Source organism: Larus michahellis, chromosome 16 (genome assembly GCF_964199755.1).
Source record: "Larus michahellis chromosome 16, bLarMic1.1, whole genome shotgun sequence".
Taxonomy (NCBI): domain Eukaryota; kingdom Metazoa; phylum Chordata; class Aves; order Charadriiformes; family Laridae; genus Larus; species Larus michahellis.
This window is the reverse complement of record NC_133911.1, coordinates 3805919-4052142: the sequence shown is the minus strand read 5'-3', so window position 1 is coordinate 4052142 and position 246224 is coordinate 3805919. Positions and strand designations below refer to the sequence as shown.

General features: G+C 43.7%; 7 protein-coding genes and 1 long non-coding RNA gene across 22 annotated transcripts; 4 read left to right on the top strand and 4 right to left on the bottom strand.

Moving 5' to 3' along the window:
• The first annotated feature begins 15697 nt into the window (after positions 1 to 15697).
• On the top strand, positions 15698 to 44049 carry C16H1orf159 (chromosome 16 C1orf159 homolog). 10 transcript variants are annotated; one of them, XM_074560418.1, is made up of 13 exons: positions 15698 to 15836; positions 20634 to 20683; positions 21916 to 21949; positions 22543 to 26293; positions 30786 to 30941; positions 31089 to 31179; positions 32724 to 32799; positions 34765 to 34869; positions 35783 to 35848; positions 37099 to 37233; positions 39365 to 39390; positions 39730 to 39760; positions 40797 to 44049. In XM_074560418.1, exons 6-13 carry the CDS (start codon positions 31108 to 31110, stop codon positions 40892 to 40894), a joined length of 609 nt encoding a protein of 202 aa, XP_074416519.1. In that variant the 5' UTR covers positions 15698 to 15836; positions 20634 to 20683; positions 21916 to 21949; positions 22543 to 26293; positions 30786 to 30941; positions 31089 to 31107; the 3' UTR covers positions 40895 to 44049. The 10 variants fall into 10 exon arrangements, with proteins under 10 accessions (XP_074416519.1, XP_074416524.1, XP_074416527.1 ...); XM_074560423.1 differs by lacking the exon at positions 21916 to 21949 and having other exon boundaries at positions 26175 to 26293; XM_074560426.1 differs by lacking the exon at positions 21916 to 21949 and having other exon boundaries at positions 26175 to 26293; positions 29235 to 30941.
• Positions 44050 to 130287: 86238 nt separating this feature from the next.
• On the bottom strand, positions 130288 to 133943 carry LOC141751882 (uncharacterized). Its single transcript, XR_012590130.1, has 4 exons — positions 133766 to 133943; positions 131695 to 132605; positions 131306 to 131400; positions 130288 to 130551 (listed from the first exon to the last, which is right to left on the bottom strand). It is a non-coding gene; the product is annotated as an uncharacterized LOC141751882 (long non-coding RNA).
• A 1095-nt stretch (positions 133944 to 135038) lies between these two features.
• TTLL10 (tubulin tyrosine ligase like 10) lies at positions 135039 to 159972 on the top strand. Its single transcript, XM_074560792.1, has 14 exons — positions 135039 to 135098; positions 135434 to 135505; positions 136344 to 136473; positions 139987 to 140100; positions 143283 to 143448; positions 144378 to 144496; positions 145729 to 145849; positions 146498 to 146583; positions 146801 to 146972; positions 149381 to 149552; positions 151325 to 151465; positions 152768 to 152884; positions 158537 to 158630; positions 159572 to 159972. The coding sequence occupies exons 1-14, from the start codon at positions 135039 to 135041 to the stop codon at positions 159970 to 159972; spliced, it is 1965 nt and encodes a 654-aa protein (XP_074416893.1).
• Positions 159973 to 161210: 1238 nt separating this feature from the next.
• LOC141751880 (putative pleckstrin homology domain-containing family N member 1) lies at positions 161211 to 169310 on the top strand. Its single transcript, XM_074609447.1, has 10 exons — positions 161211 to 161338; positions 162556 to 163269; positions 163767 to 163850; positions 164270 to 164342; positions 164997 to 165133; positions 166418 to 166564; positions 167140 to 167226; positions 167380 to 167455; positions 167907 to 167983; positions 168989 to 169310. The coding sequence occupies exons 2-10, from the start codon at positions 163102 to 163104 to the stop codon at positions 169061 to 169063; spliced, it is 924 nt and encodes a 307-aa protein (XP_074465548.1). The 5' UTR covers positions 161211 to 161338; positions 162556 to 163101; the 3' UTR covers positions 169064 to 169310.
• A 1016-nt stretch (positions 169311 to 170326) lies between these two features.
• TNFRSF18 (TNF receptor superfamily member 18) lies at positions 170327 to 180388 on the bottom strand. 2 transcript variants are annotated; one of them, XM_074609448.1, is made up of 6 exons: positions 180120 to 180388; positions 177737 to 177871; positions 177128 to 177215; positions 176539 to 176627; positions 175887 to 176027; positions 170327 to 175250 (listed from the first exon to the last, which is right to left on the bottom strand). In XM_074609448.1, exons 1-6 carry the CDS (start codon positions 180292 to 180294, stop codon positions 174961 to 174963), a joined length of 918 nt encoding a protein of 305 aa, XP_074465549.1. In that variant the 5' UTR covers positions 180295 to 180388; the 3' UTR covers positions 170327 to 174960. The 2 variants fall into 2 exon arrangements, with proteins under 2 accessions (XP_074465549.1, XP_074465551.1); XM_074609450.1 differs by having other exon boundaries at positions 170327 to 175272; positions 180120 to 180373.
• A 4750-nt stretch (positions 180389 to 185138) lies between these two features.
• Positions 185139 to 199844, bottom strand: TNFRSF4 (TNF receptor superfamily member 4). 4 transcript variants are annotated; one of them, XR_012590137.1, is made up of 8 exons: positions 199007 to 199844; positions 194238 to 194360; positions 193781 to 193882; positions 193286 to 193352; positions 192534 to 192763; positions 192103 to 192219; positions 191250 to 191372; positions 185139 to 185227 (listed from the first exon to the last, which is right to left on the bottom strand). XR_012590137.1 is itself a non-coding variant. In XM_074609460.1 (7 exons), the coding sequence occupies exons 1-7, from the start codon at positions 199056 to 199058 to the stop codon at positions 191302 to 191304; spliced, it is 762 nt and encodes a 253-aa protein (XP_074465561.1). In that variant the 5' UTR covers positions 199059 to 199844; the 3' UTR covers positions 187273 to 191301. The 4 variants fall into 4 exon arrangements, 2 of the variants coding, with proteins under 2 accessions (XP_074465561.1, XP_074465562.1); XR_012590136.1 differs by lacking the exon at positions 185139 to 185227 and adding an exon at positions 187273 to 188402; XM_074609460.1 differs by lacking the exon at positions 185139 to 185227 and having other exon boundaries at positions 187273 to 191372.
• A 285-nt stretch (positions 199845 to 200129) lies between these two features.
• Positions 200130 to 215437, bottom strand: SDF4 (stromal cell derived factor 4). 2 transcript variants are annotated; one of them, XM_074609459.1, is made up of 7 exons: positions 214745 to 215437; positions 212976 to 213341; positions 207711 to 207847; positions 207113 to 207226; positions 204423 to 204581; positions 203136 to 203311; positions 200130 to 201455 (listed from the first exon to the last, which is right to left on the bottom strand). In XM_074609459.1, the coding sequence occupies exons 2-7, from the start codon at positions 213281 to 213283 to the stop codon at positions 201279 to 201281; spliced, it is 1071 nt and encodes a 356-aa protein (XP_074465560.1). In that variant the 5' UTR covers positions 213284 to 213341; positions 214745 to 215437; the 3' UTR covers positions 200130 to 201278. The 2 variants fall into 2 exon arrangements, with proteins under 2 accessions (XP_074465560.1, XP_074465559.1); XM_074609458.1 differs by having other exon boundaries at positions 215119 to 215401.
• B3GALT6 (beta-1,3-galactosyltransferase 6) lies at positions 215423 to 221915 on the top strand. Its single transcript, XM_074609457.1, has one exon. The coding sequence runs from the start codon at positions 215803 to 215805 to the stop codon at positions 216844 to 216846; it is 1044 nt and encodes a 347-aa protein (XP_074465558.1). The 5' UTR covers positions 215423 to 215802; the 3' UTR covers positions 216847 to 221915.
• Positions 221916 to 246224: the final 24309 nt, after the last annotated feature.

The following is a 246224-nucleotide window of genomic DNA, read 5'->3' as shown; positions in this document are numbered from 1 at the left end:
TGTTTCCTTGTTGCTCTGCTTTCCCTAGGGAAACACGGTTCTTCCCTGTGCGCAGCCCAGGGGAAGGGCCAACTCTCTGCTTTGTTGTGGTGTGCGAGCGGGAACCTTGAGTTCTTGAATGGCTAAATACGCCGGTTCCAGCAAATTGGTTTACAACTTACTCCAGCCTTATCAGCAACCTCAGTATTACCTCGAATTCCAGTTATCCTGGGCTAGACACGCAGCTTCACCTAATTCCGATATTCAGATACGTGACTTTTCCGCCATCGAGTACTTTTACCTGAAAGCAAGCGTTTAGCTGGAGGAAATTCCCAGCGACGACGGCCCTGACGCCGTATGCCCGGGGAACATTTTTTTTAGGCTGTGTCACTAAACTAGCCAGGCTTGATTCTTTGTGTTGGGAGATTTAGCCATGACAAGCCAGAAATGTTCCGATTGCTGCTGTAATTACAGGTCTCCAGTCAAGCCAGCACTGGCTCACCAGCATGGGCTCGAGCCTCCGCATAAAAGCTAATCTAAGGCGGCAGAAAGACCACGTATTCCTCGCGTTGCGCACACAAAAAAGTCTCCTTTATTTAAGAATGAAGTATTCTCTCCCAGCACAGCTAGCATTGCCAGCGCTGAAACCAGCTTTCGTGACCCTTCCTTCGCTGTCTTCTCTCGTTCTAAATCAAGACGTTTTTGTGAAGCCCCTCCTCAAGTTAAATTTTCAGTCACAGACTATCTGCACTTTTCAGCAAGTTGCAATTTTTTTTTTTTTTAAGTTATTTTTGGTGGGTGGTTTTTTTTGGTTTTTTTTTTTCCTGTCTACAGATCACCCCGCGTGTTCGAGCACACTCTGGCAGATGCTGATGAATTACAAATCCCAACCCAAGCTGGCACGGAGAAGAGGGAAACCCCCCCCGTTGTTTTTCTTTTTTTTTTTTTTTCCCCTGAATCTTCTGTTTTGCAGAACTCCATCCCCTGCGTCCAGTTCTTTGCAGTCCCTCGGCTTGGGGTGTTTGTCAGAAATTCCGAGCAGCAAAACCAGTGGCAGAAGGTAACCTCAGAAAGAGAGAGCCTTCGCTTATGCAAACTATAATGTCACAACCTACGTGTAAAAGCTCTTCTGTTGGCGTTTTTTTTACGAGTTTGTGATGTGACGGCTATAGCAACAGCAGTATCTTGATAGTAAACTTGAGGAAGTTTACTCACAACAGTTGCTTTTTTTTTTTTTATTGCAGATAAAAATCTGCAATGTTTATCTGCATTTTTTTAATGCAGCTGCAAGCTTTTGCCCACATTTTCCCTTCGCTAAAGATGATCGTGACGCTACGGATGCTTGTTAGCTTTGATAAATTTAAAGTCTACTTATTTTTATCGACGTCTTGGCGTTATGTGGCAGGTAGCTGACTTAAGCTGGGGAGAAACGAAGAGCAGGGCAGGGAGCCAAGGCGTGGGAAAGGCAGTTTTAATTCATAATCCGCCACACCGGAGAGGTCAGCCTCTGCCTGCTTCTTGTGTCGTCGGCTGGGGTGCCGTAGAGCTGATGCTCGGAAAGTTAAATTGGGTTTGGGCGGCAGCTAAGGCAGGGGCCAGGACTTCTCCTGGGCGTTACTGCTGTACCACTCACTGAGAGCCAGCCCCTGGAGCTGGAGAGCCCCAAGGAAGACGTGCAGTGTGGAATCTCAAGAGAATTAGTTAGGGTTTGGGGGTTTTTGTTGTTTTTCTATTGATTTGCTGCCTGTCCCCCTCCCCCCCCCCCGCCCCATGATTCATTTATTTTTTTTTTAAATGCAAGACAATATTTTCAATTGTTCAGACCTCCACGGTCACACCACTGCATTTCCTCAGACCCTGCAGCTATGTACCTTGCTTTACCCTGGGCTCTCCAGAAACTTTGGGAACATTAGTACGTAACTGAAGCGTTCAGGAGAGACGCGTAAACTCAGATTTAAAACTAAGTAGCTAAAGTACTTTATACTTGCCCCACAAGTTTTAGAAAACGTCTTTTTCCACCATAAAACCAGACAAAAGAGAGCACATGGTTAAGATGTTAAGATAGTGGCCAACGCTGTTCTGTAATACGATTCCCTAATGGTATTTCTAACTCCGAGCGACTGAATACACAGCAAGTTAAGAGGTGTACAGCAGATTAAAGTCTATAAATACCTGTTCAGAGTGCTGTTTAGGAGGAGAAAAGCATGTTCTGGGCTCTTGATTTCTACCCCTGAAGAGTCTTCTCTCCAGAGGATAGTCTTAGGCTCAGGGTGGTTTGTATTTATAAGCCGCCTTCTGGTATTCGAGCTCCCCGGTAGCTTCCCGCGTTGTTTCCGAGCACGGTAGGGCTGGCGAGACAAGTAACCTCTAACAGCTGCCTGCGTACAAGTGGCCCTGCCGCTGTAATTCAGGTATCTTTTATACCTTCCTGTCTGGAGGTGACTTTACCTGCTCCACCTGCCTTTCCCCATCACCACTGAATCACTCCATTGGCTGCGAGCGCTCCCGCTCCCGCTCCGGCCGGTTTCTATGACAAACAGGGCAGGCTGGAATGCTCCTGATAAGGGGCAGCGCTGAGGACACCCCGCCTGTGCCTGCCCTGGGGAAGCGATGGGAGAAATGTTTATTCCTTCATCTTCTCCGGACTGGGGAAGGGCTGCCTGCTTTCTGGGAAATTCGCGCAGTTCTTCGACTAGTTTTGAGGGTTTGTCTTTTTGTCATAATCGCTCTTCACAATCTGGTCCAGTTTGCGCGGATGTGCCGGCCGCGGTTTCACAGGGCAGGAAATCTTCCGAAAGAAAATTTGAGGAACACCTAAGAATAGCAGTTATTTTTCTCTTGTTTCTTCATAAAGGACAAATAACTTGAAAGTCCCTGAGATTAACAGCAGAAAGAAGGAGCCTGACGGTCAAATTTCTGGCGATTGGTTGAGAAAAAAAAAAAATTGTGGCAATAGAAAAAAAGAGCATGAGTTTGAAAGACACAAAGCTGTTTATAAATTGATCGAACCACTCTATACAGTCATGTGTTTGCTCCAAGCTCTTATACCATTGTTCAAAATAATATTGTCTGGATTGTCACAGAGAAGGAATTCCATTCTTTGCAGCTTTGGGTAGCAATTGACATAGAGAAATATTTTTCAACCTGCAGACCTTTGGTGGTTCGAAGGACATCACTCAATGACCCGGGAAAAAGAAAATTTACACTCATGTGCAGGTAAGGAAACAAGGGCGGAGGGGGGGAAGTAACAAACATTGACAATTTAGTTCTTATTTATTGCAAATACTACTGTTCTTTGTTCAGTTTCTCAAAAAAAAAAAAAGACACCAACATGAGATGGTCTGTGCATTTATTTCAGGATGGGATCAGAAAGTCCCTTCTTAAAAAAAATGGTTGAGAAAATTCACTCTCAAAACATACGGAACTGTACCCATTTCTTGGGACAAAGAAGTGTCTAAAGCCCACAGACACGAATGGGAGTCGGATACAACTCGCTTCGGCTCCCACATTCCTCTACTTCAGGTCACACTTGAAATCCCGAAGGAGGCTTTTAAGAATGAGAGAAGCATGTTGAAATTACCGAAGTTTTAAATGAGTTTTAGGATTAAAACTAAGGTGACCTGATCCTTCCACAGCTAGAAGGATCTGGTCTAGAGCATTGTTCCTCCAGGGGATTCACGGTGAGCTCCATGGGTGACTCCAGAAGACAAACACCTCAATGGAGAATGCAGGTTAAGACTAAATTTTCCCGGATTTGCATCTCAGTGGTAGAGCAGCGCGCATAGACCGTAGGAGTAACAACCCCTACCCGATGCTGAGCGGGCAACACCGGCACGGTGCGCTCCCCCAGCTATTTATGTTGCCGTTCAGGGATGAGCGAGGCCGGCAGCAAACACTATCCAGAGCTGACAAAGCAGGATGTTTGATGAATGGATGTAAATCATATTTTTAAAAGTCTTGCTCACTTAGTCACTTGCATAAGCGCTTTGGTAAACCGGGCTCAAAATTAACAATGTTTCGGGAACACGCTCGGGTATGTCAGATTCGGCAACGCGCCGAGGAACAAAAATCCTTGTTTTGGGTCTAGCTGAGACCCCCTCCCCTGGGAGACAGTGGAGCAACGCTGATTTGCTTTTTGGTCGTGCTCTAAAGAAAGACACAGGCACATTTTAAGCCCTTTATCCGCTGACAAGGCCGGGACTGATGAACTGCAGTGTGAGCAGGATACCGCCATTTCAGAGTTTCGGTGGTTCTGAGGCTGGTCATTCCCTCAACGTGACCGGAGCCTGGAACGGGACGAGTCCAACTCAGAAGCCGAGAGCCTGGGGCAAACTGGGCCGCCCCGCGCATGCCCGCACGCTCCTCCCTCCGCAAGGACATGCTGGGTACGCCTGGCAGGGAGCGTGCCGGGACCCAGCACCGTGCTGGGATGACGATCAGGGCTTGGCTCCCAAAAGCGAGTGGGAGGCTTGCTGTTATTTTTATCTTCTGCTTGGAGGAATAGACTGAGCATGTCAGGGACTGCAGCTGGTCTCGGGTGGATCCCGGAGGATCGGGGGCAATCAGCTGTGGGAGCACATGCCGTCATGTCTGCACTTAAAGGAACACTGGTACGAAGTAGGAACAGTTACTTCATTAACACTGTTATTTCCTTGCGCTTGCATTAGCCGTGCACACCTCGGGTGCTTCTCAAAGGTATTCCCTGGGTAGAGGTGTAGGGGTATGCAAACAGCAGTCTGAAAATACGTGTTCCAAACGGATTTTTTGCTAAGCCATGCAGGAGTGATGGTGATGTGACTGGAGCACTGGGATGAGACGTGGGAGATGCATCTCTCTGGCTATAAGCACCGTGACCTTGAGCAAAACGCTTCATTTCCATGGACTTCTGGGGCTCATTTCCTAAATGAATAAATAATTGGATAAACGAAATAAAATTAAGAAAAGGAATTGTGAGCCTTCCTTTTTGGTCATAGTCTTTGCCTGGATTGTGCATTTAGATGGGAACCTGGGAGGGATGGTGCTGCGCAGTAGATAGGGCTGGTCACAGTGGCTCCAGCCACAGACCTAACGCAGGATCCCACCTGCAGCGAATAACTGTGATTGAAACATCGAAGCTTTCGGCTGTCGGACCCTTCCCACCATCACCTCTCCTTATTTTACCCGCAGCAGTAGCCACCGCCATCTCCTCCGGGACTGGGGGTGAAGCGCTGAGATCTTCTGAAGGGTATGTATTCTTTTCCGGGGGATTTAGGAAGGTTTGTAATGAAAAAGATTATTTCTAACGGCAACTACCAACTGGCTGAGGACATGACCATTTAAAAACTTGCAAGCCAGGCTCCTTAGTGTGAAAAGAAGCAAAGTATACTGCAGAGGAACAAAAACAGACTACTGATCATCGCTTTAGGCTGCTTCCGTGGCTCGTCTCTGCCTCCACCGCTGCCTAAGTATGTAATTCCTTTCATTCTCTGTGTAGTTCATCTCAGTAGATAAACTGAAGCCACCAGGTAATGCTGGGTGGGGAAAAAAAAAATCAAAATCAAAAAACACTGAGGAATGAGCAAGAAGCTGCTTCTGATCTCTCTCCCCCTTCATCCAAGGCTAGGTGGTTGCTCATTATTATGTACCACCTAACACACCTGGGGTTCTACTTTTCTGTTTATGTTTTGGGTGTTGTTTACAGCTCTGATTTGTTGGGCCGTGTCCTAAGGCCGTGTATAAAGCCTGGAAGGGCTTTAGAAGGCCCCACGTGCTGGGAGAAACCCAAGGGAGCAGTTGCTACAGAAGCACAAAAGTGTCAAGAGCCAAACTGCTTTGGACTCAGCCTTTGCAGGACAAAACTCCAACGTATGTAAATGTTGTTCCTGCTTACAAAAGACACGTCTACTAGGTTCATGGAGCTGCAGCTTACTGTCAAGGGAAAAAAAATCTGGGTACGGCTTAGGACAGCTGTGCTGTTTTTATCTGGGTGAGAACAAGCCTGTGTTAAATCAAACACCCTTGTGCAGCATGGAATAGAAGGCTCTGCAGGGTTAAATGCTTACAGCAGGAGGATGCTACTTAGACTACGCTTTTCTATGAGCTCACACGTTCACGTGCCGGCTCCCAAGCTACTGAAAGCCAGCGAAAATACACACGCACACACACAAAACTTCTGCGACTTTTGGCACAGGTCCAGCTCGGTAGCTGAACTCTCCACCTTCCGCCGTTACCGTCCGTTCTTCGGATGCAGAAGAAGCGGTGAGACCCACTACTGCCTGAGTGTTCCTGGCAAACATTTCTTTGGCCTCCAGCTAGCATCGCTTTTTGATCCTCCAGAGTTCCTCAGCGTCAAGAAGGCCGGGTGCTCTATGCAATTAGTGCTCCAGGGTGGTAAACAGCACCATTAAGTGATGTTTCCCCTGCTAACTCATGGAGCTCTTTTATTTGTCTGGCTTCACGTGCAGCTAGCTGCCTAACCAGGTGTTCGCTGTGAAGCCTTATCGTTGTTGCAGTAGTTTGCACCTACGGCTAGACTGGGCTATTTAAATTCCAAAGTATATATTATGTACTGTCAGGAAAGAGCCCTGGTGAGTCATCAGATAAGCTAGATGAGAACTCGCTGTGGGATACTTCTAATATAATTATATTTTATCCTTCTCTAACTGTTTCTATCAGACGATCTCAAGACACTTCACAGACACAGTGAACTGAGCCTTCCAATAACCATGTTTATCAAGGATGCTATCTCATTTTACAGCTGAGGAAGCTCTGCAGTGCACGAGACGCCCAGACAACCTTCAGAAGAGCTGCTGTGACCTCTGCGCAAGCAGCAATGCCTGGACAAGCTGCGCCCCTTGGCAGGGCAGAGTGAGGTGCCAGAGCAGAGGGATAAGACTCTAAACGGGCGGTGGGGTGAGAAACACCGCCAGAGTTGTGCATTAGCGATAAATGTCCGCTAAGGCAGCTCGATACGGATTTAGAGAAAAACTGTTAGGTAGAGCCACGGATTGTGTCCCTCAGGTGACTCCCGTTCTCCAAGTGGTGCCCGTCTTTACCGACCAGGCCAAGCCCAAGCTCTGGAACCATGTGCCTCTGCAGTTTAATCTCATTCGAACACCGGACCCACCTGCTCCCTAGCTTTGCACTGTTCTTCATTTCCTGTAGTCACCAGGAAAGCACCCTGATTAGATAATCATTACGAGGTACAGATGCAACGTAGCAATTTTCCTGATACTCTATAACTCATGTGACTATTACTCGTCAGTGGCTTGAGGCTGTGTGATTCAGCTTCTCGCGGCTAGATTCTCGAATAGCAAGAATAGCATCCATTCCCTGGGCATAAGGTCAGGTCTTCTTTTCTAGCCCATTATTTCTGAAGGAGTTAAGTTGGCGTGGACCAATGGCTAAACCGTGGTCTATAAATCATTGGTGATCCATGATGCCATGCCTAGGAGACTGTTGGCTTTCCAAGTGTTTATGCTGCTTCTGTAGTGGCTTGCAAGGAAAGTTTGATATAAACAGTGTCTCAAAGGAAGAGTAAATCACAGCAGAATTGAGGTCCTTGGAAATACTCAGTGAGTGTGGCAGCTCTTTCAGTTAAGATGACACCCACAGTGTGGCCCGTAAAAGGAGTGGGACTAGTCGAAGGGTTGTTAGATGTTCCCAAGAACTGCAGCGCCAGCTCCTTTTGATGCTGTAAGTGGCTCAAGTGCGGCTGGAGTTGAGATGCAGCGCGTGTGAAGTGCATGGGAACCAAAGTAATGACTCTCCTGAAGCACAAACGGGATGCTCTTCCCATGGACCAGTAAGGTAGCTGCTGTTGTTGCCAGCCCTAGAATACGTTATCCAGAGGCAGTTGCAGTCATAGCCTGTTGCTGATGAGGGACACTATCAGCAGGACTAGAGGAGACGGCAATAGAAGCGAGGTGAAGGGTGATGCTAACAAGCTCTCACCAGCACATTGTTAATTGCTCTCATGGTTGTCCCACAGAGGTCATGTTCCGGCAGTGTTACTCACTTCCCGGCCCGGTGATGTGACATGATGAACTTGGGAAATGGCCTGTGATGTCAGAGCTGAGGAGTGAATGCCTGCAGGGACATCTTGCTTCTCCTCTCCAGTGACTTTTCCTTGTGTAACAAGCCACCTGCCCTCTGCTGGCTAAATTCTCCCCTTCCACGCGTGATCTGTGCTCAGCTCAACTCACAGCATCTATTCAGCAGAACAGATGCCTCACCCCACAGTGGGGGTTGTCTGCACTCATCAGAGCGCGCCCAGCCAGGAAGGGGGCATGGGGTTGCTAATGCATCTGACCAGGGACATTTTCTGGTACACCAGACCTGAATTCCAGTGTGTGGCTCCCCATCAGATCACTAAAAAAAGCCTCTGATGTTGGTGGTGATGAGGGACAGGTTTCTCTGTGGTGAGTGCTCACACCCTGGGAGCTCTCTACTAATACTGATCTTTTCAGGTTACAAATAGCACGTTCTGAATTCACCCCTTTTGCTTTCTTCACCCTGCAAGACTCCACCAACTTGAGAAGGCCCAGATGACTGACACACCTTCTCAGCAATCTCCAAGGACAAGCGTGACCCTAAGCTCTCTGTTTCTGTGTCATGTTCTCCCCATCCCCAAGGATGAACCAGCAGTCTTCCTTCTCTTATCCCCATGGATGTAATCCCACAGTCCCTGTGTATGACCTGAGAAATCAATGGAGACGCTTTTCCATAGAGCTCAGCAAAGCAAGCAGAACGGTGGCCGTGGTAACCTCCGTAATTTCCAGCTGGGGGAAGGACACCATCGCACCTTGGTCTCGGTGGCACTGTCTTTCTCCTGCACTGAGCAAGCACAGGACTCCACCTACCGTCTCCTTCTCTTTCCCATCCCGTATCATAGTCCTGTAGCTTTGCGGTAGGGAAGTGCTTCTTATCTTTTTCTTCCTGTTTTTTTTTTTTCTCTTTTTTTTCTCAAAAGCCCCAGAGAGCAATTATTTCTTCTATGCCCACTACCCACCTGACACAGAAACGATGGATGTGATGAAAAAACTTAGGACATGCCATCATAGCTCTCCTTTTTAAACTCTGGGCATTTTATATCCCGATTTTATGGATGGTGTCTATATTCTCTTTGCATTCCTAGAGTTTCTGAAATATTGATAGAGTTGATCTTCTCCAGACAGTGGCTGAATGCTTTTCCAAGTGTGACACTTCAGTTATTGACAATGCATAATGGGTTTACTTCTTGTAATTATATGCACTTTGGTATTCATTTGTGTTACTAACATATACAGTTAATCATTCAACTGCTTAAGGGAGTATACGGTAATATCCCAGATGTGAGACTGGCTAAAGGTACAGTAGGAAAAAATATCTTAGTGAGTTGTCCATGCTGAAGAGAGCAATTTATACTTCAATCCTAAAGAATGTGGTGGGACAAGAATGCAAAACATATCCTGATATGAATTTTTAAATATATCAGTAGATGCAGAGATGTAAACTGAGTTCCAGTAAGATAAGGCAAAGTGAAAAGCAGTTCAGTGTCGGCACAAGGGTAAAACGTCCTTCTAGGGCACCAGATAATTTATCACCGTTACCCTTATATGGAGATATAAAAAGAACATAAGGATGTTCTTTCTGCCTTCATAAAACTTTAATTTATAACTTCATCCCTGGGTCTGGTTCTGTCCCCAAACACTTTCTGACATATGGATCTGAGCTGGAGAGGCACTCTCATGCTCGGCGTTCCAGCAAGAGACATCATTTCAGTTAATGATTCAAAGGGAAAGAGCAATCATGAGTGATGTCCTTTTAATATATTTCTACTGTTTTCCATATGCATATTTATTATGCTATTTTAGCAAAGTAGGACACTAGAGCCCTTTGCAGCTCTCGCCTCAGACTCTGAGTCACTTGGCGTTCACTCTAGGGACTGGTAGAGTCACAAAAGCTGGTGTTTCGTAAGTGTGTGACTAGAGAGAGCAGAACTCACCTCTAGAGAGATAACTCTCTGTCTAGAGAGATAACTCACCAGATCCTCAACGGACACAAGTGGTTTTACACTGGGCTGTTCTGGAGTTCCCCAGTGTGCTCACAATCGCTGAGGACCCAGGGCTCAGAGCGCTTAGAATCATAGAATGGTGGGGGTTGGAAGGGACCTCTGGAGATCATCCCGTCCCACCCCCTGCCAGAGCAGGGTCACCCACAGCAGGTGGCACAGGAATGCGTCCAGGTGGGGTTGGAATGTCTCCAGAGACGGAGACTCCCCCACCTCTCTGGGCAGCCTGTGCCAGGGCTCTGCCACCCTCACAGCAAAGTTGTTCCTCCTCATGTTTAGGTGGAACTTCCCATGGTCAAGTTTGTGCCTGTTACCTCCTGTCCTGTCTCCAGGCACCACTGAGAAGAGCCTGGCCCCATCCTCCTGACACCCCCCCTTTTAGTATTTATAAGAGTTGATAAGGTCCCCCCTCAGCTGTCTTTTTTCCAGACTGAAGAGACCCAAATCCCTCATCCTTCCTTCATCAGAGAGGTGTTCCAGTCCCCTCAGCATCTTGGTAGCCCTTTGCTGTCCCCTCTCCAGCAGTTCCCTGTCCTTCTTGAACCGGGGAGCCCAGAACCGGACCCAGCACTCCAGGTGCGGCCTCCCCAGGGCAGAGCAGAGGGGGAGAATGACCTCCCTCCACCTGCTGGCCACACTCTTCTTGGTGCCCCCCAGGAGACCATTGACCTTCTTGGCCACGAGGGCACATCGCTGGCTCATGGTCATGCCGTTGTCCCCCAGGACTCCCAGGTCTCTTTCCACAGAGCTGCTCTCCAGCAGGTCACCCCCAACCTGTACTGGGTTGGGCAGCCTTGGTGTCTCCTGGGGCAGCTCTTTGCCTTCCGTACGCATACACGTGCACGCACACAGTTGCACAGGTGAATGCATCATCCTACCGGGGTCTTTGTACACGGCATGCCCTAAATTGTGTGCCCTGTATCCTTTGCTCAGCACTTCACACTGGCGCCTGTCAGTGCTCGCATAACAACAATATTCCAGTGTAATTACCGGACAGGAACACTGTCCAGACACGGGCTGTCTGTCCCAGCATGGGGAAGTAGGAACTTGGAAGAGGGTTGTGGGATTTGGCCCTTTGCAAATAATGGAAATGCAGAATCCCTTATGCATGTGGGAAAACACAGAGGAACATTACAGTATTTGTATTCACAGTGCAAACCATTTTCCATCTGTTAATATGGATACTAATTCTAGTTTACATATGAAATGCAAATGTTTGTGGGTTTATTTTACGCTCACTTCCTTCAAGCCTAATCCTATGCTAAATAACAACTACTTACAGAGAGTTCAGTGGAAAATGGGGATGCTCAGCCGTTTCTGGGAACAGACCTTTGGCTCTCAGATGAATTCAGCATCATGCCCTGCCACTCATTCCGAGTAAAAAATTCTCCATAGAAATCCTCCGCCTAGCAGCAAGATGAAAGGTGAAGTTCTAGATTGCGGATCTGAGGTAGCAAACCCCTGGAGCCCGGATTTTGAATTCAGCTTTCAAGGATGTCAGATGGATGTACGCACCTCAAGATATTACACAAGCTGCGCGCCTTAGAGATTCCTCCTACCACTACTCCGCCTCTGTGAAATACATCGGTGAAGATATTTAAGCTCTCTTGCTTAGCCGTGGACCTTTTGTGAAAGGGAGATATCAGAACAGATATGTCGATTGAAGTTATGCCAGGGAGGGACTGGCCTCCAGCCTTCCCACAATTACTTTGCGTTGCAGGCTTCCCATCCCTTTCTCCGGACCTTCTCCCAGCTATAGAATTACCCAGGCAACATCCCCCTGGAAGGTCATCACCCAGATTTAGTTAGTCCTCAAGTAAATAGTTCTCACTGATCAGAACATGAAGCGGGAGAAGAGCGTCTCTGGAGGGACTTTGATGTATTTTTAATGTAACTAATGCAGACAGTGAGTGTTTCGGCAATGGATATGATATTAACCGCTAAACTAATTGTGTACCAATTTGCTTTTCCTACGTGCGATCTTAAATGTTTGTGCAGTCAACATGAAATAAATAATTAAATTTCTGTAATCCTTCTTGCCATTCTTGCTAATGATCAATATTTATGGTATAACATGATTTTTTTGAAGAGCATCAAGCTTCCCTGGGTCTCCCAAGTGCCTTTCTTTTCCACATCTTGTGCTTCCTGACCTGTGAACAGCCCAAATTGGACTTAACACAGTTGCCACAAGGGAAATAAATATTGGCTATGATGCAGGTGTCAGGAGGGGACACGTCTCTGTGTTATAAAAGGGTCTTTGATCAAAACTGACATCAGGGAGACAGAGATGAGGTTAAAAAAAAACAACCTAGGAAGGTCTCAGTGAACTGTGACGACGGTGACAAAAAATGGAGCAGAAAACAAATAAAGCATACTTCTGCTGCTTTGCGGATTGGTGAGATGCACTACAAATTCATCTGTTACGTATTTCTTCAGAGCTGTGGCATAATAAAAGTGTCTCAGTCCACTGTGCTATGTGTAAAACAGTTTTTGAAAGTGTGGCTCCAGTGCCAGTTTGGTTCATGGCTCCAGCACTGGTCCAGTAATGGACACACTGACCAGGCTAAATGACTGCTTTAACAGCCCTGTTCAGTCCATCACGTACCTCTTCGCACAGATAGGGAGACACAAAAAATTTTAAAAGCTCTAGAACCAGTTGCTTTTTTTTTTTTTCCCCTGACCCGAAAATGATTGGGATAATATCCAATGGCAATTTTGAGTTGCAATTTAGATGACACCTAATATTTCAAATTAATACCCGAATACAAACCCAAATACATCAATGACTATTCCTATTAACTTCATTGCACTCTCTTTACAGACAGAAAGTTAAATACTGACAGGTCTGGCATCTCTGAAGGGAAGCGGGAATCTTGGGGCTTCACTTTCTCAAACCTAAGGAAGATTTGTCTTTCCATTTCTTGCTTTTTTGCTATTTTCTATAATCGAGAATTCTACAGCAAAATACATTGTAACAATTTTTTTTTTTGCTATATTCTTTTTATTTCGTGCAGCATTCATATTTATTTTAAATGTTTTTGAGGCAGCTCAAATGACATACAGCGGCCTGCCTTACCCAACGACAGCTACTCCTTTCACGTCTACAGTGTTGTACGATCACAATGCCGAACTGATGGGAGAATTATAGTCCTGGAAACAGGCTGCGATGTCATAAAAATAAGATCTTGTTGCCTGATCAGTGGGTGAGATGGTGCTGCACCACTTACAAACTGAGTCACTTTAGAAAAGACAGATGAAGCATTTGCAGAAGAGACGGGTCATCTCCATGGTTTTTCTTTAAACGGTGAAACATCCTACTTAGTCTCATTATTAGTAACAAGAGAGAGTGCAGCAGTTTTTATTTTTGCAACTGTGGTGCTCAAAGGTGGTGCGCTATAAGAACCACAGAGAGCCTTGGCTTATCCCTGTAGCATTTACAGTGACAGAGAAAGGAAAAGAAAAGTTGTTCAAAGGAGAAGCTGAGAGCTCAAACGCGACAGGCTCCGAGCCTCTTTTGTTCAGGAATTTCTTTTTTGCACGGAGCACTTCGACTCAGAGATTTTGATCCCACGCTCACCTCCCAGAAGCACCCACCTCCAGGAAACAAAAATACAACGCAATTCATTCCGTTTTTTCGCTTGTAACAAGATATGGCTGGTTGTAAGAGAGCTTTTTAAACCCACACTGTCCACTGTGTGCTGAGGCAGTTTAAACTACTGCTGCCCTAGAGATGTCATTCTGAGCGCGGAGCCTCCAGCAAGCGGGAGATCCCAAGTGCCATATGCTGGTATTGGATGGCAGGGATTTTGCAGCCATGAGTAGGTGTCTGGAAAATTGCTGGTTCCTCTGCTCGCTTCCCGTGTGTCTCTGCAAGGATGCATGTCACCTGCTGGCTTTCCAGCCCTGGAGAAACAGGCACCGCCTCATCTCTGCCGTGGCCCCAAGGGACGGGGAAGGAATACCACGGCAGGAGGGGAAGAGCAGACTGGTTTAGGGGCCTGGGTTCCCAGTGCTCATGGCTGGTGCTGTATTGGTGCAGCACGCAGGATGGGAACAAGCAGCTGGCAGAAACTCCACCAGGTGCCAGTGCCCACCAGACCCCTTGGAGCTACGGCTGCGGGCACAGGAGAGTTAGTCAGAGCCACGGGTAGAACATACCTTCCCCATCACTCACCCCGTCCTCAGTTCTTGAGGCGAAATGCTAAAAATTACACTAGGGCGAGTATTCGGTTTCATTCTCTGAAGAGTTAAGCACACGTTTTCATAAACCGGCAGATGAATTCCTTAATTATTTTATTGTGTTATATTGATTTGCCATGCTCTTGTTTATGCTTTACCCTGGGTCTAGTTATTTACTTTTCCTTCTAGAATCTTTATCAACACTCAGATACTCACAGAACATCTTTTTTGTTTACTTCTCTTATTTGTTTGTATTTACTGTGATCAAAGTCATACTTAAATACTGCTGCATGTGGAGATGACATGTTGCTTCTGGACCCAGAAAACTGGAGGTACAGAATGAGAGATTTAATAGCTGTTAAATAAAAGAGAAGGGGGAAGAAAAGAGAGAAATCATTGTATCTTTTGCTTAATATAAGGCAAGCATAGGGTTAAAAAAAAATCCAGATCAGCGATCTGATTAGCAAGCTCTTGCAGGTGTGTCCATTGAGTAGGTGTTAATTTGGGAGGACTGGAGTATAAATAGGGAAGGCCAGGGCTAGGAAGGCTTTTTTCCTTCTCTCTCTTGTGTCCTTTTTTTTTTTTTTAATGAACTGAAGACGGGACAGTGCTAATCAAGTGCTGGAAGATTAATTTGAAGAAAGTGAGTTGTAATTATAACTTTGATGTCCATTAATGTCTTAACTGACAGGCTGGGAACTGCAGGATGGAAGCAGGTGGTGGATTCTGTTTGATGGAAGCCATGTCACTCAGTAAAGTCTTATGGAAGATAGCACAAGGTTGTCGTGGCTGACTCTTCAAAGTGATTTTTCCCTTCTAGTATGTGTACTGGGTAGCTAAACCTAGTGGACAAGTTATTTTCTATAAGCCTCTCTTGTCATAAGATGAATTGACTTAAATCAAAATATGACTTCCAAAGCTAGCAATGGATTTCTCCTGTTATTCGAGACAACAGCTTAAAGCTGAATTTGTGGGAGAGTCTGGGAGTGCAAAAGTGAGGTTTTGTAGGAAGAGGTAATAGCTTTTCCTAGACAAATTCTGTTAAGCTTTCAGCTGTGAGAATAGCTGAAAGAAAATTGCCCTGAGCTGTAATGGAGAGATCCAGAGATAAGGATCTGAGGCTGGGCGTCATGGTGCTGCTGTTCCCAAAAACTATTGGAATTGCTTACTTTCATAAAAGCAATGGAAAAAGATGCCAGACTCCTTCCTCCTCCTGCAGCGCTACATGCATGCCTTTTGAAGTATGTTATGAATTTCCTGGATAGGAGAAAGATATTTACAAAGCATCAACTGCTTGCTCAGGAACGGAAAACGTAAGCCCCCGGGGACAGCTTAATAAATGGCAGAAACCTCATACTCCTGTAAGTAGGAGAGCCATCAAATTACCCAGTTTCAGTGGCTGTGACAAAAGCCTGCTGGCAGGAAATCCTGTTGCGCAATTCTATTTCCTTGTTGCTTCCTGTGCTGTAATTTTTTCAGAAACAATCCATCTCTCGAATGTTGTGAAGGGCTGAGGGAGCTGAGTTTTTGCTGTGTCTTGATTTATTCTTTGCTTGACTTTTCTCTCAGGTCCCCTTGAGAAATCCTAAAGCCAAGCTTGTTCTCTCCAAGACGCCCTAGTGCTCTTTCTGCTGGCTCTGGACAATTTGTAAGTATTGAATTGTGAGTTGATTTTTCTGTGACTCGGCAATCGAGCCTTCTGTGAGCAGAGCGCAGATGTGAAAGAGGCGCTGATAAAGGAGGAATGTGTTGGATTGGGACAATGCAAAAGGCAGTGAGAAAATGCAGGAGTTCCCATCAGTCCAGATAAAGAAGTTCTCCCGGGGAGCAGAGCGGATTTTCCTCGTAGCTTTTGATTTTGTGCCGCTCCGATAATTGCTCGGATGCGCCTGGGATGCCCGAGACTCCTTTCTTTGGTGCAAAAGGAAAGATGAGTTGCCTCTGTATATGTGCCCATATAATTCACATATTGAAAGGACTGTGATTTTTGCTGGTTTTACGTATGTGCACACATGCAAAGATATATATAAAACCCAATATATATGCATATTTTATACATATAAAAAATAAGTTGCTATCTACTGAATCGGTGCTCTAAGTAACTGGTGGGGAGACAAAAATACGCATGTGGCAGATGTGCGTCCACCGTGTTTAATGGTCGTATTCTCCAATAGCCCAAACGGCCTCCTAGCCCAAGCTCCCGGAAGAGCAGCGACTTGGGTGGCACGCTGTGTGCACTGGTCGCATTTAACAGTACTTCTGGAGGCTTTAGGTTCAAATGCGAGCGTCGCCGTGTTGTGAAGGCATCGGAGAATGTCATGGAGCTACAGAGCTTGTGAAATAAAAGCAGATGCCCAGTTTATCCTGTTACATGGAGAGTGGAAGATGGCTTGACCACATGGAGAGAGAGAGAAATAAATGCAGAGTTACTCTAACGACTCAAACTAGTACAAAAGAGGCCCTTAGAGCTGCAGAGCTACTTTTCTTGTGGAACCTTTCTTGCATGTTTAGGCTCCTGCATCAACTTAGGCCTTTAGGAAGGGCCGTGAAACAAGAATAATTTCCCTGGTTTTCTATAGCCTCTGCTCCAAAGGCTCTTCCATAACCTTGCATTGATAATGGCTAGTGACTCTATCCTAAGACCAGTTTTATCTTTTAAAAAAGTACTGCTCCATAAAGCAGTTCTCCAGTAAGTTAATCGGTCACCAAGAGGAAAAAATAAAACCCAGAAAACCAAACCCCAAAACCTCCAGGGGCTGCAGAAATTAGGACGCTACTTTTAAAATGCAGTAGCAATTCTTCTGATTGCTCAAGAATACCAGGCTCTTGGCTCCTACCCTCAACTTAGTAAGACCCGCTGCTGTGCATCTTGCCCAGATACTGCTCGTTCATTCACAAACACGTTCTAGTTAATTTTATAGCACATGATGCCTGCCAGCACATATTACATTCCGGGACACCTGCACAACACACTGATCTCTTCAGACTGCTAAGATATACTTTCACTGACATCGATTTTTGTGCTTATCAAGCCAAATGAAAAACCCTACCAAAGCAGAATGCAATTTACTTTCTAATAAAACTTAAATGGAAGTCGATATATCACTGAAAATCTCTTTTCAATGTGATAGTAATTAAAGCTATATGTTACTGGAAGCATTAAAACTTTAATACACTTTCACGTATATTTATATAGCTTATATTTAATCTTTGTACTCGCAGCGAGAGCCTCAAGTATGATTCCCCCCTCCCTTTTTCTGCCTCCCTGTGTGAAATGTATAGATAATATTTGCAAAACCGTGGAAATTGAACAAGATTTAAACCTTATTAGCTGTAATTCATATAATTATCATATTTGACAAATTTACCTTCAACTAAACGTGTAGAAATAAATGTTTCATTAAGAATGATGAATATGTATGTTTTTCCACCTCCTACCTTTGCCTGCTTTCCAAATATTTGCATATGAAGACACCGGTTTGGTTTATAACAAAGAACAAACACCTAGGGAGAGAAAAAACCAAATCTGTAATATCACTTGTACAATTTGCAGAGTACAACTTCTCCGATTAGAAAAGTTTAGCTAATAGAGACATCATAAATCACCCTGAATCTCTTCTATGTCGACACAGAAATAGTGGAAAGCTAGATTCTCCTCGTGGTACAAATCAGCAGATTGTGGGGGAGAAATAACTACAGCGGCATCTACAGAATTTTCAATCAGTATTACATCATCGATACAAACTGCTTAATTCTATAAACTGTTTCTGTACCTGAGAAATTATTTTCAATACTTTTTTCCAGGCAAACATTAGCTTTAATATTTGGGATGGGACAATCTGCTTTGGAGGCGATAGTCCTTTGGTTACACATAGGTGTTTAGACTGATTAAACTACATTATATTTATGGTCTTAAATTTCTAAGCTGAAATTATAGTTCCTTACCAAAGAAAATACAAAAGCGCCTACCTGTCATGTATTGACCTTCAACTATTAGGTTTTTTTCATGCATTTAAAAGCTGAATTTTGGAGCTCTCATTTATACAGTGTCAATATTTCCAAATTGTATCAGCACTTATCTGGTAAAAAAGCATATAGGTTCATTGTATTGCAATATGGAATAAAGCTTTTTAATAAAATTACTACAAAATATGCTAATATCTAAGGTTCTACCATCATTCTAGACAAAACTAACAAATAATGTTTTTGTTTCGTGGTCCAAGTCATGCTGTAATGACATTCGGGTCCCTCCCGGCCTGATCCTTGCTGCCAGGGGCAGTCACTGGGCATCACTTTACAGCCTGATAGCTGTGCTCAGATGGAAGAGCGGCCAAAAATGCGAGGCAGCAGCCCTTGGGGCTCACCAGCTTGCTGCAGGTAGAGGGCAAAGGCAAGATAAAGGTGATGAGCAATTCCCAGCATGTCTAACTTCCAGACAGAAGCCTAAAAGGCTTTTAATTTGCATGCCACAACTCTCTTGTCAACCTGCAACTGCTGCCTAATGGCAAAACATCTGATGCGAATTGACTTAGAAATGCCAAATTTAAATATAGATGTGCTGCAAAGTGGTAGGATAGCTCCAGAACTGGGGAGGTTGCTAGTCCTCATATACATGTGAAATAGCAACAGATTAAAGGGGGGAAAAAAAAGAAACCACACAAAAAAAGGAAGGCATAAGAATGACAGTCCCTTGCCAAATAAACTTGCTGTGCCTACATACCTAATCTGTGGTTTGTGGATATCTTGGAATGTGCAGATTACTTCTAAGGGATTTACATATCAGTATTTGGCTAAGAAAAACATTTTCTCCTGTACAGGAATTTTCTTCAGAAAGGATTCTACCCCTCCGTTAGAGGGGGGGAAAAAAGTAGCAAATCAGAAAAGATTGAAAAGCACTGTACGAAACGGAAATTTTCAAACTTTTATTCTTTACTTGTATACTACCATAAGAGTAGTGTAGTTACAGAGGCAAAGCCATTCAGCTATCAGATAAGCGGTTGCCTTACAAGAACTCCCAGCTTTCCGCCCCTGTCAAGAAAACCACAAGCGCAGCAGCAGATTACCCGTGACGGCGTGGCAATACTTCTTACAGTAAACACAGTTACAGAGCATCGGTTTCCGTATTTTGAACAGAAAGAACATTTACCATCAACAGGGACAATATTGTATGCTGCTTGGGTTTGATTCTGGTTTTGGTGTTTGTTTTGCTTGGTTTGTGTTTTGGTTTGTTTTTTTTTTTTTTTTTTTTGAACAGGAACAATTTCAGTTTCGATGCACTATTCTTATCAATACTTGATCCCATTTTCTGGAACTGCTTTTTGTTCTCATGTGCTTTTATCTTCAGCTCTTTCTAACTGTATTTCTCAGGAGGAAACTTGAATTTCAGCTGGTGTGTCTTAAACACAGACTCACAAAATATTTTAAATGGAAAGGTACTTCTAAGTTTGCACCGTGAAATTAACAGATAGGAAGGTGGTTCTAGCGGGAGGGGGAAAAAAGGACTTGAATTCTTCTGTCATAAATTATAGCGACCTTGGACATAAGAATAACTTCTTCTTGTTTTTGAATGCCTTTTGTTCATTATCAGACTACATGTGGCCTGTCAATTGCTTATCTCGTGCCCCGCTGTAACCCAGAGAGCTATTATGCCCATCTGTTGTTTTCTTTTGAACTCTGGAAACTTCTGTATGTATCAAGTCCGTGACTGCTTTTCATTCATCTTCTGCTTTTAAACTTTCAGGATTTACCATAAAAAGCAGCCGTGATTTCATTTTCCCTTCTAAAGCACTGTCTTAAGGGCAAAAAATGTTCAAAGGAACCTTGTAAATAAAATACAGCTGGTAAATCAAGTGATGGGCACGTTCATCCCGGTAGTACTGAAAATCCCAGTTTAACAATAATAGTAGAGCCAGTTACTTTGGTGCTGTATTAGTTTCAAACTGGCCATGAAAATGGCTTTGAAATTGCCCCCTCCCGGCCTTCCCCTGCCCCAAAAAAGTTGGCAAATGAAAGAAGTAAAGGGTGTAGTGGGAGCAGAAAAGCTTAAGCAAAGGGCTTCTGCTCGATAGGAGTGGCAGTGGAGAGACCCATATGTTTTGTTCAAATGGGTAACGTATGAAACATCCTTTGGCTTGACTGAAAGATGCTTCTCAAGGAGGTCTTTCATTCCCATAAATCATACAATGAGAAGTTAGGGAATCCTCTTCATATTTCCCAATTAACAGTTAAGTAATCTCGGAGCGACAACTGTTAAACTGCCTCCATCGATCCAATTACACCGGTAATATAGTTCTCCTGAAAGGTTGCTACGCGTGTCAGGAATATATCAAGACGTTTCCCCAGTTAACAGAAATATTGCCAGCGGATTAGCAGGCCATAAAATTATGTCAATCCTAGCAGTGATTCTCTTGACAAGGCCACTAATGTTTTTACTTCTTTTATGTAGGTCATATCTGCTCGGCCTGCTGCTCGGCTGCCCAGCTGTGTGCCGCCCAGGTAATCTTCCAGGAAAAGTACAGGATGAGCAAATGTACTTGGGAAAGGAGGTATCATTTACCATCTGGTCTGCATTGTTTGAGTCCCATTACGAATTTTATGAATAACTTGTATATTCTTCTTAAAAACAGAAAGCTTTTGAGCTTTTCCTTAGTATTGAAGCAAATCTACCAGTAGAGTTTTATCATTTAAAGCTGACTTGAAAGAGAAAAGGCTTAAGCCCTTCCTATTCCTGCTTTGATCAAAAGTAGAGCTTTGAAACTGTCAATTTGAAATCAGCAGTGCTTCCTTAGTGAAGAGAAACCCTGGATGTTTGAAATTATGTTATTTAGAGGCACTGTCAGGGCAAACAGCCTAATAGATAGAATTCCAGGGTAGAAGGTAAAAGATCTTGGGGCAGTTCAAACAGGAGCGAGTACATATAAGAACTGATGCTTTAATTTACTAGCAGGATCGTAGGTCAGATCTGGGAAAACTTGTCAGCATTGGTGCAGATGGTGTCATGCTCCACATGAGTCTATTCCAAGCTTTTTCCTCCAGGATATGGTATTCACTGAAAAATGTCATTGGTCAAAGAAATAAGGAATAGAGGATGCTCAGAGGCATCCAGCTTTCTAACCTGTAGCGTCATGCCTGTTCCCCAAATCTACCAAAGCATCCTTTCAGACAGCAATACCAGAAGAGTTGGTCATCGGTTCTGCCGTGGATGAAAGGAACCGGGTTACCTGCTAGTGTGCCTTTAGCAGCTTTACAGAACACCTCTGTTTAACGGCGGCTGTTGCATAGAGCAGAAATCTCTCTGAAGAAAATCACTACCTGACTAGCTGTGCTCTGTACGTTCTGCCTTGTTTCAGAGCTGCTGCGTGGCATGCAAAGTGAGAGTGTTTTCGCTTTGTCTCTTAGGGGAAATCTTGGTAACTGCCTCAACCAATTGTTAAAAGCCACAAATCAGGAAGTCGAAATGACAGAAGGCTTTAGCGGCCGCTGTGTGCAGAAAGAGACAAGACAGGAAGCAGACTACAGAAATCTAATTAATATAACCATGTAAAAGCAAGGCTAGACTTCAACTTGCAGGATGCTGACATACCTCCTAAACATAGCAGAAGTGTGGTTTCCTCCCAGCTGTAGAAACTTCTAGAGATGCCTAAATATTATACAGATATACTGGAAATACCCTTCAGAGAAAATGCATAATATGATCTAAAAGAGTATTTTGTTTTCCTTGCTCTCAGACTGACAATAGAGTTGACAGATTAGACCTTTCCGGTAAGTAACACGCAATAAGAGTTGTTTTGTTTATTTTGAACCAATTTGTAATTCTCTGTCTACTAAAGGAATGTTAATTTCGACACCTTTTCTGCCAAGCACTCGAAACAATACGTAACACTGAACACCACTGCAAAGTTACGTCCGCCAACATCACTTTGAAGAGATGTCTGGACGTGTTGTGTGAGAAAACCTTAATAAACTGAGCTGAATGGCACAATTCAATACAGGAAGAATTATTTTAAAAGCACTATTGAGGCATAGTAGACACATTTGGAAAATATTTTATTAATTGTGTATCTGGTTGTAGTTCATTGTCATAGTAGCTTGCACTTTCACACAATGAAACTTTCCGTAATCTCCCACTTTTCCCCCCCACCCTCGGATTGGAAAGGTCACTGCAAAAAGCTGTCTGAACTGTATGTGCCGTTCACTTACTCACACTTTTGTTCTGGTAAAATATGTGCTCATGAGCAGCAACCTAGTTTTGAAGGTCTGCACTTTAGTTTTAGTGCTGCAGTAGCAATAACTAAGGGATCAGTCAGAATGACAGATATTTAGCGTATTCTTTTTTTTTTTTTTTTTTTTGCCAGCATCTACAATTCTTTTCCAGCAATTTTATTTCACAGCAGTGCTGCCCTCTGAATTATGGGGTGGGGGGGAACCCACACCAAAAGAACCAAGCTATGCCTATTTATGTACAGAAGTTTTTTCTGCCTTGCAAATTGTTTGTTGACTCTAAATTCAAAACTCACAATTTCTAACTTTCCTTCCTCCATCTATAAACTTGACAGTAGCATATCTTGTCCTGCACAGGCATGTTGTAGAGAAAGATACTGAGTTTTATAGCATAACTGGTTATGGAGAAATGTAATAAGTTTGGGTGTCAACTACTAAGCTATTCATGGGATTTAAATCACAGCCTCTTACATGCATTGAATCTGTTAGGCAAGAAAAATTCCAGTCACGCTCTGTATTCAGCCAAGTGTCCTGTTTTGTGAAATGCTGATAGAAGGCTGGGGTGGGAAGGGATCACGAAAAGCTTACGAAGCTGCAGAACAAATTTCAAGTGACACATTTATGAAGTCATGCAAACCACAACACACAGCTAAGAAAAGAAGACGAGAAATGTTTTTCCTGGCTATGAAGCCATTGTAAGTTTTATAGCTAGCGAACAGAATAAAAGGCAGAAGGCTTAATCTTTGAAGACATAAGGATGAATTTGACATTGACATGAAGTAGTGCTTTTAAGTCAAAATACTTTGTCATAGTATAATTTTATGCGTGTGTTTTGCATCCCATAACTCACTGAATCCAAAGGTATTTGAGAACAGTTTTAACTGTTCTGCTAATATGCAAATTAGGCATTTCTGAAAGTTCTGTGTAACTGCAAGTGAAACCAATGATAACGATTTGCTCGCAGTTTCAGCCTTTTAGCTACTCTGCGTATTTATCAGAAGCTGCATTCTGTGTATGATTGGGTGCTACACACAAAGAGCAGAAAGCAAGCAAGTCTGTCCGCTCACTTCTCCCATTTTCATCTCTCTTTAGCAAACTGTAGTGAATTATACCCATATATATATATATGCACACTGAAGTATATATATACACGCTGAAGTATATCCACAATTTGTGAGAGAAACTCTATGACTGCTGTATCAAAGGTTCAGCAAAAGTTGTTTTTTTTTTTTTTTTCCCCCGCTGACTTCTTCAGTCTTGACACTAAGTGGTGCACTCAAGTCTTTCTCTGAGATTCTAGGTTCTGTCCCGAAACATTGCACCTACTTTGGGAAAAAAAAAAAAAATCACAGTAAATCGCAGCTCTTCTGAGGTATCCATATTAGGAAATTTTTAAAGAGCTGCACTTAGTTTTCATCTGCAGAGTTATATAAATATTCAATAAAACGGAACATGAATTTTCTTGGTAAATATTTTTATTTGTTATTACACTCCAGGTCCAGGAGAGAGCAACTCTCAAAGAATTTAAACATGTCAATCTTTTATTTAAAAAAAAGGCATTCTATAGAATTGATAGCTTTATCCAAATGACGTTTGGCTTTGTCTATAATCTTTGTATTTTAAACTTGTTACAAAATGCACTGCTGCCTCAAACCTGGAACAAATTTTAATTCTCTTCTGGAGCTAGGTAGCTTCTGTTGCATGAAGGTGTAGATTTCAGCTCAGAAGTGTAGCTTCTGTCTTGCCACCCGTTTCAAGCCTTAGTTTTGCGAAGAGATCCTGCTCTTTCTGCCACATTTTGGCAGTTAATTGGGCTGAGGCACGATGGTATTGGAGTATGCTCAGGCGAGCAGCTCTGCGGTGGGTGTCATCCTGTTGGATGCAAGCATTGCCCTGCATTTCTGAGTTTTTCTCTGAAATCCTAGTGCTTGTCAGGAGGTTATATCAAAGGATGTGTGTAACGTGTGAAGGCTTAGGAGGAGTTCAGATGCACCCAGGCCTCCTTGAGTCCCCTTCCCTGACGCTCCTTTAATGAAATATTTAATCCTTTCATCATGATATCCCCCGCTTGGCAGAAGACTCCAGGGACGGGTGAACAGGCCTTCTCCTGCCTGGCTACCTGCCACTTCCTTCTCCCTCCCCGCGCGTCCGTGTCGCCGAGCAACGCCTAAAATGGCGGCGCCTCCAGAGGCGGGACTCTCTTTCCCAGCAGGCACCGCGCGCGGCGGGGCGGTGCTGGCGGGAACGGCCTGCGGGAGGCGATTTACCTGCGGGGAGGTGGGACACAGGTAGGGTGCGGCGCGGGGGCTGCTGGGGCTTGTAGTTCCGAGCGGGAGAGGCCGTTGAGGGAACCTGAGCGTCGGCTGGCAGAGCGCGAACTACAACTCCCAGGGCGCCGCGGGAAGGAGCGGGCAGGGCGCCGGCGGAGGGCGGGGGGTACGAAAGGGAACCTGCCGCCGGTGCCGCCGGAGCTCGTTTTCCTCAGGTAAGGAGGTGGCAGGAGAGGGCAGTCGGTTCCCTCAGGCGGCAGAGGCGGGAGGGAAGGAGGGCGGTGGAGCCCCCGGGGAGGGCAGTGGAGTCCCCGGGCGTTGCCCCATTGTTCGGGGCGTGGGGAGGCGCCGCCGGGCAGGTGAGGCGAGGCGGGGAGGGCTCCGGCGCGGCCGCGGGCCCTGTCAGGCGTCGCCCAGCGTCCCCCCCACCTCACGATGTCCCGCCTGGTGTGTGAGGAGGGGTGTTGGGGCCGGCGTCCCGGCGGCAGAGATGTATTTACCGAGCGAGGCAGTTGGCCGGAGCACAGAGCACACTCCTTCCCTCAGAAAATGCCCCCCAGGGGGTCGGGGGCGGGCGGTGGCAGCGGTTTGGCCTGTAAACTAAAGCAGGGGAAGAGTCGCCCCTCGTTCCTCCATCTTGCCCGGCTTTTTCCAGGCTGCTCAGTTCCTGAGGGTATGGTTGAAAGGCGGTATTCTCCACACACATTTGGAAAAGAATCACTCTTTCTCATGGTCCAATAAAACTTTGGATACTTCTTTCCTAATCGTAGAATGGTTCAGGTTGGAAGGGACCTTTGAGATCATCTAGTTCCACCCTCCCTGCCCTGGGCAGGTTCACCTTCCACGAGACCAGGTTGCTCAAAGCCCCATTCATGAGTAATAAGTGAACTCCGTTTACTACAGTTTTTGGCAGGCTGACACTTTATAGGGTTGTGGGTGTTTGGTGGTTTGGTGGTTTTTTTTGGTGTTGGGGTTTGGTTTTTTTTTTTTTTTTTTTTTGTCTGGATAAACTCCAAGCAAATATGTATCTCTGCAACACAGATTTTTGTCATACTGTTTAGAGGAAGAAAAAAAAGTCCTAAACAGGCCATGCATGGTTTCCAGAGCAAATTGCACCAGCCTTCATTTCTGCTCTCAGTTTTTAAGGCTGCAATGACTGTTGTAACAGTAGAATGTGTTACGGCCAAATTTTTGTTGACTGAACAACAGCAGCTCTTGCTGATCACTGGTGTTTGCTCTAGGCACCTTCCAGGTGTGTAACTGTTTTTGAAGCAAAGCCTAGCTTAAAGTAGTTATCTTTATTGTCTTGGGTGGAAGGTGTGTATGTTTAATTGTTGGTTGCTGGCCTATTACACAATCATTTTGATGTAAGGGTAGAGATAGTAGTTCTTTTCACGGGTGCATGTTAAGAAAGCTGGAAAAACAAGTCCTCCCTCAGCTTTCATGTATAAAATATTGTTCTAAGCACAACCTGTATCTGTTCTCCCACCGTGCAGGTTTATTGTGAAACAGTTGCAGCGTCAATGAGACATTAGCTGTAAACCACATACCACACGCGTTCTTTGTGTTATCTACAGAAGATGCAGTGTTCTAGTGCATACCTCTGAAGGAGCTGGTAAGTCAGAGTTTAGGCCTTTACAAGTCTGTCGTTTGTGGGACTGTGTTTTAACTTTTCTGGTATTACTGTTTTATCGTGGCTACTTGAAGCTCATATCAGAATTTAGAAGCCTTTGGCAGCAGAATGAGTGTGATAACAATTTCAAACTCTGATCTGCTGAGTGAATTATAAACCCACCTGAAATTTAGGTAATATTTCTTTTTACTGCCATCTTTTTCCATGTACCTGAAAAAATTACCTTGCTCAAACAATGCTCCAGCAACGCTTTAAGCAAGAAAGGTAGTGATAATACAACAGAAATGATAGATATGTGGCTGTATGTATGGAAAATGTAGGCACAAAGATGAATTAAACAACCCTTGCTTCCAAGAGTGGGAGGAAAAAGTCTTCTAGTGCTTAGTGTTCATGAATTGTTTGTATTCTTTTTTCAAAAGCAACAAGAGGAAGAATTCCCTGAGTGAATCTTGATGTGTTTAGCTTATGTGTATTGTGGCACTTGAGATACAAGTTGACAGTGATTTGAGATTTGTTTCAAATGTGGAACTCTGGTGTGAAATACTTGTTTTAATTAAAATGTCTGTGTTCTTGAAACTGTGTTGGCATCTCAAGCATAAATACTTTCTAATTTGGGCTCCAGTTTGTGCATGACATTATCTTTTTTTCCATAATCCAAAGGGAAGATGCTGCCAAACATGAAGCACATTCCATGGGCTTGTAAATTCTTTTGCTGAGGGTATCTGATTCTGATCACATCCATGTACTTAATTTAAAAACTAAAGCTTCAGCTACCTCATTCAGAGGCACAGTTAGTATTTGGGTATACTGCACGTCTTGGAGGCTCTAGGGCTTTTTCCTTTCTAAAATTAAAATTGTGGTGTAAAATATTGTTCGGGTTGGCAACAGAATGGTTATGATTGACTTGTGGCTGGAAAGCAGTAAAATGAGTTGTGTTAATTCCGTGGTTTTGTACAGGGAGACCAATTAATAGTACAAATCCCTACTTGAAGTTGCTGTCTTGTTTGGAAGTTCCGCAGTTGATTTACAAGTCACAAGCTCTCGCCAACCTTGCTGAGGTGTGGCACAACCAGACTTTAGGAACACTATATACGTTTTTCATATTTTTACATATAAAGAATATGGATGCTTAAGTCTGTCTGATATCTTTCATGGGCATTACCCTAAAAAAAAAAAGTCGATATCTATTATTACTTTCATGGCTTGAATTTCTGCCTCATTCAGACAGGTGTTATTTATATATTATATTAATAGGCTTCTAATTTTTACTGGCTGATAAAGAATCTAGAACGATGTCAAGAAGTGATTCTGGGACCTGGAATAAAATGTAAATTGAGTAAAGATAACAAACATCTAATATGTTTGGAGCTTTAAAACAGCTTGTTCATCTCTGCTTTCTTTTTCCTGCAGTTAAAACTGGTTCAAACAAAAAACAACAACAACAAAATATAAAGCTTAGATATTGCCTCTCTCTCACAGAAATAAAAAATATTGGCTGATGATTTGAGGGCAAATAGATCTTGTGTCCTATTTCTACTGGAACAGCTGCAGGGCAGATGTTCTAGTTTGTTCGAATCACTACTGGCTGTGAACAAATATCTGCCCATAAATGCATCAGTATTGTTGATTAGTATCTTGATGTATTTCAGGAATGGAAATACAACCAATATTGACCTTATGGTATATAACTATCTGTATGCATAAAAAGGAGGATTGGGCGCTTGGAAGTGGCTAGTTTCACAAAGGTTTTCTTGTTTAGTATGACTTGTTCCTGAAAATAAATATTTTTCTAGATAACAGGAATATACTTGTTTAAACAAATGCCTTTTTCATCTGCATTTTCTTAGTATTTACGGTTATTATAATAATCAGGATAGCGTCCAAAATGATGAAGAATTTATCAGCAAATGTCTTCACCGACTCTTAACTATTTTCTCTAGAGGAAGTCTTTCTCAGCCAAAAAGCAGCTTCTCATTTCCGAAGGTAGATTGTAGAAAACTGATAGGTAATAAGGCAAGCTCTCTGTATGTATTTGTTTAGGATACATCCATCCCTATGCACATCCTGAGGATTGTTTTAACATTAGACTCTGCTGGACTGCCTCAAAAAACACTAAAGTTGTGTTACTCGACTCTTACTGCACTAGAAAGGCATTAAAAAAAAAAAATCACCTGTTTTTTAAAGGTTAAATGTGCAAATTAAAGTTACACCCAATGTGATCTAACACAGAATTATTCATAGCATTTATATAAGTATGTTTATACTGTCATACACAACTGGAAAGCTGTGAAACTCCATAAGTGCAATGCCTACATCAGCAATCGTTTACAGTGTCATAAGTAGCTTCTCTTCTGCTCAAATGTGCTCAAGAAGAAACTGTTGCCGTGAAAGCGATAAGCTAGGTGCTTTTTGGGGTGTGTACTGCATTCTAGAAAGGTTGTCTCCTTTCGTCTTCTGAGATGACTTCACCTTTTTGTTAAAATAGGTGTTTGCATTTTAGGTATCTTGTCACCTCAGGTATTGTTTGAAAAATAACGTTAAAGCTTTTTAGTCAGCAATTGATGAGCTTAGCTTTAGCTTAGAAATGTATCTTTCCATCCTTGTGTAAAATTCCCAAAGCTGAATTTCCCCTGCTGTTGTTGGCAGTGCCATCGCTTTCCAGCAGTTCTGTAAACTTCCGTAATCCATCTTAATTTTCACTTCAGGATGTGGTGGTGGTACCATTGCCGAGCTAACTAGCTCTTAGTATCTCATTCTGGAGAATCTCTGTATTGTACAAAGGCTCCTTGCCGCTTACATTGCTTGGTTCCTATAATCTACATTGCCAACAGCAAGGGTAATTGGGTGCTGTCTCGGCCTTTGTCAGTGAGCGTTGCATCCATAGCGCACTTATATTGACTGTCTGCTTTTCATTTTATTATAGGTGTCACTTTATTTACGTGTATCTAAATGTGAACTGATGAAGTCGTGGATTCTGCAGCTTGATGCTGACAGACTTGGCATCCGTTGTTACGTTTAAATTGGAAGGCATCATGACAGCGCAAGCTTTTCCTGCTCTGCCCCCGTCCTCACTAACTGTAGAAATTAGTTGTAGCAGTAAAACTGGAATTTGGTTTTCAGGATTTTCAGTCCTTGATCTTGGAGCTTTCAGCTGATAGCAGAGGATAATAATAAGTTTTCCCACCAAGCTGAACTAATCTTGTTTTGAAGCTGAGGCAACAGGCTATGTCTAAGTGATTTAAAATACTGAACGGAAATTAGTCATAGGAACTGCTCAATGATTTTTGTTCTTCAGAAAAACAGCTTGCCAAGGGTCATGATACATATTTTGCAGTAATTTAAAACTCATCCACTGGATTTTTAATTAACAAAAATAGTAACAAATTTCAGTTTGTGAAATGAGTCACTAAAGGAGTTTTCCCCTACAGTTTTGAAGGCTTCCTTTCAGACACTTTCCTCTTATTAAGCTCTGGTTAGAAAACCTTATCCGTCCCCATGTTTTATTTACAATATGAAATACTATGTTTTCCTCTAGCTACCAGGCTGCAGGTACAGTAGTTCTGAGAACTGGATGTGGCTTCCAACATTATATTGACTATAAGAACAGGCAGGTATTATAATATGCTGGAACATGTCCAGAGAAGGGCCACGAGGATGATCAGAGGGCTGGAGCACCTCTCCTGTGAGGACAGACTGAGAGAGTTGGGGTTGTTCAGTCTGGAGAAAAGAAGGATCCGAGGAGACCTTATAGTGGCCTACCAGTATCTTAAGGGGGCCTACAAGAAAGCTGGGGAGGGACTTGTTAGGATGTCAGGTAATGGTAGGACTAGAGGAAATGGATTAAAACTAGAGATGGGTCGATTCAGATTGGACATTAGGAAGAGGTTCTTCACCATGGAAGCCCCATCCCTGGAAGTTTTTAAGGCCAGGCCAAGACGGGGCTTGGAGCAACCTGATCTAGTGGGAGGTGTCCCTGCCCATGGCAGGGTGGGGTTGGAACTAGATGATCTTTAAGGTCCCTTCCAACCCTAACAATTCTATGATTCTATGAATATAGGGAGTGTCTGAACAATGGAGCATGACATGGTGCCTTTTAGTTTATCCGAACAATTTAATGTAAGAAATGTGGACTGTCTTTAGGTTATACGTGGAGTTATACGGCAAAAGTGGAGGGGAAAAACCCAAGGCTTGTAGAAGACTGTCAACAATATTCTGTTCCACACTGAGATAGTCTGTTCTCAGGCAATTGAGAAATACTACTTATTAACAGACAGACTTCATTAATGCTTCATGACTGTGCTGTCATGGGAGAAATTAATTGCATATTGCCTTTTCGGAGTGGCATGTGCTCTCTGTCCTGATACAAATCCATCACAGTTCAGTGCTGCTGCCAGAAGAGCCTGTAACTGTGGGGAGGCTTATCAGTGGTGGTGCCAGGCGGTAACCGTTCTATTGCAATCACATTGATTTTTAGATCCTGGGTGTGGAATAGTCTCTGCATGGCCCAGTTTGGAGCAGGCTGATAAGGCTCCTTGTTTCTTAGCAACCACGGTCTGCCATAGCCAGAAACCTGCCCCTCTGCAGCTGGAGGGAAAATTCTGAATGTCTCAAATTTGTATCTTGAACCAAGGTAAGTCATCCCCCCCGGCATATTTAATTTAAAGGCCTTTGCATTCAAATAAAAGGAATGTGTTGGCGAAAGTTCCTCAATAAAGGAAAAGCATAACTTCTCCATCATTAATAAAACATTCTAATTTCTTTCCGTGTTCTTATGTAGACCTGTGTCTTTCCTGGGCATGGAGGTGCCGTATGTCCTTCTCTTAACTAGACTCGTAGCAGAAGTTGCCAGCAAATCTACTGAAAGTTCGGTAGGTACTTTGTGTTTTTTGTCATGCCAGGCGCTATAAAAACAGAAGGATCAGTCTGTTTTCCTCTCACACTGCAGCTTATAGAAGGCTTTCTAATTCAATGGAAATGACCTATACTGCTATCAGTCGTTAACTGAAACGTACAGTGGGTCAATTTGGTAAGATGGCTGATTGCCTAGTAAAGCACTGAATTTTTCCTAGTCATGTGCTTGTAGGCTAGCAGGGATGCAACTGATAATGTCTCGCACCATGTGGAAAAAGCATTCTGATGATCAAAAAACCACTTTTCAAGCTGCTTGGCAGTTTAACTACAAACAATCCAAAACATGGATACCCAGAAATTAACTTTTCAAATGACTGAGAAGCTCTGAAGCAAACACTGCTTCAAGACACAGAAAAAGGTCAGAGTATCAAGTCCTGCGTGCAGGAGAGTTCGGCCAACAAAACTTTTTAAGGAACTGGTACTAAGCATGTTATCTGTAGATCTTCTGGTTCTTTACTGTAGTCTACCTCCCCACGATGCATTAACAGCGAGAAGTCAGCCTACTAATTTCAGCTTTGACAGTCCCAGCCTTTTCTCCTGATAGCTTTGATCTTTGTAATCCCTGAATTTGATAGCATTCAATGATAAGCAGAATAATACTGGCTGTTACACGTTGGGTATATTTAAGTTACTTCTATGGCTGAATATAGATCAGGTCGTGTTAGTTTTGACCAAGAATACTTCATCCCTTTTTAAAACTGATTTGACTTGCTATATTCTTTAGGGGAATGTACCTGCAAAACCTTAAAAGGTGTGGGAGTTTTCTGGCTTATTTTTCTTGTACAAGTTCAGAGAGTGGATATGCGCAAGTCTTTATGGGATGTTACTAATATCTATCAAAAGAACCACAGAGTTTCTAACAACCATTTATCTCTACGCTTATGTCACAGCTTGCTGTAATTTGTACATAATTTTGAAACTGGTTTTTACATAAACAAACAAAAAATAAAAATAAACTACGTGCCTTCAGGATATGTGATGTGATTCTTTTATATTAAGTGTTGAAGGAAGAAGCTTTTGTAGTTCTGCTGGATTGCTCTGCCGAATGTAGATGTTATCATCGCTTGCAATACAAGCATTCAGTGAAAATTGGGTTTTGCCAGTCATTTTGCCAATAGTATTTCTGAACAAATCTGTTGGGGCGTTTGTGTGGTGCGGTGGGAAGGATAACTTCCCCTCTGAACTGCGCTTCACTGAAGAATTTAGCAAGTATATTTCTAAAGCAGTTTTTTGAGGCTTTGTCCAATGTCAACAGTAGAGTGTGCATTTGTTCTCAAAGTGTTGGTTTGGGTAGCAGCTGTCAGGTCAAAATCAGCTTGATGGTGCATCTAGCTTGTTCTCTCCTTGTAAGGTTGCTTAATGCTAAAATAAAAAGTTACAGCAAGTTTTAACAGCAGTTAGTGCTTATTCTTCTACGTTCTCTGGAATTTTTTTTGTTGTTGTTGAAACATTTTAGTAAACTTAAGAACTGCATGAAATGTAATGTAATTCCTTTTCTTAGGTTTCAGAAACAGAATGCTGTGTAGATATGTTGGATTCAAACAGTTCCTGTCCAGTAACCAACCAGTGCAGTCCAGGTAAAGTGTGTCATTGTTTAATAAAATTCCAGATTGTTTTTGGCAGTTAACACCAAAATACAGTGCCTGATTAATTGGGGAGTGAAACAAAATAATTAGTGCACGTACATATTGAAGTCTTTCTTCCTCTATATACACAAGATAATGCTTCTTATGACTCACAAATGTTGTTCTTGCATGGTAAGGAGAATAGACAACTATTAATAAGGCTATTCTTTATCTTTTTTATTTAGCGCGCAGTTAGATTATGTAAGAGCTATTGTAAATGCTTAAAAGCCCATAAAGCCTATATAATGAGCATAAAAAGCAAAAATGCTGTAATGCATATCTAAGGGAACATTAAGAATAATTTCAATATTGTCTTGTTAGCAGAGAATGCGTCGTTCTTCCTTGTGCCATATATAGAGAGTTGTTTTCTTCTAAATGGAGTTAAAAACTTCTTTTGTCACTCTCCAGAAGTAGCAAAAGGGTAGTCTTTTTGGGATGCCTTTTTATTTAAAATCAGAGAGTAAAAATGGGAAAATGGCTTCAGAGCCCATAGTAACAACAGAATTAGTGACTTAAAAATTTGGGTCCACTTCTGGGTTCAGTCATTTCCTTGTGATGTTTTTTAAAGCATTTTAAGCCTGTTTTCACTGCTTCATTAGCTTCTCTACCTGTTGCTTCATTTAGTGCATTCATTTCTGTTTCTAAATGATCTTTGATATAGTATGAACAATTGTCTCCGAGTTGTGGGACTGCGTTCTCTTAAATCTTACTGTAAACTGATAATCCACCAATATCTTTGGTGTCAGATAAGTGCTTTGATGCTTCCTTCCTATTGCTGTAGAAAGTCTTTGCCCTTACATTGGGTCTGTTTGTGTTTAGATTAAATGTCAGATGTAATTTATTACTGTGGGCATCAAACATGCTGCTTCTCTCTAAGGAAAACATAGCAGCAGAGCTGCTTTCAAATCAGCACCTTACTAATGGTTTGCTTTATGGGATAATTGATACCAGTTTGGCTCAAGGCTCTATAGAACTGGATTTTAGCCAGCACAGTAAGTTTTTTTTCCTTTAAATGTAGACTGTAATATGATCTAGTAGGAATATACTTCTAATCTTCATGTCTCAAGTCTAAGCCTCAAGTGAAACCACCATGGCTTTACTGTATTAAATGAAGTTGTTATTGAAGATGTGCCCTAAATATAATTTTTTTTTCGTAACAAAGGCATAGCAGTATGTGCATTTAAACATAAATTGAGAGATTTGAGCGTCGAAGACAAAGGCCAAGATGAAAGTTTAATCAGTTTCCGGCCTGCATGGTAGGGTGACTGATATAAAACACTTGCCATCTGTCACAGAATAGTTTAAACAGGCTTGGGTTCTTCTTAAAGTGAAACAAATAGTCCAATACTTGAGAGGACTGAGGCATGGGAAAAAGACCGTATTACAGCAGTGTTTGTATTTTTAGCTTGCCATGCTTCAGGTGATTGACTATAGCATCTTTTTTCATCCAAGTACACTCTTTCTGATTCTTAGCATCCTTGTCCCTGCCTCCTCCTATTTTTGACGCTATATATTGAAATGGCATTAAATTTTGTTTTGACAGTATATGACCTCTGAAAATAAATGGTAAAATTCTGCTTCTTTTTTAGTATTGCTGAGGGTAGTTATCCGTTGTTAGACACTTCGCGTTTTTCTCCAAACTAAAACATGTGAAGCAGTGAATAGAGCTATGTTGAAACTCTGGCATTTGTTTGTTCTTTCTCCTTTCTGACCCTTGAAAGGTTATGTCTTTTCTGGAATAAACACTTTGAAATAAAACCTCTTAACTTGTGTAACGTAATAGGAAGTAGGAGATGTTTATAACCAATAGACTGAACAGGGAATTTCTGTTGCCTCTATCTCTTTCTGAAGACTAAGAAATCTCTCCAGTGTTGCTTTTGTTGTTTTCAAACCTCTGTACATCTTACTCTTGTGCAGGTTGTTACAGACGATGGAATGAGGATGGTAGTAGCAGCTGCATTAAATGCAAAAATGAAACCCTCCCTGTTTCATCTATTTACAACCTGACTGAATGCAGAAATAGTGAGTCATTTACCATCCCTTTATTTTGATGGGTGTGTTTTGGTACTGAGATCTCGCATGGTCCAGCAAAGACTGTTCAAGAAGGCATCAGATGTTGCAGATTTATTTTTTTTTCCCCTCCCATGTAAAACTTTAACCTTTTGCAAAGTCCTGATATGACTTTTGAGCTTTTGAACATGCCACAAAATCTATGGAAACTTTGAAATTTAGTCTGTAGAAACTGCAGAGTGCTGTGGAACCATTTCACAGCCTAGGACGGGGCTGAGGGGGAAATCAAAATCTTGTTATGTATTAAAGTACCTAATCTGTGAAACCGAATGCAACAGTAAAAAAAAATAAAATCATTGTGACCAATAGAAGTTCTTAAAATAAAAAAGAGCAAAGTCCTAAACATCAAAATGATTAAACTTACAGGGTAGGACCTGTATTAAACAGACAGTGAATACTGAACTTTGTGTCTGCTTTAATCTCTACTGTAAGAAAAAGGCATTTGCTGTGGGCGTTTGCTAGGGACTTCTCCAGAGCACAAAATAGCTCAGACTGTACTTGAGTTCCTTGAAAAAAATCTGCATTAAGGAGGCTAGATTCATTTTGTACATGTGCTTTGTTTGAGAGGTGAGAGCCACTCAATTCCTTGTAAATATTTGTAATGAAAGAGATAAGAAACTTGATCTAAGGTTCTGGGAAATGTACCAGTGAATGATTTTCTTTTTGTACAAATTGTGGTGGTGGTTGTTTGCTTCCCTTTTTTGAAATTTTTAAAAGCAATATAAAGAATGAACTTTTCACGGAAGAAATCAGGATTCTTATACAATTTCAAATAAATGTTGAGAAGTATAATAGCCTTTACTAAGATTTTCAACAAATCTGTATTTTGTCAGACATTACTTTAAAAAATTCTTTTTGATTACAGCTGGTATTAGAGGAATGAATTTCCAAATGAATATAAGCACCGTAACTCCTTTCATACATAACATAGGTGAGTAAATGGAAAGCGCTATTGAGTGCAGGCTTTGTGATTATTCACTGCGTACCAGCCCCGTCATGACATGGCATTTGAAACAAGTTGTAAAATGTGTTTTTCTGTAACATAGGCTTTGTTCTAAAAGTAGCAGCCATTTTTACTTTTTCTGGCTTGTTCTCCGCAAGAATTTTTTATAAGTTGAATTTTGAGGTAACTGTATTCTACTGAATGGTTCTTCCATCTTGTCCTAGTGATCTTGAAGTGACTTTCTGGTACGGGTTGAGCTGGTTATTTATGAAACCCCGTAACTTGAGTTTTGAACCTTATGCTGCAAGAGTTTTAGTTTTTACGGGTGAGGCAACATGTTGCACATCTGTTACATCTTGGTTAGCCTTTCTAGAGTTTTATCGCTGCTGACCATTTCTGTTTAATCTCCTAAAAATACTTATTTGACACTGGTAAGGATAATACAAATGGAGAATATTTTGATAGCAGCGTTGCACCCTTCAGCAAGAGATAGGATGCCAAATGAAGTGATTTAGTATTACAGGGGGAGCGCTTATCATCAGTGCTCTTAAAAAGGAAAGCTAAACAGTTGTGGCAGACTTGGGTGCTGCTGATCCTGTTCTACCATTTGCCTTGTCATGTGTGTGTACTTGGCTTGAAATATGTATTGCTCTTCAGAATGCGGACTTCTCAAGCACAGGTTGTCAGATAGATCTGTTTTCCTAGTTTGTCTGCAACAAGATCATAAACAACTTTTGTTTCTTAAAATACTTGCTTTCTGGGATCATAATGTTAAATAAAACAGCAGAATAAAGATGCAGGACACTTTGGAGGCTAACGTCTTCCTCCTTGGGATGGTTTCTGTATCAGTGACTTGTGGAAAACATAATACTGGGTGTACTGTACCAGTGGTATATCATATGGTGACAAGTTCTGTCTTTAGGAGACTTTATTTAAGGAATAAAAGAACAATATTAACATTGAGTGCCTCCCATCAGTGGTTTTGAAAGTTATATAAAAGAAACAGAGTGATGGATTAAAATGTTCTGGTTTTCTTCAGGAAAGCAGACTAATGCTTTACTGACACTCGGCAGGTGGGGCTGGGGCAGTTTTTCATATAATGAAATGAGTATTGTAAGATCTTTGCAAACGCTTCTGTGAGGTCTGTCTGTATATTTAAAAAAAGCCACCTTTTTTTTTCTTTTATGAATATCAGGAAGTTGTTCTTTATCTTTTTTTTCTTTTTTTTTTTTGTACAGGGGGCCCGGAAGTGGCAGCATCTCTCATTTTAGGGACATTTTTCATCAGTTTATTTCTGATTCTGTCTGTTGCTTCTTTCTTCTACCTCAAACGTGCCAATAAACTTCCTAATGTTTTTTACAGAAGAAACAAAGGTAAAATGCCTCTAATTGTCTATTTAATCTCTAAAGTTTTGGCCTTTGCTCAGTTTCTTAATTTAAAACCTTTTAAATTTCTTCATGTCAGTGTTCTACCTTCATCTAGTTACTGATATCTCTTTTGATCATCCAAAGCAATGCAAACTAATTAAAATTTTTCTCCTGCTATGTGTTTACAGCATCATGTTTTCATGGCAGTGCAGAGGTCTGTTCTCCATCTAAGTGTGCTTAGGTGCATATTACACAGCATCTCTTGCTAACCCAGCTATTGTTTTTTGTAGCTTTCAAAGATTTGCCAGAGTATGAGACTTGATGTTAGTTGTCACTGAATATTAGATATCCGATTTCAAGAGCGGGGGGGGAATCATTCAGTGCATTTTGCACATAGAGCATTTTTATAGAACTTAATAATACTTGTTTATTTCAGTACACAAAATAACAGACACCTTACCAAGCCTTACAAAAAGCAGTTGTTGTTTATTCTTGGTTTAGAAAGAAGGGAACTGTAATACTAAAGGGCAGTGTGCTTCTACCGTGGATGTGTCAGCAGCAGGAAAAAGGGAATGGAATTTGAGGTTCCTCATTGTTGCACTACTCATTCACTGTGTTTGCCCTCTAAATGCAAGATTTACTGGGGCTTGGAAGAGCCAACTGCCTGATTTATTTATTTTTTTATTACTTTTTTTAAAGCAAATACCCCATGGATTTTCTTTTTATACTGAAATTTATTCTTTATTTCTGTTACTGAGAAATGAAGCCATGTAACTAAAGTGCAGTGACCTGACTTCATGTCAAAGCGATTCCAGCAAAGATAGGGAAAGAACACCTGAGATGTGCTTAGCCATAGGGACCCAAGACTTTTATGTAGACATCTGGCTGTTTCAGATGCCTCATTTTTTTTGTGAAGTTGTTCTATGGTCTTCAGTTTCTGGGAGGTGGTGAGCAAAATATGTGGAAGGTGATGTCTCCACTTTGCCCAGTGTTTTGCGTGAAACTGGGGCTGATCTGTGACTCCCTGTCTCACCCCTTCTATGCAGTCACTTTGAATGATTCCCATGACAACCTCTCGCACAGCATTTGCTGTGTTAGAGCTCCTTCTGTTGAAAGCAAGCTGTTTACTAGTTAGGTCTGCTAAACAAATAGAACTTCTGTTATTTTCATGTCTTACAGGACGAAGCTCAAGTTAGACAGTCACAACAGAAATAAGCTTAAAAAGAGAAAAAGAAGGGGGTGGGTAGAGCAATACAATTCCATTGTTTAGCTAAGAATATGTTGTATCTAGTCATGGTAACTTCATAAACATTACATTTCCAGTCTCTGTGGTATCATTTCATGTAAAACTATACAACAGTAGCTACCTAAGGTCTAAATCGATCAGTGCCACAGGAACTGCTAGTATCCTAGTCACAACTGCCATACTAAAACCTCTGGCTTGCTTCTGTATGTGTCTTCAAGTAAATTTAGTTTAGTACAAGGTTCTCCTTCAGTTTCTAAGTGGGTCAAGAGCTGTTGTGCTATCACATTTTGAAGCTGGCAGGACACCAGACCTCTGTTGAGGCTTCAGCAATACTTGTCTGACTTCCACATTTTGTACTCGTAGTTCACTCTGGTCCAGCAGGCTAAAGCACTGGTGTCCTTCATTGCAGGAGAAGCATTAGAAACATTTGTCTGTCTTATGATCATCCTGTTAGCTTTCATTCTGTCTGGATGGTGGTTATCATGTGGCCAATAAAGGCAGCAACCGCTTGTATAAGTGTTGCATCTTTCACTGCTCCATTGTGTTCTATTTGTACTGTCTTTTTCTGGTAGCTGGCTCAAAGTACTATTTTTCCTACTGAAGCTTCTTGATATTAAAGAGATGCTGCTGTGGCTACCTTCTTTGAAAGCAAAATAAGTCATTCTTGGAGACCTTTTGCAACCCTTTATCTCTAATCTTGAAAAGAGTCTTACAGGCAATGTGTTCTACTAATGGGATTTCTGAATGTTCTCATCTGTTCTGGTAGTCTTTGTGACAAAACTATTTTTTAACAATAGAACTATTCTGTTGCACACTTGTATTTTTAGAAAACTAGCAGTTCTAGCCTTCTAGAATAATGATGGTTAGTCTCTCTCTTTCTCTCTCTTTTAGCATCTGTTCTCCAGCCTAGTGAAACAGTAAGTAAATTCTGTCCTTCCAATAGGAACAAACAAGCATAAACTATCACATAAACAATAACTTGAAGTTTTAACAGTTCATTAGGGAGCTACTTAATCTGACATATGAGAGACTGAAATAAAAATAAAAGATGTTTTGGGGTTCTTTGCCCAAACTGGAAAAAAAAAAAGGTGAAAGATGAATACTGACCACGTGGATTCTATTGAATTACTTTCTCCAAGAAAGACCATGTACACAGTAAATATTATTGGAACCCTAAAATGTTCCTATATGTTTTTTAATGAGACTGTGAAGACAAAAGATGCTTTGTTTGACATGATCATTCTTCTGTTATGCAGGCATCCATGATACCTCCCCCAGCTTCTTCAGGTGAGGAACTCTTCTCTGGGGCATGCTGCTACAAATACTTACACGTTGGCTTCCCTTTTATGCATGTCGTTATTGAAAAGCAGGCAAACTATCTCAAAGTGGATATGCTAAGAACACACAGCAAGTCAAAACAGTTACCTTTAAAGCCTGGTACAGAACTGTGGAAATCTGTTGCGGTGACAGAAATCCAAAGAAATCTGTCTAGTAGACGTTTTTGATAGGATTTATTGGTTTAATTAATGTCGGCATACAGTATTGATGGAGTACTTTGTGTTAAAATAGATCTTTGACAGCTCCTAAAATAGATCTTTGACTTCTATCCTAATAGAGAAGTCTTACAATTAGACGCAATATTTTTTCATAAGTACTCAGAAATAAATTATTCAGTCTGGGACCTATTTTCAGGATTGGAATCTTCTTGACAATGCCAGGTTGGCTGATTTTCAGGCTTGCTGATTTGAAGCTTATCAGCTTCTTGAAACAAATAACACAGACTTTGTGGAATATACCATTTTGTGTGTATGTGGTGTGTGTGGTCTCTCTTCAGCAAGGTGGGTTTTTAATAAGTGTGAAACTCAGGCAGAAGCTTATTTCTTGGGGAAGACTTCATCTAATCAGCTTGTCTCAATTTTCCATAATTTCAATCTATAAGTATTACTGAGAAGTTTGTATTCTAATCCATTGCGTAGACCAGATCTGGGTAAGATCTGTAAGAAAGTATGGTAGTTGGGGCTTTTGTTAAGGCTGAAAATGGAAAGCTTCGTGTACTGTAAACACAAATAATGGAAATGTCAGTTTGTAATGAGCACCTTATTTAGCAGGCCATAAGAAGCTTGTTTAAAAAGTTTATTTGTGGACTTTTCTATATCAGCTCTTTGTAGGGTTTTTTGTGTTTTGGATCTGTTTGGGTTTTTTTAAGGCCCAGAATGACTTTGGTCACTCAGGAATTGTTGGATGGCATATGGTGTTATGAATTATTGATAAAGGCATGCTTATACAGCAGGTGCTAATGATGTTTCTGTGCCCACCATTTCAGTTCGGAAGCCACGATATGTCAGACGAGAACGGTCACTAGTGACATCTGCATCTGCTGCTATGATCTCTTCTTCCGAGACCAGGGTCAGCAATGTTTAGCCTTCATTCTTGACTGAGGACTTTATAAGTGTACACAGTGTCGAAGAAACTTTTTCTGAATCCACTGAAGTGCCAGGAAAACATCGCAAGCAGCTGACCTAAATGGAAGCCCAATTGCTGTGTCAAAGGATTTGTGCCAAATGTTAACAGAGAAATGAACTAATGCAAAGATACTGATGGCAGGCTACATCCAGTTCAGTGAACTGCTTTGGTGATCTTGAAATGCACTATTCCAGCTCTGAGGTTTCATTTCTCTCCTACAGATGCTGTGTTTAAAATCCTTAAAGAATCTACCTTTCTTTGGTACACTTTCAATTTTGGCAGGTTCTTCTTCCTGTGTTGTGATGTGTTCTGTGTCCCCAGAGCTGAATGTCTCGGTGCCAACACAAAACACTGGGATTACTCAAGGATGTGGACTTGTTCGAAGGACCCACTTGTCAATGCTAACACTAAGTGCCACTGCTTTACCGTTGTAGGACAATATAACAATACTTAACATGCAGTATCCTTTTGAAGCAAAAAACAATGCCTTGTGGAGCATCCTCTTCAGCCTATGACATAGCTGGCCCTGCTTTTTAACTGTGAATATAGACCCGCTATCCAGATACTGTTGTTCTTGGTGCTTTTGAAGGCTGTGGTCAGTATGGGCCCAATCCCAAGTGGGGGAATTTGTTGGGAAGCTTTTCCAATCGGCTTCAGCTCAGTCCTTGGACAGAGAGCCATTTGCTATGGCTTTGTAACTGATAGGCTGCTATGTCTGTCCTGCAAAGACTGTCTTCACTAGTTTCCTTCTCTGAACGCAGAAGTGGAAGGGAAACCAAAATACCTGCAGGGTGGCTGTGCATCCCTGAGACGTGTCAGTGAGTCTTGAGATGAACTGGAGAGGTCAGGTGAATTTCTGCCAATGCAATAAGGGGTTTCTTTGGTCAAGCCCTTCGTTAACTTGCCTGACATCTGCAGGCCAGCACCTTATGACAGAGCTTGTTGAAAGTGCCAGCCTAAAGAGCTCCCGCTCTCAGATGCTTGTTCTTGCCCGTCTTATGCCAGCTGTGTGGCCGAGTACTCACTTGATCGGGAAATTAAAGTAGCTGTAAAATAAGGGTTTTTTCTTAGCATGGTTGACTCTGTTGCCATGTGAACACATGTATCAGCATAATGGGCACAGTGGTATGGGCATAAGAGTGGGTGACTGGAAAATAAGTGAAAAACCTGAGGTTGCTAAATTGGTTGAAGTGTCACTGTCACCATATGTGAAATTATAACTATGCAGCTTGTACATTCCCACCTACCTGTGTTGCTGTTGCCTGTTTTGGTTTAGCTGGCACTCCAGTATGGGTCTGTGCTCCTAAAATAACTTACTTGGAAGCTCTTCATCAACATCTACTGGCATGAACATAAACTGGAACAGTCGGTTCTCTTTTTCAGGAAAATGTGAACATAACTGTCTTGAGCTGACATGACACCCATATGGAGAGTCCAAACTTTGTCATCCAGATTCCCTTTTCTCTGTGGTTAGAAGCTTATTCAAAGCGAGAAGATGAGAACTAGGATGGGAGGAGATATATTTATCTTATTGAATAGGCCTGGTTTTATGTTAGTTTCAGTGCAGTTGTATTTTATTTACTTTTATCTCTCTCCTTACAAGGTAATGAGATCTCTTGTAGCATCCAAACAAGCTAGGGCAAAGATTGGGGATAAAGAACAAATCATGAAGAGGCCGCTGCGCCAAAAAAAAAGCCTGAATTGCCGTATGGAGAAACTTAAGATTTGTCTTTCTACCACAATGATAAATAACATTTTTGCTCTATTGGACAAAACTAAAGACAGCAGACAATGCCATTTTGAGACCCTTCAGCTTCCAATATGAAATGGGCTTTATAGTTCATGTGTTCCAAGTTCAGGAGGCGGCAGTTTCGTTTCTGTCATTTTGATGTCTTTTTATCTTTGTGCTACTGTGATTTTCCACAGGTAGAAATTATGTCTGGAGGTCATAGGGTTTTTTCCTGAACTTAGTTGCTGAGTATTTTCCTAACCGCTAAGGAAAAGGAGTAACTATGCAAATAATGCCAAGAAACTGCACCTTTGAAAGCAGGGAGTTTCTGCTTGCGAATCTGTCAATGATAGTGCATTCTTGCATTGCTTGGTTGCTAATGTGTTATTTCTGCATATAAATTATTGAAGGATCGTTCATGTCATTGTACTGTCTGAACCCTATCTTATCCTCAAGTGCATATTGTAACTTGGTTTAATGTCAAGCATCTAATGCTCTTACTTCTGTGCAGTCAAGTTTTTCTCAATGATAACTTCTCTCTTCCCCTTCCCACACTCTTCCCTCTCCCCTCCAGCAACTGTTTTAAATGCAGCAGATATTTTTACTATTTTCTTTGTGTTTCAAGAACTGTTCAGCTTTTGTTATTGCTGTCTGACACGGTGGACTCCTGGTCTAAACAGTTTCTCATTCGTTTGCACTGTTAAATATGTAATGTGGTGTTTTGGTTTTCATCTCCCTTCACAAGAATAATGCATACCTATATATATTTTAAAAAATTGGCTTTAATGAACCCTGATATTTAATGTATTTGTATATTTTTAAATTGTGCCAAAATAAACATATTTGACCTTTTTTTTTTTTTAATGACTGTGGAGGTCATTCATGTGTTTCCTTTTCAAGCACAGAATGAAGGGAGCAAAATTAGCACCTGAAGTAGATCATTGTTTCAGCTCATATGGCATGTTACCTCCACCAGAACTGAAGTTAAAAAAAAAAAAAAATAAATTTGCTGAATGATCCTGCCCAGTTTTGCAGTAGGAGTGCCAGGCTGTTCTTCTGCAGACTATATTTTCACACCTTGTAGCCATAACCGTATGGCAAAAGCCACCCATAATGGCCTTACCTGTAGTGAGAACGTAGCTTTAGTAAATGACAGAATTTTTACATTAGTGTATGTTTCATTCAAAAAAAGATAGGAGTAGCAAGAAAACTCTAAAAGAGGAGGCTGGTAAACAGTGCCAAACGTACCAGAAGTTGAGATAATCAGGATAATTTCTTATCAGTTGAAGTGAAGATGATGGTCTTGGGTTTGAGGGTTTGGATATCTTCCCCCATCTGATCTCTGGTTAATTTTTAAAAAGTGTGTTAAAAAGTTCTCCTTTCCCTTCCCTCCCTGGGAATTTGGTACTCTTGTTGGACTTCTTTCTTACAAATGTATCTTGTGTTCTTAACTCTAGTTGCCAAAACAATCCATAATAATGAGAACTGAGCCAAAGAAAATTGGGATGTTGAGCCATATGGTCCGAAATACTATTAGTTAAATTCGGCAATGCTCTTTTCCCTCGCAAAACTAGCTGAAGTAGCCTGATGTATGAGAAAGATGCTGCTTTTAGTGAAGTATGCTGACGAGGAAGGATGAGCCAAATGCTTTAATGCCTATTGTGCATGCACTGTGGAAAGTCTAATAAACTTTGTTGTCAAAGCCAAGGTGACAGCGTCACGTGCGATGAGAAATTGACCTGGAAAATTATCCCACCGGGAGAGAAAGACTTAAAAGTGGATTTGTCAGTTAAATGGACTCTGACCACCATGCACACCAAAATATAACAGCCTTTGGGAAGAGGAAGTACTAAGTGTCCTTGCCATTAGTCACCCGACTGAATTCAGTAGGTGAAATTGGCAGCAAGTGAACTGGAGAGAGACATAAGTGGATGTACAACAACAGGGGACAATTTGAGACTGTATTTTGCACATCTGAGGGGAGCTGTCTCCCTTATCCATATGACACCATCTGAAGGTGAGTGCATGGTAGATGAAAGACGGTGACAATCGTTTTGTAAAATTGTAAGTCTAACACCTTGCATTTCACTAAAATCTATTATCCAGTTGTAGGCCCTCCAGAAGGCTGGTGTCATATGCATAAAGAAGGAAACAGAAATGATATTGCATACGGACACTATAAAGTATTTTACTGTGTGAAATTGCATGAAGTTTGCTCAGTTAACTGATAAAGCTTTGTGCAAACAATGACTTGGGTTCAACCCCTAGGCATTAATCAAAGTTCATAGAAACTGTGTTCTGAAGTTCTCTCTTGTGTCTTTCTCTGCCCTTTTTTTCCCCCTCTTCTCTCCACTGCCTCCATGAAAGGCTTCTTGGGAACATTGCTTGTAAATACACCTGGGATTACTGGCACAAGCCTGTAACTTCCTGACAGTAAGAGCTGAAGGCTGAAAGCTGTTAAACTATAGAAGAATAGAAAAGAATGGAAGGATAGGAAAGAAAGTTGATGCAAAAGCTGAAGGCTCTCTCATCTCCTTGAGATTTGTAGACGACTGGGCGGAGACATTCAGCTGTGTGTGACTGCACGGAAACGCTGTCTGCTACAAATGGCTGAGTGTAGCAGGAAAGTGGGGCTGTGCTGTGCCGAGCGAGTGCCTACAATGGTGTGATAGTAATTTTGATTGAGAAAACAAACAAAGTTGTACCTGCTTGCACTCAGAATTAATTTGGTTGTCACTTTATGTTGTTTGAAAGAATGCACTTAAGATATAGTCAATATCTGAAGTGTGCTTGCGTTGCTCTTGCTACCAACGCTGTGAGGCTTGTTGAAATGTCTAAAGGCTGCTTTGCATTTTTGTCATTTATTTTTAATGCTCCCTGGTGAGGGGAAAAAAAAAGAAATGATACAGTGTTTATCATTTTAATAGCCTTGACGTATTTTTATTGCTAACTGATTGGAAGCAACAGTATTCAGATAATTGCACTTCCTGTTTCAGAGCCTGGTGATTTATGTCCCTCAGTAAAGTGTTAAAAGTGTTTTAAAATGATAGTTTCAGTAAGATGTAATGCAGCTCTGAGGCATTTGCTCCAAATGATTAGGCCTTTACCATTAAGGTGGCTGTATTCTGTTACAGGACTAATACAGAAAGGGTTAGGTTTTAGACATGTCATACTGATTTTGTAATGAGTGTTGTTTATAAATAAGTCATCTGTTTTGTTGCAATTTTACATCCATCAAATTGTAATGTTCTCTTCTGCTTCGCAATCCCAGTCCCCCGCAGGAATGCAGTCATTTGGAGTGAAGTGCTCAACTTCCGAAAACGCTCGGGCTGTTCCCCGGTGCTGTAGTACAGTCCATCAGCTCATCAAATTATTATAACTTGATGACAGCGCCTGTAAAACTCCAATGGTTTTTTTCTGATGGCAATTACTCCCCTTTAAATACCAATGCGTAACTGTTCTTTCCTAGAGCATGATCTTTTCTTACAAACCTTATTCTGTTACTTTCTCTCTGTTATCTCCATAGTGTTCACACTGCAGGCTCCCAGGATACAACCTAAAGAGGACTGGAGGTGACACCAACATTTGTATGTGCTCCTTACGATGTGAAGAATTCCTAGACGTACATAGTGAAATCTGAAACTTTCAATGGGGGTAAGGAAAAGGGAGACTGCAAAAAGAGTTCATTTTAAATAATGAAATATGTATATACACACATACACACACACGCACAAAATGACGTTAATTTTAAATGCTGCTCAGCCTATTTTTGGCAGATCTTAAAACAGCTACATAAATGTTTTTAGCAGGAATTGTGCCGAAGGTAATGATTTAGGAATAAGTTAACTATGGAGAGGCATTTTGTTTGCATGCAAGTTTGTATATTAGATAATGAACTGCTAGTTTATAATGTGTTGAGAAACGAGCTGTTAGTAGTGAGGTTCAGGACCTTACTTAGACTGAGGGCACTTGCCATTAGATATGTTAAAATGAGGGAAAAATGCTTTTCAGCAGCATCTGCTGCCAACTCATGTCATCCCAAATCGTTACTGACTGCAAGTTACTGACTGCTGTGACATGAGTTTGGCAGTTCACTTCCCAGCACGTAACTGACCATGTCCTGGGCCTCCAGAACTGGGACACTTGGTAATTTGGTCGATATTGCTGCTGCTCTCCCAGCAGAATTGCATCATGTCTAGTATATTCAAGAATAAGTGTGGGATTTGCATTCCCCATTGCCATCACCCCTTTCTGTGTGAAAACTGAGCATACGTCGTGGCTGGCAAAAAAAAAAACAAAAAAAGAAGACAAAAATGGCAGTCGGTCATATTTCAATGATGTTGGCTGCCCCATGTCCTTTAAAATTAGAAGCAAACCACAAATCTGTCTTGGCAGTGCAGAAATTAGGGACGAGACAGAGGATTCTTCAGGTTTTGGGACCCATATCACCACAGTATTATTTTTAGCGTGACCTTATTTGATAAGGCCAAGTTTACACAGTAAGGTGCAAACAGTCCTTCAGTAGCTTTGCCGCTGCCCTGGTTATAAGTTAGCGGGAGTTGAACAAATTCTCCTCTAAAATCTCTACGGCCTTTATAGCGTGGAAGTGTGCCCATGCTCACACATCCATCTGAGAGGCATGGGTTCTTGTGAGCTCTGTGGGCAAACAATCCCTGAGTCAGTGCTGGCTTCTCTCCTGCTGGCTCGGCGAGCTGGCGGGAGCTAATACCCAGGTTTATATGTCTGTCTAATGAGAGCTACATGTGTACGGTCCTGAGTCTCCATACTTCACATAGCTATGAAATTAAACCTACGAAATTAAACCATTGGGAACCTTTGCCACATTCAGCAGAAGTTAAAAAAGCAGGAGGTATGATTAGTTTAATGTTGTGCTTTGAATCCAAGCAGCTGAGAAAAAGCATGGTCTGCAGTACTCTGCTCTCTTGCTAGGCCCTTAGCATCCACGCTGACTTAGCTTTCTATTGCTTGTGCTGACAAACTAAATAGACGAAAGCTTGATAACAGCTTTCAGTTATGGAGCAGTTGATACAAATTGCGATAGTCAATTTCTATATATGTGCCATCAACTGGATGAAGTAAAACATATCTTCATTCTCAAAGGAATAGGTTGAACCTGCGATTCTAGGGGTCAAATACCTGACAAAATGCAAAGAGCACCACTAAAGGTTAAGTATTAGTTGAACTGGATGCTCACTTGATGAGAGTTTATGGTCTGTATCTTAACTAAAGAGCCAGTTAAAGCAGGGGAGGATGAGATTTTACTCAGGCCAGAGAGTTACATTTCTGTTGCTGGAGTGATAAAGACAATTATCTGGATGGAATATGGTGTTACACTGCAGGTGTTACACTGCAATTTGGTATGAGATTAAACCTCATATCTTGACTTTGATCATGCCCTGATTTCTTGGTGTAGTTTGTGTTCCTTAAGTCCAGTGGCTGGTGTCACAAGCCAAGTACTGATCTTTCTGTAGATGTTTTTAAGATCATTTTAAGTATTATTTCCATGACACTAACTTCATCAGACTCTTCTGAATTTTGTAGTGGAGGGTTTGGGGTTTTTTTGGGTGTAGTATTTTGTGTTTTGGTTTTTTTCTTGTTGTTTTTAATACATTCTGGGTCATCATCTTTTAGATCCCCAGGCAAGATGAATCAGAAGAATAGCTCTGGCTTTTCTATTGAGTTTGCACAGGCTAATCTGAATCTTGAAGAGTTTGGAGGGTCCTATGTGCAGATTTCCATAATGTGAGCACAGAGGTAGAGCTTCCCAAACTGTGGGACAGCTCCTCCTACCAGTAGAAGGCCAAGCAGAGGAGGATCTGGGATGCTGAACATCCCGTGCTCGCCTAAGCACTGGCGGTCTGAGTGCTCGATGTTGTATTGCCTGTGTGACATGTATGGCTTTTTGAGGCAGCGCAGTGAAGCTTTAGCAGGCTGTTTCGTGTGTATGTGAGGGCTTCTTCTTGTCTCTGAGGCAATAAAGATCGCCTGACTGCAAACCTGCCATGCTCACTCCGCTCAGGGCTGTGCCTGCTCTGCAATCTGTCACTGAGCAAAGCAAGCCTTGAGAATTAACTGGAATGAGTGTTCTGGAAGTGGTCTTCAGCCAAAAGCGGCCGAGTCACCTGCAAGGCTGGGGAGTGATATCTTGGGAGGCTGCAAAGAACACGAGCAGGGGTTGTGGTAACTTGCCCCAGGCTGTGAAAGCACCTTTGTGCCTGTCCCTTTATCTGTGAGGTTGGTTTAGCCGTGTGGATCTAGCCTGCTTTCCCTTGGCCTGAGCTTGCCTGGAGCCTTCCCTTAGCTCTTAAACTGGAGAGGGACTTTTTACAAGGGCGTGTAGTGATAGGACAAGGGGTAATGGCTTGAAACTGGAAGATGGTAGATTTAGATTAGATATCAGGAAGAAATTTTTCACTCTGAGGGTGGTGAGCCCCTGGCCCAGGTTGCCCAGAGAAGCTGTGGCTGCCCCATCCCTGGAAGTGTTCAAGGCCAGGTTGGACGGGGCTTGGAGCAACCTGGGCTGGTGGGAGGTGTCCCTGCCCAGGGCAGGGGGTTGGAACTAGATGGTCTTTAAGGTCCACCATTCCAGCCTAAACCATTCTATGATTCTCTTGTGGGAACTACCAGCAGCTACAGAGAGTGGGGCAGGGGGGGTGGCTGTGAAGCCCAGCTAGCCCTAGGTGTCGTAGGCAGCTCTGGTTTGGGGCACACTTCAGTTTCTCTGTAGGTTTGCTCTGTGTCTGCCTGGGTGTTTGTAATGGCTTGTCCCACTGCAGTAAAGAAAGGTAGCCCGCTGGCTTCAGGCAGCTGGAAAGCAGGTCCTAAATCCATCCAGACAAAACTGTTTTTAGATTGAGTACTTGCAGTATATTTTCTTTTTTTCGCCCCCAGAGGAAACAGCAGCAGAATTTAAACCACCATTTTCCTTGCGTTTAGCTGTGCTTTCTGGACAATCTCTTGTGTCTGCACTTGTATTTTGTAGGGTGAGGAAGTGTGCTGAGAGAGCAGGAAAAACATAATTGGTGAATACTCTTCTCTAACATGTTGCTGACAGGCGGCATCAAGAAAATTATTGCTGGGTGATGTCACTCTTCTTCCAAATGCACTGCTTCATTTGGACTTTTGCTTTTGAATCGGTCTCCAGTTGGGTGGTGTCTTTGTGTGGGCCTGGCTTTATGAAACACAGATAGTCCTGGGCAAAATGGCTCAGGGCTTTTTTCCCAATCCCGGGAAAGCACGTCTTGCTGACTGGAAACCCTTTTCAAATGTATTTACTTTGGCAATCCTGAATCTGAAAGGCTTGCTGTTTTGCACTTGGACTTCCTTTATGTTTTACATCATTAGGAAGACAGGTTTCATCAAAATAAGAGGGTGATGTTTTCTTAAACTCCCTGGGAAGTTCAGTCAGCCCAATGCTGATGATGGTTTTATGCTCCTGGTAGAATCTAAGTCTGACTCACAGAAAGCAATGGTGTAATTCTTTGTCTAGGTTTAACATTCTCAAGCTTGAAGACGGGAAGTGAAAAAGAGGTGAAAAAAGAATAAGAGGACTTAATGTAGAAGTATTTCTGTTGCAAATATATGACTGCGGGATAGCTTATTTTTCATTTTCACTGCCTAATCCCTTTTTGGTAAGGCAGAAAATAGCTGAATGCCCTAGCACCAGGAGTCATAACAGTCAATCCTTTAGATATCAATATTCTAGTGCTTCAAATTAGGTGATGGGGAGATGGTTAGTTACGTGTAATTGATTTAATGCTAATTACAAAAGAAGGGGAAAATATAATCCCTGACACCTGATTTAGATGTCCTGGATTTAGCCTGTAGCCAGTGAGTGCTGTGCCAATGTTGCTGGAAGGCTCTGTTATATGCTCTTTTGACTCGGGCACTTAGTTGCCAGTGTTGAAATCTTTACCTTGCCTTTCTCCTTCTCTGGAGTTTGTGTTGAAGATGCTGTTAATGGTTCTGCCAGCCCTGCAAGCAGTTGTGAATATGGTATGGAAAAGAGCAGCGGGCCAGTGCAGCATTAGTGTTGGATACCTCTGCAGGTATCGAGTCTGAGAATCCCAGACAGGGTCCAGATTCCCGCACTGTGAAAACGAGAATTGTGAATAACTTGCTGGCTTCTGTCTTAGTGGTCTCAGCCATGGTCAAAGATCAGGTAGGCTACCAAGTGGGATGGATTTTACCGCCTGTAAGGCCCAAATTTTTGTGCTAGCAAAGCAGTAGGCTCTGTTCGTATTGTTGCTGCTGTGTTCTCAGAAGCACTTCCATTCTTTACATACTGTCAGTCATTCTGGCAGCTTTTAGCAGCTGTAAGTGAGCATCCGTTGTTAATTACTTTTTCATCAATTTCCGAGGAGGATGGCAAAGATCCTAACTAAGTTAATTGCATGATAGATTAGGGTACGCTCTGAACCACGCAGAGTATTTCACGGCTGAAAACCTTTGGAGCATTAGCTTTTCTCCTCCTTTTTATTTAAAAATAATTAATTAATAAATAAATAAATTCAATACAATCTAAAAGAAGCACTGTTTAAAAAAAATAAAATTAACTACCCAGAGAAACCAAGAAATTCCAAATGGAAGCTGATGCTCCAGTCTACTAAGTGTACTGTCGTAGTTCTGCTTTCATAATGTGGGAGACATTTTAATTGTTACAGCTTGAGAGGCATCAGCTTAAATCTGCTCTCAATGATACTTTTTCTTTTTTTGTGTATATATGCATATCAGTTAAGTTTTATCATTTTAACAGACCATTGGAGCATGGGGTGAGGATTTAGGCTGGGCAAGAAACATGGAAATAGAGAACTACATCAGGCATTCTGTGCTCAGATAGCATTGGTGCAAGCTTGCAGCAGCAGCTTTCATGAGCTGGTGAATTTGAAGAGTGTTTACCTGCCTGTTGATATGAATATTGTCTTGAAACTATTGTTTGTGTTGCAATTGGTGCCTTCAGGTCAGGGTTGGGAAATGTAGCCTGCAAGCTTCACCCCCTTTCTCTATTACTCCTTCCATTGTGCTTCCACGTTAGAGTTATTGTGTTATCCTCAGAACAATATCCAGAATGAATGAGAGCATTTTGCTTTTCTGTATGGATTCATGGTGACTGCAATGCAAGAGTCTTTCCTCAGGTGTTCCTCATTGACCTTGAACAAGTTGCTTGAGAACAAAAAGGCAGCATTATTTTCAGACTCACTGGAGAGCACATGAAGGGCTGGGAAGTGCTCAGACTACAGAATTGTGTGACGTCGTATCTAGGCTTTCTAGCTATATGGTGTTAGAAAGTGCAATGCAAACACAGGATTTAAGCACCACTTGAAAACACAGGGAGTGAGAAGTAAATGGGAAGAGCTCCAGATTTTATATGCCTAAGAGTGTCATCTCACCACAGCGCTCTCTGTGCACCCTTGTCCCTGCCCTCCTTGACATACCTGAGTCCTGTTTTACCTGCAAAGGAATGCTGAAGTACTGGTGAAGAAAGAGTGTGAACAGGAAGATCTGTTAACAAGAGCGACTTATCCTGAAGCTTGCTAAATCCAGTGCTAGGCCAACAATAGAAGTCAGGGGAGTGAGAGAGAAAAACAATAGTTAAAATATTGCTCCACAGGGAGCCAGGTCACAAAGCAAACACTTGAGGGAGGCGGCTTTTTCTTGGGGAGTTGTGGTTGCTTATTACTCTATGGAGGACTGCTGTACTCTGTAGCAGAGATTCCTGTTGGGAGAATGGACTCTGGTGCTGAGCTGAAAAATGGGCAGGAGGTCTGGAAGATGATAGGTAACATGCATATTGTACATCAGGCTCCTAGACCATGAGTTGCAGCTTTAAATCAGTACTTAACATATAACTGTTTTGAGATATAAAGCAGATTTTTACTCTCCCATGTACTCAGTGTGATTGCTTGACTTTCTGACTCTGTCTAAAGGGCAAAAAGCCCTACCCCTCACTTAAGAGGTGCTCCAGCCCAAATTCTCAGTAGATCTGACATGAGTAGCTCTATGATGAGGGGACTGGGTGGCTTAGCGGAAGAGATTTGACATGCTAGTTTTATTATGGTATGCATTCAACTCTCTATGGACTTCCAAAATGAGAAGGATCATTGAAGCTTCTTTATGATATTGCTCTTTGTAGATTATTCTGTTGCATTTGAAGCATTGCCTGCACTTGTTGTTCAAAGTTAGAACAAAGCTGTTTTGTTGCTCTTGGTGTTTAAAATGCCCATCTCTATAAATTAACTGCAACTATACCAGCAACGCTTAAGATCTCTCTTACATCACAGCAAACAAGTGCTAATTAGTTTTTTAAGGTTTACTTAGCCAGGCTGCTAAACAGCATCTCCAATTGCATCAGATGGGACCCACCATCAGACCCAAGGGTGGGGGATTAGGGACAGACTCAGTCTTAGGTGCAGTGTGGTTTGGCGTATTTAAAGTACGGCATGTATAGAGAGGATTTCTCTAGCTGTCCATTGGATTTATGTAACTGAACTAAGACTTGGCCTGTAACAGCAGAAATGCCCTTGTGAGTGCATTGATTTTACTGGGGCTAGACAAGCTCAAGGACAGAAGAGGATTTGTCCTTTATGTCTGTCTTTCTGGGCAAAGATTCTAGCTACTGGTATCTGCTTGATAACCTGGTACCTCTGCTAATCTTCCAAGTATTTGGCAAGGAAAACTGAAGAGTCTGAGAAGCTCTGTGAGACTGGTACCATATGTGCACGTAATGAATGTGGAACACCCGGTCTCACCATAGAAAATTATGAAATTGGATTATGTTTATTGTCTGGGTACAGCCTGGGAGTCTTATATGCGCCTTCCTGAAATAAATGCATGTGAGGAAAGATCATTTCAGTGGAGAATCTGTGACATTCCCTAATAATATAATATATATTCCCTAATAATATTCCCTAATAATTCCATCCCTAATAATACCAATAGCAGGGTCTTTCTGAAAATGTGTAATCTTCTGTGGACTTTTTATGTGGGAGTCTTATGCCCTGTTCTTCTACGCCAGAACCCTGTCAGTTGTCTTTGGCTTTCCAAATTGCATGTGGGCAAGTCGCGCTGCTCACCAGCTTTCTGTATTACACAGGGACCTCTCGTCTGTCACTGCGCTCTGGGTTTATGACCCCCCCCCAAAGGCCAGGTGAGCTGAGATTGATGCTGGCTTTTCAGCTTTGCCACTAACAAGGAACTCTTTCATCTACCGTGCATTTTTCACCCTACTCCTTCCTTGTACAAGGCGGTTCCCGCTGCCTCAGGCACTATCTGTGAGGCCTGTCTGATTATTCTTGCTTTTACCAGCATCCCAGTAAATATTGTTTGAAGACAAGGTATATATTACTGAGGTGCCATTTTACAGCACACCACGCAGCTCTTTATTGCTGGCTGACACAAAGTCCAGGACCATGACCTTTGGAAAGCTCTCACTCTCCCCTAAGGAATTTCACCAGTAAATCACTGACTTTTCTTGACGATTATTGCAGTTAAGCAGTGGGGAACAAGCCCCCTGCCTAATTTTTTTTTATAGCGTTCTATCCAGTGAAGTATCAGGCATCTGGTGGTGGCTATCATTTGGTCTGTGTGTCCCAAAAGTTAGATTCTATTTAAAATCTTGATACTGGAAGCTTCCGTTTCCTTCAAAACTGATTTGGAGCAACTGTCAAACTGTTTTAAGTTCGATTTATGAAAATCATGATTTGTGCCAGCTATAAAATCCCCTCTATGCCTTACATACTTTCCATGCGCTATCTATGCTTTGCTAGAAATGCACCTTCTAAAGACCAAGGAGGTGAATGAAAATTTTCCTTCTCCAGAACAAAACTTAATTTCAAGAGTCCTCATGCAAGAGCAAATTGAAAAAAACCATAACAATGCTTGCTGGAAGGGCAGTTTCTGCCCCTTCTGGAGGTAAGACTCTTCTCTGCTGTCATAGTATCTAACCAAATATACCTCAAAGCAAATGCTAGTCCCACTCACAAGCGCTCTCACTCATGACTTGTTTCTAAGATTGCTCCTCTTGTTAAAAGAGCTAAATCAGTCTGAAAACAAGTTTTACAGCTAAATCACAGGGAAGAGATGGCTGGAGATACTTGTTCTTGTTTACATTTTAAACACTTTGTAACTGCGTCAGTTCTTGAATGAATTTTCTTTAACAATGATGGCTTGAAGAGATAAGTGCATTCTTTATAACCCCTGGCTTATACAAGTAAACAAAAAGCTGGTTATGACCAGCATGGAAACAGGACCTGTCCTGTTGCAGCAAAATCACGTTCCAGCCAGATCTGCAGTTCTTGGGCTCTAAGAACAATTTGCCTAAAAGAGTGAGTGGGTAGACTGAGGCAGTATGTCTGTTCCTTTGTTCGTGCCTATCTGAGGAGCAAGGGTTCTGATAAGCTTCTAGTGCTAATGGTGTTTACCGTAACTAAAAGGAAAGGATCTTTTATTATGTTCACGTTACATGAAAACTATAGGACGGCTGTGATGCTGAGCGCATAAAAGCTGCGATGTGTGCAAGAAACTGATTCTAGTGATTGTCCTTTGTACCACTTTGTATTTTTATTTGTGTATAGATCTTTGCTGTCTCTTTCTTTTAAAGTAAAAGCTGTAGGCCGATACCGATAGCTGATTCTGCCCCTAATATCTATTGTAGTACAAACCTGCATTTCTGTGGAAGGCAGGTGATGGCCCACGCAAACAGGCTGTCGGGTATTGAGGACTTCATGCGGCATGTTTTTTCCTTAGGCTGCTGGTGCCCTTCCTCAGGCTGTGGAAGAGAGCTAATTCCCATTTTTACAGAGCAGGAGACTTTTTGTCCGCGCAAGCCCGCTGGCTTAGACCCCATCCGTTTTGATTTCCAGTGTCTGCTCAGCAGAGGATGGATTGTGTGCTGAAGCACTCTGCTGAGCCCTCACCCCTCGGGGCTCGGTCCTGCTCCCCTTTGGAGTTCAGAGGGAGTCAGGAGGGCTCCAGAGTGTTACTTCCACCAGCTCGGCAGCGTTTCCTCCCGGAGCTCGTACATTTTGCATCTGTGGAGTGGGAGGTGGGGCGTATTATAGAGGAGAGGTTGCTCTTTATTTGATGTTCCCATGGCTGTTGCTCCACCCCTTCCCCATTGTTCTGCCAGCACATAACAGGGCTTCTTTCTGGTTCTGTGTTGGAGGCCTCCGCTTTTCCTGGGAGGTGCGGAGTCCTGCCGTCATATTTATATGCAGGAAGAAAGGCAAGCCTGTTCAGTCGGACAAAGCTGGCGTTGTGCTACATACTCCAATAGAGGCTTGTCAAAGGCTTCGTGCTCTAAACATCCCCTGGGCAGCGCTTGCTCAAAAACCCCAGGCAGCTGAACAGAGCGAGTGCCACTTGCGTGAGGATTCTTTGTTTCCAGGGGAAGGAGAAGGCAGTCTCTAATCAGAGTTTAATGCACTCTACTACCTGCTGGAGTTGGTGTCTAGTGTTTCTAAAGTGTTCTGTAAGAGCTCTGAAGCGGAGAGGAGGATGTGATAGGAAGCAATTGTACAGAAGCAACAAAAGCGATAAAGGAATGCTGCCCCTGCTCCCAGCTGATAGAGGCTCTGGACAAAAACAGGCGGAGGGCCTTAAAGCCTGTTCACGCTGAAGTTCTAAGAGATTTTCTCCATTTCCCTGAGCTTCTTGCCTGTGCGATTGCCCAAACTATCTTGATTTAAAAATATCTCCTTGGTAAACTTCTGGGGATGTAGAACTGTCTGGTAATTGGCATAGATCAGCTATCAGAGGTTTGTCCTCTCAAAGAACAGCCAGTTCTTTGAGAACTAGCTTCTTCACCAGTTCTCATCCATTAGTGCAAACCGTACGGTCTTAATATATCCTGCTAGCATGCTATGGAGGAACAAATACCATTTTCTTAGCAGAGGCTACTTGGAAGGAAGCAATGCAGTACAGCACTTTTCCTTGGATGCTTATTTGTGTTTATTTGCATCGTAACGGTTGTTGGATGTGCAAAACTTTTGTAGAAGCTTTTTCTGAAAGCTCAGGTTCCCATGTTTCTACAAGGTTGTTTTTCCTCCTTTTCAACCAATAGTAAATCTGGTCAGCTACACCAAAAACTTCCAGTATTGTTTTGGTTAGGTTTTGGTGGGGATTTAACAAAGCTTAGCCTATTTCTGATGGCAGTAAAAGTTTTTGTGCCCGAGTTAGTTGAGAAAGCACGGGGGTATCTTATCATCACCACTGAGTAAAATGGGGATCCTATGCATCATGTTCTGGACCACTCTTCCTTAAGAAACTGCTCCTTGTCAAAACTTTGCCATGCTCGGAAGAGATGACTCATTCTGCAGCGCCTTCCTGGGATAGTAAGTGGTATATGGGTGACACCTTGTGGTACATGGCATAATCTCAAAAATTCCACCTCGTCTTGCACATCTGCAGAATGGATGCTGAACTGGTCCACCGCTCTCCGCTCTGTGATGAAGTGTACGCACACCAGCCTGACGTATTTGTTGCCAAAATTTCATTGCTTGTTTGCTCCCTTAAAGCCAAAGTAGAAGCAGCTGATGGAGTTTTGCCAAGTTCTTTAAAAAAAAAAAAGAGAATCACATCTTTGGCTTTGGAATGTGCCGGGTGCCACTCCAGAGCTGGTTTTTTGCACGTTGTAGCACCTCACAGCAGTGAAATGGCACGACACAAAGTATTAAACATTAAAAAGAATCCAGTCTTTCTGAGCAGCAGTCTCTGGATTACATTTTCATAGCAGATCAAGAATCAGTTCAGCAGAAGTATTTGACATTTTAATTGGCTTGGTTGTGAATAATTTTGAATATGTGCACCACAGATATAAAAGAATGGTGGTTGCTTTATTTTTCATTAGAGATTATTTCCTCATTCTGCAATGCAATTTCAGTAAGAAAATTTATTTCTGATTAAGAGAGAGGGTGGTAAATAGAATCTTATTATCTGTTCTCATGATAGGAGAAGGGCTTTATGTTGAATGAGGAAAGAAAAAGCCCTAACGTTGCATTTAATTTTAGTTTGCAACCTGTCAGAAGTCCTCTACTTCATGAGAAATTCTCAATTGGAAAATATAACAAAGAGAACAAGTGGGGAGGTAATATTTGAAAATCTAATTCAAAGCATATGCTGCCCTCAGATAACACAGCAAGAGCTAATCTGGTTCTACAGGTAAATATTCTTTCAAGAGATTCAGAGCTGAACAGTGATTAAGATGAACCGAGCGTGTAATTTCATGAATTATCCACATTCCCACTTCAGATTCAGCAGGGAGAGTGCTTCATCTAATTTCAAAAGGGAGACAAATGTCTGAACTGCTCTCTGATGGAACCTTCATTATCTCCAGTGTTCATTTTTGAAACAAATTTTAATTCTCAATAACACTGTTGGCTTGAAGGCTTCTGAATTTTGGCAGAGCCCTGAAACTACAGTTGATAACAGTGTAAGCGTACCCCAGGTGAATATGGTTTTTAGTTTATGAGTCTGTGTCCTCCTGTGTGAGTATCTGCCCCAGGAGGAGTGAAGGTCAGTTAAACGCAGTGAATATAAGTTACTGAAGAGTTGCTAGAACTGATTTTTTTTATTCAGCAGAGAATAGGGATGTAAGCAAATCAATATATGTGATGTTGAAATGCATCAAATTAAACTTTAAAAAATAAGTGCATTTGGAAGGAAAAAAATCTTAGTGTGCTTTTCTGTGGAAAGCAGGATTTTTCTAAACAAAAGGTGAGTAGATTTGAGTCTTCTGACACTGCACCGCTGCAGAGATGTGCGAGATGGGGTGATGGACCTTGTTAATTGAGATGTGGGTAATCAACAGTCACTGTACTTCTTTTGCCCAGTTAGTGGAACAGCCTGGGCAATCTAGAGCATGAACGTTCCATCCGAAGGGAGCCAGTGCCCTCAAACACAGGACAGCTGGCAGTGTTGCCAATCCCAAATGCCTACATCCACGCAGATGGCTGCTGCCTATTCAGCACCAAAATGAAGCAGGAACCTTCCGAGAACGGTTTAGGATCCAGCTTGTGTGTGTCTGATATGAATTGAGCACTCCAGCCCTACATGCTGAGATCCTAGGACACCCGAAACTGTGATATAAATGGAAGGGGTGCCCTTTTCTTCTGTGGTGGTTGTTTCAGGCTGGAGGAGGCTTTGTGATGTTCGAGCCTAGAAGACGTGGTACTCTTGATACGCTGGTGGTAGGCTTTAGCGATGGCCTGTTTTACTGTTCTGCGGTCCTAGCCACAGCACTCTGCTATTGCCTTACCTTTTATTCTGACCTTATTCTTTCAAGAATGTAACCCCTATACAAGCATCATCCGTAGCGAGAGGCAGCCCGCTGAACTAGCGGTGCTCTAAGCTTAGAAGATATTATGAGAGCCTTTGGCAAAAGGTTAGCCAGGTGCTTGCTATTCAGGAGTTGACTACCGTGAAGGAAAAACATAAAACCAGTAATCTACATATTGTAGCTCTTCCTTGGTGCTGCTGTTCTTTAAAATTAGTTCTCTGTATACAGGAGTTGTGGTAATTACACTTTTATAAGGGAGTAAATGTTTAATATCACTGTTTAATAGTGCATGTTAGGCTGATAAAACCCACTTTAAGAGCCTGAGGGTCCCTGCTGCTGCTTCATTTCTTTTTAGCATTTTTGCTAAAATGCTTTTAGCATTGATGAACCTAGAGGGGATCCTGCTGCAGCTTGGACAGTGGATTTTGCCATGGTATCTCCATGTATTTAGCGCATGTGCCACAGGGCTGACTGGGGGCGGGAGAATCTTGCTGGGAAAGTCACTTAAAACTTTATCTGTGGACCTTTCCCCTGATGGTGAATCCATGCTGTTTTCCTCTTTGTGTACTACCCTGTTGGTGGGAATTTTACAGAATATGAAACAGTTCGTGTATGTGGACTCTCACAATTAATAATCTAAATGATTAAGTGAAGATGGAAGAATAAGGACACCCCTCTACTGCACAGGAATTTATGCAGAGCGGGAAGCAGATATTTGTTGGTCTGCCTCGAAACCAAGACCAAGTAGTCTGTTGTGGAGCTGGTCTTGTCCTGAATTTGGCAGCTGATTGATTTTTGTTAGAAGGTGAATGCAGCTGCAGCTTGAAAGCAAAGACACAGAGCAGATAAGAAAGTCTTTGACCTACAGACCTGATCCACCGTTGTCAGGATTAAGTCTTGGGGATGGTTCAACAAAGTGTGGTTATTTAATACTTGGAGGATTCAATAACACAGAAAACATTTCAGGTAGTAGGCTAAGCGTAAAAGCTTGGGGAAGGCATCTCGTTGAGTCGGTGCCCAAGCAGAATGTGTTGCAGCTATGTTTTTTTCCCTGACACAGCTGGAGAATCCCCTTTGAAGGATGATGGTCCCTCAGAGGCTGCTCAGGCCACAAGCAGACTGTGCCTGACCTGGTGACAGCAGCAAGGGTACAGCTGCCGGTTGCTGCACTGGAACAGGGTTGGCACCTCCATGTCTTCAGACTTAAGGGTAGTGAATGCAAGTGTATTTTTCAGGATCGGTGCAATTTTATATTTTTTTTTTTTTCTTTCTTCCCCGCATCCACTCCTTGTGGGAAGACAATCTCTTGGGCAGCAGACCCCATCTGTCTTGAGACTGGAGGAAGAGGACTGTGAACTTTTCAAAAGTGTTTTTCAGTCGTTGTACCAAAATATGCTTTATAGGTATGCTACGCTGTTTTTATTGCAATGCTGGGACTGGTATGCTATGTTTATGACAGACAGCCAGCACTTACTGGGCAGGGAAGCATATGTTAACTTCGTGTTATTATTAAGCAATGTTACGCCTTTGAATTCTGTTTCCACTTTCAGGAAGTATCAAAACTGATTTTGGAAGAAATGGAGTTATAACCTGAACTAGCTGGGGGACTTTCTCATAAACTATTTTTCATTTTAGTGCTGTGTAATGTATAAAACTGCTCAGAAAAAGGAAAATACAGCACCATTCATTTCAACACTACAAAATATGCTTCTGCAAATCCCATTTCACATCTGTTTGCTTAACCCCATGGACGTAGCTCTTTAACTCTTGAAGTTATTCTCATACTGAAGAGGCTAGTGGGCAGAGTTGAATGGTAATGAAAAAGCTGATGTGGAAATAGGGGATCCCTAAAAGTCAGACTAATGAACAGACGAGGGGATTAACACCTCTCCCCAAGTAAACTCCAGTGATCTGTCAGGAGGCTGCAATAATGTAGGGCTTGTAGTTCAGAGAGTGGTTCAATTAGGCAGTATACAGTACAATTAACTGCCTGCAATTAGAATGAGTGCCTTAATTACTATGTTTACATTTTGCAACCTCTCTGCTCTGATCAGACAAAGCCTTCTCTGCATATAAAGCTGGGCATAAACATTTGCTTTTCACTCTTGTTTCCCTGCCATGATTTTCACTCTTGTTTCCCTACCATATGCTAATTTTAAGATCTAAGATTGAGTTTTGGCAAATGATTATCTTGCTCGAATAACATAATATAAAGCAACAAAGGCATCAAAGTTTTGACAGTTGTTTTGGTCTGCCTTTTGCCTTAATGGATATGGATGTTTGTTAATCACTTCACATGCATAACTATCCCTCCAAATTGCAAGCATACGTAAAATGGACTGTAAAGCCTCTTAAAAGATATTTTGTCGGGAGTTGCTTTCTTTTCCCTAGGCACTTTGGTTAAACAGGGATGTTCGTCTGCTGTTACAGGCAGGAGGATATTTTTTTTCTGCTATCCCAAGTGGCTGCTGTCTAAGGCTTGTTTCCAGGGTGTTTCAGAAGTTAACACCACAACACCCTCAGCTCCTTTGTGGGGTCAGATTTGGCTTTTGAAAATCCAGAACTCCCACACTGGGTAAGTTTGGTTAATTGGCTTGCTCTATAACTTCGAGACCAGTTTCCAGGTATGGCCATCCAAATATATATCATATCTAATACGAGATTTTTAGATATTTATACATCCACTGAATGGAACAGAGCGCCCTATGTTGCTATATTGTAAATTGAATTGCTTACATTATGAATTCAGCTTGTGTAGATGAGACAAACTAAGTTAACATATTAAATCCAAAGCACCTGATAAAGCAGTCCAGTAGATCAGAACATCTATTCCCTGTGTACAGAATAGCGGAAAGAGCCACAAAGGAGTTCAACATACAGATGATGACTTCTAAAGAAGATGCGTAATTACTCCAGAAGGTGTCTGATATGACAATTTTTTGAAATCAGATTTAGTTAAAGCTGCAATATTTCCAGATGACAGAACTGCACCCCATCTGTTAGCAGCCATTTTTGATAAAAAGCTCTAAAGACTCTTCCGTTTTCCAGTAAAACTCCGCTGCCTACAGGTGATTAACTGGGAACAGACCCATAGAGAAAGCTGGGCCAGGTAGTGTCTTGCTGGATTGCACAGCTGAGGCTCATCAACCTCGCCACCAGGTATCCGCAAGAATTAATAATGCCAAAGCTGTAGGGGCTGGCCCTGGGCAGGCTCTTAGCAGCTGTACCATCTCCTACCAGAACAACCAGAACGGAAAAAGGTCCCGCAAAGTTGATGGAAGAGCAGGGAGTGGAAAATGGGCCTTCAGGCAGCTATTCCTTTTTCTCATTTACGGAGCACTAGCATTCTCATCCTGGCCCAAGAATTGCACCATCGTGGAAGTGTCTTTCACTTAGACACGTTTACCCATGCAATATTTCTTTTGAAAAAGTAACATCTTGAAAAATTACATGATAAGAGAAGGTATTCTTCCTGTTCTTCGTAAGCCTATGAAGTTACGAGTCTTGCTGAGCACATACTGGGGAGGAGGGGAGTTAGCCTTTCCAACCGGTTCATGGAAATATGCTGGAAAGCTAAGCTAACATACATAGGTTCATTTATCTTCATAAGAAGAATGAAGCCTACTCTTTTAGCTTTCCTATCTACTCAGCCCATCTCACTTACAGGAAAAGATGATTCTTTGCTACTTTTAGTTAACTTATTTGTTCGCTATCTCCAAATCTTTCATGTGAACTGCTTTTGGAAAGCAACAGTTGTTTAAACTTGCATGATTTAATTCAACTTTGCGTTGAATAAGAGCCTTCATGCATTTCTTTTCTGGTTCCCTCTACTTCTGTCTATTACATGATAGAATATGCTCAAAATTTTTTTTTTTAGTGCTGTGAGTGTCGCCATTGTGAGAAGCGGGAAGGCAACAATTGCAAATCAGTAAGCATTATTGTCTGTGCTTTGCCCTGGAGAACCGACGCGCAAACAAGTATTGAAAACCAGTGGGGAAAAAACAGATGTTAAGTCCAGCTCTCTTCCCTTTGGCCTTGTGCTAATGACGCTTCCAGGTGGGTGGGCTAGTTAAATGCAGAGAGCATAATACCGGCTGGTCTCATCAGAGATGGTCTTTTCTTTATTCAGAGATTCTGCTCCAAATGTTAAATCATTTAAAGCTCAAGGATATTTGTGTCTAGGATTATTTGAAAGCCCGTGTTTGCTGTAGCTTTGTTATTGGTTTTTTTTTTTAATTTTTTTTTAATATTGTTTCTCTGTATTCTTTATTGTAAAAACTCTGCTGGCAGCAGTGGTCTCTGTTGCAGTTGTTTTATCCTCAGCTGATAAACGGGAGTATGAGAGAGGCTGATAGGCAGCGTGTGCAGCAGTACTTCTGTGATACTTCAAGATTTTGGGAAGGAGAGGAAAAGCAGCGTATGTAAAATGTGTCTCATGGTCAGCGTATTAGGAAATTGGTACTGTTCCCATCAACAGGTCACGAGTGACATCCTGTGTCGCCTGACATGCTGTGTCACCTTCATGCTTTTTGCATGTATCTTGTCATCTTACCAAACTTCCACCAAAGGCAAAAACCTGTTTCATGAAGACCCATCGTCTTTCTTGGTTGCTTGAACCTCTTCCTCCTGCCAGCTCTGCTCACTGCTGGAGTCTAGTGAGGGCTAGAAATTCCGAACCTCACGGAACATAATGCTTAGCTACTCTGGTCCCTTTTAAACAACACGCCCTGACCCTGAACTAGTGATACTCACTTAACTTCCAGTTGCATTAGGACATGTCTTCCTAGAAGACACTCAGCCTTGATTCCAAAGATTTCAAATGGGGGAATCCCTGTTTGGTTGTTAGGTATACAGCTCCCATACTTTAATTTCTCTTGTGATGACTTCTGCAGTGCTTTTACATTTGCAGACCACTTTCAAATTAAAGCAAGACAAAGAATGATCTGTTTATTGATGTCTTTTGTGTACCATCCCAGTGCCCTCGGCAATGGGAGCTACCACCAGGCAAATATTTACTTTACAAATTGGGTTAAACAGGATGGAGAGACTGAAGTATTTTGTGCTCTAAATGGAGTAAACTATCAGATTATGTGAGTAAATCTATGCGGGAGAGATTACTTATCTGTTTGCCTTATCTTAATGCATGCTCAAAAATAGGAAGGCCAACGATAAGGATGGTTCGTGAAGGAAGGGAAAAGGCTGAAGGGGCAGAAGTCAGAGGACAGAGGGATGAAAGTGAAGCAGCTTATAAGTGAATATCCCAAATCGCAAGGATTTAACTCAGCATTCTGGTGGAGTTAGAGGGGGCTCAGAGGCCGAAGGCTTGCGTACTTCAGGGTAGGTGGAGCTGAACGCTTTAGGTCAGTGTTCCCCCTGTGGTGCATAAGACTGCATGTTCCAAAATAGCTAACATTTGCTTCATAGCAAGCCTTTTTTAAGGATATTTCAGATGTGGCACATTGACAGATGTGGTCAAATAATTCTGAAAATACAGGTTAGGGTTTCCTTTACTGTAATAGCATCATAGACAGCCGAAAACGTTTTACCTTACTTATGCTGTTCTCTTCTCTGGTGATGTTATCTAGTTTAAAGGTATTTTTATTTCACTGGGTATTAATGAGCCTTGAGAGCGAATGCGAAAATAGAACGTGGTAGAGAGATGTGTAAATATGCAAGTTGATTCCATGAACTGTGTTTTATTATTTGATTAGCAAGTAGCAGGCTAGTGAGCTCTGGGATTTGCTGCTTTCCTGGTAATAGGCAGGTTTTTTAAATGTTGGGCAAACACATTATGAGTGTGACTCTGTGTAGTAGAATTAGAAGAACAAGTGTATTTTTATTACTTTCCTTTTTGGATAAATGTCTGTGATTACTGCAGCAGCTGTCTGGTTTTTATACTTACAGTTGCATGGTGGCAGTCTTTCCGGCTTTGTGCTGGATGTATCCCTAACTGTGACTCAACTGCTGATGGAAGAAGGAATGGAGTTAGAGGCGGTGAAACAAGTGTTATTACTGATCAGTGGTAGGACTAAATGCAGGACTGATTAGTGTCTATATTTGTTCTTTTCCTAGTGAAAGCTGGCAGGTGAAGGAAGCCCTTGTAAGCATTTCTGAAGTACCTTTACTCAGGAAAAGTAAACCATTACAGTTCTGAATTTCAGGTAGGCCATACAACTTCAGTGTCAGTTTGCCTTGGTTTCCGTAAATACCCTAAGTAGTATATGAGCCTTTTATCCTTGGGCATGTACAGATTAAATATATTTTTAAGCCATAGGTTCCATCTTCAGGTGTTTTTTTCACACTGGTCAGGTATTTACATGTGTAGCTGTTGATAACTCTGGGTGTTAAATAGATGTATGGAACAATGCCCGTTCGTTCTTTGAGAAATACAGCACCCCCATGGAAAAGGAACTGACTTAGCAGGATTCAGAGCATGGGTTTGTTTTGGGTTCTTTTAATTGGGTCTCCCAGGGAAATGCATGGGAGTGATGAGTTGTTGTTTCCCTTCCACTCCTCCTTCCCCCCATCAATCTCAGGGAACTTTTTAGCAATTAATTGCTAATCTTTTTGATGAATGTGGAATATCACATTGCTTCTGGGGTAAGCTGACATAGAGCCACCAACTGCTGTAGCTGTATTTAATTTCACTGAATGCTTACAATGATTCTTTATGTAGCTCAAGGCAGAACTAGGGTAAATGTGGTGGTGTCACCTCTCAATGCAGTTGCACCTTGGTTGTAAAGCTACAAGCTTTTCATAGTTTGCAACACAAAGTGTCTTTGGCGTACCTCGGAGGCAGGAGGCTCTATGGATTTCGGACGTGTCTTTGATGAGACATAGGAATCTAAGTTCTAACACACAAAAATTTGTCAGTCTTGAGGAGCACTTCTGCTAGAAAACGTAACATGCAACTGAAGGGGGAAAAGACACAGCAGTCTATCAATTAAAATGGACATGGTTGTTAAAAGGAGGTCGCCAATTTGCAGAAGTGGACAGAACTGCATTGGATGTCTCTTTCCAGTCAGTTGATTATTCTACCTTTTGTTCTATATTGGTACAAATCTTGGGTTTCTCTGATCAAGACCTTCCCTATCACAGACTATTGCTTTCACCAGCTCTGCCTCTACCTTAAAAAAAATCAGGCTTTTTACTCTGAAAAGTCTGTGCCTTCCCCTCCCCTCCTTTTTTTTTTTTTTTTTTTTTTCCTTATTTTAGTTTCCTTTTGCAGTCACAGCAGAGTCTCACTGCCCTCTCCAGTGTTTGGGTGGTGGAAATCCATAGACCCAGAGCAAGTAGTGCCCTGTCGTCGTGGCCACTTGGGGGTGTCAGAATGCAAGGCGTGTGCCCTCCTCTGCCCAGGAAGAACTTGACTTTTCAGCAAAGAAGTGGAGTGAGACGAATGGGGGAAACTCGTGTTCCAGGAGATACTTCAGTCAGTGGAGCAGGCTTGGTCAAGTTTCTGAGTGTCAGGAAACTTGATGGTTGATGGCAAACACAAACTGGTAGCAATTTACAAAAAAAAAAAAAAAAAAAGAAGCCTTTTTCCTTCTAGAAGGTTGGGTTTTCTCCAAGTAGGTTAATTGTTGGCTTGCAGCATTAACTATTGTCGGAATAAGAAACAAAGGACCCCACCTGGACTGCAGCCCAAAGAGTCCCTTCTCTTAGTGTTGTCCCACCTGCCTCTCAGCATTGCTCAGTCCCATCTGGGTGTCCCAACGGTGGTGACTCCCAGTACTAACCAGTACTCCATCCAACAGTTGACTTTTGGCGGGTGACTTAGTTTGAAGACAGGAGGCTAAACATAGGCAGTTAACTTTGGTGCTGTTCCTGTGTTTGTGCGCTCCTGAAAAATACAAGTACTACTTAAGGGCACTCCTGTAGGAGGGAAAAAAAAAAACTTAGTCTCTGAAATACTCTGATTAAACTTTGAACTAGAAGTAGATATGGATGGGGAGGAGCATGGTGAGCTCTTCATCGTCGTGGAGCTTTTGAATATTTCAGGATCATAAAATAAGTGGACTTTTTGAACATAAAAGATGTGTTGTAACCAAACTTTTCATATCATCATCACCAGCAGGTTAATCCTCCCCTCTCAACGCACACCTACTCCTGCAAGCTGTTCATTTATACCGGTTGCCTCTTTGCTAATAAGCTTTGAAAAGCAAGTTCGTTAATGTGCTGACTGCAGATTGTGCTTTAATGAGCCTTTCTCAATGCCTCCTATCTTATCTTGAGCTTGATAAGAACGAAACGTTCCTGTGACATTGCTATAAATCACATTTTATTGATGCATCTCAATATGAAATGCCTGATGCAGTTTGATGGTGTCTGTTTGCTTTGGAAGGGATAGTGGTGTACAAATACGGGTCTGAGGTTTTCTTGTGACGTGGGGATTGCTGGGGAAGGATTTTTTAGAGTTACATGGCAGGCTTTTTGCACGCATGTGAAAAAGGAGGACGTTGCCAATCAGTTCTTGAATTGTGCAAGGTTATTGTTAGTCCTGAGCACTAATTTTACCTGAAATTAGGACATTTTTTCTTTTTTTTTTTTTTTTTCTTTCCCTTCTCAGGACTACATAAAAGCTACTGTGTGCCTTTGCTGTATAAAACCGGGAGGCTGCCTGTGATTCAGTCTGCTGGAGACCTGAGCTGATGGATAAGTTAGGTACTTCTCTTCTGCTTGATTGGCACATGAATGCATTTAAGATGAAGGGAGCAACTGAGGAGGCACATGTAATAAATAAACTATGTGGTGCAAGCTGTACAAACCTAGGAGTGATGTGAACTATGCTCAACATGAGGAATCTACAGACAAAGGTAATCCCTGCTGGACCCATTTGTTTCCCACAGTAATCTCGAGGAGCTTTAAGACCGCTCTAATGGCTTACTCCATCAGCCCGAAGGAGAACACGGTGGCTGAGTATCACTGGGGGCCAAACCAGTCTGGTGGTACCTTCTACTCTGCTACAGAGAGAAAGGTGGAAAATGGCTTTTACAAACGTTACTTAGCTGCTTTTTCCAGAGTGACAACTCCCTATCTGCTGGTGCTGCACAAAGTAGCCCCGGTCAGGGACATACGTATCGGCAAAGTTAAGCTCCTGTAATTAATCTCGTAAGCATGATTTTAAATACCTCCATGCCTTCTGTAGCCGTAAAAGAAACACGAGGTGTTTGTCCTTCATCCACTGTGTGGGTGGGGAAGCGAGCTGTGACTTTGAACTCGCTACGATGGATGTTGCTTAGCGATCGTTTCCAATTGCTATGGGCAGCATCTGTTTAAGAAACACCTGTGTGCCTGTTACTGAGTTGTCCAGAGCTGGGCGTGATTAGGTTTACATTCAGCAGCGTCAGTCACGGATGTTTTGCAGGTTTTTTGTTTCAGTGCTTTCAGCTAATGTACGTTGTTATTCACGCTGCTGTTTGTCTACCTGAAAAACAGGCCAGCCGGTCTTTCAGCCCTTCCCCAGCAGGCCTTTATTTTCAGTTGATGCAAATTTTAATGGCTATCAGGAAGTTGGATTTGGGGAAGTTTATTGTTTTCAGATTTAAACGGTAAATCTTTGCAATTTTTATTGAGCCTAACTGTGAACATTTGTCTGTACTTGCATGTGAGAGTGTCTTTGAAGTCACACTTCAATACTAATATCAAACAACTTTTAAATGTATAAAGACTGTCTATAGGCTCAAATTTTGATGCTTCTGCTAGTGCTGTGTTTGAGATGGAAATTATTTATTTCTCTAAACTCTTCCATTTTATTTGTGCTTTGATCAAATCCTATTTCAACATATTATTTATCTGTAAGTGTGGTGTTGAGCGCTTTGAAAATAATGGTTCCAATCTCGTCTTGGGCTGGATGGAGTCTTCCGAAGCATTTGAGACTCTTACATTATGCCACCTATTGCCATTCCAGGTTGTTCGTTAGGCAGAGTAAGTCCATACCTGAGTTTAGGAGCAAGCCCTTTCCCTGCCTTTTACAAATGCAAGGGCTGTAAGGTGCGTTGCTCTCTGCCGCGTATCCAATATCCACGTATTCCTAACAATTCCCTTTGCAGAAAACTGCATCATCCACCTGGAAGGTTCCACTTTTTTTTTTCTTTTTTTTTTCATCCGGGTTCTTGCTTTTATGCTTTTGGTGCAGTTAAACAATGGAACCCATCAGTCTGTATTGTAAGTACAGGCATACCTGTTTATACATCCTCGACAGGTGTTTGCTTAACTCTGTTGTGCAATAAATGATGTGCGTGACAATAGGTACAACGAAACATCCTTTTGAGTTAAGAGCATTGACGATCTGTTTTAAGAGAACGTTTCCCTCTTCTCTGAAATCTATCTGGCTGTGCTATATTTCTGGCTCACTTATGAGGACAGACATTTCGACTTACTGAATTACACGTGTTCTCTGTGCTCGTTGCAGAAAGCAAGATGGGAACAAAACAGGGAATTTTGTTTGCTTCTTCCTGACCAACTTGGAGGCTTTATTCAACTGATTTTTCTGGTCTAACAACATGTAATCAACAGAGACAGCAATTTTAAACGTCTGTTTTAATGAAGCTTTAATTGTGCAGGTGCTCAGCAACTATATTACTAACTCCACAGCTTTCAGAGTGGAAAAGGGCAGCTGCTGTATTGAAGAAAAGCGATCAAACCTGAGTATAACAATGACGTACACAATAATAACACGGTGCCTTATGAAAGGACTGAGATATTTGCAGTGGGGCTCAGTTGGCATCGCCAGGTTTGTGGTTTACTGTGTCTGCATCTGCTTCTGACTGCAGGAAAGGAGGTGGTTTCTGTACTGGGCTTTGTTCTAAGAATAGACATTTCTTACCAGAAGGATGGTAAAATATACTTCAGGCCAAAAAATGGGGATGATTAAATAGATTCTTAAAGCCTTGAATGAAGTATTCTGTTCTCTTCTACATGGGCATTGGATTGGGGTGCAATTCTTTGCTGAGGACTTCATCGCCCTGGAAGGAGCAAACCGTCACTTGGAAATACCACGGACAGGTGGAATGAGCATATGGGCCTGGGATTCAGCGGCTCCTTGATGCTGTCTTACTGAATGACACAGTTTGCTATACCTCATCCTCGATTTCTTGGCCCACGTTGCCAGATGGAAGGGGGCTTGAATAATTGACGCTACACGAAGTTGTCTGAACATCAGTCCATTTGAAAATCTGATCTTTTAAATGCCTGGGTACGGTTCAGGAGATGGGGTCTGGTCCCAACTCTCCCAGTTGTTTGATATGTAACTTCTTCAGAGAGCTGGCGTGACTTGTTCCTTTGTTTCTTGTCCTAGATTTTTGCATACTTACCTTGTGACTTAAGGTAGACTCCCCTAGTTTGCGTTAGTGATGTGCCTAGCACAGCAGGGCCTGAATTTGAGCAGGCCCTCTACAGGGGTAACATCATACAAATAACAATATAGTTGATTGGAATTGCTAACTACTGTTGTTTTAGCAGTTCTGAGCAGATTAGGTCGTATTTGCCACAGATCAGTAAAATTATTTATATTTAAAAAAAAAAAAAGAAGAAAATGAACTGGGAAGTCCCATTATCTACAGTTCTTGAAAGATATAATCTCTCAGCTTGGTGGTTATCTTTTCATTTTCGCAGAAAAGTTCACGATCTTTGTGCTAACCTCTCCCCCCTGTTCCCTCCACCCCAGGGTAGCAGCTGGAAGGGGTAGTGCATGTATTTTCCACCCCCCGCCCCGGCCTTCCCCAATTAGGAGTTCTCTTTCCATTAAATAAATAAATAAAACCTAACCGAGCAGGCAGAGTGTATGAGACCCTGTTTTCCCTCCCAGAGCTGAAGTTAAAAATTATTCAATGTAAAATTCCTGGCCTGTGAAGCAGGGGCTCTGTACTGTACCAGGCAAAGATTTTCACCAGCATTCTCTTGCTTAGCCAAGGCTGAGATAACAGGCACTGTAAAGCACTTGGTGGAATAAATCTACGGTTCCGAGATTCCATCGGGGTGTTCATCTTCCACTTTGTTTTTCCTGTGCTTAATAAGGTATTTGCCTGAACTTAAGAGTTGAGATTTGTCTTGACTTTCTTTTTTTCTTAATGCAAACAATGCCAAATGAAGCTAGGTGGTGGTGTTTTGGTGTTGTTTTTTTTTCTTTGCATTTAAGTGACAACGACTGGAGAGAACAAGTAAGTGGTTAGATTTTATCTTCTCTTAATGAAGACTTTTCTTGAGAGACAGTTGTAATTGTGCTTTGCGATGTTTTGATGCAGTTTTGAAAGTGCTGTAGGAACAAAAGGGTAAAAATTACTGAATTTTCAGACCCTTGAGTCAAAAGAAATGAGACTGAATGACAACAGTTCTGTGGTCCAAGGTGACTTCTTGAGACAGTGACTAGTAGCAAGGTGATTCTTCTCCCTGACTTGTGTATTAAAGGAGCTACCTGCAAGTTACTTCCTAGCTTTCTGATGATTTCTGAAAATGCTCAACCACTAGTATGGTTGCTTGAGAAGGAGAAGGGAAATTACCAGTGGAATAAAAAGACAAAACACTTACTTTCTAATTTTTTAATTTATTTTTTTTTAAACACAGGGATCTGTAGCGTTTGATATTGTTTGTAATCATATCTTGGCTATTTACTTGGGGTGTGAACCTCTACTGTTGGTTTATTAGCATAATGACCGGGCAGCCTGTGAAACCCCTTTCCAGTTCAGAGGGGCCCTTGATGTGTTGTACAAGTGTTAGCGGCGAAGTCGGGAGATTTACGTTGCTGTGTAGAAAATAAGTGTGCACTGAATCTTTCAACAAAGGAGGCCTAATGCAAAATCTGTGTTCTTTCTAATGAGTGGATAGCTAAAAAAAAAATAATAATGTGGCTGGACAGAGGGGTACAGTCCTCAGCAGATGTAAAGGTTAAGCTGTAGGAGTATTTCCAGCTTGCTGTCTGAAAATGAAGTAACTAGGTACTATTTTCTGATTTTCGGGGGTATTTTTTTATGTCTACGAATGTCCAACATCCGTAGGAAAGGAAATTTTTTTTTTTTAAAAGATATAAAAATCACAGAAAACTAGATATTGTAAATTGCAAATTCAGGTTAATACTCTAGCAGAGTGCAGGAGACAAATGTGGGTTTGGGCTTGAAATACAATTATCGAATAGAACATAGCGAGAATAACTTGCAGCCCCCCGCTGACGTGGTGCCAAGCATTCAGGGCGACTTGAAAAAACAAACGAAGCCCTAAGGTCACTTCACGCTGCCCTTGAGAACGCTGTAGGGATAGTTGCTGTTTATTTCGGTAGGAAATTTTCAGACAACCAAGTGTCCGTCCCCTCCTTTGGGGACTCTGTGCGTACCTGTAAACATTTTCTGGGCTTTATTAGCTAGTGATTACCGTCCTTCGTGTTGTGCTGCCTTTTCTTTACGCTCTGGCAGGGAAATTTGTGCACAATGGCTTCCTGTCCCACAACAGGAGCAGGGCACAGATACTGTGGAGGCAAATCCCAATGTCAAAGGAGCCAGGACTTTTAAGGAAGTGTTTGCTTATTGCTAATGATCACATGTATTTATTTTGAATGCATAAAAATGATGTGCCGGACTTGCAGGACTTCCTTAATTTCCTTTTTTTTTTTTTTTTTTTTTTTCCTATATGCTCTTCTACTCCTGGGTTTATTCCCATTATTTCTAGGCAGGCTGTGCCACAACCTGCCCTTGGGTGTCGTGACCTTTCTTTTTAGTGCTGTGGCCTTCCGATGAACTGGGCTGGTAATAACGAAAGTAGAATCAACGATTCTATCTACCCTGTGACGTCAGGGATCTTTCCTTGACCGTACGGGGCCAGATCCACTTCCAGGGGATAAAACTTCACTTGGGACTACTTGGTTTTTAACTATTTAGATAAATCACCCCACTGGATTCTAGGCTATATATATATATGTATAGGCTACATGCAATAAAAAATTCAAAAAAGCACAGTGGATCCAAAGCCCACAGAGGGCAACAAAAAAGCTCTGACCCACTTCCCTGGAATTTGGACCAGGATTTTGATTGATATCTACTATATCTTTTCTAACAGAAAACTGTTTTGTTTTGATTTTGGCTCAAGTGAAAAGGGTAATTATTGCTAATGATTTATTAGGGCACTGAAAGGTACAATGAGAACGCATTTCAAAAGAATGGCAAAATGTTTTCTGGGAGAAATCACACTTGGGAGCTTTCTGACCTGGCTGAGCCAACTGCTCCGGGGGCAGGGGGATACACAGGGACACATCTTTTGATCCCTTCATCAAGATCCCTCCCATCAAGATCCCTTGATGTGTCTTGGGAACCCCCTTTTTTGTTCTTTCCCCTTTCTTGTTACCAAGAAGCAGAGTTTGGGATAGTTTTCCAGATCCAAGGGGCGATATAAACTGGCTTTCCTTTTCATGCTGTGTGCCATGGAATCTGTGTGTCTCCAGGTCTGCTGCAACCGGCTAACGGAGGCAGGAATCTATTTTTCCTCTCTGTGTTCAGGTGAACACACCGCTTGGCCCACAGGGATACTTGCTGTGATATTATAAGCTGCATCACAATACTGCAGTGTTCTACAAAGGTATTGTGAGACTCGGTGGTGATTTTGGAAATGCTTGTGTAGCTCAGGCTGAAATCCATGTTATACGATAAGGTGGTATAAGGCAGTATATATGTTGTACATAACGAGATGATTTCATATACTGACATAAGAATAACATCAAAATTAATATATGCTGATACTGAGCGAATGGGGCCAGAATGCAGCCTCTTGCATGGACACTAGTATAAAAATAGAAATTCTTGTTATTTGTGTTGTAGTTATATCCAAACTGAGCATAATGCAGCCTCAGCCTCATTTAATATCCATGGCATTTGGTGAGAGTCTTTCTACTGACTTTGTGCTCCAATCTGGGTGCTTAATGGACACCTAAAAGTAACGAAAAGTAGGATTTGAGGGGGTGCAAAAAACTTAGATAGCACACAAAGCACTCCTGAGCCTTTGCAAAGTCGCCTCCCTGGGCTGGCAACTTTTCTGCTAGAATTCCGGTCAGGGCTCCTGATAGTCAGTCCTACTGGGGAAGCAGAATGGTGTGTTAAAACCAATTCTTTTTTTTTTTCAGTAAAATGAATATGATAATGTAGAACTGACTGTTGTTGACACTTTAGGCTGGTGATGTCACGTCTCAGGGCAGCACCTTCCAGTTAGAAAAACTGAGTTAATGTGTCAGGTTTGTCGAGTGCATCTTAAAGGTCAAGTTTCTTGTTTGTTTGGAAAAATAGTGGTGGCTTCTTTCCTCAGTTAAGAACCCGTAAGAGTGTAATGACAACACCAAAAGGAGCTGTTTCTAAGTTTAAAGGCAACAGAAATGGTTCTCGGGCCCATGAAGGCCAGCATCTGGGACCACAACATAAGCAGCAAACCTGGGGTCAAGGGCAGGATCTTCTGACCCTCAGCAGGAGTACAGTGCGTAGGTCAGAAATGACTCCTGGTACAACCACTACCAGCTATTGCTGTTGGCAAGACGAGGAGCAATGGGAGGGACCTGATGTCCTATAAAACATCTGAAACCGTTTTTCTTGTGCTTTGGTGGCAAGGGATAGGAACAGGTCGTTTCTGCTTGTCCTTCGGGGGTTAAAGAAACGCCGTGAGGAAGCCGCCTTAAAAACCTAGTCTTCTGTCTGTCAGACATTCCTCCACCCTGGTTGATAACTCACTGGTGTAGTTCATGTTTCCCAGTGGCCAGCCAAGAGCAGGGGCATTTCTGAGTCAGCCTGGCGTGAGCCTACGCTGGGTGCGCGGGAAGCACCCGTCCTTGCCTCTTAACCACTCCTTCCTTACAAAGAAAACTTGCGTGTTTCTTCTTTGAACTTTTGCAACCTATAAAGTTTTTCACTGTTTGATATTTATTATTAAAATTCAGCGGTAGGGTTTTTTTTTCTTTGGTGTTTTGTTGTTGTTGTTGGGTTTTTTTTGTTTTTTTTTGTTTTTTTTTTTTTTTGTTAGTGCAGAGGCTTGGCTCTCTCTACCGAAAGCAGGTTGAATATTTGTAACAGCTTCTGGGCCAATGCAAATCAATGGAGTTGTGTGTTGCGCGCTCAGCTGAGCAGTTCATTGGCCCACGTCCTGGAGATTTAGAAACCTGAGAACTCCCTCTTCCTTCTGTGCGCAAATGTAAATTTGTGTATTTCATAGACCCTCGGCTTTTAATTATATCTTGCAGCTACCCATCAAAACCTTAACCAGCAGTTTCTGCCTTCCCAAGGAAAAATGTTATTCTGTGTTGCCTCTTATGCCTGGATCGTATTTTAATCTCTTCTTTTGGGAAATATCCCCCAGCAGGAAGAAACAAGGCTTCGAACACAGCTGGAAAGAGCGTTTGTGATATTTTCAGCTGATGTTGGTCTCTTCCATGGAACACGAGTGACGGATGCTCTGTGCAAAGAAAAGAGAAACGAATATATGTTGTGAGAGAGAACAGTGTGAAACTTGCCCTAAGATTAATCTAATCATAAAACTACCTAGAAATCAAAATGAAAGTGGATGCCCAGACAGAAAAGCTTGACCAGTCCCACTACGAAACACTGTTTTATCAACTCATAACTATTTTGTAAAGTATCGCAACAGCATGCAAAATAACTCTAACCTGCACCCAAGTAATTAAAAACAAAATAGTCTTTGCTTTTACAAGTTTGAGTAATGTAATGAAGAATGAGGTAGGACGACAGTTTTGCTTCTTGGATATCGTTAGATATAATAGGATGGAGTTTGCAATTAGGAATAAAATCCACATCCTTCCCCATCTCTGAGCACCTGTCTGCCAGCGTGTTACTTTGGGGTCTGTCATGGTATCACAACTACTCATGTGACTATTTACATGTTACACGCGTGGTACCTGTGTCTTCAGAATCTCCTCAGCCCTTTAGAGCAATCCCCAGCTTGGAATGCCAACAAACAAGGGTTCATCTTTTGATACAGATGCTCCATTCTTGAACAGTAAGGAGCATTGCAAAGGACAAGAATGGTAAAAGTTGTAATAGTAAGGGGCAAACTTGGAGCTTATGTAGAGGCTTCCCATTCATGTAAGCCCTGGAATACAGCAGTATTTAAATAACATGCATATTGTATGTTTTCTCTGTTTCACAAACAGGGCAATATGAACACAGGTTTTCTTGAATTAACAGCTGGCATGAGCGAACTTCCTTTTTCCCAGAAGTGTTGATTGCATCAAAGGTTTAAAGTTCTCCGTCTTGTATCTATTGATCTGGACTGCAAGCCACCGGAGCGCGGTGCTATATTAATGGAATAGTTCCTTACGGTAAGTCACTCCTAGGTTTCAAGTTATGTAGATTGAGGAATGCTTTGTTTTCACGCTGGTCATGTAAATCTGGGTCTGCTGTAGGAGAAGCAGAGTTAGGGAGAAGGGACTGATTATGGTAACCGCTGATCTGAATCGCTGGTGATTCATGCCAGGGATGTGCAATTCAGAGCATCAGCTCACTCGGTTTCTTCTTCCTGATTGTATAGATCTGCACTCTCAGTCTGAGGTTGCTGGATTCAGGTCGTTCTTGCATTATCCTGGCGGGACTGGCCCTTTTGATGGATTGCAGTGACTCACATGAACCTTGCAGTGTTTGCATTCAGCCAACTGGGCAAACAAATATTCTAAAGGCATCTTTTCACCTTAGTGCCTGTTTCTAGATTTACACCTCGTAGCAGGACCGAGTTAGGCAAAGATTGCATCATATAATTAATCCTTCTATATCTTCTACCTTTGGGACTGCTTTTTAACGCAGCCTTTGCTGAAAGGACTGAAACCTCATTAATGAAAATACACCATAGGTTTGTTACAAGGCCTTCTGGTGTTGAATGGCCCCCAAACAATTGATTTGCCTCCTGTCAGTCTGCTTTGAACCAGATATGCTTGTTCCGTGTTTTAGTAAGGAAAAAAACTTGAAGAAAACAAGATAGTTGAAGCACTTTATTGATTCCCTGCAGCCATGATGGAGGTAGGGATTCTCTCTGAAATATCTGTTCTCATCAGCATACAGAGAAATCAGGCTTGGCTTAAGTCTCTGGGTGGAGTATGCAAATTTTTATTTTTATAGCTGAAACAGGAGAGAAAAAAAAGAAGGCATTTTCCATTTCTTCTTGTTCCCAGTTAATCCATCTATGGGGAGAGGTTCTACAGGCCTTGGGGAAAGAATCTGGTGTGGAAAGCTGTATTCTTTGCTTTGATCAGCTTCTGAAACTCTCTGCCCAGCTGCCAAGTGGTTAAAAAGACCGAGATGTGTGAGAACTGGCTCCAGCAGTCCTGGGCATTTACAAATTTTTTGTTCTCTTGCTCCGGTGTCTTTTTTTCCAACTTCAATTTTCAACAGATTTTAATACCAAATCAATTAGTCCAAAACAAAAGAGGCTTGGGCTCTTGAGAAAATGGCCCTTTAACCTTCTGAAGGTGCTAAATGTTTGCTGAACTTGGTAGCAGAATAAAGTATGTGCTGCAAAACTCCCAGGAAGGCAACAAAGCTGAACAAGCTCACAGAAGCTTCCCCTGTAGAGTTCTCCATTGAATGTTCCCTGGAGAAGAGGAGGGGAGAGGGAGTGTCTGACCGAGGCGTTTGTGTTTGGGGCTGATTTCATGGTGCATGGAATTTCTGCCCTGATTCTCACTTAAAACAACAGCTCTGTCAAGGAGCTGAGGAACCCGGGGCTGTATTAGGTCTTAAGTCGGGTGCTCATGTTAAGAATAGAACTCAAGAGATTGTGCGTAACCTGTCTGTTATGAAGATACGGGCAGGGTGTATAAACAAGTACGTGAGGGAAATTTATGCAGGCTTTCAAGAATTCTTAGCTAAAAATCTTCCTGGAATGAGAACAGAAGGCACGAAGTATCTACTCGGTCCCTCCCAATTAAATGATATTTCAGTCGACTTAAAGTTTACCCCCGATTGTACGTAGAAAGAAGAAAAGTGAAGGAAGGTTTCACGCTGTTCCTTATCTTTCTCCAAACTCTACTAACAGGATTGAGACTTGAAATCTTTCCCCTTTTAGAGTTTCAGGCAATTCTTAGTTTTCTTTAAAGATTAGCTATGAAGACAGCATAGTGTTTAACCTTCTTGCCCTGATTAGGATGGAATGTTAATTAATTCTTATTCACTACTTATTGTCAAGTGCTGTTGAATGTGCAAAAGAGCAACATGAATGCAGTTCAAAAATTATGATAATGACGTTCTTCAGACGGAACCTTTGATTTTACTACCGTTATAATTCCCTAGATTTCTGTTAATATTCTAAGTCATTAGGTACGTATTTGATTTTTCCAGGCAATTGCTTTTCTTTGTATATATGTGTTAATGATCTCTCTTAGTGGGTTAAGCTTTCAGATGAGTTAATCGTGTCAGACTTATTGGCCACCTACTTCAGCTCTTGTAGCATTGATCATACAAAGGATGCTGTAGTCAGTCTCAAAGTTGAACGTTTGGAAATTTAACTTCCAGTTTTCCACCTAGCTACAGGTTTGCCAGTGTATCTCTGTTGTGGTTAGTGTTACTTCTGCTGTCCTTAACTCCCACCTGCAGATACAGCCGTCTGCCTCGGTTCTTGCATTAAACGTATCTGCGGCCTTCTTCCTGTGTCTTAATTGAGCTCTGCGGAAGGGCTGTGTTCCTGGTCTAAAGTACTTCTGCTTCGTCCTGCTGAACTTCCAGTACATCTCTGAATCTGAGGTATATACCCCACACGGGTTTATCACGCGCTAGTGCTTGGTCTCTCCTTGACTGACACAGCTGTCTTGGCAAAAGGCTGACTGCCTCTACATGCAAATATAGGTTTAGCATTGCAGTACAAAAAAGAGAAAACAAATCCCACATATCACACGTAAAGGGCCAAACCTTTGGCAACAGTGATTTGGGAAAGGCAGTGAGACATTTGAATGTGAACCACCAGTTGAGCAATGGAAGGAGTCCAGTACGGACAGGAAAGAGAGGATGGGTAAATCATTCTTTAGTGATCCATGTATCCCTTTTCTGCTAGTGCATGAGCTTTCGTAAGACTGTTATTTGAATCACGAGTGAAATAGTTCATGTAACTGAGGCAAGATGTCAGCTGATTTAGCTTCTGTTGAGAAAGGTTCCTAGAATCATCCCAACTGACTCTAGGTGCAAGCCTGGCCCTTAGTCCCTTGCTGTTATTTATCCAGTTCAGCAAACTCCGTCCCATTAGGATAGTAAATCCAATCAGTGGAGACTCGACCAGTGGATATCACTGGTAATTGTAGGGTAAACACTTCAATAAGGGTGAAATCGCAAAGTGAGGGGTTAATGTGCTGTAGGTCAATTTTTTTTTCCAGTTTAACCCAAACTGCCAGTGGATCCGGTTCCAAAGCTTGGTTAAGTTCCTGCACAACCCCTGATTAAACAGGAAAAACCTGTGAATTGTTGGCTTTGAATCCTGGACTGAGGACAGGGTGCACTTGAGTAACATGCATGCTTCAGTGTTTCATTTAAATTTCTAAAGCTTCAGAGGAAAGGGAAAAAATCTAGGTCTTTCTATAAGAGGGGGAAAAGATCTAATCTGTTTACACCCTGCATTCCTTACGTTCCTTTGATAGTCTGCTACTATAAAAGCTCTGAGTCCCACCTACAGGATGAGTTTAATGGAGCTACAGAAAAGCTAAATCTTTCTGTAGAGGCAGATATGACATAATGCATCTAGAGATCCTGTCTTAGACACCAGTGCATCTAAATTGTGTTTGTGATTATTTAGTGCTCTGAACACGTCTTGGTGTTCCTTCAGAGGAGACAGGCATTAATTCAAAAAGGCTCCTTTCCCTGGTAAGAACTTGAAAGTGTCCTGGTATGGGAATGTCCTTTTTGGAATATGAAGCTCAGGTTGTTTGTTTCTTTTTTTTTTTTTTTTTTTTCCTCCTCCTGTTTGAATGTGATGACTCAAACTTGGTGCAAATCCAAGGCAAATAAAAGGTGCAGGCGCCTACGGTTGGTTAACTCCTGAGTCGCTGTGAATAGAGATCTAAAACTGCTTCCCATGGTGTGGGCTCCCCTCCTCTCCTCACTCCTTTTCAGGGCACCATGGTCTAGGTGCTCTCCTGGCTGTGACGCTGAAGGACTAGATGGGAGCTGAAGCTTTCTTGTCTTCTGCTGCTTTGGTTATTAAATCATCCCTTCCAGAGCAGTTTATCGTAGTGGTGGGGTTAACAGCACCTGGCTTACTTAGGTTTACTTTCCCATGTGCGCTCTTTTAGCATGGAGCCAGATGTTTGGTTATTTTTGTTCATGTAACTGCATTGTGTCGGGCCATGGGAATCAATCGAGCAGTGGTATGCCAGTAGAATTTGGATCAGGACCCGTGAAACGTGAGCATGGAGCGATTGTTTCTGCCACGTTCAAACCATGATAGACTTCTAAAGACTGAAACAGAATATTTGGAAACTGGTTTGGTGTGTGGGGAAGGGGCAGTTGAACCTATATCTGGCCCGTAGCCGGAACTTAGAGATCCAAATATTTGGATCTGGGAGCCACCAAGTCTTTGGGGAGGGGGAGAAAGCGATTTAAAGGCTAGGATTTAGCTAGTGCTAATGAACTTTTAAAATACACCGTGTCCATTTTCAGCAGATTTCACTTCTCCTGCTCCACTTGAAGGATATAAAAGATAGTTGTGGAAAAAAAACAAACCAAAAAAAACCCAAAAAACAAACCCAAACCCCTGAAGTCCCTATCACCCTACCTAATAGCCCCTATTTCATAAGACTAGACTGAACACTTAACGCGTGCCTGGTTTATGTATGTATGTACTTATGTTTTGGAAGGAATTGCTGCTAGAACTGAATAAACAGCACATGGAATGCTCAGAAACATATATAGTACATCTGAATAAGGCAAATCTCACTGAAATGTCTGGGTGAAGGGGAACACCTGATATGCTTTGGTCTGGTTTTGGTAGCGACGTTGTACTTAACCAGATGGTGTGTACGTTGAAGCGCTGAGGCATTGGTCTCAGGGGCGGAATTAGCTTCACCTATTAGACCCTCTACCACTAGCAACAAACAGAGGCTCTTCTTCAGGTGGTTGGGGGGAAAGGAAACCAAAAAACCTTAGCAGCAGTGCCATAAAAGCAAAGTCAAATGTCTCCAGGGGGTATAATATAGCCACAGCTTTCAAGTTCTACAATATTTAACTCCTTGCTTTAAAAGTCAATCGTGCATTTTGTCCGTCTTTAAACTCACAGGGGCAAAGAGATTAACTTTTACTTTCGGCGAAAGGACGTAAATCTCACACGTTTTACTTGTCTTCCTGTGAATATCTTTCTCGAACTTTGCTTTCAGAAGTCATTGAAGAAATCAGCGGCTCTAATAATTAACATTGGAAATAAGGGTACGCTTTGCATAACTAAACATTAATATCCTGTCAGGTGTTTCTGAAACAAAAATGGTATGTGGAAGAAACGGCAACAGAATATCAACAGCTCCCATCAGAACTAATCTAAGCTCAGTGATCAGCATTTCATAACCAAAAAGTGATTTGAATAGTGTAGCCTTGAATCACAGCTTCCTTCTATGATCTACGGTAGCTCTGATTTTAGTTGCAAATGAAGGCATAAGCACAGCAATATTTGGTTTAATATTAAAATATTTTCTGGAAAATAGTCTGAATATAATGGAACAAATCCTTAAGGTGTTTAAAAAAACCAAAAAAATAAAAATAATAAAAGGAAAACCCTCTTGAATTCTGCACAGCTCAAGCTTCGTATATCAGTTGTGGGTCATGCTCATTTCTCCCTGTTACCTGTCTTTCCCTGTCCCTGTTCCTCCCACTGTCCCCCTTAAAAATGAAAAAGCGTACAGTCTTGCATGGTCTGAGATAGAGACTTGTTCCTTTTGCACAGATCCTCACTGACATTCCAGCCAAGCCCCAGCGTTGTTTTCAGTCCTACCAGAGCAGGGGCAGGACCACTGAGGCATGACCCGTTGCAACGCTTTCTTATCTTCTGCTTCACAAAGAAAGTGAGCATATTACTATTTTGAACTATTAATGTAAGCTGAAGAATCGGTCTCCGCCTCTGTATCTCTTCCGTCTTTACTGTCAATATTAGGAAAAGACCTTGTTGTTTGGCAGGGCCGTGCAGTTGTCTGTAATTGAGGATGCGGACCTGATGTTGTGACAGGCGCTGCTCGCCGGGGCGTGTGGTGGGTGCAGAGGGTGGGAGACCAGCAGTGGGGTCAGCGTTCCCACCCAAGGTGGACAGTGGGTGGTAGGGGTGGTCGCAGCAAGAATCGCTTTTGGAAGCTCTTGAGCAAGCTATATTACGATTGGGTCAGTGCTTATCAGGCTAGCTACAAAGAGAAGTAATTTAAAAAAATCCTTTGCTGCAGCATTAGTTCAAGAAGTGCTTAGGAAGGGTCTTATCTGCTGAGCCGGGGGCTGTAACACAGCGAAGCTCTGCTGACACAGGCGAGCGGTGCTGTTTTATACCAGACCTGCGCCTTTGAAAGCCCAGCAGTGAATTAATGTGTTTGGAGCTGGGGGGGGACATCCCTCAGCGATGCAGATTCTTCTGTTCCACATTTATACTCTAAGCTTCGGTTTTACTCTTCATTTGCCTATTTGTGCTGCAGCATCCGAACCACTCCAGCATCTTGTGCTTCAATAGGTAAGGCTCCAGTAGAGGGTCACCGATTAGGGAAGCTGCTGCTTGAGGCGCTGGTGGAAGGTTTTGGGGCTGTGTGACTCCTCTAAGGAGGGTGTCACAGCCCTGACACGGCCCAGGACTGCCGTCTTCCTCCAGTTTGGCCGTGCCTGGCACCTCACGCTCAGCCCAGTGAATATTACGGGAGAACACACTGCCTGGCATTGGGGGCACAGAAAGGGTTGCAGAGATAAGCCACAAGTTAATGAGTTATAGAGGCAGTAAGAGATGACGTAACTAAACGCGGGAGACTAGCTAAATGCATTACTTCAGAAATTTATTTATTAGTCAATCAGAATAAAGAGATGCCAAACCAAGCAAAAAAAAAATCCCAAAAATTCTCAAACCAGAAAAAAATCCCTGTAGGATGTTTTTTGGATTTTTTTTTTTTTTTTTTGGAGGCCGTGATCTACATTTTTTGTAGGTGATTCACAATATTGTCACCTGATACTTCCTCCTTTGACTGAGGGTTAGCTGTTAACCGCCCGTCCCACCTCCCTTCCAGTTTAAGGTTAGGTGCCTTTTCCACCCTGTGTGTACGGACTTAATGCTGCCGTAGAGGACGCAAGAATAAACTGGATGGTCAGCCCTCTCGAAGCAGAGGGAACTATGGCAGATCGTTTGTGGCAGTATTTGGTGCCTCACCGGTTGCAGACCTGGGCAAGGCAAAGGCAGTTTTCATTAACCTGCTCCTAGGTGGAAATGGTGTAGAAAAAAGCATTTTGCATCACTAGTAAAACAAGGCTTCCTAGTGCCACGGCTGAACACCTGCAGGGACTTCAGCTTATTTTAGGATGAGTCTGGATTTCTGAATTCAGCTCTGAGTTGGGCTTCTGTCCCTTGCAGCTGGGTGCACTAGTGCCACTTCTCTGCACTTTATATTGATTGCGGTGTCAATGTGCTCCTCAAGAAAGGTCTAGTCAGAGATTTGGTGTTCCTGTTGTCTCTCCTATAGATCTTGTGCAGATTTCAGAATCTTACATGGCCAGCAGATGCAAGTTTTTTTTATATTATTACTGAGTGCAAAAATTTGTGAGCAGGACTAGAGTAGCAAATTGCGGTGGTATCAAGGCCTACAGGGCATTCCCCGTTCTGTAATGCGCTGCTTCCAGTGTCTGACAACATCCCCATCTGATGTAGTCATGCAAAAAAAAGAAAAAAAAAAAAAAGAAAAGAGGAATTAGTTCCAGTGTGAACGCTTAGATGGACTTGTCTAGAGGCTTGTTCTGCATAGAGAATTGGATAACGTACAAACCAAAAATCCAGTCCTCAAATACTGTCTAACTTTTTTACAGCATTCTTCTTGTTTCATCGTTTGCATCCCTTGGCTTCCATTTGTCATTTGTTTTGCTGCTTCTGTTTCCCCCAAGGTACCTCATCTCAAAGGAATGAAATGTTTTGAGCCAATGCCTGGAGGCCCTGTGTTAATTTGTTTTATGGCCCTTTTCTCCAAGCTCATCCCTCCTATTTTCTGCAAGCAGAAATTCCTTTTCCATCTAGAGTAGCTGTTTGAATCAGCACGTTGAAAACATCACCATCAATCAAGTTGGTGTTCAGTTTAATTTTCAAGTGTCCAAGTGATTTAGAAACTTGAGTTCTATTTGTAGCAGTGATCAAAGCCCGTGTGCCAGGTTTGAAGGCATTTCAGAGTTTACATCCACTGATTTGAATGAAAGTTCAGTTCCTAAACGCATGCCATACTGATTTCATGCCTTAGGGCTGACATCCTCTACGGTATGTAGCTTTCCAGCATCTACTGAAATCATGAATGCTATTAAAAAATGATCTAGGAGTTCCAAGATGCATTTTTCAACATTATGGACTAAATTCAGTAATTGAGAGTTGGTTGGGTTTTTTTAGGTCCCAAGATCTACAATTAAAATACATAATGTTAGTGCAGACAGCAATTTCACATCTCTTTCTCTGCCTTTGGTCTTTTCCACCCACTCCCCCTCCCCGACAATTTTCCTTTTTTAGGAAGGATTCAGATCTTGGGGTACATGGAGAAATACTGTCCTCCCCATAACTCTTATTTCAGACACTGACTCGTCTTTTCTCCTTGAAGCATGTGGACTCCAACAATCCAAGTCAATTTCTGTCCTCAAATACTTCCAAAAATTGCAGCAGAAAATTATTACGTTTGCCTAGGAGCTTGTTACAAAACAACATTATGTGACTTATTGACAAGAATTTTTGTGCCTTGGGAGCCTCCTGCAATCGTTGTGCTTATCTCCAGTCACTGCCTGGTTTTGGACTCAGCATGCGGCTCCTCTCGGGGAGGGCTGTTTTATTGCTTCTCAGTATTACCCGAGGTTTGGAAAAGATAGTTCAAGGCATGTGGGCTTTTTGTAAGTGGTTCAGGCAGCTGTGCGCCTAACCTCAATTAAAACAACCTTCTTAACGCTGGGCCAATGTCCCCTAAAACAGACAAAGCAGGCGGCTGCCTACCATGGGCTGTGAGGGGGAGCGGAGGGACCCTGGCCCTGCTTGCCTTCTCCAGTTCTGCCAGAGCCCTGGAGAGTCTGACGGGCATCAACGGCTCCAGAGGTGTCAGCGCATCAGAGGAAGAAGGGAGATAGGGGGTGCAGGAGGAGCTCAGGCTGTCCTCAAAGTGGAAACTTCCCATAAACTCCCGTTGTCTGGGAGCATCCAGAGCAGCAAGCCCATTCTCCGGTCCAGCTGTTTCCCCTTCGCTCTCTGCCTTCCCTCTGAAGACGACCTCTCTCGGTTCCGTTTCTCTACCCTTCTGAGAAGACTTGAGTTAGCTCAGCCATGGGGCAGCTGACAGTCTTTGTTTTCAACAAACAGCTATCTACTTTGCCGCTTCTCCAGAGTAAAAGAAACAGCATCACCTATAGGCAGGCATCAGCTGAGTGGACTTGGGGCCACAGCCTTTACCAAAACTGCTGACCTGGATGTTTTGGCTACAGTCGTATAGAGTTTGAATATTTGATCTATTAAAAAAAAAAGCTAATTCAGCCACAGTGAGGCGTAATCAGTCATCTTCTAAATGATTGATAGAATAAAACACTCTCCTGCAGCTCCAAACTGTAGATTAGCTCATCTGTCACTTCCAAGTTTTATCTTGTTCTCATTGATAAGCTACAGGTTAGACGGTTTTGAACCCATCACAACTCTTCTATCTGATATAAATTACAGGTTTTAGGCCTTTCAGCAGCATGAAAATAAAACGGAGCATAAATTGGTAAAAAAGTTAATTTTCACTTTTTCTAAGGAATTAAAGTGGTATAAGATACCATATCATTGGGACAACGGATAAAAAACTTGTTTCTTTAAAGTCAACATACACTGGATGATACTGGATGATACACTGAACACTTTTCACTGGATTTGCAGTTTTAAGTGTTAGATGAATAGGAAAAGTGAGAATAGTGAGAATAAATTTTTTCCAAAAATATTATGCTGATAAACTGAGTTATTGGGCCAATTTCCCCACTTAGTGAAAATTATCAGCGATTGGTTAAAAAGAAAAAGAGCAGAACGAATTATTTTTTATTGGTTCTACTTCCTCCCTTTGTTTCTTTTAAGAAGTCAGGGAATCAGGTGAAGTAGTGGAAGAGACATCTCCGTGTTTCGTGATGTTTTAATAATCTTGCAGCCTGACCCTTAAGGAAAGGATTGCTTTACAAATAAAACATAATAATCCCAGTGCAGTGCAAAGAGAATGGCCAGAAAAGGATACAGTCCCCTCCGTGACCCCGTTTACAGCTTCTGTTGCAATGGGAATTCTGCATGCTCCACGATGTCAAACCGCGTCTGGGTTACTTCACGGCAACATGCTGTAAGCAGCAGCAGAAGCGCGGGGTGGTAGGTAACAAGATGGCTGGGTGATAGCTCTTGGCAAATTCATTCATCAGCAGCATTATTCCTTGTTTCTGCATTGCCATCGGCTAACGTAGCAAAATACAGCAAGCAAAATGTGCCTGGCAGGTGATAGATCCTTTGCTTGAAAGGGTGAGGTCTGCAGGTGCAGTAAGCTATTACAAACCAACAAACGGTAGAGGAAAATGGTAAGAAAGCCATGGAATGAAGGACGAAAAGGACAGGAGGACCTTGGGGAGGTCACCTAGTCCATTCCTCTGCCCCAGGTAGCATGAACTCTAAAAAACATCCCTAGCAGACCTTTGTTGAGGCACCCACATCTTTCACTGACCAGTATTTTGCAAGTTGACCAGCATAGTCAGCGCATTTTCGGAACGAGTGAGCTTTCTTCTGTTTTCTGAGTAACGCACAAAGGAATACTTGTGCATCATCTGCAAGGCCATTTTGGGTGTCTTGGGACTGAAAACATAACGTTCCTGGAGTTCGCATGGCTGAAGAACTGCGGAGATGATCGAGTGGGGCAGGCTTCAGCTCTCTTCAGCGCCGTCCTTATCCCCTCTCCCAGCCTGGAGTGGGAGTGACGGCACTAGAGAAACGCTGGCGTCATGTTGGAGGAAAAAATTTCAGCTTGCATATGAGAGGGGAGAAGAATAGGAATAGGGGATTTTGGGACTTCGATGGGAATTCATGCCTCCAAGGTTTTTTTCCCTCACATCTGTCAAGGGAGTGGCTTTTGTAAAGGGAGGTGGAGACCTTTTGCCTTTATTTGCAGAAAGGCTCAGAACTGACCATTGATGGCAGGCAAAGCGTTCCAAAAGAGTACCTGCGTGTTTACCCTCTCTATCTTCAGGGCACAGGTGCAGTGTCTGGCATCGTGCTCTCCTACCCTCGGAGAGGTGAACTGCCAGGCCTCAGGTACCTGTCCCTTTCTCACCGATTCTGAGGAATTCCCGGGAAAAGAAGAAGAAATCCTTAAGACAAACACATGGCATTTTATTCATGCAGTGTGTGATGTTTCTGTAGGATTTTTCCTATAGCTTACTACTGGTGTGTAAATTGGACCATGGCTTATTTTGAGAAAACTCGCTTTAAAAGTTACTTACATTTGTCAGACACCATGTTAAAGCTTCTAAAGGTTAATAAGAACTATCATGCTTTCCATTTGATAGTCGGTAATTAACAATCATTTTGGCCAAGACGACATCAGATTAAGCAATTCAAGAGGCCAGAATGTGATATCTAATTTCAGTCTGTAATATTTTAGCAAACTTACAAGTAAGAGAAATCGCAACTCAAAGCAGAACTGGGCGTAGCAGGCAGGGCCAATGCAGGGCCATCCCGCGTTGCTGACACACTTGGCCGCACGGAAAGCGGGTCGCTTCCATCTTGCACGATGCAGTAGCCGTGGTGCACGTCTCTGTCTCAAAAGATTTGTCTCTCCTTTGTGACAGCAGTGCTGATATTTCTCAGTCATGAGTCAAGGACAGGATTCCTGTACACAAAGCGTTCTGCGCAGCAAAGGGCAGGATCTCTCAACCCCTTGCCGGTGTCTTTTGTAAACTTGGTACGCAGACTGGAGGAACGTTTGTAAGCACTGAAAATGCTTACAGCACCGAAAAGAGTAAAATGATTTGAGCAAAACTGCCAGAATATGATTTTGTCGAGCTGGGTGGCAAATATTTGGTTTTCCTCGTACTCTTCATTCTTTTTATTGCAGTTATTTTCATTATAATGATCCTCCACTCTTTAAATGCAACTAGGTGTCTTTTGACTTTCAATTTTAAAATCTCTGCATTCAAATCGCTCAATTGTTCCTGCCGTTAGTAGACAGTTTTCAAAAAGAAGTGAGATGGGAGGAGTAGCAGCACAGAGCTTGGCTTGGCTAATGAACCGAGCCAAGCGAGGCCATGCCAAGGTTATCTAGGTATGGTTGCATGTGACGATGACTCATCCAGGGAGCTTCCTGGCTGGCCAACACCCTTTCCTACTAACTGCTCTGGTGGGAAGGATGACTCAGAGTGTGCTCAGTGGCATGCTTGCTGCTCTGCTGGGAACCGTGTTTCAGTGTCCTTTCTATAGGGGCTACCTTGGAGGGTGCCAAGAGAGAAGGCGGCATGTTCTAACTAGCTGGTTTTTCGTTAAGTGAGGTACCTTTTAAATAGACATTGCTTTGTTCAAGGTTGGAAGGTAAACCAGGAAATTCAGAGTGGAAGACAGAAATTTCTCCTGATCGGAACCTCCCAAATATCTGTTGGATTGCACCAAAATGTTTTCATTCCCAGCAGGTCCAGTGGAAATATGCTCTCCTTATACTGATAACACAGTGTGGACTGTCTCACTGACATGGTCAGTCCTGACTGGTCAAGAGCAAGGAAAGGGATCGGTTTTTCCCCTCAGTCTTGTCTCTGTAGGTCTGACAGTGAGATGGTGTGTAATTTAAGGGCGAGAGCACCTGGCCTTTTGTCCAAAGGAGTCACTTCAGGGGAACTGCTATTCATCTGCACCTCCACCTCCCCATCTGTAAAATGGGAAGAATGCTCATTTTCTTCATGAAATGGTTTAAGGTTTACCAATAACAGCGAGAGAAGTAGATGTTTCAGTAACGGATAACAGTCATCCCACTACAGTGCACAAGCAACTCTTGGAAGACATTAAGTTGTAATCATATCTTTTTGCAGGAAAAATAGCAGTTTTAAGGCAACTCTTTTTCATCTCAACTAAACTTGAGTCATGTTTTAAGAACTTAAGGGTTGGGTTCCAGGGATGTCATCAAATTAATGAAGAACAGAATGTATTTTTCTAGAAAATGGTCTAGAAGTATGCAGCATCGGGTGAGATTTTTTTTCAGAAACTGCACTGAAGTGTCCCTGAGTTTATTGGCCCCAAACTGTTGGGTTCAGCAAGTCAGATGAAGCATTTTAGAAGTTACAGGCACTAAATACTGGCTTTAACTATGTTTTAATCAACAAAATCTGGGCCCAAACCTTCTTCCCTTCAGAGTTAGTTGGTTTTGGATTTTCTCCCTTCTAGTTTTTCTGTTTGGTCTTTTCCCAGATTTTTCTAGGTTTGATTCCCCCCCCCCAAGACCAGATGCTTACAAGGTTTGCTATGAGCATAGTTCTGTGGAATTTACGTGTACCATCTGCTTTATTAACTTGGCAAATTAATGAAAAATCAGATAAAAACAGGCTTTGTATCTTAGCCTGCCATATAAACTGATTGGTGCTACTCTACATCCCTATTTTTTTTCCTGGCTAAAGAATTTCTAGAGTTTCAGAACTGTTGCAGTATTAATAGTGATGTGTTTGGGAGCCAATTGTTATCTTTGTTTATGTGCCTGCTCAAATCTAATTAAGGCAGAAGGGAAAATGCACTCAAAAGACGCACTTGTATTCCCGGAAATATGATAATGCTTATAAGAAATGACCAAAACTATTAACCTTAAATACTCCACGTTTGTGAACAGATCTTTCATTACGTGTAGAAATAAAAAGTTCCCCTGAATGGTGAGAGTACTGGAGTAGTTTATTTAATTGATACTTGCAGGGGCTGCACTCAGAGCAGAAAGCAGAAGCCTACGGGCTACGCCGCACCGGCTTCAGCCAGAGGCTGATGTTTGCAGGTGTTTGCTCACTGGCAGTGGTTTGGGTGTAAGAAATGGCTGGAAACAAAAACCCGACTTGAATCAAGTCCTGTTGCAAGCAAGGGTAGGACTGACCGTGAAGGTTTGGTGAGTGGTTCACAAGAAAGAGAATGTTCGTGAAATTAATCCCTTCCCCCTTTTTTCCCTTCGGGAAATGGTAATCTAAACATTTGTGTGTGAGGGGGTTTTGCATCTCTGTGTGCCAGCTTGGTCCCTGCGAAATATCTCCAAAATCACTAGATGATGGAGAGCTTTCAAGCAGCGCTCGCTATCTTAATGTTGGCTATCTGTTGACTTTGGTTGCACTTAGAATAAAAACTTTTCAGGATGGAAATGCCCTGTGCACTGCTCTAAATTCTGGTATAAGGATAGTAAAGACAAGTTAAGAAAACAGGCCTAGCTTCTTCTGAAAGCTGGAATTCTGAAGCTGGCTTCCCCCAACTTCCCATACAGTTGGATGCCTGCTGCAGCAAGCGTCAAGAAAAGAAGATGCTGCATTGATGGCCCTGTCGTCTCGAGTCGTTCTCATAAGAAAAGGATGCCTTTGTGCAGGCAAATCCTGGTCTGCAATAAGCAGCAGCCTATGGAATGTTGTTTACACCTCAACCGGAGAGGCTCAGAACAAAATGATGTGGAAGCGGTAATTATTTGATAACTGAAAAAAGGATGCATGATGACTGACTAATTCAGTTCTGCCGTTTTAGTGAACTGTGGGGCTAATGTCCAGAATGTCATGTTTCAACATGCTGGCATCACTTGGGATTATGCTGCTGCCTTTTTTTTCCCAGAGAGGTTTTTTCTTTATTTTATTTTTTTTTTACAAAAAAGTGCTGATGATTTGAGGAACACGTTATTTAACTCTTTTACTGGCAAAAGCTGCTGTGATGTATGTTTGTGTGGCAGGGGCTGCAAATTTAATGGTCTCTCCATCTGTTTGTTTTAAAAAGAAAAGAAAAAAGATAAAACCCTATCTCAGCCCTTCTCCCCTCCTCCTCTCCCTCCCCAGTAATCACATTATGCACTGGGATGGAAAAAAGAGTTGGTGTTAATTTCCTCCATTCCCACACCTTGCAGCCCAGTGCAAGTTACTGCCATTGCTGGTCCTTCAGAGACCAATTATTGCAGGTGAAGTCAGACCCAGAAGCCGCGTTGCTAAGGGTGGGAACTGGGGACTGGGGCTTTGTGCAACTTTTCCACACCGGCAAGATGCAGAAATCTGGCTTGACCCTTTGTAAGCCTTGTAGAATGGAAACCTTGGGGCAATTGGAAAATGGCATGTATGAGAGCCGCTAGGGAACTGCAGGAGTCAAGTCTCACGTATACGATGTCCTATAGATGAAAACTTGGGAGTGTGAGGGGTGAGGTCTGGATGGGGCCCTGAGATGCCCTCTGGGTCCTGATAAGGCTCTGAAGAGGGATGCTATGGAGGATTTGTGTAACGCTAAGGTCCTCCATACTTTATTCTTGTGGATCTGTAAGTCATAGAATCATAGAATCATAGAATTGTTGAGGTTGGAAGGGACCTTTAAGATCATCGATTTAAGATCATCATTTTTAGATCATCATTTTTTTTTAAGATCATCATTTCCCATCCATAACAGGCTCTTAGCCCCATGACTTATATGGCAACCTGTCTGTTCTGATCCAGGCATCCTGGCTGGTGGCCCAACATGAGGCGAGTACCTTCCCTGGCAGTCTGGGGTGCACACCCCTCCAGCAGATACACAAGAGTCCACTGGAGAACAAACATGGGTCTTGGAGAAGCAACGGAGCAGAGTCTTCTATGGTAAGATAACTCTGGTGTCGTAAAGAGGATTCAGTGGAACTCCTGATGAGGTTAGCACCAAAAATGGTTTTGCCTTACTTGTGAGTGAGTTTCTGCCAAGTACTTGACAGCACATGAGAAGACATCTGTCATTTCTTAGGTTTTTCTGCCAGCAGCTCTCTTCCACTTTCAAAGCTGGGTTAACGCACTTAACGTACGTGCAATTAATGTACTTGTAGGTCACATTTTATGTAAGGAAAATGCTGATATTGGAGGAACCTGCCCTCTCCACTCCTTGCACCAGCAAAGATGGTCCGTGCCATCCAGTGGTAGCGCTCTGCAGCTCTGTTGAAGATTCTAATCGCATAACAGAACAAAATGGTTCTTAGTTCTTACTGTCCCAAGACTGAAATCTGTCAGAATCCAGGCAGTCACTGGAGGTAGTTATAGGTAATAAAAGATAGCCTTAAATAAATGCATTGGCCTCAGAGTATTTAGGCTTCTGTTGGCACCAGAAGATGTGCTCATGCAGTGATGGAGTGAGTTGTATTCTTCCCCTCGTGCCTCTGCCCCTCCTGTTTCCTCTGACGTGGGAGGAAAAAATGAGCTATGCCTGGTTTTAAAAAATGTCTAAAAAAGCAAAAGTGGGTACCATGGAGAAAGAGATACAGGATGTCAGTGTACCTTTCTTGCTTCTTTTGCCTGTTTTCGTCTGTCTTTTCTCTTAGCTTAGACAGTGTGGGCACTGCTTCCACTGTCTGTAAACACATTTTGGATTTTGCTCTCGTGTGTCTGTATCGCAACTTCTTTTTTGAGAAAAGGTCCCTTTTTCAGCTTTGTTCACGTAATTACAGTGCAGCACAGGACAGACTGGGAAAGAAGGACCATAATTAGGATTTTTTTCACAAAACATTTCCTGTGCTGACTAGTGATCTCCTACCAGTCCTGCCACTGCTGTCTCTTGAATAATACCTGCCTCCTTTCTGCACTTAATGCCACTGATGAGGCCAGCTGTCAGGAAGGCACAGTTTGCTTCCTTTTTTGCTTTGAAAAAAAGCTTTTTTTTCTTTTTTTTTTTCCTGCTCCTTTCACTGATGGTGTTGTCAAATGAAGCTCACCGTAAAATGACAGTGCTCTGTGCTGCTGTAGAATTTTTCATCTCAAAACGTTCTGTGCAAACCTTCAGTATGCACTAGCGATGTTTTTATTTTTATTCATTTTCTGGATGGGCAAACTCGTGTTTCTTAGGTTTAGATTAGGGCTACTGATAATTTTCTCAAGGTTTTTTTTCTTCAGCTACATCTTTGGAAACTTTTTTCACAGTTCTCTTGCTGAACAGCTACTACGTGGGGGGGAGAGGTGTTGGGCAACGTGGTATTTAGGCTCCCTGGAGAGCCCCAATGCCAGAAGAGATTTTCCATGTTGGCAGACAAATGATCATTCTATCTTTTGCAGCAATTTCCAAGTCGGTAGAGTGGGCTTCCACTGGAGTCTAGAACCAAGCCCAGTAAGTAGGTCTAAACAATTCCTTTTTCCAAACAGCTATGTTCCGGGTTTCTAGAATGGCAAATCTATGTCATGACAAGAAAAACAGTGAGGTTTTCTTCAAGTGTATTGTCTCTGGGACAAGTTGACTTTTGGGATTTATATAACGGGTGCACCATTTTCCATATAATGATAAACTGTTTTAATGGGAAAGAAAAATTAGCATTGGTCTTCTGTTGAGGAGCTGAAAAGTGTAACTTTCTCTTTTGCTAACTACATCTGTAACACTGAACATGTGATTTGTAAAATGATACATTTGTGTTAATTAAAAATATTTTTCAAATACATTTTGAGACCAGTTTTTTCCTTTACTGCTTATTTTAAGCAGACATCCAGCTTGCTGGGGCTTCGTTTTAGATTCTTACTTCTCTGATCAATCTAACAAAAATATTATTTCCTTCTACTTTAGTACACACTTTGGCTCTAGCAGTACATAGACCGAAAGGTCAAATAGCCGCAATTTCTCTGTGATTCCTTGTATGAAGTGTTTGGGGTTTTGAGTCCAGATTTTTTTTTCAGGAAGAAAAGAATTGCCCATTGCTTTCCAGGAAGACCAAAAACATTCTTGCACTCCATGAGGACAGGTAGGCTAAGCTACGGAGAGCAGAGCTGTCTGGGGAGCGGCTGGGAACTCGGCATGCTCTCTGCTCTGCGTGCCACCCATCAGCAGGGCTGCTCATCGCTTGCCTGTCCAGGCACGTCCCGAAACACACTGTGCTGCCTGATAGCGCAGGAAACTGCCAGGTGTGCTCAGACCAATGCTCTCCTGGTGCCCTGGGTGCTTTTTTTGGCTCTGCCAATTCCTGTCTTGTCTGGACAGCACCAGAAGGACATGGACCTATTGGAGTGGGGCCAGAGGAGGCCACGAAGATGATCCGAGGGCTGGAGCCCCTCTGCTGTGAGGACAGGCTGAGAGAGCTGGAGGGGTTCAGCCTGGAGAAGAGAAGGCTCGGGGGAGACCTTAGAGCCCCTTCCAATATCTGAAGGGGGCCTACAAGAAAGCTGTGAAGGGACTTTTTACAGGGGCATGTAGTGATAGGACGAAGCTTCAAACTGGAAGAGGGGAGATCTACATTAGATCTCAGGAAGAAATTTTTCACTGTGAGGGTGGTGAGCCCCTGGCCCAGGTTGCCCAGGGAAGCTGTGGCTGCCCCATCCCTGGAGGGGTTCAAGGCCAGGTTGGACGGGGCTTGGAGCAACCTGGGCTGGTGGGAGGTGTCCGTAGAGGGGGGTTTGAACTAGATGATCTTTAAGTTCCCTTCCAACCTAAACCACTCTATGATTCTATGACTGTAAATATGGTCTTTGGTGTAGCTTCCTGCATTTCTCAAAAGTCTGCAACCTCATCTTTCCTGATACTTTCCGTAGGTCTGATCACAAGTGACCAGAGCAACGATGGGATGCCCAATCTCGACGGGAAGAGAGCCCAGCCTACAGTTAGGTAGAAGTGCGTATTGCCCACCTTGGAGCAGGAAGGAAAACAATCTCTTCTGAAGTGTAAAATTTTATTAAACAAAAACTTTTTTTCCTAAACAATTTTACCATTAAAGACACAAGTAAGACCCTGTAGAAGGGTCACTATATATCAGTGTCCTATTGCTGAGTCTTTGGTGAAGATTTGTGGTATTTTTCCTTTACAGCATCCTGGGATCTGTTCAGTTGAGTTAGTTTGTTGTGGTTTTATTGTTGTATTATTTGGCATTCAAATAAGTGCTGTCAGTGAAGCATTAGTCAGTGTCCTCATTTGAATTATCCATGCAAAGTTGATCTCTGTTTTCGAAATGTCATTTTCCTCAGTGTCTTTTTGGCTGTTTAGGTTCTAGAAGATCTAATGGAACTGCAGTGCTGCTACTGAAGTTCTACCACAAGCTCCCGTTTCCTAGGTATCATCCACACTTTATTTCGGGAGGAAGCAGGAGGAGTTGGTCACCAAATATAAACGTCTGTCACACAAGGACTGCTAGTAATGTGCCAGCTTTTGCAATCTTGTTTTAATACCGTATGGTTTTGTAAGGACCTAGGAAACTGGTCATATTCTTGACATCCCTGTTTTTGCCGTGTAGCACGTTTTATAGCTGTGATTTTAGTCTTCTTTCTAGTCCTATTTCTTTTGTCTTTACCACCTCTCTGAGGATGAGACTTGATACCTCTTGGCCTGCTGATGCGCTCAGCATGTTAAAACTGTGGGAAGCAGATATAAAAGGCACCGTGTCAGGTAGTGGTTTTGCCCCATTGTATAGTTGCCTTGCTGTAATACAGCCTGCAGTCGGGTCTCTGTCAAAGCTGAGTTATCAAGATAATTGCCCATTCAAAATCGTGGGGAGTATTTCCACATCTGAGAGTGGGCATTTGATCAGGTTTGCTACTGGATTATTAGTTTGGATTATGTATTTTAATTTCTCTAATACTGCTTTACATGAGTCTGAGTCTGACTCTGATTAGCTTACTGGGCACAAATGTAAATTGCGTGAGTTGGGTGGATTTACTTCAGTTCCGCATGACAAATCAGAATGTAAATGGTATTCCTGCTAATTTTAAAAGTTAGCTGGGATAGGTAGAGATAACTGGTAGCCCTTCCATCTTTCCCCTTAAAATTTCTGCTCGCTGCCATCTCATCCCTCCAAGACCTAACAAAATACCGTGTCCCTGCCATCTTTCAGCCCCTGCTTCTCACAAGTGTGTGATTCTGTCCTGTTTGCCCTCTGTGTTTGTGAAATACTTTGAGCTTGTCTAGGGAAACCAACGCATTTGTATCGTAAGTGGGATGGCAGGGAGGAAACTCCATCACATCCACCTTCCGTTTGTATTTGCTCACATAATCTCAGAGTTATTCAGGTCCAGCCTTTGGAAGAGCTCACATCTGCTGCTGAAAACAAGATGAGCCTTTGCAGGCACTGAACTGCGCTCGGCTACTTGATATCCATCATGTCCCCACCTGCCTTGGGGGACGCAGTATTCCAAAGTCGGTTGGACTTACCCAGGCCTGCCATATCTACTGAAACAGATGCCTTTGCCAACAATATGGGTAGTAGCAGGTAAACAGGTGCGAGTAGCAGAGATTGGTTTAAATTTAATAGTTGGACAGTTGGTTGGAATTGAAACAATCCCAATGGAAATAATATCCTACATACAAACTAGGTCCGTGAAGGGCAATGTTATGTAGCTAACAGTGGCCTTGATACAGCACAGCTATGCTCAGAATTTTTGTCAAGAGAAGTGATTTTCTGGGGAGGCTGCAGTCCTGGCTGGGGACAGCATTCCCGAGTGGTGCTAGTGGGAGAGATCTGCCTGTGAAAGCAGCAAAGCTGAGACACTGCAAAATTTTTATTCCCTGGAGCTACTGAGAACCCCCCCCCCAATTTATATATTCACAAGATCAAGGTTGTTAATCCCTGGATGCCTTCACATATCATTCCAAGGGGCAGCCTCCTGTTCTATGGGTCTTCTCACCTCCAGGGATCTGAGATGTTCCTTTGCTGTAGTTGGGGTACGCCGTTTGCTGGCATGAGGCAATGCTGATATCTTCTTTTCCTTTGCATATATTTCACGCTATGTGAGATGGTAATGAGACTTTCTTTGTATAGGCCTGGCATCTCCTTTGCAGTCGCATGCTCACCATCACCCACATCCTCTCCGCTTGTGATTTGAATGAGTAATTCCTGACATTTGTTTTCAGGCAGGTGGCTCTGACACACCCTGACTCCTACATTCAAATCCAGGAGGAACGTGCATACAGGAAGGGACATGGACATCATCTCATTTCATGGAGCTGAACAGGGACATCGCTCCATCAGGTAGATGTACAAATGACACCACGTGAACATGGCTCACGTTGCAGCAGAATGAAGGGATACATGCAATTGAAAAGCTGGATTTCTATGGAAAGGGTAGGTCTTCCCCAATTCTTTTTTTTTAAATTAAAGACAGGTTCAGATTAAAACTCACACCAGACATTTGACAAACTTTATAAAGTTTTGTCACTTGCCACAAAACAGCATCTGGGCTTGATGTTGCTGAATACTTGTAACTTAAACTTCTGCCTATGTCACATGAGTAGTAAAGGTATTCGGCAATTTTGGGCTGAAATTGTGTGGGTTCTTTGAAACAACTCTGACTGAAACACTGCTGAGTCTTCTGAGCACACAAGTAGGTGACCGTCCACTGTGAAGGAAAGCTGAGCCATTCCATGCCATGGAACAGTGTCATAACTGTGAGATGCTCTCAACAGATGTGCGTTTCTCAGAGCAAAATGCTGCCTTGGAATAAAGTGACCCATGACTGACCCTTACAGAAAGTGTCTCTGTGCTGCACGCTCATAGAGTAATATTCTTTAGAGATTGGAAAGGCTTATTAAATAATCTAATTTTTACAGATGCTGTTTGGTTCCTATGTGTGTTACTAGTAAAGTGATTTTTATATACCTTTTCCTTACATGCTGTCCCATTTCTGTGATGCAGGGTCTGTTTCAGAGGCCAGGTTCTCTGCACTGCTGTGGGTGTTCCCTTTCTGCCTGGAAGAGATGGCTATTCCATGCCTTTTTGTCTACCCACTTGACTACTCTTTCAGCACAGAAGATGGATGTGGATCTTTATACACTGACGACTTCGCGGGCAATGTTGCGTCTGAGCCACAAAGCAGGTGAGTCCTGTGGTTTCTGGCCCAGCCCTGAGATGAGGGAGAGAAAGCACAAGGTCTGCTCATTCCTCTTGGTGCTAGGAGAGTTCCAGCTTGGCTCAACCAAAATCAGGAGGCTTAAATTAGGCCACTCATTACTCGTGCAGACCAAAGGACTTCTTCAAAGCCAACTAGGTGGAGAGTCTTTCTTCCCCCAACAGATGAAGACATCAGCACATTAAGTACACACAATGAAACCCCACCTCAGCACGAAGGCAGCTTTCTTCACCCGAGACTGGGTAATCAAACAATCTGTGTGTGTATTCAGCCCAACCCAGAGAAATAATTTCTGCAAAATAAAACAGCAGCATTGCTTGTCCAATAAGGCAAAGCAGATTTTTTCTTTTTTCAAGTTATTAAGGGCTTCTTAGTAGTCGGTGCTAAATGCAGCCGACCCTTGCTGTTCAAAGCATGAGATTAATCAGGGTGTTGGATCTGTTTTTGCTGCACAGGACTCTGTTGCTTTAAACAACAGTCTGTTGTATCAGACTTGGGTAAAAATATACCAGGAAACAAGATTTTTAAAGCTGCTCAGGAAGACAATCTTATGTTTGTTCAGCGCTGCATGGATTTGTGTGTCAGAGTTGTGGTTGCGTGCATTAAGCCAGAAATGAGACTAGTTTTCTGTTTCTTTTGCCTCATCGTTTTATCATTGGTAGAAACTGGAGGGTCAGAGCTTTGAATGCACCAGTGACATTGTATAGTTCCTTTATTTTTGCAAGGACAGAAACAAGGTGTGTTTCTGTAGGTAATGCAGCTGGTTTCTGCCTCTTCTGGAACACACAACACTGTCCAGTGCTGCGGGAGTCATGAGCAAGTCTATCTGCTGCGTTATAAACCGTGCACTGCTTATCGCTTTACAGTTTCACTTGTCTGTGTTGTGGGTGTGAACCAAGGTTTAACTGCACACGGGACGTTTGATTATCCAAAAGTATTTGAACTTTGGAAAAGAACAAGCAACTTCTCAAAATCAGGCATGACAGATTTCTAAGCGTCTGTCTCAGTTGTTTCAACACTGTGTTCATAGTTCAGTAGATCTTTTAATGGCCCATCGGAACATTTGTCTTGCCCCTATTTCCAAGCCAATAGACTATCAACATCAACGAAAAATAAACTGAAGCAGTAGGAAAGCTCAAGTTACTCATATATATATAGATATATATGTAAATATACATAAAAAAATACGCTCGCATATAAATTTCAGAATGGGCAAGTGACCGTCTCTGTACGCTCTGCTTCTTTTGTTACGATGGAGCTGAACCTGCATGAGAAGGATGGATACGAGGTGGGCAATTTCCTATAGAGACCTAGGAGGCAGATAAACATTTATCGCATATGAAGAAAATGTGAGTTAATTAGAAAAATAGTGGCTTATTTAAACGGACAGGTTGAACGAAGATAGGCTGGAATGCCAGTGGCACACGGTGGGCTAGAATACATGCTCAGAGGAAATGAGAAAGGCTGAGGTCAAGTCTCTCTTGCTCCATGTGGTATTTCCTCCTGTAAGAAGGCACAGGATTTAAAGGTTTCATGGCACAATATCTACGAAAACAAGTGATACAAGTATCAGAAGTCGTTACCAGCCAGGACACTACATGCACTTTTAGGCTGGGCCAAAGCTGGCTAACTCAGTGGACCTAAACAGGCTTCCTGAAGTCAATGACAAAATACCTCAATGTGAACACGTCTGAGCGTAGTAACGTAGCCAAGAGCATCTGAAGTGAGTGAGCTTTCCAGACAGGTGGATTTTTTTGCCACTAGTCTAAACACTTGGCCTTTTATGGTCTATTTGGGCTTTTAGGGTCTTTTATTGTATATTCTGGGTCCTGCCCCTGACTCTGCAGAACAAGATTCCGCTCCCTCTAGTTGGTGTATCCCTACTCTTGCTGTACCCTGGAGTTTGCATGCTTTCAGGAGTGAAAACTATGCCCATTGTTCTAGTTCTTGTGGGTGTTTATGCTGTAATTCACTGACTTGATCTGCAGCAAACCTGTTTCTAACTGCAGATCCAATGTGGGAGATTGTTCAAAAGGCAAGGTGTGTCTCGCTGATTAGCTGAGTTGGAGTCACCTGACCCTGAACAAATAGTTCCTGACCTGAATTTTATGTTAGCTTTATTTACTTAATATAGAAACGTTAAAATTGGGCTGCGGTGAACTGTGTCTTTAACTATTTCCTGTCTTGTATCATTTGTAATCTTATAGAGGATCTAGTAAGCACTGAGTCATGCTGTGGATCTGGTGATGTTGCTGTTAGGTCATTTTCCCTCCATGGATTCATCACCTTCCCAGGTGCAGGATTTGGAGAAGCAGGCACAAATCAAGTTGTTACAACACGTAATGGAAGTGTGACGGGCGGGGTGGGGGAAGGAAGAAACTTACTCACTGGGCTGTCCTGTGGGCTGGTGATTCAGATGCCCACGTGCCATTAGCCCTGCACGGCAAGCCGCAGTTTGGAGGCTGCATACCTGCAGAACCCGAGTGCTGACTCTCCTCTCCACGCTCCCTCCTGGCAGGAGATGGTGGTGGTGGACGCAGGGCTGTCTTTGCACTCTCACGCCATGCGGTTAAAGATCTGCTCCATCGATCCCTGCTGTCTGAAGGAGCGCGTGTGTATTCAGAATTGAAACCATCTGAGTGCGAGCAGAGATGTTGTCAATGCTTCTTTGTTGTCCAATAGGTTCCTGATTATATATTAAGCAGGTCTGAAAGGAAAGGGAATATTGTTTGTCCTAATAAAAAGATATAGTTTGTGGGCGGGGAGAAAACTAGATCAATGTTCACAGGTTCTTTGCTGGAAAAGCGCTGGAAAAGCGCTGCTGCTGCTAATTCTTGAAAGGCGCAATAGGCAAATAGCACGTAAGCCATTCTGCTTTCTCTCATGATCTTAGGTAACTGGCTTTTCTCTCAGTCTTCCTTTCTTTACCGATATAATATGTGCTATAGCGTTTGGAAAAGCCAGTCAGTCATTCAAGTAAAATATTGTGGTATTCTCAGCTATTTATTTAGACTACGGTATTGTATGTATGTCCACACAGCCCTTTGCAGGCACAGGAGAGGCTTGACCCTGGTAACCCAACAGCCTTGTTGCAGCACCAGTTCAGTCTGTAATTTGCCCGGGTGACTTGGCCAGCCCGTGGTCTGGTACCAGCAGAACTACACTTACCTAGGGGCGATGCTGAACTCAGGTTCCAGCGCCTCTGAGCACAAGGAACTGGTTCATGTCAGCCACCAAAACATCTTAACATCTAAACCCCAGCATGAATCAGGGCTGCACACGAATTATGGCTCCACAACTTGGGCAGACAGTGCTTCTGTTCAGCTGCAGGCAAGGGCTTTATGCGCGTGCTTGTGATTAGATTAGATCCTTGCGTGGGGTCTGTCTGTAAAACTTAAAATCTGGGGGCTGTTGGCACTTGCAAATTTGTGCTGCAAAAATAAGCACAATCACATTTTATGAAATAGTGTGTTAGATGAGTGCTGCTGGACTGATCATTTCTAGGGCGATGAAATAATGCAAGAAGATAGTATCATTGCCGTGGCCTTCACTGGCATTGCATTCAGGACCCTGCCACGCTCCATGAACCGATTAACCACCAGAGCTTCCCAAAGCAGCTCAAAACCTCACTTCATTTTAGAAATACTCGTTTTAAGAAGAAAGGTCTGTGTAGGGATGAACGGTGAAAAGGGAAACAGCATGGAATTAAACTGTATGCGAAAGGAAAACCATTTACCAGGGCTGCTGTGTGGAGCCACCTGCATGGCTGCCTTCCATGGCCACGGAGCGCCTGGCTCCGCTTACCTGCCCGGGACACAGGAGCAGTTGCTGGGCCCGTTTGAATGTACTAGAGATTAGCAGGGCAGGAAAACACCTGCTTCCACTTAACTGATCTGAGAGGAAACAAAGGGCAAGAAAAGCGATGGCTCGAACAACACAGGATTGGATGAAAACTAATATGTCGCTTCAGATTGGCAGTTGGCAGCCATAACCCTCAATTTAAAGCAGCTGAGAGTCCCAACTCTTTAGATCTAAAATCTTGCTGCTATGAAGATGAAAGACTTTGTTCCACACACCCCTCCCCCCCCACTTTTTTTTTAAAAAATTTTTTTATTTTCCCTTTTTCTTTTCACTCAACTGCATCCAAACGGGGAGCAGGCAGATGGGAGTTCAGGCAGGCCCAGATGCCAAGCTGCTGCGCTTCATAATAGGCAGCGAGGAGTGGCAGACAGCTCAGCCAGAAGGAAAAGGTACAAACTTTCCAGTCATTGTTTAGGAGCTCCGTGAACCCCTTTACTTTTGTGTCAGAGGAAGATGGGGTTGGCTGGGACTCACTGGTGACCTCGGTATAGGCTCCAATTCAGATACGGGATTGAAATCCTGGTGGTAGGAAAGATGGGAATCTGGTGCTTTCATTGACTTCAGTGAAGGCTGTTGCTCAGCATCTCTGCAAGCAACATCTCAAGAAAGGTTTTTTCAGTTGGATTCTCAAAAATTACGTGCCGAGACCAAGACTGAGGTCCAAGGTGAGCAAAGAGGCAAGACAGTCGTCATTTGAGGCTCAGTCTCATTGCCCGACTCTTGAGCTGTGTTTCATTCAGAAACTGGATTTAGCATCATTTTAAGGACACTGTCGTTAGGCTCTTTTTTCCCCTCTATTTGCTCTGGTTGGAACAGGAGCAGTTCTAGCTGTTAACAGAGATACACAGCGCTGCGCACCAAGCCCCTTCAAGGGTGTTGTGCACCGATTAATGGGACAGCTGGTGGCCTTGTCAGTGCCGCGTTGCCGTGGTTTGTGTGTCTGTGTGTGTAACATCTTACCTTTGGCTTGTTCACCAGCTTGTGCCCTATGGAAACATAACGCGAGTCTGGCAGATGGGATGGCTGTCCTTAAGTTAGTATGTTTGCAAAGAGAAGGTAAGGCTTGTGAGATGATAAAACTTTCTTTCCATGTTCAAATAAGCAGAGGTTAGTCTGACCTGCCTGCCCACTCCTTGTGTCGTCTTCAGAGCAGTAAAGAACCAGTGAAACGTACCTGTGACCTTACACACTGACACTGGCAAAACGTGTTTTCGCTGTGGAGCGTTGGATTGCATGCAAGCTAGCCCTCCAGGTTATTGCACCTCTCCGAACGCTGCAAAGAGCAATATTCTTCTCCCCTCCTCCCTTGCTTGCTTAACTTGTTAAGACATGGAAGGTTGCTCCTGCTATGACTCCCGTTCCTGACCTGACAGGTGGTGCCTTGAACTGAACTTTGCTCTCACAAACACAGTTGGGTTTCACGTATCAGCCTACCATTTAGCGGACTCGCCCATCTGCACAGAATTTAGTAATTCTGGCAACGTGTGCCGCTGCGATTGTCCCAGGTGCCGGGTTAAGGAGCGCTCTTGGGTGCAGGGGCTTGCCACACAACCAAGTGAGGGCCAAGGATTCCACGCGTTTAATCCCATGCCTTTAACTCTACAGATTGTGCAATGAGTTGCTGAGTCCAGGTAAGAAGATGAAAGAGATTGAGGTGATGCAGGAAGTGATACTAATGGCTATAGCCCTCAGATGAAAGAAACAAACACCTTTATGGGTCCGCACTGCTGTGACCCCTCTCTGCAGAGCTGCACGAGGAACAAAGGATTGTAATATCGGATCAGAGGCCCAGTGTGTTTTGTAGCCTGTTTTGAAGAACGGTGCGATAGGAGCTTATTGAAAAAAGATGAATGAACAGCTCTGAAGGATGGCTGTGAAATGGTTTGTTGATAGGAGATGTTTGTTTTCGACACAAGAAATGCTGCGTTTGAACTGTGTGGCAAGGAGCGTTTGCATCCTTTCTTTCTCTGTCCAGTCGTGGGCATCCTCCTATAGCCATCTGCAGTGTTTTCTTTTGATCATTTGTTTCCTACCAAAACTTTTGGTGTCAGTGACATCCTGTGGTGGTTAGATGTTAACTGTGTCTGGGCTTGGTCTTTTTTTTTTTCTTCTTCACAGTTTATCGTCCCAGTCCCCTGATTTTTGTATTGTGAAAGCAGAATTAGCTATACTGCTTGGTACCAGCCACTAAGTCTCCCAGGACACAGTATTTAACAACACTAGTTCTTCTAACCCCAATCTGTTGTATATTTGTTATATTGGGTTAAATCCTGCTATTTTCACCCGACTGCCGTTTGGAAAAGATTCCTGTTCACTTTAGCTCATCTGCATTTACCCAAGGAAGGACTGGGGTTTGGTTTGCTGCGGAGTGTTGGTGGCCCAGGTGCAGCTGAATTGTTTAGATAACAACCAAAATGAACATTTCAGTAGTGTGTCACAGAAAAAAAGGCAGAATGGGGGTGGCTCCAGGCAGGTGCCCGTACAACCGGCAGGATGGAGATGGCGGCCCGTGGTGGTTTCTGAAAGGAGATGGTGGTGACTTACGCAGTACAGAAGGGGGAAAATGTGAATTTGTTTTGGCCAGCCTCAGGGAGATCAGAGATCCAGGTTTTGTTCAGACAGGCAGAGGGAGGTCAGGTGGCCTCAGAGGGTGGTTGAATCAGAATATAACTCATGTAGCTAAGCCGTGTCCTGGCCATTTACTGGTGCAAGAGCAAATAGGTCTGCTTGTGCATCAGCTGGGTGTTGTTGATTGATTGGGTTGTCTGACTATTCATAAACTGTCTCAAAATTCTTAGTGATGGGTACCTCAGAGAGAGAACAGGAGGGTGTTTTCTAATAGATCAAAGCAGCTGATGTCCAAAAAGAGTAAAATCTCAAATAAATGTCCTAAGTGTCTAGATGGCCTGGCCTAATACGGAGGCAGGCTGTATCTATATTGCAATAGAGGATGGTGTTGCAGCATATGCTGACACACTTGTGCTGGCTTTATTCATTTGGGTGTTGAATCACTGTCAAGACCCAGCTGAAAAGATCAATGAGACCTAATCTTTTAAGAAATGCGGGACGCTGGCAGCAGGACTGTACCACCTATGCCGTGGCCAATGTCACTGTAGCATCACACCTCCAAGCAACAGTTTGGCCATGCCTCCCGACTGCTGTCACCCCTCCCAGTTGCACTGCATGTATCCCAGTGGGGTACATTTTTAGGAGGCTGGTAGTTTTCTATAGTTTATAGATTTTGTTTGTGCTAACTACGCCTGCCAAGGCATTGGACACACAAGTCCTGTAGTTGGAAACCTATTTAGTAACTTTGATTTTAAATTCTTTTGAGGGCACGCAAATACAGATTTGGTTATTTCAGGCATAAGTTTCTCTTCCAAAATATTGTGGGCTAGACTTGTCCCAGGCAAAAATTTGTGTCTTGAAGCTACGGCCCTAGCAAGTTGGAGGTGAAGAGGAAGAAGCCAGCTTAAGCACAGCTGACCGTGTAATCGAACTGCAGACTGTGTAATACCCTTGCAGAAGAAATCAGTCTTTCGCAACTAAAGGTTTCCAAGGTTTCTCTTGAGTTAGTTCTGAGGATAAGTTGTGTCTTAGGGGAATTCTTCTGCCAGTTGGGCTAATTAACATGATAATTTGTTGTTTCATTAGCTACATCTTTCATGGGAAATACGAGCGTGTTTCCTTCGTAACAAGGAGAAAACATTTTACTTGTTTTTGTTTTTCGTGACACTGATGAGAATTGTCTGAAAACTTCCTTGAATGGGGATGAAAATGATATTTAGAAAGCCACACTTTTAATTTTGCTTTCTTTTATTTTAAATGCTCTTTCACTAAGCATGCTTAGAACTGAGCATCAATTCTGTCTGGAGCCCTTTTCCACATCCTTTAATACTTTCAAAACTAGGGTATGTCATTGAAGAGACTTCATTTGTCATCATCCAAGAAGCATTTTGTACAGGGAAAGAGAAGTATGGCCCATGAGAGATAGCGCATGATGTAGCCAAAATAGGAACCTTTTTTTTATTTATTTTGGTCTTCCCATATGTCCACATCAAAAATGAAATTTCTACATGACTAATCTAGGAATAAATCCTGCAAAGACCTGGGCTGAAGTGTCCTGTAATCATTGTAATCTCCATCATGGTGCCCATGAATGGACAGAGGAGTCCAGTTGTAGGCCTCTGCTCTTATTAGCTGGTATATTGTGAGACCTGAGTTCTGGTTGGACTTTTTATTAATTTCTGAAATTATTTTGTGTGTCAAGACTAGATGGTGACGAGATTCAAGCTTCTGCTAAGTTTTTGGAAAAAGTCAGCTCTTGTGAATTTACCAGCAAAATTGTATGTGTGTCCTTCAGCAAGTCCCCGCCTCTGTGCCTTAGATTGTCTTTATATGTTGCATCTTTTGTTTGGAAAAGCCATCATCAACCCATTGATGCCCCTGCTATTCTGGTGCAAGTTAGATGAGCTAGGAGAGTTCCGGTTAAATAATCTAATCTCTGATTCGAGGTAAACCATATTCTGGTTGGCTGAACAATTACTTGGCTTTTAAAATATCATCTCGGTCATGGCAGTGGGCAGGTGGAAATTGGTTTGTGATAGAGGAGCGTCTAGGGGTTGATGTTAGAGAAGAACACCCCGTCATCCTGAACTCTTGGTTGCCCGTAGACCTCTGCTCATGAGCGAATCTTAAGGGTGTATCGCGGGAGGGTGAGAGAGGCTGTGGAGCAGCATTATCAAACCTGAATCTGCGCTCGGTGAATAATTCATTCTTTGTTAAAGCCTTGGCGGAGGTGGCGAGCCCCTCGAGAGGCCGGCCGGTTTGGCCCCGGCCGCTCCCAGAAGCCAGGACACACCTGTTAGTAGCCAGGGGCACGGAGATTGGTCGGGTGGAAGGAATGCACCTGCGCAGGGAGGGGAGGAGGACTACATGTAAGACGAGCCTTAGACACTCGCCGTCTCTTCTCAATTCCAGCTTAACAAGCAACAGCACTCTGGGCTGCGAAGAAAGCCAATGCACCTTTTAATCCTTTGCTTTCCTTTTACTTTTTTTTTTTTTTAAATTTGGTTTTATTTCAGTAGTGTATTACGATTTAGAAGTGTGTTGTGTTTTCAGGTACAGTTCTATTTTCGTCTTCATTTGTTTTGTATGAATTTCACTGCGAAAGCCTCTCGCTCCGAGTTCGTCTTTTCCAGGACACGGAAAGATGGGAAGATGAAAACTCTTGTGCGCGCTCTCCTGACGATCATTTCGTCCTTTTTATTACCCACTTGAAGGCTGATGATCTTGGTTTGGGAGAAGGTGGTTGTGCTTCCAGCACTGAAGTTGCTTGCGTGTGTGTGTGTTCATGGTCCTGGTAAGCCATAGTGTCCAGGTACTGCGGTAAAAGGTGATCTAACGAGCATGAAGAATGACTTCTTTAATCCCTTTTGTAACTTGTTCATCAATATTCTCCTCTCAGCTTAACTTTCTTTAGGACTCTGTCCTCTTTTCTCTTCCTCCTCCTTTCCCCAGGTAGATTAAAGAGGGTTTTGTTATAGGTATCGGGTTTTGTCTGCTCGGAGTTATGGGGGATGGGAGAACAGCGCATGAATTCAAACGTTCATTTTACAACTAGCCAAACCAGTCAGGGCAGGTACGAGCAGAACCGAGAAACTGAATAGGAGGGAGCCAGTGGGGGAAAGCTGGTTTCACCAAGGTGTCATGGTGAGCTTAGAAAAAAAGACCTCTGCGGAAAAGGTCTATTGTGACTAAAATGAAACGAGTAGAAAATTAAAGAGGACTTTCTGAGAAGAGAATCCTTGCATTTCAAAGAGGATCCAGCTTCGGTACTAACAACAGTGAGGTTTCTAAATGCAAATACGCTATCGGCTCCCTTGCAATTTCTGTGTAATGTTTGCCATTTTTCAGTTAGTTTTTTAATTAACTGGCATTTTAATGCATTTTATTGCAATTGCAAAATGCCCAGTCCTCTAGTTTTAGTTTGTCTACTACTTTGGAGCCAAAATTGATTCCTCAGATAGGGTGCTGGAAGTGAAGGAAACAGATTTGGAATACTGCTTTTGTTTGGACGAAGTGGAAGTCAAGGAAAGATCTTGTTCTGCTTTAGTCGTTGGTTTCCGCTCATGGCATGGAGGAGCCATTTTGGGTTCATTTTGTTTATTCTTTTATTACCTGAGGTTTTTTTTTTTTTTTTTTCCCCTAGTGCATGACAAAATGAGCATAATTAAGTCTTCTCTTCGCTCTCGTGCTAGTTCACTCTCGTTAGGGAGCAAGCCGTGCCAGCTGTGACTAGCCTTTACTTGCGCTGGCTAGTTGGACACCAAAGAGAGAGAGAAGACAAAACAAAGTGGTTTGCTTCATTTTTGAAGTGTGAAGTCTAGTCGTGGGTTGGATGCGATGGCTCTGCTGCTTTCTCAGACTGGGAGATCGAGGTGCCTCAAAAAAAAGCCCCTTCTCGTCTCTTTTAATTTGGTTGGCAGCTGGTAGGTGCTACTGTTGATGTGAGAATTTTGGATGAGGAGTAAGAGGTGTTTTGTAAGCAAGCAGCCTTCTTGTATAATTCATCTGCCCGGATTCAGGAAGAGGCATTAGCCTGGCTTTGTAGACACTGAGGGAGTCAGCAGAAAAATGTTTGCTCACTCCTGCCCTCCACCCCTTTAGTAAAACAGCCTTCTAGAAAGTTCGGCGAGGCACAAAGCTCGGAATAACTTTAGCTTTCGGCTGAAAAAATTTCAGAGTATCTAACTCTTCAGAAACAAGGAGGCAAAGCTAAATGCTCTTCCATTTATGTAGTTTCAAGAAGGTCTTTAATAGCTCTTTTCTGAAAAATTTTGTCAGGAATACATGAAATATTGCTAGTTTATTTACCTCATTTTCAGTGAGGTTAGCTCTTGATTTGTCCGCCAATATTTTTTTCTTGTAATTGCAAGTATTTAAATTCAAACAACTTAACTTTTTAATGGAAAAAACTACGATTTAAAGATAATTTTACTTTATTCTAGACTCCTCTGTAGCAGAAGCTTAGTTTATGCTTGCTTGAATCTCAGAGAACAGCATTAATACCGAAAAATCGTGTGCCGTTCTGTCTGTACGCAAATACCAAAAAACTCAAGGCAGCTAAGAGGTTTGATCGGGAGGACTAAATATTTAATTTCAACTTTGCAAATTCAGGAATGGTCTCAGGCTTTTTAATTGGTTTTGGTACCTTTTTTTAATTTGAACTCACATAGCAGCTCGCAAATGCGGGTGTCTGAAGTTAAGTGCCTGCTCGGAGCTGGAGGTGATGCGTGACAAGCCTTTCGAAAGCGCCTTTCCTTTGTGGGTGTCTCAATCGCTCTCAATGTTCATTAATTTAACTACTGAATTGTTATTATTATTATAAATTATTACCGAACGAGAATTTGGGCTGTTAAAAGACTCTGTTTGGTATATGGGCAACTAATTTCAGGCAACCCAAATGTTACAGAATGGTCGAAAATCATAGAAATGCCAGGAATTTGGAAACTGTTAGTTTAACGTGGAGTTCCATCTCCTCTTCCCATTCCGCATGGCGAGCGATGATCCCAGTGAAGGCACAGGTATTTCTCCCCTGAATTAACTTATTTGCAGTGGGAATCATGAACACAACCTTGGCTATTTTCCTACGTTTCAGGAAAGCTAACAATCAGAACTTAAAAATCTGGCTTCTTACAGAAGTCGCTGAGATCTTGGGGTCACCGGCGTGAAACTCGAAATGCCAGATGCAGCGATGCCGTTCAGTTCTCCGAATGGAGCAGGGGTGAAATTCCTCTGGTGGTTATACTGGGCAGTCCCGGTCTGGAGCTGCCCCTCTTTACCGCTCACTGGAACGTAGGTCCACGCAGTGAATGAGTTCAGAGGAGGGTGAGTCCTGAACCTGACCTGGTGACACAGTTTTACTGGTACACATTGCCGTATAAAAACGGAGTAGTATTTCTTTATTTCAGAAAGACAGGAAGAATCCTCCCTGAAACGATGCTTTTCATTTAATCAGACTCTCAACCAAAACCAATGAAAGGACACATTAAAATATATACCAGTTAATGATGGTGTTTGAAAATTGTTCCAATATAATATTCGTAAAACTTTAACAATTCTCTTAGGCGTCCCCTTTTTTGTGATGGTTTAGTTATGCAGGAAATACGGTTTTCTTGGCGTCCTTAGTCTAAAAACCATGGAGGAGGGCTGAGGTGATCATTTTCTGTGTTTCTACCAAAAAGGCACATAATGAGATTTAGAATTACAAAAATGCAAGCTGCACATAAAACATACGTGCCATCAGACGTTCATTTGTTAGACATTTTCTTTGCAAAACAAGTTAATTAGAATGTTCTAACCCTACTTTGGGCAGGGGAAAGTGGCCCGAGGAAATTACATTTTACAACTGGGATGCGCATTCCACTTTAATTAGTTGGGGTTTTTTTTGTGGTTTTTTTTTTTCAAATGGCTCTGTCGTTAGAGTCAGATAAGTCAGTTTTAGGGTCTTACTTTTCTCTAATCTTAGGTTGTGGCAGAAGTAATCATGAATCAATAAGCAGCCTGAACTCTAAAAGAGAACTTAGTTTGCTTTGCTGCTTTTAAGCTTTCAAGTAAGCCTGCCTGTCCTTTCAGACTCCAGGTAGAGCTTTTATCTGATGGAGCTTGAAGATATAAAGGCTTAAGTTTCACATGCTTTGTTCTTTTCTTCGTCGTTGACTGTTGATTAAGGCTCAGCCCTACAGGTTAACTAACCAGTTATTTTTCCCCCCCCACTGGAGCCGCGTTCTTTGTCAGACCTGCAGCTACCTGGGTAAAAACGGGCATCGGGATATTCCCGCTGGCGGGAGAATTGATACCCAATTGTTTTAAGGCTGCTGGAACTTTGTCCTTGTACTTGAGGAGTGAGTGGGGGAGGCAGGTAAGGAAGTAGAAGAGGGGAGGAGAAAGAAAGGTAATATAGGTACAAAGCTAATTACTAGTGCTGTTTAAAAAGAAAAAAAAGTGGGGGTGGGGTTCATTTAAGTTCCTTGTTTTCCACTCCTCTTCAGTCATTCTTTCCTTTTTTCTCAAGGCCTGAACATTGGTAATAATGGTGATGATTAACTAAATGAAGTCGGTAACCTGGGCGACCATTAGGGTGGTTTTATATTTCATGGGTACCGAATCGCCAGAGAAAGCAGACTATTGAGGACTCCGAAAAATGAGATGGGGCGTTTGGGGTATTTTGGTGGTGGGTTTTTTTTGGTTTTTTGGTTGGGTTTGGTTTTTTTTTTTGTTTTTTTTTTTTTTTGCATTGTGGTTTTTTACTTTGCATTTTGTGCCTTGATGTTTCACAACGGTAAGGTTATAACCGCCTTCTTCCATGTTTCCCTTCTTCTCCTGTCTTTTTCATTCCTTTCCTTCCTGGCTTGCCACTTTTGAAAGATTCTGCGTGTGACTGAAGGGTAGTTTCCCCCCGCTTGCAGGCCCACCTGGAAAATATTGTCTTGGGGAGAAGAAAGGAGGCGAAAGAGAGGATTTCTTTCTCAGCGTATTAGGTGTATGCTAGATTAATTGGCTTGGAGATTTTATTTTGCTTTTTTATGATGTATCTTAGACTTGTCCTGCTTCTGCCGTAATAACTTAGTGTTATTCTCTCCAGACAAAGCATTTAATTACTTTTAATTGTGTGTTATTGCCACACTTGTATTGAGCGTACTAAAAGCAAGTGTCATCTTCTACGGAACCAGAAATTCTCCTAATTCTCAGGCCTCTGAATTGCATGTTTCACTGGCAATGCTCATGTAAGCGGCAAGCTGGTTGAACAGTTTGCAAATTTTTTTCCTTTTTTTTTTTTTTTTTTTTAGCAAATACTAATAATTCCTGTGCTTGCTAGGAATTAAGTACGTCTTAAAACAGACTTAATAAATGAGGTGAAATTGTTTATTAGCCCAATGGGAAATAAGCATGCCATCAGCTTTTAACTATTTTTATTTGCTGAACTAAGGTAGAAACAAATATGTGGGATTTAGTATTAAAAAGGCAAAAGCTCTAGAATTACTATTGGGTGTGAAATGAGGATTCGTCTGAGAAATGCGTGCATTAAAAGAGAATGCTTCCATGTGACTTATCTTTACGCAGGTTGAGCCGGTTAATAGAATCCGTAATTCGTGTGTACAGTGTGCCATGCCTTTTGGGGGCTTCTGTGCCTTATCATTTGTCATCGCGAGCAATAGCCCTGGCTAGCAGGTGGCTACGGTATGGTGATTATATAGCGTTGGCTGTGTCTCTGAGTAACCTTCTCGGGGAACACTAGGCAAAGCATTTCCTTAGTTTACAAAAGTCTTGGCAGCTCCTGTAGTAAAGAAAAAGAATTGTGAATGTTCTTTCCATCCTGCGCACAGGGTTGCACATGCTCCATGCACTAAATCTGCGATGAAAAAAAAAAAAAGTTGTTAGTTTTCTGATCTCAATTTTATCATAAGAGCTATATAAACTCTTTATTTGATTTTGTGGATGTATAGCATCTTATCAGAGAGGAAAGTTTGGTTGTTCGTCTTTTGCCTGTTAATACAAGCAGAAAATTGCCACGTTTTTGTATGGAGTGTAAGTTTTCCTTGAATTTGTTATCTACAGTTAACTTGTTTTATATATAAGGTATATCCTATGGTACTAGCGGGAAAGGAAGTTAAACAGATGCAGTACTGTGCAGAAGATGACACAAAGGCGCTTTCTCTTGTGCTGTGCTCTATTATTGACAGCAGTTAGGCAAACCAAGATTATTATTATTATTATTTTAATGGATTAGCTCTGAAAGAGTTCCAGAAAGAGCCCAATGAAGGGCTTAGGTCTTCTTGGAAACTATTTCACAGTATCTTGCCTGTTACGATGTAAGATTTTAATTTGTTTTGTTGTTGTTTTTCGCAAGAGATGTAATTTCCATCGCACGGTGATGATGGATAGGCCTGAAGTTTTGAAAAGAAAATTCACCAGCCATTGTCAGGTTCTATAATGATTAACGCAACGGCAAGGCGCAAGAATTGCTTATTAGAACTGCATTATGCAACTAAGAAATATGTGCCTTTGTAATTATCGTGGCACGCTACCATTTCCCAGCTTAGATATGAGACCTATGCAGAGGTGGGGGCGCTGGGTTTGGTTTGGTTTTGTGGTAGGGTTTTTTGTTTGTCTTTGACTTCTTGGGGGGGGGGGTGTTTTGGTTTTGTGTTGTTTTGGTTTTTTACCTCCAGATGCAGGTTCTACTGGTTGATTTAATCTTCAGGTATTTAGCTCTCATGGAAGTCAATACAGGACAGGGCCTTAAGAAGGGACTGTTGAAGGTCAGTGTAGCACGGGGACGCAGTTCTGGTGCATTGGTGAAGGTGGTGTTTTTAACTCGTTTGGAAGCGGCAGTGTGACCTACGATGTGCTAACCATACTCTCCTGGTACACACTGTACACCAGTAAAGAGTCCGTATTTTCACTGGAAGCAGATTTGGAGGACATTGCAAAGACCATGGTTAATGCCAGGGCTTTCGGGAGCCGCATCTAGGGCAGCCCTAATCCACAGGAATCTTTTGAGAACAGCTCTACCACGGGCCAGACGCGGAGGAAGGACTGGATGACTTGGCAGGTCTGCTCTAACTTCTGATTGCATAATATTCCAGTATTGTCTGTTCATAGTAACATACTGTGACTCAAATCCTGCTCTTGGCAGATACACCTGCCATGGCAATGACTTGCATTTTGTATCGGCACTAGCTGTGGAGGCAGAGTGTGATTGGCCAAACCTCCTCGCCCAGTGGTACCGCATCGAGTATGCTGAGTTCTGGACGCAGATTGTAGATGGCCATCTAGCATGCCGTCTGCAGAGCAGAATGAATGAGTTGTACACATTTCAGTGGAGGAGATGGTATATTTTAATTAAAACCACCTTTTTTCCATTCCTACAAGGAGATGTAAGAAACCGAATAATGCACTGAGGCCTTTCACCTTCCTGCAGTGAATTTAATCCAGACTGGTCGGGGGTTTTTTTTGTCTCTCTCTTGGCATGTGTGAAGGGAATTGGCTGATCCAATTTCATTTCTTTTGGAACAGGTGTATTTGTAGCAGCACACCCCCTCACAGGGTACTTAGCCTTTTGTTTGCAATTGCAAAAGGCAAGGTAAGAAATGCAGGAGCTTTAAATGCAGACGGACAACTGTGTTTCTCTCCAGGTCGTTGGAGAACTGCCTGAACACCTGGGCTGAGGGCTACTGACTGTTGTGTAGGACTGATGAAAAATGGCCATTGGCCCCTTCACGTACCTTGTGGGTTTTTTGCAATCAACCCATCTAATGTACTCGCCTTGCTTTATGAAAGAAACTTTGACCTTCCAAACAGCTTTAGTAGAAGGAAGGGCGTTTCTAGTGAGAGCTAGAGTTAAGCATCGAGCTAATTTGACCTGAAGGGTTTTTCTCTATCACAAAATGTGTCAAAGTCAGGAGCGTGAAAGAGTTCTTAAAAGAAAAGTCCATAAAAAAATTCCTCATTTCCTATCCCTTTAGACTTTCCCTTTTGCCTACACCTACTGTAGAAAGAACCAACACTTTGCTTTCCTATTGAAATATCTCTTTATTTTAGGTGTTCTGCACCTCTGGAGAGCAGGAGGCATGTGAGAGATGGTATAATACTGCTCACTAGGTACCAGAGCACTGGGACAGTTTTGTACATTCCGGACACAGAAAGAGGTGTCCTGTTGAATCTCTTGGCAAGATTTGGATTTTATACCCTTTAAGCTTTAGTTTGTGGCATTTATGTATGTGTGTTTTGGCTTGAATGTGCATCTGGGTCAGTTGAAAGGTTCCCATAGTAGGAAACTGGCTTAAGGTACGATCCCCTGAGAGCCAGGAGGGGCAGGATTGCTGCTGAAGGCCTGAGATTTCTTCGCTTAGAGTCTGTTCCTAGGACAGTGTTCTTCTCGAGCTCATAAAAGCAGGCGATGTCACCTTCTAGCTAGGCCACAGATGAAAATAATATGCATGAGGCTGAAATATTCCTGCAGCACTGGAAAATAGTAGGATCACGCCAGCACCTGTTCCTATTAGGGTTCCTCAGAAATGAAATGGTGATTGCCTTGAGTTGCCCTTATGGCATCTTTGAGATGTCATCAGAAATACTAGATCACAGAAAATTTAGTTTGGATTGGGCTGATAAAGGTCATCTAGTCTAAGCTAAAGCTAGATCTGGTAGCTCAGGGCCTTTTCCGACTGAGTTCAGAAAATCAGCAAGGATGCAGGATTCACAGCTTCTCATCTCGCACTCGGTCTGATAGTCTGTGACACGCTTAGCATCGCTCCGCTCCATGTCACGAGAAGGTGAGGCAATGGCAGTGCACTTCAGTGCTAATGTAAAATATTTTTCCTTTTGCAGTCACTATTTTTAAGTGAGAAACTAGTTTCCTGGCAGCTTTCCAAGGTTACTGTGGTGTAAAATGTTAAGATTAAGCAAAGGCCCTTTTATCAGCTGAAGAGGAAATCTTAGAAAAAAAACCCAAACCCTTTATGTTCCCTACGCTGACATCTCAGGTATTTTCTACTCCAAATTCAAGGGAGAAACAGTCCCTTGCCCCCCTCAGTTGTAGGAAGTATCGGGAAACTGTATCCATGCAGCAGCTTCCATTTGCAGCAAAGGGAATTGCACGTTGCATTTGGGGGCAGAACTAGATGGATAAATTCAAGGATACGAGCCCACGCTCACTCTGAAGTGATGGGATGTATCATGTTATAGTGCATATTCAAGGGACTAAGTTTCATGACTTTAGGCAAATCTATGAACGGATTTTTTGAAGAAGTGGCTTTTGGGGAACAGCATCCTTTGCTGTAAGTCTGTGGTGTAACAGCTCTTGTTTTGGCAGCTCTTGGATCGATGCCCAAACCAAGGAGCTAAAAAAAGCCTTTTTGTCACTTGACAGTGAAAGGGATGGCAAGATTCAAGTGCGGCAACAGTAAAACTGGTGTCTCTTCTGAAACCCCCTCAAAATATCTTATTCACAGAACCGCAAAACTCTCCCAACAGACAGGAGACCTGAATCCCCAGTTAGGAGCTCTCCATGTGTTTGTGGCCCGGGCTTCTGCGCCGCCGGATGGACTTTTCCATTCGGTTCCTTTGTTAGGAGTGTCAGGTCTGACAACCCAGGCCTATTTACGTGTGCTCATCACCTTCAGTCCCCAAGCAATTAATGAAAATTCAGCTGTTTAGCCTCCAGTACTGACGCCAAATAGGAAGGAGTCACTTCTCAAGGAATGAAAGACATCTTGTTTGCGCTATTAACAACCTGACATGTCACCACCAATGGGACGCCACCAGAGGATGTCTTTTATATCAATAACTTAATTCTGGTCATTAAGTGAGCCTTGGTATACTCTGGTTCTAGTACAATCATGCAAACATCTACTTGTAATGTACCTACCTTACTTGAACACCATCTGTTAAGATTTAATTTTTCTTTTCATTTGAAAAAGAAAATTGCCAGACTGCAAAGAGACATCCCAGCCAGGAAAGAAAGTGGGGGAGGAAGCCACGAAGCCCTCTAAAACAGAAGTTGAAGCAAGAGAATGAGAACTTCAAACTTCTGGCTGCTTCTGCCAATATGGCAGTAAAGAAAAAGGCTCACAAATTTCACCCTAGCATGACACTAGACCACAGGCAAAAAGGGTAAAATTAGGCAGAATCTTAGCTTATTCTCTAAATTATTCTTGTCAGTTGGCTAACATTTCCTAAGTCGTGTGTAATTGAATATTTTTGCTCTAATTATAACTAAGCATCATGGGATTTTTTTGTTGTTGTTGTTTTTCTTTTTGTAAACTGTGATCATTCTAGCAAATTATTATCCTCCATATTAAATGGCTAACAGATCTGGTTGCTATGTATCAAAACAGCGTTTAACACAGCCCGGGGCTTTATTGTCCATTCTGCCTACTTTTGTTTCAGCTACAGCTATCGCATCAACCACGCAGGCTGCGTTAGACAAAGAGCTATTGTCTAATTCTTCTTGTTGACTTTCTTTATGCCATGTTATTGATGTAGAAAGGACGGTTTCTGTTGCAACGGTGAAGTGGAGCATGTCTGCTTGTTAGCGCTGCGTTAGTGGGGCTGATGAGGTTCAGTGTCGTCTTGTTAAAAAAAACAAAACCCAAAAAGCACAAACACACACCCGCCCCGCCCCCCCCCCCCAAGTTTTCTGTAGTGCTCTCCTTAGCTATCTGCAGAACGTCAACCTGAAATGGAGTGGGGGACTCAAACCTGCATTCGTATTCACATGCCCCTGTAAGGTCATGGGACGCATTACAGGACTTGAAAAGCAGCCCTGGGGGGGGTTGCCTCACGGAACAGCTCTTTTAATATAATTTATTTTCATCAGAATTTGCCTGGAATTTCTCTTAAGTGAATCTCGAAGAGGTTATAGTGACCCAGCTACACTCTCAGGTACTGTACGTAACGCCACGACAGATGTAGGCATCTTAAACCAGGATGAGATTCGAGTTGCGACAAGGGTTTTATTTGTCGTTTCACCCCATTTTGTTCTAGCTGTTTTTCACTTCATTTTCACCGTCTTTTTATTGAAGGCGGTCCTGCTGTTCAAATGGCTCCCGTGCAGCCGAGCAGTCGGGAATGGCCCTCACCTTAGGGCAGTTTTGAAGTCATCAGTGCAAGCAGTCAGGGTGGGTTTGGTCTTGTTGCTTTTGTGAATTAAAACACTCGCTCCCTTTATTCAGCAATTTCGCCCTTTTTGACCTGGAGTTATCTGGAACAGAATGAAAATTTCTCTTCCCGTTCTTTTAGCGGCACTTTTTGCATCCCTCAATGTTTGTTGGGTTGGAGGTCGTTTTATTGTCGTACCCTATCAATCACTGCTCAGAATGGTGCGGGTTTGGTTTAGACGCTCAGCAACTGCGCAGGTAAAGGAGGAAATGGGAGGAGGGAGAGAAGGACGAACACCGTACTGGAGCCACTGGGCTGGGGAAGGTTTATCTGTCAGCAGGGTCTGGCAAACAGAGATTTCCAACGGGTTTCAAGAACACGCTGGAAAGTATCTTTGTCAGGTTCCAAGTCTTTTCTTTTCAAGGGTATTAACCGTCAATGCTGAGTTTCTTTGTGGTGAGCAAATTGTAGTAATTTGTTTAGTTGCTCCGGAGTTGTTTAGAGGACTAGGAGTATTTTTAATGTATATGAGTTAATATCGTAAAAAAAACCACGCATGCAAAAATCTTGTGAACGTTAAGAGATGATGTGAAGAGTACGAGGCTCCAAACATTCTTAGCATTTAAATAGTCGCAGTTTCTTTGTAATAACTCTGCTCTGCAAGATCTTTGGCCTCCCCAAATATAAACCTGATTAAAAAATGATTGAAGGAATCGGCAAATATGAATTGCCTAATAAAAACATAGATAAAGCTTAAATTGTTAGAGGTACTGGAAGAAAGGTAAGAGTTATAGACCCGTGGTGCTTCCTGGATTTTGCATTTCCCCACCTTTTTAATTTGCAGTAGCAGATAGGGCATAAGGGTGGCTGTAATTCCCCAGGCCTCAAATTTTTCAGTTCGTTAGTGTGTTTCGTTAGGTGTGAATATAAATAAGACCACTTCCCGGTAAGTGACGGTTCTGAAGGTGTGCGCGGGGAGGCGGGGATGGTGGGAAGAGTCAGGACTATATGACCCTGTGCAAATATCACTGGGATAATTTTTCAGAACGTTGTTGCTTCCGCCTCTCCCCGATGATAATTGCTGAAGTCACACAGAAGAGGCAGCTACAGGTGGTTATTGTTCCCCCCCAACACACAGCCTTTTTCTTTCTACTCCAAATAGTCAGGCTTTCTAGCGTGTGGTAGATCTGCTGTTTGTAGACCATGATCCTGAGATGCCATTACCATCTTACTGGGCAGCATTGGATGTTTTCAGTTTTTCTAATACTGCCTGGTAATGATGATTATGGTGTTTCGTGTACAACGTGGAAAAGTTCAACAGCGAATTTGGAGACAGAGGTTAGTGGCCAGCAGAGAAATCCATGCTTGACTGTCTGATCTTCCCAAGCATAAGTAAATTTAAAATTAAATGCTTTGGGTTCTAGAATAGAGGTCAAAAGCAAACGTAAGAAAATCTTATCCTTATTCTAGAATGATAAAATAACGTTAGAGCGAGCCTGTAAATAGAAAAGCATGCAGAATGGGGATCAGAGCACGTGTTTGACACGGCGACAACAGAATACGTTCAAATGAAAATGTTGTTTTGTAGCAGTAAGATGAACGTAGGAACTCTTCTCCAAACATCTTCTTTTTATTGACTTTTAAACATTGGCTTTCCAGAGAATGAAAAGTAAACACTTTATTGAAATGTAACATTTGGGTTTTCTTGTTCATAATTTTCTCTCAAAATCAAAATGTTCTTTTCATCTAAAAATACGATAATTTAAGAACTAGACTGCCAAAATGAAAAGTGGAGTTTGTTTTTTCAGCTTTGCTATCGTAACTTACTCTTTTCCTTTTCACAGCAATTTCTCTAGACTGCTCCAGTAGGATGTTCTAATAGCAAAGCCATTGATTTTAAAACTTTCACATTTTTTGCAATGTGTAAATTTTAAATTTTATTTTTATACAGATATACTTTAACACCCGTTTGTCACTTCTCTGGGGGGAGCTGGGGGGAGAGAGGGAGAATGAGACTTCACTCCCATTCCCCTTGATTGTTCCCATTACTTCAGCAGACTAATACTAGAATACGTTTTAAAATATGATGGGCTTGCTTCTTATTCTACGAGGTTTCTTTCCTCGTAGAATCAATTATACTAGTTAAAGTCACCTTGGAAGAACTAGCTCAGTCAAAACGGACTTAGTGGAAGTGAGAATTTTGTCTTAAAAGGTTCACGGAGGCTTTTTGTTCTTTCCTGAGAATTACAGGAAGCTGCATTTCCCAGTTTTCAGATACGGAAGCTACTGTGAATAATGATTTAGGCTATGACTGAGAAAGGGTATTACTGCTGTGAGATGTTTTTATCTGACACGTGGCTGTACGCGCAGGCGTTTCAGTGTACCCGGCAGGTGTTAAGCACTCAAATGCAGCAATGGCAGCGTCCTGGGGGGGGTCCCTTACCTGCACCCAGGAGGCTGGTTCTTTCCTTGCACCCTGTTCTGAAGCATCAGCCGAATGGTTCACTGCAGCGTAGCTTGGATGAAATGTATTCCTTTACAGTTTAGTTTGATGTAAAGGCTGTATATCTACCACGTGAAATACTGTGCTGGGTCCACAAAGATTTATCTTCTGGCTACGAGAAACGTTATACGCAGTATAACATCACCCACGCAGCGCAGCTCAGCTCAGGGCTCTCTTAAGCTATCGCATCGTGACAGGTCGTGACTACCCCGAGACAGGACTAACAAAAAGGGGTGAAGACAGGAAGACGAAACAAATCAGCCTGGGCCGTGCGGTGGGTCAGGGGCAGACTCCGAAATCTGGAGTCCCTGGAGTCACAGCCCCACTCAGACTGGCGCAGGGCTCTTGCACGGGGAAAAGCGTGCGCTGGATTTTTACCTTCTCCGTTGCGTGATGCGCTACAGCAAACTTCCCCTTCTGCTGGAAAAAAGGAAAACCAAGCAGAGACAGGTACCTCATCATCTTTATTGTTAGCATTCACTATGCTTAATTACATTACTGTTTAACGACTGCATCCCCAAGTCTGTTGTCACCGTCACTTTTATTTAAGACTCAAATTTGCCTGCACCCCTTAAAATAAAGCCGATACAATAAAGTATTTGTTGTAAAAGCAACCGACTGTGTTGAAGGCAAGGCCATCGTTGTCACTTTTTTGTGCCCTTCTTAGCACTGTTTTCTTGATATCGCAGCTCTCGGTATGTCTTTTTAATGACTTGAATCAGTTGGTATTTTTGTGAATCGAAAGGGAGGAGAGTGAGGAAGCCAAGAACCAAACCACAAGAAATCTTACTGCCTTTACATCATGTTGAAACAGAACTTAACCTTGTGTTTCTATTTTAGATCTTTATTAAATCAACTTTTTACACTATCTTTGTCTCCTGAAATCCACCGTGCTTTTCAAACGGTCCTTTAACATCAAATGTCTTCCTTCTGCCCGTCACATATTTGGTAAATTATTTACACCCCAGTGATGTAGGGCAATCTTTCTCGAGCCATTCCTGTTAGTTTTTATGGAACGCTGACATCCCGAAGAATGCGGAATCATTAATAGTTGCTTCATTTCTCCAACTGCTGGACAGACCGTGGTCCTCTGTGGGCATCTTACTAGACAGTGCTGGATTTTTTGGATCTACTCTAACACTGTCTGGTAACGATGTTTAAAGGGTGAACCAAACAACAACATGCCTCAGGAGGAGCTCTCACAGAAAGACACTGTGCCACAATTTAGGCCAAAGTGCAACATTTGGACAAGAGGGTAAGGATGTTGGCTATTGTGTTAATAAATGTATTAGTAAAAGGCTATAATCATAAATACTTCCCAAAAGAAGCTGCTCCGTTAGGTGCTACCCAACCTCCATGTTGCTGTGAAGGAGGCGAGACGGGACTCACAAAACGCGTGTCCTGGCAGAGGCACAGTAACGCGTCCTTCTCTCCAAACAGCGCTCCGAGCTGTGATACCTTTGCGTGGCCCAGCCCTTGCCCAGGGGGGCTGAAGGATTGGCTTGTAGGTTGCCGTGCCTGGCTGTGAAAGGTGGCCAAGGCGGGATACTGGCTGTAAAGGTCCTTCTTCCCAATTGCAGTGCAATTATACCTCCATGGTTGAACGGCCTATGAACTCCCAACCTTATACCCTGCCCTGTTACAGGCAGTGCTTTCAGCTTCTAGAACAGGTGGGTTAATCACTCGAATCATTCCACTAAGAAACAAAGGAATTAACCCAGGCAAGGAACAGCTACTGATTGCTTCCCCTGCTCCACCTCACCCAGCAGAGGCACAGGAAGAGCTACCCCCTCACAAGAATTCATTCTAATTGTGCAGCAGCTCCCGCAGGAGTACATCGCTGCACGGAGTGGGAGAATGGATGAGGTTTGGATTAGAAGCTGGGACTCCTTAAGGAAATAAGTACTTCTCTCAAATGCACAGAGCTCAGACTTAAACAAGCCTCCTGGGGTGACAGAGGAGCTCGAGGAGACCGCTTCTTCCTGTAAGAGTATTATCTTCGTGACCCGCCACGTCGTATTGGAGCCAGATGGTCCAGCTCCATCCGCTTTACTGAAAAAGCACAAGTTTCCGCACTGCTAGTGGTAATATTGCTTGCTGTTAAAGATCTGATTCTGCGAGCAGATTCTGGGGTCGCTCAAACAGCGGAAACGAAGCGGGTATTTGCAGGGCAAATTTGGGGACTAAATTGGGTCAAGGCTTGCCCTCCTCTAGTGGCGTTTAATGCCTCCTGCCTGAGCCGCACGTACGTATTCAGGGCCAGTCTGTGCTTACCCCACAGGCCTTTCCTACCCCTTGGATTAACCTAAATCAGTATTTTGCAGACAGCCTGGTCCAGCTGTAGAGGACAAGAATTCATAATAACAGTCCACTATACGAGCTGAGATTCATCTTTACACAAGGAGCTGCCTGCACTTCCGAAAGACCACAGAATTTTTAGTTCTTGGAGATGTAACGAGGTGGAACAGTGCCCAGACCTTGTACTGGTTCTTCAGTCTTGTACCCGTCGGTTTTCAGCTCCTTTCCGTGAGAAATGCAAGGCCGTGTTCCACATGCACCCTGACCACACGCGCCTTGCCCCAGAGCTTGAAATGGATCCCAAGGACTGATTTGTCTTGGCGTCCCAGCACCAAAGGGTTTTCCTCACCCTCAACCTCATGTTAATCCCCTCCCTCGCTCCAAAACGGACCTGGCAGAGCAGCACTGGGGTACACAAGCACATTCTGTGTTCTCCGCCTCGGTCACTGGAAATCTCGAAATATTTTTTTCAATACTTTGTAGTAAGCTGGGCGTGTGATTCCTTGCCAAAACCAGTAGGTCACACGCAAGAACAGTAGGAAAAAATGAACCAATTCGGATAGAACTTAAACTTATTCCCATCGCAATGTGTGAGCAGCTTGAAAGGCGCTGGCTGGGCCTGCTTTAGCGCCAACCGGACGAGCTCAGCTTTGTGTTTACCCTTGCAGGTTGTAATTCTCAGGAAAACGAGAGAGAGAGAGAGAGGGAAGAAGCAGAGAAGCGGTCTTTGCTGATTAGCTTCTGCGTTAATAAGTAACTGGTTCACAAGGGACGGAGGAAATGGTGTGAAATTTGAGTGACTCTGCAAATTGGCTTTTAACAAGCATTTAAGTAAGAGGAATTGGAGCGCGCACCCACCACCCATCCATCTTCTCTTCTTAAAGTATGGGTCCTAACCTTGGATGGAGCTGAGTAAATAAATAAAAATAAAAAAAAAAAAAAGAAGATAACTAATTGAGCATCCATGGCAGGCACAGGAATGTCGCCTTAAAAAGCCGAAATGGAGACCGGGGGAAGTCCCCCTTCCCGCCTCCGTGATGACGTACGCTCAGGAAAATGTCCCTTCAGTCTTGTCTCAGAGAGAGACGGTCACGAGAGCCAGGGGCAACTCAGGAAAATGCCCTTCTGCCTCCGCATCTTTCTCTCCCTCCCCTTCTCCTACTGACTTTCCTCTCGCTTCAATCGGTTTCACAGGATTTCACTTCCACTGATTCTTAGGACGGGTTAAGAGCTGTCTGAGGCCTGCTCCGCGTCAGACTTAATTCTGGAAAAGTTGTCTGGCTGAGGGGCGGTCGGCTGTTGCCGAGGGCAGAGCCTCTAGAGCCTCTAGAATCAGCCGAGGACGGCTGCGCCCCCGCGGCCACGGGGAGCCATTCCTCGGCGAGGGACGCGGCGGACACAGCTGCTGGTAAGTTCTTTACCATTCATTTATTTTTTTTTTTTTTCAACTCGCATACCAGTGAACTGGAAACAGTTGTGTTTTCATAATTGTACTGCCCCATAATCAGCAAGTATTCCAAGTTAAATATTTACCGGTTATTGCTTTGTCTAAGGGAGAGGCCCTCGGCCTTCCCCTATCTTTTTAGTCCTGGAGCTGGAGAAAGGCCTTTAATGGTGGTGGTTTCCTTTAGCCTGAGCGCCTGCTGATTGCTGTCTTACCAGGCAAAGTTAGATCTAGCTATTTTTGTCTAATACTGTCTGGTAATGCCGTCAATCGCATTGGCAAACCTCTTCGTCTTGAGAGAAATACGGAGAAAAAAAGCTTGCCTTTTTCAGAAGAATCGATGGAGTCTGGTGTCTGGCGCCTTCTCACCGGAGCTTGGGCTTACGCCGAAAGCTTGCGCGCTGGTTCTGCGCCTCGTCAACACCCAAACAGGCCCTGTAATGCCTCCAGGAGCGTAAAGAGAGAGATGAGAAAAGGCAAGAGCTCGCATGTCCGTGATACGTAGGTAGGTCAAGATCTGTTTTCTGGACTTGCTTCCGTAAGAAACGAGGCTCCTGCGCTCGTTAGCCGTCTGTACGGCAGTGACTTTGGGACCTAGCGTCAGACTTCCCTGGAGTCTGATGGGTGCAGACGCAACAACCCAGTAGCTTTGAGAATTACGTCATCCAATTAAATGGGCCAAGCAGAGGCCCTCGTCGCTCCCTACGGTAGTAAGTCTGTAGAGTACGCACGGCTGAAAACGCCCAGCGCCGTGGCATAGGGAGCTGAAAGTTTCTAAATCTTCCAAACTTCATCATACAGAGTTACTCCTATACTCAATACAGAAAACTCTGAGGCTTTTTTGCTGTTGTTTAAGAAGAAGAGAATTTTCCTGGGTAAACTCGGGCCATTTAGCCGCCTGAGGCTGCCGTCAGTTTAAGTAGCTGCTTCTGTTTGGAAATTATTTGTTAAACGAGCAAAATTCCGCCACAGATCAGTGCGCCCTGTTACTATATCGAAACTCCGAATGAGGTCTGCTTTATTTTCACACTGACCGAAAAGTACTTTTAAAGGCATCTTATAAAAAGGGAGGGTTTGCAAAGCCCTCAGTTCAGCAGATCTTCTATTTGAGACGCGGTTAGCCGAACCACACCGGGAGAAGGGCGGCCTCCCCGGGAAGTGCCCGGATTCCCCGCACGTGGCGGCCAGCCCTTACCCTCGCCGTGCCGGGGCGCAGCACCGGCCTTGGCCAGTTGCTGGGTTGAACGGAGCCCCCCCTCCTCGCGCAAGGAGAGGGAGCAGCGTGACGCCGCGTGTTCCCGACCTCCGCTGAGCACCCTGCGCCCCGAGGCGGGGGAACGGAGGTAGCGGAGTTCTCCACGGCCAGTCTCACTCAAGTGTCAGGAATTTCCCAGTTAGGAAATCGCCTTGCCCAAAACTCGCTCGGAAGGTGAAGATGGTATCTATGTCCCGCTTAAAATGACTCATGCTGGCAAGTCTCGCTTTGCAGGGTCCAAGCGGCAGTCCTTTCCATCGAAAAGTTACGGAAAGGCGCTACTCGGTCTGGTATATTGCAGTGTCTCACCGAGCGACGAGGCCACTACATTTTACGCTTCTCCCTGTGCTGCCCCTGAACTCCAGCCGCTGGGTTCCTTCTGTCCCGTTCCTCTCTACGCCTCCCTCTGTCCAACACTCACCCTTGGGATTTCGCAGAAGCCACAGTCTCTTGCTGGAACCTTCACCTTCTATTTCTGTCTTCGTGAGATGCTCGACATGATGTTCGAGGCTTTTTTGGAGTTAAGGTGTTCCCGGAAATGAAACAAATTTGACCTTTCAGCAACACTTTACGAGTTATCTTTAAAAGAAGCGAAAACAAGAACTGCGTGCCTTTTACTGAAATGTTTTTTGGGGAAATTGGTAATAAAAAAAAAATAATTCCGTGCGATGCCTGATGCAATCGATTTTAAAGGGTAGGTATATGCACAAAGCGTTCCCGGGGAAGGCAGAGAGATGAAGTCTAGTCCCCAATGCCGCGGTCAGTAGCTTACAGCTCACGCTCCCTCCAGGAGCTTGATGTCATTATTCTGCTGAATATTCTGCTGACACCGTTTTTATCACTGGCACCCACGCGTGTGGACAGGCACCTACGTAGAGATTGTTTTCTTTGTAGAAGCAGGAAGAAGAGTTTCACTCGCTGCTATTGTACAGATACATTTTTATATCTTACACGCCGTTTAATGTGCTATTTCGCTGCCTTATAGCTCACGTTATTCATTTTAGGATTCTAATAAAAAACCCAGTCGTATATTTAATAAAAGATGTTGAATCTCAGCCCAGCTCTGAGTTGAATTTATTTTGAAGCAATACAGATTTCTGAGCGTTTAAACCGAGCCTTCCCCGACGCTCGAGCAGCTCCAGCCCCGGAGCAGTACGTGCTGCCCCGCGCGGCTCTGGGGGGAGCCGGAGCCCAATCCCCGGCGCGTTCCCTGCCCGTCGGGGTGGGATGGGTGGGATGGGGCAGGGGCACGGCGCGGTGCTGGGGCATTCCGGAGCTCTGCTGCTCCCGCGGTCGCTCCCCACGGCCTGGGCTGGGCCGGCACAATTTACAACCAACTCTTCCAAGGGGTCGCGACCGCTGCGAGGCTGAACTGGGGGCCGGACATGGACCATCGATGGAACGCCGCCTCGTCCCTGCCCCGCTCATAAACCTCTAGCCAGCCACGTGAGACCGAAACCAACCCAGTAACATTTCGTTATCCTTAACATTGAATATCCTTGATTCCTAAGCGAAGGACCTGCCATCGGGTGGGGTGGGTGGGGAAGGAATTTCTCAATAAGCTCCCACCAAAAAAAAAAACCCTTAATCCAGAAAAAATGGTCCTTAAACAAGCCAGGAGCTGGTGTCTCTCGCAGAATACAAGCATTAAACTCCCTTGTAACGCCTCAACATATATATGTGTGTATATATATATATTTAATGTTACTTGTCCTGCTGATCTGTAGTCTGGAACAAGCCAAGGAGACTTTAGACTTGAAAACCCTCTTATGATCGTGGCAGTAGCAAGGCACATTCCGTCTTCGCAAATCCTAAACCACATCCCGCTCCGAGGAGAGCAGCAGGAAGGAAAGAAGCAACATCTATTTCAGCAAAACCAGCGTTTCCCGTCCTTTGACCGACCAGCAAACACTCCGGGCGGGTTTTCCGAACTGAGGAGCAGGAGCAGGAAGAGGCACCGCAACCGGAACAGCCCGGGCTCAGCCGGGGGAGAACTGAAGCAACTCATTGCAGCCCGGTGTAATTGTAGCTCGTGTCGTTGATTGAGGACTTACCGCAAGAGCAAGGCAAGTGGGAACCTTCCGACTACTTGCAGTACCTTCAGCTGGTACTCCACATGGAGTACCGATACCGGCTCTGGTTTCCAGGTATCGCCACAACTTCTTAATCCCTGCTTTCAGTCTTGGTACCTAGTAGAGTATTTAATTTTTTTATTTTTTTTTTTAAACAAACCTTTGTAAGCAAATTATTACATGAGGGGCCAAAAAAAATTGGGCAGACTTTCATTTCGGTCTGCTTCCCTTTTGTTAATCTTAGACTTTGGTACTCAAAATCTGTAAAAGCAGCGCCAAACATTGGCTTTACAGTTGTGAAAAGGATATTTTTTTTCAGCCTTATTTGTTGCTCCAAAACCCTGCGGCCCTTATTTCCACCTTCTAAGGTGAGCACAAGTCAAATATCCTTTTCCCAGCCTACGGCTCGTGCTGTGACGTACAAAATAAGGTCCGGGGACTCTGTCGCGATGCGCTTTACATTCCAGTAGGTAAAATATGGGAGTACGTTCCACGCCACGAGGCAGCGGTCCAGCGCGCCTTTGCACGATCAAGCACAGCGTCAGCGGGGATCGCGTTTTACCAAACAGCCCTCAAATATCTCCTGTTTCCTTGCCTCCCACAACTCCGTAATTAGTATTGATGCTTCCGACTAGGATGGGTGTCAGAATTGGCTCTGTTTGCTATCGGAATGCTACGTAGCAATGCCACCGGGCTGTTAATGCCTCATCTCACAGCGTCCCTTTCTCCCCCCGCCCCGGCACTTCCCAACCACCGTTGGCATTGCAGTCGCGTCGCTGTGTATCACCCACAGGTTAAAATTGGGAAAACTCAGGCACACGCAGAGAAAATAACTCATCCGGGCAGCTGCAGAAGAAAATAACCAAGAGACTTTGCTGTAGACTCCAAGTATTCAGCCTTATTTGTCTTTAACTTACTAACATTAACGTTTAACACACTGGCATGGCAACATATGGCTTTAAAAAAAGAAAAGGTGAGCACCTCCTCTCCTCTCCTCTCCTCTCCTCTCCTCTCCTCTCCTCTCCTCTCCTCTCCTCTCCTCTCCTCTCCTCTCCTCTCTCCTACAATTACCAATTTTAACAACAAGCGAAAAATAAACCAGGGATTTCTAACAGGGAGCTGAGCAGAGACAAAGACAAGACATTTAGCTTTCCTAGTATTTTGCAGAAATCAAAAGATTTAGGGGGGAAAACCAGCTTGAACCCTTCTAAATACTTTATTAGTCGTCATGCAGCAATAAACTCCAGCGCGTTAAAACCACGTCACATCACCTGTACGCAGGACGGAGGCACCATCAATAGGAAGGAGGGTTCTCAACAGGGTTCTTTACAGCTGCAGAATATCAGCCCCAGGTGTCGTGTGGAAGGCGATTTAGATACTTAGACGGTAGGGAAGAAAACCATAACACCTCCCCCCCTTTACAAACGGCCTGGGAGAAGCTCGTTTCATATTCCTTTGTGGGTTTATTTTAGGCCAGGCGAGGTGGGGGCATCTCCCAGGGCAGTAAATTTAACAGGCACCTCCTGGCACAGCCCAAACCCGTTCAAGAACAAAGTTCAAGCCGTTTAAACTACAGACATATGAACACATCATTTGATAATAAGTGGATTTAAGTATTAAAGAAGCTGTTTAATGAGTAATATACAATTCTATCAAACTATGTACCTTCTTCAAGGTGGCAGCAGCATTATTTATTTATTTTTTTTCCAGATAGTGTCAATTTGCTTTAAAAGCACCCGGGATCCAAACCGCCACGTTCAGGTTGGAGCATCTTGTGCAACTTCCCTGGCCCCTCCTGAGACCCACGGCACTTTAAAACCCTCATAAACACAGGTCTAAAGAGGGGTGGTGGTGGTGCATGTGTCGGAAGAACCAAGTGGATCTGATATTTGATGAAGATTCCACTTTAATTTTGGTGTCCGAGCGCTTAATAGACTGTATTAAACCATTCCCTCAAGCGGGAGCCACGGGCAGGGAGAGGCTCAGCAAACACCCAGGAGACGCGACCGCGCTTGGATCGCTCGTGTTATTTGCACGGCAAACACCGCTTGAAACAAACCCACTGCTGTGCGCGAGCTTAACTCGTTATTCACTGCCTGCCGTTTGATGGCTGTTTCTGAGCCTGCCCTGTCGATAAATGGAGGCCACACGAGAGAAAAAGCCTTGTGCGCCCATGAATGAAGGGAAACCTGAAAAACCGGGAGGAGTTAATAACGTGCGGCTCTTTCAGCTCGCTCACTTGTCTTCGGCCCTTATCTCCCGCAGAACGGCTCCCAAAATCAGGGCCATTTTAGAATAAAGGAACTGCCTATAAATATACTTTAAAAAACAGCAAGACCGGGAAAAGTCTGAGCTTTGTACAGTGACCAAATTGAATTAGACACAGCCTGCATTTAACTCTCTTCCTGATACCTCATCTAAATCTTCCCTCTCTCAGTTTAAAACCATTCCCCCTTGTCCTACGGCTCCCCTCACAGAGTCACGGAACGATGGGGGTGGGAAGGGCCCTCTGGAGATCACCCCGTCCCACCCCCTGCCAGAGCAGGGTCACCCACAGCAGGTGGCACAGGAACGCGTCCAGGCGGGGTTGGAATGTCTCCAGAGACGGAGACTCCCCCACCTCTCTGGGCAGCCTGTGCCAGGGCTCTGCCACCCTCACAGCAAAGAAGTTCCTCCTCATGTTGGGATGGAACTTCCCGTGTTCCAGCTTGTGCCCGTTGCCCCTTGTCCTGTCACCAGGCACCACTGAGAAGCCAAGTTCTGGAGCGCTATGAGGCAAACTTTCCTCATCTGAAGCTATAGCTGGGGGGCATGTAAACACTTGGCCATGCCAAATAAATGGTTAAGCTTGCCGGGTTGCTCTCTGTAGTGATAAAATAAAATAAAAATAGCCAGCAGCATGGCTCCGTGGGATGGTCTTTGTGGTTTATAGAGAACATGACTGACAACACGCATGAAAATTTGGCCCCATCCGATACTGTGAAGCGACCGCGTGTTTGAACGGCAGCGCTCGGCCAGGAACTCGCAGCAACGGATGGGGCCCCGTCAGGGTTTGAATGGAGAGAAGTAACCGGAGCGATGCGTATCCCATAGCAATCCGACTGCCAAAATACTGAAACGACAGCCACAGTTTGCCCTCAGACTACTGGAATTTCATCAGAAATTCATTTCTGAGGGCATCTGGGCATCCCTCTCACCTTCCCAAGGAGGGAGACCGCGGGGCCATGGGCGGAGCGTCCCGACTTCTCGGTTTGCTGGCAGCACTTCAGAGTCCCGCAGGCATCCGAGAGACGGGTCCAGGCTTGAGCAGCTGCGGGTTCTGAGATGAACCAAAGGCATTTCTGAAAGAGGACACACATGCCGAGTGAGCCTGACGGGTACGGCCACGGGGAATTTGTTTAAGTCTCAGGCAAAGTCCTGCCAAGCAATGGTTTGTACTTAGAAAGCTGCTGAGACTCTCCCGAAGTTGTATATGAAATAAAACGCCCGAAGAAAATACCACGGTAAATAAAAGAAGACTGAACCCCATCTAGGGAGGCAGAGGTACAGAGCTGGGCATGGACGGGGATGGCTTTGGGTCTGTGACAGCCTCAGCCCCTACAGACCGGCTCGCGGCTGGCTCTGCTGCCGACGGCGCGGCTGTGTTTGGGCAGGTCAATAAGGTCACTGCGGTTATTCCAGCTCCACGGGGATGCAGAGGGTGCAGACAGGCCCTGGGAATTTACAGCTGGCGGTTTGGAAAAAGCCAAGGCAGCAAAGTGCCCAAATCAAACTGGAATTCAACGGGCTTTGGGTGCTCAGCGCCCCACGACCTTTGAAAATGCCACAAATGATGTGAGAACCTGCACCGCTCCGCTTGTGAATCAGCCCGGGCGGCTGCTTTACCATGGCTTCATGCCCCAATGAGATGGAATTCCAGCCTCACCCGGAGTCTGACCGCACACATGGAGTGACCAGAGCAAGAAAAGGCAAATGGGGGGGCTTTGAATGATACGGTCACCCTTTGCTGCAGCAACAGGCAAGAGCAACTCCTTGGCAGTAGTTTGTCTTTAAAAAAAAACCCAACCAACCAAAACACAACCGTTTTTCACTCACAACTGCTGCTCCTGCTCACGTCCCTCTCGAATTTCCTGCGAGTTCTGGAAGTCGGCTCTGCAGGTACGGAACGGGAGCCAAGGCGAGTGGTTCTCCTGTAAAATCAGAACTTGGGCCTTGTGCCTCACACGGCTTCTTTTTAATATATTAAATATATATATTTGTATATGTTAATACACTGTAATATATATATTATTTTATATATTAAAGACGGTGGGCCAGGAGGACATACACACGGCGAGAGGAGCACCCGTGGATCCAGCGGGAGACCCTCCGGCGGGGCGGCTGCCTCCCGCACGAAGAGCTGCTGGGTCTGGGACTGGGCAGCGGGAAACCCGAGCCGCGGGAAGGACCACGTGCCACGGCTGTTTGCTTTACTCCTCGCTCACCTTTCTTTTTCCCGCCGCCACGCCTCGGACGGTGGGTTGGATGTTGCTGAAGCTGGGATGTAACGTCACTCCGGGGACTCGCCGCTCCTTCAGCTGCAGCTCCAAATCCAAACAAGGCAGGAGAACGCAACACCAGAAAGGGGTTCAGCACAAAAACAAAGCAGCAAACCCAAATGTCGTGGTTTGGGCACCAAAGCCACGTGAAAAGGGAGAGAAAGGGTGCGCATTTTCTAGGAAACACTCCCAGTTCCCTCAAAATACTGATACAAAGCCAGATGAAACCCTTGGAAGTTTTCCACAGCCTTCACGGGACTTCAGGCCAAATTCCTTTTTCCACGATTGACGGAGCCTCTCCTCTCACGGAGTGACGTGCTCCCGCCTTTCTGCTGATCTCAAGCAGGACTGTAGGTGCTCAGCGACACCGACAAATGGGCCTGTTTCAGGAGGAACTGGCTTGACGAAATCGCCGCGCGGAGGATTCACCTGCTGCTGGAGGGGCGCGTTGGGCTTGTCTTCTCCTAACGCCACGGCTTCGCTTCCAAATTTGGGGCTTAATCATTAATTTCCACGTGTCTGCGGGCCGCATGCCTGCTGTGCAGTGAGCCAGGGCTGGGCTGATAAACGCCTTGGGAAAGGTGGTGCCTGCCCCCGTGTTCCTACCGCTTTCCCTCTGGTACCGACATAAACCCCCCACACCACCCGTACTCTGTGTGGGAACCACAACTCACCACCGGGGAGCCCAAGCACGCATTGTTTAATACACCTATCAAAGCAATTTATAATTATCCATTACCGTTAAAGTCCGCAACATGTAAATGTCGGGGGGTTTTTTTTCCATCGCACAGGTGAGTCTCCCCGTCGCTCTCTGTGGCTTTCTTGCAGAGCCAAGGGGAGATGATCCTTCCTGGCCCCTACAGCAGCAAAAAACACGTGTACGTGACGGTGCACGGTCCTTCCGATCTGCCTCCTCACGGCCGGTTTCTCCCTCCCTCCCTCTAGAAGCGCTCTCCGTAAAAAACACTACTACTGTTGGAAAATGCCAATGCCAAGCTAGGAAAAATACCCTGGAATTGCAAACCCTGGAAAAAGCATTGGAATTGACCTCGTCCCAGCTCCAGAGGCAGTTTGGGAATGACCCCGTTTGTGTGTGTGTGTGGGGGAACAGCCTCCAAATGTGATTAAGACATTGCTCCCTGAGAGACGTGCTGTGCTCACCCTCCCGTTTGCTACGGAAAAGGCCACTGGGAGCACACGCACCACCGGCACGAGTCACCCCTAAAATATCCTTGAATGAAGGCGATTGCGTAGACAGGGCTGCACTCCCACCGCCAGCACGGGGTGAAACCTCATGGCTGCAGCTGGTACCCAGCCCCGGCCGCGCCGATCCCAGCCCCGAGCGCCGGTTTTGGCTGGAATAGCGCTGCCCACCCCAACACCGGGATGAGCAGCATCAAGACTTTACTGTGTCCAGCTCCGAAGCCCGCAGCACAAGAAGGGCATGGACCTGTTGGAGCGGGGCCAGAGGAGGCCACGGGGATGATCCAAGGGCTGGAGCCCCTCTGCTGTGAGGACAGGCTGAGAGAGCTGGGGGGGTTCAGCCTGGAGAAGAGAAGGCTCCGGGGAGACCTCAGAGCCCCTTCCAGTCCCTGAAGGGGGCTACAAGAAAGCCGGGGAGGGGCTGTTTGCAAGGGCAGGTAGCCATAGGACGAGGCCAATGGTTTAAACTGGAGCAGGGCAGGTTTAGATGAGACATCAGGAAGAAGTTCTTTCCACTGAGGGTGGTGAGACACTGGCCCAGGTTGCCCAGAGAGGTGGGGGAGGCCCCATCCCTGGAGACATCCAAGGCCAGGCTGGATGAGGCTCTGAGCGACCTGATCCAGTTACAGATGTCCCTGCTCACTGCAGGGGGGTGGGACGAGATGGCCTTTAGAGGTCCCTTCCCACCCAACACATTCTATGATTCCATGATTCTAAGACCCACTAAAGCATCTCTCATGAGCCACTGAAACTGTGTTTTCTGTCCTCAAAGCGCATCTATTTATAGAGAGACGCATCAAGAAGCATCACATACCTGCAGTAAAGCGAAGATTGTTTTCTTCAGCAAGAAAATATTAGCAGGTGTTTACGCAGCTTGCTTCCTTGCGCAGTACGCTGTGTGACATCAAGCCGTCAGGTGGTTACAAAACCTGAGAAAAATTCAGGCCCTGGGAGAGCTGCTGTCTCTTCTACCGGCAGCACTGTTGGCGTGCGACGGGAGCGCTCGATTCCGTTCTTTTCCTGGAATAGCAAGGCTCAGTCGTTTGCTTCAAGGTTCTCCATAAGTAACGATGTAGAACATTTATTTTATTTAAAAAAAGAATTAATATTTGAGCTTTTACTAGTTGTTGTTTCATACAGCGCTCCTCGCTTTTGTAGCTTGGATTTCTCGTGAACCTTGAAAAAAGAATTATAAATTTATTATTGCATCTTCTATAGCCGAAATACATTCCTTATATAAATCCTGATATATTTATCGTTTGTTAGACTCGTATTGTGCATGGATCCCATGAGACTTTCAGAAATAGGGAACGCAAATGGGCCTTTCACATCAAAACATTCCGACTTTGTACACTTAAACAACAGACCAAATGCAGCACTGTCTGATTCCCAACAGAGACGACGCGAATGTTGCTTGTAGAGATAATTAAGTCACAGAAACTCTTTGGCAGAACTACCTTGAATTAAACACGCGCCGTCTCTGGCCGTACCTGTGTTGGCAGTACGCGTTCTTTTCTATTGCATGTTATTTTTTGAGCCTGGTTTCCCAAGAGAATAAGGATTACACACAAACGTCTTTGGCATTTCTTACTCTAAGGACTTTTAAACCTTTTGGTCAAGTTCTACAACACTTGGTTTTTAGAGGCCTCCTGCATTGGTGCGGGTTTCGTGGGGCTGGGTGGACGACGGGGAGGTGACGAACGCTCCTTCCCCCTCGCCGCCAAGGGAAAACCTTCAGCGCTCTTTGACCGACGCGCTTAGCATTGGGGATTCAAACAGAAAAGGTCAGGAAAATAGGTGTCCAGATAAAATAGAGCTCAAAACACAGGGCGAATACCTAGTTCAGTCTTCTCTGGGAATTCTCTGAGGAATGTCTCATTTCCCTGGATGCAGAGGAATACTGAAAAGCCGCACATTTCGTCGTCTCCGGTGAATGAAACGCCTCCTTTAGCTCTGCAGCTGTCAGCCTCTCCCCTTCTCCAACAATTAGGCAATATTTCCTAGAGGGTGTAACGTTTGCTGAAGGTATTTGCAGTGCCAGTAGGTTGCGACACCGCCGTGTCCTCCCACCCCAGGCTGTTCCCAGTATGACCAGAGAGAGTAGGTTGGGCGGGTTGGCCGGGAGAGGTAATCCAGGAAGGTTGAAGGTAAGGCAAGGACAGGATCCCGACCGGTGCTGCGTGAGCACTGGAGCTAATCAGAGCCATTGTGCACCGACAGGAAAATACGGAGAACGTTCCTGAAGGTCGCCGTGACCGCCGGGGAGGAGTGCCAGGGTATTCACACGGCCTTGGCACGACCACCTTGGGAGGACGCAAGGGCCAACCCAGAGAGAGATTGAAGCGAAGCCAAATTCCGCCTTCCATCAACTTTTCTCACGCCTTTTGGTTGGGGTGGGGAGTTATCACGCAAGAAAACACAGGTTTGCTGCAGGGTTTTCATTCTTCCGCCCTTGTAGTTTTAATTGCGATGCCCCTGGCAGGGGATCTCTCTCCTCAGGGAGCAGATTTCAGCATCTCAGGCGCTGCTGGCAGATGTGGCCAAAGTTTTCTGGGTAGGCCAACAATTTGACTGTTTTACCTGCAGTTGGAAGCGTCAAAGCCTGGCAGTAAATGCCGACTTTTCCAAGCTTTATCTTCTGATGTGAACCCTGGAAACGACCTACTCCCTGTGCATATCCAGCTGAGCTCACAAAAAAAAAAAAAAAAATCACCTTTATTTTTTTGCTCCTGCAGCTGAAGGACAGAAAATACATAGAGAGAGGAATTTAGGCCTGCATAAATAAGCCTTTCTATCTTTAGATTTTTGACTGGGGCTTCCTAAGTGTCAAAATCCTTTATTATAGCTAGTTCCCCTTCCCTTCCCACAATTAATCCCTGGGTTGTTGTAGACTCAGCTCACGAGTAGCTGCAGCTTAGTGACACAATACAACTATTCAAGGGATTCGATAACCAGTTACAGGCAGTCTGCTAAGAGAAATCGCCGTATTTGGCAGTTATCTCACACTATCATGACCTTATTCCCCCTTTTAAAAATATGTTTGACTTTATGCTTTTTCCCTAAATCAGTGTCATTTTGTATCAGTGTGAGCTGACAGCGTCACCGCTGCCTTCTTCGGTGGCTAGGGGTGAGTTTGCAGGTGTGCTTTTGCTCACATCTGGCAGGCAATTTCCACAGAACCGCCCCGATCGCTGCTCCTCGGGGTGCCCCGGCTCAGCTCTTGGGTGCCCTCTGAGCTCGCAGACTGGATTCTGTCGCGACGGAGCTGAGCTAGGGAAGGCACACACCCTGCCCCACCAGAAATGGGGGGCTCTGGAGACCCGGTGTCCGCAGCACACACGTTACGGAAAAGGCGTCCTCCCTCTCTCTAGAGATCCACTTCTGTTGAACAGATGTATTTGCCGGGGCAGACCTCACCTTGGCACCGAGCAGCTTTGGTGGGCTCCCGAGGGCTGCTGCAGCAGCTGCCTTCGGCCTCCGAGTTGCCCTTCAGAACACCGCAGGAGGAATCGCCGCTGTTCAGTAATGAAACAGAAGGACTTAGGAGGATTTAGGACGCTAATTTTGCCCTGTTACCAGTTTTCACGGTTTGATCGTAGATGCCCCATCCCCAGGTTGGATGGGGCTTTGAGCAACCCGGTCTGGTGGGAGGTAGGTGGGACAGGATGATCGTTAAGGTCCCTTCAAACCTAAACCATTCTGTGATTCTATGATTAATCTGGCAAATTTAACAGTGCACCCTGCACCGGGCCGACTCCCGGACTCGGCATTAACCAAGGCCAACAAAGTACTGAGCTATGCAAACTCTGCCTCAGAAAGGAAAACTACATTATAGACAAAAATCTATATTTTCATGTCTTTAACCTGTTGGCCTATTGGTGATTGTGCCTCGGAGAGAATGAAACCGGACTCTGTGGTTTGCTCCTCGGGGCGAGTGGGAAGGGTGTCTGCAGCAGAGGTGACCTTGAGAAGACTTGAGGAAAGGCGCAGGAGAGGGAGCAAAACTGTGTCAGCCAGCAGACGCTCGGAGAACCGAACTGGTTTTCCCGTTTTTCTGTTACGCAAGCCGACTCGGATCCCCGCGGGCCGCTCTGCTCAGCAGCCCTCCTCTAACACTGCCGTTGGGTGGCTTTATCTGAAAGCACACACGTTTGTGGAAATCCCGTCGCATTTTTCACACCAGAAGCCCTTGCGTGATTACCAACAGTAGCCAGGCAGCAGTTGCCAGGGGATCAGCCCGTGTTTATAGCGCTGAAGCCTTTCCGAGCCTCCCGGACAGACACAACGCGATCTCGGTATCTATAAAGCAGAAAGAGCCCGGGTTTCTGAGCCTCCGCTTGCCTGTGCGAATCCACCGTGCTTCAGCCGATGGAATAAGGCAGCCTGTGCTCTCCCAGAGTGAAACCAGCTCCAGCGCGGGATGCCGGGTTTCTTTAGAAGCTGTTCACGGCCCGACTAGAAGTCAAGTGCAAGTTCTCCAAACCGCAGGCAGGGCAGGGAGCAGTCAAAGCTCTGCCGAAGTATTTAGAAAAACCGCCGAGCGAAGGTTAGAATTTCCATTTCTTTTTTTTTTAGCTTAAGGTACGGTTTTAGCCCCCGAAAGAAGGGGCTAAAAGGCAAGAAGTCGTGCTTGTACAGAGTGCCTCTCATCTCTGAGGAGATATGGTACAGAGTGATTTTTTTTCAGTAAAATGCTGAAGTGATTTTGTGTCATCTAATGCCAGCAGTCACGACTTATAAGCTAACCAGCTATTTGCAGCTATATTATGATATCTGGAGCGAACGTCGCAGGCCCTTTCCCCAGACATGGCCTGGCAAATCCCCTGAGATCTCATCAGATCACCAAAACCGGGCAACCTGCGGCCACCAGATACGCTTTGGTAAAAACACTGCACTGTGTTGTTGAGTTGTTGCAGAACAACTACCGCTCCAGACAAACAAGATGACGCCTAAAATGTTATTCTTTGCTATAAAAGGCTTTACATACATTCTGGGTACGGCAGCACCATCATTATTACCGCCAGCGATCGGTGTCTGTCTTGTACCTGTTAGTAAGAAGGTGTTACACAGACACACGTCACTAAACAGACAGGCGTAAGGAGGAGGCTTCTCACTTACTGCAGGCTTCTCTTTCTGCTGTTTTAAAATCCTTTTACTTTGCCAGGAGAGTGCGTAAAACAGCGTCCGCAGGGCTTGGTATGGGGATGCAAAGGCACACACAGGCTGCGAGGCCACCGTGTGCGCTAATTCCTCACAAGCAGTTGCCGGCTCAGCTCGAGTCCTTCAGCCTCAGGGGACAGTGACGTGTAAGTGCTCAATAATATGGGAAGAGAAACCTCTGAGAAGCATTTATCCTAAAATGAAGCTACAGGAAGAGGCTGGGATAAGAAACAAGCAAACAGCAGAACGCCCGCAGAATGGAAGAGCTGCTTTTGCCTGAGAGGAAGATTTCTGCTTTTGATGTTCACAGCAGGGACAACTGGAAGAGGAACACAAACTTAAGTATCTCCTCAGCGTGATGAGGATTTTTCAATGTGTTTTTCAGTTCCATGCTTGAGCCTCACTCCTTTCCTGAGCGGTGCATTCCGAGTGCGGGAGAATGCAGCAGGAGTAGCAAATGCAAACCCACCTGAACGTCAACCACCCCTGAGGACTCCTGGTCCCCAGTCCTCACGTTGCCTCCACCCAGACACTGACACACGTGTCTGCCTTCCCTGCCGACCCACGCCAACAAATCACCCGGGGAGGACAGTCTTCAATGGGAAATATCCTCTAAATTTATCTAACTGTAGAGTCAGTAGCTCAATATTATAATTCAGCTTGTTGCATTATATCTTCCTACATAAGAATATTTACAGTAACTAGCACTTTCGCATTTGTCCTGCTTACGGACTTTGAACTACACAGTATGCGTGCTCCACTTACGTGGTGTTCTTAGACTATTTGTTACTTTTGCTTGTAAATAAAAGCAGCAAATATCTATTTCCCTCTCTAATTCTAGCTGATGTTTCAGTTGTCCTGTGCTTTCTAAGGTAAGCATCCTTCACAGAATCCCAGAACGGTGGGGGTTGGAAGGGACCTCTGGAGATCACCCAGTCCCACCCCCTGCCAGAGCAGGGTCACCCACAGCAGGTGGCACAGGAACGCGTCCAGGCGGGGTTGGAATGTCTCCAGAGACGGAGACTCCCCCACCTCTCTGGGCAGCCTGTGCCAGGGCTCTGCCAGCCTCGGGGTAAAGAAGTTCCTCCTCATGTTGAGATGGAACTTCCCATGGTCAAGTTTGTGCCCGTTACCTCCCGCCCTGTCACTGGGCACCAAGAGGTAACGGGCACAAACTTCCTGCAAAACAGTTGCAGCCTTGACTCAGAACAAATCCTTTTTTCACAACTGATTATTCCAAGCATGAAACTTGCTGAAAACATTCTGCCTATGTCCAACAACTATCCGGCGTTATGGTTTTTGTCTCCAGATAAAATATCTCATTTGTTGTTTTCATATCCATTGCAAAGACAAAAAAAAGAGTCTCGGCTTCCCGGCTTCCTGAAAAGAAGCCTGTCTTTTATCCCGAGGCTGAACAACTGGAGCCTGAAGATGCCATAGACAAAGAATGCCAGCTATATCTGAGAACAACTCTTGGACACTGCGCCACCACGAGCAGCAGACTTCGGAAAAGCACCTGAATTTACTTACAAGGCAACCCAAGAGCTGCACTGAGTGTTATCGATGGGAAGGAAGCAGAAGGACCACCAAGATTAGATACAAAAGCACGTGGATCCCAACACAGTCCCCAAGAGCTTATCACTAGAGACCACCGAGAAGAAGCTACAGAGGGAAAGTAGAGCCTGTGTATTTCCAGCTAAACAACTAAGTCAAAACAAAGATTCTGAAGAAATGAAAGAACTGCAGAAAACGGTGGAAAATGGCATCTACAATCAACAGAGGAAATGATGACAAAGAGAAAACTACGTCTCGCAGACTGTCCCAGAGCATTCCTGACTCGGGCAAAGTGGCTGACGATGGTCTCTCCCTTTGCAGGCTCGGCTGCGACGGCCTTTGTGCCAACCAGGAGGAAAAAGAACATCGAATCCACGATGCGAGGAAGTAACCAACAACAGGCTGGATCCTTATCAGCTGACAGAGGTGAATCTCGTATCCTTGTTTTTCAGCTATTAATTGTGCCAAGTCCTATGAGCGGGTTCTCAGCTGATGCCAGTATCAAGGGATTTGTATCTTCTTATACCTGCCAAAGTGCCGGCCACTCACTCACCTAAAATTACAGTCACATTGCACGTAATTTACACCATTTTCATTTAAACCCTGTGACAATACAAGCCCATCCCTTTGCTTCTAAAATAATTCAAGACAGAAATTATCGATATTGGCTGACAAATATCTAGTGAAATTAATACATTTCACACTAACATTTGAAGTGTTTTGTTGAAGACACGAAGACAAAAATACAAGCAGTTGCTCTGCAAATAGACCGTTACATTTTTATGGAAGAGATAATTTGGCTGAAATGCCACAACCCTCTCAATGACAAAAGGGACAGTATTATTTTTCTGAGGTATTTGTTGTTGAACTCAGCTCTGTGTACCGGCAGCAAAAAATACATTCGTTTCACATGAAAACCTTTTTAATACAGAGGTAACCTTTAGGGCAACCCTTGTCTTTAGAAAGATGATTAGATCATTTCGTTTTCTGAAATGAAAATTTCAGCTAGATTTAAACGCTGGATTCTAGAGAAATCAGTCAGTGACTATTCTGTTAAACCTTCCTTTACGTGGAAAAGGGGAAAAAAAAAAAGAAGTTCTGTGTTCTAAACTCTGTTGGTTTTTTTTTTTTTATTTTTGGTAGGAAATGACACAAAGCAGGCTGCACCTCCCTGCCCGCGCGTTTATCCCCGTGCGTGCTGAAAGCAGAGCTGAGATTAGACGGGGCTTCTCGCGCAGACACCGCCAACACACCAGTCCCAAAGAAATTAATGAGCCGAACTCAAAATCGTCTCAAGCAATGCAATTTGCTGGCTGCTCCCGGTGCGAAGACGATCTCTGTGTGGGCTCTCTGGAAGGGAATCACGCTGTTTAATTTCATGCTGCTAGTTTACGGGAGGAGTTAGAAGCCCCTTTCCCCAGGGGCTCTCCCCACCTCCCCTCCCGAAATGACTTTGGGGCACTTGTTTTTCACAGGACAACGTAGAACTGAGTTCAGATGCACAAACTCAGCCTCTGAAATATCCCCTCCTGGCGGCTGATCGGCTCTGCGAGCCAAGCCACCCTGCCTGTTCTTTCCCAAGAGCTCAAGTCCCAACAAGCGGCTAATCCCACCCCTGATGATAAACAAGTGAAAAGGCCTGAAATTTATGCAATCAGGCAACGGGAATAACCCACCCTCCCCCACCCTCACCCCCCTCGCATCCCTGTTTCTCCTCGCCTCTTTAATAATTAGCCATGTAAGGATGCAAACCACGCAAACAAATGAAGGCTGAGGGGACTCACGCTTAAATAATACATGTCGAAAGATGCAATGAAATGAAGGTTCGTCTTTAATACTGGGAGATTCCATAATTAGACACAAAAGAAGATAAAAGGCTCCCACCCCCTGGGTCTCTGTATAAAGATTAGAGAGGGAGAGACAAGTATGTCTTCAGACTAATGGAAGAATATCTTACCAGCACTTCAATCATGGCAGGCTATTTCATGCGTCCATGTCTCGGGATAAATGGGACTGGTTAAAATTAGTTAATTTCTTAGCAATCCAGGCACGGAGGGAGGTGATAAAAGAGGCAAAAGCTCTGGCAGGCAGGAGGTATGAATGAGCAATTAAATGTTAAAAATAGATAAATATTTACATTCCCGTATCAAAGAGTAACGAGAGCAGCAGTATAGCACCCCGTGCTAAGGCAGAGGAGAGGGATCAGCCTCCCTCGTGGGAGATGCCAGTAGCCGGAGGGGTGGCACCGCTTTGCGGCACAACCTTTCCAGAAAACACACCGGCTCTAGGGAAGAGTTGAGCTGTGTCGCGCTTTTCTGCGCGTCTTTCAATTTGCCTGACGCTTACGCGTAGTGCATTAACCCTGTCTTCGAGCTGCTTTTGATCTGTTACACTGAGTGGCAAACGACAGTCTCTTCTGCAGGAAGAACCCAATTATGTGATGTTTTCGCCCAGTTTGGGTGCTGTGGTGGCAAAATGAGAAGGTGGCCAAGGTGCCAGGCACCGCCGGAGACTCCTCCCCATTGCAGCCCTCCCACCGTCCCGCAAGGAGCGAGCGCGGTCTCGGTTCCGCACAACCAGTAACGGGCAGCTTGAAATTTCACGGTGGAAAAAGCTCATTTCCGTGGGTTACGCGACACCGCCGAGGCAGCGTTCTCCACCATGGACATCGTGCCCTGGCTTGTTCAAACTGGTTGTTTCGCATGGTGGGTTTTTTTGGTTTGGTTTGGTTTTAATTTAAGGAGGAAATTCAAGGCAGGAGTCCAGGGGTTAGCACTGATAATGCTGCAGTTTGTAACAACGCTGAGGCTTTTGCTGTCAGAGCCCTTTGGTGCCAAGTACTACCTGACGCAGAAATTTAAAGCAAGTCCCGCCGCAAAGCGTTTGCAATGTGTTCGCTCTATTCCAAAGCAAACGGACCCAGGTGTGGGAGCCTGCTGGGAAATCCAATAACCGTGGGCACACAGTTCCCCCTGGACTGCACCTGTGTTCATGGGTGGAGTGCAGCGAAGACATAAAACAAGGGCTTGTAAAATGAGAGATAACAATGTCCAATACCTTTGCTCCACTTCAGTCAAAAGAGTTTTGTCATTGAGATGGAAGGTTTTACTCATGTGATCACTATAACAAATAACAATAAAAGAACAGTCCAAAGAGTAGACTCTTGTCATCTCCTTGCTTCCTGCTCCCTCCTTCCCTGTTCCCAGTGGGCACAGAACCAGGACGGAGTGGACTTTTTCTTCTATTCACAGGTGCTTTATTGTTGCCAAAAGTTCTGTGCATAACCAAGTTGAAGAGAAACCAGTGGCATAGCTTCGCAGCCCCTGGTAATATTAAGATTTGTATGTTTTCCATAGGTTTGGAGACAGTGATTTGGGTATCGATATCCCAAATGTTAGTTAAATAAGTAGTCATGAGCGCTTAATACCTGCTACCAGGTTACATTAGCAATAATTTCTGAATTGTTTAAAGACAATGCCCCTAGTGATGGCTATGAAACCAACTGAAGCGGTCCCTTACCTTACAGTATTTTCTTCTGTAACAGCTGTCGTTCTAGATGTGGATTTTATGGAGCAGATCCCGGATCGTCTGAAGTTTCTCAATTTCCAATTGTGCAGGTACTTCTCCCAACTCTGGAGTGGAGCCTGACAAAGCCAAGGCTAATGAGAACAGAACGCAGGGTAAGGCATGCCCTCAAGAAAAACAGCCAGAAGAAGAGACACCAAAAGTACCAATGGGACCAGGACCGTATTTTTATATCAGTGGATCTAATGGAGCGGGGCTGTAAGTAGGTCCTTTTACCGGACTCGTATGAACAGCAGTGTGACCATATACGAAGTCATGCAATGTTATTCATTGCCCTTAAATAATTTTCCTTTGGTGTGCTGTCTTTTTGGAGGGGTACACCTGGGGAACCGTTTAAAGACAATTCAAATAGAAAGCATTGACTGGAAGGCCACCCGTGGTAAAGTAGCTAACTACTCTGTCTTTGCAAAGAATGAAATACTTCTGTTTGTTTAATATAAGTTTCTCTGTCGGGGCTGCTCAGAAATCACTTAGCTACACCATATAGCAAATGTGCTAGCACCATCCCTAGCGCTAGGCACCACTGTTGTTGAATAACATTCTGTTATGCCAAATGTAAAACAAGCGAAAAATAAGAAGAGATTTCTGCCCAGGAAAAACTGTCAGATCAGAAGTTCCATTCGTTCCTTTCTGAGTTCTCTCCAGCATATCGGCATTCTTCTCTAGATGTTGTCACCAGAATCTCTGCTGCAAACAGCACTTTCTTTGCTATGTTTCCATAGTTTTGTCTACAAACAGCTTTTCCTCTCGCTACTTGTCATCTCTCCCTAAACTCCTCCGCAGAGAGGCTCCTTATTAAGACTAGACCCTCAACATTTCTATTCCATGGGTATCAGTTGCATCCTAATTGGACAAACCCTGCTGAATCGGTACAAGTTCTCGGCAGAGCTGCTGAATCACAGTGTTCTTCGCATGCTCAGCTACTCCCCAGCCGCCCTCTCGAGTTCAGACCAGCAGGTCCACCAGCGGCCATCCTAATTAGTGCTTCCCACTTTATCCCCCACCCAGGGGCTTCTGGGCATGTTAGGTCAGGCTCCCAGAGAAAATTATTAGGAGTTCAAGGGATATGCGCTAAGTATTTATTAATAGAAGGGAGGCTACTTTGCTATTTTATTTTCCGTGTGCAGTGTGAACATCTACTGCCAGAGCAGAGGCTGGCAGCGTATCTATGACAACAGAAGAGAGGATTATGCACTCAAATGGTGTGAAATCAAGTGCCGAGAGACCTATTACCATTTCAAAGAAGGTAGAGGTGCCTGTGGGCCTTGGGTGGGAGAGGGGAGTGGGAAAAACTTGAGAATGCTGGACTTTTAACTCCCAGGGCTGAGGAGGTCGCCTGGGGGTAGGAGGAACAGGTAACCTCAACTCCTTGGGAGACCTCAGAGGGGAGGGATATCAGAGCTGGATTGCCGTGGTGATTAAAGAAAGGGGTTTAGACAAGAAAACAGCTTTGGGAGAAAAGATACCATCGAAACGAACTAAGTATAGTAAAATGAGCAGCGTGGAGATTTAAACGCAAACCATCGCAATCACTTTTGAAAGGCCGTCCTCCCTCTTTGAGCGGAGGCTGCAGTAGGATGGACACAGGGCTGTAGCACAGGACCAGCACCCAGCCTGCTCTGGCATCTCTCGAGCGCTACGGAGGGTGCCCTGCAGTTCGAGACGCTCCCACAGTGGAGGTGGGGAGAGGAGAAAGGGAAGGAAGGGTGCACCTGGAGACAGAAGTCGAGTAAGCTCAAGGTGGGTCGCCCCACACACCCCAGGCCCAGCTATCTCCATCTAGGGAGAACAGAGTCACTAAAAAGCCAAACTACTCCACTGTATTAGCCAGCAACTTCTGGAATTGTGCTCTACCCTTCATCTCATCAGTACATCCTGACTTCTCAGGGCCCAGCTTTCCCACCAGAAAAGCATAAAATCAAGGACTCCCAGAGCAATACCTCTGGCTGGCACCCTTGGAGCGGTACAACTCCCAAAGCACAGCCCCTGGCGCCATTCTTTTACTTCTGGGAGGTGGTCAAAACCTGTGCCCTGGCAAGCCTGAGCATCGGGGCACAGACCCGCTGGCTCTCCTGTGGCAGAGGAACGTGTTATCTCTTCCCTACCAGCCCCCTTTCCCCTCCTGCCGGCTCTGATGGCAATGCGGTGGCTGTTTCTGCCAGGCTGCACCATTTACAGCCGTGCAGATGTGTTTCAATGCGATCCTGCAGCTGGAATGGTGTGAGGGCAGTGGCACCTTTGGAGCAGGCAAGGGACGCGCTAATTTACGAAGCCCCATCAGGTCGGTCTGTTCCGCTACAAGGTCAGACAGAAATACATTTACAGCACGTGATTTCACCGCTCTGTGGGTTGTCACTACAGCCTTAAAGCAAATTGGTGACAGTCAGCGGTGACAAAGTCAGCATCATCCTGCAGATTCTGCTGCATGGGACAACGAGGGCAAGCTGCTTTTTTTTTTTTTTTTCCTTTCTCATCCAGGTGAACAGCTTCTCTATCAGATTCCCAACAATGGAGTGCTGACCAGTAAGATAGGGCTTTTATGCTGCCTGAGAGAGCAAGAGCGAGCGATGACAAAGATCAGTAGGAGCTCTAATTCCAAGTAAGAACTCTCACCTTTGAGCCTTGACCAGAAACGTGCCAACAGAAAGTGAGAGCACATAAACAAAGGACCAGTTTCTTCTGGACGCGTAACATTACAGAATATGAAGTATTGGGGTTTTATTTCTTTCTTATCTTCCAGAAAAATCACTTTTTTTTTCCAGAAGTACATACATCAAAGACAGAATTTCTTCCTTTTCTGTCTGGAGTCGTAGGAGTGCCAGGTCCCCCGCAGACCATAGACATAGCAATTCCCCTATTTTGGGTACATTGTCCTACTGGAAAGGCCACAGTTTCTTGTGCCACAGACACTGTAAATGTAAGAGAAGTTTATTGCCATTTCTGCTCCTGTATTTTTAACTGATCAAAAAACCAAATGGCGATCCTGTACCGTGGTCACCTGCAGCCATCTCAACTGGTTTTCAAAAAACTGAGCATATGAAGAATGTCTTAAGGCTCACATATATTCTTGGAAGCTTATGGAATGAGGTAGCTCAGCAAAAACATACAACAAACACACAACTGTCTAGAAGCAGGAAAAAAAAAAAAGGCATTCCTTAAGTTTTTACTCGCACCCATCCTTTCTGAGAGTAACAGAGGAATGAACGTGTTGGATGGGGTTTTCAACTTGTATTTGGTTCTCCCATAGGTTCCTGAAGATGGAAGAATTCTTCCCAGAATCTTTTCGCCTGGACTTAGAAGATGAGAGAAATGCCTTTTTTGAGCTTTGCAAAGGTAGATAGTCTTAATCATGGTGGCAACCAATTTAAATAGCTACATGATCCTCTAAAACGTTCATAGAAGTATACATAGTAAAAACAATTCATATCTGTATGCACGTGTATTTATGTACATACACAGTCGCTCAATGAGCAGTTTTCAGAGCCCACTAACGGGCGCATCGGCATTTCCTAGCACACAAATTACTGTAATGGACTCATTCTCTCTGCAGAAGAACAGATTTGGATCTGCAAACCGAGCTGCTCTAACCAAGGGCGAGGAATTTTCCTGCTTAAAAACCCAGCTTCCGTCAACACCCTTCAAGCCAAGCTCCACAGCGCTGAAGACCACCTCCTCCATAAGAGGGTGCCATACAAGGCTCCCAAGGCAAGGATAGTGCAAAGGTAGAGACTGAAGCCTGGGAACTCACGTGTGAGTAATGTGCTTGATGAAGAACAGTGGCCTCAGCGAGCTGAACTGTTCCCATAGGTACTTAACGTGGTTGCACCACATCTCATCAACCTAGGAGATTTCATTTTGGGGGAGGGAGGCTATTTCTCTGGTTAGTCTGTCTTGCATCCACGCTGCGGTCCTTTCAAAGGGGATCTTTGTCATCAGAAAGATTTGCGTTTCCCTTTGTCTGGAAATTTAAGAATGACTTCAAAAGGCCAGGTCCTGCAGTTCTGTACATGAATGCTAGACAAAAAGCCTTGTGCAAAGCAATTCAAATTAGATATTATCCCAGCTTCTTATACAAAGCTGGCATTTTACAAATTGTACAGCTACAATATCTGTTCCACGCAATCTAGTAAAGCCTCCCAAATATCTTCTTAACTCTTCCTCAATGCTGCAAAAGTCTATACCTCAGTCAACAGGCAGTGGCTAAAAGTCCCTAGAATTTTGGGTTAGGGTTGTTTTAGTTTTTTATTCCTTTCACGAATAAAAGAACCACGATGGTTCTTTGTAGAATACACACCCTCTCAGCCACTGCTAGAACTTTTTGTCAAGTAGCAGAACGAGGAAGGGAAAAATAAGGCAGTAAAAGCCACGAGAACGGTTTCAGCCACTGGACGTTACTTGCATACTCTTACACAAACTCACTTGACTTCCCTTCGCCCCAGTGGCCCTCCCTCAACTGAGGAATGGATTACAATTAAATCACTTCAGTGCTTTGAGATGAGTGAATAAAGAGAGAGACATGCAAAACAGATGTTTTCTGTATTTATCCTAGGAGCTGCAGCTCCCAGATGCCTTTGATGCTGCCTCTGGTGTGCACAGCCAGGCACATGGGGCACTCTGAGGTGCCCGTACATGCATGGCACTGCCTGGCGTTGTCATGACGTGCCAGCAATGACAATGCCATACGCTCGTGACAACGCTGCAGTATTGGCATAGCAAAAGCACATTTTGCTGTGTAGTGATCACTGCGTGGACCTGTTGGAGCAGGTCCAGAGGAGGCCATGAGGATGCTCAGAGGGCTGGAGCCTCTCTGCTGTGAGGACAGGCTGAGAGAGCTGGGGGGGCTCAGCCTGGAGAAGAGAAGGCTCCGGGGAGACCTTCCAGCCCCTTCCAGTCCCTAAAGGGGGCCTACAGAAAGGGCGGCGGGACTCTTAATCACGGAGTGTAATGATAGGACGAGGGGTAACGGTTTCAAACTGAAGGAGGGCAGATTTAGATTGGATATGAGGAAGAAATTCTTTGCTGTGAGGGTGGTGAGCCCCTGGCCCAGGTTGCCCAGAGAAGCTGTGGCTGCCCCATCCCTGGAGGGGTTCAAGGCCAGGTTGGACGGGGCTTGGAGCAACCTGGGCTGGTGGGAGGTGTCCCTGCCCAGGGCAGGGGGGTTGGAATTAGATGATCTTTAAGGTCCCTTCCAACCCAAACCATTCTGTGATTCTATCATTCTATGTCCTGGCAAAGCGGTGATACCAATGCCTCACGCTGACCCAGTGCCACTTCCCTGACACTTTGCTGTCATTTGGCGTCTTTACTTTGCAAGAGAACACAGTGACCTTCCCAAGAGCTGCCCTAGCCAAAACAAGCAATATTCCCTGCTTACATTCATCCAAACATTTCTTTTCATCACAACGGGATGGTGGGCCTCATTGAGAAGGATAAGAGAGATTTGTAAAATGGCAAACTCGAATGATGATCTTAAAGTCTTTCAGGAATAGGCTGGACTGTGTTTACGCAGCAGCCAGTATACAGAGCAAAACAACAACTGCCTGACAAAATTAGACCAAGGGACTTCGTTAGACCAATTCTTTGACATGGACAAGCAGCAGTGCCAGGGGAAGAAGTGGTTGGACCCTATCTTAGATGTCACCTTGATTTCTAGTAGAATGGCTTATGCTCTGCAGAACGAGGCTCCATATTCCTTTGAAAACCGTTGTTAGCGTTGATTGTTTTAACAGCATATCCTCGTTATTTATGTAGACATCCAGCAACCTTTGATGATAAAGGGAAACAGTTCCCAGATTACATCACGCTGGCAATAAAAGCAATGGTGCTGTATGAAGGGCTCTTTGTGTTCAGACATAAACTTTGCATATTCTCCAGTAAATATTAGTAAATCTTTAATTACCTCCCGCTCCCAAGACTCATAGCGTCTTTCCCTCTTGAAAGGAGATACTCTTGGCATTTCTAACCTCTCCTATGAGCGCCCTCTGCTGCCATTCACCTTAAAACCAGTGCTGAGAATGGGACAAACAGATGAGCTCTGTGGTGAGACATGAACTGGCTTTTGTGTGAGCTTGGAATTGCCACGTCTTATGGCTACTTCTTGGTGACGCGTGTTGAAATACTGCTCTGACAGGTATATTCAGCAGCCTCTGCTCCTGGAAGGGAAGAAGTTTGACGTCCGGTCTTACCTCCTCATTGCCTGCACAGCGCCCTACGTGTTATTTTTTGCCCAGGGTTATGTCCGGCTGACCTGTGTCAATTATGATGCCGCTTCTGATGATCTGACTGTCCATCTGACCAACCAGGTAAACGAAGCGCACTTAGTTCAGAAGAAAGGGAGGCTGTGGTTAACAGAGGTGGGAAGCAAAAAAGACTTTAGAAAGGCTAAAAATAAATGCCTCGTGCAAGCAAAATCCATGCCCCCAGGAAAGGGAGGGGGGCTCATGGTCAGGCACGGCAACAGGAGTGAACAGAAGCAGTACCGGATCAGGTTCCCTTCTCTGCCACGGACCAGTTCTCTGCTTAACCTGACAATTTTTTTTCCCTGGATCTCTTTTTCCTGCTGTTGTTCTCTCATGTATCTACAGATTGTAAGCTTCTTAGGGCAAGAAGCCTTTGATTGCAGATACCTAGCACAAAGGAGCCTTAATCTTGGCGAAGGATTTTGCGCATAAACACAATAATCATAACGATGTAAGATGCAGATGTGTTCTTCAAGAGCCATCATTCCTAAATCTCCATCTTTGCTTGCCTCGCTTCTCAAATGAGAGCTATAACAGAACAAGACTGCTCAGGCTTGTACCCCCGTACATCTTTTATCATACAAAACAGAAGCCTGCCTTGCTCAGATCTCCCTGCGGTTTTGCTTCAAATGGGGCCCTTCTGTAGTTAGAACTGGCCGTGATGAAAGAGAATTAAAAGAATCAGAAGGAAGAAAGCAGTTTGCTTTTAAAGCCCTTCTCTCCTCCCAGTGTCACACTGTGCTCTGAGAACGAGGGAAATACAGATTCGAGAGGTATCAGACAAGCCCACTTCAGTTGGAGTTTTACGGTTCCTCTGGAAGTGCAGTTCAGGACAGCAGATTACACCTGCTTCCTGCAATATATGCTATTATCACAATATATGCTATTATCACTCTGCCACTTGTTTTCCTGGAATAGTTTGTTTGCTCAGCTAGAGAGCTAGCCACACGGGAATTCAGGTGCTCGGGTAGGATCCCATGGCACAAGTGATATTAAACAAAGGACAGGTGTTTATTAGCAGAACATAAATTACGTGGGTTCCTGCTGGGAGGAGGGAAACAAAATTTACAGGAGTGGCTGGTTATTACCAGACTCCTTCAAATTACAGTTGATTCCGCTCTCGTTCCCTTCCTACCCTTTCATCCCACCTGGAATCAGCCATTCTCCTACTGTATTTCCAAAAGACAAGAGGCAGCATCACTAACCTCGCAGGGACCGTCCCAAAGATGGACGTGCAGCCCAGCCCAGCTGTTTCGCAGGGAAAGGGGACTTGCCTATGACTGAACAATATAAATACCCCATTATTGATAAACTCCAGCTGACATAGGGATTAATGAGACAGTGGAAGAGAGAAGCCCTCACCTTGGTTTCCTATGGAAAACATCCATACACCTCTCCCAGACACGGTCTCCTCTAGGAGAGGACCAGACACTGGAACTGGATTTAGTTCAAATATCATGACTATGACTTGAAAGCACCTCTCCCTGTCTGCCAGCCACTGGTCCAGATGTGTCATACACACGCACACACACACAGAGAAAACACCGCTTTGACGGTGACCTTGGCAAATTGTCTCTCCAAGGGCCACGTGGGTCAGGCACACTTCTGCCTACGGCACTCTTGTACAATGGGAGTCGGCACATTTCCTCGGGTTTAGCTCCGCTAGTGAGGGGCTCTATTCCCTCCACCCCTATAACTTGATCCTGGGGTTCTTCCCAACTCCAGATGCCTGGAACAAGCGAGGGTGGTTGGATGTCTGCCATGCAAGCTGGTTCCCAGTTGCCCTTCACTGCCAGAAATCTAATGCTCCCTTTGCTCTGTTCCCCACCTCTCAGCACATGCAGAAGAAGAACTCCCTGTACAGCCAGCTGAAAGACGAGACAGTTTGGCGGATGGAGCACTTCAACAGCTACGTTAATGAGAAGTTCAGAAAAACCAATGGCCTCCCCATAGACTGGGTTTTCACTGTGTTTACCGTAAGTGCAAGCAAGCGCATGGTGTGCTACTCTGCCTAATTAGGGTGACAGAAATAGGGAGAAACCCCGTCAGGTCACCGGAGCCCCCAAGGAAACACATACACCGAGCGAGAAAGTCTTGATGGCCCCATGGTAACCATTTCTCTGCAGATGCTAAACACAGAAGTGAAGACACAAAGAGATTAACTTTAATAAAATGGGTAAACTGCTGACAAAGAGAGTGTGAATGTAAACGCTAGCTACAAAAATGCAATTATGGTCTTCACGTTCCTTGCCTAACGCTGTGATCCTGCGTTAAAAAATAAAGTAGACGTTAGAGAGCTCCCCAGCCTGACAGTCTTAGTCTGAAAAGGGACTGCACTTTCAGTGGTCTCATTCATGTCTGACTTGGTCTCACCCTTCACTTTCCACCTGATTTTGCCACATGAAAACCATGTCAGGGCCTTAGACCTTCTTTTATCATGGAGGAGAGATAAGAAGACTCAACTGGCCTGACTTCTTACCATCTTCCTGTCTCACTGGAGAAACAGAGAAGAAATTACCTGAGTCCCTGAGACTTCATTTCATCAGCCTGAGTCTTAAAATGCATCAGCTCTCTACATGACTTGCTGGCGTGAAAATGAAAAGGGCAGAGGACACAGCTTTCTCAGGTTAATTTTGGAAATGCTGTAGTTTAAAGTCAAATACAAAGAAAAATAAAAAGCTAAAAACTTTGTTAAAATATATTTTTGTTTAGAAAAACAGCTCAGAAGCAAATCTAGTTGGGTTTGCCAAGCTTCTCAGGTGATCAGAAACTTTTCAGCCAGCTTTATGGTATTGCTCTTCATGCAGAAATTCCCCACTGGGCATTTCAACTCCAAATGGAAGGAAACTTAGCATCACCTACCGTAAGTTGCATAGCTCTTTAAAACACTATGTCCAGCACAGCTGTGAGGGGGTTGCAAGTCATCACTGTCAGAAATGGCTGTGTTCAGCTCACATCCAGATACCCCCATAGGAGTAAATGAAAGAACACCACTAAAAATTCTTCAGACAGCTCGTTCTGAGTAAGGGACAAGGGCCGAGATTCCTTCACACGCCACCACACCGAGTTCAAGAGGGGGTTTCAATCAACTCAAAGTAGACAGATAGGCGGTCTGCAAAATACAACATCCTCCCAGGTCTAGAGAGGAGCTCTGATGGAGGCAGGGGAAGGAAAAAGCATCCCTAAACCAAGAGGGCACCTATGACTTACAGTCACGCCCATGCCCTTGGCATTCACAACGACCAGCTACCACCACCGTTCCCTCTCTTCCCTTTCAGAAAAGGATGCAGCAGATCATGTTGCAGTGCTTCCTGGCAGCCAAGCACAAACTGGATCGCAAACTGGGCTACTTTGATCTCATCGGCTGTGACTTTTTAATTGATGAAAACTTCAAGGTACGAATGCCATATCGTCAAATACTAAGTGTGATACTGGCCAGATGTCTGATGCCAGCAGTATAGCATGGTTGTCACAGGCTCTGGTGCTAGGAATGGAGTAGAGTACTCAGTCACTCAGGTGTGAAGCACAGGATTCAATGTTTTTCTCCAGTTCCATATTCCAGCATCAAGACATGGCACCTGCACTGCCTGAGCATTTACTGCACAGAGAAACCCCGGCATTAACAGCTCAGGATGGGAAGAAAAGTATTTACTGCAGCTGAAACTGTTCTGGGCAGAATTTTCACAGGGCAGTGGAGTTCGTAGTCAAAAAAGTATGGGAATTTTTATGCCCACGCAGTTTTTTCTTTCTCCACAAACCAAACATGCCAGATGATCAGCCAGCATAAATCAGTGTGCAATGCCTTCGACATCACACAAAATACACTGATTTACGCTGGCTGAGTAGCCATCAAAGGCAATGAAGGACCTGCCCTCACCATGCTGAAGATCAGTCATTATCGATTCAGGCGCCAGCATCAGCATCTCCACGTTCACCGCGGGTTCACCATTTAGCAATAGGTCAGCCCAATGAGTCTATAAAATCTGCTAGAATTACAACTCAAACTTGTAAAGAGTGAATGAAACACAGGCAAGAAAAGCCAGAAGAAAGGGAAAGGAAAATGTTAAACACAGCGATTGAGGTGGTTTCAATGCAGCACAGTCCTTCAAAACCACCTGGCCTGAACATAACAGAAAGCCATCTGGCAGATTCTGCTGTTGCTAAAGCAGAAAGGAACTCAAACATATTCCAGCCAAGGGCAGAGTGGGAACAGCAAACCCTACGAAAGAATGGAATTAATGTATGCAGCAGTGGGTAAGGCACCCGGACAATAGGCTCCTTTGTACAGGAAGTCAATGGCAAGGGAGAGTAAACGGCAAAGACACAGAAACTGGGGCTTCTCAGATTTCAGTGGGAATTGTCTTTTGCAATGTCGGCATGCAAAGCCCTGGCTGTGTAAACTTTAAGTAGAATAGAAGATCCAGTATCACTCTATTGTGGCAATTCCTACTTGGCTAGTTAAAAACTTCGGCATTTAAAGACCATTACGTCCCCATGTATTTTACATATGGAGAGATAAACAAAATCTCTTTCTTGACAGGTATTATTTATAAGAACGATGAGGATTTCTGGACGCTTAGTGGTGACAGAGTCAGTTGGAACCTGGAACTTCCCTTAGAGAGAGACTAATCTGGAAATTTAGGCATTTAGGTTTGTCTATGTTTTCTTGCCCCTGCTGGGGAGCAACAAACCTACTTTTTTCTTGGTGCAGTGCTGCATCGGGAGACACCTGCGCACTCCCCGCAGAGGCAGGACTGGCAGCTTCAACCCACAGTTAACACTGGTCGGAGCAGCAAACTCCCCGTTTTCTGTGGGCAATTAGACCCAGAAATTACAATTCCCGGTCTGACGTCCTGCCTTCTCCACCTGTAATACACAACAGCCTTATCCTCCCTGTCATCCTATTTCACAACGCGTGTACAATCTGCTTTATACTGATTTAACACGGTCTTATACATTCAGTCCTATAGCTTATCGTGCCATTCCCTCTTCCTTAGTTGTCTGAGATATAAATGCCCCCAGCATCATTCCTAATAATTCTTGAAGGCCCTGCAGCATCCTGATTCAGTCTTTGGAAGGTGTTTTTCCTGCCTCAGAGTTCTTAGAAGCACAGACTGTGAAAGCAGGGCTTGCTGAGAAACCACAGCTTTCTGCGGAGCTTTGCATATTCACATGTAAACTGAGAAAAGAATGAAGTACTTGAAGAGAAGAGGGAGCAAAAGCGACGGATGTGGTTTTGCTGTTGTTGGCTTTTTTCCTACTGTTTTCTGGAGCTTCCTTGTGCTGCGCTGTAAATGCTGAAGTCACCGCACAGCTTAGGACAGTGTCATTTAAATGCTCAAGGAACCTGTTTTCAGAAAGCATTGCATCAGCCGAGCAAAAGGCCTTCTCTCCAGAGGTATGCTGGGAAGACAGATGTGTACATTTTTTTATCAGTCATAAAGGGATCCAGCTATCTACCAGTAGAGAACAGACTGAACAGAGATAAGCCATTTGCCAATTTGTGGTGGATGTACATAAATGAAGATAACACTCAAATCCCCAGTGAAAGCAGGGACGGTTCCTTTGATTTGAATGACACAGCTTTTCATTCACCCCGGGAGTAGGAGGTACCACATGGATACTGTAAGATTTGGTTGTGCCCACTCCAGGTCACGACGATAAAAAAAATCTGATAAAAGCTTGTTAAGACTGTGGAGTACAGAACCCTGCTGCCTTGGGCTGTGGTCTCCGCTGTCGCTAAGCCGGTCTCTTTCTGGGTCAGCAACATCCGAGCAGCCCTTCCAGGGCTTGGTTTGTGACTGTGCACGTGGCTTCAGCTACATCCACACAGATGAGGTGATTTTATTCCTATTTCTGACTGGTATTTCAGTGCTGCTTAAAGCTCCAGCCAGAGGTCAGGCTCCCTGGACACCTGCTGCCACACAAATGCAGAACAAGACAGCCCTGCTGTGGATAGCTTTGGGCTTTGAAGCATGGTACAACCATCCTAGGTACGAGTTCTGATGGAGACAGATATAGACATTCCCATTCAGTCTCGGCTATCACGTCAGTCGGCGCCTCTGAGAGCAGGGACCGATGCCCCCTCCCTCTCTGAGACCCCAGCAGGATGTTCAGTGTCCACATGGTGAGCTCCAGCAAAGACCCAGACAGTTAAATAAGCTAAATGCTTTAAACAGAACGAAACTCTGGCTCAGTCATGCATTTCCTGCACACCAAAAAGTCCTACCTCTGCCCGTGTCGGCAGGGAAAGGACCCCTGAGACAAGTCTTATGCTGTTTGTTAGCCACCATGTCAACACTTGACAGAGCCCAGTCTTGTCACCCAACGCTCCTTTGAAAGACATTGAGCTGCTGCTGTAAGGACCAATGAGACTACAATAGTAATTAAACTAGACGAAAATAAAAAGTATGCGGCAGATGCTAATATTGCACCTAACACCATACAAAGAAGAAGAAATGAGACCTCAGATCCCGGTGTAAATGCATGATCCGGTTTCAGTCGGCATGCTGTTCAAGAACCTATGGAAAAATCCTAATATTTAAATGTTTTAAGCCTACCTGTGATGTCTTGACAGAGCGAGTTTAAGATGCGACAGAAGATGGGAGTTGTACTGGCAGGCTGCAGGGAGCAGTAACCTCTTCATCCCCGGGAAACACCCAGAGCAGCACTTCTGCCCAAAGCCACACGGCACTCGTTAGTGTTCTCATCACTTGAGATGCCTAAAGGAAAAGGACCATCCATGGTTAGGAAGTCGAGGACAGACATTCTGGGTTTTGGTTTCCTTTCTTTTGCTAGGAAATTTTGAGCAAGCGTGGCCTGCGTGCCAGATGCAGGGGGAAGCACAGGAATTTTCATTCTACATGAAATTCCTGTGAAATTCCTGATATTCACACAGATATGGTGAATCTTGGCCTTGTTCTCTCTTCTCCTCTTATATTTCATTATGCTTATTCTCCGCTCTTCCTGAAATAGAACCAAGGGGATTTATTAACTTGCCCTGGTTGTTGAGAGGTTAAGAACATTTAAAAACTGAGACACACGGTACAATAAATGGGGAACGTAGAGGATGAAGAGCCTGAGAACAGAGAACTTTCTTCCTCCTCTTTGTCAGTTTTAGTTGTTTCAAAGGAGAAGAAACCAAAACCTAATCAAGACAATTATGAAGGTTCACTGAGTTTGTCTGTCAGCACAAAATCTTATGAACTTTTAATAGGAAAAAGAACACATACTCAGAAGATGAATGAGTTTGCCAAGAAAAACATATGTAACTCAGGTGCCCTCTGTTGGCATCTGCAAAGCAGGTTTTTTTGATCAGATGTTCCAGTTCTCTGGAAAAAAAAAAAAAAAAAAGACAATTTACTGTCCTCGCTTACCAGTCTTTTCATTTGTTTAATGAAGTATTTCAAAGAAGTGAAAATTATTGTTATATATATCATATTGCCAAAGTATACCAAACACTTAGACTTCATTTCACAGGTACTTGCAAGCAAACTCATTGCTGCTTCAGAAAAAAAAAAAGGCATTTTTTAGAATTATTTTTTTAAAAACAATTAAAAGGGAGTAAGATTCTCCCGGGCGCTGTTGTAAGATTAAATATCCTTCCTTATAGAACACTGAATAGTTCCTACGTGTGTTATACAGAATCATAGAATTGTCAGGGTTGGAAGGGACCTTAAAGATCATCTGGTTCCAACTCCCCTGCCATGGGTAGGGACACCTCCCACTAGATCAGGTTGCTCAGAGCCCCGTCCAGCCTGGCCTTAAAAACTTCCAGGGATGGGGCTTCCACCACCTCCCTGGGCAACCTGTTCCAGTGTCTCACCACCCTCATGGTGAAGAACAACTTCCTAAAGTTCAATCTGAATTGACCCATCTCTAGTTTTAATCCATTCCCTCTAGTCCTACCATTACCTGACATCCTAACAAGTCCCTCCCCAGCTTTCTTGTAGGCCCCCTTAAGATACTGGTAGGCCACTAAAAGGTCTCCTCGGATCCTTCTTTTCTCCAGACTGAACAACCCCAACTCTCTCAGTCTGTCCTCACAGGAGAGGTGCTCCAGCCCTCTGATCGTCCTCGTGGCCCTTCTCTGGACATGTTCCAGCACCTCCGTATCTCTCTTGTAGTAGGGGCTCCAGAACTGGATGCAGCACTCCAGGTGGGGTCTCACGAGAGTGGAGTAGAGGGGGAGAATCACCTCCCTCGACCTGCTGGCCACGCTTCTCCTGATGCAGCCCAGGATACGGTTGGCTTTCTGGGCTGCAAGTGCACACTGACGGCTCATGTGGAGCCCCTTGTCTACCAGCACCCCCAGGTCCTTTTCTTCAGGGCTGCTCTCAATATACACGATGCAGCACCATATGGTGGAGGCAGGAAATGAACAGATGAGTTTCTCTCACTACAGGGAAAAGAAATCGTAAACAGCATTACGTGCAAGTCAGTTGTTTGGTTTCACACAGATTGCAACTGGACCATCACGTTCTGCACTTGTTGCTTCAGAGCTCGGCATTTCGAAGGGAAACAGAGATGAGACTAGTATAGATATGGAAAATCTTTATCTTACATGGCTTCTACCTGAAACTAAAGCTTATCCAGGAAATCAAGGGTTCATTGAAAACTCAGTGCCACGTTTGCTTAGTGTTGATCCCACATCCATCTCAAATCAAAATGATTCCTAGATTCCTTGTAACTTTATTTCATGATATCCAAAAAACTCAACTAGAAATTGTTATGGAAACTCATATGTTAAGAACAACAGTGCCTTTACACACCTATAGAGCAAGAGTTAATTTAAAGAGAATCAGCTGGAGACACAAAGTAATGTGTAGTGTTGTTCTCAAGGGCGTAAATGTATGCAAAAAGGGATTTTGTTTAATTCACCCAGTCCTTATGAAAATTCTGCCCTGCCTGTGCTTTGCGTTATGGGATTTTGTTGGGATTTATTAGCACTCCCACCTCTCAAGGTGCTCACTAAGTCAGTAAAAGGGCATCGCTCTGACTCTGAGGAGATCCAGCCTAGCTTCCTCATTGGCATTCATCTCTCCTAGGTGTGGCTTCTGGAGATGAACGCAAACCCAGCACTGCATACCAACTGCCAAGTCTTGAAAGACATCATCCCAACTGTAGTCTACGAGAGTCTTGGTGAGTGAACAAGTCACGGGGTGGCCAGCAGCAGAAAATCCTATCACTCCATTGCATGTCAGAGGAAAGACTCCTGTTTATATCAGTTGTAGCTCAAAAGCAGTCTTCAAATAAAGATAACTCGCTGCTGAGTTTGTAAGCGATTTAGAAGGCACTGAAAATTCTAATCCATGCAGACCTGGAAAAGCTACAGTCTTTTTAGCCATGCCCCCATTAGAAAGAAATAAGCGGTTAAATTTTTTTGTTATAATTATTTTTAAGAATATTTTCTTACATATTTGCCTACAAAAGGCTAAATCTTAATACATGACCCTATAAACTGCACCTGCACATTTTTCTCATGCCTGTTGTTCTGAATGTGCGGGAATTTGGGACGGTTTTTACAGCGCGCCTGACACAGCTATACTTCACAAACAGAGCTGGCAGCTCTTATGTGAACTATACAAAGACTGAAAAAATCCTGATGTAGTCTGATATACATTAACTAGAACTGCTCCTGCCTGGAGGACCAAAATCTCTGATTTTCTGTGATATCCCTGCAAGAAGTAGTAAAGGGAGAGTCTATGTCTGCATGAAGGGGATTAGCAATACCCTACCATGCTTACTTTCATACAGTGACCTCCCTGGGCACATGTATGTTTCTTTTGGGGTTTATTCATATCCTATATGGCACTGTAAGCCATTTTACAATATTTTTCCTACCAATCTCCTAAAATGCTTCCAGTGGAGCTGAAGCTGGCTGAAGTGGATGCAAGAAAAGTGTAGTGTTCTTTTTTTCTTTTTTTTCTTTTTTTTTTTTTTTTTAAAATTGTCTTAATAGCAGTAGTCCACAGAGGCCACAGATCACAGGTTGGAAACCACTTCCCCTCCCACATGACAGCTCGGGTGTATTTTAGTGTCAGAGCGTTTAGACCATCTCACAACCACATCTTCTTTTCCAGATTTGGTTCTTGAGGTTTTCAAAAAGCGCCTCAAAGGCCAGAGAGTTTTGCCTTTAGAGACGCTCGGCCGTTTTGTGCTTCTTTATCATGAGGATGCTGCAGACCTGGGCCAGAAACAACCCTTGAAGTTCAGAACTGGACCGTGCACAGGCCGATTTCTGAAGCCACAAACCAGCATGACCAGCCCCTTCGGTCAGAGCCCTGCCAAAAGGCTGGAGAACTCTTCCAAGAAGCTTGGTTGCTCTAGAAAAAAAGTTGCCTTCTTGCCCAGAAAGTCAACAAACTGTCCCAACTGCACCACACATGCAGCTCTTCGACCATCATGGAAAAACCCCCGGAACCGTTACAGAGCAAGGGGGCTTTCACAAGTTCAGAAGACAGAAAAAGAAAATAAAAGCTAAACTTGTGTGTGCTGTGCATGTCCAGCTCTTTTTCACCTTAGAGAAACAAAGAGCTATCAATCAACTTCAACTGGAAAACCAGCAACTATTTCTATACATTCTTAGTTCTTCTGTGGAAAGTTAAACTTTAACCAGCCAGCCAGAAATTATAGGAAAGTTACAGAAAATGAGACAACCGTTACCACATGAAAACTCATCCCTTTTAAAAACAATGTTAATCGACCGGTGCAATCCAGAAACAGGCCAGACTTATTACACACAAAGCCCTTATAGAAAAAGGCAGGGAGAGAAGCTGCAAAGACTAAACCTAAGGCTTAGCAGTGGAAATCCCCCCATTTGTCCCATCATTCGTAGCTGTATGTCATAGAATCACAGAATCGTTTTGCTCAGAAGAGACCTTTAAGATCATCAAGTCCAACTGTTAACCCAGCACTGCCAAGTTACCACTGAACCACGTCCCTCAGCACCGCATCTACACATCTTTTAAATACCTCCAGGGATGGTGACTCCACCACTTCCCCGGGCAGCCTGTTCCAATGCTTGACAACCCTTTCCAGCTCCCTCACTCAGAATCATAGAATTGTCAGGGTTGGAAGGGACCTTAAAGATCATCTAGTTCCAACTCCCCTGCCATGGGTAGGGACACCTCCCACTAGATCAGGTTGCTCAGAGCCCCGTCCAGCCTGGCCTTAAAAACTTCCAGGGATGGGGCTTCCACCACCTCCCTGGGCAACCTGTTCCAGTGTCTCACCACCCTCAGGGTGAAGAACTTCTTCCTAAAGTTCAATCTGAATTGACCCATCTCTAGTTTTAATCCATTCCCTCTAGTTCTACCATTACCCGACATCCTAAAAAGTCCCTCCCCAGCTTTCTTGTAGGCCCCCTTAAGATCTTGCTAGATCGACTCATTAGATCCTCTGTCCCTTGCACATTTAACCTTGTTATATTAAGGCTCTCCTTCATTTTTCATTTGGTTGTGGTGACAGCTGAGCAGCAGCACGTACTTATCGCATCAGGCCACCATCTCAGCAGGAAACCGTGACGCTTGGGGGACCAAGGAGACGGGGAGGAAGGGAGAGAGGTTTAAAACCAACAGGAAATGCTTTTACATCTCAGACACTGCTGCTTCTAACCCAAGAGGCATGTAAATGAGCAGTAAGTTGAAGGGTACATGCGTGTTTCCTTCCTCTCCTGCGCTTACTCTAACTGACCACAGCTCAGGCACATTCATGCGATCCTGCGACTGCAGCATCAATTTGAAGCACCTGTGGCCAAGCATGGGATGCTGCGGCCTGAGCGCCGGGCAGGCGGGCTCTGCAGGGGCAGGGCAGGGTGAGCTGGAGCTCCTGGAGACAGGCAGGACCAGGTAGGTAGAGATTTCGGGGGCACGTGAAAAAAGCCAGTCAGCTCCAGCCAAACAGAAAGATACTCGGTGCTGGAGACTGAAACGCAGTGGCTGTATTTGCTTTCCAAATGTGATTCCCTTCAAGGCAAAGCTTTCTCTTCTTCCTTTTCTCTAGCCAGAATTTACCATAATGCTAAGCGTTAGATTCGTTTAATCTTCTCACTAGAGCCTGCTTACTTCTCCTCAACATATCCCCCCAGGTGTTGCAGTCTTTTAAGATAGAGGGTCAGCATTTGAGAAACCGAAGGTGGAAACATTCCTTCCTGCCCTGGATGTAACTCCGTTTTGGGCGGACAATCACAACTAACTCCTGGGGCTCTGGCAAGCACCGCTCGTGTTTTGTCAGAAATGGATGCTTTCAATCAGACTCTCTCATGTCAGAGACAGATCGGAGGCCTCAAAAGAAGCTCAGGAGGCCTTTAGTCCTGCTTCCACCTCTGCAGCAGCCTCAGCTCTTCCTAAATCTTGCTTGTCAGACTCTTGTCTAACCTGTCCTTGAAAACCTCCAGTGATGAAGGTTCTGCAATGTCCCAGGCAAGCTCTTGTTTTTTCCTAATAGCTAATCTTTAACGCAGGTAAGGCCATTGCCTATCTTACACACCACAGGCAAAAAGAAAAAAATCGATCCCCTCCTCTTTCCAGTGGTCTTTTACATATGCGAAGACGATACCACCACTATGTTCTTTACTTCAGACCAAGTGTTGAGCTACATTATGCGTTTCCTTCCACAGTCTCAGCATGTTACAAGAAACGGTGTTATTCCTTCTTTGTCCATTAAGGCAGGCACACTGAGAGTGCCTTCATCATCCCTACACTCTTTTCTGTGTAACGCCAGGGGAAAATTAGGAGTCTAAGCGCTCTGCTGAATTTAGGACCTGCTTAATGCGAGGGGACATTTAGTGGTATGTTGCCCAAAAGTTCAGCTGTGTTATTCCCTGACATGCCTGCTTTCTGATTCTGCATCTGTTACATTTTTTGTCCCCCTAGAGTTCACTGAGCTGTTACCAACCAATATTCCTGTCAAAAATAGCATATTCTAAAATACACCAAATTTATGCCAGAAATCCATACATTTATCTGCTCACTGAGCACTGATATCTCTCTCTCTCTTTTTTTTTTTAAAAATACAACTCACGTAAGTGCTTTTCTGTGCCTTTTCATATTCTTTTCCATTTCAGAATGTGGTCCAATTCAGAAGGCCAGAGTCACGCATCCCTCCATCCTAGGGACCCTGCAATCCCAGCAGAAACAGAAGATGTGAGTATGAGCAGGATCGTGCCAGCAAGGATTTATACATAGAGCCAAGGAAGAAATCAGAGGCCTATTCACCTCCCCCACCACGGCATCATCCTGACGCTGGATCCCATTACAGTAAAGTGCCAGAGGCTGCGACATGCCCTTTGTTTTGAAAGCAAGTAACCAACAGGTCTCTCTGTTTTGAGGCCCAGGTGTAGGTTTTCGGCCGTTGCTCTACAAATTCACATGCAAGGAAGTTTGCCGTCACAAGTCAGTTTGGGATTTTTTCCTGGGACCACGTTTTATCACCATTGTTGAGAGAAGATGCTCAGAGGGAGGGGAAGTGATTTATGCAAATTCACATGGTTGGTCAACATCTGGGCTGCAAAACCACCCCTTCTGTCTTTTACCTAGTGTTATAAATAATTGTTTGGCTCTCGTTTCCATTACCAATTGTCTGGTAAGATTACCAGAAGAAATGCACGTTAATGTTTTTTTTTTTGTTTCAGCCAGACGTACTGTGGGGAAGAACACGGGAGGAACTAGCGAACTTGCTGAGCACACAGCCTGTCAGGGGCTGGGAAGGGATGAGCATTCGCTCTCTTGGGGAAATTATTTGGTCCTCCCTGGTTTTTCTGGGAACTTATTACATGGAGGTAATCATCCTCTTACCATAACCACTGAGTAACACACAAGGGATAAGGTGGGGGTAAATTTGGATTTCACACATCCTGTCCAAATTACTGTTAAATCCTAGGGCTTGACTAAAGCTATAATTTATCCTGACCTTTGTTTTTGAGAGTTAATTCTAATACATTCAACTTTTTTCACCAGTGCCAGCAAAAGCTGAATGGGTTTCATAGCCACTTCCTTGAGCAACGTGAATCTTTTCATTCATTCCCTGGGGAAACAAAACCATTTTTTTTTTTTTGTCAGGAGTTTTCTGTATTCTCTTCCCCAAAGAGATAAGGACTGGTTATTATGGTTGCAAATTTGTATGTGCAACAATCGAGCCCTCTCCACCGGTGCTGGAGGTGACAGCAGAAAGGAAGGGAAGGTGAAGAACTTTGAGGAAATATAATTTCCCTTTTAAAGAAAAAAAAATTGGAAACATTTTGGAGGGAAGATATAATTGATCTTCTTTCACCAGGAGATGTGTGAATGCTACCTTGTGCTGTCCTCCTTCCACTTGCTGATTCTTTCAGTGGATCGCAGAAATAAGGCATTTGTTTATGAGGTAAACCACGGGAATCCTTTTGTGTCTGTTGCATTCATGTTTGTATTCAAGATCTCCTAAATATCTATTTGCTCAGAGGAAAGGCAGATGAAAGTCCACCTTGTTCATACAAAGTACTTTTCAACACCAGCCTTGGTCTATTGGTGCCGCTAACTCCTATCTCTCAGAGCACTTTATGAAGGCGGACAGTCATTTTATGGGTAGGGAAGCAAGAATAAACTCCCCATTTCCTACGCCTTGAGCCAATGAGCCAAGTGCCATCCCACACAGACTTCCTTAAAGTCAAAGGGTCAAAGGATGGGAAATTCTTTAGCCTTGCTTGCAGAAAAGCATTTCGCTGTGCATCAGAGGGACTGCAGCGGGACACAGAGAAGTCGTCGTTACCAATCGATTTCTAACATAATTCCCTTCCGTACCAGGGTCTCCTTCCTCTTGCTGGGATGCGTCTGAGAGAGATTGCGAGTGCAATCAGCCACACATTTGAAATTTCTGGTAAGCCATTTCCTGAAAGGCCTGTGATAGTCACAAAGCAGGTCACAAGCATGATACCCATGCTCTAGCCTTCAAGGACTGGCCCACATGGCTAGAAGATGAGAGGGGTTACGCAGCCATGCAGAGGACTACTGAACAAGGGACGTGCCTCCGCTCCAACATTCAGCCATGCTGGAGAATATGCCGTGCCTTTCTGCACTGGACTCTCACATGCAGCACACGCTACAGTGGCACAGAGGGATGAGACATAGCTTAGATGGAAGGAATTCAGAATCTTAGTTTTTACAGGTAGACACAACTGCTGCACAGCCTTAAACCAGGAATGCCTTTGGGTTAACTAGAATTCCTCCCGTGCAAGGCAACATAAATTATAGGTTGCCCTTGACTCTAATTTTCTACTTAAACTAAACAGGGGGCAAATGCTGATGTCTGCATGTAGAACAAGAAACTGTCCCAGCGCCAACCCAGCGTCTGCCATCAAGAACAATGCGAGACATGTTTCATCATGAGATATCACAGCACAGGTGGAATATGGCTATGGAGATAACGAATGACAGAGTGGAGGGGCAGCACACAGAATTCACCCAACTAGAGTCAAAGGCAGATCCCAACTGCCCTTCCCCAGACCCAGGGGATCTCTGTTTCTTTGCACAGGGTCCATGATAGAATCCAGGCTCGTTTGCTGCCAGAATTCAGCTGACTTTGACATGTGGGTTCAACATCTCCAGCACCAAATCAAGATGGCAAACGCTCACTGCCCAGTCAGTCCCAACAATAATATCTCTTTTCTGGTGAGTCGCTGCAGAAGAGACGTAAAGAGCACGGGATGAAAACAGGAAACAGTGGCAGCTTTGAAAGTGGACAGGGTTCTTCAGGGATCTTTAGAAGGCAGGGTGGAAACGAACAGTGGTGTTACTTGAGGATGCTGTTCTAGGCAAGTAAACTTGCTGCACGCAAATCTGCAGCTGAGAGATTTTAGAAAAACTGATGATTGTTTTTGTTCTACTACAAATGTAGCAGTAGATGTAGGGATGTAACTACTACACTCGTTAAAAAAAAATAAATTTCCTCTTAGTTACAGTCACCGAATAAAGACTTTACCCTTCAATACATGCTGTCACACAAGCGACGCACTGCAACATCCACCAGGGTCACCAGATGGCAGGGTTACGCTGCCACTGAGAACATCCGCACAGCTGTGCCGTAGGGAATTCACAGACACCAACCCAACGAGTCCTCCAAAGCCTCTGCCCATGGGGTGGTACGCTCCCATTCCTACAGGGTAAGAGCCAACTGGAAAGCCAGTCTTTCCCCTCTCCCTAGTGTTATTTACTAACAGTTCTGCTAAGGTTCCCCCTTTTTTAAACATCCCCTCCGCTGTCCTTGTTGGCTAGCGTGGCACAGACTCCAGGGCAACGCTGCACCTTAGTTGTGTCCAACGCTTGTCTTCAGGCTGGGGGGAGAAACTACAACCCAGACCAGCCATCCTTAAGAGCTGCTGATTTCTGATGTTCCCTACAGTTCATGTAATTGTTTGTAGTAGCGGACACAAGCTAATTTTGCAGTAGTCAGCCCAGGTGGTCCTGCTCTAAGGATTCGATATAGATTGCAGAAATCCATCCGGGACTGAGCACAGCCACGTATACCGAGCGCCCACATCAAACCCCACTCTCCTGTTAGCTGCACAGCACTGCTTCGAAGGAAAAGGAAAATATCCCCAAATAAAGGGACCTGAATAGCAATCTGAAAGTGCTTTGAACTAAGATGAAATTCTAATTCAAATCAAACCAGTGTCTCAAACAACCTCCTCTGAGGGGCAGAAGGAAAATGAGAGCTTACCCTTTTAATAGATAAAGCTGTTTGGTTGTCTCAGTTGCTTCTCATGAAACCACAGCACCCATGATCTTCTTCAAGTAGGTAGGAAACCTACAGCAAACTAGGAACTTCATCCTGGGTTTCACAACTTCCAAGTGTTATTTCCTAGATACCTTTTCTTTTATGACCGTATAATCCTGAAAAACATCATACTTGTAGTTTTATCTTATTTCATTCTGTCTCAAAAAAAAAAAAAAAAGGTGCCATGTGATGAACAGTGGAAGAAAAGGGAGCTGGTGAGACATCTGTGGTGTAACACCATTCTGAAGTGGGAAGGAAAACCTATTCAGCATCTGGGAAGGATCCAATATTTGACCATGGTGCAAGTGACTAGTGGCTGCATGGGGGTAATGTACACCGATACCACTCTGACGTGTGGGTGGCTTTAAGAAGGCTGGAACCAGTGAAAGTTTAGGCTCACATGATACTGTTGCTTAAAGAAAAGGGGAGGGAAAAAAAATACAAAAAAGAAGGTTAATTATGTCAAAGATTCACAGTATTAAAGAGACAAAAGGAGATGCTTTTGTCTGAAAGCTGCTTCTGACAATGTGTCCAAAGAGTTGCACTCAACTCCCAAGGCAGTAGAGCTGGGAGGGACAGTCCCCCCCTTTCCCATCACACAGGAAGGTCTCACCATTTTCTAAACACCTCCTTGCAGACGTGTGACTGACCTATTCTAAAAAAAAGCTCGGCACTTTGTGATACCCTATCAGCTTTCTAAGCAATGAATAGCCAACCTGAATAAGAAATACAAAGCGGGGTATGTGTGGCTGACACCAGAGCAAGTGGGTGCTGCAGAGTTCCAAGTTTTGGTGTATTGTCACAGTCATTAAACTCCCTATTCTGCCTTTGACTGAGACAGACGCACTGAGCGGACGTCATTGAAAGTTTTTGCTGTCTCCAAGGTGCCTCTTTTCCACAGGCCCCTGAGGAAAGACTGCTGATCCTGTTTCCAGAAGACCTGCTTTTCCTCTCTGTGGATACGGACAGAACTGCAATCACATACAAGGTAACAGAGGAAATACTGGAAATGGTCAAATAAGCGAAGAACTAAAAGGAGCTGGAGCTACTGAGCAGCACGGGGTGATGAAAACATCTGAATAGCAAGGAGAAATGGGAGGAGGCAAAGGAAAAGCACATTTTTTTCTTTTCTTCTTTGAAGGGAAAACTCCCCCTAACTGGAATCCAGGCAAAGGAGAAACCTGCTATGCTGGGGAGGTTACAGTTTGAAATTACAGGTATGTAACTGAAAAAGAGAGATGAGAGCAATGAAACACAGGAGTTTCTGGCTGAACACTGGGAAACAGTGTTTTACTGTGAGGGTGACTGAGCACTGGGCCAGGTTGCTCAAAGAGGTTGAGGAGTCTCCAACCTTGGAGATACTCAGAAGCTGCCTGCAGACGGGCCTGGGCAACCGTCTCTGGGTGGCCCTGCTTGAGCACAGGGCTGGACCAGGTGACGTCCAGAGGTCCGTTCCAACCTCAGCCATTTTGCGATTCTCATGAGAAACTGTGCAATACCGCTCGCTGCTCAGGCTTGCCTTGAGGAAGGGTTGGTTATCTTGTGAAGTTGTCCTCCCACAGGGGACAGTCCCTGTGACTTTCCTTGCAATGGGCTAATAAATTGCGTGTCATGGCAAACTTTGCACACTTTTCCGTCACCAAACTGTTCCCTGCTGATGTCTTGCAGGAAGGCTGACAGAACCAATCCTTATCACCTGTTCCACAGCAGAGGACTATGAAAAATGCCTCTTCTACCTACAGAAGGTATTTTTCAGAGAACTTTAGAATCAGCAGCAATACTGCAAACTTTTCTGCAGCAACATCTCTTTTCAAGCCTGGGATTTTCCCAGCCATAGATTGATCTAACACGTATCAACCTCCCAACTTTTCTTCTCCGTTTGCACAAAAGATTCACCTGAGTGGGGAGTTGTCTTCAAGCCTATCCACCTAAACATGAGGAGGAACTTCTTTACCCCGAGGCTGGCAGAGCCCTGGCACAGGCTGCCCAGAGAGGTGGTGGAGTCTCCGTCTCTGGAGACATTCCAACCCCGCCTGGACGCGTTCCTGTGCCACCTGCTGTGGGTGACCCTGCTCTGGCAGGGGGTGGGACTGGGTGATCTCCAGAGGGCCCTTCCAACCCTACAATTCTATGATTCTTCTGATAAGACTCATCCATTTGGCCAGTAAAATATCAGTGGGTATTTACAAAGAAGAAAAACACTCAGTCAGCAGGGACTGCATTTGGGTCCTCTTAGACAAAACACCTACCTACTCTAGGAGTGAAAGACTGATACCTAAGCACTCAAATTGCACTGATTTCAATAGAAATTACATACTGAAATAAGCAGAACTACTGAGGGGAGGAGGCAGGCCATTGGACTCTATTTTATGAAGCTAGAGAGACACATTATGTCACACCAACTCCTAGAATACCCATGACTGCACTACCAGCTTATGACCTGGTTCCCTGCAAGTTATACTCATCTAAACAGGAGTTATTTCCAAGTAGGTCCTTCAAAAACTGCTTTTCAGAGTCAATCATTTTTTGTTGGCCAGCACACATAGCACACCCTACCCAGTGGACAACCCTACTTGGGCTCAGAGGAGAGAAAGGTGAATCAGGAGTGGATGTTTTAAAAGCAGAAGGGATTTGGGCTATGAGTATTTATTAATCAATATAGTTATTCTATAGTTAAGCATGGCTATGTTTATCTAGTGTGTGAATTCTTGGCAGAGCTAGGATATTCACGTGCTGAAAATATGTTCCAGCCACGGAAAATCCTTGATCCTCTGACTCTCCAGCCACCACCAATCATCCCTAAGAAATCCCGGCAACATCGGTAGGACGTTAGCCTGCACTGACAAGGAGAAGGGATGCTGAGTATGATCCTGACAGAAAGCGAAGAAGCTGCAAGAATGAGTAAGAGTGAACTGGAAATAGGAAACCAAGCTTCTTTCAGACTGAGAGGCCAATAAAGGTCTGCACACGAACTGCTCTCCACTGGCCACTCTTCTGAACGGGCCATTGCAATCAGTGTCGGATCTTGTAATTCTGATCTCAGCTGTACACATGCCATAAGGAGAAATCTTTCTCCATTTTCTTACTATATTTATTGCCTGATTTTTATCAGAAAAAGAAACATTGTAAAATACTGTGTAAATAGTACAAATAAAACCCATTTACCTGAGCTTAAACCATGCGTGAAAAGCAGCATTCGGGTGACTGTTGGCTCGGAGATCCATTGCCTTCCTTTGAAGTGACAGGCACAGCGCAATTCTTGATGGTGAACAGTCCCTTTTCTACAGCTTTTCTTCTCTGCCCAAATCAAGAAGAAAGGTTAATCCTGGAAGTTTTCACAAAACAAAAACTGTTTCCCCAAATACTCATTTCTGTCCACTACCCTCCAAGAAGAGCAACCCAAAAACCTACAGGCTGAATCAAATCCTGAAGAACTGTAGATCCAGAATAATTTTTCTTTATTAAACTTCTGGAGAAGGTGCACGAAAACAAAGATAACTCCCCTCCTCTGCTACCTGCCATTTGCCCTGCCCTGAAATTTTGCCATCGTTACCCTTTTTAATTTTAGAAGTCAAAATTCAGGAATACAGATCCAGATTAGAAGCACAAAATGCTAAATGGTAACACTGGATCTGGCATCAGGAAAATAATATACATCACTCAGAGAAAAGCTGCTAAATTTGGTTTAACTCCAGAGCTAGGTCAGGCCCTTTTCTGGGGACAGGCAAGGGAGCCTCGGGCACAGTCAGTTTCAAAGAAATCACAAAATATCTTAGATTAGCAGCTTCGTAAAATTTGTCAATGGTGTTCCTTTCTAAGTATAATTAAAGCACGTGTGCTAAAAGAGATGGCTCTTAAGCCGGTGAAAGATTTCACTGATCAGGTCTGAGACACTCAGCTTGCGAGGCTGCCTCGAGCAGGATGGAAAGCAGAACGAAAGGGCACACTTTTCAGCACATAAGAGACTTCTTCCACCTCTGCTGTATAAACGGAGCTGTTCCAGAAATTTCTTAGTTAAAGCTTTTCAGAGTCCTCGCTCACACGTAGGCTGCAGCAGGACACACCTGTGCCCAACACTCTTTTTATCTACCATTTCCTCAACAAGCAACGGCAGCAGCGCTGGCCGCGCAACGCAGCCAGGCAAACCCTGGGAGACGCTGCCCCAGCTGGAGGCAGAGCCCTCCGAGCCCGGGAGCAGACAGCCCTCCCCTGTGGAGCAGAAGGGGTGCAGAGACATAACCCAACCTCCCAGACAGACGGACACCACCACCAAACCCAAAACACTACCTGAGAGCTCCTTCTCTTGCAGACGGACACCGCCAGCGGAGGTCCATGTCACCCCAGAGCCAGGGCTGATCTGCAGGACGCGATGGGACACCCAGCCCACGCCTGCCATGGGGCAGAGACACAGCCCTCAGAGCAGCAGCTCCCTCGGACCTTGGCACTTTGGTGGCCGCAGCAGTGGTGGCAGCACAAACCCAGCTCCCACCCCCGGCTCTCTCTCAACCGAGTGATCCACCTCCTTACCTCTTGGATGGATTCAAGTCAGGGACACGACTTGCCGAGTCATGCCAAGCCAGGGACAGCATCAGGGCTGCTGGTGAGGGCAAGCACGCCCCAGACTGATATCACAAAATACATGTCTAAGAGACTCCCCTTAAACGGCAAAAGCCTTTACTCATCACTGGCAGCTCAAGAACTTTTTTTTACATTCCTCAGTTCATAGGACATCTCAAAGGCAAGTTTAAGATAAGTGCTGGACAACTCTAATAAAACAAGGACTAAGTGCTACCAACTGTCCTACCAAAAAAATTGCATTTTTTTTTTCCATAAACACGTAATACACCTTTTAAGCTTCACCTACGCAAAGTGTAGGACTTATTATGTCCTCACTTAAGCCGTAATTCGATATTGTCGTTTTGGAGCCTGCATATTTGCCTTTTGTTAGCAATGTGAAGGAACTTTTTCTTGTTTTTTTTTTTTTTTTTACATATAACCACGTATCATATTTTAACTATTTGACATTAACATTAATGAAACCTTGCATTTCTAAATTTGCTTGATCACTTAGCCTCTAGAAACTTCACGATATTTTTCAGGGATATTTCATTTTCTCTTTTGAAAAGAGATTCAAGCAAACCCAAATCTTGTTAGAATCATTTCATTGGATGTAAACGATTTGAGGGAGAAGCCTTTTTTTAACCTACAGTCTATACACAGAGATCAAGCAGAAGTTCAAATCAGAACTTGAAAAACCCCATAAACTCTGGGATTTGAGCTGAAAATTCAGCCATAATCTGATTCAAATATTGCAGTAATTGCACACTGATAAAACACAGCTATTGTTCTTTCTGACTGGAAACTTATATACAGTGTTTTCTTACAAGCTCACTGTTCTGAGCCAATGGCTTTCATTTCCTTTGATGCAAAGAACAGCTCTTTTACTGAAATTCTCCGAGGCTTAAATGATTCACACGTTGGGTTTTTCCCTCTAAATTGGAGCTTTAAGAAGTCAGGAAATTGGTTGCTTTTCCCATCAAGAAGCAGCCGTAAAGTCAGGTGGTTAGGTAAGCAGGAAGTGGAACTGTTCTTCAAGGTAGGCATATAGAAACCCAAAGGCCACTGTGCAAATTTCCAATGAATAATACGGCTCTGCTCATCCTGTTTCAATATTAACTGGCAGTAGCGTCGGCTATTCAACACCCACCGCCCAGAAAACCTTGTACGCCTCACCAAGATTTGCCACACGTTGCCAGAGGCGCAAGACACTCCACTAGACACTCGAATCTTTCATTCCTCAAATCATAAGCTCTGTTGAATTTTTTTTTTTTTTTTTTGTTGCTGCTTCTCTGCCACCGTCAGGAACGGAAAAAAACATCAGCCAGAGTTTCCTGCCATTTTGGTAGTGGGTAGCTTAAGAGCTGGTTTAGCCAGGAAACATTTAGCAACTTCCTTAAAAAGGGAAAAAAAGTGAAAGTGCAGCGATCTAAAATTCAGTGACAGAAGAATTTGGTTGGGGGTATGTTGCTGAAATAGCCAGAGTTCTGGAAGAGAGGGGAAGTGAATGGCGAAAGTAAAACTAAGAACACTGGGACAACCTAAAAAATAAACCCCTTCCTTTCCAATTTGCTTAATTATATCACATAGGCACTTAACTCAATTTTCAAGTTTATTTTACCTTTACAAAAGGTTACAGTCAGAAATCTTGTTGAAAACTAAAAAACCGAGAAGGGTCAATACAGAGCCGGGACTACACACGGCCAACATAGAAGGAGCAGTGTCTTTACTAGCCAGTGTTTAGACTTCTGAGTATATTAAATCCCACAGAGAAACTCCTTACAAGACAGTGACAGTCTTACACTTTAAAAAAGTGATCCTTTTTAATCCAATCCAATGCTTTCACCTTTCCTTGGCTGAACCTCCAGTTCACCTCCATTAAAAATCTGCACATTACTCAAAGCAATGGAGGAAAACTCACTCTGTAAGTGAATTTCACATAGGGATACCTATGCGAAAAATTATATCAGTAACACAAGAATTAACAATAAGAGGATCAAAGAAGGTATAGGGATGTCTCTTGCAGGAAACACAATAACAGAGAAGCTTGAAGATTGAAACTGGGACTATGGAGGAATACATTATAGTGAATAAGGATAACCCCTTGCACTTCATTTTTCCTTACAATTACTTCACCCAGTTACAAGATTCTATAATGCACAAAAATAAAAAAAGGCACAAAGCAAAAAAGACAGGATAACTCCTCTTGACATAATCACTGAAGAAATGTTCAGCAATAAAACCATGTCCATGAATCACAAAATTGATCCTTCGGCTTTACTCAAGCTTGCCAAGACCTCCTCCAGAGAAGGCTTTGAGAAAGACCATCTGGAGAGAGCTTAGAGAGACTAAGAGTACTAGAAACCACAGCCTGTGAAGCAGGATAAGAGTCTAGAGAAAACAAGGATAGATCCATCATAATGGATAATGTAAATTTTAACCAACAAATTATCTCTTCTCCTCTGATTTGAAATCAGTCACAGCACTGGATTCCCTAGGGAGGTCATGGAGTCACCTCAATGGAAGTCTAACGGGTAGGTCGTCGTCCAGTCTCACCAAGCCTGTCTGGGAGCAGAGAGGATATGTGACTTGCTTACCAAGGGAATAACCTGTCCCACTTCCGAGGATTCTCTGTTCAAGTGCTTTCGCAACACACGTCTGTGGAGGCAATAACTTCTGCTCTGCAGCTACTGTAATTTCACAGAGCCCTACTTAAAACAGCATGTCATTCAGACTTGGAATAATCCCCTCTGAGCATTTAGTAAGGTGATTAACAGAAATTTCATTATTCTGTTAGGATTTAATTTAGAAGCCCTGTACAGTTTAGGTTATCTCTAAGAAATCATGAGGAAGCTGATGTAATGGCTGTACTGTCAGATATTTATAACATTTCATGTGAAGGCCGAGTCAAAACCCATTTTTGGCCAGAGCTGATTCGGTCATAAAAGAGTCTACTCTAAGCACCTTTCACCAGAAGGACAAACCAGAAAGCATTCAGAGCTTTGAAGCTATTACTGCAGTCACAGAACACAAAAATAATTATATAAAAAAAGACACGTTGAGTTTTAACTAGTTGAAGCCACAGGCGAGATTATTTGAAATCGGCGTCAATTCACAGAAAGCAACCAACTCTAGCTGAAACCCTGCCCCTTTAAATTGGGGCAAAAGAATTAATTCTAGCCACGTTAGAGCTCTGAAACTGGAGGGCCACTAAATCAACATTAACGAAAATCCTCCATGGTAGAATTTCAGTAAGGGAAAACATCTTCCAGTGATGATGAAGTCACTGGAGCTATGCTGGTACACACCAGCAGATGCTCTGGTTCTTTTTGTTCTGGGGTGAGGGAAAAAAGCATGAAGAACAAATGCTGGGCTTTTCTCTGTTTTCCACTGTCTTTTCCCCCTCTATAAACTAGGTTAGATGAGAGCATTAAACCAAATGTCATTCTCTAAACAGTGTGATTCTCATTTGAGTGCGTTAGAAGTCTCCCTTTTGTAATTCAGTATTTCAAGTACCCAGGACTGCCGAGTTATAGAAGGGGAGGAGGATAAACGTTACTCCCTTCTCCCCTTAACTTCCCTGGAGGGGACGAGGGGATCACAGAACTTGCATAGGAAAACCTCTGCAAGCACAAGTGATGCGGCCATGGCAGTCTCACCCTGGCACTTCTGTGAACCGAGACTGGCCAAACCAACACCTTCTGTCGAGACTGGAGAGAGGATTTCATGGGTGAAGAGTGATGGCCTTCTGCTGCACAGCAAAGAGAGCCATTTGACATGAGTGAAAGGCACCGTCTGCTCAGGGAAGAGTAGTAGATAGGGTTGCTAGGCACAATGCCTTATTCCCTTAATATGAGCATCAGGACACATCTTGGAAATACAGAGAGCCTGCGAAAGCTGTGAGAGTGCCCTGTAGGAACTACTGTATTTCCTGCAGTGGGACGTCAGCCTTCTACGTGCGTATCAATCTGTGGGAGCATCACAGAGACATGTGCAGAAGATGCAAAGCGGAATAATGACAAGAAGGGTCCTTGGTCCCAAACACTGTTGAAGAGAGCATCAGTGAAAAAAAAAGCCCCAACCCAACAACCCAGGAAACTTGCAATAATGCAATGCAGCTGAACAGAATGTCAGCTTGACTTAGCAGTTTTTCTGTTTCTAAATGCTAGGTTTGTTGAGAAGAAACAAAGCGAAACTCCCTCCAAAGCCATTCCTTGCTGCTATCTATATAACGATGCTTTACGCACCCAGCCCCTCCCTTCTTTTTTCCTTGAAAAGCTGAGCTCGGCTTCCCATTCTCACAGCATATTGCAATTGAGCTGTTTTCATTATGGACTCTGAGGGTGGAAAAAGCAAGGCTTTTCTTCTGGTGTTTTGTCTCCATGTTCTTCTTCTGGAAACTGGCAGCTGTAAGTCTCTTCTCTATGGTGTGACAGTTGTGGAGCCCCCGGCAGCCTAGGGAAGTTATGTTCCAGATCTGCGGTGAGAATAAGCAAAAGCACTGCACATACAAGAGGTCTTCACACATGTCAGTCTGCTGCCCGTGACCTTTACCAACACAGCCTCTCGCTGAGGAAAGGGCAGAGAGACAGGTGATGCACTGCATCTTAATCAAACTAAGTAACCCGCCCAAAATTGCCGAGTAAATCCGTATTTACTCTGTTTATTCAACTTAATTTATTCCATTCTGACTGGATCAACAGAGACATTGTTCTCCACTGAAAGATTCTGGAGCAAGTCCAGAGAAGGGCAACAAAGGTGGTGAGAGGTCTAGAGGACAAAGTCCTGTGAGGAGTGGCTGAGGGAGCTGGGGTTGTTCAGCCTGGAGAAGAGGATGCTGAGGGGAGACCTTATCGCTCTCTACCTTTCTTCACCGAAAGGGTTGTCAAACGTTGGAACAGGCTGCCCAGGGCAGCGGTTGAGTCGCCACCCCTGGGGGTATTTAAAAGATGGGCAGACATGGTGCTGAGGGATATGGTTTAGTGATGGTTTGGGCAGTGCTGGGTTGATGGTTGGACTCGATGATCTGAAAGGTCCCTTCCAACCTCGACGATTCTATGATTCTATAGAAGTTCACAAAGGTGCGCTTACCATCAGCTGTGTGATATTTTTCCTTCTTCAGAGACCATATGCAGAAATGCAAGAAGAAAGTCAGCAAGATGAGAACAAATACAGCCACTGCAGTAAGGATGGCCAGGATGGTGGTATATAGAGAATCTTTCGCAACAGGAACTGCAATTAAAAATATTTTAATAAAGATTAAGCAATCATGTGCCCAGACAATTGTTAAAATACTCAGTATCTGCAAAGCCTGTACCCACTTATTCGTATCTAATTTGATCCACGATAAAACATGAGATTTCAGTCCCGGGTGTTGTGGACTCAACCAATACTTGTAAAGGAACTGGATAACTAACTAAGCTATTGTCTCCCTAAGAAAATCTAGCAAAACAGCAAGAGCAGTTCAACGGAAGACTCTGACAATTTGCCAAATAAGTGTACTCTATTTAAGGACAATTGTTGGGTTTTCTGTACCTTTATTACTGACAGCGCTTTAATGGTGGAACCTTTGCCTGGGTCAACAAATCTACTTATATTAATATCACAAGAAATACAACAGTAATTGTCAAAGCAAATTTTCATGACAGCAAACTCTGGATGATAATTATGCAGCAAATCACCAACTAAGGAAGCACAGAGAAAAGTTATAGGCTCAAAGAAACAAATCATTGTGAGAAGGTACCTTGCTCCACATCTTTAGAAGGGAAACCACATACTGCATTATGTGTACTGTTGCCTTGCTTGATTGTTAGAAACCCCGAACTTTCACAACTAAAAGAAGAATAAGAATCACATTTAGAACATCCCTGCCTTTCCCTTCATTCCTCTCCAGTCTTTCTCTTGGCTCCCTTTCTTCCTTCTCTCCACTCTTTCCACTACTTGTTTCCTTTTTTTCCTTTTTATAGCAGTGCAGGTAAAATTATGGCTGTTCCCCAACAAGTTAACACTACATCACAATTATTTATGCGCACATTTTTTTGAGTCTCTTGTTTCAAGTAATGTCCACTTTTGGAATAATTTTGCATCAGTTTAAGCTTGACTTGGAAGCAAGTTGAATACACAGCAGTTTGTCTTAAGTTCTGCTTTGAGACTGACTATTTATAAAGCCAAAGGAGAGTGAAATATCCTATTGCTGAATTTAAAAAATTCATCATTTAATCTTATCGGTGATCTCATCTTTAACCCAATTTTATTTTCTAATTTAAGTATTAATCATTTGAGAATTTTATCACGCATTTTTCCAAAGAAGGAAAGTATCAATAAATACATACTCAGTCCAATTACGGCACCAGCCATTCTTAACATTAGAATAGGTTCCAATCTCGCACGGTTTACATTTGAATATGAAGTCTAAAATTCCTACAAGAAAAAAGAACATGAATTATTAGTGGACAGTGATTTACTGGAAGATGGGAATATAACAAAATAGAGCACAATGCATTCCCTCTACGCTCTTTCATCATTATGAATCACCTCCCTGGAGAAACACGTAAGCAATTCTTGCCACCTTTGCGTTTTGGGAAATGTATGGGTGGACCCCTTACAGAAGAGGTACAGAATAGTCTGATCTGACAGCAGAGGGTGTAAAGTTAAGAGGCAACACAGAATAAAACACTCTTCTGCTGACAGTTCTAGCAGCTTGGAAAAACAGTAATACTGAAAGTCTGAGCATGAAAGTGAAAGCCGCAAATTTAGGAAGGGAAGACTCATAAAACAGGGAAGCAAGGGTTTTAGTCACAGAGGTCACAGGACAAATGACATTTCTGTCTGCATCACGAGCCTTCCCAAAAGCAGGTTGTAATAAGTGAAGGAAACTGCTGCTCCACTACCCACTTATATTGAACTCGGCCTTTTAGAGTCATTTGTGTTTCTTTAGTTACCAAGCTTAACCAGCTCCTCGCCTTCTGCACACTCGGGCAGTTTTTCACAGTAGAGACATGCGCTATCACTACAGCTGTATCCCTGACGACATTTGCAGTCAGGGTCCTCAACATTTTGACACGTGCTGTTGTCTCCTGTCAAGAAGAAAAAAGTTAGGTTTGCCTTTGTCACAGAGGCCAGAAATTAACTTAACTATTAGTCTTACCGGCTGACAGAGGTGAAATAGTTCCTTACTGTGCTGTGGCAGAAAAAATGGATAACAAAGATGTCACTCCCATACATACTGGGTAAAGTCTAGAGTACTCAAATTCACATCACTCAGCTTTTTACCCCGTGGCTATCTGAGGACTGCACGACTTACCACTGTAACCCTTCTCTCTTACCTGGAAAACCAGCGTTAGGTCACGGCAGACAGAAGTAAGGTAGCAGATTTGCTGGTTTACATTAGCAGGTTTGTGCAGGTTTAGACACTGTGGGGTGAGGAGGGCACTGCCAGTGCCCCAGAGAAGCGCTACGCATTAACTAGCCATCCAGTCAGCTCTCCAGACACTGCCAGAGCTCTTCTCAGTTAGGCACATGTTAGAGGAGGGATGCCCAAAAGATCCTTGGCCAGTGAAGCTAGAGCTCCTTTTTCATGCTTTTCCCAACAGCTGCTGCTTCCTACACTCTGTTGGCAGAACTAAGTCTAAATCCACGCCATAAAACCAGCACCCTTCCTACCCTCTGTCCTTGTGTTTCTAGAGGAGTTCTGTTGTGAACTTTGCTTTCACTCAAAATATACCATCTCTAATTCTGAGACACTCCTGAGTTCACGAAAGCAAAGGATTTATCACACATACTGATCCCATCAGTAAACAGTATCAAGCAGTCCTTCCGGCACTTGGAGACCAGTTAAAAGAAAAGTGCTGTTCAACCAGGAAGCTGTACAACTTAAAGGAAAAAAAATATAGAGGGAAATGCTGCGTAGTTCAATAGCGTGCTTAAAACCCCACAGTGAGTAGCAAAGATCAAGAAAAGATTATTTCCTGATGTTGCTCATGGAACGTACAGGGCCACCAGGAAACTCCCCACATCCTCCTCAGCCCACTGGCCTCCTCCAAAGCTTAGTGAAGTCTGTCAAAACTTAGTGAAGTTCAGCAAAAAGGAACCAGCCTGGGGGTGCTTCTTTCTGCCCATTACTAGTGGGTGATTCTGTAGGTGATCCCACCGAGCAATGACTCTCCTACCTCATGCTCATCCCACTTTATCTCAGTGGGAAGGGTTATACCCTGGGGTCTCCACACTCCCGAGGACTCTATAGCTCTTCACCTATTTATTGCTCATTCCCACAAATCTCAAGTGTCCGCTCCTTCCACAGGGAATTCAGATATATTCAAGCAGATATATTCAAGCTGCTAATAGGAGGCTGACTCCTACGGAGGCACCAATGAAAGATGTAACTTCTCAGCTAGTCCTGTGGCTAACCTGCAGGACACCAGCCCTACCATGCTAGCTAGACAAGGCTTCCAGCAACCCTGTTTCAGGATAAGCAGAAAAGGAAGGTGCATTCCTTACTATAAGGTCATACAAACAGCTGCATGTTCCCTGCTGTTCATCTCTGGCTACCGTTACGGACGACACTAGATTAGGAAGAATAGTATGATTGTTCCTGCGACCACGGAAGAGGCCATTGGAACCACCTGTTCCGTCCTTCAGCCTAACAGGCACAGAAACATCACCCAGCAAGTCCTGCAGCTAGTCTGTTCCACCTCTAGTGTCTTAATTTGACTTAAAGTTACAGGCAAGTGAGAAGCCATTACCATCTCACCACCACCCTAAGATCAGGCAAGGATACGGGTTAGAACAGGCTGTTGAAACCAATGACCACCCGAGACCTTGTCTGTGCCTTCACTTCTGGGACAAGCACAGGACAGTGGAACGAAGGGATTGAAGTGGAATGTTTCCTACTCTTTAGGACTGCAAATTGCAAAGGACAGCCTTACAGGGAGCATCACTCCCGGTATTCCCTCTGTAGTCTGAATGGCACAGACAAACTCTAAAACCACGTCAGAATGGAGCAAGGGCTCAGAATCGGTGTTAAGTGAACGCTTTCTTTCCTTGTGAGGCAGACCAGCCCACAGAAACTTCCTTTCCCTTTCCCACTACAGAATAACAAGTAAAAGCACATAACAAATCTGAAACATGAGTCTACTCTGAAGTTTATAGCTAAGGCCCATTATGAGTTTGGGGGGCAGGAGGGAAGCCCTTGCCACTTTGTTTTGCATATACAGTTAATCAAGATACATTTACATACCCACATGTCTGTTCCCCACACTCGACTACCCTGGTTGACATAAAACAATACTGACAAACGGAAAGAAGACAGACACATCATTCCTTTACCTGCGTTTGAGTTGCATTTGGGGCAGCATTTCTTTTCATCTTTACCGATTATTCTCAGTTCACCATCCTGGCACGGTGTTGCCAGAGTTTGCTGTGTCCATTGCCATAGGCACGCCAGCAGCAGCAAGCACGCTCGAATCTTGAGGTGACCGACTTCGCTTGCCAGGCCAGTCATGTCTTGAGCTATACAACCCCAAAGCACACCTAGGGTGGGCTTGTATCAGGACTTTTCTGCAAAAGCTCTCGTTCCCCTGACACCGTGGGAAGGCACTGTGCTTTTTGTGGCTGCACTCTTCCTGTTTCTTAAGGGGCGGGGAAAAGATTTTATTTTACGTCATCAAATTATTAAAAAAGTAGAGCTAAGCAACCATGCACCAGTGACTCCATTAAGAGTGCAGCAGGTTAGGAGCAAGATGTAGCATCACGTAATTTGATTTTCAAAGGATTTTGCAAGTTGATATACAATTGAAAATTAATGCATATTAAATTAGTGTGTGAACTTCAGCGCTCTCAGACTATTTCATTCTGACTTGAGTTCCTAATAAAGTTAGAAACCTTCAAGGATTTTAACTATCAGATTGCAATGTATAGTAAGTCCATCCATCCACGCAGATTTTCTGATTCTCATTCTGTTAATTGTTTTCAACTTCTTTCACTCTGGATCAGGAGAACTCTTGAATTACTTTCCAGAGCTGATGTAACTCCATATGGATACCATGAAACCAAGAGAAAGAATACCGTCATCCCCACAGGCTGCAAAATCAGCCCTGGTACCAAAACTGAAATTGGCTGCGATGGGGTCTTTAGGGGCACGCACAACTCCTCTGAGCCCCAGATCCCTGGGATTTAGGTAACAAAAGACTCAGTAAAATTGTAAATAGGCACAGAGATGTTGCCTATAATCATCACCAGCTGATGGGTTTCAATTCCAAAATGTCTCGCCTTATACAAATGCATATGCAAACTTCCATCTCTGCTTTAGGTGTAGACAGCTTTCTTCCTTCCCCCCCCCCACACCTTCTGTCTCCACTGCACCCCAGGGTTTGCTTCTATTCCTCTAGCTTGTGGTTGCTCTTAAGTGTGCACAGCGAGGGTAGTATTTTAAGTCCAACCTCATTCTCAACTGAACAGATGAATTCTGATGCAGAAGCAGCTTTTAACGGATTCTTTTCCACACTGTATGTGATGACAAATAGGTCAAGGCAAGGGAGAGTCAGACCCACGAAGAGAGATGAGCGCCTGTAGAAAATGTTATGCCTACAGAATTTGACACCTGCCCTGTTAATTCTCCTTAGCTTAATACACAGCCAATGAAGTCTGAATTAACTTCCCACACAGACAGCAACACTCTTCCTTCAGTGTGTTCTATGCTTTCTTCCTGAAGATTCATCTATGGATCGCAAACAGTAGGTTAGTCAACACACCCTTCACTTTGCCTTTGGTCTATTCAGGAATCTCGCTGTGTTCCTATTGTGGGTTGGAAACAACCGGATAGGTTTGGTATGCAACAGACCCTTCTAGTTTTAAAAATGTATGCTGCAAAGCAGCGTGTACTCTTAAATGTGCAGGTAAAACCCTTCTATCAAAAGATGACATCCAAACTAGCTGCAAGCAGGCAAGAGACACAGATCTCTGCCGTCACTTTTTCCCACATAATGGCCTAGAAGGCCAACTGCTAATTTTCAGAAACTAAAAGCCTCCTACTCTGTACTTCTGCCACACAGGAGATCCCCTCCTCTTCCCACACAGCACAGCTCCTCACACTCGTCACAGCTCGTACCACTCACGCTATACTGGAAACACACACTGCCTGCTGCTGCCCAGCCGGCCTCCGAGCGCCCTGGACACCACGGTTCTTGGGTTCAGTCCCCCACACCAGGATTCCTTTCACCGGCTCCTCCAAACAGCACAACCACAACACCTGGGCAACACAGGGAAGCTTTACAGGTACTGGTCAGGGTGCTGGCCCTGTACACAAAACACGGTGCATACAGAACTTTGTCTCACCTTCTTCAGAACTCATACGATGAAGACAAGTTATTAGGCAAAGCACTAATTGCAAAACACTACAGCACCACACTCTGCAGACCCATCAGTTATGACCATTTCTGAATTGCACACAAGCCCTGACCAACTCAGAGGATATTTTTATTATTCCTAGCTCTTATAAGAATAGGCCAACAATAAGGAGAACTTGTTTCAAGCTCCTTATGTTAAGATTCACGCCAGGGCATGCTGGCTGCAATACCATTTGAAAATACCCCTCCTCACATAATAGGGCAAGAAATACCTGGAGCACACTCAGCCCCACCACCTTACTGTGGCTGCAGCCAGAATTCCTGGGGGCAGAGCACCCCACATCTGCCCTGGTAACAAGTGCTGCTCCTGCTCTTGTAAATGGCGTGCACGCCAAGCTCTCCCTTACACCTTCTCCAACCCTTTGTCCCTTCCCCAGCACAGGCTGGTACAGTGGGGAAATGTGGCATCAACCACTTTTAGAAGCTTCTCAACGCGTGCATAAAGTGATTGTGGACAGGAGGGGATACACCTTTCCATTCAGCCCACCACTTCCCCTGGCTCTGCAAGTCTTTCTCAGAGTCTGTGAAAGAGGTATTTAGTCTCAACCGCATGAAGAAAGCAAGAACAAAAGACCCATGAAGGAAAGCCAAATTACTTGAAATCAAGATTTCTTCATTGTCCCAGCAGCACCTGCCTTTGAGGTCAGGTGCTTCCAGTTTCATTAAAAGACAGTGTGTAGGCTCCCTGCAAATATAAAAGGGCTGCAAACCCTCTCACAGTAGCTGGCAACACTGACACAAATTGTGGGACGTCACAAATGGTCTCAGGAGCAACACTGACAAATCTTCATGAAGTGTGCAGAGAAAAATGTAAGCCAGGAATAGGAAGAAATGGGATCAGCTCTGTGCGTTGCTGAGAGACTCACCCAGAGGTGCAGCTCATGCTCCCCAGAAACTCCCCAAGGCTTTGTTAAGCGCACGTGGATGCTGGGTGCAGTCCCACTGCCAGTACTGACGTGGAGGAGACAAACCCTTTGGGGACGCTGACAGCTGTTCTGATGCCAAAGCTGGGGTCCTGCAGAGCTGAGAGTCATTCAGCCTCACTTTCTGGAAATTACACCTCAAGGCCATACCCCAGGAAACCTGGCATGCCAGTCACCAATAACTAATGCTGCTGAATAACCAACAGGAAGAATTGCTACTTCCAGCAATAGCTGGGATGGGTAATTTTATAACGAACAGAAAGACTTGAATGGTAAAAGACCAGGTCTCTGATTAGGCACCACACTTAAGTCTCCTGATACCTTACTTTCTTCATCTTTAGAAGAAGTCTAGCTGTAGCAATAGACTAGACCACGTCTACCAGAAGGGACAAGGACAGTGTAGTTTCCAGACGGAGGAACTGGCCATGCCCTTGATGCTCAGAGATGAACATTACTAAATAGCACTGCCTAAATACCAAACATGAACGTTAATCAGACATTTGCTCAGTGTCATAAACACAGCAATAGAGAAGGGATCTCCAAAGGCCCTACCAAGACAACTGGCAGTTGGTATGCAAGGGACCCCCAGGCCTGGTTGCAGACAGGCAGTTAGCGTATGCGATATCTCATACCTGGTGTTTGTCAGAATAGGAATTAATAATTTATTACCCTCTATCTTTTTTCAATGTTGGTATTTTCTGAATTGGTCTCTACGTGTTTTCATTCTTGTTCAAGCACCACAGTCGCGCACAAATACTGCCAGGTGATGGAAAATTTACAGTCAGATCACAGACAATAGTTGCACATGCCAAGGCTAAATCTGTAGAGTCAGCAGCGACCTTTCAGAGACAACTTGACTATCTGGCTGCAAAATCTTTAGGGGTTTTTTCTAAAGCTAACCTTACCTGTCTCTGACATAAGGAAGTGACATTTCATCTGTCAATCCCTTTCTCACTCAGTCCTGCACGTGATGTACGTCAACGCTGCCAGGTTCCACACTGCTGCCTGATCTGGTACGGCTTCCAGCTCTCTCTGCACCTATTGATAGAACAAATGCCTATTTCACTCATCAATAAGCAGTAATTCTCACCTCCTCATAACCTGTTTGGTGGTTTTATTCAGCAGCAGCTACAGGACTAACTAGACAATATTGGACTGAGACTTTTCAGAAATGAGGAATCCTTACAGTCTTTACCTTCACGTGCAAGCAGAGGTTCTGTGGCCTGCACAGCTTCTTTCAATCCACGTCAATCTCAATGAGCCACTGGAAGCAATGTGGTCTTTGGGGTTGTCTGAGCACGTACGTCACGCAGTGCCTTCTCAATGCACAAAACAGGAAGACGTAGCACAGACATGAATAGGCAAAGAGAAGAAGTGAGGGGCCGAGATGCTCAGAAATGCCTCAGGGTTCAGAGTTCCCAGTTGCCACTAAAAAGTAGCATCCAAACGCTGATGCTGCTGTGCCTTTGGAGACAGACTCTGCAAGGGCTTGTGTGCTGGAGTTTGAACCAAAGGGTCTCTTGCGTGCCAGGCTCTAGTTTCTCAGTCATGGATGAAGAGGCCTTAATCTTTTATGATTGTCTCCAATAAATGAGCTCAGTTCTGAGTGTGGTGCCTCACTCTATCAGGAGAACTGAGGAAGACGGGTTTTTTCTCCTTCCTTCAGCAAAGGAAGGTACAGAAACACATGTGGCAAAAGACCCCAAATGCAGTGGCTCAGGGCAGATTAAGGCTGAAACATAAGCACACACAGTGGTGGAACAGAAGAAAAAGTGTTACAGATATCCTAATCCCTTCTCCCTCCGCTGTGCTCCATGACCCGCACATATCACACTAGAAGGAGTGCCCAAGGATGAGATCCGAAGGAAGAACCAGTGGATTCTTCCACCCACCGAAGTGCACTGATGAGGCAACTTCTACCTGTCTTCAGGGCCCACATTCCTAAGAGTACTTACAGAACCAGCTGAGAATTCTGCTTTTGCCCACCTTAAGGATATGCAGCCATGAGCTGAACATTACGCACATCGCCAGGAGCCTCATTTTACAGCTTCCTTTTTGCTTGGGGCCACAAGAGCCGCCAGTTTGCTGAACTGTCCAAATTACTAACCTGTTGGAAAGAACAAAAAACAAACAACCAAACAAAACAAAACCCCAAAAAAAGAGTATCACCATTTCTCAGACATGCAGTTAGTTCTTGCAAGTCCAGTAGCTTTACTGACACTCACACAGAATCACAGAATGGTTCGGGTTGGAAGGGACCTTAAAGATCATCTAGTTCCAACGCCCCTGCCCTGGGCAGGGACACCTCCCACCAAGCCCAGGTTGCTCAAAGCCTCATCCAGCCTGGCCTTGGACTTAACGTCATTAACAATATACTGTCATTGCCGGGGAGAGTTACTCGGTTTCCTGACATTGAGATTTTACTGATTACCCACAATGAGTGACCAAAGAAGCCATGCAGTTCTCCTAAATGTAAGAGGTTGTTCACATGAAATGTACGTCATTTCTGAATAACAAATATGTAAGACTGATGTAGAAATTGCCTTGTAAGCTCCATCTCATAAACTGATTCCATCCCATTGCAAAAAAGAGACTCCATTGCTACCTACAGGATTCACATTCTGTTGTACAGAACTTGTCTATGATCTTGGGAAACAACTGTCAGTCTGTCTTTACTTAAAGAGCCCTTGGCTATGTTGTGACAGCTACAAGAAACGTTCCTCACACCAGGGAACCAGTGGTAGAACAGCAGTTCTGGTGGGCTGCAGAAAGCGTGGAGGAACAGCCAGTGCATGGGGTGCAGGTCAGTGCCGCAGCAAGCAGACGGTGAGGCTGGCGCCAGGGGGACACAGGGACATCAGCTCCCCAGAAGGACACCATATGAATGGTGACAGCTCACATAGTACTGTCCCAAAGACTGGTGTAGAAAAAAAAAACAACCAAACAAACCTTAGGGACAAATAATTTATCTGCAGCCTGAAAGGAGAAGACAGAATTGTGTTCCTTTGAGCTCTGCTGACCTTTAGGCCAGCCTTGAGGTTTTGCAGTGACAAGGACTGGCTCCCCTGGGGGTTTCCAGATCCAGGGGTATTTGCAGCACCTGTCTAATGCCTGCCCTCTTTTGGCCCACTGGGAGAATGACTGCCCTGCAAACCTGCCCCAGCTAAGGCTGGGGGCACAGGAGTCACACAATGTGGCAGAAGCACGTGTGATTCAGGTAGTGCCACAGGTGGGTTCCTGAGACCAGTTAAATTCTCACCCCAAAACAATTAGGGCTTTGCAAAGACCCCCGGATCCTTCCTTCACACAGCACTAAGGACCCTGCAGCACGCACCCATGGGAGCCCTGCCTTAGCCCATGGAACGAGTCTCGCAGCTACCTCTGGGGGTTGTTTGCACAGCCCGGCCACCAAGAGTGGCAACTCCTCGCAGACAATCCCAATGGCGCAGAGGCCAGGTAGTACCATAACTGACATTTCATAGAGGGAAACCAAACCAGACAGAACGCAAAAACCACAAGTCCCTGACGTTACCAAGCCGTGTATTTCCTTCCCAGCTTAGCACCTGTCACAGCGTCTATCAGCGGATGTGACCTTTCTTAAGTCTCTCATGGCAAACCTGAGTCACTTTGATGCACTTCTAAGTCACAGGAGAACATGAAAGAAGAGAAAAGGCAGGAGATAAAGGATCTAGGGTAGCTGCAGTAGCAGAAGCTTGTCATATATTTCAGGGGAAGACCAAAAAAGACAACGGAGGAAGTGAACATAAAAAGCACAAACTTACGGATCTGTGGGTTGGGTTTTTTTTATTATAACAACTACTGAAATATGAAATACGTATGTTAACTGCCAAATCTGCGGTATGAAAGGAGTGTTCAAGAACTGCAAAACCCAGCTCATTTATATAATTTTTTTCCAACGTGGCTCTCAAATACCATCTGTTCTTGTCCTAATCCTTCTCCAAAACTGAATATACAGCAAAGCAATTAGCAAAACAAACCTCCCTTTTAACCAAATTGCCTTGTTAAAACTCCAGGCGATATGGAGTTAGATATGGAGTTAGATATGCGATAGCCTCGCATGTAAGAGAGGGAAAAATACTGTAGATGGAAATCCCAAAGACAAGAGGGGTTGGTTTTTTGTTTGGTTTTCCTCCTGTAGCTAATTAGAAACAGCGTAAGGGGCTGGCCCCGTGGCGCGTAACTCATGAATAGTGAAGTTGAAAAGTTAAATTATTCATTTTCACACGGATATTAGTCAGTTTTACAGACAGTTCTTAAAACAAGCAATAGGTCAAATTTCAGTGACAACATTCATACAGACAGTTTTGCATCTGCACAAACGACTTCCTGAATCAGGGCTCTATGGCAACCAAGAGGCATTTAATTTACAAATCACATCGGTTTACCAAGTACTCTAACTGCCAGTAGAGTTCACACTAAAACCAGAGTTAGCACTGGTTTGCAGAATAAAAGACAAACTGACACCTCAGCTTACTGCATTACACTGGAAAAAGTTTCCAGTACAGCCCTATCTTTATCAGCTTAGCTGAAGCTGCACAATTCAGACTGTGTCTCTCTCAAGTGCCCAAAAACGGGGAAATCTGAATGGTTGAAAAACAGGAACTTGCTTTGTGACACAGGCCCATACCTTTGAGAAGGGAAAGTTTCATTTCTGGCACGTAGGAAGGCAAGCGTGGGCAGAAGGCAGCACCAATTTGTTCAAGATTTTCTGCCTATTTTTAACTACTTTCTGCCGTTTTAGGGAAGATTGGAACAAAAAAATCCAAGCAAGTTTTTCACAGAAAGAGTGACAAGACTGAAGATGGCAATTAAAAAAAAAAATGTTATTCCTTTATTTAGAGTGAAATACCTACATCAGTTTATTTAAACTGGCAGTCTACCAACACAGAAATCCTCAAAAAAAAAAAATCAAATCGTAAATGCCTCCAATCCTATCAGATGTTATTATGGTTTAACTCTTCTGATAGGATTATACGTCTTGGCACAGCGACTGGATACAGTCCTCCAGCAGGGCAGCCGGCACAGACAGGCTCACCGGTACGGATTAGCACAAAAACCAGCAATCGCAGTCTGGGAGCGCTTGCTATTACAGACCTTCAGCCACACAGCACACCGAATTGGCTGTTCTTGTCTTCCAAACGATGAGCAAATGCAACTTGTTCTCCGCTACCCTGCTGTGCCCTTCCACAGCCAGCGTCGGTTCATTCTTCAGGCAGAGGGAACCCATGCCCTAGTTCGCAGGACATCTCCTGATGGGGAGGCTGTAGGAAGGCATGAGAACACAGTGAGTGCACTCGGGCATCTTCCTGTGCGGCTGAGCCAGAGGGCAGAAAACAAGTAAGATTCGCGGAAACAGCTGATGAGCCCACACCACAGAGGAGCTCTGCTGCCACAGCAGCACTTCTGTCAAGCCAACAGCTCATCTGCTCCTGTGGGCTGTTTTCACCGTATAACCCACAACCTACAATAGCTCGCTAGTTATCTCTGCCTTGCTCAGTTACATGGAAACATGGTACTTGCTTTATTGCCTCGGAAGTGGAGCCTACAAACTTGATAAGTTTCCGAGAATCTGTTGGGGTTTCCCTGGAATGCATTTCTCAGATTCATCATTTTGCCATCCAGTTCACCGCAAGATAACAGCATTTAGGCCACAGCACACTTCCAAAGACCTCTACGTTCACAACAGGGGCTCTACGATTTTGAAGGGGCTGAGCCTCATCATCTTGGCATCAACCATGGCAGGGGGGTTGCAACTAGATGATCTTTAAGGTCCCTTACAACCCTAACAATTCTAGGATTTTATGATCTTGAGCGTCCCAGCAACTCTCAGGTCAGAAATGCTGTCAGGCCAGATTCACAGAGATAAAACACTACACGCGACTTTCTCAAGTCGCACAGAAAGCCAAGGGGCAAGGCAGCATGTGAACTCAAAGCCAGTTAAGCCACAGGATTGACCATTTGGTGATCCTGCTTTCTGTGAGAATTATACGCACCGGAATAACGTTTTGCTCATTTGTACTCTCCAATCATACACATCATACAAGCACATCTAGCTGCTACCACAATTTATTTCAAAAAGTCACTATCACACTTCGTATATAATACAAATACTTATATACATTGTATATACGCTTCAAAATAGGAAATCACTGCTAAGTACACCATATGTATAACATATAAGAAAACATATGTTTAAAAACATGTTTCTAGACACCAGTTGTATTCTTGAATACATTTCCTGTTGCATATTTGGGCATATGCTTTGGTACTGTGCTTATAAAATACCTACCTCTAATGAATAATCTACTAAGGAGTTACATTTGAAGTGAAAAACACTTCTCAATTATACAACTCCCAAGTTTTATTACTTCTTGAATTTTTACACGGAGGCATTTCAATTACAGCAAAAGCTATTGACAGTAACACTTCAGGCTTCTCTCAGACACTTCAGATGTTGCACTTGCCATCTAAAATGTGAACGCTTTCCAAAACTACAGACTGATTAACTTGCGGTAAAACGTTACAGAAGTAAAATTCATTTCATACAGTGTACAGGCAAACAACCAGGCATTTTTAACTGCACAGCGACCAAATCAAGAACACTTCTTGAATGAAGATTCCACTGACAGCATGCACAAGGTGATCATCCCGATGAATGGTCAGAGTACAGTTTAGGCATCTATCCACCGTTACACCATCTTTACACGCCTTTGCTAAAACGCAACCCTTGAAGGCCCAGAGAGTCAGCGCTGCGTTCAGAGGTCAGCTCTTGCCTCTTGTCAACAGAGAACATCTAAGGAGTTACTCCTTTCTAAACCATCACAAAATTGTCATTCAGCAGCAGAAAAACTCTGCATGTCCATGTACATGCTCCTAAACCTAAGACATAAACAGACTTTCCCCAAATCCAGAGCACGGTCTGGAACCAAACTTGCTTCTGTGTTTCTCCCTACGTCCCAAGCAATCAAGTCTCACAAAAGTGGTTTTAGCTAAACAATTTTACTGTGGAAATGTCCAAGCTTGACTGAAGCAGCCTTGCTGATGACAGACACAACAGGATGTCCACCAAGAGGAAGCACACAGCATGTTGGTTGCACAGGGCTTATAGATAAAACATGAGTTATACATGGCAACTACTGAAGTTTACAGTGCAGACAACTGGCACTCTACCTTTCCCCCTATATTTTGAACTACAGTTTCCACTAATAATGTTCTAATCAGAAATTACCATCCCCTTTGCCTTCTGGCAATCCACATATTCTACTTTCCACACACATGAAGACCTCCGTGGAGATTTCCAAACACTTGGAGATCTGGAGCTACCTGGTGATCATTAGTAATTCCATTTTTTAGCCGGATAATGGATACACTGTTCACTATGTTAACATGACAATTTCTCAATGGGTATGTTTGAAGAAATGCATAACAGAGACAAGTGGCATTGAATAGCCATCTCTTACCAGTCACTTAACAACTAGCACCAGAACTCTGGTGCTATTCTGGCACACGGCCAGCACGAGAGTTACCAGCAGTGACAGCTGCCTCTGGAGGCACAGCTGACATATGCCACTCTACTTGACCAAGAAGAAATAACTTGAAAAAAACAGAAGCACAAGGGACACTGGCTAGGTTCATCGGGGGAGATTCTCCACCTAACGCGAGGAGAGCTCATTTGGTAAGTAGACTGAAACGCTGGAGATACCTGCACTGAGAAAAGAGAGACATGCTCTGCTCAGCATCTCAGAATTGTACGACAAGACATAAACTCAGCCATAAAGCAAGTCTTTCGATTTCCCTTTTTTTCTGTCTGCTCAATGATCAGCTCTTACAGCTTCACAAACACTTTCTTCAGTCCAAAGACAACTGCCCATCACTACATACAGAATTGGCTAGAAATGCAGAGCAGACTATTATCAACTCAGTCTGGCAAGAGGGACGCTGTGCACAGGATCTGCCAAAGAGAAAGAATCACATGATTTCAGCAAGAACAGCTACTCCCATGGGTCCTAATGCCAAAGGGGCCACTCAACGAGACCAAAGGAACCGAAGTGCAATTAAACAGTTACACACATCCACGCATACAGCCACAGAATGCTCCGTCACATTACTTGTTACAATCGATCGGCTCAGAAATGCAAGAAACAGAAGCGTAATGCGGAGTCAGTTTTTGATGAGACTAGAATTGGAGTGAATTTGTTCTTCCTGGACAGGGTATCGACAGCTCCCTCCTCCTGAAAGACAGATAATAATAACAAAACATAAAAAAATACTATACAGAGTAGAAAGGTCAGGAAAAGGGAAGTCAGGGACTTTTCTAGTTTCATAAAAGACTAGGGACCTGAATGACATTTGGGATAGTGCTTGCCTTTCCAGCCAGTGCTAGGAAACATTAAGCATAGGGGACAGTGAAAATACACTTTCTCATTGCTCTGTCAATGGAACACGAGGCAGCTGTGGGCTGATTCAGGAGCCAGGCTGCCACTTAATTCTCACTATAGAATTCAGCTCTTCTCAGTCAAACATTTCCTGTGTTTGCAGGTGACACTTCAAGACAACTCACTTTGCGTAGGCAAAAAAGTTCACCATATACTCTTTAAAAGACTGTTGATTCTGGATCCTGACTGTACTGAATAGAATTCCCTGCACAAAATCATTCCATCATTTTTGCAGGGACTAAGGGAGGAAAAAGCTACAAGGAGTTAAAGTTAGAGAAAGAGAGAGAATCCTTCTGCCGGGCAACAAGTTGGGGAATCTTTGCTCTGTAAGAATGCAAAACTTGAGACACTATGACCTCCAGTGCATCAGGACTACACAGAGGATGAACCACTGGCATTAACTGCAGATGACACTGTGCTACTTAGTCAGGTAGCCTTCATTATGATTAGAAACAATTATCAAAGTTCAAACACAGGGCCCTGATTATTATTTTCTGTACATTTTTCACCATAAAAAGAAACTCACCTTGACGGTTTTTCCTCCTCTTGGTCTCTTTTTTGGCTGCTTGGATAATCAACAGAAGGATGGACATTCCACTCACCATGAGCAATATCAGACAAATAAGGATAAGTGATAAAGACCCTGGAAGGAAAAATAGAAGAATACACTAAAAAAGGTGCATGGTTCTAGCTGCAGTTTCCATGGCTTTCCAGCTTCAGAAGAAGGAACCTAGAACTCCAGAAGCACCCCTGAACCACAAAGCCTACAAATCTCAGCTGCCAAGCAGACTAGCAAGAAGTCTGGAATCCCGTGCATGTCTCGCTGAAAGACTGTGTAAAATACAGATATGGCTTCTGAGAAAGAGTGTGATTTCATTTCCAATGAAATCAATTTCAGGTGAAAATTACTGAGCAGCTCTAGTAAATAGACTAGACTTGGTTATTCCCTCTCCTTACCCCAGTTAGTCTCTGTGGGGCTGTTTGTATCCGTGCAAATGAAAGGAATCACACTAGATCTGGACGGTGAGAACGTTGCAGTCGACATCTTATTCTTGTGGTCAGCATTGGAAAGATTCAAAGCAGGTGTTGCACTCTGCGAGGTAGCTGGCTGTGTGACATGGTTGCTGCAAACAGCATCAGCTGTTTTTGTCCCTGGTCGAAGAGTGCTTTTCCCAAGAACGCTGCAGCTAGAGACACAACATAAATTAGTGTAGAGTTTCAAACAGTTGCAGTATTGCACTTTAAGTAATCTCCATGGAAAAAGCCAGTGAATATTACAATACTTTTTTTATCAACACAAACTCACCTTTCCTAGATTCTACAGAATACGTGAAGAACAACTCAGCTAATCACAGTTATTACTGGAAAAAACCTGACATTCTGTTTTTCTTTGCAACCGTGTACCTAACAGCCTTGAAGCCCATCTGCATTTGGCAAGGGAACCTTTTGCTAGAGAAACAAAACATCCAGACCTTTAAAAAACCAAAAGGCTGAGAATACTGTTGTTGCTGTAGGCGAAGAAAGGGTGGAAGGCAGGCAGATGCTTCAAATCAGTACACAGACTGCTCAAGGCTCCTGAGAGCCATGAGAAACACAGTTTTGTCACACCTACTGCAGGTTTACTCTATACACCATGATTTGGGCATCAACTGCTACCGAGATAAACCCAAAAATATTGCTCTGGGCATGTTTAGATCAGTGATACATACTTGGTCCAAGGTTTGCAGTTTTCATTTCTCCCTGTGGAATAAGACCCTTCAGGACATGGTAAGCATGCTGGAAAAAAAGAAAGAGAGAGAATCTGAGTTCAGTTAGCAACATAACTGTATGACAACCACACGTTAGTTATGCTAATAGCTTATTCCAGTAGTCTAGCTTATGGAACAGACCAAACAAAACTCACATAGCCTCTATAAACCATACTCATTGGGTCAGAAGTAATACAACATACTCAGAGGCTCATTTTAGCCTGCAACTGGCAAGGTTTCCCTTTTCTCTACTGGCTATGGATATTAACAAGGAGAGCATTAAGATTTCTGACAGCTCAGGAATCAAAGCAACCGTTTGCACAACTACCCGGCTATTAACACTTGTGTGGAGACATCAGTGAGCCAAAAGACAAGCAGCTTTTACACTAGAAATAACAAGCATCTCACCTGAAGCGGAGGCAAGAGTTTGGAGAGTCTGATACATCACTAACTTACCGCTTCGCAGTGGATGGCTGTCATCTGGCATGTAACCTGCATCACACATGCAAATTCTGTCAGAGGTCTTCTCACACTTCTTCACTTCCTTGCTCCCCTTTGCTAGCAACAACAGAATACAGGGCAAGTGAGAGACAAGAAATAAGTTAAGAAAGGCACAAAATATTAATTACTCGGTGCCTATCTGTTGTGTGTAGAAACAACCGCGGAGAGCAGAGTTCATTAACAATTCTGAAGACACCCGTTTTCAGGCAGTGCAAGCCTGCTTCCCTTTGAAGGCTCTACCACCAGTACCAACCAGGAGTTATCAGCTACTGCAGTGACAACCCAGTGTTTGGGCTTGGTCATCTCAAGTGACAGGCTTTAGGACATCAGCCTTTGAGGAGCACACAAAGATATGAAGACTGATTGTCTCCCAAATTTGTATCAAGAAATGACCGCTATACAGCTGACTTACTAGTGTCACAGATCGTACAACTCTTGCAGAAGCTGTGGTTGTGCTCACTATTAAAGTATTCATCTTGACAGGGAGCGCAGACTGTGTCTGTTGTTGTTGTGCAGCGGCTTCTCATTCTTTCACCTAAAAGAAAGACCACATAGAAGGAGGAACCGATTGTTATCAGAAAAAAGTCCTCTTCGTTTTCATGCATTAGAATGAAAGATTGCCCAGAAAGCAACAGTTCCACTTACAACTCTGACTGAAAACATCCAGCAGATTTAGATACACCAGAATCCCTAAAAGCATTGGCCCATAGCATCACTGTAAATTATGCAGCCAAAATGAGCTAGTAGGGGCCTGATGACTCGCTAAGAGTTGAGGCAATGCCCCAAATGATTCTCCCAGTGGATTCCAAATATCACTTCTCCAGACCACCTTTTCATATGGTTTAGACATCACAGTTTGCAGCCAGTATCGGTTAGGGAAAAAAAGCAGGTTTTTAAGCACAGCAATAGGTCTGATCTCCAGTGTAATACAATGGCTCTATCACAGATCCTGCCTTCCCTTCTGACATAAATCATGCAATTCAACCCAAAGTAATCCCAAACAGGTACAAATGATGGCAATGGACTGCTCAGGTTTGCAGAAAATACATTAGTGAGGCAGTCAAGAATATATGTTTGTAGTACCTTTCTGTTGGCATTCTGAAAGCCCATTAGGCATGAAAGAATGCGGTTGTATTTTGATATGCATCTGTACTGGCGCCCAGCAACATCAAAGATGTTACTAGCTCCACTTCATAAACAGTGAGACACAGCGCAAGATGCAAGGCAGGCATTTGTTACTATTCCAAACAGCATGTCTGTACCACACAGTGCATTTAGAAACAAGCTCTGAATGCTTGCACCCACATCCTCCGACCTGTACAATACACAGTGCTTCCACAGAAGTTCACATTGATGCGCTAGGACAACAAAGTTCGTAAGCAAAGTAACTTGCCCAAACCGAAACGGCAAGTTACCAGTGGATTCTGGAAAAGAAAGGAGTCAGATACGTTTCTTCTATCTCACAGCTTCCCTCCATTACAGCACAGGCTGCAGGAACTATACAGACAGCTCTAATGACTAGGGTTTTTACACTTGAGCTTAAATACATCTTTCTTCTCACAGACTGCTTCTTTCGTTTTGGTTCTCCATTTTCCCGTTCTGTAGGTGAACAACGAGCACCAAGTCTCTCAATCACTCTAATTTTCTCTGCATTTTATTAAGTGCTATCAAAATACAGGAAATTTTTAGTGATGACCATATATGCAGTACACTTCCACATTTTTTACCATTTACACAATCAGGAAGAGACTATGAAGAAATGTCTCCCCAACAGCAGCAGATTTGCTAACAATGCCTAAAACCTGATAAAAGTTCTTTCAGCTCAAGGAGGAACAAAAAACTTTAGAGATAAAGGAATATCTTTACCTGCATACAAGTATGCCTTTCTTTAAACTGAGTTCAGAAACACTTTTTTTTCCTTAAAAAAAACACCAAGTCTTAACTAGTAAAACCTTGCTACGAAAGAAAGCTTAACAAGCCATCTTTAGAAATAGAATTAATTACCTAAAGTTTTCCAGTACTATGCAAGATTTCTGAGCTTCTTTATGTGATACGTAAAGGACAGTAACATAAATGCCACCACCTTTTCTCAGCCAGTACTCCCACAATGAAAACGCACCAGACCAACACATTAAGAAAGCTGAGCCACACAAAATAAGCTAAAGAACATGTAGCTCTTTCAAAAAGGTGGATTCCTAAATGTACTATGTTATAGAAATAATCTCTGTTAGTCCAGACTGATAGGAAAGTCTCCTCAAACGCTTTTTTCCAACATGCTGTTTTCTACCACCTGTGGGTTATTAACTGATAGATATTACATCGCGCAACTATAACCAACATCCAGTGAAAATTACTTACCAGGGGCACAGTCCTTACAGCATTTTTCACGGAAAAGATAGTGATGTTCTTTGCATTTCAATACCAAGCAATGGCTAATAGGGACTGCCAGCAGCAAGAACGAAACAGTAGAAAAATACGAGTAAAAACCTACAGCTACCATAATGCAGCCCTGTTGTCCCAGCAAAATTCTAATAGCGGCAAACTTAGAGAAGTGATTCTAAACTGCTGGCAACCAGAACAAATTCATATGTCAGTTGCTGGGAAACTCCCAGCATGTACTCCACGCCCCCATCCTTTTTTCCACACCCTGCAAACCTATTTTCTGCAGTTCACAGCTAAAATATTCACAGGCAGCAAGATGGCATGCTGAACAGCATTATGAAAAGGTTTCTATTCACAGCCTTAAAACAGAGTGCCTCCAGCCAGGTACATACCTCTCCACATTGTATTAACGCACAGGCGCCTTGAGTGCCAGGAGAACCAGAAGAGATGATCCTTGTTATTGTAAAGAGGAGTATTAAAGCGATAGAGGGGTAATGCCTGAAAACCTTTACGGATGAGAGCCGTAAGTAAAATGAAACATAGCCCACACAGGTTTGCTCCTTAAAAGAAGTACAGACAGATGCTCTCCCCTTGGTCTCAAGGTAACGACAGACCCGTGACTTTTATTGCTGTATAAAACCCAATGTTGTTAATACATTTCGCTTCTCAGGGAAAGTGTGGAATCACAAATCATCAGTCATCTCATTATTGCCCTCAGGAGCTAGCAAAAGCTACGGATGAGAAGGGTCTGCAGTCTCCATTTCGACTCTTAATATCAGACTCCCTGCATTGCCACTGAAGAAAAGTAAGCGCCTGACTCCAAAACAGAGACTTTGTGTCACCCCTACCAGTTGCCCCCATGGAAATAAAGGCTTCCAGCACAGGTGTGCTCTATGAAAGCAAAGAAAGCAATATTCATGTACCAGCTACTTCTGATGCTAATTTGTTCCACAGAAGCACATTAACTCTGGAATTCAAAGCCCCAGAAGGCTTCTCCATCCAGGTGTGCGCACCAGCAACAACCGGACGGCAATGGAGGAGGCCGAACAGCACACTGGCACAGCAGTCCTGCCCCCATCTAACACAAGCATGTAGAGCAGAGCAAAAAAGTGGTCACACTAGGAATTAGCGTGCTTTAACTTTCCAGGCTCACTATTGATTTTTACTAATTCGATCTTACTGATCTAGGATGTAAATTTTCAGTCTTCCCGTTCTAAGGGACTCGAGCAACTCTTATGCAAAGGCACAAGGAAACAAGACATCCTACAGTAATCAAAGATGTTTTATTTAAGTTAGTTAAAAAACATGGCCAGACTTCCCAGACAAAGCAGATCTACAGTCAAGGTACATCTAAATGCAAAGGAGATTTGACTGGAAGAGAAGTACATTTGGAATCCCAATTAGCCTGCAGTATTTGGGAGGACTGAACAGCAACATCCTGCCCTTTTTTATCCAGAACTGCTGCTTTTCATTTCTTTCTTAAATTTCCGTAAGACTGTTTAAGAGTGGAAGGGGAGACAAAAGCGAGGCAAAACAGTAACTATTTTTCTACTTCTATTTTCCAAGCATTTTGGAAAACAACCGCTATGGAAAAGAAGTTATATCTTAAAGCTACTCTTTCCAAAAGGGATCAAAGCTGACAGAGCAAGTAAACCATCCCAGCTGAATTTCAACTGCCTTCACACTCAGTACCTGCACGCAGGAAATAGCCAAATCTCTTCCCATTGCAGTATCACACTCAATGCCACTGAAGTAGCTTTATGCCTCATAACTCAGTCATTCCCTCAGCAATATTTAACCAGGCTTTTTTTTCCCCAATTCTCTTTCACAAACAGTAGAAGACTTAACCTATTCAGTAAGTCAACTATTCAGTAAGAAACTGAAAATACAGACTCCTATGATGTTCATAAACAAGGTAAGGTTAAAATTCTGCTATATGCACTTAAACTGAAAACTCAATACTAGCGCGGTGATGATGAAACACTGATATTCTTCTTAAGGATACTTTAATACAAATTAAATGCTCTTTTAATAAAAGCAGTTCACACAAACTTCATAAACCATCTAGAGAATTCAACTTTTATGTATGGCATCCTTAAGTGTTGACAGGCTTCATATTGCCAGATTTCTTTACCTGGCTATATCATGCAAGTAACTAAAACAGGGAGAGAACAGTGATAATCCCATAGCGTTCCACAACTAGCACACTCCTTGGCTGGATTTTTACCAATGCAGATTAACCTCTCCCAAATGCTGCTTGGCATTGCTGTGGGCATCATGGGCTGCTTCCAAAAACCAGCCTGGATGCAGCTACTCTGGTCGTAGTAGGAGAGGGGAGTTCCAGAGTGGCGAGTTGAGCCACGCTACGGGACAGAAATAAGACCTTGCTCTGCTTTTATTCAATATACATGTATCATTTTTGACTACAGATGCTTATCCCAGATATTCCATGCAAGCTTTTGAATTCTGGAAAGATGAAACATGTCCATGAGATAGTAGCTCTCAGAGACCAAGTCCTATTAACAGTAGGCAGATTGCCTGTGTACATCAAAAAAACCCAAACTACCAAACATGGAATTCGAAACTAGTGCTTAATAAAAGGCTTTAAAGAAAGAGTCACTAGATTCCTTAGGGATTACAGCCAAGTAAGAGTTCCCCTACGGGAAAGGGCCTAAAACAATCTGAGAAAGATTGAGTGCATATAAAATACTTGAAGAATTTTTAAAAATAAATAAGTCTATGGACAAATTAGAATAGTTCGAACTTCTAAAATTCCAAAACAGGAATAATCTCATGTACCTCCAAATTTCACCACGCAGTCCGCTTTATCCTTACAGCTGTTACTTAACATGTGATCCTGATTTCTGGCAGAGAAAAACAAAACACATTAAGGGGCAGAACTCTATGCATACATTAAAAATTAATTTTTCCCAGTTGCTCCTCAAGTTTCAGATTTATCAGTTACGAGGCAAATACTGCAACAACAGTACGTACTTAAACATTTTTGCAGTTGCTAGTTAAATACTGTGTTGCCTTGTATTTTTCAAGGGATTCCATGCTTACATTACCAGAATATTAAACTATGAGTGTGTATGCAAATCTTTGCTTCTATTGACAGATAAAGTCCCATATTTCATCATCATATTTCGGCTGCTGAAGAATCCCTCTGCAAACTAGCCCTTGCTTCCTGAGCGTCAGGTGTGACAAGATAGAACTTGCCCACTCAAATTATATCTAAATAATTGAGCTGTGCAAACAACTAGAGTATAATACAAGAATGCAGGCAGGGCATTTATATAATTATCAACTAATACTGCTACAACTTTTGTCTTAACCAGACTGGCAACAACCACATTGCAAAAATGTATGTTTACATGTATAATTTTGTGACAGTTCAAAGCGCAGGTCATTGCATATTTTTGAAGCCCTAGTTAAAACAGCAGCAAAGCAAAACCTAAAGCTTTTGCCAATCAATCTAAACCAGCCGTACTTATGACTTCCGCTAAGCACCACATGTTTAGACACAGGATTTTGTTCTGAACATCTCCAGATTCTAGCCACATTAAAATCTCACCACCCTGCAATCAAGTACACATGGGGCGTTGGTAGGGGGCAGAGGGGAGTGGGGGCTGACTAATGTGGCAGACGTTCTAAGTTCACTTTAACACAAGATTATCAGCTGAACTGATAACTTACAGTTCTTTCAAAATCATATTTTAATTTGTCTGTCCTCTGAAGACTTTCAGTTTTTCCCCCACTCACCGACAAACCTAAAACCAGCAACATTTCCAAAGCATGGAGAAAAATATTTAATGAAAAAAGATATGTATATAAAAAGACTCTGATACAAGCCATTTAACAAAAACAAAAAATAAAAAAAAAGGGAGAGAGGGAATACTAGAACAGAAACAGACAGCAATACTTATATTTACATTATATTAAGAGAATAAATTTAATCAAATATAACATCTCACTTGGATTTTCAGGCAACCCTTCAGAAAGAGGAGTTTTTACAGTAAAGATGGAACCAGGGTAAAAATAAATTTTCTATTTCAGACAGTAGTGGATATGACCCTTCTGTTGCAAGATTTTTTTTAGAGATTACCCAAAACCAGACTGATTAAAAAGCTTCCCAAGCGCTGACTGTACATTGCTCCGGCAAAAGCAGTACAAAAGCAAAGCCTGTATTTCCCCCAGCTTCATCATTCATGAGTTCATCAGCATCATTAATTTGCACAGAGGCAAGTAATTATACTAGTTTTAACAATGAATTTTAGTTAAGCAGTAACCATACTCCTAAGGTGAACCACATTGCTGCCTCCAACATCTTTAAGTCCACAAAGAAACCTTCCGATTGTTTAATTTCAGTATGCAATTTGATTTTTTATGACATAAGCAATCTCAAGTCACTCACATTCCCAGTGCAGCTGCAAACAAACACAAAACCTGTCCCACTATAACCAGTTTTCCTTTTAAAGTCGATGTATAAGTTCTTCCTCACAGCTCCTAAAGACAGTTCAGTGATGGAGGGAGAACTTCTATTAAATCCTCAACAATATATAAGTAGGTTGAGATGCTGGAAGATTAGCCAATCAGTCTATGTACGGATATTCTCACGAGGCCAGAATACACTTATTTGAACCACAATCCCCTTTACAAAAGCAAACATCTTTCAGTGTCATTTTTGATTTCCATGGATCAGCAGCTATGAGGGCAACAAGAACAGTTAAATATTTAAGAAGCCTCCACCAAATATGATTAGCCAAAAGCAGCTGAAATTTCAGCTGGGTTAACTGTACAAATGAGGGCAAACTGATGTAGTCCAGTACCTGCCCCATTATTTATGGACCTCTTTTTTTCCCCTTATACCAAAGGCAACAGAGCTGTAGATCTTATGTATGGACAGAAGTTATTTTAAATCTAGGACAACACACTGTAGGCATATAACACAAATAGCAGCAAAGTAACTTTCTGTCTGTTTGGGGGTTGGATTGTTTTCTTTTTTTTTTTTTTTTTTTTTTTTTTTTTGAAAGAAAGAAAGTGCTTCAGAGCTCTGGAAAAGTGAGCAGGATCAGAACTCCTCATGGACGTTACGTGCATAGTCCATAAGCTTGCTGCCTGTGAAGTATTCACTGTATTTCAGGATCTCCTCCAGCTCCAAGTGATGGTTTTGATTTTCATCTGCTACTGCTATCATTTGCTTCGCTTCATTTAGGGCATTGTATTCATTCATAGGATCCATATATTCCTAAAACAAGTAAGAAAATAATTTTTAACTACTAAGTACACATTTCCACACATCAGGATTATGAACCTTAGCTCTGTGTAACCTTCAGCAATTATGAGACCAATATAAGCCTTCACAAAGTGAACATAAAGTCATGGAAAAAGGTGTCAGCACATCTTTTTAACAGGCTTACATGTGTATCCTAGCTATTTTTCCATTCACTGCTTCCTTGGCTGTTCCAACATAAATCCAGATTTTCTCAGCTGATGCCAGTATCTACAATAAAAATATTTTTGACATTTTGGTTGCAAACTAAACTGACTATCAAATCTAGTGGGTTTTGTGAAGAAATATCAATTCAAAATTAAAAAGTGGCACAATATCAACCTGTATAACCTCATTATTTTTGTTTCTGGAAATAATCTTTTTAGAACAGGTTCAATTTAGAACTTTCTTGTTCCATTTTAAACCACCAGGCAGACATTACGGAGGTCAGAAGTCTCAGAAACAAATCATTTTGCTTCTTCACCTAATTTGAAGAAGTCTCAGAAGTCTCAGAAACAAATCATTTTGCTTCTTCACCTAATTTGAAATAGATTAAAAGATTTCAAGCAGTGCACTTTAGATCACGATGTAGAAGACTCAAGATTATCTTCGATTTCTTCCCAGAAGACACGACACGTGTGTGCGTCTACGTGTGGATATGTACACAAAGACCTCACAAATAAAACGCCTATTTTTAAAAGAAAATTCTCAGTAAAAAAAGCTATTGTCTATGTCACAATATAACTGTTTATCCATACTACCGCTACCGTTAATACCCACATATTTGCATACTGAGAAAGGCAGGAATTTCAGCATTCATCCTGTCTCAGGGAGAAAGCCAACATTTTAGAGGCTCTCCTTTCACACCGCCTACACTGCAGTTTGAATTCTGCTAGACAAAGTACATTCTTACACCCAGAAAGGAAAAAAAGCCAGAAATGAGCCATGAGCCTCTTCCATTGGCCACGAAACTGCCACAACTGTAGGGTGCAAAATATTTCACGTCATTTGGTACACTTGTGCAGGCAGAATTATTAGAAGAAAGCCTTACTCCTGCAAATCAAAGTCCAGAAAGGCCACAAAGTAGAATCCACACTAATCACTTGCGTTTTTAAAAAAGAAAAACACCATGAAAGACAAGAGATCTCTGCTATTTTCTAGGCTACTGGGGCCCCAGGGTTTGTTGGTTGTTGGGTTTTTTTAGTTTGTTTTATTTTTGATTTTGGTTTTGTTTTTTTTTAACTTAATATATAGGTTGCCAGTTACTCTTTTTGCAACTGAAAGTATGACTCGTTGTCCCGTTAACCAGCGCACCTAATGAAGTCTGTGACTTGCTTTCATGCACTCCATATCCATACAAGTGTCTACGTGTCAAAAAAACCCCAAAAGCATACCTATGAATAACAGTTATGCAAGGAAAACTCCCCCTCCTCTTTAACAAAAAGCTTAACACCACTATCCACAAGCAGTACAGAACAATACTATATTCCAAAGTTTTGTAAAGTAGACACTTTACTATTGTAGTAACAATAGACATTGTACTATTAATTCAAATATTTTTGGTCTTCATATTCTCTAAAGCAGTTTCAATCCTGTATTTAAAAGCTAACTGTTGGTTTTAAAATCGCTAGAACTAACCATCTGAGGAAGACTCACCTCCAGCTCTTCCATTGTGACAATACCATCGTGGTTAGCATCGATGACCTCCTCAAATTCCTTCCTTCTGTCTTTTACCCAGTCATCATCAATATCTTGAGCTTGCTGGTTCTCTACGGTACCAACAGGTAATGAAATGAACTCTGACAGGGTAAGTTTCTTATCTCCGTCTTGATCTACAACAGAAGCACATAGTAACTGAGAAGTATTTGCTTAATGCCCATTAAAAATGAGAAATTCCTTTGTGTCAGAGATGTCATTGGTACAGTCCGCCTGGTTCCACCAGTCCACAATCCTGACTCTAGCAGAGAAGAACAGTTACCATTTATATTTTTGGTTAGCCAAAAACTAACTGTATTATGGTACATACGCAATGTTTTAGAAGGCTAAAAAACATACACTCATCAATATACTAAACAAAAAGAATTTTACTGGACCTGAAGGACATATCAGGTGGTAAGCTGGGCTTTTTTTTTACTGCAACAGAAACTTTCTTATAGCTGTATCCAGTCTCCCTTGTATTAACATTCAGGTAAATTAACCCTCATAAAAGACTGTACTGGAGTTGTTCTGTCTGTGCGTGTCACACACTCGAGTATCACTGGAAACTCTTCATATTTATTAAGCTAACAACTAGCAAAGTCATAGTAGTTGGGTTTTTTTTAATCCAGGTGTTGTAGCAGTTTTAAATATGCATCACTATTGACTCAATAGAAAAAAAAAAACCCATGTGTACCAATACTTATGAATTTTTTTAAAAAAAATATTATTTTCTTAGAAACCTCAACCATTTATTTCCACTTTCACGACTGTACGTCACAATTCTTACATGGTTGCTGTACTGGGGAAGTACAAAGCAATTAATGCCCTCCTCATGGAACATTCACATCAGTATGTTTTATAATATTTTACTATTCACCCAACCTTTTCTACTATTGCTACAATGACCCTACAATGCAGCAGCACTTCAGTGTGAAGTAGCGTCAGCTGGTCTTTTTTGTATGAAGTACTCAGAATATCTTTATACGTATAATATTGTGCTGTTCTTTAACAACCAGAGACTAAATTTAGTCTTGAGATGCAGACAGCTCCATAGATATGTCAGCACATGTACTAACAGTTTGTTTTTCTTACTCATCACACTGGAAGATTGTGTAGAACAGAGCAAACAAGATGTGCCAAGATTTCAGACTGACCCATGACAATGCAGTGACCTAACAACAACTACCAAATAAAAATGATTTGCAAGCAAACAACTCCCACGAAACATGTTTTAAAATGGCATACCCAAATCTCGGATGATTTCTTTCACCATGAACTTCAGCATCCCCCTACTGTGCTCTGGATGAAGAAAGGACAAGAATTCTTCTTCGTTCAACAACAGATCAGGAGGTGGGTTGTCAGCTTGGTACCACCGATCCTTCAGGTTATCTAAAACTTCCTGTGCTAGAAATTTAACAAAAAGATTAAATAGAATGAACATGATAGCTCAAAAGTTCTTAAAATATACCTTCCCTCGCTAACTCAATTGTTTTAACAAGGATGGCCTATGAATCAGCTATTTTACAGTTCAGCTCCCAGGGAAAGCAGGTCCTGAGGGGAAACAAGTGCAATTAGCATCATCTAGCTTGTGCTGAAACACTATGAGAGATCCTTTAACCAAACAACTGAAGTGAAATTAGGAGATAAAAATAAAGATTTTGCTACACTTATATCAAAACTTCAATGTATCAAGTGAAAAGTACTGTCGTACCAGTACTGTTAGTCGGTTCTGGTAGGAGGTATGAATAATCCAACTTCATTTGGTACTTGTTTCTCTCCTTCCTTATTTTTAGATTTTTGAAGCCCACTACCAATAGAAACCTTTCACCTGCCTGAATACCAGTAGTATTTTAGCTACCCTTAGCTACCTTGTCTATTCTGTATCAGAAAGCATTCTGACTCCAAACCTAAACCCTGCATACGTTCTAGTTATCACTATAATTTAATAAAGGGAAATATTTTTGCTGCAAGCAGCAAACACGAGTTGAAGTACCCGCGTACAAGCAGATACACCAGCACCAAAATCACATTTCCACGTTTTTCATTTCGTCTTACAGCATGCAGACAAGCACTTTTTAAGTGAGTTTTTCCTAAACTCAACTGAGAATCATAATTTGTACATGAGTTTCCACTAAAACCATGCATCTGATTTGAAGAAAAAACCACCCTGCAACACACAAAGTGAATATCAGGTACACCTAGTGGCCCTGAACATAACCAAACAGAAAAAAAATACCTATATAGAGTATTCACTTTCTGGTGTAGGCATTTTCTAAATGACACACTGGAAAAAATACTGTCTGTAGCACGCCCTGCTATCTGCAAAATACACTAACAAACACAAACCTGAAGCATTTGCTTTTCACAAGTTTTAAAAACACTCTGAAAGACTACAGTGTTCAGATAAACATTTTTTTTTCATTTAATAAACTGTCTTAAATAAGTCCTGCATGCTTTTGCTTGTTAAGTTACAAGAGACAAAAAGCCAAAAACCCAACAGTCACATGTACAATTTTTGAACTGCTTGTTGCAATTAAGAGTTAAGTTATGGTTTTTTGTGAAGAGTAAAGAAATCCTTAATATGAACCTTAGGGCAAGTTTGTAAACGGCAAATTCTAGTTTTATTAAGGACACAAGTAAACACAGACTAATCAAATCACTTGCTTACAGTTTTCCACTATAGCCAACCCCGCATGTTAGAAGTCACAAGTCAATCTCCCTTTCCTACCTTTCTTACTCAGTCTTCAATGAAACTCAACTGTCAATCATCAGCTGAAACTGTCATTATCTGCATAAGTTAAATAAAGTTGCATCACTAGTTTTGGATGGCATACAAACTGTAATGTGCTTCTGCGCAAGACTCAGAACATGCCTTCAGATCCACATATTCAGTTATTTTTTATTATACAGACTGAAAAAGAGTACTTTTACACTGCACTAGAGTATGAAAATAAGTTTTGCCTATCATCCTCAGGAAGCGGGTAGATAACTAATCTGATTTTCCCAAACAAGGCTTTTTACCTAGGTAGAAAAATGATTATGTACACACTTCCCTTATTCAGCAAATCTTATCTGATGAGCATTCCTGTAAACTGTAGTTAACCACACTGCCATAGAACACGCTGCACAGGTGTTTTCCCTGCCATAAAATTCAAAGGCCCATTTGCATTTTAGTTGCTTTTTGATAAATGGAAAATATAACATAACCCACTTTTAAATGACTAATTCCTGCAAGGAAAGGCTAAGGCTTTGTGTTTTACTTAACAGTAAATTTAAATACTTTCAGACGGGGGAGAGTAGGGAGATTACTCTGTTAAGTGTTGCTATGTCTATACCAAGCCAGATTCAAATGAAAGTTTCAAAAGTAATAAGGAAGAAATGATCAATCTCACTAACCTAAAGAGTCAATCCATCTCTACAGAGAGCTCAGACGAAACAATTGTTCGGCAACCTTCTGCTATTAACTCCTAGTATGCTCTGCAGTGCCTAAGCATGTACCTATTTAAACACAGCACTGTTTGGTAGCACATACACCCCTCAGTTTTAGAACAGGAATCCGGTATAGCAGCTCCCCTTCATTTGGAGCAACAGGGGACCTGGTTCCCGCATTAACAATACAATGGTCCACAGACAACTCAGGTCTGACCAATTTTAGCAGACTGTTAAAACATAAATAACTGAAAACTATTCAAACAGGCAGTAACAAATAAGCAACTGAGATTTTTCAGCATTAAATATTTACATCAAGAGTGTCGGGAAGGCAGATTTGGGTTGGAAAGAAATAATAGTATTTCTGTCTTATGACTTACACATTCTACGTTTGCATAGAAGCAGAAGAACAAATAAAACATTCATCTTACATTAAGAACAGTTTTGACATTCAGGATATAGGAAAGCAAAAGAAAAAACGATGCACACCAACCGTCTGCACTTACTTTCTTCGTCTATTTTCAACTCTTCGTTGTTTTTTATCTTCTCTGCAATCTCTTTTTCATTAAAGCCCTTACTTGCCAAAAATTTAATTTTATATTCATCCCAGGACACATGGCCTGTAAGAAAGAGCCATATCTCAGACATGACATAGTATGCTTAAATAACTTTTGGTCTCATTACTTAAAACAGCATGCGCTAAAATCTTTTGGTTCAGCACCATAACCATCACACTAACCTTTATGAATGGCAATATGAAAGCTATCACCTGATTCACTTTTCTGTTTCTTTAGACCAGATGGGCCTTGTGAAAATAACCCATTTATGTCACCATCCTCACCCCATCCCTAGCAAAGCCACTTGTTACAACTTCCCATGACTGCAAGTGAAATAACATAGCAGTCAACACAGAACTACAATGCTGACAGGAGCGCATCAGTTATTTGCTCCATTGTCTTCTGTATGGATCAAAACTATTGTGATTACATGCAGTGCAAAAGAACTTGGATTTTGTCACAGCATATCTAAAGAGTAACCTGTAGGCTTGGCCACTAGCAACTGACTTAAGATGTCATCAGGAGATGAAGGAATCATTCATCTTACCATCGCCATCAGGGTCCACAGCTCGGAAGTGCATTTTATTCTCCTCCACAGCTTCCTGGAAATGTTCATCTGTCTTTTCCATGATCCAGCGCTGCATCTCTTTCGCACTTATCTTTTTATCATTATTTATATCCACCCTATGGATGAACAGCAAACAAGATTTACGTTTGGGGACTGAGGGATGTCTTGATACCTTGATCTCTGGATCTGGGATACCTTGATACCTGTTAACGCATTACAGCTGATAGTTTTTAATTCTTAACACATTTAAAAATTCTGCACGTACATTTGTTCCCCATTAGGTTTCTGAGTTATCAGGCTCACTTTGCTTTGTCAAAGGACATGCTTGTACTTAGTGCTATGGAGCTACTGAGCTACACAAATAAGCTTTTTCTACCTACCTGAAATTATCAGTAAATGTCCAATCTGACAATCCACTGTTCTCCTTATTATACTGCAAATACTGCTTTATTGTATTAAGACACACTGCCATACCATCGATTCTATTAATGCTTATTTCATTAAAAATAAGTTAATATAAAATACAGTTGAAGAAAAAATACAAAAAACAATAACATGCCACTTTATGGGGCTTTTTAGCATATCATTAAGTATTTATTCAAAAAAGACATACCAATATTTAAAACTGAAAAGACATCACTAACACTCAGAAGGCAAGATTCTATTTAAAGCATACCAAAACCACTCTTGTTCAATTAAAAAAAAAAAACCAACAACAAAGAAAAACACAACAAAAAACCCCAGCTTGACTCTGGCTTTCTTATCTGTTTGTATCGCTGTCTTAACAGGACTGAAGTGTTATCACTGAAACTCAAGTTATTAAATATGTGATTTGCCTTTAAATGTCAACTAAATGTTAAAAGCTTAAGCCAAATAGCAACACTAGCACCTAATCTTCTACAACACTTAGCTGTATTATTAAGTGCAGTATTAGTGGGTTTAAACATCTTATCGCATCTTTCCACATAGATATGCACAGGCTCAGTATTAGCAACTTGTCAGTATCAACGGCAAGACCAGCAAAATGGTCATGTTCCAGTCATGCCACCTTGCAAGTGAACAAATGTGGGTTTTGAGAAGGAATAACTATTATCAAAAATGAGAAGGGAAAACAAAGTATTTTCCCCCTCAACATTGAACATTCTAGTGTCCTTAGATCAAAGCTATCAAACTTACTGCTTCCTAGCTGTACTTTCCATCTAAATCACATGGTAACTAGGGAGAAAGGTAACAAACGTCCCATTTATTGCTCTTCTAGCTCATGAAAGTACACCTTTGTGCTGCTACCAGAGTTCACAAGAAGCCTCCAATGGCTCAGATTTTCATGAACCAGCAGGCATCCACTGTACAACGCGAGCTGAAATCCTTTCAGTGTCCATAACCAGCGCTTCTGCTTTTGAGAGGAATATTAAGTACTGTATGAAATATAAGATACGGTCCTGACATGAGGTTACCATCTAAGGCAATAAAAGCAAAAGACTGTCTGTGCTTCCTTAGATAAGTATCTCATTCAGAATGGATTACTGAAAACATTTCCACCAAATACAACAAGCTTAGATAATTACGTGTTGCTGAACAAGCTAATACTCACAAATAATGGAAACCTGGTTTTATAACACAGCAATGGGCAATCAGTTTTCTGAGGCCAGAACACTCAAAGAGATGTTAGTAAAGAGCGGTACATTCTAATACAGTCCTTTAAAATAATTGCCAAAGAACAAGTACTGGCAAGAAAGAATTTAAGTTCAAGAAAACAATATGAATCCAAGCAAGAATATCATCTCAGATTACAACTTTGCTCAAACCTTCCTTGGCAATCTGTGTATAGAAATCTTGTGACCATTTCTCAAACTTCCTGATATACTAGCTCCAAAAAAAAATTTAAAAAATCTTGATCGTTCTTGCTCTTTTCCTCCAAGAAGCATAGCTTTCTGATACAGTATGCTATCTCAAATTGGGAAAAACTTCGGTATATGATGTATATCCTGAATTGACAGCAAAGAAAGTTTTTGTAAAAGCAGGGACTACCACTAGCATAAATTTGAATTAAAAAAACAGACTACTGAGAGCAACCACATTGTTGCTTATCTGTCTCATTCCAAAGAAAATTATAGATAAACCACAGCCCAGACAGCAGTTGATGCAACATGACAAATACCATTAGTATTAATACATTTCAGTAACAGGCAGCATCAGGCATAACAGCTCTTTATAATGTCTAAATTCGAGATCAACACTTCACTGACTATTCAAACTATGTTTCATTACCTATTCACAGCCTAAATGTTAATACTACCTTTGAGTATGGAACAAGCAAATATGCTACTTTGTAGGATAACTGTAAATTTTTCCTTAATAAAAGCCTATAAGGGTTTCCTTAACCCCTGTAAGGGTTGCATTGAATACAGACGTCAAGGCTGGAAGAACAGGTTTTAAACACTTCAGCCCAGTTTCTCAACCACAAGCCATTAAAAATCAGATTTTTGTGGCCACCTGTCAAAAGGTCCACATATGAAAGCATTATCAATAAACACTGGCCACTCAGGTTTTCAAATGCACATTTTCAGGTTCCTAAATGACAACCTCGCAATGCTGCCCGAGGTACTGGGGGGAGCACGAAGACAGTGTTCTTACCTAAAGGACTACAGATAACGATATCCTCGAGCACCTGATGCATAATACACTAGAGCTAGTTTCTGTTTCATCCAAATAATAAAAAGCAGATTCAGAAAATAATTTTTAATAACAGAAACAAAAGCAAAGCTCTAGTTTACACAATAGGAGGTATACAAAATTTATTAGATGTATATTTAAAGGTACAGGTTAGGAAAAACGTAAGTCAGGGTGTACACACTACTTAAAACCTTCCAATGGCATACAGCATAAACAGTTTTTTACCTGAATAATACAAATCTGTAACCTAAACTGAAGATATCAAAACAGGAAAGCATAAGATGTCGCCTCTCCTCGTTTTCTATTCTACCTGCTACTGTCCAACATCAGCTGTCACTACTAGCATCTTCCTGCCATAAACAGAATGCATACCAGTAGAAATGAATACTGTGTTAGGCTACGAGACAAACCTGAAATTAAGAAAGGGAGCATGGATCTTGCCCTATGAGCAGTCTGAACACGAACAGTCACAGCTCTAAAGTCTAAGAGAGCACTGCCGGATTCAGAATGAGTTCTGATTTACAAAAGGATAAGTTCAGAACTTTTAAACACGGGGGAAAAAAAAAAAAAACAAATCGAAAAGCTCCTGTACGTGGTAGTAGTTAACAGAAGGTGTATTTAAACCTGTGACCTGATGAATGGCCATCAAGGTAAGGCACTCAGCTAACACAAAGATTTTAATCTTTAAATCACAACTAGGGCTTCCTCTAAGCAGATGAAAACATCAGCAAAATGCAAATGCTAGAAGGATACTCAACTGTCAAACTCACAGAGTTAACTCCACCACCACAAACACCCTGACAGAAAGCCACACACATCACATTCTTCTGTACTTGCATTTATCTGTTTTGTTCAGTACACGTAATTTCATTGAAAAGATAACTGACCCTTAGAAGCAAGGCTCCCCAAACTGAATTCTAGTACCCAATGCCACAGATTTAGCGAAATCAGCATCACCACATTAAAATTAATCCTCCACTTGATTGCTTTCAATATCCTTCCTCCTTCCCTCCCATCAACACCCACCTACACAAGCTAAACTACACCATACAGGAAAGAATTTTCTATAGATTCCGGGCTAATTTTAACTGTTTAAATAGAGACTACAGCAAATTTTTTCCGTCACTTACAAGAAGTACAACAAGAAAGGATATCAAGTAAGCCCCTCTCACACATTTTCTTGACCTGAGGATACCTGAACACTTACTCTTGGCACTGAAAGACAACTAAAAAGATGCACCCAGGATTTCCTGCAGCTTGCCCTAATTTGACAAGGAAAATTGGAAGTACACGATAACTTGTAAAAAACCCCTTCTATAGACAAGTTAGGTTTGTCTTCCCAGTAAAGAGTGACTTCTGAAACTGAAATACAGAAGTATGAAATACCACATGTTCTTTCAGTCACAGATAGCTTGCTTGCCTAGAAAAACATGGTTTGGGGAGCTTTACTTCCATGTTTCAACTTTATTTTCAGTAACCCTAATAGACAATAACGCATGCTTTGAATTGACTACTTTATATCATACTGGCATGCCATAGAATCTCACCTATCGTTAATTAAAAACACATTGCGTTTTCTTTATGTCTTCAAAGAAAATATTTCCAAAGCATCTGGAAGCCTGCGGCTTACTAGCTTTTCACATAAGTTTATAGTATTTCTCTTTTCATCAGCCTTTAAAAGTATGTCTAGAAAGCAAGCACATTCCTCAGAATGCTTCTCTACATTTCTAATCCAATCATCTGACAGAATGCAATTTTAAGTATCTGAGTGAAGCTGATCTTGAATCCAATTGCTTTAAGCTTCCTAAGACAACCTCTTTCGTAACAAACAGGCAGAAATGAATGGAGGTTGCAATTTGTGAATGACAATTGACTAACCACCAGTTGAACATTTCCAACAAACACACAACAATAAAGAAAATGAAACCTTCTAAGCACCATCTTAATATTTGTATATAACCTACCAATGAAGTGAGTGGTCTGAATAGCAGACACAGTAATAAAGGATTCTACTCTAATGAAAAAGGCACTCTGGTTTGCCTATTTGCTTTAGCTGCCTTTACTCAGGAGAACACCAGAAAAAAAATATCCAATGTTATTACTGATTTTTTTCCTTGTTAATGACAAGTTCACAGAAAAAAAGCTTTGTTAAGCCTCCTCATTTTATCTCAAGTATACGCCCACCATCACACCACCATCAGCATTAAGAGCACCAATGTAATTTAAGGTGCTCGAATAAAATTAATCCTCCACTGCAAAAATGCAAATAAAGCCAATTCTGCCACCTACTGTCTAGAAGTATGCACTGATTTTGATTTCCATTTCTGTTATGCTTACTGACATCTTAAGCGGTTATTAGCTGACACAAACCTTATCTAGCACAAGAAGTGCTTTATAAAAGGGAAAAACACTCCTGAGAATGCCTAGAATGTTAGTACCTTAATAACATGAACATAGTTCTTACAGTATGATGCTTTCCCCCTCATCAACACAATTTTTAAATATTACAGAAAAATTTGCTAATTTTACTCTGAAGATCAGAGAAAGAGGATGCACTTGGCAATAACTTACTTTGAAAAGATGACCATGAGCTTCTTCCTATTTTTTCTGGGTTCTGAATCTTCCTCAAACTCTTCCATCTCTTTTCCTAGAAAAACTTCTTGATGAAATTCTTTGTTCAGATGTCCATCCATCTCCATTTTGACCCCATTCAAGTGATCTGGGGGCAAGATCTCATTTTCATCTTTACTGTCAGCTGGCTTTTCTTTGAGGGCAGAATTATTTGCAGGCCTTGCATAAACATCCATTAGAAGAAATACAAACAGAAGGAACAAATACAGAGATCCCAAACTGCAGAGAAAGGCCTGCCTTGACATCATTTTTTCCTTTTTATTCAAAGTATTGGCCGATTAAATTACTGTGAATGGATTAAATGTTCTAAAAAGAAAAAAACAAAAGGAAAAAACACAAGCAAATTAAACTCTAGAATATTATGTCACTAATAAAACATCTCATAAAATTCAGAACTTACACACACACACGAGTATTTGCTGTGAAAGAATAAAAAAGCCTGTTAAATAATAAATACATGACAACAAATTAAACTGTGTCAGTTTTCAATCTGCACAATTGTAACTTCTGTCAGAGGACTCTGGAAGATAACATGTTTTAATTGCTTAGTTCTGCTCTGAAAACCCTTTTCAGGGGTTATGGCATGAGCTGATGACAACTGAAACCCAAACATTTACTGTGAAGCCAGTCCAGTGCCTGGAACACTTACTGTCCCAACGTGCAGCCCAAACTCCGCTGTGGCAATGTCCCTCACATAGCACCGCACTTCCCAGCAAGCTGCAGAAACAACCCTGACAGCACAACAGTTTCGTGGAATCACAGAACGGTTAAAGTTGGAAAGGACCTTAAAGACCATCCAGTGCCACCCCCTGCCCTGGGCAGAGACACCTCCCACCAGCCCAGGTTGCTCCAAGCCCCGTCCAACCTGGCCTTGAACCCCTCCAGGGATGGGGCAGCCACAGCTGCTCTGGGCAACCTGGGCCAGGGGCTCATGACCCTCACAGTAAACAATTTCTTCCAGTTTACCAGATATCTCAACAGACCATCTCTTTAGAAAAGATGAAAGATATAAAGGTCTTTTGCGGAAAAGATGACTGAGGGAAATACAATTACAAATGCCACCACATAAAGCGGAGCTGGAAACACAGAGGAAACAGCTGGCAGGAAAAGCAACCCTGGGGCGGACCTGTCATCACCTGCTTGAAAATCGAGTTCATAGGACAGGGGAAAGGACCGCAGACCAACAGACAGAGCACTGAGGTGCACAAAATCCACAGTCCTGCGAGCCAGCACAGCAGAGCCTTGGGCTGGGAGTATTTGTGGCAGGACTCATAGACTGAGCAGCAACAGCTAACTCCCCACCGGAGATGGGGAGCCCAGCTGGGGCGCCCAGCTCGACTCGAATCATAAAATGTTTTAGGTTTGGAAAGGACCTTAAAGATCATCTAGTTCCACCCCCTGCCCTGGGCAGGGACACCTCCCACCAGACCAGGTTGCTCCAAGCCCCGTCTAACCTGGCCTTGAACCCCTCCAGGGATGGGGCAGCCACAGCTTCTCTGGGCAACCCGCTCCAGTGCCTCACTACCCTCTTAGTGAAAAATTTCTTCCTGATATCTAATCTAAATCTACCCTATTCCAGTTTGAAGCCATTACCCCCCACCCTATCAATACACGCCCTTGTAAAAAGCCCCTCTCCAGCTTTCCTACAGGCGCCCTAAAGGGGCTGTGGCGGTCTCGACCCCGCTCCAGGAATGGCCACACACACTCACCGACAGCTCCGGCTGCCCCTTCTTCCCTGCAGCCTCGGAGAACCGTGATAGGTGGCGGTGAGGCCCACCTCGTCCCCCCTGCCCCTCGCTCCCCGTGCGCTCCCCTCACAGAAGGAGGGCCCCGGGCCCACTCCCGCCCCAGCGGCACCGGCGGAGGGAGGAACTTCGTCACGACGCGCCGGCGTGCGTAAGGGACGGGGAACGGCCATCTTGGAGAAGGGCAGCAGCGCGCCCTCTTTCGCTTACGGCAGCCATTTTCCTCTCACAGCGGGGCGGCCGCAGCTGGCGGAGCCTGGCCGTTGCCGAGGGGCGGTGAAGGGGGAAGGCAAAACTCATAAAAATCTGAATGTACTTGCCGACGTTCTCTTCCTTACCTCAATTTATAATAAAGCAGCTTTCCTCCAAGAGCGAAGGAACCTTTTTACTTCCCTGGCAGGTCTCTTTTCCTGGCTATACGTGAGTCTATGGCCCTGTGCTTATCCATCTGTTTTGCTCGGCGGTCCTTAAAATGCGTGACGCCGCCAGCAACCCGTATGAAATCAGAAGAGCAGGTAGCTAGCTAACACACGAGTGCTTCCACCAGACTACGTGCTCCCAACGAGGCGGCTCCACAGCGCCCATCCCCGCTGGAAGCTCAGCCCGCCGCGGCCCTCACCCGAAACCAAAATGGCAGCGCCTGGGCCTCGCTTGCCCGGCTGCAAGATGGCTGCCGCGAGGCACTGCGGTGCGCCGTCAGGTGGTGCGGGGCCCGGCCACGCCTCCTGCCCCTTCTCCCACAAGGCAGGCGGCGAGGGGAGCGGCGGCGGCGGCCCTCACCGGCTCCGCTACAGGTAGGCAGGGACGGAGCCGCTTCTCCTCCCACCCCGAGACGGCGCTTCCCCGAGGTAGACGGGGGAAAAGGCAAGGAAAGAGACATGAAGCCACCTCTGAGGGACGGCGAAGCGCGGTGAGGGCTCCCACAGGAATCTTGTCTCCTCCCGGCGGCCGTAAAGCCGTTCCCGCCGAAATAAACCTTCGGGGCGGCACGGGCCGGCTCGCCCCGTTGAGGCCCCGCGGCCATGAAGCTGCTGCGCTTGCTGTGCCGCCACAAGACGGCCCTGGGCCTGGGCGGCCTGTCACTCTTCGCCGTGGTCCTGCTTTACCTGGCCAAGTGCACCTCCGAGGGCCTCCGGCCTCTGCCAGCCCCCCGCGGGCTGCCACACAACCAGCCAGCTGCCCTGCCACCACGGGGTGCCAGGGGGCCACAGCCCCCCGCCGCCCCGCCATCTTCCCCTGAGGAGACTGCCTTCCTGGCCGTGCTCATCACCAGCGGCCCCAAGTACAGCGAGCGACGCAGCATCATCCGCAGCACGTGGCTGTCGGCCGCTGGGCGTCCCCCTCACGATGACATCTGGAGCCGCTTCGTGATCGGCACGGCAGGGCTCGGGGCAGAGGAGCTTCGTAGCCTGGAGCTAGAGCAGAGCCGTCACAGAGACCTCCTCCTCCTGCCGGAGCTGCGGGATTCCTACGAGAACCTGACTGCTAAAGTCCTGGCCACGTACGTCTGGCTGGATCTGCACCTGGACTTCCAGTTTGCCCTGAAGGCCGACGACGATACCTTCGTACGCTTGGATGTGCTCGTGGAAGAGCTGAGAGCCAAGGAGCCACGTCGCCTCTACTGGGGCTTCTTTTCTGGCCGCGGCCGGGTGAAGTCTGGCGGCAAATGGAAAGAGAGCGCCTGGGTGCTCTGTGACTACTATCTACCATATGCTCTGGGTGGTGGTTACGTGATTTCTGCAGATCTGGTGCACTATTTGCGTCTTAGCAGAGACTACCTGAACATGTGGCAGAGTGAAGATGTCTCCCTGGGGGTTTGGTTGGCTCCCATCGATGTGAAGAGAGTGCACGATCCTCGTTTTGACACTGAGTATAAGTCCCGAGGTTGCAACAATAAGTATATAGTAACTCATAAGCAAAGCATCGAGGACATGCTGGAAAAGCACCAGACCCTGGCTAAAGAAGGAAAGCTCTGTAAGGAGGAGGTTAAGCTCAGGCTTTCCTACATGTATGATTGGGGAGTGCCTCCTTCACAGTGTTGCCAAAGGAAGGATGGCATCCCGTGAAAGTCTGAGGAAGGAAAAGGCAGAATGTTGGTGGACTTCCTGAGCTTGGTTGCTGTTACTTGGGAAGAATCCCAGTAACTAGGGCTTAAAAATTACTCAAAAGATTTTGCACGATTCATTATGTCACGATCAATGAAACCCTGAAACTGCTAAGAGCTACCAATGTGGCATGATGTTTAAAAAGAAAGAGATGACAGAGCCTGGAAAGGCTCATACGACAGGATTCAAGGCAAATAATAGGTTGCAAAACATGGATAGCACAGAAAATTTGGGGGAGATAACTTGGATGAAAAGTTGCTGGAAGATTTTTAACCTAAGACCCTAAGATTTATTTGCTAAAGATCATGACAGGCCTTTATGCTATCTCTAAGATTGTGAAACTAGCATCTGCTGTTTATTTCTTGGCAAGGAACAAGTGTCAGTTTGGCAAGGTTTGGAGATTCTAATGGGGCTGCAAATCAGTTGCTAATGCCAGTGGGAACAGGTGGCTAGTTATTGACACAAGCAGTCAAGTGAAGGGAACAATTTTACCTAGGATATTCCCTCCCTGGGGAGGGAGGGAGAGTCTGTATTTTGACAAGTGCTCTGATTTACAAAAATGGAATTATTAGACCTTCTGTGTAACTTGCCTCTAAGCTTTTTGTTGTTTTAAAGACATCATGTACATAAGTTATCTGGCAGCTATGGAATAAGTCTGTATTTAGACAGGTGGATGAGTTATGGTGTTTGGCAGATATAGAATATATTCTCTTATTTTGGGGCAAGTAGTTATGCTACAAAGCTAGCCTTCAGTTGTTAGGCATAGGTGTTTTTTAGCTTATCCTCCAAGCACACTGTGTATGAGGAAACATTTCCCCTCCCAACAGTAAGTAAGCTCACTGACTACTACGAGGTCAGACATTGTAAATCTTCAGATTTATGTTGTTCTGGATTACTTCTGTAAAGTGTAAATTAGGAAGATTAGATCAGTGGAAACTATTTGGAGTTCAGACAAGATTGCCCTAACACGGGTACCTCAGCTAAGAAAGTAAATTCTGTATGTAGTCAAGAGAGAGAGGAATTTTGGGGGGTGGGGGAACCTGTTTTAGGAGAACCTGGTCCCTTTTCAAGAGCTACATTGCAACCTAAGGAGACTAATCCCCCAACAGTCACACTGAGATGCCCAAAGCCAGGTTGTGTGGATTCCCTCCTTCTCTCCAATAACACCGTAGAGTGGAACTAAACATAATTTTACAGGAGGTCTAAGTTAATTGCTCAAGTGATAATGTCAGTAAATGGGATTATATCCATTAGTCCCGTCTACACTACAGATAATTCTAGCACTGACAGAGCTTGTCAGCATCAAATGCAGTATCGAACAGTAAAAGCAGACAAGACATTCTTGGCTGTAGAACAGATCACTTCCACAATTTCTCCATGTTACTTATCTTCAAACCTTTAGGTAAGCCTGTAATTCGGCATTTTTGAGTGGCAGGTGCTCTAATACACAGAAATACTTCTTTTTCCAGTACTAGTACAGGGCTGCTGACTTCCAGTAACCTTTGTCAGCTACAGATCTTTCAGTATAAGCAGAATTTTACTTTTATGCCCAAAGGGCATTCATAATTATCAGTTTTACTGTTTGTTGCACACTGCACTTTCATACAATTTCATTCCCTCCTCTCCCTAGTTCAGTGTCTGTTCCCACCTGCAGGAAGAGACAAACTGCAAAGGAAAAAAAAAAAAAAGGGGGTGCCAATGTCTCTGTATTTTATTTTTGCTTCTTAAATTAGCAAGTTAGCAATTCATACCAAAGGAATCAAGAATGGGGTTTGGGTTTTTTTGTTATTCTTGTTTTGATTAAATTATTGAGGATTAAGAATAGTCTTCTACAGAGGCTGATAATTCTCTTTTTTTTTTTGAAAACTTGAACGAATCTTTGACTTCCTTCTAAAACAAAGTTAAATTAAGATACTGAAAAAAAAAGAAGTTATTTTAGCGTGTGTCCATTCTAATGCATGCTTATGTATTGATGGATAGGCAGATGTTCTTTTCAGCAAGGTATACTATTCCAAAACAAGAATTTAACGAGATTACAGGAAATTTAAATTGGCTTTAGCATTTTAAAAAAATACCTATTAGCTATTTGGGGTTCCCTAGTATTGTGTATATATATATGTGGTTAAATGCTTGTAATGTGAGTATTTATTTATAATTATTGAAAATGTATTATGTATAGAAAAAATAAGATAGTTAATGTCATTTTACATTTGTTGAAGGAGGTACTGTAATGTCCATGAGAATGGCATATCAAGCAGTGCTTGAGTTTCTTGGTGTAGAAGCCATTATTTAAAGTACTGGGATCTGAACTGCAGACGAAGAGTCTACTGCATGTCTCTCAAGCTAGTAAGAATGTACTGTTTATCCATTTTTACCAATAACTGTGTTCATGGAGGTTGTTTTCGTTGTTGACTTTGACTCTCCCTGCCCGCAACCCCCATCCCCACCCCACCAAAAAAAAGTATTTTTCATTGCTGGCAAAACTAATGGCAGAGAAATGCTGGATCTCCAGCTGATATTTGACCCCGTGGAAGACATTATGCATACAAATACTTAAGAAATTCCCTTGAAGAGTTTCTCACACAGGTGTCAGGAATACGACGTGCACCCCGAAATACCTGGCACAGCAGATCCCTGGACTGTGGCAGAGCCGGTGCCTGGGTGCGCTGCCTGCGTGCTGGCGAGATGGAGCGCAGAACCAGCAGTGACCACTCTTAACACTCTTGATATCGGGTCTGACACAGCTTCGTTACGCCCTTTCCTATTTAAGGTTACCCGTGTTTTGCTCTAGTTGCAAAACAAATCAACATGGAAGGTTTGACAGATTCTTTTCTTACGGTAAGGGGGTTTAGTTTTCAGTAGGCACCCCCTTACTGCAAATATAGCACTTTGATTTCAATCCCAGTTAATCCCACAAAAGTAAAAGATGAAGTTTTTAGACTTTTTTGCTATTTTAAAAGCAAATTGAATCATTTGGGAGAGAGCAGACATCCCACACGTTGTGTCAAAAAACACAGAAAAACATTAACTAGCACAGGATTTCTTTTTTTTATATATATATATATATTACAAGAAAGAATGTGCATGTGAAAGACCTATTGGTGTTATTTTGAATAATCAGGAAACATCCGTCTATTGCCTGAGTGAGTCACCAAGGTTTTAAAACTTACAGTTTCAGTCCAAAAATTCATTTTTGAGCGCATTTTTTCTAAAGCAAAATAGAAAGCACAGTTTGAACAACATATGAATTGAGTATTTTAGAAGTAGTAATTAAAGGCTTATCTTTCATACCTTCTCAGGACCGGGTCCCGTATTTCCTGACATCATCTCATCTAGTATATGATGTTTTTATACTTGAAAACTGTGGTGTAATCTTTGTCCTTCTTGAAAGTCAGTGGGTCCAGCCTTTGGAGGATGTTGAAGTGCTGCTGAGTCTTTATTGCAGCTATATGAAACTGGAAAGTTTTGTTCTGGGCCTTAGTGAAAATTAAATTATCCAGGAACAGATTTATCTTCTTGTTTGTAGCCATTCTTAGTGGCAATAGGTTAGCAATACATTGGCCTTTTTATTTAAATAGCGTTTCTGATGGTTTCCAAGTTTTCATAATACTTTGCATTTTTAATATTATTGTTAGTACAAGGAAAAATTATCACCTCGGCTTTTCTAGATATCGATGTTACACACTCTTAAGTTGGGCAGCTGTGTCAAGTCTGTGAGGCTATGTTGGCATCCGTTCAGGACTGCTATTGAGCTGATCGGTAACACTCTTCAGCTTTTTATTATTTTTAAAAAACAAAAATCCATAATCAGGCATTTAGCATTCTACCAGAGCTAACAGATGCACTAGAGAAATTAATTGTTCATGACACGTCCCCTCCATGATCATATCTAAGACTTGATACCGACATATTTAAAGCTGACAATGGCATAAACTCAACTGCAAAGTTGATTTTATTTTCCAGAGAATTTTTTAAAGTTATGTGCAACATGACTTAATTGCTTTAGTGTGTAAAAATAAGTAACTAAAACATTAATTTCCATACTAAATAAACCAACAGTTATATTTAAAAAAAAAACCCTCAGGCTTCCAAGAATTCCTAGTCAGTTCAAGATTTTAAAAAAACCAAACCCAACTTAGAAATTACTATTCCTGTAAGTGAATCCTTTCATTTCTCAATGTCTAGCCTTGTTCGTGTGAAGTTTGCTCAAATCCAGCTTCTACCTGTCATACTTTTGACAAATGTTACGTTTTCTGTAGTTGAAATGCCTCTTTTTTGAGCACTGAAACTGGGATTTCGTATCTGTTAACATTAATGTTTTGGGGGCCGAGGGTGTTGGCTTTGCAGATTTGATGAAACGCCCAGCAGGAAGGGGGGGTGTGCGTGATTAAGGGAAGGTGATTAAGAATTGCATTTCTGTTCCTTTCTGTTCAGCATCAGAGTTGAAATACGGGTTTGGTATTGCTGTACGCTTGACAAACTGTCGACACCTTCCCTCCTCTATATTTTATTTAGAACACACTGCCTGCGAGACTCAAATCTGTTGCTACTTGTACTGGTGTAAGATATGCTTTTACCTTGGGACTGGAACTACTTTATGCCAACATAATATGCCAGTTCTTACTTTCTAATACAGACTCTTTAGGTAATGTCTAGTAAAACTTGGAAACGGATCAGTCTGTTACTTGTAGCCTGTCTGAAGCTGAAGGATACCGCGCAATAAGTGTGCCTTTATGAACCAGAATTAGCGTGGGGTACTGTGCTGAGTGTCTTCTAAACGAGTGAATGAAATTGCACATTTTTTTGCAGCCACATAACGGGACCGTTTGGGGGGCACGGTGTGGCACACCCTTTATTTGCTCAGCATTTAGGTAGGAAATAAACTGCTAGAAACCTGAAGCTAGCTAAGATGATGAAAACTCTTGGTAATTGCGTAAGCGTATCGTCTATGTATTGATGTCCTTTCATGTACGCCTTTATTGGCCAAAGGATCTGTGTGCTGTGATTTTTAATAAAAGACTTTTCCTGTACACGTGGTTGCTTTTTCTATGTAAAAAAAAAAAAGATAGTAGTGTGATTATTTTATTATGCCACTGCCTGAGAGGCACAGAGAACTGGCTATAATCCTGTTTTCTGTTAAAAAACCTCAAAATACTATCAACGTGCTGACGAAGAGTTGAAAATATTTTCAATATAACATCTGTCCAAATCATTTCAACACTTCAGGCAGTTTAAACAGCACTGACTTTCTGCTGATGAAGTAGCTGGTCCATTCTCTTTAAAAATGAGCCTATTCTTGCTGCTCCTGCCAAAACTGCGGAAGAATCTTTTTGGGCTCTAGCCCAGAGCAACGCCTCTGTTTTTAGCTAAATAAACCATCTACTCGAACCCAGTAAGAACCCAAGATGACTCCGAGTAAGACCAAGTTGTTGTTTTTGACGAGAAGCATCCTGGTTCTCACCAGCACTTCTGCAATTCCCTACAAAGATTTTTCTTGGAGGTGTTTGTAATAAAGTGCCCTCTGACCAGAAAACCAGTAGTCATTTTCCCTCCTAACACTATGATCTCAAAGCGTCACAGTCCCCCCTGACACCTGGAAAGCTTTGCCAGACTCAATATGTTGCATATTGACCTGTTCCTAACTGGAGCACAAAAGGTACGCTTCTTCCTGGGGCATTGTGAGCCTTTAACTCGCCTGCTCAGTGACATTTGTTTTAAGAGTTTATATTGGCTGTGGTAGAGGCACAGGGAAGGAATAATAAAAACACTCCTCCAGTGCATTAGTAACTTAGAAACACTACGGTCTGATGAAGATTTATTTCAACTAGAATTAAGATCGCAACACACTGGTTTTGCTGCTGTTTCACTGAAATCAGGGACATCTCAGGATTTACACGCTTAGAAATTCTCAGCAAGGATGATCTAACCCCTGAAATTAGTGCGTCTTAAGCAGCTTATGGTTTGGATTTTCCCCCGCTATGAGAAACACCAGCCTTTTTCAGGTGTCACCCCTGACATTCGTTCAGCAGAAGGTAGAAGACGACACAGCACACCTGGAAAGCCACATCCAAGGAGTTTAAGTGAGGAGAGAAAGTGTCCAGAGGACCATTCCCTTGAGAAGGAGCATTGCCATTGCTTCCTCATTTAGAGGAGCAGGCATTCCGTTTTATCCACGTAGTATAATTCAGAACTGTATGTCAAATAGTAAAATTTATGTCTTGTGAGATATTTATAGGTACGGTGCTAGGTAAACACATGCATGTTCATTTTAAGAAGAGAAGTGCAAGTCTGAAATTCCTCGTCTACAGAGGCTGGAACAAGGAAGTATTTCAACGCTCTGGAATTTTTAAGACAAGCCAAGTGACCCTACAGAGCAGGGGGTTTGATTCCATGCCTGCACCCCGGCCTGCAGGCCATAATTAAATTCAAAATTTCATATTCACCTCATTCCAGCAGCAGCGGTATTGAGCTTTAATTAAAATTCATAAAGCACTACGATTGCCAAATAATACATGCAGTCTCCCCTTCTACTGAAATAGCAAGTCCAACGGTAAATCAAGTTAAAGAACTCCTGTCAATTACAAATGCGGTAATTAAATAGTAAAACCACACTTGACCAGTGTTCTAACCTGTCCCCATTAGTAACCTTGGGGAGACTGTGGAAACTTGGGGGCCAACACAAATACAAGTCAGCAGATCCCTTATTACTTTTATTTATGTGCTGAAGTTGTTCCCATCATCCCAGATCTTGCACACAAGCTAATCCGAAATTCCTCCTTTCAAAAGAACCCTGCCAGAGCCATGCAAATCCAACAGATCTTCATCCTCTTTGTGACAACCGAGCTAAGCCATCTAACTGTGCGTTGTTTCCATCTCTTTCCATCTCCCAGTCAGGGAGATCCAGGCACTCTTGGCAATGGGTTACCATGGAAATTATCAGCCTTTAAGTCTAAAAAGATTCACCCTTTACATCAAGCTTTGGGGTGATTAACCCCATAACAAAAGAGAAGCCAGCAAGATAGGGAGGTGATTCTGCCCCTCTACTCCACCTTGGTGAGACCCCACCTGCAGTACTGTGTCCAGCTCTGGAGCCCTCAGCACAAGAAGGACATGGACCTGTTGGAGCGGGGCCAGAGGCCACAGAGATGATCCAAGGGCTGGAGCCCCTCTGCTGTGAGGACAGGCTGAGAGAGCTGGGGGGGTTCAGCCTGGAGAAGAGAAGGCTCCGGGGAGATCTTCCAGCCCCTAAAGGGGGCTACAGGAAGGACGGGGAGGGATCTGGATCAAGGAGTGTAATGACAGGATGAGGGGTAACGGTTTCAAACTGAAGGAGGGGAGATTTACATGAGATCTGAGGAAGAAATTGTTTGCTGTGAGGGTGGTGAGCCCCTGGCCCAGGTTGCCCAGAGAAGCTGTGGCTGCCCCATCCCTGGAGGGGTTCAAGGCCAGGTTGGACGGGGCTTAGAGCAACCTGGGCTGGTGGGAGGTGTCCCTGCCCAGGGCAGGGGGTGGCACTGGGTGGGCTTTAAGGTCTCTTCCAACCTCAACCATTCTGTGACTCTGTGATCCTATAGGGCTAAACCAGTCACATCGGCTGAAGGTTTGCAGTTAATGCACAACTCCAGCTATTCAATATAGGTTTTTTGGACAAGTGTGAAAGCTCTTTTTTTCCTCCCTGTAACACAGGGCTCCAGAACAGACAGGCAATACATTACCTCTCCCCCAAATCCACCCGCCCTCTCTTTTGCCCAACTGTTGTTAGAGGAGCACAGTTTGAAGACCTGAGCGCCAAAACAACCCTCCCAACTCATCCACCTTACCTTCTTTTTCCAAGGAAGATTGCAAATAAAAGCCACTTACCCAACACAGCTTCCAAAGCACAACATCCACTGTCACAGCTCAAACACTCCACACCAAAAAGCCCCCACTGGCCTATTCCTGTTGCTTTTATATGGACCAGCTGGTCCTCACCTCGTTACCGAGCCCAGGGAATCAGCTGGGAATCAACAAATCAGCTACAGATGAGGATCAGGCCCAAATATTTTAAAGGAACATCTACAGGTGGGTATTGTCCATCTGTTTCCCCTGATACAATCAACAAGTGTATTAGAATTCTTTTTTTAAAAATGCATGTTCGTGCAAATTAAAATCTTTCACGTACATATAATGAATTCACTTCTTTTTGCATCTTTGCTACAAAGATTTTAAATAAGACTTTTCTTACTTTTTTTTTTTCATAAATAATTCCAAATAGCTTTCAATTTTGGTATTGAAGCAGACCTTTGAAACAAGGCAATTTATTTGGAACTCTCCATAATTTTCCTCTTTCCTTGCCCTATGCAATTCAGTCACTAGATGCCACTATGGGCCTTCAAAAGCACAGAACGGGCTGTTTTCCTCGATAAAAAAAAGACTGAAAGCAGGAACCTAAGCCCTGTTGAAAGGCAGTTGTTTATGACTAAAATGTAGCTGTATTCTCCAATAACTACCTGCTGTTTAACACAGGCTCAAATGGATGATGGGGGAGAAAAGGGAAAAAAAAAAAAGTTTTCCAATTCAGAAATGGAATTCTGAAGGAATTATTGAGGATGAAGCCAACCTATTGTTCCGTATAATTAATGATTGGTAATGCGCGCCCGCATTTTAAAGACAAACCTTTGCAGAAGTCCACAAAGCCCCCCAAAACGGAGAGAGCAAATTCATTAAAAATGATGAGCCGCATCTTGGTCAGTATGATAGCAAAGTTTAGATGCGTTTTGGGGGCTACAATAGCGTGGGATTAGGGAAAAATAACTAACTGTGCCTTTTATGGAAAAAAAAAATGCAGCTATGATTTGCCAAAATCTTTGGGTGGCTTTTTCTTGTCTATGTATGTTTGTGGTTAAAGTGGCCAAAAATTTTACATCAAAGGACTTTGTTGTTGGGGGGAGGGCTGGCAGGTGGAAGAGAAATAGCTTTTCAATGAAGTGGACATTTTTTATAGAAGAAGCCAAAACAACCCCAAATCCCCAATCCCCACGCCCCCCTCCCCTTTTTTTTTTCCTTTTTATTATCTGTTTTGATGAAAACATGGAAAAAATGTGGGGAAATCTAAACTCTGATTCATGTTTTGATGAAAAGTCGCAAAGCCACAAGCTTGCCCATCCATCCCTCTCCAGTGCCCACTGTTTGATGGTCCCTCTGGCCCTGATTTCTGGAGGCGCCAAGGCAATCCTCAGCCCGGCCCAGCAGCTTCAGCAAGTTGGCAAGGAAGATGAAGAACCTCTAGTCATTTAAGGCCACAAGCCCCACCTTCTGGTGGCCCGTGTCATTCCCTGCTTTGCTTGACAGCCAAGATCCAGGGAGGGCGAGTCCTGCTACGGCGTCTGTTTGCTTTCCAGGCGGCAGGGTGATGCGCACTCTTGAGATGTGACGTGTTGGACAAGTAGAGGAGTTCCACCCAAAGAGCCTCCAGTGCAAAGTGCACCGCACATAAGCAACAGAGGGGACTGGAAAATTAACAACGCCGGCTTTTTTAAATAAAGGAAAAGGTTGTTGTTGTTGCCAGTGATCAATGAATTTGGGGCAGTGCCAGATGGTTCCTCTTGGCTTTGAAGCATCATAGCACAAGACACTGCAAAAACATTTATCCAGAACAGATCCGAGCCACAAGAGTTACAAATATTTACTTTATGTATTTACTTTAGGGAAGGACTCAAGCCAGAGATAGTAGATCTTGATTGCAAACATACCAGCAATTGAGGTGCTAAGAACTGGAGTTTTGGGTCTAATCTCTGTGATCTTATCTTGTCTAATATATTTGTCTTTCTTTCCATGCCTTGACCTCAGTAAAACAAGTGTTCTACGCGCTGGAAAACCACCCCTATAAATATGCCGTGCTGAGCTCCAGGCCTGAATCTATGGTTCTGCTAAAATCAAGGGGACCAGGGCCTAACCCAGACTTAGATTAATTGCAGTATCTTTTGTAGTTCCTTAGGTGTTTACACACTGCACGCTTGCGTGTGCAATTGTCTCAGCTGTCTCTGCCCTGATTTGCAGCTCATCTCTCCTAGTCCTTAGCAAGTGGCACCTCTGGAAATGCTGCACCGTGTCCCTTCCTAAAAACAAACCTCGCTGAGTCTGGCTCTGAAGAACATTAGGCGAATCTTCAGGCACACAGGGATTTTCCTAAATAGGAGCTGCTTTGCAGAAGACGTTAGAAAAGTTATGGCTATTCTGGCTTTTCTTTACCATTTCTCATCCCTGATTTCGTAGGAACTCCTGGCTAGTAAGGTGCTTGGTGGGGTTTTATCTTTCTTTTATGACTTGCCTTCTGGCACCCTACTGTGCAGAGTTTTTCAGGGTGGTGGGTCACTCAAGCTGCGCCTTCCTGCCCATTGCGGAGAGCAATGGAGGGCTCCCCACGGCGGGGGAAGGCTGTAGAGAGACAGAAAGGAGAGAGTCCCCCAAGGAGACATGACTGAATGGCGAAGGGGCACCCTAGCGAGAAGCACTGGCAAAAGGGAGAAGAGCTACTGGCGATGTGCTGTGAGGGGAGAGGACAGCCCGCTCTCCACACCATCAGACTGAAAGAGTGAGGTTAGCCAGCTCCTCCATCAGCTGCTGGAAGACGCAGGTACTTCTGGAACCCTCTCTCTCCTGAAAGCTTCAAGTCAGATCTACCCTTGAGAGCTGGAGCAGTGAGACGTCGGCACTGAACTTTGGTCAATGCAGCCTGCGAGGCTGGTCACTTTTTCATTATTAAGGAAAAACCGCCCAATTAATTGTAGTCAGGTGTCCTGGAGCCTGCAGACCATCAGACTGGTCTGTAGCCGCAGCCAGGCCTGCCACACGGTGGTCCCCAGTGCCCTGAGTTCTTAATCTGCTCTGTATCCATTATTCCAACAGAATCCAGTGGAAATAGTTCTTGAAATGAAACTAGTGACTACTCCGTGCCTCAGTTTCTCCCTCACTAAATCAATAATAACGTTACCTCTGCTCAGGGCGCTGTGAAGCAAAGCTGGCAAAGGCCTTTGGGATCCAGGCATGGCTGGGCTTAGGGAAGTGCCTGATTATCTTACACTTTGTAAAAGTCCAATCTGGCTCCTGAAAAGCTTCATCAAAGCAAAACCCATAGCTGGAAGGTTTATGAGGACAGGGAGAGGGGTAAGAAAACAATAAGCAAGATCTAATTTCTTAGGAGTAACAGATAGTCCCGGGAGGATATAATTGAAGTCTCTAATAGCTGCAGATAAGATCAGACTGAGTTACTATTTTCAGCCAGTCTCAGACATCAGGACTGGAGTCACCGAAATAAATTCTAAAACCTGAGACAAATGAAATGCAGTGATCAGGAAGCTGCAGGGTCCCAAAGAGGGACAGACAGCAAGAAATACATAAATATTGCAACTGGGTAGAATCAGCCACTAGGCAGGGATGTCCTGTCCCGGTTGTCCTAAGCGCTGGGGTCACTAAAGAAGGGACAGATGCCTGTTTGGGGAAGGACTGAGATGAAAAGGAGGAACTTGAAGGGGTAAAATGACCTTGATTTTAATTCCAGCTGGAACAAGAGGAACTTTATCCTCATTACAGTGCACCAGCAACACTCCCTGCACCATTCGCTTTTGGAAACGAGCAGGGCACAACCATACAAAAGACGCGGAGCCAGGTTTAGCCCAGGGAGTTGCTCCGGGGTGATGGGTAGGAGCCTGTAGAAGTGGGCAATCCCTGAGTGAAGCCGGTGTCTCCCAGCTGGGGACCTGATCACCAGGCAGTGGTCCCAAATGAGCTATACAGGTGACTTCAAAGATCACCAGGGCGAAGACTAGTGGGTCTCATAGGAGGAAAGTTTGCATGATCATAGCAGAGAGATGGCGGGATGGGGAGAATTTTGTTTGTTTTCCTGGGGGGAGGTACTTACCCTGGGAAGGAAAAGGAAGGCTGGTGACTAAAGGCAATGTCGTCTCAGAAGCCCCCTTCCTATGTCAGGATCTGTGCGATTCCTGGGTGCTACGCAGCACCCAGCCACCTGCGGGTCATGCAAGTGGGTGCCCTGGTTTGAGAATTCCTTCCCATACTTCTTGTTTGGTGTGTTTATCACCCAATGTAGTTCCTTTAACCTGCCCAGGGGCCTATAAATCCTTGTCTGAGGACCCCAGAACACACTCCCCGCGCTACCAAGGAAGTGGGGCTGCCTCTTTGCAGACACAAGCTACTGAGGAGCAATATGGTCAAGAGCCCAGGGAGCTGGGCTTGTTTAGCCTGAAGAAGACAAGTTGGGGGGCAGGCTAGCGGCAAGCTTACCATACCTGTGAGAAGTTGGCAAGAAGACAGATCCAGGCTCTTCACGGTGGTGTATGGCAAGAGGACAAGAGACAAAGGGCACGTTGAAATAAGAGAGGTTCAAACTGGATTAAAAGAAATTTTTTTCATCATGTGAACAGTCAATTACTGGAACAGCTTGCCCAGAGAGGTTGTGCAGTCTCCAGTTATGGAAGTTTTCAAAACCCAACTGGATAAAGCCCTGAGTAACCTGGTCTGCCCCCCAAAGCTAACCCCACTTTGAGCAGTAGGTTGGACTCAAGACCTCCAGAGGTCTCTTCCAATGTTAATTATCCTCGGACTGACAGCAAGTCTGCCTCCACTCATCCTTGGCATGCATAGAGATCAGCCTTAGCCAGGGCACATGACAAATGGGAGATTACATCAGCAGGCAGGGGAACGCTTGGGAAACATCCCATCGCTTGCCTTACACCAGTTCCACGTCGGCTCGTGCAGAGAGCACCCCACCCAATCCATGTGGATCTGTTCACTCCCTACCTCTGACAGCTTGTTTATCCAAAAGTATTTGGCTCTCAATGCCTTGCAGATGAAACAAGAGATCAAAGGCCCTAATTTCCTCTCCTCCCACTGCATTCCCCTTCCATGTTCAGGCGAGGGCTCATATTGACCAGGGATTTCTTCATGGCACGGGAAGTGCAGTTTTGAAGAACCCCCAGCACAAGAACAGGCACGAGCAAGGACCAAGTTGGAAGTGGCTGCAGAATCCTTGATTGGGGAATTGTAAGAGGCTGAGTTTGCAGCAGTTGGGAGTAGGACTGTTCAGAGGCAAGAAAAAAGACAGGTTCAGAGCAACCTCATCTAGTGGGAGGTGTCCCTGCCCATGGCAGGGGGGTTGGAACTAAGTGATCTTTAAGGTCCCTTCCAACCCAAACCATTCTATGATTCTATGATATTACTAAACAGGTACAAAGCTGGTTGGAAGGCCCTGGCCTTGCAGACAGGACGAGAAGTGCTACGCAAATTCTTCTACAAACACAAAGAGATGAAGTGAGCTATTTCCCAGGCTCATCCTATCCTCACAGTACCTCCACTAGAAAGGTTAGTGCTATGGAATCACTTCGGAGGGTGGCTGAGGCACAGGGAGACCAAGATGACAATTAGACATCATCCCTCAGATCACAGAATCGTAGAATCATAGAATCATTTAGGTTGGAAAAGACCCTTGGGATCATCGAGTCCAACCATCATCTCCACTCTACAAAGTTCTCCCTTACACCATATCCCTTAACACCACATCTAAACGAGTCTTAAACACATCCAGGGGTGGTGACTCCACCACCTCCCTGGGCAGCCTATTCCAGTGTCTGACCACTCTTTCTGGGAAGAGTTTTTTCCTAATGTCCAGCCTAAACCTACCCTGTTGCAGCTTGAAGCCATTCCCTCTTGTTCTATCGCTAATGACCTGTGAGAAGAGACCAGCACCAACCTCTCTACAAAGATCCGAGCGTCATCTCCTACTGCACGAGTTTGACACAAGCCAGCTGTCTCGGGAAGACTTTATAACCGCGTTAGCATGACGCTGAACTCAAGCTAATCAGCTCAGACTCCTGGCCACAAAGAACTTGCTGGTATTGCTGGTCAGGAGCAAAATCAAAGGACTGAGCCACATTGTCATGGTCCTGCCCGGGCCCCCCGGCTGCTGTGGCATCTCTCCTCAGGCTGGGCAGCAGCAGCGCGGAGGTCTTGAAGTATCTCCGTGTCCCCGTTCCTTGAATTATACAGAATGCGTTCTTTCTTCTCCTGACTGAAAACAACCTGTGATTCACTGATTTCTTTCTAAGCGAACACGCAACCCCTTCCATGCAATCAGAGTTGTTTATTTCACTGCTTCCCCTTTCATCTGAGGCCGATGGCTTTCCATCTCTTCTCAGGCATCAAACGCTAATTTCACTTGGCTTTTGTCAGTGAAATGGGCTGGAACAGAGAGTCATAAACAACTGGATCAGTAACACTGATGTTTATTTAAAAGGCAGTTATGATTATTTTTTTTTTACTGTCGTTTTTTAACTCTTGAGATCCAGCATTTTTCTGCAGCCGTGTTGTTGCCCTCTCTGGCTTTACAGAGCAAGAAACTGAAGGTGGAGAAAACAAAACAAAACAAAAATTAAAGATAGATTTATTGGGATAAGATGGTCATTTGGCAATCACTGATCCTTGGGAGGCAATCCTGCAGAAGTCAATCCTGCGTTTCATTGGCAGCATGTGCTTAATAATGAGCTTAATAATTCATTGGCAGCATGTGCTTAATAATGAGCGCGGTCTTCTGCACTTGGGGGATCGGGCCCTTATTTGTGAACGACACCAGGTAGCCAGGTTAGAGGGAAGGAAATGTGAGGAATTATTTTTTCCCCCTTTTTTTTTTTCTGGGCAAATCTAGAACAAACCAGTGAAATGAGCTTGGGCAAACAGCATTTTAATGTAGCTGCATTGGGTAACAATCACAAAGTGACGATGGTAGCCCAGGTTTGGCAGGCACTAGAGCCCGCAAGAGCACAGCCAGAAACGCCTAAACTGGAGAAACTGTTTTAATATTATTGTGCTTTTCCCTTGAATATTTCAGAGCTTTCTTCTGCTCTTTTCCACAACGCAGGGGGAAATGCAAAATAAATGCCTGTGTTTGGAGGCTTGTGCAGACGCTGAAGCGAGACAGACTTCTGCTGGGCAAACATATTCTAGTTCAGGTCTTCTCATCTCTCAGCTCTTCTGTGTGCAAGCAAGAGTCCAACAAATACCTGTTGCTACATGGATGCCCCTCTTAGATGGTGGATTAGGGCTGTTGAGTCTTGTTTGCCTTGGCTGCCCAAGAAAGCCAACGTGTCACCTCTGCCCAGCCCCAAATCAGCTCTGGAGAACCACATGCTAAACACACCTACTGCTGAACGCCTCCTCTTTCCAAAGCTTTCAGATGCACACAGAGCAGTTTCTTGTCCTTGGGGAATGTTGGAAAGAAAACAGTGTTGTCGATAACTGTGAATTGCACTAATTGGGATATTTAATACTTGGTTGCAATTGCACTGGTGCTGAAACCATCAGACCCTGGCTATAAAAGACCCCAGTGTCAGAAATACAGTAGAGTTTTTCATGCCAACTGCTGTTCTGGGTTATGGCTCCAGTCTGGCTGCATTGCTCGGTGAAATATGTTATTAGAAAATTAAACCAACAAAGACAACGTTACAGCAATGTTCAAGCTGAGCCCAACCCACAGAGGGCTGGGACATTCACCAGAGCAGGGAACTGCATCCTAGGTCAGCCCAGATGGTGCGTACGGGGATGAATCCTGCAATGGGCTGAGTGCTCTCAAGGACTAAAGGTCTCAGGGAAATGTGATGGTGCTTACAGTCTCGCTCTGCTCAGGACTGAGCCCCCCTAGGCACCATGACCCCCCCATGACAACGCCAGCCACACCAGCATGGCTTAGAACTTGCCAACCACCGCTGGTGAACTGACCCATCGCTCCTTCTCCCTGGGGATTGAGAGGCTGCGTCCCGCTGGCTCAGGGCACGGGCTACCAAGGGAGCAGATGCCTTTTGCTTTCTCTCCTCTGTCCCTTTTCCCAGCAGCGTGCTGAGACGTGGCACCCTTTAACAAAGCTCTTCCTACGTGCCCTTGTTCTCCACATAGGGCTAGAAGGGGCCCCTTGCAAGAATGCTGACATAATCCACTGCTTAGAGCCCATCAAAACAGGGCAGCTTTGCCAAGGCCACCAGCAAGCAAAAAACATTTGCACTTTGCAGGATGGAACCCACTCATTCCTTTCCCAGTGGCTGCCCAGTACTCCTGTACTGGCCCAGCATGGATCTGAACTCACTGCTTACTGGTGGAAGAGGCTCTGTGGTCCATCAGATTGCCTGCCATTTAATCAAACTCACATCATGCTCACTCCGCTCTCTCCAGCTGAGACACGGGACTTTCTTAGCTGAGACAGAGCCTACTGGAGACGCCGGAAATTTCGTACTCAGGTGTCAAAGAAGAGAAATTTTGTCACTCCGTACGCTGGTCAAAAATTGATTTTGCAAGCATGAGTGCGCTTAGTCCTGGGGGCTACCTTTGATAAGAAATAATTTGTTAACAAACGGAGTTTATGCGCTGAGGGAATAGATCAGTATTTGAGTTAGTATTTCCTCTGCCAAGAAGCAGAAGTGATTGATCCACTTTGCAGTCTGCCTGATTTTTTGAGAAACTCCACTATATTAAATGAAACGAATTGATTTTTTGCCTCCTGTGTACTTACTTGCAAGAGCTGTAAAACAACAGAGAGCATGCAAGAGTATCATCTTGCAGTCATCAAACCTAGTGTGCTTTTCCCCTCTCAAATTCTACAAGGCGACTCAGCCAAACCTTCTGCAGAGGTGGATTCAGAGGCCAAGCCAGAGAACCTTCCAGCAGTAACCTAAACCGCTTCCAGTGGGGTTTATGGGTGAGACAATGACAAGCAGTGTCCTCTGTCTGGTATGGCACTGCTAGCGGGCGCCGTGGTAATGCTCTGATTTATACATTCATTTCCTACTCTCATCTGTGGTTTTGGGTCCCCGGCTCTGTCGCAGCACACTGTGCAGGGACACGGGCTCGTAGAGGAAGGATGGAATATCACTGATGTGTGCAAGCTGGTTTTTAAGAGCCCACAAAAAAACCCCAAACCACAACAAAACACACAACTCAAGAGCAACCACTTTTTCTGTGTTGTTGCTGTTGCAAGAGTTACAGTCAAAGAGGGGACAAGATAACATCTGCCCAGCCACAGCAAAGCAGTGGAAGCCCATGGCAGTTGATGAAGAGTTTCCCAAAGTTCAACCATAAAGCATTCGGCTCCCTTTTGTTAGAATTCATCTCTGCAGGGAGCACAGAAATAAACTCTTCTCGTGTCAAAAATATAAGAGGAGAGAGGAATGTAAGGGACAGGAATTTGAGCACTGAACAAGAAGCCCGAACAACCAGGCCATGGTGAGAAGGGGGACCCCATGAAACCTTGCAGGAGGTGCCCCTGTGCAGCCAGTAGTGCACACTTTTCACGTATGAGGGCACTAGCGTGTTTTTAATTGCGAACAGGTTTACTCTTGGTTCCAGCTCATAAGCAGATGTGAGGGAATAAAAAAAATACAGAGGTTTAAATCTGGCCACGGTACAAAAATTCTGTTTGCAGAGACATCCCTCAATGAGCCCCCGCTAGGTATGGCAGAAAGGCTTTTCGAAAAGGAAGGATTATGATTAAACACCAAGGAGGAGCTAAATCGGATTCTGATTTCAGTCTCTGCCATGTACGCCTGGAGTCAGCCTTGCAAAGTCAGGGGCGTTATTTCAGAATTCCCACCAAGGTTGTCGAGAAGCGAATGTCCGTCACTGTACTAAGCAGAAATTGGCCAGAAAAATACGCTCCTCTTGCCTGGCAGCCAGGCAGATTCTGAAGTTAGTTTCAGGGGTTGGGCTCGTGTTTAAATCTGGTTCAGAGTCCAAGTCCAGCAGCACTGAAATCTTACAGGCCTTGTATCGAAGGAGAATTTCAGTGTTTTGAGACAGAGAATTCTGCCATACTGCACGGTCTAAAACCAGGCTGTGCAGGAGGTCCCAGTGTCCCCAGGTCTGGCTGCCCATGTCCAGGAGAATGAAGCCAGAGCTGTTGCATTTCTCCTCGTCACATCGCCGTAGCGGAACCATTTCCCCGAGTTCCCAATGCTAAGACGCAGGACGAGTCCCAGCCATGGCCACAAAGAGGTTAACGAAGCACAAACGGAGGCCAACGTATGTATCTCTCCACATATCCTTGCTGAGGCGATCCGGATTACTGTTCCTGTGTAAATAAAGCATAGTGAGAGTGGGTGGTCAGCTCCCATCCGATCTGCTACGAAGCATGGGTTTTCTGGGCCTGGAAAAGCTCCAGCCATGTTGGCCTGACCCGAGAACTGCCAACTCTGCAGAACCATCACACCACGCTCCCCCTTTCGACGGACACGACGTATTTCTCTGTGCATTTAGCATCACCTGCTTCTGAAAGGCCGGATCCAACTGTCTCAATAATTAATGAAAGAGCCGATTCATTAATTGATCCAAAGCCCATTAATGGACGGTGGCCACTGGTGAATGCAGCTGAGGACTGGGTCTCAGGGAGCTGGTACAGAAGAAAGGGCTATATGAAGATAGACTATAAATAGCTACATTTATCTCACAATTTTAATAGAATTCCTTTAACTTGTTCACTCTTTCTTTTAGTATTGTCTACTATTACTATGGCCGCTGTTGTATTAGGTGTTGAACAGATCCAGAGAAAAAAGAAAAGAGCCTCTTTCCACCCAAAATCTGCAAACTAAGGTTAAGATAAAAGTAACACATGGATACACAAAAGAAAAACTAATCAAACAATACAACAGTTTTGTTCAGCATGCCAAAATGTGATCTCAGCACACCATGTCCCTAAATTGTTAAGATTTAAGCTGCTCCGCTAAGCAGGGTTTTAATGGAGAATTTGAAGAACTCAGCAAAGCTTTCCTTTCTTCAGCAGCAATTGAGCTCTTCAGCCTGAACAGATTTCAAACAAACAGTCCAACCTTTAGGCCACTTCGAAAACGAGTCACATCAAGCTCAGAAGAAATCTACCCCCGAAAAGAGCTTCAAAAACGAGTCACATCAAGCTCAGAAGAAAACTGCCCCCCACCAGAAGAGGCATCTGGTTCAGTGTGAGGATCCATAAACAGGAAAGGTTGGATCTGATTTTGAAATGCTCTTAGGAGGTACCAGAGAGGGCAGGAGCCAGAGCCAGGGGTTGTCTGAGCACACACGCTGCCCCATGCACACCAACCCGAGCTCTGGAGCTCAGCCGCAGACACCAGACTCCGCTCTCTGGCTGTTGGTGATACCGGTCTCAAAACCAAACAATTTCAGCACTACCAACATACAGCAATAATATAAAAGTACCTGCACTCTCAAAAAAAAAAAAAGAAAAGAAAAGTAATTTAGGAGGCTGTAAGTAACACATTGCCTGGTAAATCCTAGCTTAAGAGAGGAATCACTTTACCTCCTACAGACATTCAGCCATTTGGATTAAAAAAAACAACAACAACAACAACAACAGATTAATCCAAGGGGAATATAGAATGTCAGATAAACCGTAACGTAGCCAGGATACAAAAACTAGCTCCCGAGTTCCACATAATTTCTCCCCTTGCATGACTCCTCAGCACCTTTCCTTTTTACCTGAACCTTGACTTTCCCCAGCCACTTGCACTTATTTTTTATCTGTTTAAAACAAAGCCACCAAATTTGTTAAGCAATGTCCTTTGCTCATAACTCATCAGAGCTTTTCAAATGTTCGCTCGCTCCGGAGGTTAATGGATTCATCGTGTTAAAAAAAGCTCTAACTGGAAACTCAGAAAGTTTGTCTGGTCTTATCTCATGGTGGCAATCTGAGATGCATCCCCATCCCACTTCTAGGTGGAATAGAGGTATCTGCTGTTGCTTTCTTTGAGATACCATCAGACCATGCCGACCTCCACAGTTACACAGTTACTCGGAAAAAAGATGTTTGAATAGACGCTTGTCTCCTGCAGCGTTTGCACGTTTCAGAAACATGTTTCGGTGCTACCAGCGAATTCCTTGTCCTGCGTACCTTCTCTTTGCACTACACCATACTACTCTGAGTGCAAAGGCCATGGTAGAGACGTCATGGAGAATAACCTAGGGTACTGCGGTACCCTCTAGATCATGCAATGTTTCCCTTAGGTTAGTTTCCATCTCCCATGTCCTAAGTCTCTTCACCTGGGATGATATTACAGCCATCCGCAGCACCCTGTAGCATACACTGCACAGCAACGTACCTAAAAACATTGCTTTAACTATTAGCAGAAGAACAGATCTCCTGGGTTAGCCTGGCTTCCCTGGACAATGTACTAAGTTGTTTTCTGCCATCTGGTGTCCAGAGACTTAAGGCAGATGTTACCACTAATCAGAGTCTTCCAGATGGTCACCAGCCTCAGGATGTTTGTCTTACACAATTCTGTAGCCAAGAACCAAAGAGCTCTCCACATAGCCAAAATTCAACGATATTACCGAGGGAAATACCATCTGTGTGCTCTCACAGGGATTGAGTTAGACCTAACTCATCTGGAAAGAGCACTGTTTGGCATTTGGGAAGCTTCTTATCCTATCAAAGATCTCAAAAGTGCTTTGATAACTTTAATCAAGCCTCATTAAGCCTCACATGCACATCTGTAAGGCAAGTAAGGATTTCTTCTGCCTCGGTTACAGAGGAAAACACTGAGGCATTGGAAAGCAAAGCAGCTTGCCCTGGCCAGGGCTGTTGAGCCTTATGGTATTAGCTTGAATGTTGTGATATATTATTAGCGCAATATCATTCTTCTGGGGTCTCAAGTCTTAATTTTTGGAGGGTTATAGCAGGCAATGAGGCAAGTCCACTGTGAGGCCAGGAAAACAAATGAGGAACCTAGACTTTGATTGTTCTGTTTAAATTAAATTCATTCGAATCTCATTATAAAGACTCGAAATAAGCATTTTAACGTGTAGCAAGCTGCGCTCTCTCCAGCACCCTCAAATCTCCACTGCCTGCTCATTTTGTGGCCCATTCTCTAGCCAAGGAGTACCTGCTTGCAGATAGAGAGAGGCACAAAGTAAAAGTTTGACCCACGTTCCTGAGGGATTGTCCCAGGGAAAGCGCTCGTGTACAATCCGATGGCAGTGCCTTTCGAATACGGTGAAGTTTGGCTAACAAGCGAGTGCTTGCCAGGAGGTGCAGGCACCATGCTCCTGGGAAATACTTTGTTGCCTTTTTTTAAAGTTTGAATCAACTTCATCCATCTTTGTTATTTTCGTTGTAACTCAGATGGTCTAAAAATTGCGGAGGCCCCCAGTGTTTACTTTCGAAACAATAGAAAATGACTGGCTCTCAGTCACATGGATCCCAAGACTTTTTTCTAAAGTGTAATTAGAGTTCCTTCCATGGCTAATTAAATTCTCCAGTGAATGAAAACAAATTTCCTGGAATGAATATCATCTTGATTCACTTTGGGCAAAGCCAGGCTTACGTGCTTCTCCCACTCTGTTCTCTGAGGGTGTTGGCTACATTTCTGAAATCTTCTTGTCAACACATGACAATGCAGGGAAATAGTCTGGTGCTGGGGTCTGCGTACTCCTTTGCCACGGATTACAAGAAATTGTGTCTACCTTATTCCTCTTTTCTGCTTTATGTGATTTTATAGGCTTTTATTGTCTCCTGCATTAATCTTTTTTCCCAAGCAGAACAGTCATAGTCTATTTAACATCTCTCTGTACAATATGACACTGCACTTCTGACTATACCTCTTAACCTTTGCTGGACCTTTTCTATTTCTACTATATGTTTTTAAGCATGAGATACTGGTTGACTACCGCAGTTATGTGAGTACACTAGGATATGTACAGCAGAAATACGAACCCTTTTCTTATTTACAGAGCTCAGGATGCCAGTTCACTGCATGGCTTTCCCCTTACTCAGACATATCTACAAACTCCTGCCTCCCCAGTAGGAAGAAGTCTATGGTAATAAGCACTGGGTGAAAGAAGTCGTAATTATTGTTCTGACAACACTTAATTCCCAATACCTTGCTATTCCGCCTCATTTCCCTCCCAGGGAATGTACCCAAGTACCTATCAGGAGTGCCCACATGGTTTATGAGTGCACAGCAGTTGACTTTTACTGCTGATACAGCCACACGTACGGGAGAAAATCCTAGAACTTAGACATTAGTTACGAGTAAGTGAATGAATTTTCTTTAGTGCCGCAATTCCCCCCAGTAACTCCTGAAGAGAATGGCACTGTTTTACCTTTAAATGTAGCTTTAAGTTCCCAATGATGGAGAGATGCAGCCTTTTGTGCGATCACACTCATTTGGTTTTGAGAGCAATTTGCTCATAACTTGCTGAAGGCCACCAAGAAATCAGTTTACAAGCCACTTTGGACTGAAGCGGGGAAGATTCCTCCTGGGGCAGACAAAGATCCATACCTGGCAAAATCAGCTCCTTTCCTATGCTTGTTCCCTGGCTGTCATCTTCCCTGTGAGTCTGTATTTCATGCTGAGTGTTCCCCGGGGCAAGGCAGGCCTATACTCTGCATTTGGCAGTCAAGTGAGGTTAAAGTCAGCCCAAAGGAGACAATAAATCATTATCATGGTTAGACTGCGAGCAGATGCCTTTGGAGGCCATCCATTTTGAAGGCAAATTCCTTCCCTCTCTGACGTTTGCTTTCCTGTTTATTCATTTCAAAGCCTCCACAAATGGTGCTCAGTTCTCCATCATCTTTTGACACTGAACTCTGTGTCCAACTGGCCTCCAATCGCCTCTTGGTGGTAAACACCATCACATTCCCTCATGTGCTGGAAAACTTCATTCTCCAGACAAACTTGCAGTTTATCGTTTTACCACCCAACTTCCATTGTCCTGTCAGAAAGGAGACTGGGACCATACACTGAATAATAAGACAGAAGCAAGGTGCCACTTCACAGTTGAACGGAAGCAAGTGTTTCTAGGATGCGGCCTCAGAGGTCATACTCTGCCTACTTTCTCTACATCTATATCATGTCTACTATGACAGTTTGGTAGCTTGGGTATGTGGACACAGATAGCTGTGGTAGCACGTAACTATTTTACCTGGATGTTTGGGCTATGGCCAGCTAGTCGATGGTTGTGTTTCTGTGGAAGCAGATATCACTCATATCGCTTACAAACTGAGTGCTGGTTATTCCCAGCTCTTTGCTAAAATGGCGTGAAACAAGTAGACTGTTTTCACCTGGGTGTCAGGCCAATAGAGAACAGAAACGCTGTGTTGGAAGTGGAATGGACATGATCTCATTTTGTAAGAACTGCAGTTCCTGAACTCCTGTTGTTTGCTTAGTAACCTGTGAGTTGTTATGTGTGAAATTGCAGGTCTACTGAGTCAATTAACTTCATTATGCCATGAAATATTGGCAAATTTGACAGTAAAAGGCTGATTTCATACATTGCATTAAGTTGCCAAGAAGTTAGCTTGTGCGTCTGCTCAAATGCAGGATGCAGAAAGGCTAAGGATGGGAAGAAGGCAACTCTACTGGCAGCCATGGTTTGACCCACTCAATAGCTTAGCTTCAGCCTCTGCAAAATGTGGGGACCGACCTCTCTGCAATGGGGTAAAAATGAACATCTGCAGAATATTTTGGAAGAGGAAAGCATCAGAGAAGCAGGCACTGCTAGGTTTTATGTGTGTTTCTGGCGGCAGTCTGTGATTTCCCTAGTAGAGGTACGCGTGCGGTGGAACTGCTTTGCGCACTCACAACTCTTAAATTTCATTGGGCAAGAACGCGACTTGGATCATACCTATGCAGGGAGAAAAGAACCATGGCTTTTACATGTCGTGGATCCTGAGGTGTCAAAGATAGCAGCTGGCTGTGCTGACTGTACCCAGGGGTTGGGAGGGATGGAGCAAGGACTGTACGGGTTTCTTCTCCTACCACGTAAAAGCCAGACAGAATACTGAGGGTGTCCTCAAGCAAAGGTAACCTCTACACCAGCATCGGTATCTCAGCCGTGCAGTTTTAGAAGGTGTGCAGCATAAACTCCAGTCCCGTTCTTGGAGCACAAACACATCGCATTTGCCCCTATTTGAGTTTTAGAGGCCACAGCTTGCATCTTACACAAAAATGTTGTCAACTGAGATTCTCAGGAGCCATAAAGTAGCATAATCCCAGTGTCTCCAGCAACCCTACGCACAGCTGTGCTGTTTTAAACCTTAGAAAGTTCTCTGAGCCAAATGTTACCCAAGGCAGGCTGACAGGAGACCTAAGTTTCCCTCAGTCAGCTGCTCTCCCCTGTTTCCTGATGCCTCACCCTCTCCTCACATTGCCTCCTTGCCTCCCAGACAAAATGGCATAGTGTGTGTTGATCTTTCTTAGCTCTCTCAGAGAACCAGTTATAAAGAACCTCCAGACTGCCAAGAATAATCTGACAGCAGGAAAGCATAGTCTACTTGGACTGGATATGCCACCCATGTTGTGATGAGTGGAGCCAGGGGAGGTAAGCAGAGAGTAACACTGAAGGCTGTGCAGGGACTCAAAGCAGCGTTGTAGGATTGATATGAGATTGTCCTGGGAAATACCTAAGTGCTCTGGGTCTCTTCCACGCAACAAGACAACCTGTGGAAAGCTCCTTCATCGCAAGACCACAATGTGTGGCCACAACATCCTCGGCAACTTGCTCACCTCCTGCGACAAGTCCGCAGGACGACATCTCTGCACTAACTCCATCACAAACCAGCGTTCCGTTCCTTGGCTACACTTCTTGTGCAGGGCAGGGATTGAGTACAAGGGCTGCGTGGAAGTTGACTTTATGGGGGCCCAAATTCACACTTCAAGAGGGTGCAGATTCTTTGAAAGCAATAGATTCATACCTGAAGACATCCAGCAAACACATGGGAGTGGTGAGATGTCCTTGCAGCTCATCTTTTCACTACAAGTCCCCATCCATCTAGATGCGGTCAGTAGGTAGCTATTTCCTCCTGTGTTTGCCCAGAGATCAGTGCAGAATACTTCTATGGCTGCAACGTTGTTCTAGGTTTGCTAGGCATAGACCTTTATCAGTGGCAAGAAGACGAGGCTGAGCAGTACTTCAAGAGCCTGCTGGACTGTTTCCTCCCCTGGGGGACTATCAATCAGACCCAAATCACAAGTGCCGCATTCTGGATCTCAATAGCAATTTTGTAAATCCGTGAGGCAAGCAGGGTTTGCCCCGTTCATACGTGCAGTGACTGCCCCAGGACAGGACACCCCCCTCAATGACGTCTAGGTAGCACTCCTATCAGAAAGGGAGTCAAACAGATCAGCCAGAAAACACACAGAAGGGAAGCTGGCTTCAACCCAAACGGGCTGTTTCCCTCATATCTCCCCCCCTCAGAAGACGAGGATGAGGCCTCTGGTGTGTGAAGCATAAAGAACACCATGCTAGGTGAGGTAGGGATTGTTATCCATGATGAGAGAGATGGGAAAGCCCTTTCCCCCCTTCTGCCTGCCTTCCCTTTCACCAGCTTTGGCAACCTCTGCAGCATCAGCGCCGACTGAGGCCCCAGCTGAAACAGAAAGAAATACAACTTGAGGAATTTTCCAAACTGCAACATACAAATAAACACATTAGCCATCTTCCCCTCAGCAACCACAAAACATCCTCCCAAAAGCAACACAGCAAGTCACTTACTAGAGATTTAATGAGCTGTGGAAAAATAACACTATTCATTCTCAGCCACTTATTCTCTGTCCTTTCTGAAGTCATAGCTTGGGCCACCACAGAACCACACAGGCAGCATGCAAACTCCTGGGCAAAGGCACAAGCTCACTTCAGCACACAAGCTCCAAACAGTATTTGTTGGCTTGTAGCTTTGGCTCTGACCTGGTTTGACTCCAGCCTCCGCTGCGATAGCCCTAAATCCAAATGGGATTGAGCTCATGAAAGCTGGGAATTACTACCAGAAGAATGGTAGGAAGAGTTATCCCTTCTAGCAGTTGATTAGCTATATGCTTCATCTTTACTTTACAAGGACTGCAGATATTTCTATGGTACCTTTTTTTCCCCAGGACCTCAAAGCACATCACGAAGTGAGGGTTATTCATATCTCAGAATTCAGAAAACCAGATACAAGGAAATGATGTGGCTTGACCGCCTGAGACAGTGGAAGAACAGAGGCCATGTCTGATATGCTCCTAGGGCGGAATACGGTCCTCAAGCACAGTGCCTCCTCCAGCAAGCTTCTACCAGGATGGAAGGATGATTTCATTTCTACAATCTTTGCCTTACCGCCATGGTTGGTGCTGCATCCCTGCCTTCAAAATCAGCCAGCCTGAGATGCAGCAAGTTTGTCTGTTCTTATCTCATGGTGGCAATCTGAGATGCATCCCCATCCCACTTCTAGGTGGGATAGAGGTATCTGCTGTTGCTTTCTTTGAGATACCGTCAGACCATACTGACCTCCACAGTTACACTTCCCAACAGTGAGGACAAGCCTTGTGTTGTTAGAGAGCGCGCTCCAAGTTTCAACCACTGTTCCGCATGTCGACCAGCAGCAGCACCTGAAGGCCTCAGTGGTGGACCTGAACCCCGCAGTACTGAGGACTGGGAGCTGTTGCAAGATGGAAATGGAGCTCCACAGTCACTTAGTTGCCACTGGATGCTACTCAGAGCTGCGTACACGGCAGCAGCCAGCGTTCATAAGAAAATGTTACCTTTCCTCAGTGCCTGCCATTCAGTAAAGATGCAAGTAAATATTAGGAAACATGGTTGCACCCCACGAAGCTCTTTTCTATCAAAGAAGGGATGAAGACAGACACATATCAGTGCATGTGTAATGTTTTCCAAAAAAAGTCTTCTAATATTCTTTTTTAGCAGTTTCAAGAAGTTCACTGAACACCCCTTTCTCCCAATTTATTTTCCGCTTCACAGGGTTTTTTTCTTGGTCTCAGAATAAAAGCTGACGTTCACTAAGTGTAGAAAGGTTATATTCATCAGGTTGGTTTTTTTCCTCACAATTTAACTTGGAACCGTCTAACGAGCTTCACAAAGAGACTCAAGATTTCCTACCTCTTATGCAAACCAGATCTGGAAGCAGGAGGACCGCTCAGCTTCTATTCTGTTGAAGATTCGCATACCTCACACAGCTCAGATGATGGACTGACTGCAGCTGGTTGCATTCACATCTTGAAACTTGACAAGAGTTGCTTCCTAACCCGCTTGTTTCAAAGAGCGGTAACAATCTAACATGAATATCAGCTATTTACTTTCTGAAAAAGGTCTGCCAAAGAAAACTAGTATAAAACCACAAGTTTGTTCAAATTTTGGTCATATTCCATCTGTTCTGTTTGCAAAGCTGAGAGCACCTGTAGGCTAGCAAAGGGCTGTCGCAAACAGAGCTATACAATTTATAAAGAGCCACTGCAGACACCTCTTCTCTTTGCTGATGATTAGCCTTTCTTAGTCCTGTATAAATTACATCCAGATATCGTTCACAAAGGCCCAGTTGCTTCTCTAAAGACACTTTAATAGATGGGACTGTCAGCTAGGAATAGCATGCATCCCATCACTACACAAAGCACCAAGAAGAAATGGAGTTACTCTCTGGTTAATATTAGAGCTGGGAAAACAATGCCCCAAATCTTTATCTCCTTCTTAATGAGTGGGACCAGTTCACCTTCTACATCTCCTTTCTCCTTCATGATATGAAACCATTCCTATAGAAAAGACAATCGTGGCTTCAAAAGCCGTATCACCAATACATCAGCTTGCAAAGGAAGAATCGCCCTTGGCACGGGTCACACGTGTTCATCGTGACCACGGGCTGAGGCTTTTCTTGTTTGTTTAAGAAAAAAACCCAGCACATGATAAATCTGTGGGTGCCACTGTGTGGCAGAAGTCACACCTGCCTCCATCCTCGCTTTCGGCCAACACAAGCAATAGTACAAAAATGCCACCGGGAAGTGAAGGATGAGCCAAGAGCTGGATGAATACAAAAAACATTTTGATTTTGTTTTGGTTTGGTTTTTTTTTTTTTTTGGTGTTTTTTGGTGGGTATTTTGTGTTTGTTTGTTTTTTAATTTTAAAAGTCAGTGGTCTGCTTTCTGGCAGTTGACAACTCCAGCGTAGTATTACCGAGAAAAAATTATAACCATCTCTCCCATGTGACAGAGACCACCGCCAACTGCCTGGATCCTGGGTTCTGGGTTCTGCTACACACACGAACAATAACTAGTGTTGCTTCGGAGCTTCTGACAAGAGAGAATAAAGCTTTTTCCCTTTGTTTGCATTAAGTATGCACATACCACTGGAATTCCCAGACAATCCACCCTTCTCTAGCTTCCTTTAAGGCTCCATCCTGCGGGATGCTGAGCTCTGGGCCAATAAAGCACCTGGACGTGTACTTGGACTTAATCCCGGAGAAGACTCGCTGTGCTCACACAAAGTGTTGAGTCTCAGCTGTGGCCAGGGTTTTCAGCTACCACGCTGCCGAGAGGGAGACCTCCTAGCACTGAGCGGTTTTCTGCTATCAAAGGAGCTCTAGGAATGCAAGACATTTTCCTATGCTTTGGATCTTTGAATATAAAACAAATCAAAGGCTTCCGAGCACAGCCGGCCACTCCATTTTTATAAACAAACTTATTTCTGGAATTTGTGCTCTTCATAAGTAAGCGCTTGCTGAGATTCATGAATATCGCAAAGTTCAGAAAAATGATTACAAGAAGCTAAAAAACAGCACAAAAAACCCCACTGAAAAAGCCACTAACCAAAAGCTCTTGCCTGTACAGGGGATGGCAGCACTGCGATTGGAAAGCAGAAGGTCATACACGTAGATAGACCTGAGACAGATGCCTCCTAATCTTATCCAGCAATAACCACAGCAGAGCAAGCCGGCACAGAGCACAGCCACGGAACGTGTATGGAGGCCACGGATTATACACACAATTCCGTTCCTGCTATAGTCCATCGCTGCGTTTGCCCGTTTTCCCCCTTACATTTGTTTCCAGGTCTTCTATTCCTCCTCCCAGCCCAATTTTTCAGTGCAGCTGCTTGGTCAGGGCATCTTAGCAAAGATAGCTGCCTTTTCATTGCCCAAGCTTGCAAGGTGTGTGTGGATTTCATAACAGATTTGTTTAGCAAGGTCTGCTGACCAGTCTCCTTTGCCAATCACGAAATATTTCTGGAAAATGAAAGCTGTGACACACTCATTCCACAACTTGAAGGACAAGGCCAAGTGGATCCTTTCCAAAACCGTTGCAGGGCTAGTGACTGGCTCTCTCTTCTCACAGATCTAAAAACCTCATATCCCAACAAATCCTTTTTCCTTGAAGAGATCCCAATCAAGGCCGTTTACACAGAATGTGCATTTCATTTAGGGACTACAAGCCGTAAGAAACCGCTTTCAAATCAAAAAGGTGAAAAGCTACTTCGCTACGACTTCTACTGCTTGCTGCAAAAAGAGTACAGAGCATAAAAAAGTCAGGCTGAGGCTGAGCTGAGTTCTGTGGAGA

Coding starts and splice junctions, on each gene's coding strand:
- TNFRSF4 (XM_074609460.1), bottom strand. CDS start 199,058: ATGTTAAGTAACAGCTGTAAGGATAAAGCGGACTGCGTGGTGAAATTT. Junction 193,353..193,780: donor CAGCCATCCACTGCGAAGCG/GTAAGTTAGTGA, acceptor CTTTTTTTCCAG/CATGCTTACCATGTCCTGAA. Junction 192,220..192,533: donor CCCCACAGAGACTAACTGGG/GTAAGGAGAGGG, acceptor TTTTCCTTCCAG/GGTCTTTATCACTTATCCTT.
- B3GALT6 (XM_074609457.1), top strand. CDS start 215,803: ATGAAGCTGCTGCGCTTGCTGTGCCGCCACAAGACGGCCCTGGGCCTG.
- LOC141751880 (XM_074609447.1), top strand. CDS start 163,102: ATGTTTTTTTTTTTGTTTCAGCCAGACGTACTGTGGGGAAGAACACGG. Junction 163,851..164,269: donor ATAAGGCATTTGTTTATGAG/GTAAACCACGGG, acceptor CTTCCGTACCAG/GGTCTCCTTCCTCTTGCTGG. Junction 167,227..167,379: donor GAACTGCAATCACATACAAG/GTAACAGAGGAA, acceptor TCTTCTTTGAAG/GGAAAACTCCCCCTAACTGG.
- TNFRSF18 (XM_074609448.1), bottom strand. CDS start 180,294: ATGACTGGCCTGGCAAGCGAAGTCGGTCACCTCAAGATTCGAGCGTGC. Junction 177,216..177,736: donor CGAGGAGCTGGTTAAGCTTG/GTAACTAAAGAA, acceptor TTTTTCTTGTAG/GAATTTTAGACTTCATATTC. Junction 176,628..177,127: donor TGGTGCCGTAATTGGACTGA/GTATGTATTTAT, acceptor TTCTTCTTTTAG/TTGTGAAAGTTCGGGGTTTC.
- C16H1orf159 (XM_074560423.1), top strand. CDS start 31,108: ATGGAGGTGCCGTATGTCCTTCTCTTAACTAGACTCGTAGCAGAAGTT. Junction 37,234..39,364: donor TTTTTACAGAAGAAACAAAG/GTAAAATGCCTC, acceptor TCTCTCTTTTAG/CATCTGTTCTCCAGCCTAGT. Junction 39,761..40,796: donor ACCTCCCCCAGCTTCTTCAG/GTGAGGAACTCT, acceptor CCACCATTTCAG/TTCGGAAGCCACGATATGTC.
- SDF4 (XM_074609459.1), bottom strand. CDS start 213,283: ATGATGTCAAGGCAGGCCTTTCTCTGCAGTTTGGGATCTCTGTATTTG. Junction 207,848..212,975: donor CTCATGGTCATCTTTTCAAA/GTAAGTTATTGC, acceptor GTTCATCCATAG/GGTGGATATAAATAATGATA. Junction 203,312..204,422: donor AGAAATCATCCGAGATTTGG/GTATGCCATTTT, acceptor CTTCTGTTGTAG/ATCAAGACGGAGATAAGAAA.
- TTLL10 (XM_074560792.1), top strand. CDS start 135,039: ATGACCAGAGAGAGTAGGTTGGGCGGGTTGGCCGGGAGAGGTAATCCA. Junction 135,099..135,433: donor GTAATCCAGGAAGGTTGAAG/GTAAGGCAAGGA, acceptor TGCCCCTGGCAG/GGGATCTCTCTCCTCAGGGA. Junction 136,474..139,986: donor GGAGGAATCGCCGCTGTTCA/GTAATGAAACAG, acceptor CTCCCTTTGCAG/GCTCGGCTGCGACGGCCTTT.